We start from the raw sequence: 288,358 nt of genomic DNA, 5'->3' as shown, positions 1-288,358 counted from the left end.
GGGGGTCAGAGAGAGAGGGGAATAGAGAGAGGGGGACAGAGAGACGGGGCCAAGAGAGAGGAGAATAGAGAGGGGGTCAGAGAGAGGGGCACAGAGATAGGGGCGCAGAGAGTGGTGGAGATAGAGGGGTCAGAGAGAAGGGGACAAAAAAAGTGGGAGGTAGAGGGGGTCAGAGATAGATGCACAGAGTGTGGGGCACAGAGAGTGGGGGAGATAGAGGGGAACAGAGAGAGAGGGGGCAGAGAGAGAGAGGGGTTGAGAGAGATGGAGGCAGAGAGAGTGGGACAGAGTGAGGGTTCAGAGAGAGAGGGGGACAGAGAGAGGGTAAAAAAGAGAGAGGGTGCAGAGATAGGGGCACAGAGTGTGGGGCACAGAGAGTGGGGGAAATAGAGGGGAACAGCGAGAGAGGGGCAGAGAGAGAGAGGGGTTGAGAGAGATGGGGCAGAGAGAGTGGGACAGAGTGAGGGTTCAGAGAGAGGGGGTCAGAGAGAGGGAAAAAAAGAGAGAGGGGGCAGAGACAGGGGGGCATAGAGAGTGGGGGAAGAAAGAGGGGTGCACAGAGGGGGGTCATAGAGAGGGGGGAACAGAGAGAGGGGCAAAGAGGGAGGCGGGTGGGAAGGAGAGGGGTGCAGAGAGAGGGCGACAGCAAGAGGGGCAGGTAGTGGCGGTCAGAGAGAGGGGACAGAAAGAGGTGCGCAGGGAGTGGGGAGATGGAGGGGATCAGAGAGGGGGAGACAGAAAACGTGGGAGGTAGAGGGGGTCAGAGAGAGAGGCAAAGAGGGAGGGGGACAGAGAGAGGGTCACAGAGAGTGCGTGAGATAGAGGGGGTCAGAGGGAGGAGGACAGAAAGAAGCAAAGATAGAGGGGGACAGAGAGAGGGGGAGGTAGAGAGGGACAGAAGGAGCAGGAAGTAGACGGGATCAGAGAAGGGTACAGAGAGCGCGGCACAGAGAGAGGGGCGCAGAAAGTCGGGGAGATAGAGGGGGACAGAGAGAGAGGGACAGAGAGAGTACGGCAGAGAGAGATGGGGGCAGAGAGAGTGGGGGACAGAGAGAGAGGGGCATAGAGAGATGGAGGCAGACAGAGGGGGACAGAGTGAGGGCGCAGAGAGACGGGGTCAGAGAGGGGGACAGAGACACTGTGACATAGAGGGGGTCAGAGAGAGCGGCACAGAGGGAGGGGAACAAAGAGAGGGGGAAAGAGAGAAGTGGTGGGAGGGGGTCAGAGAGAGGGGGACAAAGGGAGGGGGACAGAGAGAGGGGCACAGAGAGTGGGGGAGATAGAGGGGGTTAGAGAGTGGGGGACAGAAAGACGGGGAGATAGAGGGGGACAGAGAGAGAGGGGACAGAGTGAGGGCGCAGAGAGAGATGGGGGCAGAGAGAGTGGGGCAGAGTGAGAGGGTCAGAGAGAGGGGGACGGAAAAGGGGGACAGAGAGAGGGCGGAACATAGATTGGGGGAAAGAGAGAGGCCGGTGGGAGGGAGAGGGAGGCAGAGAGAGGGCGACAGAGAGAGGGGAACAGAGAGTGGGGTAGATAGAGGGGGTCAGAGAGTGGGGGACAGAGAGAGGGGGAGATAGAGGTGAACAGAGAGAGGGGGAGATAGAGGGGGACAGAGGGAGGAGAACAGAGAGACGTGGAAAGAGTGAGGGGGCAGAGAGAGAGGGGGACAGAGAGAGGGGGACAGAGAAATAAGGGGAAAAAGTGGTTGGATAGAGGGAGACGGGTGGGAGAGAGAGGGGGCAGAGAGAAGAACAGAGGGAGGGGGAGATAGAGGGGGACAGAGAGAGAGGGGGACAGAGAGAGAGGGGCCAGAGAGAGGTGGGACAGAGAGAGGGGGTACACAGAGAGAGGGGGCAGAGAGAGAGGGCGACAAAGAGAGTTGTACAGAGAGAGGGCGATAGAGAGAGGGCTACAGAGAATGGGGAAGATAGAGGGGGACAGAGCGAGAGGGGGACAGAGGGAGAGGGGGCAGAGAGAGGGGGACAGAGGGAGAGGGGGCAGAGAGAGGGGGACAGAAAGACGGGGGCACAGAGGGGGGTCATAGAGAGGGGGGAACAGAGATAGGGGCAAAGAGAGAGGCGGGTGGGAGGGAGAGGGGGGCAGAGAGAGCGCGACAGAAAGAGGGGCAGGTAGTGGAGGTCAGAGAGAGGGGGACAGAGAGAGGGCCGCAGATTGTGGGGAGATAGAGAGCATCAGAGAGAGGGGGACAGAAAATGTGGGAGGTAGAAGGGAACAGGGAGAGGGGGAAAGAGAGAGGGTGGGGACAGAGGGGGTGACAGAGAGAGAGGGGGACAGAGAGAGAGGTGGGAACAGAGAGATGGAGGCCAGAGAGAGGGGGGACAGAGAGAGGGGGACAGAGAGAGTGGGGGAGAGAGAGAGTGCGGCAGACAGAGAGGGGCAGAGAGAGATGGGGGCAGACAGAGGGGGACAGAGTGAGGGGGCAGAGAGAGGTCGACAGAGAGGGGGACAGAGAGAGAGGGGCAGAGAGAGCTGGAGGCAGACAGAGGGGGACAGAGTGAGGGGGCAGAGCGACGGAGTCAGAGAGGGGGACAGAGAGACTGGTATATAGAGGGGGACAGAGAGTGGGGGACAGAGAGTGGGGGACAGAGAGAGTGGAACAGAGTGGGGGACAGAGAGAGGGGGACAGAGTGGGGGAGAGAGAGGGTTTCTGAGAGAGGGAGCAGAGAGCGAGGGGGACAAGAGAGAGGGGGACAGAGAGTGGGCAGCAGAGAGAGAGTGGGGCAGACAGAGAGGGGCAGAGAGAGATGGGGGCAGACAGAGGGAGACAGAGTGAGGCGGGCAGAGAGAGGTCGACAGAGAGGGGGGACAGAGAGAGAAGGGGGCAGAGAGAGAGGGGAACAGAGAGAGAGGGGCAGAGAGAGATGGAGGCAGACAGAGGGGGACAGAGTGAGGGGGCAGAGAGTCGGGGTGAGAGAGGGGGCAGAGAGACTGGGATATAGAGGGGGAAAGCGAGAGGGGCACAGAGAGTGCGGGACAGAGAGAGGGGGACAGAGTGGGGGAGAGAGAGGGTTTCTGAGAGAGGGAGCAGAGAGAGAGGGGGACAAGAGAGAGGGGGACAGAGAGTGGGCAGCAGAGAGAGAGGGACACAGAGAAAGAGGGGGGACAGAGAGAGGGGGAACAGACTGTGGGGGAGATAGAGGGGGGTCAGAGAGAGAGGGGTTCAGGGAGAGAGGAGGACAGAGAGAGGGGTGACAGAGAGAGGGGGGATAGAGAGAGGCGAGTGGATGGGAGTGGGGCAGAGAGAGGGCGACAGAGAGAGGGGCACAGAGAGTGGGTGATATAGAGGGGGTTAGAGAGAGAGGGGGACAGAGAGAAAGGAGGATAGAGAGAGGGGGGAAGAGAGAGGAGGGTGGAAAGGAGAGGGGGCAGAGACAGTGCGGCAGAGAGAGGGATAAAAGAGTGGGGGAGATAGATGGGGTCAGAGAGAGGAGGACAGAGGCAGGGGGATATAGAGGGAGACAGAGAGAGGGGGACAGAGAGTGGTGGAGAGAGAGAGTGGGTCGGAGAGAGACGGAGCAGAGAGAGGGCGACAGAGAGGGGGGCAGAGAGCGGGGGAGAGATAGAGGGGACAGAGAGAGAGGGAAAGAGAGAGGGCGACAGAGAGAGGGGCACAGAGAGAGGCGGACAGATAGAGAGAGGCGGACAGAGAGAGGGGATCAGAGAGTGGAGGAGAGAGAGGGGGAAGGGGCGGGACAGAGAGAGAGGAGGAGAGAGAGAGTGGGAACAGCGAGAGGGGGTACAGAGAAAGGGGGACAGAGAGAGACTGGGGGACAGAGAGAGAGGGAGACAAAAAGAGGGGAACAAAAAGAGGGGCAGATAGAGGGGTCATAGAGAGGGTGACAGAAAGAGAGGGAGGTAGAGGGAGTCAGAGAAAGGGGGGCAGAGAGAGGGGCACAGAGATGGGGGAGATAGAGGGGGACAGAAAGAGAGGGGCCATAGAGAGAGAGAGGGGACAGATTGAGAGATGCGGACAGAGAGAGGGGGTCAGAGAATAGGGAGACAGAGGGGGGGGGGGGAGGGACAGAGAGAGGGGGGACAGAGAGAGGGGGGACAGAGAAAGGGGGGACAGAGAGAGAGTGGGGGATAGAGAGAGAGGGGGACAGAGTGAGAGGGGGACAGAGAGAGAGGGGACAGAGAGAGCGCGGACAGTAAAGTGGGGGAGATAGAGGTGGTCAGAGAGAGGAGGACAGAAAGAGGGGGAGGTATAGGGTGTCAGAGAGAGGGGAACAGAGAGAGGGGCACAGGGAGTGGGCGGGATAGAGGGGGACAGAGAGAGAGAGGTGGACAGAGAGATAGGGTCAGAGAGAGAGGCGGACAGAGAGTGGGGGAGATAGATGGGGTCAGAGAGAGGGGGGACCGAGAGAGAGGGGACAGAGAGAGAGGGGGACAGAGGAGAGTGGTACAGAGAGAGGGGGACAGAGAGAGGGGGACAGAGAGGGGGTTAGAGATAGAGAGTGGGGGACAGAGAGAGAGGGGGAGAGAGAGAGTGGGTGACAGAGAGAGGGGGGACAGAGAAGGGGGGCAGAGAGGTGGGCATAGATTTGGGGGGACTGGGAGATGGGGGGACAGTGAGACGGGGGACAGAGAGAGGGGGGACAGAGAGAGGGGGCAGACAGAGAGGGGAAAGAGAGAGGGGGCAGAGAGAGGGCGACAGAGAGAGGGGCACAGAGAGTGGAGGAGATAGAGGGAGAAAGTGAGAGGGGGACAGAGAGAGGGTGATATAGAGGGAGAAGCGAGAGAGGGTGTCAGAGAGAGAGGGGGACAGTGAGAGAGGGGGACAGAGTGGGAGGGAGACAGAGAGAGAGCGTGGCAGAGGTGGGGGGCAGAGAGAGAGGGGGCAGAGAAAGAGGGGGACAGAGAAAGAGGGGGACAGAGAAAGAGGGTGACAGAGAAAGAGGGGGACAGAGAGAGGGGACAGAGAGAGAGGGCAGAGAGAGAGGGGTCAGAGAGAGAGGGGGACAGAGAGAGAGGGACAGAGCGAGAGGCGGGTGGGAAAGAGAGGGGGTCCGAGAGAGGCAGTTTGGAGAGAGAGGGGTCAGAGGGAGAGGGGGACAGAGAGAGAGGGCGACAGAGAGTGGGGGAGATCGAGGGAGTCAGAGAGAGGGGGAACACAGAGGGGGGACCAGAGAGGGGGTGACAGAGAGAGCGGCGGCGGGGGGGGGGGGCGTGCAGTGAGGGGGTACAGATAGAGGCGGAAAGACAGGGGAGGGTGATTGATGGGGTCAGAGAGAGGGGCGACCAAGAGAGGGGGGACAGAGAGAGAGGTGGACAGAGGAGAGGGGGACAGAGAGAGGGGGACAGAAAGAGGGGGGCAGAGAGAGGGGGGACACAGTGTGGGGGTGATAGAGGGGGACAGAGAAAGAGGGGGACAGAGAGAGGGGGGACAGAGAGAGAGGGGGCAGAGAGAGAGAGGGTCACAGAGAGAGAGAGGGGGACAGAGAGAGAGGCGGACAGAGAGAGAGGGGGACAGAGAGAGGGGGGAAGAGAGAGGCGCGTGGAAGTGAGAGGGGGGCAGAGAGAGGGCGACAGCGAGAGGGATACAGAGAGTGGCGGAGATAGAGGGGGTCATAGAGAGGGGGACAGAGGCAAGGGGATATAGAGGGGGACAGAGAGAGGGAAACAGAGAGTGGTGGAGAAATGAGGGGTCATAGAGAGACGGAGCAGAGAGAGGGAGACAGAGGGGAGGCAGAGAGAGGGGGGGACAGAGAGAGGGAGACAGAGAGAGACGCGGGTGGGAGAGAGAGAGGGTCTGAAAGAGGCGGGTGGGAGAAAGAGGGCGAAAGAGAGAGGGGCACAGAGAGAGGGACACAGAGAGAGGGGCACAGAGAGATAGGCACAGAGAGAGGGGGGGAGATAGAGGGGGTCACCGAGAGGGGGACAGAGAGAGTGATACAGAGAGGGGGGAGATTGAGGGGGACAGAGAGAGGAAGAAACAAAGAGGGGGACAAAAAGAGGGGGAGGTAGAGGGAGTCAGAGGGTGGGGGACAGAGAGAGGTGCACAGAGAGTGGGGAAGAGAGAGAGGGTCAGAGAGAGGGTGACTGAAAGAGGGGGAAGTAGAGGGGGTCAGAGAAAGGGGGACAGAGAGAGAAGCACAGAGAATGGGGCAGATAGAGAGGGACAGAGAGAGAGGGGACAGATGGAGAGAGACGGACAGAGAGAGTGGGTCACAGAGTGGAGGAGAGAGAGGGTGACGGGGGGGACAGAGAGAGGGGAGGCCAGAGAGAGTGGGGACAGAGAGAGGGGTACAGAGAAAGAGGGGACAGAGAGAGTGGGCGACAGAGAGAGAGGGGGACAGAGAGAGGGGGGCAGAGAGAGAGGGGACAGAGAGAGAGCAGACAGAGAAGTGGTGGAGATAGAGGGGGTCAGAGAGTGGGGGACAGAAAGAGGGGGAGGTAGAGGGGGTCAGAGAGAGGGGGACAAAGAAAGATGCACAGAGAATGGGGGAGATAGAGGGGGACATAAAGAGAGGGGACAGAGGGAGAGAGGGGGACAGAGAGAGGGGGTCAGAGAGAGGGGGGCAGAGACAGGGGTGGACAGAGAGAGGGGGACCTGGAGAGAGGGGGACAGAGAGTGGGGGAGAAAGAGGGAGTCAGAGAGAGGGGGAACACAGAGGGGGGCCAGAGAGAGGGGGCAGAGAGAGGGGCGGCAGAGAGGGAGGTATAGAGGGGGATATCGAGGGGGACAAAGAGAGAGATACAGAGAGTGGTGGAGAGAGAGGGGGTCAGTGAGAGACGGAGCAGAGAGAGGGAGATAGAGGGGGGACAGAGAGAGGTGGACAGAAAGGGGTGATATAGAGGGGGTCAGAGAGAGAGAGGGACAGAGAGATAGGGGGACAAAGAGAGGGGGAAAGAGAGAGGAGGGTGGAAGGGAGAGGGGGCAGAGAGAGGGCGACAGACAGAGAGATAAAAGAGTGGGGGAGATAGAGGGGGTCAGAGAGAGGGGGACAAAGGCAGGGGGATATAGAGGGGGACAGAGAGAGAGGGACAGAGAGTGGTGGAGAGAGAGGGGGTCGGAGAGAGTCGGAGCAGAGAGAGGGCGACAGAGAGGGGGGCAGAGAGCGGGGAAGAGATAGAGGGGACAGAGAGAGGGGTACAGAGAGAGGGCGACAGAGAGAGGGGGCAGAGAGAGAGGGGGACAGAGAGAGAGGTGGGTGGGAGAGAGAGAGGGATACCGAGAGAGGCGGGTGGGAGAAAGAGGGCGAAAGAGAGAGGGGCACAGAGAGAGGGGGACAGAGAGAGGGGTACAGAGAGAGGGGAGATAGAGGGGGACAGAGAGAGGGAGACAAAAAGAGGGGGAAAAAAGAGGGGGAGATAGAGGGGTCAGAGAGAGGGTGACAGAAAGAGGGGGAGGTAGAGGGGGTCAGAGAAAGGGGGGCAGAGAGAGGGTCACAGAGAATGGGGGAGATAGAGGGGGACAGACAGAGAGGGGACAGAGAGAGAGAGAGGGGACAAATAGAGAGAGGCGGACAGAGAGAGGGGGACAGAGAGAGGGGGGACAGAGAGAGGGGACAGAGAGAGAGCGGACAGAGAAGTGGGAGAGATAGAGGGGTTCAGAGAGAGGGGGACAGAAAGAGGGGGAGGTAGAGGTGGTCAGAGACAGGGGGACAGAGAGAGGGGCACAGGGGGTGGGGGAGATAGAGGGGGACAGAGTGAGAGGGAACAGAGAGAGAGAGTGGGACAGAGAGAGGGGGACAGAGAGACGGGGTCAGAGAGATAGGGACAGAGAGAGGTGGGACAGAGAGAGGGGGTACATAGAGGGGGGGGGCAGAGACAGTGGTGGACAGAGAGAGGGGGGCAGAAAGAGAGGGGGAAAGAGAGAGAGGGGAACAGCGAGAGAGGGGACAGAGATTGGGGGAGATAGAAGGAGTCAGACAGAGGGGAAGACAGAGGGAGGCCAGAGAGAGGGGGACAGAGAGAGGGGCGGCAGAGGTGGGGGGAGGTGCAGTGAGGGGGTACAGAGAGAGGCGGGTGGGAGAGGATGGGGGCAGAGAGAGGCGTACAGAGAGAGGCGGACAGACAGTGGGGGAGATAGATGGGGTCACAGAGAGGGGGGGCCGAGAGAGAGGGGACAGAGAGAGAGGGCGACAGAGAGAGGGCAGAGAGAGGTGGACAGAGGGAGAGGGGGACAGAGAGAGTGCCACAGAGAGAGGGGCACAAAGAGTGGGGGAGATAGAGGGGGATAGAGAGTGGGGGACAGAGAGAGAGATACAGAGTGGGGGAGAGAGAAGGGGTCAGAGAGAGGGGGACAGAGATTGGGGGGATGCAGAGAGTTGGGTAAGAGAGAAATCGTGTGAGAGAGGGAGTGGGTGAGGGGATGAGAGAGGGAGGATGGTTGAGAGGGGGTGAGAGAGAGGGGTGAGAGAGAGGAATGAGAGAGTGAGGGGGTTTGAGAGAGTGGGTGGTGAGAGGGGGTTGAGAGACACAGGGAGTGAGAGAGAGGGGTGAAAGAGTGGGGGTGAAAGACAATGGGCAATTGAGAGAGAGAAAGGGGAGGGAGTAAGTGAGAGAGAGGAGTGAGAAGGAGAGGGTTTGATTGAGAGAGTGTTTGAGAGAGAGGGGATGAGAGAGAGGGGTGGGGAGTTGGGGTTAGAGAGAGAGCGCGGGTAAGAGCGAAAGGGTGTGAGAGGGCGTGAGAGAGGGGTGAGAGAGGGGAACAGAGAGAAAGGGGGGTTTAGAGAGAGGGTGCTTCGAGAGAGGGAGGTGAAAGAGAGAGTAAGTGAGAGAGAGTTGAGAGAGAGGGGTGAGAGAGGATGGTGAGAGAGAGGGGTGAGAAAGAGGGGTGAGAGAGAGGGGGTGAGAGAGAGGGGTGAGAGGGTGGAAGAGAGGGGGTGTGGAGAGAGGGGGTGTGAGAGAGAGAGCTGGGTGAGAGAGCGGTGAGAGGGAGTGGTGGTAGTGAATGACACAGAGGGGGTATGAGAGAGAGGGGTGAGAGAGAGAGGGGGTGAGACAGAGGGAGCGAGCAGGCGAGAGAGGGGATGAGAAAGAGGCAGAGAGATGGTGGGAGAGGGGGAGGGTGTGAGAGAGCGAGGGTGTGTGAGAGTGTGTGTGAGAGAGAAGGGGATGTGAAAGAGATTGGGGTGGGAGAGAAAGGGGTGACAGAGAGAGGGGGATAGAGAGAGGGGTGAGATAGATATGGATGTGAGAGAGAGAGAGGTTGGTTGAGAGAGAGTTGGGTGAGAGACTGAGGGGGTGAGAGAGTGATGGGATGAAAGTTTGAGGGGTGTTGAGAGAGGGGGTGGTGAGGAGGGTGAGAGAGCGGGAGTGGGAGAGAGAGGGGTGAGAGAAAGGGATTGACAGAGAAAGAGACGTGTGAGAGAGGAGTGAGAGAGTGTGTGAGAGTGAGTGGTGAGAGAGACAGGGTTTGAGAGAGAGGAAGGTGGGAGAGAGAGGGGGTGAGAGAGAGGGGTGAGAGACTGATGGGGTGAGAGAGTGAGGGGATGAGTGATTGAGTGGGGTTCAGAGAGGGGGTGAAGAGAGGGGGGTGAGAGAGAGATGTATGTGAGAGAGAGAGAGAGACGGGTTGGGGGGTTAGAGACTGAGGGGGTTAGAGAGTGAGGGGATGAGAGTTTGAGGGGTGTTGAGAGAGGGGGTGGTGAGAGGGGGCGGTTACAGAGAGAATGAGAGAGAGAGGAATTGACAGAGAAAGAGAGTGTGTGAGAGAGAGTAGTGAGAGAGGGAGAGGTTGAGAGATAAAGAGAGGGGTGAGAGAGAGAGGGGAAGAGAGAGGGGGTGAGCGAGAGGGGTGAGACGGGGAGGGGTTCGAGAGAGAGCGCAGGGTAAGTCAGAAAGGGAGAGGGAGGAGGGTGAGAGGGGGTGAGAAGAGGGGTGAGAGAGAGGGGAAGAGAGAGTGAGGGGGTTTGAGAGAGGTGGTGGTGAGAGAGGGGTGGTGAGAGACACAGGGAGTGAGAGAGAGGTGTGAGAGAGAGGGGGTGAGAGACAAGGGATGTTTGAGAGAGAGAAAGTGGGGAGTGGGTAAGAGAGAGAGAGTGGAGTAAGATGGAGAGGGTGTGAGAGAGAGGGTTGAGAAAGTGAGGGGTGAGAGAGAGGATGTGAGAGAGATGGAGAGAGAGGGGTAGAGAGGGTGTTGAGAGAGAGGTGTTGAGCGAGGGGGCGAGAGAGAGGAAGTGAGAGAGAGGGGTGAGAAACAGGGGTTTGAGAGAGAGAGAAGGGGTGTGAGAGAAAAGGGGTTTGAGAGAGAAGGTGTGTGAGACAGAGAGGGTGGGAAAGAGAGAGAGAGACGTGCGCTAAGAGAGAGACAGTGGGGTGAGAGAGTGAGATGGGAGTGAGAGAGAGGTGGTGTGAGAGACAGGGCGAGATAGGGGGTAGAGAGTGGGGGCAAGAGAGGGGGTAGAGAGAGGGGGTAGAGAGAGGGGGAGAGAGAAGGGAGAGAGAGAGAGGTGGAGAGAGAGAGGAGTTGAAGAGAGAGTGCGTAAGAGAGAGTGGTGAGAAAGAGAGAGAGTATAAAAGAGAGAGAGTGTAAGTGAGAAAGAGAGAGTGTGAGTGAGAAAGAGAGAGGGGGTGAGAGAGCGAGGGGTGAGAGAGAGGGTGGGGTGAGAAGGGGTTGAGAGAGAAGAGGTGAGAGACAGAGGGGATGGGACAGAGAGAGAGAGACTGTAGTGAGAGAGAGAGGGGTGAGAGAGTGAGATGGGAGTGAAAGTGGGTGTGAGAAGGAGAGAGAGAGGATGAGAAAAAGTCAGAGAGATGGTGGGAGAGAGGGCGGGGAGAGAGAGAGTGTGGGTGAGAGTGTGTGGGGGGATGTGAAAGTGATTGGGGTGGGAGAGAGGGGTCACAGAGAGAGAGGGGAGAGAGAGAGAGGGAGGTGAAAGTGGTGGATGTGAGAGAGAGCGAGGGGTTGAGAGAGAGGGGTCAGAGACGGAGGGGGTGAGAGAGTGAGGGTGCTTGAGAGAGGGGGTGACGAGCGAGAGGGGGAGTGAGAAAGAGGGGGAGTAAGAGAGAGAGAGCGAGAGAAAGAGGGATAAGAGAGAGGGGTTGACAGAGAAAGAGAGGTGCGAGAGAGAGAGAGGGGGGAGTGAGAGAGAGAGGGGTGAGCGAGAGGGGTTGACAGAGAAAGAGAGGTCTGAGAGAGACAGGGGTGAGAGAGAGGGTGTGAGAGACAGTGGTGAGAGGGGGTTTGAGAGAGAAAGAGAGGGGTGGGACAGAAAGGGAAAGACAACGGGGTGAGCGAGAGAGTTGAGAGGGGGAGGGGTTATAGAGAGAGAGCGCGGGTTAAGAGAGAAAGGGAGAGGGGTGAGGGCGTGAGAGAGGGAGGAGGGGTGAGGAGGGTGACAGAGAGAGGGGTGCGAGAGAAGGGATGAGAGAGAGAGGGGGTTGAGAGAGGGGGTGGTGAGAGAGTGGTGGTGAGAGACACAGGGAGTGAGAGAGAGGTATGCGAGAGAGGGGTGAGAGAGCGAGGGGTGAGAAAGAGGGGTTTAGAGAAAGGGGGTGAGAGAGAGAGGGGGGTTGAGAGTGAGAGGGTGGAAGAGAGGGAGTGGGAGATAGAGTGGTGAGAGAGAGAGCTGGGAGAGTGGGCAGTGAGAGGGAGAGGTGGGAGTGAGTGACACAGAGGGAGTGGGAGAGAGGGGGGTGAGAGAGAGAGGGGGTGAGAGAGAGCGCGAGAAGGAGAGAGAGGGGATGAGAAAGAGGCAGAGAGATGGTGGGACAGAGGGACGGTGAGAGAGCGAGGGTGTGTGAGAGTGTGCGAAAGAGGGGGATGTGAAAGAGATTGGGTGGGAGAGAGGGGGTGACGGAGAGAGAGGGGAGAGAGAGAGAGGGGAGTGAGAGAGAGATGGAAGTGAGAGAGAGAGGTTGAGAGAGAGTGGGGTGAGAGACTGAGGGGATAGGAGAGTGAGGGGATGAGAGATTGAGGTGTGTTGAGAGAGTGGTAGTGAGAGGGGGCGGTGAGAGAGAGAGGGTGTGAGTGAGAGTGGTGAGAGAGAAAGGATTTGAGAGAGAAAGAGAGGGGTGAGAGAGAGGGGAAGAGGTGGGTGGTGAGCGAGAGGGGTGAGAGGGGGAGGGGTTAGAGAGAGAGAGAGCGTGGGGTAAGAGAGAAAGGGAGAGGGGTGAGGGGGTGAGAGAGGGAGGAGGGGTGAGAGGGGGTGACAGAGAGAGGGATGAGAGAGAGGGGAGGAGAGAGAGGGGTTTGAGAGAGGGGGTAGTGAGAGAGGGGTGGGAGAGACACAGAGAGTGAGAGACAGGGGCTGAGAGATTGAGGGCGGTTGAGAGAGGTGGTGGTGAGAGGGGGTGGTGGGACACACAGGGAGTGAGAGAGAGGTGTGCGAGAGAGGGCGTGAGAGAGCGAGGGGTGAGAAAGAGGGGTTGAGAAAGAGGGGGTGAGAGAGAGGGGGGTTGCGAGTGAGAGCGGTGAGGGATGAGAGAGAGGGGTGGGGGTGCGAGAGAGAGGGGTGAGAGAGTGAGAGGGGGTGTGGGAGAGAGAGGGGGTGAGAGAGAGAGCTGGGTGAGAAGGTGATGAGAGGGAGAGGTGGGAGTGAGTGACACAGGCGGTGTGAGAGAGAGGGGTGAGAGAGAGGGTGCGAGCAGGAGAGAGAGGGGTTGGGAAAGAGGCAGAGAGATGGCGGGAGAGACGGAGGGGGTGAGAGAGCGAGGCTGTGTGAGAGTGTGTGTGAGAGAGAAGGGGATGTGAAAGAGTTTGGGGTGGGAGAGAAAGGGTGACAGAGAGAGAGGGGATAGAGAGGGGGGTGAGAGCGAGAGATGGATGTGAGAGAGAGGGGTTGAGAGTGAGAGGGGTGGGGGGATGAGTGAGAGAGATGGGTGAGAGAGTGAGAGAGTGGAAGAGAGGGGGAGTGGGAGAGAGAGGGGTGAGAGAGAGCTGGGAGAGAGGGCGGTGAGAGGGAGTGGTGGGAGTGAGTGACACAGAGGGAGTGGGAGAGAGAGGGATGAGAGAGAGGGTGTGAGAGAGAGAGAGCGGGAAGGTGAGAGAGGGGATGAGAAAGAGGCAGAGAGATGGTGGGAGAGAGGGAGGGGGTGAGAGCATGAGGGTGTGTGAGAGTGTGTGTGAGAGAGAGGGGGATGTGAAAGAGATTGGGGTGGGAGAGAAAGGGGTGACAGAGAGAGGGGAGAGAGAGGGGGTGAGAGAGAGTGGGGTGAGAGACTGAGGGGGTGAGAGAGTGAGGGGATGAGAGTTTGAGGGTTGTTGAGAGAGGGGGTGGTGGGGGGGTGAGAGAGAGGAGGTGAGAGAGAGGGAGTGAGAGAGGGGTGAGAGACAGGGGTTGACAAAGTAAGAGAGGGGTGAGAGAGAGAGGGGTGAGAGAGAGGGCGTGAGAGACAGTGGTGAGAGAGAGAGGGGTTGAGAGAGAGGGAGGTGGGAGATGGAGAGAGGGTTGAGAGAGAGGAGGGTGTGAGAGAGAGAGGGTCGAGAGAGAAGAGGGTGGAAGAGAGAGGGTGGGAGAGAGATGGGGTGAGAGAGAGAGAGATGAGTGAGAGGGCGCTGAGAGGGAGAGGTGGGAGTGAGTGATAGAGAGGGCGTAGGAGAGAGAGGGGTGAGAGAGAGGGGTTAAGGTAGAGGGACGAGAAGGAGAGAGAGGGGATAAGAAAGAGGCAGAGAGATGCTGGGAGAGAGGGAGGGGGAGAGAGAGCAAGGGTGCGTGAGAGTGTGTGTGAGAGAGAGGGGGATGTGAAAGAGATGGAAGTGTGAGAGAGAGGGGGGTGAGAGACTGAGGGGGTTAGAGAGTGAAGGGATGAGAGAGTGAGCGGTTTGAGACAGGGGGTGGTGCGAGAGATGGGATGAGAGAGAGAGGGAGTGAGAGAGGGGGAAGAGAGAGAGGGGGTGAGAAAGAGACAGGGGTTGAGAGAGAGGGGTTGAGAGAGTGAGGGTGTGAGAGATTGAGGGTATGAGAGATTGAGGGGGTTTGAGAGAGGGGGTGCTAAGAGAGAGAGGGATGACAGAGCGAGGGGTGAGAGAGGGGTTGAGAGAGAGAGGGGTGAGAGAGAGAGAGGTGTGTTGAGAGAGAGAGAGGGGGTGGAGGGTGAGAGAGATAAGAGTGAGAGAGAGAGGGTTGAGAGAGGGGGGTGGGAGAGTGAGGGGGTGAGAGAGAGGGGTGAGAGAGTGAGAGGGTGGAAGAGAGGGGATTGGGAAAGAGAGGGGGTGAGTGAGAGAGAGCTGGGTGAGAGGGCGGTGAGAGGGAGAGGTGGGAGTGAGTGACAGAGAAGGGGTGGGAGAGAGAGGGGTGAGAGAGACCGGGGTGAGAGAGAGGGAGTGAGAAGGAGAGAAAGGGGATGAGAAAGAGGCAGAGAGATGGTGGGAGAGAGGGAGGGGGTGAGAGTGCGAGGGTGTGTGAGAGTGTGTGTGAGGGAGAGGGGGATGTTGAAGAGATTGGAGTGGGAGAGAGGGGTGACGGAGAAAGAGGGGAGAGAGAGGGGTTGAGAGAGAGATGGAAGTGTGAGAGAGAGAGAGTTGAGAGAGAGGGGAGTGAGAGACGGAGGGGGTTAGAGAGTGAAGGGATGAGAGAGTGAGGGGGTTGAGAGAGGTGGGTGAGAGAGAGAGAGGGAGTGAGAGAGAAGGGTAAGAGAGAGGGGGGTGAGAGAGAGGGGTTGAGAGAGTGAGGGTGTGAGAGAGTGAAGGGTTGAGAGATTGAGGGGCTTGAGAGAGGGGGTGAGAGAGAGAGCGAGTGAGAGTGAGGGGCAAGAGAGAGAGGGGGTGAGAGAGAGAGGGGTTGAGAGAGTGAGGGTGTGAGAGAGTGAGGGGATGAGAGAGTGAGGGGGTTTGAGAGAGGGGGTGCTGAGAGAGAGAGGGGTCAGAGAGCGAGGGGTGAGAGAGAGGGTTTGAGAGAGAGGGGTGAGAGAGAGTGGTGTGTTGAGAGAGGGGGTGGAGGGTGAGAGAGAGAAGGGTGAGAGAGAGAGAGCTGAGAGAGAGGTTGTGGGAGAGAGAGAGGGGGGGTGAGAGAGAGCGGTGAGAGAATGAGAGGGTGGAAGAGAGGATGTTGGGAAAGGGAGGGGTGGGGGGGTGAGAGAGAGTTGGATGTGAGAGAGAGCGAGGGATTGTGAGAGAGAGGGGGTGAGAGACTGAGAGGGGTGAGAGAGTGAGGGGATGGGAGATTGAGGGATGTTGAGAGAGGGGGTGGTGAGAGAGGGGTGTGAGAGAGGGGGGTGAGAGAGAGAGGGAGTGAGAGTGCGGGGTGAGAGAGTGACAGCCAGAGAAAACGATATAGCAAGAGTGAGAGAGAATAGGTGAGAGTGATAGGGTGGACTGAGAGAGAGGGAGAGAGAGGGAGAGTGACAGACAGAGAGAGAATGAGCGACAGAGAGTGAGAGAGCACAAGTGAGAAAGAGCGAACGAGAGAGACCGTGAGATAAGAGAGAGAAAAGGCAAGAGAGAGGGAGAGAGGCCGGGAGAGAGAGAGAGCGTGAGAAGCGGTGAGAGAGTGAGAGAGAGACCACAAGAGAAAGAGAGAGGATAGGAGAGACAAAGAGAGAGAGAGAGAGAGAGAGGGGGGGGGGAGTGAGAGAGCGGTGCGAGAGAGAGGAGTGAGAGAGGAGGGGAGAGAGAGGAGGAGAGAGACAGGGCGAGGGAGGGGGAGGGAGAGGGAGAGGGGGCGAGATTGGGGGCAGAGAGAGGGCGCAGAGGGGGGGAGAGTGAGGGCACAGAGAGAGGGGGAGAGAAGGGTGAGTGAAAGGGGGAGAAAGAGGGGGAGAGAGAGGGGGAGAGAGATGGTGGAGAGGGGGGAGAGAGTAGAGGAGAGGGGATGAGAGAGAGGTGGAGAGAGAGGGGGAGAGAGGGGGGAGAGAGGGGGGAGAGAGTTGGGGGAGAGAGTGTGGGGAGAGAGAGTTGTGAAGAGAGAGGAAGTGAGAGAGACGAATTGAGAGAGATGGTGAGAAACAGGGGTGTGAGAGAGAGAAGGGGTGTGAGAGAGAAAGGGTGGGAGACAGTGGGGGTCGGGGAGAGAGAGAGAGACTGGGGGGAGAGAGTGAGAGTGGGGTGAGAGAGTGGTATGGGAGTGAGAGGGGTGTGAGAGACGGGGAGAGTGGGGGTAGACAGTGGGGGGCAAGAAAGGGGACAGAGGGGGGGAAAAGAGGGAAGAGAGAGTGGGGGGAGAGAGAGGAGTTGACAGAGCGATTGAGAGAGGGTTTTGAGAGAGAGGGGGTTGAGAGAGGGGTTGAGAGAGAGGCGTCGAGAGAGATGGGGAAATAAGGGGTGAGAGAGAGAGAGAGACGCGGGCTAAGAGAAGGTTGAGAGAGAGAGGGGAGAGAGAGGGGGTGAGAGGGGGGAGAGAGAGAGGGAGAAAGGGGGGAGAGAGTGGGGGAGAGAGACGTGTTGAGAGAGAGGAGGTGAGAGAGAGGAATTGAGAGAGAAGGGTGAGAAACACGGATGTGAGAGAGAGAAGGGGTGTGAGAGAGAAAGCGTGGGAGACAGAAGGGTTGGGGGAGAGAGAGAGACGTGGGGGGAGAGAGTGAGAGTGGGGTGAGAGAGTGGAATGGGAGTGAGAGAGGGGTGTGTGAGAGACGGGGAGAGTGGGGGTAGAGAGTAGGGGGCAAGAGAGGGGAGTGAGAGAGACGTGTGAGAGAGGGGGTGAGAGACAAGGGGTGATTGAGAGAGAGAAAGTGGGGAGGGGGTAAGAGAGAGAGTGGAGTGGGAAGGACAGGGTGTGAGAGAGAGAGTGGGTGAGAGAGAGAAGGTGAGAGAGGTTGTGAGACAGAGAGAGCTGGGTGAGAGGGCGGTGAGAGGGAGAGGTGGGAATGAGTGACAGAGAAGGGGTGGGAGAGAGAGGGGAGGGAGAGCGCAGGGGTGAGCGAGGGAATGAAAAGGAGAGAAAGGGGATGAGAAAGAAGCAGAGAGATGTTGGGAGAGAGGGCGGGGGTGAGAGAGTGAGTGTGGGGTGAGAGTGTGAGTGGGGTGAGAGAGTGAGATGGGAGTGAGAGAGAGTGCGTGTGAAAGACAGGGGGAGAGAGGGTGTAGATAGTGGGGGGAAAGAGGGGGGTAAAGAGAAGTGAGAGAGGGAGGGAGAGAGGAGTTGAGAGAGAGGGCGTGTGAGAGAGAGGGGTGAGAGACAAGGAGTGATTGAGAGACAGAAAGTGGGGTTGAGAGAGAGAGAGACGGGAGTGAGAGAGAGAGGGTGGGAGAGAGAGGGGAAGAGAGAGAGAGGGTGAGAATGAGGGGGGTGAGAGAGAGGGGTGAGAGAGAGGGAGTGAGAAGGAAAGAGAGGGGATGAGAAAGAGGGTGGGAGAGAGGGAGGGGGTGAGAGAGCGAGGTTGAGATAGAGAGGGGTTGAGTGAGAGAAGGGGGTGAGAGAACGGAGGTGGGTGAGAGAGAGGAATGAGAGAGAGGGGTGAGAGAGAGCAGTTGAGAGAGAAGGGTTGAGATGGGGGAGAGAGAGGTTGAGAGAGAGCGGGTGAGAGAGGGGTTGAGAGAAAGAGGATGAGAGAGACGGGGAGAAGGGGGTGAGAGAGAGAGGGTTAGAGAGAGACGGGAGAGAGGGGGTTGAGAAAGATGGGTTGCGAGAGAGAGGAGGTGAGGGGGAGGACTGAGAGAGAGAGACGGAGAGAGAGAGAGAGCGACAGATAGAGAGAACGATAGAGCAAGAGTGAGAGTGACAGACAGAGAGAGCATGATCGACAGAGAGAGAGAGTTCGAGCGAGAGAGAGCGAACAAGAGAGACCGTGAGATAAGAGAGAGAAGGAGGCAATAGAGAGGGAGAGAGGCAGGGAGAGAGAGCGTGAGAAGTGGGTGAGAGAGAGAGAGAGATCAAGAGGAAGAGAGCGAGCGGAAGAGTGAGAGAGAGAGAGGATGCGAGATAGAGAGAGAGGGGGGGTTGAGTGAGGGGTGCGAGAGAGAGGGCCGAGAGAGGAGGAGAGAGAGAGGGTGTGGGAGGGGGAGGGAGAGGGAAGGGAGAGGGGGCGGGATTGGGGGAAGAGAGAGGGCGCAGAGAGGGGGAGAGAGAGAGAGGGGGAGAGAGGTGCGTGAGAGAGAGGTGTTGAGAGAGAGGGAGTGAGAAACAGGGGTGTGAGAGAGAGAAGGGGTGTGAGAGAGAAAGGGTGAGCGACAGAGTGGGTGGGAGAGAGAGAGAGAGACGTGGGCTAAGAGAGAGAGAGAGAGTGGGGGGAGAGAATGAGAGTGGGGTGAGAGAGTGAGATGGAAGTGAGGGAGTGGGGTGTGATAGACGGGGAGAGAGGGGGTAGAGAGTGTGGGGCAAGAGAAGGGAGAGAGAGGGGGGAGAGAGAGGGGAGAGAGAGGGGGTGAGAGAGAGAGGGGTTGAGAAAGAGAGAGTGTGAGTGAAAAAGAGAGAGTGTAAGTGAGAAATGAGAGCGTGAGTGAGAAAGACAGAGCGGGTGAGAGAGAAGGGGTGAGAGAGAGGGGGTGGGGTGAGAGGGGGGTGATAGATAAGGGGTGTGAGACAGAGGGGGTGGGACAGAGAGAGAGACTGGGGTGAGAGAGAGAGACGGGTGAGATAGTGAGATGGGAGTGAGAGAGACGGGGTGTAAGAGAGGGGTAAGAGAGAGAGAGGAAGTGAGAGAGAGGAAGTGTGAGAGAGAGGGGTAAGAGAGAGGGGATGAGAGAGTGAGGGGTTGAGAGATAGATGGGGATGAGAGAGAGAGAAGGGGTGAGACAGAGAGGTGAGTGAGAGAGAGGGGGTGAGAGAGAGAGGAGTCAGAGAGCGGTTGAGAGAGAGAGGTTGAGAGAGACGGGGAGAGAGGGGTTGAGAGAGACCGGGTTGAGAGAGAGGGGGTGAGAGAGCGTTTGAGAGAGAGAAGGGGAGAGACAGGGGGAGGGGGGAGAGAGATGGGGAGAGGGGTTGTGAGGAGGAAGGGGAGAGAGGGGGTGAAAGAGGGGGCAGAGAGAGGGGGAGAGAAGGGTGAGAGAGAAGAGGAGAGAGAGGGGAGAGAGAGTAGAGAGAGGGGGAGAGAGATGGGGAGGGGGAGAGAGATGGGGAGGGGGGAGTGAAGGGGAAGGAGTAGAGGAGAGGGGGAGAGAGGCGGTGAGAGAGAGGGGAGAGAGGGGGTGAGAGAGAGGTGTTGAGAGAGAGAGGGTGTGAGAGAGAAGGGGTGTGAGAGAGAAGGGGTGTGAGACAGAGGGGGTGGAAGAGAGAGAGACGTGGGGTGAGAGAGAGATTGGGGTGAGAGAGTGAGAGTGGGGTGAGAGAGTGAGATGGGAGTGAGAGAGAGGGGATGTGAGAGACAGGGGGAGAGAGGGGGTAGAGATTGGGGGGTTAGAGAGTGGGGAGAGAGAGGGGAGAGAGGGGGAGAGAGAGGGTGTGAGAGAGGGGACGAATAAATTGGGCAGAGAGAGGGGGAGAGAGAAGGGGAGAGAGAGGGGGAGAGGGGATGTTTGAGAGACGGGGTGAGAAAGAGAGAGTGTGAGTAAAAAAGTGAGAGAGTGTAAGTGAGAAAGAGACAGTGAGTGAGAAAGAGAGCGCGGGTGAGAGAGAGGGGCTGAGAGAGAGGGCGTGAGGGTGAGAGGGGAGTGAGAGAGAAGGGGTGATTGAGGGAAAGAAAGTGCGGAGGGGATAAGAGAAAAAGTGGAGTGAGAAGGAGAGGGTATGAGAGAGAATCGGCGAGAGAGAGGGGGTGAGCAAGAGGGGTGAGAGGGGGAGGGGTTAGAGAGAGAGAGCGAAGGGTAAGAAGGAACGGATGTGAGAGAGGGAGAGAGGGTGAGGGGTGAGAGAGGGAGGGGTGAGAGAGAAGGGCTGAGAAAGGGGTTGAGAGAGAGAAAGGGGTGAGAGAATAAGGGTTGGAGTGAGTGAGGGGATGAGAAAGTGAGCTGAGTTGAGAGAGGGAGTGTTGACAGAGAGAGGGGGTGAGAGAGAGGGAGTGAGAGAGAGGGTGAGAGAGAGAGAGTGAGAGAGAGAGGGGGTGAGAGAGAGAGAGGGAATGAGAGAGAGAGGGGATGGGGTGAGAGAGAGAGAGGGACAAGAGAGAAAGTTTTGAGAGATGGGGGTGAAAGAGTGAGGGTGTGAGAGAGTGAGTGGATGAGAGAGTGAGGGTGGTTGACAGGGAGGGAGTGAGAGAGGGGCGAGAGAGAGGGGCGAGAGAGAGGGGCGAGAGAGACAGAGGGGTGAGATAAAGATGGGGTGAGAGAGAGGGGTTTCAGAGAGACTAGGTGAGAGAGAGGAAGCGGGTGAGTGAGAGAGGGCGATATGAGGGGGTGAGAGAAAGGGGAGAGACAAAGGGGGACAGACAAGGGGGAGTGAGAGTGGGTCAGAGAAAGATTGGACGTGAGACAGAGAGGGGATTGGGAGAGAGGGGAGAGAGAAAGAGGGGTTGAGAGAGAGAGAGTGGGTGAGAGAAAGGGGTTCAGAGAGAGTGGGGAGATTGAGAGAAAGGGTTGAGAGAGGGAGAGAGGATGAGAGAGAGGGGTGAGAGAGGAAGGGATGAGAGAGAGGGAGAGGTGAGAGAGAGAGCATGAGAGAGAGAGGTGTGTGTGAGAGAGAGGGTAAGATAGAGAGGAGTGAGAGAGAGAGGGTAAGAGAGAGAGGGGGTGAGAGAGAGAAGGGGTGGGAGAGAGAGGGGTGGGTGAGGGAGTGGGGTGAGTGAGAGAGGGCGATGTGAAGCGGGTGAGACAGAAAGGGGGAGAGACAAAGGGGGATAGAGTGGGTCAGAGAAAGACTGGTGGTGAAACAGAGAGGGGCTGGGAGAAAGGGCATGGGAGAGAGAGGGGTTGAGAGAAATGGGGTGAGATTTGAGATGTGGTGAGAGAGAGAGGGAGTGAGAAGGAGAGACGGGATGAGAAAGAGACAGAGAGAGGGTGGGAGAGAGGGACGGGGCGAGAGAGAGAGTGGTAAGAGAGAGAGGGGGTGTGAGAGAGAGTGCGGGTGAGGATGTAAGAGAGAGAGAGAGAGTTCAGGAAAGAGAGAGAGAGGAGTGAGAAAGAGCGGTTGAGGGGGTGAGAAAGAGGGGTTTAGAGAGAGAGGGGGTTTGAGAGAGCGAGAGAGAGCGGGTGAGAGAGAGAGGAGGGTGAGGGGGATAAGAGAGGGAGGGTGAGAGAGGGGTTGAGAGAGAGGGGTGAGAGAGAAAGGGGTGAGAGAGAGGGGTGAGAAAGCGAGAGAGGGCTGAGAAAAGGAGAGAGGTGGAGAAAGAGAGAGGGGAGAGAGAGAAGGCTGAGAATGAGAGAGAGGGGAAAGAAAGAGAGAAGGTCAGAGAAAGAGTGAATGTGAGGGGGTGAGAGAGAGGAGGTGGGAGAGAGAGTGGGAGAGAGAGGGGGTGAGAGAGAGGAACTGAGAGAAAGGGGGAGAGATAGAGAAGGGGTAAGAGAGAAAGGGGGACAGCGAGAGAAAGAGGGATGAGAGAGACGGGACGCGAGAGAGAGAGAGAGCAAAAGGGGTGAGAGAGGGGTTGAGATAGACAGTGAAAGATGGGTTGAGAGAGAGAGACAGGCTGAGCTAGAGAGACAGGGTGAGAGAGAGAGAGAGGGTGAGAGGGAGGCAAGAGACGGAGAGGGGTGAAAGAGAGAGAGGGGGTGAGTGAGATGTGTGTGAGAGCGAGGGGGTTAGATAGAGAGAGGGGAAAGAGAGAGAGGGGTGTGAGAGAGATCAGGGTGGGAGAGACTGGGGAGAGAGAGAGGGCTGAGTGAGACTGAGGGGTGAGAGAGAGGTGTGTGTGAGAGAGAGGGGTAAGATAGAGAGGGGTGAGAGAGAGTGGGGTGATAGAGAGAGAGGGTGCGAGAGAGAAGCGGTGTGAGAGAGAGGGGTAAGAGAGAGAGTGGTGAGAGAGAGAGGGGGTGAGACAGAGAGTGAGAGAGAGGTGTCTGAGAGAGAGAGGGGAGAGAGAGAGGAGTTAGAGAGAAAGGATGAGAGAGAGAGGATGACAGAGAGAGGGGTGTGAGGGAGATGGGGTTGAGAGCGAGATATGAGAGACAGGGGCTGAAAGAGAGGGCCTGAGAAAGAGTGGTTGAGAGAGGGTGTGAGAGAGAAGGGGTGAGAGAGAGGAGGTGAGAGAAAGAGAGGTGAGAGAGAGAGGGGCAAGAAATGGAGGGGTAGGAGAGAGGGAGGGTGAGAGAGGGTGTGAGAGAGGGGGGTGAGAGAGAGGGTGGGAGAGAGGTTGAGAGAGAGGTGTGTGAGAGAGAGAGTGTAAGAGAGAGAGTGTTGAGAGAGAGGGGTGAGAGAGAGGGTGGGAGAGAGGTTGAGAGAGAGGTGTGTGAGAGAGAGAGGGTAAGAGAGAGAGTGTTGAGAGAGAGGGTTGAGAGCGAGAGGGTGAAAGAGAGCGAGGGGTTGAGAGAGACAGGGGGTTGAGAGAGAGGTGTGTGTGTGTGTGTGAGAGAGAGAGAGACGGGTGTGAGAGAGCGAGGGACTGAAAGTGAGGGCCTGAGGGAGAGGGGCTGAGAGAGGGAGTGAGAGAGAAGGGGTTAGAGTGAGAGGGCGAGAGAGAGAGGTGAGAGAGAAAGAGAGACAGCGGTAAGAGAGTGGGGTAGGAGAGAGAGAGGGCGAGAGAGAGAGGGGGATGTAAGAGAGAGTGGTGTCAGATTAGAGAGGGTGAGAGAGAGGATGAGAGAGAGAGGGGTGAGAGTGTGAGAGGGGTGAGAGAGAAGGGTGAGAGAGAGAAGCGGTGTAAGAGAGAGGGGTGAGAGAGAGGGGATGACAGAGAAGGGGTGAGAGAGACAGAGGTGCGAGAGATAGAGAGGGGTGAGAGAGAGAGGTGTGAGAGAGAGAGGGTGAGAGACAGAGAGAGGGTGAGAGAAAAAGGGTGGGGGGGTTAGAGTGATCAGAGTGGAACAGAGAGCGGGTGAGAAAGAGAGAGGTTGTGTGAGAGAGTGAGACAGGCAGAGAAAGAGATTCAGAGAGAGAGAAGGTGAGAGAGAGGGGATAAGAGAGAGTGAGGAAAGAGAGAGAAGGGTGAGAGGGTGAGAGCGCAGGTGAGAAAGAGAAAGGAGGTGAGTGAGAGTGGGGGAGAGAGATGGGGGAGAGCGTAGGGGAGAGTGAGGGGGTGAGAGAGAGAGAGGGGGGTATGAGAGAGAGGGTGTGAGGGTGGGTTAGAGACAGGGGGCTGAGAGAGGGGTGAGAGAGAATGAGAGTGGTGAGAGTGGGAGGGGGTAAGAGAGTGAGAGGGCTAAGAAAGAGAGGGTGTGAGAGAGTGAGAGAGAGAGAGGGGTGAGAGTGAGAGAGCGGTGAGAGAGACAGGGGTGAGAGAGAGATAAGTGGTGAGAGAGGGCCTGAGAGAGAGAGTGTGAGAGAGAGAGACCGATGTGAGAGAGAGTGGAGAGAGGGAAAGGGGGTGTGAGAGAGATCGGAGTGGAACAGAGAGCGGGTGAGAAAGAGAGAGGTGGTGAGAGAGAGAGACAGGCAGAGAAAGATAAGGTGAGAGAGAGAAGGTGAGAGTGAGGGGGTAAGAGAGAGGGGGAAAGAGAGAGAAGGGTGAGAGGGTGAGAGAGAGAGGTAGGATGAGAAAGATCTGGTGGGGGAGAGCGCAGGTGAGAAAGAGATAGGGGTGAGTGACAGTGTGGGAGAGAGATGGGGGAGAGTGTGGGGGAGAGAGAGGGGGTGAGTGAGAGAGAGTGGTGAGAGTGGGAAGGGGTAAGAGAGTGAGAGAGAGTGAGGGGTGAGAGAGGGGAGAGAGAGAGAGAGGGGATCACAGAGCGGGATGAGGGAGAGAGGGGGGTAAGAGAGAGAGAGAGGGGTGAGAGAGAGGGGTGAGAGAGAGAGGGGTGAGAGAGAGAGGGGTGTGAGAGAGGGTGTGAAAGAGAGGGGGGTGTGACAGATAGGGGGCAGTGAGTGAGGGGTGAGATAGAGGGGTGAGAGAGAGAGGGGGTCTGAGAGAAGGGGTGAGAGAGAGAGGGGGAATGAGAGAGAGGGGGTGAGAGAGATGTGGGTGAGAGGGAGGTGTGTGTGTGAGAGAGAGAGGTGAGAGAGAGGGAGAGAGAGAAGTGGTGTGAGAGAGAGGGGTAAGAGAGAGGGGGTTGAGAGGGAGAGGGGGTGAGAGCAAGTGTGAGAGAGAGGTGTGTGAGAGAGAGGGGGAAGAGAGACAGGGGTGAGAGAGAGCATGAGAGAGAGAGCGATGAGAGAGTGAGGGATGAGAGAGTGAGCGAGGGGTGAGAAAGAGGGGCTCTGAGAGAGATCAGGGTGGGAGAGACTGGGGTGAGAGAGGGGATGAGGGGGCGCTGCGAAAGAGGGTGAGAGAGAAGGGTGTGTGAGAGAGAGATGGGTAAGAGAGAGAAGTGTGTGAGTGGGAGAGGGCTGAGAGAGAGAGGGCTGAGAGAGAGAGGGGTGAGAGAGAGAGGGGTGGAAGACAGAGCGGGTGTGAAAGACACAGGGGATGAGAGAGACAGGCTGAGAGAGAGAGGGTGAAAGGGGGGGTGAGAGAGAGTGGTAAGAGAGAGAGGATGAGAGAGAGAGACGGGTAAGAGAGCGAGAGGGGTGAGAGAGAGAGGGTGAGAGAGAGAGACTGGCAAGATGAGAGGGGTGAGAGAGAGAGTGTGTGAGAGAGAGAGGGTGAGAGAGAGAGGGTGAGAGAGAGGGTAGAGTGTGCGAGGGGTGGAAAGCGAGGGCCTGAGAAGGGGTGTGAGAGAGACGGGGTGAGAGAGAGAGCTGTGATAGAGAGAGGGTGTGAGGGGGGTGTGAGAGAGAGAGGATGAGAGAGAAGTGGATGAGAGTGAGGTGTGTGTGTGAGAGAGAGAGGGTAAGAGAGAGGGGTGAGAGAGAGAGGGTGAGAGAGAGAAGTGTTGTGAGAGAGAGGGGTAAGAGAGAGGGATGAGAGAGAGGGGGGAAGAGAGAGAGTGGTGAGAGAGTACGGAGGAGAGACAGAGGGGTGTGAGAGAGACGGGGTTGAGAGAGAGGTGTGTGAGAGAGAGGGGTGTGTGAGAGAGACAGGGGTAAGAGAGAGAGGGTGAGAGAGAGAGGTGTGTGAGAGAGAGGGATAAGAGAGAGAGAGGGATGAGAGAGTGAGAGATGGAGTGAGAGAGAAGGGGTGAGAGAGAGGGTGAGAGAGAGAGGTGTGAGAGAGAGGGGTATGTAGAGATAGGGTTGTCAGATTAAAGAGGGTGAGAGAGAGGGTTGAGAGAGAGAAGTGTGAGAGAGAGTGATAAGCGGTGTAAAAGAGAGAGAGGGGTGAGAAACAGAGAGGCCCTGAGAGAGAGAGGGTGAGAGAGACGGGATGAGAGAGAAGGGGTGAGAGAGAGAGGTGTGAGAGAGTGAGGTGTGTGAGAGAGAGAGAGAGGAGTGAGAGAGTGTGTGGTGAGAGAGGGGGTGAGAGAGAGAGAGGGGTGAAAGAGAAAGGGGGTGTGAGAGAGATCGGAGTGGAACAGAGAGCGGGTGAGAAAGAGAGAGGTGGTGAGAGAGACAGGCAGAGAAAAAAGAGGGTGAGAACGAGAAGATGAGAGAGAGGGATAAGAGAGAGAGGGGAAAGAGAGAGAAGGGTGAGCGGGTGATAGAGAGAGGGAGGATGAGAACGATCTGGGTGGGGGAGAGAGCTGGTGAGAAAGAGAAGGGGGTTAGTGAGTGTGGGGGAAAGAGATGGTGGAGAGTGTGGGGGAGAGAGAGGGGGTGAGAGAGATAGGGGAGGTGAGAGAGAGGGTGTGATGGTGTGTGAGAGACGGGGGCTGAGAGAGATGGGATGAGAGAGAATGAGAGTGGTAAGAGTGGGAGGGGTAAGGGAGTGAGAGGGCTGTGAAAGAGAGGTTGTGAGAGAGTGAGAGAGTGAGGGGTGAGAGAGAGGGGAGAGAGAGAGGGGGGATGACACATAGAGCAGGGTGAAGGAGACAGGTCGTGAGAGAGAGAGAGGGGTGAGAGAGAGGGGATGAGAGAGAGAGAGAGGTGAGAGAGAGAGGGGGTGAGAGCGAGAGCATGAGAGAGAGAGGGGTGAGAGAGAGGGGGTGAGAGAAAGGGGAGATAGAGAGGTGTGTGAGAGAGAGAGGGGGAAGAGAGAGAGGGGTGAGAGAGTGGGGATGAGAGAGAGGGGAGTGTGAGAGAGAAGCGGTGTGAGAGAGAGGGGGAAGAGAGAGAGGCGTGAGAGAGAGAGGATGAGAGAGAGAGGGATGAGAGAGAGAGAGGGATGAGAGAGTGAGGGAGGTGTGAGAGAGAGAGTGGCTCTCGGAGAGATCGGGTGGAGAGACTGGGGTGAGAGAGAATGGGTGAGATAGAGATGTTGAGAGAGAAGGGTGTGAGAGAGAGAGAGGCGGGTAAGAGAGAAGGGTGAGGGTGGGAGAGGGGTGAGAGAGAGAGGGGTGAGAGAGAGAGGGGGTGGAAGAGAGAGCATGTGTGATAGAGACAGGGAGTGAGAGAGACAGGCTGAGAAAGAGAGTGTGAAAAAGAGGGGGTGAGAGAGGGGTAAGAGAGAGAGGATGAGAGAGAGAAGCGGTGTGAGAGAGAGGGGGAAGAGAGAGAGGCGTGAGAGAAAGAGGATGAGAGAGAGAGGGATGAGAGAGTGAGGGAGGTGTGAAAGAGAGAGTGGCTCTCAGAGAGATCGGGTGGAGAGACTGGGATGAGAGAGAATGGGTGAGAGAGAGATGTTGAGAGAGAAGGGTGTGAGAGAGAGAGAGGCGGGTAAGAGAGAGAAGGGTGAGGGTGGGAGAGGGGTGAGAGAGAGAGAGGGGTGAGAGAGAGAGGGGGTGGAAGAGAGAGCATGTGTGATAGAGACAGGGAGTGAGAGAGACAGGCTGAGAAAGAGAGTGTGAAAAAGAGGGGGTGAGAGAGGGGTAAGAGAGAGAGGATGAGAGAGAGAGATGGGTAAGAGAGATCGAGGGGTGAGGGAGAGAGAGGGCTGAGGGAGAGAGGCGGTGTGAGAGAGATCGGGGTGCAAGAGAGAGCTGGTGACGAAGAGACAGCAGGAGACAGAGAGACAGGCTGAGAAAGAGAGAGGGGGTGAGAGAGAGGGGTGAGAGAGAGGGGTGAGAGAGAGGGGTAAGACAGAGAGGGTGAGAGAGAGAGACGGGCAAGAGAGAGAGGGGTGAGAGAGAGAGGGTGAGAGAGAGAGAGGGTCAGAGAGAGAGGTGTGAGAGCGAGGGGCTGAGAAGAGAGGGGTGAGAGAGAGAGGGGGAGAGAGTGCGAGGGGTGGAAAGAGAGGTTCTGAGAGGGAGTTTGAGAGAGGCAGTGAGAGAAAAGGGGTGAGAGAGAGAGCTGTGAGAGAGAGAGGGTGTGATAGAAGCGGGGTGTGAGAGAGAGGGTGAGAGAGAGGTGGGTAAGAGAGAGGTCTGTGTGAGAGAGAGACGAGTAAGAGAGAGGGGTGAGACAGAGAGGTTGAGAGAGAGTAGCGGTGTGAGAGAGAGGGGTAAGAGAGGGTGGGGTGAGAGAGTGGGGTGAGAGAGAGGGGTGTGTGAGAGAGACGGGGTTGCGAGAGAGGTGTGTGAGAGAGAGGGGTGTGTGAGAGAGAGAGGGGCTGAAAGAGAAGGCCTGAGAGAGACAGGGTGAGAGAGAGAGGATGAGAGAAAGAGATGTGAGAGAGAGGGTGAGAGAGAGGGGTGAGAGTGAGAGAAGGGTGAGAGAGAGAGAAGCGGTGTAAGAGAGAGAGGGGTAAGAGAGAGAGAGAGAAGTGAGAGAGAGAGGGCCTGAGAGAGAGAGGGTGAGAGAGAGGTGTGAGAGAGAGGGGTGAGAGAGAGAGAGAGGGATGAGAGAGTGAGGGAGGGGTGAGAGAGAGAAGGGCTCTGAGAGCGATCAGGGTGGGAGAGTCTGAGGTGAGGGAGGGGATGTGAGAGAGATAGGGGCTGCGAAAGAGAGGGTGAGAGAGAGGGGTGTGTGTGAGAGAGAGAGACGGGTAAGAGAGAGAGGGGTGAGAGAGAGAGAGAGGGTGAGAGAGAGAGGGGTGACAGAGGGAGAGAGGGGTGAGTTAGAGAGCGGGTGTAAGAGAGATCGGGGTGGAAGAGAGAGCGGGTGTGAAAGAAACAGCGGTTGAGAGAGAGAGAGAGACAGGCTGAGAGAGAGAGGGTGAAAGAGAGGGGGTGAGAGAGAAGGGTGAGAGAGAGGGGTGAGAAAGAGAGGATGAGAGAGAGAGAGATAGACGGGTAAGAGAGAGCGAGGGGTGAGGGAGAGAGAGAGGTGAGTAACAGAGAGGGGTGAGGGAGAGAGGGGTTTGAGGGAGAGAGTAGGAGTGAGAGAGATCAGAGCTGGTGAGAAAGAGACAGGGGGTGACAGAGAGACAGACTGAGAGAGAGAGGGGGTGAGAGAGAGACCGGCAAGAGAGAGAGTGGTGAGAGACAGAGAGAGGTGAGCGAGAGAGGGGTGAGGGAGAGAGTGGGGTGATGGAGAGAGGGGGTGTGAGAGAGATCGGGGTGGAAGATAGAGCAGGTGTGAAAGAGAGAAGGGGTGAGAGCGAGACAAGCTGAGAGAGAGAGAAAGAGACAGGGTTGGGGGATGAGAGAGGGGGGTGAGAGAGAGGGGTTGAGAGAGAGAGGGGTAAGAGAGAGAGGGGTGAGGGAAAGAAGGGGTGTGAGAGAGATCGGGGTGGAAGAGAGAGCAGGTGAGAAAGAGATGTGGGTGAGAGAGACAGGCTGAGTTAGAGAGACAGGGGTGAGAGAGAAAGGGTGAGAGGGAGGTGAGAGAGAGAGAGAGGGGCGAAAGAGTGAGAGGGGCGAGAGAGAGAGAGCCGGAGAGAGGGGGGTGAGATAGAGTGAGGGGAAAGAGAGAGAGGGTGAGAGAGAGGTGGGTGAGAAAGATTTGCGTGAGAGTGAGAGAGGGGTAAGAGAGAGGGCTGAGAGAGAGAGAGGGTGAGAGAGAGAAGCGGTGTGAGAGAGAGGGGTAAGTGAGAGAGCGGCGAGAGAGAGAGGGGCGTGAGAGAGAGGGTGAGAGGGAGAGGTGGGAGAGAGAGGGGAAAGTGAGAGAGAGGATGAGGGAGAGAGGGGTGTGAGAGAGAGAGAGGGGGGCTGAAAGAGAGGGCCTGAGAGAGAGGGGGTGAGAGAGGGGTGAGAGAGAAGGGGTGAGAGAGAAGGGTGAGAGAAAGAGAGGTGAGAGAGGGGGGTAAGAAATGGAGGTGTAGGAGAGCGAGAGTGAGAGAGGGTGTGAGAGAGAGGGAGTGAGAGAGAGGGTGAGAGAGAGGTGTGTGAGAGAGAGGGGTAAAAGAGAGTGGGGTAAGATAGAGAGGGTTGAGAGAGGGTGAGAGAGAGAGACGAGTGTGAGAGCGCGAGGGGCTGAAAGAGAGGTCATGAGAGAGAGGGGGTGAGAGAGAGGGTGAGAGAGAGAGGTGAGAGATAGAGAGAGGGGTAGGAGAGAGAGAGGCGAGAGAGAGGGCGATGTGAGAGAGAGTGGTGTCAGAATAGAGAGAGTGAGAGAGAGGGTGAGAGAGAGGAGTGAGAGTGAGAGAGGGGTGAGAGGGAAAGAAGTGGTGTAAGAGAGTGAGCGGGGTGAGAGAGAGAGAGAGGGCCTGAGAGAGAAAGTGTGAGAGAGAGAGGTGTGAGAGAGAGAGAGGTGTGAGAGAGAGGGATGGAGAGAGAGGGATGAGAGAGTGAGCGAGGGGTGAGAGAGAGGGGCTGTGAGAGATCAGAGTGGGAGAGACTGGGGAGAGGGGATGAGAGAGAGAGAGAGGGGGGTCTCCGAAAGAGAGGGTGAGAGAGAAGGGGTGAGAGAGAGAGGTTGAGAGACATAGGTGTGTGTGTCTGAGAGAGAGAGACGAGTAAGAGAGAGAAGGGTGAGGGAGAGAGAGCAGGTGCGAAAGAGACAGGGGGTGAAAGAGAGACAGGCTGAGAGAAAGGGGGTGAGAGAGAGAGGTAAGAGAGAGTGTGAGAGAGAGAGAGGCGTGAGAGAGAAGGTGTGCGAGAGAGATCAGGGTGGGAGAGACTGAGTAGAAAGCGAGAGGGGGGCTGAGAGAGAGAGAGGGCTGAGAGAGAGGGGTGAGAGAGAGGGGTGTGAGACAGAGAGAGAGAGGGGTGAGAGAGAGAGGGGTGAGAGAGCGAGGGTGTGTGAGAGAGAGATCGGAGTGGAAGAGAGAGCGGATGAGAAATAGAGAGGGGTGAGAGACAGACAGGCTGAGAAAGAGAGAGCGAGTGAGAGAAGGTGAGAGAGTGGCGTGAGTGAGAGGGGGTGAGAGGGAGAGAGGGGTGAGAGTGAGGGTGAGAGAGAGAGAAAGGTGTGAAAGAGAGAGGGGGTGAGAGACAGGGTGAGGGAGAGAGGTGTGTGAGAGAGAGGGGTAAGAGAGAGAGAGGGGTGAGAGAGATATGGAGAGAGAGAGAGAGGGTTGAGAGAGCGAGGGGGTGTGAGAGAGAGATCGGAGTGGAAGAGAGAGCGGGTGAGAAATAGAGAGGGGATGAGAGAGACAGAGACAGGCTCAGAAAGAGAGGGTGAGTGTGAGAAGGTAAGCGAGAGGCGTGAGTGAGAGGGGGGTGAGAGAGAGAGAAGGGTGTGAGAGAGAGGTGTGAGAGAGAGAGGGATAAGAGAGAGGGGTGAGGGAGAGGGTGAGAGAGAGAGAAAGGTGTGAGAAAGAGGGGGTGAGAGACAGGGTGAGAGAGAGAGGTGTGTGAGAGAGAGTGGAAAGAGAGGGGTGAGAGAGAGAGGGTGAGAGAGAGAGAGGAGCGTGAGAGAGACAGTGGGTTGAGAGAGAGTTGTGTGAGAGAGAGAGAGAGGTGGGTGTGAGAGAGAGGGGGGCTGAAAGACAGGGCGAGAGAGACAGGATGAGAGAGAAGGGATGAGAGAGAGAGGGTTAGAGAGAGGTGAGAGACAGAGAGTGGGTTAAGAGAGAGGGGTAGGAGAGAGAGATGGTGAGAGAGAGCTAAGGGTCTGAGAGAGAGAGAGGTAATGAGAGAAAGGGTGAGAGAGAGGGGGGGTGAGTGAGAGATCGGGGAGGAAGATAGAGCAGGTGTGAAAGAGAGAAGGGGTGAGAGCGAGACAAGCTGAGAGAGAGAGAAAGAGACAGGGTTGGAGGGTGAGAGAGGGGGGTGAGAGAGAGGGGTTGAGAGAGAGGGGTAAGAGAGAGAGGGGTGAGGGAAAGAAGGGGTGTGAGAGAGATCGGGGTGGAAGAGAGAGCAGGTGAGAAAGAGATGTGGGTGAGAGAGACAGGCTGAGTTAGAGAGACAGGGGTGAGAGAGAAAGGGTGAGAGGGAAGTGAGAGAGAGAGAGGGGCGAAAGAGAGGGAGGGGTGAGAGAGAGAAAGCCGGAGAGAGAGGGGGTGAGATAGAGTGAGGGGAAAGAGAGAGAGGGTGAGAGAGAGGTGGGTGAGAAAGATTTGCGTGAGAGTGAGAGAGGGGTAAGAGAGAGGGCTGAGAGAGAGAGGGTGAGAGAGAGAAGCGGTGTGAGAGAGAGGGGTAAGAGAGAGAGCGGTGAGAGAGCTAGGGGCGTGAGAGCGATGGTGAGAGGGAGAGGTGTGAGAGAGAGGGGAAAGTGAGAGAGAGGATGAGGGAGAGAGGGGTGTGAGAGAGACGGGGTTGAGAGGGGGGTGTGTGAGAGAGAGAAGGGCTGAAAGAGAGGGCCTGAGAGAGAGGGGGTGAGAGAGGTGTGAGAAAGAAGGTGTGAGAGAGAGAAAGTGAGAGAAAGAGAGGTGAGAGGGGGGGTAAGAAATGGAGGTGTAGGAGAGCGAGAGTGAGAGAGGGTGTGAGAGAGAGGGAGTGAGAGAGAGGGTGAGAGAGAGGTGTGTGAGAGAGAGGGGTAAAAGAGAGTGGGGTAAGAGAGAGAGGGTTGAGAGAGGGTGTGAGAGAGAGCCGAGTGTGAGAGCGCGAGGGGCTGAAAGAGAGGTCATGAGAGAGAGGGGGTGAGAGAGAGGGCGATGTGAGAGAGAGGGGTGTCAGAATAGAGAGAGTGAGAGAGAGGGTGAGAGAGAGGAGTGAGAGTGAGAGAGGGGTGAGAGAGAAAGAAGTGGTGTAAGAGAGTGAGCGGGGTGAGAGAGAGAGAGAGGGCCTGAGAGAGAAAGGGTGAGAGAGACAGGTGTGAGAGAGAGAGAGATGTGAGAGAGAGGGATGAAGAGAGAGGGATGAGAGAGTGAGAGAGGGGTGAGAGAGAGGGCCTGTGAGAGATCAGAGTGGGAGAGACTGGGGAGAGGGGATGAGAGAGAGCGGGGGGGGGTCTCCGAAAGAGAGGGTGAGAGAGAAGGGGTGAGAGAGAGAGGTTGAGAGACATAGGTGTGTGTGTCTGTGAGAGAGAGACGAGTAAAAGAGAGAAGGGTGAGGGAGAGAGAGCAGGTGAGAAAGAGACAGGGGGTGAAAGAGAGACAGGCTGAGAGAAAGGGGGTGAGAGAGAGAGGTAAGAGAGAGGGTGAGAGAGAGAGGCGTGAGAGAGAAGGTGTGCGAGAGAGATCAGGGTGAGAGAGACTGAGGAGAAAGCGAGAGGGGGGCTGAGAGAGAGAGAGAGGGCTGAGAGAGAGGGGTGAGAGAGAGACAGGATGAGAAAGAGAGGGCGAGTGAGAGAAGGTGAGAGAGAGGCGTGAGTGAGAGGGGATGAGAGAGAGAGAAGGTGAGAGAGAGGGTGAGAGAGAGAGAAAGGTGTGAAAGAGAGAGGGGGTGAGAGACAGGGTGAGGGAGAGAGGTGTGTGAGAGGGAGGGGTAAGAGAGAGAGGGGTGAGAGAGATAGGGAGAGAGAAAGAGAGGGGTGTGAGAGAGACAGTCGGTTGAGAGAGAGGTGTGTGAGAGAGAGGGGGGTGTGTGAGAGAGGTGAGTGGAAACAGAGGGTGAGAGAGAAGGGGTGAGAGAGAGAGGGTGAGAGAGAGGTGACAGACAGAGAGAGAGGGGTAAGAGAGAGGGGTAGGAGAGAGAGATGGTGAGAGAGAGAGATAAGGGTGTGAGAGTAAGAGGGGTAATGAGAGAGAGGTTTGAGGGAGAGGGGGAGAGAGAGGGTGTGAGAGAGAGAGGGGGAGTGTGAGAGAGATTGGGGTGCAAGAGAGAGCGGGTCAGAAAGAGAGAGGGGGTGAGAGAGAGAGAGACAGGCAGAGAAAGAGATGGTGAGAGAGAAGGTGAGAGAGAGGCGTGAGAGAGAGGGGCTAAGAGAGAGGGGTAAGAGAGAGAAGGGTGAGAGGATGAGAGAGAGAGGGAGGTCGGTGTGAGAAAGAGAAAGGGGGTGAGGGAGAGAAAGTGGGGAGAGAGTGAGGGAGAGAGAGGGTGTGAGAGAGGGGGTGAGAGAGTTACGATCGAGAGGGGGTGTTAGGGTGTTTTAAGGAGAGGGTGTGAGGGTGAATGAGGGACAGGGGGCTGAGAGAGAGAAGGGTGAGAGACAATGAGAGTGGTGAGAGTGGGAGGGGATAAGAGAGTGAGAGGGCTAAGAAAGAGAGGGTGTGAGAGAGTGAGAGAGAGTGAGAGGGTGAGAGAGAGAGGGGAGAGAGAGAGGGGATCACACATAGAGCGGGGTGAGGGAGAGAGGTCGTGAGAGAGAGAGGGGTGAGAGAGAGAGGCGTGAGAGAGAGAGGGTGAGAGAGAGGGGTTAGAGGGAGAGGGGGGTGAGAGAGAGGGGTTAGAGTGAGAGGGAGGTGAGAGAGAGGGGTGAGAGAGAGAGAGGGATGTGAGAGTGAGGGGGTGCGAGAGAGGATGTGTGAGAAAGAGGGGTGAAAGAGAGGGGGGTGTGACAGAAAGGGGATAAGAGAAAAGGGTGAAAGAGGGGCAGCGAGAGAGGGGGTGAGAGAGGGGGTGAGAGAGGGGGGTGAGAGAGAGGGTGAGAGAAAGATGGGTGAGAGACAGAGAGGGCCTGAGAGAGAGAGGGTGTGATAGAGATTGGGTGAGAGAGGGAGGGTGAGAGAGGGGTGAGAGAATGAGAGAGGTGTGTGTGTGAGAGAGAGATGCGGAAGAGAGAGAGAGGGTAAGAGAGACAGACGGGTGTGAGAGAGACAGAGGGTTGATATGGAGGTCTTTGGGGGGGGTGAGAGAGAAAAGGGCTGAAAGAGAGAGAGATTGGATAAGAGAGAGAGGGGTGAGAGAGTGGGGGTGAGAGGGTGAGGTGAGAGAGACAGAGAGATGAAAGAGAGAGAGGGGTTGAGAGAGAGAGGGCCTGAGAGAGAGGGGGTGAGATCGAGAGAGGCGTGAGAGAGACGGTGTGCGAGAGAAATCAGGGTGGGAGAGACTGGGGAAACGGAGAGGGGCCTGAGAGAGAGTGGTGTGAGAGAGAGAGGGGTAATAGAGAGTGGGGTGAGAGAGAGAGAGAGAGGGGTGAGAGAGAGGGGGTGTGACAGAGAGGAGAGAGAGGGGAAGACAGAGAGAGCAGGGTGAGAGAAAGAAGGGTGAGGGAGAGAGGGGGTGAGAGAGGGGGTTGTGAGAAATAGGGGTGAAAGAGAGGGGTTTGTGACAGAGAGGGGGTGAGAGAGAGAGGGGTGAGAGAGGGCGCGGTGAGAGAGCGGATGAGAGATAGAGAGGGATGAGAGAGAGATGTGAGAGAGAGAGGGGTGAAAGAGAGTGCAGGGCGAGAGAGAGGGGTTATGTGAGAGAGTGTGTGTAAGAGAGAGAGGGGTGAGACAGAGAGGTGTGAGAGAGAGAGGGCCTGAGAGAGAGGTTGAGAGATAATCGGCGAGAGAGAAGGTGAGAGAGAGAGGTGTAAGAGAGAGGGGGTGAGAGAGAGAGAGAGAGGGGTGAGAGAGAGAGGGGTGAGAGGGTGAGAGGGTGTGAGAGAGAGGTGTGTGAGAGAGATCGGGGTAAGAGAGAGAGGGGTGAGAGAGAAAGGGTGTGAGAGAAATGGTGAGAGAGAGGTGAGTGAGAAGGGTGTGAGAGAGAGGTGTCTGAGAGAGAGGATTGAGAGAGAGAGGGTGAGAGAGAGAGGAGTGTGAGAGAGACAGGGAGTTGAGAGAGAGGTGTGTGAGAGAGCGGGAGTGTGAGAGAGCAAGGGGCTGAAAGAGAGGGCCTGAGAGAGAGGGGATGAGAGAGGGGGTGAGAGAGAACGAGTGAGAGAGAGAGAGTGAGAGAGAGAGGGTGAGAGAGAGAGAGTGGGATGAGAGACAGAGAAAGGGATGAGAGTGAGAGACGGGTGTGAGAGAGAGAAGCGGTGTGTGAAAGAGAGGGTTAAGAGAGAGAGGGGGGTGAGAGAGAAATTGCATGAGACAGAGAGGTTGCGAGAGAGGGAGTGAGAGAGAGGTGTGAGATGGAGAGAGCGGGATGATAGAGAAAGGGATGAGAGAGAGTAGCTGAGAGAGAGGGACTGCGAAAGAGAGTGTGAGAGAGAAGGGGTGAGAGAGAGAGAGGTGTATCAGAGAGAGAGAGAGACGGGTAAGAGCGAGAGGGTGAGAGAGAGGGTGAGAGAGAGAGAGGGCCTGAGAGAGAGGGGGTGAGGGAGAGAGTGTGTTGGGAGAGAGAACAGGTGAGAAGGAGACAGGGGTTGGCAGAGAGACAGGCTGAGAGAGTGAAGGGGTGAGAGAGAGCGGGTAAGAGAAAGAGTGTGTGTGAGAGAGATCAGGGTGGGAAAGACTGGAGTGACTGGGGGGCTGAGAGAGAGAGAAGGGTGTGAGAGAGAGTGGTAAGAGAGAGGGGTGAGAGAGGGGGGGGGTGAGTGAGAGGGAGTGTGAGAGAGATCGGGGTGGAAGAGAGCGCGGGTGAGAAAGAGAGAGGGGGTGAGAGAGAGAGACAGGCAGAGAAAGAGAGGGTGAGAGAGAAGGTGAGAGAGAGGCGTGAGAGAGGGGGTAAGAGAGAGAGAGGGGAAAGAGAGAGAAGGGTGAGAGGATGAGAGAGAGAGGGAGGATGAGAAAAATCAGGGTGAGAAAGAGAAAGGGGGCGAGTGAGAGTGGGGAAGAAAAAATGGGACGAGAGTGGGGGAGAGAGAGGGTGTGAGAGAGAGCCGAGTGTGAGAGCGCGAGGGGCTGAAAGAGAGGTCATGAGAGAGAGGGGGTGAGAGAGAGGGCGATGTGAGAGAGAGGGGTGTCAGAATAGAGAGAGTGAGAGAGAGGGTGAGAGAGAGGAGTGAGAGTGAGAGAGGGGTGAGAGAGAAAGAAGTGGTGTAAGAGAGTGAGCGGGGTGAGAGAGAGAGAGAGGGCCTGAGAGAGAAAGGGTGAGAGAGACAGGTGTGAGAGAGAGAGAGATGTGAGAGAGAGGGATGAAGAGAGAGGGATGAGAGAGTGAGAGAGGGGTGAGAGAGAGGGCCTGTGAGAGATCAGAGTGGGAGAGACTGGGGAGAGGGGATGAGAGAGAGCGGGGGGGGGTCTCCGAAAGAGAGGGTGAGAGAGAAGGGGTGAGAGAGAGAGGTTGAGAGACATAGGTGTGTGTGTCTGTGAGAGAGAGACGAGTAAAAGAGAGAAGGGTGAGGGAGAGAGAGCAGGTGAGAAAGAGACAGGGGGTGAAAGAGAGACAGGCTGAGAGAAAGGGGGTGAGAGAGAGAGGTAAGAGAGAGGGTGAGAGAGAGAGGCGTGAGAGAGAAGGTGTGCGAGAGAGATCAGGGTGAGAGAGACTGAGGAGAAAGCGAGAGGGGGGCTGAGAGAGAGAGAGAGGGCTGAGAGAGAGGGGTGAGAGAGAGACAGGATGAGAAAGAGAGGGCGAGTGAGAGAAGGTGAGAGAGAGGCGTGAGTGAGAGGGGATGAGAGAGAGAGAAGGTGAGAGAGAGGGTGAGAGAGAGAGAAAGGTGTGAAAGAGAGAGGGGGTGAGAGACAGGGTGAGGGAGAGAGGTGTGTGAGAGGGAGGGGTAAGAGAGAGAGGGGTGAGAGAGATAGGGAGAGAGAAAGAGAGGGGTGTGAGAGAGACAGTCGGTTGAGAGAGAGGTGTGTGAGAGAGAGGGGGGTGTGTGAGAGAGGTGAGTGGAAACAGAGGGTGAGAGAGAAGGGGTGAGAGAGAGAGGGTGAGAGAGAGGTGACAGACAGAGAGAGAGGGGTAAGAGAGAGGGGTAGGAGAGAGAGATGGTGAGAGAGAGAGATAAGGGTGTGAGAGTAAGAGGGGTAATGAGAGAGAGGTTTGAGGGAGAGGGGGAGAGAGAGGGTGTGAGAGAGAGAGGGGGAGTGTGAGAGAGATTGGGGTGCAAGAGAGAGCGGGTCAGAAAGAGAGAGGGGGTGAGAGAGAGAGAGACAGGCAGAGAAAGAGATGGTGAGAGAGAAGGTGAGAGAGAGGCGTGAGAGAGAGGGGCTAAGAGAGAGGGGTAAGAGAGAGAAGGGTGAGAGGATGAGAGAGAGAGGGAGGTCGGTGTGAGAAAGAGAAAGGGGGTGAGGGAGAGAAAGTGGGGAGAGAGTGAGGGAGAGAGAGGGTGTGAGAGAGGGGGTGAGAGAGTTACGATCGAGAGGGGGTGTTAGGGTGTTTTAAGGAGAGGGTGTGAGGGTGAATGAGGGACAGGGGGCTGAGAGAGAGAAGGGTGAGAGACAATGAGAGTGGTGAGAGTGGGAGGGGATAAGAGAGTGAGAGGGCTAAGAAAGAGAGGGTGTGAGAGAGTGAGAGAGAGTGAGAGGGTGAGAGAGAGAGGGGAGAGAGAGGGGATCACACATAGAGCGGGGTGAGGGAGAGAGGTCGTGAGAGAGAGAGGGGTGAGAGAGAGAGGCGTGAGAGAGAGAGGGTGAGAGAGAGGGGTTAGAGGGAGAGGGGGGTGAGAGAGAGGGGTTAGAGTGAGAGGGAGGTGAGAGAGAGGGGTGAGAGAGAGAGAGGGATGTGAGAGTGAGGGGGTGCGAGAGAGGATGTGTGAGAAAGAGGGGTGAAAGAGAGGGGGGTGTGACAGAAAGGGGATAAGAGAAAAGGGTGAAAGAGGGGCAGCGAGAGAGGGGGTGAGAGAGGGGGTGAGAGAGGGGGGTGAGAGAGAGGGTGAGAGAAAGATGGGTGAGAGACAGAGAGGGCCTGAGAGAGAGAGGGTGTGATAGAGATTGGGTGAGAGAGGGAGGGTGAGAGAGGGGTGAGAGAATGAGAGAGGTGTGTGTGTGAGAGAGAGATGCGGAAGAGAGAGAGAGGGTAAGAGAGACAGACGGGTGTGAGAGAGACAGAGGGTTGATATGGAGGTCTTTGGGGGGGGTGAGAGAGAAAAGGGCTGAAAGAGAGAGAGATTGGATAAGAGAGAGAGGGGTGAGAGAGTGGGGGTGAGAGGGTGAGGTGAGAGAGACAGAGAGATGAAAGAGAGAGAGGGGTTGAGAGAGAGAGGGCCTGAGAGAGAGGGGGTGAGATCGAGAGAGGGTAATAGAGAGAGGATGAGAGAGAGAGTGGGAGAGAGAGAGAGGCGTGAGAGAGACGGTGTGCGAGAGAAATCAGGGTGGGAGAGACTGGGGAAACGGAGAGGGGCCTGAGAGAGAGTGGTGTGAGAGAGAGAGGGGTAATAGAGAGTGGGGTGAGAGAGAGAGAGAGAGGGGTGAGAGAGAGGGGGTGTGACAGAGAGGAGAGAGAGGGGAAGACAGAGAGAGCAGGGTGAGAGAAAGAAGGGTGAGGGAGAGAGGGGGTGAGAGAGGGGGTTGTGAGAAATAGGGGTGAAAGAGAGGGGTTTGTGACAGAGAGGGGGTGAGAGAGAGAGGGGTGAGAGAGGGCGCGGTGAGAGAGCGGATGAGAGATAGAGAGGGATGAGAGAGAGATGTGAGAGAGAGAGGGGTGAAAGAGAGTGCAGGGCGAGAGAGAGGGGTTATGTGAGAGAGTGTGTGTAAGAGAGAGAGGGGTGAGACAGAGAGGTGTGAGAGAGAGAGGGCCTGAGAGAGAGGTTGAGAGATAATCGGCGAGAGAGAAGGTGAGAGAGAGAGGTGTAAGAGAGAGGGGGTGAGAGAGAGAGAGAGAGGGGTGAGAGAGAGAGGGGTGAGAGGGTGAGAGGGTGTGAGAGAGAGGTGTGTGAGAGAGATCGGGGTAAGAGAGAGAGGGGTGAGAGAGAAAGGGTGTGAGAGAAATGGTGAGAGAGAGGTGAGTGAGAAGGGTGTGAGAGAGAGGTGTCTGAGAGAGAGGATTGAGAGAGAGAGGGTGAGAGAGAGAGGAGTGTGAGAGAGACAGGGAGTTGAGAGAGAGGTGTGTGAGAGAGCGGGAGTGTGAGAGAGCAAGGGGCTGAAAGAGAGGGCCTGAGAGAGAGGGGATGAGAGAGGGGGTGAGAGAGAACGAGTGAGAGAGAGAGAGTGAGAGAGAGAGGGTGAGAGAGAGAGAGTGGGATGAGAGACAGAGAAAGGGATGAGAGTGAGAGACGGGTGTGTGAGAGAGAAGCGGTGTGTGAAAGAGAGGGTTAAGAGAGAGAGGGGGGTGAGAGAGAAATTGCATGAGACAGAGAGGTTGCGAGAGAGGGAGTGAGAGAGAGGTGTGAGATGGAGAGAGCGGGATGATAGAGAAAGGGATGAGAGAGAGTAGCTGAGAGAGAGGGACTGCGAAAGAGAGTGTGAGAGAGAAGGGGTGAGAGAGAGAGAGGTGTATCAGAGAGAGAGAGAGACGGGTAAGAGCGAGAGGGTGAGAGAGAGGGTGAGAGAGAGAGAGGGCCTGAGAGAGAGGGGGTGAGGGAGAGAGTGTGTTGGGAGAGAGAACAGGTGAGAAGGAGACAGGGGTTGGCAGAGAGACAGGCTGAGAGAGTGAAGGGGTGAGAGAGAGCGGGTAAGAGAAAGAGTGTGTGTGAGAGAGATCAGGGTGGGAAAGACTGGAGTGACTGGGGGGCTGAGAGAGAGAGAAGGGTGTGAGAGAGAGTGGTAAGAGAGAGGGGTGAGAGAGGGGGGGGGTGAGTGAGAGGGAGTGTGAGAGAGATCGGGGTGGAAGAGAGCGCGGGTGAGAAAGAGAGAGGGGGTGAGAGAGAGAGACAGGCAGAGAAAGAGAGGGTGAGAGAGAAGGTGAGAGAGAGGCGTGAGAGAGGGGGTAAGAGAGAGAGGGGAAAGAGAGAGAAGGGTGAGAGGATGAGAGAGAGAGGGAGGATGAGAAAAATCAGGGTGAGAAAGAGAAAGGGGGCGAGTGAGAGTGGGGAAGAAAAAATGGGACGAGAGTGGGGGAGAGAGAGGGTGTGAGAGAGGGGGTGAGAAAGAGGTTAAGAGATAGAGGGGTTAAGAGAGATAGGGGTGAGAGAGAAGGGGTGTTATAGAGAGGGGGTGAGGGAGAGGGTGTGAGGGTGAATGAGGGACAGGGGCTCAGAGAGAGAAGGGTGAAGGAGAATGAGAGTTGTGAGAGTGGGCGGGGATAAGAGAGTGAGAGGGTTAAGAAAGAGAGGGTGTGAGAGAGTGAGAGAGAGTGAGAGGGTGAGAGAGAGGGGAGAGAGAGGGGATCACAGAGAGAGCGGGGTGAAGGAGAGAGGGGGAAGAGAGAGAGAGGTGTTAGAGAGAGAGGGGTGAGAGAGAGGGCGTGTGAGAGAGAGAGGGGGGTTAGAGAGAGAGGGGTGAGAGGGAGAGAGGGATGTGAGAGTGAGGGGATGAGAGAGAGGATGTGAGAGAAAGAGGGGTGAAAGAGAGGGGGGTGTGACAGAAAGGGCATGAGAGAAAGGGCGTGAAAGAGGGGCAGCGAGAGACGTCGTGAGAGAGAAGGGGTGAGAGAGAGGGGGTGAGAGAGAGAGAGGTGAGAGAGAGAGAGATGTGAGAGTGAGGGGGTGAGAGAGAGGGGAGAGAGGGGATCACAGATAGAGCGGGGTGAAGGAGAGAGGGGGAAGAGAGAGAGATGTGTTAGAGAGAGAGGGGTGAGAGAGAGGGCGTGAGAGAGAGAGGGGGGTTAGAGAGAGAGGGGTGATAGAGAGGGCGTGAGAGAGAGAGGGGTGAGAGGGAGAGAGGGATGTGAGAGTGAGAGGGTGAGAGAGAGGATGTGTGAGAAAGAGGGGTGAAAGAGAGGGGGGTGACAGAAAGGGGATGAGAGAGAGGGGGCGAAAGAGGGGCAGTGAGAGACGGGGTGAGGGAGAGGGCCTGAGAGAGAGGGTGTGATAGAGATTGGGTGAGAGAGGGAGGGTGAGAGAGAGGGGTGAGAAAGTGAGAGGGCTGGAAGAGAGGGCCTAGGAGACGGGGGAAGAGAGATGCAGTGAGAGAGAAGGGGTGAGAGAGAGTGGTATGAGAGAGAGAATGTGTGAGAGAGGGGGGGGGGTGAGAGAGAGAGAGAGGTGTGTGTGTGTGAGAGAGAGGTGTGTGTGTGAGAGGGAGGAGTAAGAGAGAGAGAGGTGAGAGAGAGAGAGGGTGAGAGAGAGACGGGTGTGAGAGAGACAGAGGGTTGAGTGAGAGGTCAGTGGGGGGGTGTGTGAGAGAGAGAGGGGCTGAAAGAGAGAGAGATGGGTAAGAGAGAGAGGGGTGAGAGAGTCGGGGTGAGAGGGGAGGTAAGAGAGAGAGAGAGACTTGAAAAAGAGAGAGGGTGAGAGAGAGAGAGGGAGCGAGAGAGAGGCGTGAGAGAGAACGTGTGTGAGAGAGATCAGGGTGGGAGAGACTGGAGAGAGGGAAAGGGGCCTGAGAGAGAGTGGTGTGAGAGAGAGGGGTAATAGAGAGTGGGGTGAGAGAGAGAGAGGTGTGAGAGAGAGGGCTTGTGAGAGAGATTGGAGTAGAAGAGAGAGCGGGTGAGAAAGGAGAGGGGGTGAGAGAGAGACAGACAGAGAAAGAGAGGGTGTGAGAGAGAAGGTGAGAGAGAGGCATGAGAGAGAGCGTGATGGCTGAGAAAGAGAGGGTGTGAGAGAGAGAGGGGTAACAGAGAGTGGGGTGAGAGAGAGAGAGAGGTGTGAGAGAGAGGGGGTGTGAGAGAGATTGGAGTAGAAGAGAGAGCGGGTGAGAAAGGAGAGGGGGTGAGAGAGAGACAGGCAGAGAAAGAGAGGGTGTGAGAGAGAGAGGGGTAACAGAGAGTGGGGTGAGAGAGAGAGAGAGGTGTGAGAGAGAGGGGGTGTGAGAGAGATTGGAGGAGAAGAGAGAGCGGGTGAGAAAGGAGAGGGGGTGAGAGAGAGACAGGCAGAGAAAGAGAGGGTGTGAGAGAGAAGGTGAGAGAGAGGCATGAGAGAGAGGGGGTAAGAGAGTGAGAGGGCTAAGAAAGAGAGGGTGTGAGAGAGAGGAGAGAGAGGGGATGACAGATAGAGCAGGGTGAGGGAGAGAGGGGATGAGAGAGAGAAGGGTGAGGGAGAGAGGGGGTGAGAAAGAGGGAGTGACAGAGAGAGGGTGAGAGAGAGAGAGGGTTGTGTGAGTGAGGGGGTGAGAGAGAGGGGGTGTGAGAAAGAGGGGTGAAAGAGAGGGGTGTGTGACAGAGGGGGGAGAGGGATGAGAGAGGGCGCGGTGAGAGAGGGGATGAGAGAGAGGGGTGAGAAAGAGAGCGGGATGAGAGAGGGGTGTGTGTGAGAGAGAGGGTGTAAGAGAGAGAGGGGGTGTAAGAGAGAGGGGGTTGAGAGAGAGAGGTGTGAGAGAGAAAGGGCCTGAGAGAGTGCTTGAGAGAGAATGGGTGAGAGAGAGAGGGTGAGAGAGAGGGGTGAGAGAGAGAAGGGGTGAGAGAGAGAGAGGTACAAGAGAGAGAGGGTGTGAGGGAGAGAAGGTGAGAGAGAGGATTGTGAGAGAGACAGGAGGTTGAGAGAGAGGAGTGTTAGAGAGCCAGGGGCTGAAAGAGAGGGATTGAGAGAGGGGGTGAGAGAGTGAGTGAGAGACAACGGGTGAGAGAGAGTGCGAGGAGAGACAGAGAAAGGGGTGAGAGTGAGACTGGTGAGAGAGAGAGAGAGAAGCGGTGTGTGAAAGAGAGGGGTAAGAGAGAGAGGGGGGTGAGAGAGAGAGAATGCATGAGAGAGAGAGGGTGCGAGAGAGGGGGAGAGAGAGAGAGGTAAGAGAGAGAGCGGGATGAGAGAGAGGTGCTGAGAGAGAGAGAGGGACTGTGAAAGAGAGGGTGAGAGAGAAGGGGTGAGAGAGAGGTGTGTGTGTGAGAGAGATACGGGTAAGAGTGAGAGGGTGAGAGAGAGGGGTAAGGGAGAGGGGTAAGAGAGAGAGGGGTAAGAGAGAGAGGGGTGAGAGAGAGAGGGGGGTGAGAGAGAGAGGGGTAAGAGAGAGAGGGATGAAAGAGAGCGAGGGGTGAGAGAGAGAGAGGGCTGTGAGAGAGATCAGTGTGGGAGAGACTGGGGAGAGAGAGGGGAGCTGAGAAAGAGAAAGGCTGCTAAAATGAGGGTGAGAGAGAAGGCGTGAGAGAGAGAGAGGCTGAGAGAGAGAGGTATGAGAGAGGAAGAGACGGGTTAGAGAGAGAAGGTTGTGAGAGAGAGGGGTGACAGATAGAGAGGTGAAAGAGCGAGAGAGGTGAGGGAGCGAGGGGGTGTGAGAGAGACAGAGGGTGAGAGAGAGAGACAGGCTGAAAGAGAGAGGGTGAGAGAGAGAAGCGTTCTGAGAGAGAGAGAGGGTAAGAGAGAGAGGGTGAGAGAGAGAGAGAGAGAGAGGGCCTGAGAGAGAGTGTGAAAGATTGTCGGTGAGAGAGAAGGTGTGAGAGAGAGGGTGAGAGAGAGAGAGAGGGGTGTGAGAGAAAGGGGTTTGAGAGAGAGAGGTGTGTGAAAGAGGGGGTGAGAGAGACGGGGGGGGGAGAGGGTGCGAGAGAGATGGGGTGAGAGAGAGAGGGTGAGAGAGAGAGAGGTGAGGGAGAGAGGGGTGTGAGAGAGATCGGGGTGGAAGAGAGAGCAGGTGTGAAAGAGGCAGGGTCTGAAAGAGAGACAGGCTGAGAGAGAGAGAGAGGGTGGAAGAGAGGGGGTGAGAGAGAGGTGTTGAGAGAGAGAGGGTGAGAGAGAGCTGGGTGAGGGAGAGAGAGGGGTGAGGGAGAGAAAGGGGTGAGGGAGGGAGAGGGTGTGAGAGAGATCGGGGTGGAAGAGAGAGCGGGTGAGAAAGAGACAGGGGGTGACAGAGAGACAGGCTGAGAGAGAGTGGTGAGAGAGAGAGGGGTAAGAGAGAGACGGTGAGAGAGAAAGGGTGAGAGAGAGGGTTGAGAGAGAGAGGTGAGGGAGAGAGGGGGTGTGAGAGAGATCGGGGTGGAAGACAGAGCAGGTGTGAAAGAGGCAAAGGGTGAAAGAGAGACAGGCTGAGAGAGAGAGGGTGAAAGTGGGGGAGAGAGAGAGTGGATGAGAGAGGGGGGTGAGAGAGGGGGTGTGAGAGAGGGGGTGTGAGAGAGGGGTACTAGAGAGAGAGGTGAGAGAGAGAAGGGGTGTGAGAGAGATCGGGGTGGAAGAGAGAGCGGGTGAGAAAAAACGGGATGACAGAGAAACAGGCTGAGAGAGAGAGGGTGAGAGAGAGGGGGTGAGAGAGAGGGATGAGAGAGAGATGTAAGAGGGTGGTGAAAGAGAGAGACGGATAAGAGTGAGAATGGTGAGAGAGAGGGTTGAGAGAGAGAGAGGGGGTGAGGAAGAGAGGGAGTGTGAGAGAGATCAGGGTGGAAGAGAGTGTGGGTGAGAAAGAGACAGGGGTGAGAGAGAGACAGGCTGAGAGAGAAAGGTGTGAGAGAGAGGGGTAAGAGAGAGAGAGGGTGAGAGAGAGGGACTGCGAAAGAGAGGGCGAAAAAGAAGGTGTGAGAGAGAGAGAGGCTGAGAGAGAGAAGTGTGAGAGAGAGATGGGTAAGAGAGAGAAGGGTGAGAGAGAGGGGTGAGAGAGTGAGGGTGAGAGAGAGAGGGGTGAGAGAGAGAGGGTGAGAGAGAGCGGGTGAGAGAGGCGTGAGAAAGAGAGGGTGAGAGAGAGGTGTGTGAGAGAGAGGGTGCGAGATAGAGGGATCAGAGAGAGAGGGATGCGAGAGAGAGGGTGAGAGTGAGAGAGGCTGAGAGAGAGATCAGGGTGGGAGAGACTGGGGGAGAGAGAGGGGCTGAGAGAGAGGGGCTGCGAAAGAAAGGAATGAGAGAGAGAAGTGTGAGAGAACGGTAATAGAGAGAGGGGTGAGGGAGAGAGAGGGGGTGAGGAAGGGGGAGAGGTTAGAGAGAGAGGTGTGGGAGAGATTGGAGTGGAAGAGAGAGCGGGTGAGAAAGAGAGAGGGGTGAGAGAGAGACAGGCTAAGAGAGAGAGGGTGAGAGAGAAGGTGAGATAGAGGCTTGAGAGAGTGAGAGAGGGGGTAAGTGAGAATGAGTGGAAAGAGAGTGAGGGGTGAGAGGGTGAGAGCGAGAGGGGGGATTAGAGAGATCGGGGTGGGAGAGAGCGGGTGAGAAAGAAGAGAGGGGGTGAGAGAGTGGGGGAGTGAGAGTGGGGGAGGTAGTGGGACAGAGAGTGGGGAGAGGGGGAGAGTGGGGGGAGGGGAGAGTGAGAGGGGGAGAGAGGAGGGTGAGAGAGGGGTGAGAAAGAGGGGGAGAGAGGGGGAGAGAGAGGGAGAGAAAGTGGTGAGAGAGGCCAGAGAGAGTGGGGAGAGAGGGGGTGGGGAAGGGGATGAGAGAGGGGGAGAGAGGGGGAGAGAAAGGGGGTGAGAGAGTGGCGGGAGAGAGAGGGGGAGAGATAAAGGGGAGGGAAGGGGGATGGATAGGGATGAGAGGGGGAGAGAGGGAGAGAGAGGAGGAGAGAGAGAGGGGAGGGGGGTTGAGAGCGAGGGGGTGAGAGAAAGATGGTGAGAGAGAGGAGAGAGAGGAGGGAGAGAAAGGGGAGAGGGTGAGGAGGGGGAATGAGAGCGAGGGGTGAGACAAAGGGGTTGAAAGAGGGGGAGAGAAGGGGAGAGGGGAGAGAGGGGGGTGGGGGAGAGAAAGGGAGAGGGGGTGAGTGAGAGAGGTGGAGTGAGAGAGGGGGAAGAGAGCACAAGACGGGCCGGGACAGAGGGGAAGAGAGTGAGAGGTGGGGAGAGAGAGAGGGTGAGAGAGATGAGTTGAGAGTGAGAGGGGGTGAGAGAGAGGGGTGAGAGAGAGGGGCGAGCGAACGAGAGAGGGGGCGAGCGAGAGAGAGGGGGGAAGGGGGGGGGGCAAGAGATTGAGAGAGAGAGAGAGGTGCAAATGAGCGGAAGGGAGGGGACGGAAATGAAACAGAGAGTCTGTGAGCGAGAGAGCGCACGAGAAGGGGACGAGAGAGAGAGAGAGAGATGGTGAGAGAGAGAGAGAGAAAGATAGATAGCGAGGAGGCAGAGCGTGATAGGGAGAGATAGAGGGCGATCCAGTGACAGAGGATGATAGAGAGGGACGCGAGGGAGAGAAAAGTCGGGTGAGAGAGAGAGTTTGGGTGGAGAGTGAGTGAGGGGGTGAGAGAGAAAGAGAGGGGTGAGAAAGAGAGAATGAGAGTGAGGGGGTGAGAGAGAGGGAGAGAGAGAGTCAGAGAGAGATGTCTCAGGGAGGACCCGTACAGCAGAGGTGAAAACAGGTCCCTCACAAGATGATGTGAATGAAGCCTAGAATGTTGCTGTTCCTTCCCCAGCTCTGTGTCTATGTCCTGTCTTCCAGGTGTGTATACAGAAGGTCACTAACCCCTCCATGTGCTGTTTACTGTGAGTGATCTGACCGGCTGCAGGATTTACTGAAGGCTCCAGACCTGCCTCTTCATGTCTCTCTGACCGACCAACCGTCTTTGATGCAGTTATGGACGAGACACGAGTTAGGAATTCGGCTGAGACAGGAACATCCTGATGACCTACAGGAGACAGAGCAATAGAAAGAATGGGAAATTAGACTGATGCAGTGAGGGTTACACATGGAGAATGGCCCTGAGTCCCATAGAGATCTGGAAAATCCCAGTCTCCATCCCTGGCCTGTGCTGCTGTGTCTCTCTGGAATGGAGAATTCTGTTGGCTCAGGATCTGGAGTAGCTGCAAGTGTGAGAGACGCTGACAGAGGCAGCAATTAGACCCAGACAGTGAGGGATACCATATGGAGAGATACTGAGTGATATCATCAGAGTGCAGGAAGGTATCAGGATCACACAATGGTCATGATGAAAGGGTTGTGATTCATGGTGCACGGGGATCAGTACTCAGTGACAGGTGAGCTACGAGTGGGACAGGTGATGGCCTCGTGCTATTCTCACCCGACTGTTCATCCAGATGTTAATGCTGGGGTTCAGTATAACCCATCTAACCGCTTAATATCGTTTTAGGAAGGAAATCTATTATAGACAGCGGGTCTGGCCTACACATGATCCAGACCCAGAGCGATGGGGTTGACTCTAAACTGCTCTCTGTAATCATCCAGCAAGGCACTCAGCTCAAGGGCAGCTCGGGGTGGGCATGCGATGCTGGCCAGCCAGAGACAGCAACATCCCATGAGTGAATGAAACACAACATTACTGGGAGCAGTGTCCTGGCCAATCATGTCGGTAAGCTTATGGGCAGGACTTTAAATTGACAGAGAGGATGCAGGGCCAGTGTTCAGGTGAATGGAGCTTTCAAAATCCAAAGAGAAATGGCAATGTAGCTGAAGACAAACATAAAGGAACAGGAAGAGACAAAGTTTAACTGAAACTGTACATCAGTGAATTGGACTGTGACGAGAAATTGTGGAAAGAGTCAATCGTAATGTTCTTTTTTGGACTGGATAAAGTCTCTGCAATAAGGTGGATGGACTGTGGCACAGCGATAAATGAGATTTAGTGGTGACACGGTGAACAAAAGGTGGAACATGAATATTCTATTGTACACCTCCTTGAGGGGTGTCAGGGAGTGCAGGATGGGTAACCCTGACAGTAATGGGTAACAAAGGCATTACAGAGAAAGCATTTGGCCTCAGATGATGAAGCTAAATCAGCCTGAATGCAGATTCTGGGTAACACGTGTCAAAAACAGAAGCAGGAGAACAGTTTAGAGGCTGCCGAACAGCATTTCAATGCTCAACCCTGTTACACATTCCAATGAATTCCTGTGTAATGCAAAGGCAGTGTGATAATTCTGGGAGACTTCAGTCTTTTTTAAATCTGGGACATTCACATCGGCAAAAGTAATGTTCTCCGAACTCCTCTTTGAATGTTTGTGTCAGTGTTTCTTTGAATAAGACGTTGTGCAAATGGCCAGGGAGGTAACTATCTCAGATCGACCATTTGGTGATGACGCTGAGGGAAGGACTATTGTCACACTGAGATATCCTCTGGGAAATTGTAGTATAGTGGAATTCAGCGAGATGATGGATTTTTAAAGTGACCATAAAGCACATCCAACAACCACAACCAAAGCCATTGACATGTGTTTGAGAGGGGAACTGACCAAGGTAAACAGGGGAAACAGTGAAGTGTATGGCTGGAAATGGACAGTGGAAAACACTTACAGTCATAGAGATGTACAGCACAGAAACAGGGCCTTCGGTCCAACTCATCCACGTCACCTACATATCCTAACATAATCTCATCATATTTGCCAGCACTTGGCCCAAATCCCTCTCAACCCTTCCTGTTCGTATACCCATCCAGATGCCTTTTAAATGCAGTAATTGTACCAGTCCCCACCACTTAATCTGGCAGGTCATTTCATACACGCAACACCCTCCATATCGAAACGTTGTCCCTTACGTTCCTTTTATTTCTTTCCCCTCTCATCCTGAACCTAGGCCCTCCAGTTCTGGACTACCCCACCCCAGGGAAAAGACCGTGTCTGTTAAACCTAACCATGCCTCTCATGGCTTTATCAACGTCCATATGGGTTACCCCTCAGCCTCAGACATTCCAGGGAAAACATCCCCAGCCCATTTAACCTCTCCCTTTAGCTCAAATCCTCCAATCCTGTCAACGTCTTTGCAAATCTTTTCTAAACCCTTTCAATTTACACAACATCATTCCGATAGGGAGGAGACAAGAATTGCACGCAATATGCCAAAACTGGCTTATCCAATGTTCTGTACAGCCACAACATGACCTCCCAACTCCTCTACTCAATACACTGATCAGTAAACACAAGCATACCAAACACCTTCTTCACGATCCTATCGACCCACAATTCTCCTTTCAAGGAACAATGAACCTGCACTCCAAGGTCTCTTTGTTCAGAAACACTCCCTTGGACATTATCATTAAGTGTATCAGTCCTGCGAAGAGTTGCTTTTCCAAAATGTAGCACCTCCCATTTATCTAAATGAAGCTCCATCTGCCACTCCTCAGCCCATTGGCCCATCAGTTCACCATCCCGTTGTAATGTGAAGTAACATTCTTCGCAGTACACTAGACCTCCAATTTTGGTGTCATCTGCAAACTTACTCACTGTACCGGCTATGTTCACATCCAAATCATTTATATAATTAATGGAAAGTAGTGGACGCAGCACCGATCCTTGTGGCACTCCACTGGTCACAGGTCCACAGTCTGAAAAAACCACCCCCCACAACCACCCTGTGTCTTCTACCTTCGTGCCAGTTCTGTATCCAAATGGCTGGTTTTCCCTGTATTCCATGAGATCTGTCCTTGCTCTCCAATCTCCCATGTGGTATCTTTTCGAATACCTTACTGAAGTCTATATCACTCACATCCACCGCTCTGCCCTCATCAGTGCTTTTGTCACTTCGTCAAAAAACTCAATATCTTGAGACATAATTTCCCACGCACAAAGCAATGCTGACTATCCCCAGTTAGACATTGCCTTTCTAAACACATGTAATTCCTGTCCCTCATGTATCCGTCTTTCAACGTGCCCACGACTGACGTCAGGCGAACAGTCTGAAGTTCCCTGGCTTTTCCAGACCAGCCTTCCTAAACAGTGATACCATATTGGCCAACCTCCAGTCTTCCGGCACCTCACCTGTGAATATCGATGATACAAATATCTCAGTAAGATGCCCAGCAAACACTTCTCTCGCTTCCCACAGAGATCGAAAGTACACCTGATAAGGTCCTGGGGATTTATCCACCTTGAACCATTTCAAGACATCCAGCACCTTCTCCTCTGTAATATGGACATTTTGCAAGATGACATTATTTATTTCACAATGCTATTTCCCAAACCATCATTCTATTCTACGTCTTCCTGGTCCTTCTCAACAGGAAATGTTTTTCAGTTTCTCCCCATCTCCTGCAGCTCCACGTGCAGGCTGCTATGATCTTTGAGGGGCATTATTCTCTCCCCAGTGACCCTTTTGTCCTTTATGGATCTGTAAAACATTTTGGATTCTCCTTAAACCTATTTGCCAAAGCAATCACATGTCCCCTTTTTGCCCTCCTGATTTCCCTCTATCCCTACACAACACTGCAATCACCCCTTCGCTGACTGATCCCTACCCAACACTGCAATCACCCTTTCCCTGACTGATCCCTACCCAACACTGTAATCACCCCTCCCTGACTGATCCCTACCCAACACGACAATCTCCCCCTCCCTGACTGATCCCTACCAAACACTGTAATCTCCCCCTCTCTGACTGATCCATACCCCACACTGCACCCACCCCCTCCCTTACTGATCCCTACCCAACACTGCAATCTCCCCCTCCCTGACTGATCCCTATCCAACACAGCACCCACCCCCTCCCTGTCTGATCCCTACCCAACACTGCAATCTCCCCCTCTCAAGGAAAAAAGAATAACTAAAGAGAAAATAGGACCCTTCAAGGACCAAAGTGGACATGTGTGTGCAGAATCACAGGAGGTTTTTCTCCTCTGTGTTGACCTTGGAGAAGGACATGGAGGCTTGGGAACTTGGGAAAGTTAGTGATGATCTCTTGGTGTAAGTCCATATCACAGGAGAGGATGTGTTGAATGCATTAGAATATATGAAGATGGATAAATCTCCTCGACCTGACCAAACATATCCAACAGCACCTCAAGAGGCGAGGCAAGTACTTGTGGGGTCCCTGCTGATCTCTTTTGCCTCACCGTTATCCACGGGTGAGGTCCCGGAAGACTCGAGGACAGCATATGTTTCGCCCTTATTCATGAAGGGCTGCAAAGATAAACCTGGGAACTATAGATCAGTAAACCTAACATCCGTGGTAAGTAAGTTACTTGAGAAGATGCTGAGAGATTAGATAAACATGCATTTGGAAATACAACATTTGATTGGGAGTAGTCAGCAAAGCCTTGTGCATGGGAGACCATGCCTCACAAATTTGTCAGCGTTCTTTATTGAAGTGATCAGGAAGGTTCACGAGGGCAGGCCAGTACGTGTAGACTCTACAGATTTCAGGAAGGCCTTTGATAAGGTTCCACATGGTACCTTGTTCTGGAAGGTTAGATCGCATGGAATCCAGGGGGCGTTGGCAAGCTGAGTACACAATTGGCTTGATGGTAGGAAGCAGAGGGTAACAGTCCGACTGGAGGCCTGTTACTAGTGGTGAGCCTCAGCGGTCATAGAATCATAGAATCCCTCCTCTGTGGAAACAGGCCCTTCGGCCCAACAAAACCACTGGCCCTCTGAAGATTATTTCACTCAAACCCATTCCCCTACTTTATTACACTACATTTACCCCTGACTAACCAACTTACTTACACATCCATGAACATTCTCGGCAATTGAGCATGGCCAACTTACTTGACCTGCAGAGCTTTGGACTGTGGGAGGAAACCGGTGCATCCAGACGAAACCCACGCAGACATGGGGAGAACGTAGAAACTCAGTTGGTGTGGCATGGTGGCTCAGTGGTTGGCACTGCTGCCTCACAGCGCCAGGTATCCGGGTTCGACCCCAGCATCGGGTGACTGTGTGGAGTTTGCACATTCTCCCTGTGTCTGCGTGGGTTTCCTTTGGGTGCTCCGGTTTCCTCCCCATTCCAAAAATGCGCAGGTCAGATGAATTGGCCAGGCTAAATTGCCCATATTGCTAGGTGCATTCGTTAAGGATAACTGTTGGGTCGGGAGAATGGATCTGGGTGGGTTACTTTTCAGCAGGTCGGTGTGGTTTGTTGGGCCAAATGGCCTGTTTCCATACTGGAGGAAATCTAACCTGAACAGGATCTAACCCACACAGACCATCCTGTTAGGTTGGAATTGAACCCAGATCCACGGTGCTATGAGGCAGCAGTGCTAACCACTGATCCATTGTGCCACTGAGCTGGTCAGTGCTCGGCCCATTGCTGTTTGTCATCTACATCAATGATTTGGATGCGGGTGTTTAAGGCACGATTAGAAAGTTTGCAGATTACACTAAAATAAGTGAGGAAGGTTCTCAGCAATTGCAACAGGGTCTTGATCAGCTGGGGAATTGGGCTGAGAAATGGCAAATGGAGTTTAATACAGACAAGTGCGAGATCTTGCATTTTGGAAAGTCACATCAAGACAGGGGTTCCATGGTGAATGGTAGCGCCTGAAGGAGTGTAGTGGGACAGAGGGACCTTGGAATTAAGGAGCACGGCTCTCTGAACTCAGGGAGACAGGGCAGTGAAGAAGGCCTTTGGCACAATGACCCCTTCATCAGTCAGGGCATGGAATATCGAAGTTTGGAATTTCTGATGTAGTTGTGCAGGATGTTGGTGAGGCCGCACTTGGAGTATTGTGTTCAGTTTTACCCACCTTGCTATAGGAAGGATGTTATTGTACTAGAAAGAGGACAGAAGAAACTTACAAGGATGTTGCCAGAACTCAACTAGACGGTTATAGAGAGAGGTTGGACAAGCAAGGACATTGTCTTTCGTGTGTAGGAAACAGAGGGGATGTCCTTATATAGGTGTGTAAGGTCATGGGAGGCATGGATAGGGTGAATGCACTCAGTCTTTATCCAAGGCTTGGGGAATCAAGGATGAAAGGGCATAAGTTTAAGGTGAAAGGGGAAGATTAAAAGGGAACCTGAGGGACAATGCTTTTACCCAGAGTGTGGTACACATACGGAATGAACTACCAGTGCAAGTGGTCGAGGAGGATACATTTAAGAACATTTAAAATGCACTTGGACAAATACATGGAGAGGAACGTATTGGAAGGATATGGTCCAAGTGCAGGGAAACGGGGTTAGTGTGGATGGACCAGTTTGGGCCAAGGAGCCTGCCTCCATGCTGTAGAACTCTTTGACTCTATGAATATATCCAGGTGTCCCATAATACAGAAACAGCCAAAGCAACACGAACACGAACCGGTACAAATGTGAAACAGTCCTGCAGAATTTGGCAGGAAGCCAGTGTGGCTGTGCAGCGAAGGATTCCTGGCACAGGAGCTGTGGTGAGAAGCCCATAGAGAACTGGGGAGGGAAGCTGGAAAGCTCACTCCACTGCCGATAGCCTGGAGGACCCCCGGCTGGGATAAGGCAGCTGGGATCCGGTCACCCAGGGAAACCTACAGGCTGTGACCGAGCTAGGTCTCTGACACAATGAGCAGGACAGAATATTGCATGTGTCCTCTACAACTGCAACATGGAGCAACACACATCAGGCTCTAGTAGGAGGTGCCAGGAGCAAATACAATCCCTAGCGAACTAGGACTCCTCCCAGAATTGGATAATGTGTGCCTTTAGTGTTCTACCTCCACAGGGCGATAATGACAGGCTCCACACTGACACATCCATACCCGCTCACAGATGGGGTCTCCCACTGCCTTGCTCCCAGGTAACTGCGCCTTTTGTCCCCAGCCCTGAGCCACAGCAGAACTCAGATTCCATGAATAATGTGGTTACCCAGTGGAAAGCAGCTTATGGTCTCACTCCGTACACAACAGCCAGTCCAGGCACCCAGCTGGTGGGCATCACCAAAAAGGATCCCGTCCCTGTCACAGATACTGACTGACAGTCTGTCATACACAGAGTGGATGCTGAGGAGCAAACCAAATGAACAGCCATGTGCCTTAGTCCAGCAGGCCATTCAGCCCTCCCTGAGGGCCAACAGCTAGGGAGGGGCATCCATGATGAGATGAAGGCAGCGATCCTCACTGCTCGAGGGCAGGATAAGGCATATCATGCAGAGGCGCTACATAACTGCAGAACCAGGTAAATGCCCCTCCCCTTCACCCATCAGCTTCACCCGGAGACTCTGGGTCCAATTTGTCTGGATTTTTGGGGCTATGACCTGCACCTCTCTTAGCGATGAGAAACAGGGCCCGACCCTTTAGTCTCCCATGTCTCAGAAAGGAGGAGGGAAATCTGGGATTCGACCCCTCAATCGCACCCGTAATGAGGCTTGGGCTCTCTGCTAATTAATTGCTGAATACAAAATAGACTTTAGGGATTTCCACATTGTGTTACAGGAGCTCATGGATCATAAGCGATTGGTAGAGTTTCCCCGAGAATGGGTGCATGGTAGTAGGATACCAAGCACCCTGCCTGGACTAGGGGTCATTTTTGGACAGCGATATTCCAGGAAGCCCACCAGGGAAAATTCCTCAGAAACAAAATTAAAAATGGGCTGTGACCAGGATGGAAGGCTCCTCCCCCAGCTTGTCCCACACATACCACGCTCTCACAATAGACTAGTTATTAAACTCACAGGGAATTCCTTGTTCACGAACATTTATCACAAACTGACACTAATCATAATGAATGTATCAGCGATACAATAATCAGAGTGGTGTCCTTCCGCATTATAATAATCATGTTGCCAACTGACCCACAGGGTAATGGGACAAAGGACAGGGAAATTTGAGGGAAAACACAGAACCAGAAAAGTAATTCACAGACAAAAGAAAAGGGAACTCCTTAATGATTTAGCCACAGTATACGAGTCCAAACCCAGGGCAGGAGTGTTATCGGTCAGTACGCTGACTTGGCTAATTTGGAGAATAAACTCAGGATCCTGACCTAACAACTCTCTAATGAGCCTGAGAAAGACTGAATACAGAAAATCCAGAGGAGACCATGGGACAACTCGTGGAGAATCAGGCTAACCATCACTTAGTGACCAAACTGGAGGTCACGCCAACACGATTAACCAGATCATCCACGGCCCAATCAGAGATTATGGTGATCAGTAAAACCACACCCTGTGCAGTAACGGGATGATGGAACAGCTGAGGGAGGAGGTCCGGCAGGCCAGACAAGAGAAAGTCCCATCCCGGGTTAGTGACAAACAGCATAAATATTTGTTCCAGGAGAACACCCACACTAATGTCTCTCACTGTCAGTGACAGCAGCTCACCAAGGGCTGGGTTAATAACAGCTGTAAGGTCACTCTAGGTGGGACACCTGGGCTTGGTATGAGGGATTCCACTTAACCCACGTGACCAAAGTTAGGATGAAGTCCAAATTATCGGAGGTGTATAAAAAAGGTACTTGAATGGGCTACCATGATTACCTCCCACTTACTGTGGAGATAGAGGGAACATTGACAGGGACCATACGTATGTAAATGGGAAGGAATAGGTCATACCATGACATTCCCATAGCCTTTTATCCAAGAATTCGGCTCCTCTCACATCGGCTGTGGCCCTAACTGCACTCACCTTGATATATCTCGGGATACCGGTGGTTAGGATTGCAGGCTGCAGCAGATGGGTCCGATCATGGTGAATCATGCCTGGACACATCCCCAGGGGCTGGAAGGTAGATGAAACTCCCCGGGTGATCACCTCAGTTTCATTCATTTGCAGTGTTTGAGTGTTCCTGACTGGGTCAGTATTGATTGCCTGCCCATAGTTGCCATTACGACAGATTGGCCATATTAAAATGCCCATTGTGTCAAGGGATATTCGGGCTAGCTGGAATAGCCATAGGAAATGCAGGATTTCAGGGATATCATCGGGGGAGTGGGTCTGAGTTGGATTCTCTTCAGAGGGTCATTGTTGACTCAATGGGCCGAACGGTCTGCGTCTGTTCTATCAAGATTGTATGATATCAATAATCAGCTATAAGACTTAGGGTGTAGGTTTGTTCGCTGATAGGTTTGATATTCAGACGTTTCTTTATTTGGCTGGGTAGCATCATCAGTGGCAACCTCCAAGTGAAGCTATAAGACCATCGGTTTGGAAAACGTACAGAATGGCTTTTGCAGAGAAAGCTGGCTACTCTGACAACAAGCATAACCAGCTTTTAAAATTGGGTTTGTAATTTATTGCATAAGCTTCTTTTCTTTCCTTTCAAGTGAATGAGTTGGGGGAGATGTCACAACCACCTGGTTAAAACACAGACAGACAACCAAGGTTTATTGGCCAAGAAAATCTCCCAAATCACAAAACCCACACACCAGACACAGCGCAAACACAGCATAATGTAAAAGGCAACAGTTATTCTGGACAGACGTATCTACCAAACAAATGAGGGCCCAGACAGGAAGGCACCGGTTCCTGCTACACAAAGAAACTAACAGCAATAAGCCATCCAAATGATTGGCAATGCTTCAAACTATTAACGGATTCACCTAATTGGCCAGAATGTTCAGGAACTTTCTATTCCTTTCAGGATAGAAAGTTCCTGAAAACAACCCAGAAATGATCAAAACAGGATTTATCTGCAGACTGATTGTCTGAATCTCTGGAGGCCTTCTGAGGAGACCAGCATGGCAAGACACAGAGACCATCTGACCATCCAGAGAGAGAGAGGGTGAGAGAAAACAGTTTTGCAGACCCAGAGGCAGAACCAGAGAGAAAGAGAGAGAGAGAGAGACAGGCTGAAGCAAAACCCAGGGGCATGGGAGAGAGGGAATGTGAAAATTCATTGAGAGAGAGAGTTTGAACAAACTGGAATAACGAGTGTCACCCCCTCAGTCTGTCCATGTTTTAACTCCTCATTCTTAGTCTGACTTCCCCTTCTCTCCCTCTCTCTCTCCCCTCTCTCTCTCTGTCCTTCTGTCTGTCTCTCTCTCTCACAAACACTCTTTCTCTCACTCTCTCCCTCTCCCGATCTCCCTCTGCCCATCTTTCTCCCATCCCCCTCCCCCATCCCCACTCTCACCATCTCTGTCTCTTTTTCTCACCCTCCCTTTCTGTTTTTCGCTATTTCAGACCTGAAAGATCTCACCCAATTTTGTACCCCCTAAAAAATACTATGCCCTTCATTTAGACTGTCCTCCCAAATTTATCCCCTTTCCCAAATATCTTCCCTCCCAAATAATTGCCTCACCAAATTAGCCCCCCTCAAATATTTTGCTGTCCCCAACATTGCTGTGAGTCCCACTCCCTGGGGCAGAGGGAAATGAGTGGAAAAGTGTGGAGCTGGCAAAGCCCAGCAGGTCAGGCCAGAACCATCTACTCTCCTGGCTGAACCGCTGTGCTTCCCCAGCTCCACACTTTGTAACTCTGACTCTCCAACATTTGCAGTCCTCACTTTCTCACGCAGGTAAACGAGTCTGAGTTGACTGACTGGCCTGTGGCTGTTTTAATGCACAACAAGATCCCAGTCCCAGAATTATAGAAGGCTTGTACCACAGATGGAGTCCTTTCTGCCCATTCCCCCCTCACCCATTAAATGATCTTGCTCCTGTTCAGGATCCTCAGGATTGTCCCCTGAATGGCCTCACTGACTATCCTTTCTGTGGAGACCTCTTCTCCATGTTGTGGTTCTGTTCGCTGAGCTGGGAATTTGTGTTGCAGACGTGTCGTCCCTTGTCTAGGTGACATCCTCAGTGCTTGGGAGCCTCCTGTGAAGCACTTCCGTGTTGGTCCCTCCAACATTTATATGGTTTGTCTCTACATCTTCCTGTTTCAGTTCCAGCTTTCCGCTGCAGTGGCCGGTATATTGGGTCCAGCTCGATGTGTTTGTAAAACACACCAACCTGGACCCAATATACCGGCCACTGCAGCGGACAGCTGGAACTGACAACTGGAAGCGGCAGAGAAAATCACTACAAATTCTGGAGGAAAGATCACAGAAGTGCTTCACAGGAGCCTCCCAAGCACTGAGGATGTCACCCAGACAGGGGACGAAACGTCTGCAACACAAATTCCCAGCTCGGCGAACAGAACCACAACAACGATCACCCGAGCTACAAATCTTCTCACAAACTTTGAACACCTCTTCTCCATCCTGTCTCAGACTTTGCGTCTCATGCTGTCCCTCCCTCAATCTCTCTGTCTCTCACAGCAGCCCCTCCTTTCTCCACCAACCCCAAAACCCCATCATACAGTCCCCTGTCTCTGGCTGTCCCACTCCCCCCTTGTCTCCCACTCTCCCCCTTCCCATGTAGACCCACAGCTCCTGGGCTGGAGGACATGGTGCAGAGACTAACACACCTTTTGACTGACTGCTGTCATGCACAGAAAGATCCCACTCTGCAACCATTCCCCAGCCACACACACTGTCCTTCTCCCTCCATATGTGTCCTTCTTCCTCTCCCTGTTTCTTACTGCCCATCTCTCTCCTCAATTTCTCCTTCCCCACTCTCTCCATGTCTCTCTTTCTCTTTTTGTCACCCTCCCCTTCTCTTTTTCTTCATTTCAGACTCAATGAGAAAAGTACTTTTATGTCCCTTACACTAACCCCCTCCCCACAGTCGGGGTAACATTCGGGAGAGACCAGGAAAAGGTTGATCCCCCGCATTAAATGTACAGCATCCAGCGACACAGAGACAAAGTCGTTCCATATCCCTTCCCCAGTCACTGGGGGAGGGGTCTAGGGAGACAGAGTGAGAGAAACTACAAGAGAGACAGAGAGATGGGTAGACAGACAGTGAGAGGGAGGGAGAGAATAAGAGAAAGACGGGCAGGCAGAGGGTGGGAGAGAAAGTGAGAAGAACTGAAAAAGAGCAGGAGAGGCAGAGAGAGAAAGGGCGAGCGAGAGAGAAACCCCAGGAAGAGAAATATAATGTCAGACAGATACAAGGGGGAAAAGGGGAGGCAAAGACCGGGAGTGAAGGTCAGATTGACAGCAAGAGGGAAAACCCAGGGAGAGATATAGGACAGAGAGAGAGAGAGAGAGAGAGAGAGGAGTTGCAGCAGCATCAAAGAGCTGAGAGAGTGGAGTGGGGTGTGGGGGGTTGCTGTTGCGATGCAATGAGAATGATTTACAGACAAGAAAGACAAGATCCCACAGAACTGAGAGAAAGATGCAGAGAGAGATGAGCAAGGTGTTGGTTTTGTGGAAGATTGAATGATGGAACATTCCTGAAAAACATGATGGGGTATGAAAGGGGCAGAGTGTTGGAGGGAGGGAATCTGCAGGGAAATGGCAACAGGGCAGAGATATGAAGGATATTGTGAGATAGGGATTGAAGGAAAAATGTAGGAGAGACAGCTGGGAACACAGAAATATACATAAGAGCTCTCATGGGAGTGGGAAGCAGTGAGATCGGTCGGATCAGACTGTGCAGCTGCCCTCTCTAGTATTTTGCGCCTTTGTCTCTCCTCAGTGTAGAGCTCGCATCTTGTGGTAAAATTCCCACAGACAGCCTGAATCCCACAATGTGTGTGTGTGTGTGTGTGTGTGTGTGTTCACTCTCTCTGGTTCCAGCGCCTGTCTGATGATTCCGTATAGCAGAATAATTTGATTCTCTGTCTCTGTACTGTCTGGGTTTCAGCTCCAAAATCAAATGCTAAATCATTCACGATCCTATTGAAGAGTCGAGCAGGCTCGCTGGGCTGAATGGTCCCTCCTGTCCCTATTTCGGATGGTCTTATGTTCTTAACGCTACCTCCCAGCTCTTGGCCCCCACACTGGAGGTTATGACTCCAAAAGGCCCTGATCTGTAGAGTGCTGCACTCTTCCGTGAGTCTCGGAGGGAACCAGCCTGATTTGGATTGGAGTTGCAGCCTCTCAGTGAGAAGTGAAATCTCGAGATTCCCCTCAGCCTCTCACTGTAAGGTGGAGCAGGCCAGTCACGGAGAAGCAAACAGCAGGCCAGGTCTGCCATGTCCTCCAGCTCCATTTCAGAAGGCCACATGGGAGGGGCTTGTTTCCTTCATCAGCTTCCCGTGCTCTCCCTTCTGGGTTAGGGTGGGGGCCGAATGGCCTTGCTCCTGGCTCCTATTGAGGTGCAGGCTGGCTGTGGTTGGGTTATACAGGGCATGCCCCTGGAGTGAAGTCAGTTAGGTCAGTTGGCTGGACAATTGGTTTATAATGCAGAGTAAAACCAATAGCGTGTGTTCAATTCCCACACCAGCTGGGGTTACCCTGAAGGACTCTCCTTCCCAACCTCTCCCCTCAGCTGGGGCATAGTGACCCTCTGATTAAATCCCCACCAGACACTGCTCTCTCATGAGGAGCTGTCCCATGCTCTGGTAAGACTACAGTGAAATTACATTGGTTTGTACCTGGAGCACTGTGTGCAGGGCTAGTCACTGCATTGGCCAGAGGGATGTTAGTGTGTGGGGAAGGTTTACTGGATGAATCCCCCACTGGAATGAACAGCACTCTCGTTACCCCAGTTAAGCCACCCTGACAGATTTTGTGTCTTTGGAGACTGTAAATATATGGCTTACTCGACAAACAGAAGGCTAGCTTGTATTCAGCATTCAGAAGCCTGTGGAGACGCTGTGTAACTCAGCAGGTGGCGGTCACGTGACATTCCATTTCGCGCACGGAAGAGTGCGAGGCGGTCACGAATGGAGATGGATCAAGACGGTCGTGACGACCGACTTGACACTGACATTTTTTACAAACCCACCGACTCCCACAACTACCTGGATTGCACCTCTTCCCACCCTATCTCTTGCAAAAATGCCATCCCGTATTCCCAATTTCTCCGCCTCCGCCGTATCTGCTCCCAGGAGGACCAGTTCAACCATAGAACACACCAGATGGCCTCCATCTTTAGAGACCGCAATTTCCCTTCCCACGTGGTTAAAGATGCCCTCCAACGCATCTCGTCCACATCACGCACCTCTGCCCTCAAATCCCACCCCTCCAACCATAACAAGGATAGAACGCCCCTGGTGCTCACCTTCCACCCTACAAACCTTCGCATAAACCAAATCATCCGCCAACAGTTCCGCCACCTCCAAAAAAACCCCACCACCAAGGATTTATTTCCCTCCCCACCCCTTTCCGCCTTCCACAAAGACTGTTCCCTCCGCAACTACCTGTTCAGGTCCACACCCCTCTATGACCCACCCTCCCATTCTGGCACTTTTCCCCTGCCACCGCAGGAACTGGCACACACCGCACACACCTCCTCCCTCACCTCTATCCAAGGCCCTAAAGGAGCCTTCCACATCGATCAAAGTTTTACCTGCACATCCACTAATATCATTTATTGTATCTGTTGCTCCCGATGTGGTCTCCTCTATATTGGGGAGACTGGGCGACTCCTAGCAGAGTGCTTTAGGGAACATCTCCGAGACACCCGCACAAATCAACCAAATCGCCCCGTGGCCCAACATTTCAACTCCCCCTCCCACTCTGCCGAGGACATTGAGGTCCTGGGCCTCCTTCACCGCTGTTCCCGCACCACCAGACGCCTGGAGGAAGAACGCCTCATCTTCCACCTCGGAACACTTCAACCCCAGGGCATCAATGTGGACTTCAACAGCTTCCTCATTTCCCCTTCCCACACCTCATCCTCGTTTCAAACTTCCAGCTCATCACTGTCTCCTTGACTTGTCCGGACTTGTCCGACCTGCCTATCTCCTTTTCCACCTATCCACTCCACCCTCTCCTCCTTGACCTATCACCTTCATCTCCTCCTCCACTCACCCATTGTACTCTATGCTACTCTCTCCCCACCCCCACCCTCCTCTAGCTTATCTCTCCATGCTTCAGGCTCACTGCCTTTATTCCTGATGAAGGGCTTTTGCCCGAAACGTTGATTTCGCTGCTCTTGAATGCTGCCTGAACTGCTGTGCTCTTCCAGCACCACTAATCCAGTATTTGGTTTCCAGCATCTGCAGTCATTTATTTTACTACACTTGGTAGTTTGTCAGGGACAAAAATGTTTAGACCCAGATCTCTGAATGCTTTATCCACTTACTGTTTAAAATAAATTAAGAGTGTGAGACTGAATATCTTCTCCTATTGCTTCATTTGAAAGAACACGCAGGACCCGGCTCACACATCGAAGAAAATAAGTTGGTAGATTGAGCCAAAAGTCTTACAAGACACAAGGACCAATTCACGTGAAACAGCAGCTGGATTTTATATTCATGAGCACCCAATAAGATTGGCTAGTTTACATACACACACACACACACACACACACACACACACACACACAGAGGCATGGTCTCACTCACTCACACACACAAAGACATGGTCTCTCTCTCTCTCTCTCTCTCTCTCTCTCTCACACACACACACACACACGCACACACACTCACACACACACACACACACACACACACACAGAGGCCTGGTCTCACTATCTCACACACACACAGAGGTATGGTCTCTCTCTCACACACACACGCGCGCGCACACACACACACACACACACACATACACAAAGGACCCCGCCACACACAGGCTCTCTCTCACTCACAGACACACGCTCCCTCAAACACAAACACAGACACACTCTCACACACACATACACACAGGCAAAACGCTCACACACAGACACACTCTCTCTCACACACACAGACACTCTCTCACGCACATACATACAAACACTCTCATTTACACACACAATCACACAGACATACTCTTATTCTCTCACTCACCCACTCACTCTCACGCACACAGACACTCTCTCACACACACTCTCTCTGTCTCTCTCACACACAGACATTTTCTCTCACACACATACTCACAGATAGACACACAGACACACGATCCCTCAAACACACACAGACACACGCTCTCTCACACACACATCCACACACAGGTACTCTCTCTCACACACACACATACACACGCTCCCTCAAACACACACAGACACACTCTCACACACACATATAAACACACAGTTACTCGCTCTCTCACACACATACACACGCTCCCTCAAACACACATAGACACACTCTCTCTCACACACACATTGACACACACACTCTCTCTCACACACACACACACTGACACACACTTTCTCACACACACAGACGCTCTCTCTCACACACACACATAAATACAGTTACACTCTCTCTCACACACACATACACACGCAGACACACACTCCTTCAAATATGCATAGACACACTCTCTCTCTCACACACGGACACCCACATTCTGTCTCACACACACTGACACACACACACTCTCTCTCACTCATAGACACACTCACTCTCACAAACACATGCACACAGGTACACACTCTCTCACACACACATACAAACTCTTTCTCACACATGACACACTGTCATACACACACAGAGAGACGCACAGACACATACACACATAGACACACAGACACACACACATAGACACACAGACACATTCTCTCACACACACATACACACAGACACACTCTCTCTCACACACACCCTCTCACACACACCCTCACTCACACACATGCACAGAGACACACACACCCTCAAACACACACATAGCCACACACTTTCATATGAACATGCACTTTCTCTCTCACGCACACATATACATACACACAGAGATACACATTCATCCACTCTTTCACACACGCAAACATGGGCAGTTTCTCTCTCTCTCTCTCTGTCTCTCTCTGTCTCTCTCTCTCTCTCTCTCTCTCTCTCTCTCTCTCTCTCTCTCACACACACACACACACACACACACACACACACACACACACACACAGCTGTAAAGGCATGGGTGAGGTGTTGCTGGAGAAATGATTTCTCCAAGGAATGAACCCTGAACTCGCATAATGACTGCTCCAGGGAGACAGACAGCAGCTACAGATGACTTGTTGGATCACCTCTTGCATCGACAGCGTTAGTCTGTTTGGGTGCCTACTTTTCGAAAACGTCTCCAAGCAACAAGTAACAATAGATTGATGAAGCGTTTTCCCCCAAACCATGTTTCAAACACATGCTGCTGTTATTTTTCACTGATTGTTTAAAATAATCTGAGTTTTCTGAAATGGGGAGTGGATTCCATTTAAAATTACGACACCTGAGTGCATCAGGGACCCTGACGAAATGATCAGGAAATTACATCTGTTCCTTTCTATCCTCAGCACTCTGTACCACCTCACATAGTTCTCCCTCAATCCCTCAGAAAGTGCTCCCTCAGTACCTCAGATAGTGCTCCCTCAATACCTCAGAAAGTGCTCCCTCAATATCTCAGAATGTGCTCCCTCAGTATCTCAGAAAGTGCACCCTCAATACCTCAGATAGTTCTCCCTCAGTACCTCAGATAGTGCGCCCTCAGTACCTCAGAAAGTGCCCCTACAATAGCTCACATAGCTCTCCGTCAGTACCTCAGATAATGCTCGCTCAATTTCTCAGATGGCGGTCCCTCAATACCTCAGATTGTTCTCTCTCAGTACCTCAGAAAGTGCTCTCTCAATGCCTCAGAATGTGTTCCCTCAGTACCTCAGAAAGTGCTCCCTCAGGACCTCAGATAGTGCTCCCTCAGTTCCTCACATAGTGCTCCCTCAATACCTCAGAAAGTGTTACCTCAATACCTTAGAAAGTGCTCTCTCAATATCCCAGAATGTGCTCCCTCAGTACCACAGAACGTGAACCCTCAGTAACTCAGAAAGTGCTCCGTCGGTAACTCAGAAAGTGCTAGCTCAGTACCTCAGAAAGTTCTCCCTCAATACCTCAGATAGACCCTCAGTACCTCAGAAATTGCTCTCTGAATAACTCAGAAGGTTCTCCCTCAGTACCTCAGAAAGTGCTCCCTCAATACATCAGAAAGTGCTCCCACATTACCTCAGAAAGTGCTCAATCAATACCTCCGACAGTGCTCCCGCAATACCTCCAACAGTAGTCTCTCAGTACCTCAGAAAGTGTTCCCTCAGGACCTCAGAGAGTGCTCCCTCAATACCTCAGAAAGTGCTTCTTCAGTACATCAGAAAGTGCTCCCCAATGCCACTGAAAGTGCTCCCTCAATACCTCAGAAAGGGCGCCCTCTATACCTAAGATATTTCTCACTCAATACCTCAGAAAGTGCTTGCTCAATATCTCAGATGGTGCTCCCTCAATATCTCAGATAGTGTTCTCTCAGGACCTCAGACAGTGCTCCCTCAGTACATCAGAAAGTAGTCCCTCAATACCTCTGAAAGTGTTCCCTCAATACTTCAGAAGGAGCTCCCACAGTACCTCAGAAAGTGCTCCCTCAGTACCTCAGAAACTGCTCCCTCAATACCTCAGAAAATGCTCCCTCGGTACCTCAGAAAGTGCTTCTTCTATGCCTCTGAAAGTGCTTCCTCAATATCTCAGACAGTGCTCCCTCAATACATCAGAAAGTGTTCCCTCAATATCTCAGATAGTGCTCCATCAATTCCTCAGATAGTGCTCCCTCAATCCCTCAGCCAGCGCTCCCCAATACCTCAGAAAGAGCTCCCTCAGTACCTCAGAAAGTGCTCCCTCAGCACCTCAGAAAGTGCTCCTTCTATGCCTCTGAAAAGTTCTTCCTCAATACCTCAGACAGTGCTCCCTCAATAGCTCAGAAAGTGCTCCCTCAATATCTCAGATAGTGCTCCATCAATTCCTCAGATAGTGCTCCCTCAATCCCTCAGCCAGTCCTTCCCAATACATCAGGAACTGCTTCCATAGTACCTCAGAAAGTGCTCCCTCAATACCCCAGCCAGTGCTCCCTCAATCCCTCAGCCAGTGCTCCCCAATACCTCAGAAAGAGCTCCCTCAGTACATCAGAAAGTGCTCCCTCAGTACCTCAGACAGTGCTCCCTCAATATATCAGATAGTGCTCCAGCAATTCCTCAGATAGTGCTCCCTGAATCACTCAGCCAGTCCTCCACAATACCTCAGAAACTGCTTCCACAGTACCTCAGAAAGTGCTCCCTCAATACCTCAGCCAGTGCACCCCCAATACTTCAGACAGTGCTCCCTCAGTACCATAGAAAGTATTCCCTCAATACCTCAGAAAGTGCTCCCTCTCTACCTCAGAAAGTGCTCCCTCAATACCTCAGCCAGTGCATCCACAATACTTCAGACAGTGCTCCCTCAGTACCATAGAAAGTATTCCCTCAATACCTCAGAAAGTGCTCCCTCTCTACCTCAGAAAGTGCTCCCTCAATACCTCAGCCAGTGCACCCCAATACTTCAGACAGTGCTCCCTCAGTACCTTAGAAAGTATTCCCTCAATACCTCAGAAAGTGCTCCCTCTGTACATCAGAAAGTGCTCCCTCAATACCTCAGAAAGTGCTCCCTCAATACCACAGAAAGTGCTCCCTCAAAACCTCAGAAAGAGCTACTTCAGTACCTCAGACAGTGCTCCCTCAATACCTCAGAAAGTGCTCCCTCAGGAGCTCAGAAAATGCTCACTCGGTACCTTAGAAAGTGCTCCCTCAATACCTCAGCCAGTGCTCCCCCAATACCACAGAAAGTGCTCCCTCAGTACCTCAGAAAGTGCTGCCTCAGTACGTCAGAACATTCTCCCTCAATTCTTCAGTCAGTACTCCACCTATACCCTAGAAAATGCTCCCTCAGTACCTCAGACAGTGCTCCCTCATTAACCCAGAAAGTACTGTGTCAATACCTCAGAAAGTGCTCCCTCAGTAGCTCAGAAAGTGCTCCTCAATACCTCAGAAAGTGCTCACTCCATACCTCAGAAAGTGCTCCCCAATGCCACTGACATTACTCCCATTAATACCGCAGAAAGTGCGCACTCTATACCTCAGATATTTCTCCCTCAATAACCTAGAAAATGCTTGCTCAATATCTCAGATGGTGCTCCCTCCCTCAATATCTCAGAGAGTGCTCCCTCAGGACTTCAGACAGTGCTCCCTCAGTACCTCAGAAAGTGCTCCTTCTATGCCTCTGGAAGTGCTTTCTCAATACCTCAGACAGTGCTACCTCAATACCTCAGAAAGTGATCCGTCAATATCTTAGATAATGCTCCATCAATTTCTCAGATAGTGCTCCCTCAATCCCTCAGCCAGTGCTCCCCAATACCTCAGAAGGAGCTCCCTCAGTACCTCAGAAAGTGCTCCCTCAGTACCTCAGACAGTGCTCCCTCAATATCTCAGATAGTGCTCCAACACTTCCTCAGATAGTGCTCCCTCAATCCCTCAGCCAGTCCTCCTCAATACCTCAGAAACTGCTTCCACAGTACCTCAGAAAGTGCTCCGTCAGTATGTCAGACAGTGCTCCCTCAATAGCTCAGAGAGTGCTCCATCAATTCCTCAAATAGTGCTCCCTCGATCCCTCAGCCAGTCCTCCTCAATACCACAGAAACAGCTTCCACAGTACCTCAGAAAGTGCTCCCTCAATACCTCAGCCAATGCTCCCTCAATCCCTCAGCCAGTGCTCCCTCAGTACCTTAGAAAGTGTTCCCTCAATACCTCAGAAAGTGCTCCCTCTGTACCTCAGAAAGTGCTCCCTCAATACCACAGAAAGAGCTCCCTCAATACCTCAGAAAGTGATCCCTCTGTACCTCAGAACATGCTCCCTCAATACCTCAGCCAGTGATTCTCCAAAACCTCAGTAAGAGCTCCTTCAGTACATCAGACAGTGCTCCCTCAATACCTCAGAAAATGCTCCCTCAGTACCTTAGAAAGTGCTCCCTCAATACCTCAGCCAGTGCTCCTCCAATACCTCAAAACGTGCACCCTCAGTACCTCAGAAAGTGCTGCCTCAGTATGTCAGAACATTCTGTCTCAATTCCTCAGTAAGTGCTCCCCAATACCCCAGAAAATGCTCCCTCAGTACCTCAAACATTGCTACCTCATTACCCCAGAACGTGATCTGTCAATACCTGAGAAAGTGCTGTCTCAATATCTAAGAAGGTGCTCCCTCAATATCACAGATATTTCTCCCTCAATACCTCAGAAAGTGCTCCCTCCGTACCTCAGTAAGTGCTCCCTCAATATCTAAGAAAGTGCTCCCTCAATATCTCAGATATTTCTCCCTCAATAACTCAAATAATGCTTCCTCAGTATGTCAAAAAGTGCTCCCTCAGACGGTCAGAAAGTGCTCCCTCAGGGCCTCAGACAGTGCTCCCTCAGTACCTCAGAAAGTGGTCCCTCAATACCTCAAAAAGTGTTCCCTCAGTACCTTAGAAGGTGCTCCCTCAGTACCTAAGAAAGTGCTCCCTCAATACTTCAGAAAGTGCTCCCTCAGTACCTCAGAAAGAGCTCCCACAATGTCTCTGAAAGTGCTCCCTCAATACCTCAGACAGTGCTCCCTCAATACCTCAGAAAGTGCTCTCTGAATATCTCAGATAGTGCTCCATCAATCCCTCAGCCAGTGCTCCACAATACCTCTGCAAGTGCTCCCTCAGTACATCAGAAAGTTCTCACTCCGGACCTCAGACCATGCTCCCTCATTACCTCAGAAAGTGCTCCCTCCGTACCTCAGAAAGTGCTCCCTCAATATCTAAGATAGTGCTCACTCAATATCTCAGATATTTCTCCTTCAATACCTCAGATAGTGCTTTCTCAGTATATCAGAAAGTGCTCTCTCAGTCTGTCAGACAGTGCTCCGTCAGTACCTCAGAAAGTCTTCCCACAATACCTTAGAAGGTGTCCCGTCTGTACCGAAGAAAGTGCTCCCTCAATACTTCAGAAAGTGCTCCCTCAGTACCTCAGAAAGTGCTCCCTCAATGCCTCTGAAAGTACTCTCCCAATACATCAGCCAGTGCAACCACAATACTTCACAGTGCTCCCTCAGTGCCTTAGAAAGTGTTCCCTCAATACCTCAGAAAGTGCTCCCTCAGTACCTCAGAAAGTGCTCCCTCAATACCACAGAAAGTGCTCCCTCAATATCTGAGAAAGTGCTCCCTCAGTACCTCAGAACATGCTCCCTCAATACCTCAGCCAGTGCTCCTCCAATACCTCAGAAAGAGCTCCTCCAATACCTCAGAAAGAGCTCCTTCAGTACCTCAGAAAATGCTCACACAGTACCTTAGAAAGTGCACCCTCGATATCTCAGCCAGTGCTCCCCCAATACCTCAGAAATTGCTCCTTCAGTACGTCAGAAAATGCTCCCTCAGTACCTCAGACAGTGCTCCCTCAATATCTCAGATAGTGCTCCATCAATTCCTCAGATAGTGCTCCCTCAATCCCTCAGCCAGTCCTCCCCAATACCTCAGAAACTGCTTCCACAGTACCTCATAAAGTGCTCCATCAATACCTCAGCCAGTGCTCCCGCAATACCTCAGAAAGTGCTTCGTCAGTAACTCAGAAAGTGCTGCCTCAGTACGTCAGAACATTCTCCCTCAATTCTCAGTCGGTGCTCCCCGAATAACCTAGAAAATGCTCACTCAGTGCCTCAGACATTGCTCCCTCATTACCCCAGAAAGTGCTGTGTCAATACCTCAGAAGGTGCTGCCTCTGTACCTCAGAAAGTGCTCCACAATACCTCAGAAAGTGCTCCCTCCGTACCGCAGAAAGTGCTCCCTCAATGCCTCTGAAAGTGCTCCCCCAATACCTCAGCCATTGCAACCCCAATACTTCAGACAGTGCTCCCTCAGTACCTCAGAAAGTGTTCCCTCTGAACCTCAGAAAGTGCTCCCTCAATTCCTCTGAAAGTGCTCCTTCAGTACCTCAGAAAGTGCTCCCTCAATACAACAGAAACTGCTACCTCAATACCTCAGAAAGTGCCCCCTCAGTATATCAGAGCATGCTCCCTCAATACCTCAGCCAGTGCTCCTCCAATACCACAGAAAGAGCTCCTTCAGTACCTCAGAAAGTGCTCCCTCAGTACCTCAGAAAATGCTCCCTCAGTACCTTAGAAAGTTCTCCCTCAATATCTCAGCCAGTGCTCCCCCAATACCTCATAAAATGCTCCCTCAATATCACAGATAGTGCTCCCTAAATCGCTGAGCCAGTCCTCCGCAATACCTCAGAAACTGCTTCCACAGTCCCTCAGAAAGTGCTACCTCAATATCTCAGCCGGTGCTCCCTCAATCTCTCAGCCAGTGCTCCGTCAGTACCTTAGAAAGTGTTCCCTCAATACCTCAGAAAGTGCTCCCTCAGTGCCTCAGAACATGCTCCCTCAATACCTCAGCCAGTGCTCCTCCAAAACCTCAGAAAGAGCTCCTTCAGTACATCAGACAGTGCTCCTTCAATACCTCAGAAAGTGCTCCCTGAGTACCTCAGAAAGTGGTCACTCAGTAACTTAGAACGTGCTCCTTCCATACCTCAGCCAGTGCTCCCCCAATACCTCAGAAAGTGCTGCCTCAGTACGTCAGAACATTCTCCCTCAATTCCTCAGTCAGTGCTCCCCCAATACCCTAGAAAATGGTCCCTCTGTACCTCAGACATTGTTCCCTCATTACCCCAGAAAGTGCTCTGTCAATACCTCAGAAGGTGCTGCCTCAGTACCTCAGAAAGTGCTGCTCAATACCTCAGAAAGTGCTCCCTCCGTACCTCAGAAAGTGCTCCCTCAATATCACAGATATTTCTCCCTCAAAACCTCAGGTAGTGCTTCCGCAGTACCTCAGAATGTGCTCCCTCAATACCTCAGAAAGTGCTCCCTCCGTACCTCAGAAAGTGCTCCCTCAATATCTAAGAAAGTGCTCCTTCAATATCTCAGATATTTCTCCCTCAATACCTCAGAGAGTGCTTCCTCAGTAAGTCAGAAAGTGCTCACTCAGTCTGTCAGAAAGTGCTCCCTCAGGACCTCAGACAGTGCTCCCTCAGTGCCTCAGAAAGTGGTCCCTCAATACCTCAAAAAGTGTTCCCTCAGTACCTTAGAAGGTGCTCCCTCAGTACCTAATAAAGTGCTCCCTCAATACTTCAGAAAGTGCTCCCTCAGTACCTCAGAATGTGCTCCCCTAATGTCTCTGAAAGTGCTCCCTCAATACCTCAGACAGTGCTCCCTCAATACCTCAGGAAGTGCTCCCTCAATATCTCAGGTAGTGCTCCATCAATTCCTCAGATAATGGTCCCTCAATCCCTGAGCCAGTGCTCCCTAATACCTCTGAAAGTGATCCCTCAGTACCTCAGAAAGTGCTCCCCCAATATCTAAGATAGTGCTCCCTCAATATCTCAGATATTTCTCCCTCAATACCTCAGATAGCGCTTCCTCAGTATGTCAGAAAGTGCTCCCTCAGCCTGTCAGACAGTGCTCCGTCAGTACCTCAGAAAGTGCTCCCTCAATACCTCAGAAAATGCTCCCTCAGTACCTCAGAAAATGCTCACACAGTACCTTAGAAAGTGCTCCCTCCATACCTCAGCCCGTGCTCCCCCAATACCTCAGAATGGGCTCGCTCAGTACATCAGAAAGTGCTGCCTCCGTAAGTCAGAACATTCTCCCTCAATTCCTCACTCAGTGCTCCCCAATACCTCAGAAAATGCTCCCTCAGTATCTCAGACAGTGCTCCCTCAGTATCCCAGAAAGTGCTCTGTCAATACCTCAGAAAGTGCTGCCTCAATACCTCAGAAAGTGCTCCCTGAATATCTCAGATAGTGCTCCATCGATTCCTCAGATAGTGCTCCCTCAATGCCTCAGCCAGTGCTCCCTCAATCTCTCAGTCAGTGCTCCCTCAGTACCTTAGAAAGTGTTCCCTCAATACCTCAGAAAGTGCTCCCTCTGTACCTCAGAAAGTGCTCCCTCAATACCACAGAAAGTGCTCCCTCAATACCTCACAAAGTGCTCCCTCAGTGCCTCCGAACATGCTCCCTCAATACCTCAGCCAGTGCTCCTCCAATACCTCAGAAAGAGCTCCTTCAGTACATCAGACAGTGCTCCTTCAATATCTCAGAAAGTGCTCCCTGAGTACCTCAGAAAGTGGTCACTCAGTAACTTAGAACGTGCTCCTTCCATACCTCAGCCAGTGCTCCCCCAATACCTCAGAATGTGCATCCTCTGTACCTCAGAAAGTGCTGCCTCAGTACGTCAGAACATTCTCCCTCTATTCCTCAGTCAGTGCTCCCCCAATACCCTAGAAAATGCTCCCTCAGTACCTCAGACATTGCTCCCTCATTACCCCAGAAAGTGCTCTGTCAATACCTCAGAAGGTTCTGCCTCAATACCTCAGAAAGTGCTCCCCCCGTACCTCAGAAATTGCTCCCTCAATATCTAAGAAAGTGCTCCTTCAATATCTCAGATATTTCTCCCTCAATACCTCAGAGAGTGCTTCCTCAGTAAGTCAGAAAGTGCTCACTCAGTCTGTCAGAAAGTGCTCCCCCAGGACCTCAGACAGTGCTCCCTCAGTGCCTCAGAAAGTGGTCCCTCAATACCTCAAAAAGTGTTCCCTCAGTACCTTAGAAGGTGTTTCCTCAGTACCTAATAAAGTGCTCCCTCAATACTTCAGAAAGTGCTCCCTCAGTACCTCAGAATGTGCTCCCCTAATGTCTCTGAAAGTGCTCCCTCAATACCTCAGAAAGTGCTCCCTGAATACCTCAGGTAGTGCTCCATCAATTCCTCAGATAGTGCTCCCTCAATGCCTCAGCCAGTGGTCCCCAATACCTCTGAAAGTGATCCCTCAGTACCTCAGAATGTGCTTCCTCAGTATCTCAGACAGTGCTCCCTCAATATCTCAGATAGTGCTCCATCAATACCTCAGAAAGTGCTCCCTCATTACCTCAGACAGTGCTCCCTCAATACCTCAGAAAGTGCTCCCTGAATATCTCAAGTAGTGCTTCATCACATCCTCAGATAGTGCTCCCTCAATCCCTCAGCCAGTGCTCCTCCAACACCTCAGGAAATGCTCCTCAATACCTCAGAAAGTGCTCCCTCCGTACATCAGAAAGTGCTCCCTCAATATCTAAGAACGTGCTTCCTCAATATCACAGATATTTCTCCCTCAATACCTCAGATAGCGCTTCCTCAGTATGTCAGAAAGTGCTCCCTCAGCCTGTCAGACAGTGCTCCGTCAGTACCTCAGAAAGTGCTCCCTCAATACTTCAGAAAGTGATCCCTCAATACCTCAGAAAGTGTTCCCTCAATACCTTAGACGGTGTTCCGTCAGTACCTACGAAAGTGCTCCCTCAATACTTCAGAAAGTGCTCCCTCAGTACCTCAGAAAGTGCTACCTCAATGCCTCTGAAAGTGCTCCACCAACACCTCAGACAATGCACACCCAATACTTCAGCCAGTGCTCCCCAATACCTCAGAAAATGCTCCCTTAATACCTCAGACAGTGCTCCCTCAGTATCCCAGAAAGTGCTCCTCAATACCTCAGAAAGTGCTCCCTCCGTACCTCAGAAAGTGCTCCCTCCGTACCTCAGAAAGTGCTCCCTCAATATCTAAGTGCTCTGTCAATACCTCAGAAAGTGCTGCCTCAGTACCTCAGACAGTGCTCCCTCAGTATCCCAGAAAGTGCTCTGTCAATACCTCAGAAAGTGCTGCCTCAGTACCTCAGAAAGTGCTCCCTCCGTACCTCAGAAAGTGCTCCCTCAATATCTAAGTGCTCTGTCAATACCTCAGAAAGTGCTGCCTCAGTACCTCAGAAAGTGCTCCTTAATCCCTCAATATCGAAGAAAGTGCCCCCCAATATCACAGATATTACTCCCTCAATACCTCAGATAGTGCTTCCTCAGTACCTCAGAAAGAGTTCCCTCAATACCTCAGAATGTGCTCCCTCCGTACCTCAGAAAGTGCTCCCTCAATATCTAAGCATGTTCTCCCTCAATATCTCCGATATTTCCCCCTCAATATCTCAGATACTGCTTCCTCAGTATGTCAGAAAGTGCTCCCTGTGTCTGTCAGAAAGTGCTCCCACAGGACCTCAGACAGTGCTCCCTCAGTCCCTCAGAAAGTGGTCCCTCAATACCTCAGAAAGTGTTCCCTCAATACATTAGAAGGTGCTCACTCAGTACCTAAGAAAGTGCTCCCTCAATACCTCAGACAGTGCTCCCCCAATACCTCAGAAAGTGCTCCCTCAATATCTCAGATTGTGCTCCATCGATTCCTCAGATTGTGCTTCCTCAATTCCTCAGCCAGTGCTCCCCAATACCTCAGAAAGTGATCCCTCAGTACCTCAGAAAGTGCTCCCTCAATATCTCAGATAGTGCTCCATCAATTCCTCAGACAATGCACCCTCAATCCCTCAGCCACTCCTCCTCAATATCTCCGAAAGTGCTCCCTGAATATCTCAGATAGTGCTCCATCGATTCCTCAGTTAGTGCTCCCTCAATCCCTCAGCCAGTGCTCCTCCAATACCTCAGAGACTGCTCCCTCAGTACCTCAGAAAGTGCTTCCTCAATACCACAGAAAGTGCTCCCTCAATACCTCAGAAAGTGCTCCCTCAGTACCTCAGAACATGCTCCCTTAATACCTCAGCCAGTGCTCCTCCAATACCTCAGAAAGAGCTCCCCAAGTACATCAGACAGTGCTCCCTCAATACATCAGAAAGTGCTCCCTCAGGAGCTCAGAAAGTGCTCACTCAGGACCTTAGAAAGTGTTCCCTCAATACCTCAGCCCGTGCTCCCCAATACCTCAGAAAGTGCTCCCTCCGTACCTCAGAAAGTGCTGCCTCAGTACGTCAGAACATTCTCCCTCGATTCCTCAGTCAGTGCTTCCCCAATACCCTAGAAAATGATCCCTCAGTACCTCAGACATTGCTCCCTCATTACCCCAGAAAGTTCTCCGTCAATACCTCAGAAAGTGCTGCCTCAGTACCTCAGAAAGTGCTCCTCAATACCTCAGGAAGGGCTCCCTCCGAACCTCAGAAAGTGCTCCCCAATGCCACTGAAAGTGCTCCCGTCAATGCCTCATAAAGTGCGCCCTCTATACCTCAGATATTTCTCCCTCAATACCTCAGAAAGTGCTTGCTCAATAACTCAGATAGTGCTCCCTCAATATCTCAGATAGTGCTCCCTCAGGACCTCAGATAGTGCACACAGTACCTCTGAAAGTGCTCCCTCTATACCTCAGAAGGAGGTCCCACAGTACCACAGAAAGTGCTCCGTCAATACCTCAGAAAGTGCTCCAACAATACCTCAGAAAGTGCTCCCTCAGTACATCTGAAAGTGCTCTTTCTATGCCTATGAAAGTGCTCACTCAGTACCTTAGAAAGTGCTCCCTCAATACCTCAGCCAGTGCTCCCCCAATACCTCTGAAAATGCTCCCTTAGTACCTCGGACAGAGCTCCCTCAGTATCCCAGAAAGTGCTCTGTCAATACCTCAGAAGGTGCTGCCTCAGTCCCTCAGAAAGTGCTCCTCAATACCTCAGAAAGTGCTCCCTCCGTACCTCAGAAAGTGCTCCCTCAATATCTAAGAAGGTGCTCCCTCAAAATCTCAGATATTTCCCCCTCAATATCTCAGATCGTGCTTCCTCAGTATGTCAGAAAGTGCTCGCTAAGTAACTCAGACAGTGCTCCTCAGTACCTCAGAAAGTGGTCCCTCAATACCTCAGAAAGTGTTCCCTCAATACCTTAGAAGGTGCTCCCACAGTACCTAAGAAAGTGCTCCCTCAATACTACAGACAGTGCTCCCTCAATAGCACTGTTGATGTCCCCTACCATCACTTTACTGACAATGGGGAGTAGACTGATGAGGTGGTATTTGGGCGGGTTGACGTTGTCCTGCTTTTTATGTTCTGAACACACTTGAGCAGTTTTTTTTTCCATTGTTGGTTTGTAACCATAATAGAACAGCTCGGCTAAGGGAGCGGGAAGTTCTGGAGCACAAGCCTTCAGGACTATTGTCAGCATGTTATCAGGGCCCATAGCCTTTGCAGTATCCAGTGCCTTCAATCGTTTCTTGATATCAGTCAATCGAATTTGCTGAAGACTGCTATCTGTAATGATGGGAACCACGGGAGGAGTCCGAAGTGGATCAACCACTCAAAACTTCTGAGTGAAGAATTCTGTGAAATTTTCAGGCTTATCTTTTGCGCTGATGTGCTGAGCTCCATCATTGAGGTTGGGGATATTTGTGGAGCCTCCTGGTCCGGTGAGTTGTTGAATCATCCGCCATCATCCACGATCAGATTCGCTGGACTGCAGAGCTTAGAACTGATGTGTTGGTTCTGGGATCGCTTAGCTCTGCCTGTCCCTTGCATTTTATGCTATTGTGCATGCAAGTAGTTCTAGTTGGAAGTTTCAGCAGATTAACATTTTATCTTTATGTATGCCTGGTTCTGCTCCTGGCTTGCCCGACTGCACTCTCTTTCGAACCAGGTTTAATCCTCTTGCTCGATTGTAATTGTTGAGTGGGGCATATGCTGGATATATGGGGTTACAGGTTACAGGGACTCCCAGAGCATCGACCGCCCAACTTTATCGTACCGAGCTGCCTCCTGTGCTAGATCGGTCCTGCCTTTGGAACAGGACATATCCAGGGATGGCGATGGTGCTGTCTGGGATATATCGGCAAGGTAAAATTACGTGAGTATGCCTATGTCAGGCTGTTGCTGGATTGGCCTATAAAACAGTTGTCCCAATTTTGGCATGAGCACTCATTGTTCGTAAGGAGGATTTTGCAGGGTCAATAATGATGTTTCTAACGTTCACTTTTCCGGTATCCAGGCCAATACATCCGGTTTCAGTTCTTTGAGATTTTGTAGCACATCTAACTGACTCGCTAAACCATTTCAGAGGGCAATTGAGAGTCAATCACATTGCTTTGGGTCTGGAGTCAACGGTCGGCCATTCCAGATGAGGAATGGAAGATTCCTTCACTGAAGGCTATCAGTGACCCAGATGGATTTTTCTGACAATCGGCAACAATTTCATTCTCATAGGTTGATTCTTAATTCCAGGAATATTTTAACATTATTGAATTGAAGTTCCAACATCTGCAGTGTCGGGATTCGAACCTCAGTCCACAGAACAGGAGCTGATTTTCTGGATTGATAATCTCGCGGGAATACCATGAAGCCTACTTGGAAGAAAATGTTGTACACAACTGTTATTCATTGTGTTGTCCTGTTTTTCTTTCATTGTTATGTTATTGTGGAACCTCATCCTTCATTAAATCCTGATTGAAATGCACGGTGATGAAAGTCATCCTGACTGCTCGAATTCCATTCAGTCTGTTTTGTTTGAATAGACATGTCAAGGCAGCTGCACATCAGAGAAGAACATGAAGAGATAATGGTAATTATGCACTCTACCTGTCACCGGGCCAGTGTGTCTGTCCAGACACCGAAGGTACTTATTGTGGGTCAGAGAACCGCAGAATTATTATCGCACAAATGGGAGTCAGTCAGCCCATCGTGGGGTCACAAGCTCGAAAACGGCACAATTGTGGCTAGAGAGAGTATGTGGAGATAAATTGTGTGAGAGAGAAATAAACCGAGATAAAGAAAGTGAAGAGAGATAAACTGAGAGAGAATAGAAAGGGGAGCAACTAAGTGAGTGGGAGATGAAGAGGTATTAGATGAGGGTGAAGTTAAATAGATCAAAAGACAGCATGAAGGCGGATAGATATGGACAGACAGAAGTTAGAAGTTATATTTAGAAATACCTCTGGACTGCAAGCCCTTTGTCTCGGCATCATACACTGTGAGCAGTGTGCTGATACTGGCTATCAGCCCAGATCACTTGTCTCCAATAATATTACCGAGCTAGGTTACTAACAGCTAAACAAAATCCATTCGGCCAATAGATTAGTATCACAGAGAAGGTGGATTTTAAAAAATAGACTATTCCAAGACCAGCAGGGAATGATGGCAGCCTCCACTGTGTGAGAGACTGGTCTAGGGAATCTCAGTCAGGTGGATCACTGACTGTCATGGAAATTAAACTGACTGGACTCAGATGCTAACAAGAGCAAAGAAAAAGCTTTTTTTACCCACTGCAGTGGGCCAATACACTTGGCAAAAACGCCTTGTGTAAGGGCACTGAACATTATTAATGTATTACTTTTATGCTCTTCTTATCACACGCTCAAGGACAAGGGCATGGAAATATTCGAGTTCTTATTTTCTCATCCCCTTGCTGTGGACATTACTGCCTTTATGTTTTACTTAGCCTTTTCTGCTGAATTCGACTGCTTGCCAGGCCAGGTTGTATGTTTAAAAAGTTCGGCAAAGACAAGCTGTCTCTTCGACTGCAGAATTCAGCAAGGTGCAACATTCAGAAAAGTTTTAAATTTAGCGTGGCATTCGCATTCAGATTTCATAGTAAATGTTAATTATGTTAATTTCTTCTTACATTTCCCTTTTTGTCATTTTATGGCAACAAGGACAAAAAAAACAGAGCCAGAATTTTTAAAAAATGTACAAAACAACATTTTAAAAAATGCAGAGCCAGATATCTTTCCATCAGCGATCTTAACAGCTGCCCGTGTTGTAAGGAGCACTTGAAACGGTCCCAGTCACCTGTTCGCCTTCTAGCTTTTCCTCCTGAGGTTTTTCACCACACTCCAGTCTCCAGATCGTGCAACTTCCCCTTTGCTGATTGGGGTAGTGTTGCTTTCACTTGATTCGATGTTTGACACAAAAGTGTAGAGAGCTTTACACAGTAACACAGCATCTCATCCTCACAGTGGTCTGTTGTCTGTCTTACCTAAGGTCATGGGCCCATTCCTGTAATTGGTGGCCTACCAAACAAAATATCAAACCGGCAAAGATTAGCTCTTCCTCTCCTCCCAGATCTCATATACTAGCAAAACTTTGTCCATGTCAACCCTAGTTCCTCACAACATTTCGTCAATTTATATGTTTTAGGGTAGCATTTTCTCTTTCCCCTGCCTTACCGCTCGCTGGGTGGTAGGCACAGTGTTGTCTCATGTTTATTCCCAAATAATCACGGATCTGCTGCAAGGCATTATTGACAATTGGTGTCGCATTGTCACTACAAAGGCTTTCGGGGATGTCCCATCTTGGAATTATTTCAGTTAGAAAAGCCAAGGCACTGGTATCCTGTTTTGACATGGGGAACGTTTCCAACCATTTGGAAAACATATCAACTATAATCAGACAATATATGTTCCTTCCGCTCGGAGTTAGTTCAAAGAAATCCATCTGTAAATGCTCAAAATGTCTTTGGGATTGGGGGTGTGCTGCCTGTCTCATCTGTAATCCCCTCCCCACATTATTAGTGGCACAGATAACACATCGTTCACAATATTTCTGGGATTAATTTGTGAATCCCTTAGTGTATCAGTGTGCTGAAATACTGTCGTACATCCCCCGTTTTGATACATGTTCCTTACTGTGTGTCAGTTTTGCATAAAATGGAAGTAATGATTTTGGAAGACAGGCTTTACCATTAGGGCCACAACACACCCCTTCATTCATGCTGCACACTGCCCTTGTCCACTCACGCTTCTCCTCCAGTGTTGTCTATGACTGTAATTCCCTTACATCTGCTGTTGGGGTGCAAATCTTTGTCATGCACAATAAACTCATCACTTCGCGGCTGCTGAGCTGCCGACCTTGCTGCTGTGTCTGCCTTATTCTTTTGTGGGAGCTTCACATCTACATACAGAAATTGATTTGGGCAGTAGGACCACTTCCAGGAAGTCAGAAATCATACCACGGTGTGTGATGGGCTTTCCGCTGGAGGTTAAGAAGGCACTGTGTTTCCATAGGGTTCCAAAGTCATGTACAACCCCGAATGCATATCTGCTGTCGGTGTAAATATTCCCCGGCCTTCCCTCAGCCAATTTACATGCCTCAGTCAAGGCAAATGATGAGAAAGGATTGATCCCACTTTGGCTACCTCGTGGGTAGTCATTACAGCATATGCAACACATTTCTGGCCTGTCTTCTTGCTCCTGAATGTTGACCCAACCACAAAAGTCTCCATATCCGGATTCAGAAGTGGAGAATACTGCAAATCAGGTCGAGGGCTGCAAATTTCATTCGTTACAACAACACACTCATGTGGGTTTCCGTCTCCTTCCGTGGGGAGAAGGCTAGCAGGTAAAGGACGTTGCATCACTTTATTGTAATGTCAGGCGTCTCCAATAATACAGTGTTATATCTGAGCCAACGTGCTGACGAAATGTGTGCTGTATTTTACTCGGAAAGCAGTAAGGATACTGCATGTGGGACCAGTAGGGTTAATTCACTATAGCCGACAATATCCCTGGATGCTATAACTGCCTTTTCAGATGCGGCCATGTTTTGCAAGCATTTAGGCAATCCTACCGCTATGGGGTCTTGTTTAACTGAAAAATAAGCTACTGGCCTCAATCGCTCCCCTATAAGCCTGCAACATGGCAGATGTCATGCAGCCACACTTCTCATCTACAGTTTGTCAAAAAGGCTTGTTTGGATTCGGAATCGCCAATGTCGGTGTAGTTTATGCTGCTATCAAGCAATCATCTACACACAGCAGAAGCGCTGGCGCTAGGGTTAAAACAAAAGTCTCCAGACTCCTGCTTAGAGCCTCATTGTATATGGTGGGGGACTGACAGTAACCTTGACAAAGTCATATGAAGTTATATGATTTCCCTTTGAATAAAACAAGCAAACCAGAATTGACGATCTGGGTGTACCAGTGCACTTAAGAAGGTATTTGCTAAATCCACAACAGAGAATCGTTTACTGTCCGGTGGAATGTGATCTAATATAAAACAGGGGTTAGGAGCATTTGAGGTGTGTGGAACAACAGAGTTATTGCCTGAAAAGGAGAATTCAAAGACTGGAGTAATTCCGACAGTAGCCTCAAGTTTTAGCGGGTGTTCTGTTCTGCAGTGGTGCCGTAAATCTCTCTCGTCGCACAACTCCTGATGCACCCATTGAGTTCAGGAACCTTCCACTCAACCTTATTGGCGTTGACTCTCTGAACTGGCTGGATTTAATGACTCAAAATGCTGCCCCTGTGTCTACTAAAAAAAGTAACTTGTGTACCTTCCACATATAACATAGAGGTAGGTATCAACTTATAGGAATTGTTGTTATAATGAACGTATTGTCCACAATTCGCAATCGCAGTGCTCAATATTGAGGTGGGACAGGTCTCAGGGCCAATAAGGTTAGTAGAAGAGATTAGCATAAGCGAGTCTTCGTTGTCAAGCATAAAGGAGAGAGGCTTACCTGTACCTTGTGGGCTGCCGACCTCTAACTCAGTCTTCCCCTGCCAGTCACACTGCTGCCTGTGTGAACAGAGAACAGCCAGGGAATTCCTAGAGGCATGGCACTCATCCACAGATTCAATCAATAAGCACATAGACCTGGACCCAGTACACCGGCCACTGCAACGGACAGCTGGGACTTACAACTGGAAGCGGCAGATCCAAACGACTACAAATGCCGGAGGAATGATCACAGAAGCGCTTCACAGGAGGCTCCCAAGCACTGAGAATGTCACCAAGCCAGGGGACGAAACGTCTGCAACACAAATTCCCAGCTCAGCGAACAGAACCACGACAATTAGACTGAAATTTTGCAACAATGGATAGAAGTTTATCCGCTGGTCATTCCTGGCTTTCCCAGCCTTGGATATCTTCAGCATCACGGATTGAAGATGTACTGATGGTTATTCAAGCTGGTTACTATCCTTTCCTTGCTATAGTTGGTGTTTCTGATAAGTCACTCAAGCTGTCTAGTGAAACAGTCTGAACTGAATTGATACTCATGGTATGTACATTTTGCAAAGGTGCTCATCAATGTTTTCATTTCCAATCAATGATTCCATTCCTTAGAAATTGTAATTAGCAAATTACTCAATACAAATTGCTCACCAATATGTGAGGATGAAACAGACTGTTCTCAACTTCCTTGATTCATTTTCTCCTGCACAGTTTACATCTCCATACCCTCCACACACACCAATCCTTTTGAGTACCACCATTATGACGTCCAGACTCTTCCTCAGCCTCAGTGCAACGCCTGAATAAACCATAATTTGTGTATTTGTTAATTCCGTATACAGCTGTTTCAAGACCCTTCTAACCACGAGTCCATTGTAAAGTAATTGCACTTGAAATGATTAACTTGTTCTCTGCACAAAATCTGGGAAGACATTGTCTGGTGGTCACGCCATTGGCTCATAATCTCGAGCCACAGAATAATAATCTGTTGATATCGGCTTGCCGAATGTCCATTAGAGAAAGCAGTGGGTCATCCTTCCCTGGTCAAGTCTCTGTGTAACTGCAAACCCACAGCACTGTGTTTTACTCTTTACTGTCCTGTGGAGCAACTGAACACTCAGTTCAAGTAAGGCATAAGATGCTGGCCTGATCAGGTCTGCACACATCCCGTGAGGGCAGATCAAAAGGAAAGATACCTCCCTTCCTCTGCCTCTCTCCTAAATTCCTGCAGCTGATTTCCATTCAGGTCGGTGGCCATTCACTGTTTTAGATGGATTCTTTATGATTGAATCTCTCGCTGAGAGTGATGTCCATCTCGATAGGCATCTCCTGTGTTGGCTTTATTGATGCTGACCTACAGATATAAGGATGTTTTCAATTTTTAATCTGTGATAGTGCATCGTAAATTAATAGTTTCCTATTTCACACAAAAGAAACGGAGTCAGCTAAGTGAGGAAAAAGAATTATTGCGATCGAACTTGAGAGTGTTGTTGAGGCAAACTTTGGAGCATTTTGGGTAGATATTCTCTCCTTTATATGGTGTGAGCTCCTTACCTCAGGAGAATGAACAGGGGTTCCAGCAGATTAATCTCTGTGATGATAGCGCCACGAGGAGTGAGTGAAAGTTGATCGGGAGTGCTGCGAGAGAATACGAGGTGATTGCACTGAACACTGAGTGGGATCAACAATCACTCCTTATATTCGAAACAGACAATGAGAAGCTCGTAGTTTCCATGACTATTATTTCACTCAGGATGCATGATGCTGGATAGTTTAAGTGCCTGGGAGGACGTTACGCCCTCCCACCCCAACCCGCACTCTCTACAGTGATTGACAGACACAGAGACGTCCAGGTTTTGAATAACCTCTCTCCACATTAATACAGTGCAGTGGGTGTGTGATCCTGCAATGAATATCATATTATCCATCACCCTGACAGCAGCCACAATACCATCATTCTAAAACAGTTAACTGTTCCCTCCAGCTACTGACATTCATGAAGTACATGAATCCATCTTCTCAGAGATGCAAGGTGCCTCCTTGAGGTTTAAACCATAAGTCGATAAGACATAGGAGCAGACATTAGGCGAGTTAGCCCATCGAGTCTGCACCACCATTCAATCATCGCTGACAGTTTTCTCTGACCCATTCTCCGACCTTCTTTTTGTAACCATTGTTCCCCTGGATAATCAATACTTCTCTACCTCCTTCTCAAATATTATCAATGACCTGGCCCCACTGTCTTCTGTGGCAATAAATTTCAAGAATTGTCCGTTGTGTGGTTAAATATATTTCTCTTTATCACTATTCTAAAGGATGTTTCCTTTCATCTAAGGATGTGCTCTCGGGTCCTCGTCCATCTATCAACATCTACTCTATCCAGGTCATTCAGTATTTTGCATGCTTCCGTTACAATTCCTTTCATTCTTCTAAACTTTATTGAGTATAGACACAGACTCATCAAACATGCTTTATATGATAAGCTTTTCATTATACGACCATTCTCGTGAAGATCCTGTGAATACACTCCAGGGCCAGTGCATCCTTCCTGAGAAATTACGCACAATACTCCAAATGTGGTCTCACCAGAACCTTATGCAACCGGTTTTATAATCAATTCCTCTCGCAATAAATGTCATTAATAATAAGCGTTATTGCCCTCCTAAATACTGCCTCAATCTGCAAGCTTACCTTAGAGAATCCTGCACGAGAACTCCCAAGTCCATTTGCACTTCAGATTTCTGAACTTTCTCCCAATTTAGAAAATAGACCATGCCTCTATTCTTTGTGCCAAAGTTGACGACTTCACACTTTCCAACACTGGAATTCATTTGCCAATCTCTTTGCATGTTGAAATCCTTCTTCAGCATTTGCGCCTCCTCAACACGACCTGTCCATTTGCCTATCTTTTCGTCATCTGCAAACTTAGCCAGAGTGTTTTCGATTCCCTCATCTAGATTGTTCGTGTAACGAGTAAAAAGTTACCATTCCAACACCGAGCCTTGTGGAACACCACTTGTCATCGACTGCCATCATGATAACGACCATTTCATCCCCACTCTCTGCTTTCTGCCAGACAGCCAAGCTTCTAACAATCCCACTACATTGCCTCTCACAAAAATCTAAAACTCTCTTGTCATTGCTGTTGCACTGCCTTTCCTTCTCGGCCCTTCTCCCAGACAATTATACCCAGCTCCCCCCTCATGTCTCTGTAATCGTACTCAGACATCTCCTGAAGTGAGACCTTGTCAAAGGTCTTCTTGAGATCCAGGTGCACAACGACTCTCATTGCTGTGCTTGGTCAAGCCTGCTTATTTCCTCTTCAAAGAATTCCAACAGGTTTATCACGCATGAACTTCCCTTGATGAAACAATGGTGACTTTGTAATGTTTTACCAAATACTTCCAAGTATTCTGAAATCTCATCCTTCACAATGGATTCGAGGATCTTACCTATGATCGAGGTTAAGCTATTCATTGTAGAGTTTTTGTGTTTTTCCTTACTACCTTGTTAAAAAGGGGTGTCACGCTAGTGCGTTTCCAGTGCACTGGGATCGTTCCTTACTTAACTGGTTCCTGCAAGATAAATACAATTGCCTCCACTCCTTCTTCAGCTATCTCCCTTAAACACTGGGATGTGGTCCATCTGGTCAAGGTTATTTAACCACCTTCGTGTTATTCAATTTTTTTTCTGGCATGTTCTCAATAGTCGTGGCCATCACACTCAGCTCTGGCCCCTCAATCTCTTGAACGTTTTAGGAATTATTCGTGTCTTCCACCGTGAAAGCTGATGTAAAGTATTTATTCAGTTCCCTGACCATTTTCTCGTTGCCCACTGCTATCCCTCCAGTATCATTTCCCAGCAGTCCAATGTTCACCTTTGCCACTCTTTTGTACTTTATATATCGAAAGAAACTGTTACAGTCTTCTTTTACATTACTGGCGAGCTTACCTCCATATTTAATAATCTCCTTCCTTATTTCGTTTTGTTTGCACTCTGCTTTGTCTTTGTAAGCTTCCCAATACTCAGTTTTCCCACTGCACGATGCCACATTATCTCCTTTATCTTTTGCTTTTTATGCTATACCTGATTTCCTGTCATTGCTGTTGCACTGCCTTTCCTGCTGGGTCTGTCTCCCAGTCAATTCTACCCAGATCCTCCCTCAGGTCTCTGTAATTGTCTTTATTCAGCTGTCATACCGTTGCTTCTGATTCTAACTTCTCCATCTGAAATTGCAGAGTAAATTCAATCATATAATGATCATTGCCTCCTATGATTTCCTTCACCTTAAGCTTCCCTCATCTACTCTGCCGACACAAGCTGCTCCAAGAAGCCATCTCATAGACATTCCACTAATTCCTTTTCTTGTGAAGCACTACCAACCTGAATTCCCAGTCAACCTGCATAATGAAATCCCACATGGTCACTGTAATTTTTCCTTTCCTGCAGATCTTTCCACCTCCTGGTGTATCTTACACCCCAATTCACTGTACATACTGCATTTTTACACCTTTTCGATTCCTCAATTCTACCGACATAGATTCTACACCTTACTTTATTTTTTATTATTGATCATTGACTCAATTCCATTCTTAATAATGAGACAACTCTATCTATCTGCCAACCTGCCTATTCTTTCGGCAGGATGAATATCCTTGAATATTCAGCTCCCAATCCAGATCCTCTTGCAGCGATATCACTGTCAAGCCCACTATATCGTACCAGCTAATTTGTGCATGTGTCACAAGTGTGCTTACCTTATTCCTTATACTGCATGCATTCTGATAATTTAGTTCAATCCTGTATTACCCGTCGCTCTTCTTATTATTATTTTTGTCCAGTCGTTGGTACCTACACGGACCCTGAACACTGGATCATTCCCCTCCCGCTCCACGTTCTGCAACCCAGTTGAGATATCCCAAACCCGAGCACCAGGTAGACAACCCACGCTTCAGGACTTTCAATCCCGATTAGAACAGTATCTAAGCCTCTAACTATACTATCCCCAATAATCCATCATTGGGCTGCATGGTGACACGGCAATTCTGCGTCACTGTGCTGGGGACTCGGATTCAATTCCAATCTCTGGGCCCTGTCTGTGTGGACTTTGTACATTCTTCTGGGGTCTGGATTGGGAACATTAACCCTTTTCTCTCTCCACAGTACGTCTCTGTGTTTGCTTCAGATTTCTACCACCTAGAGTAGTTTTGCTTTTGTTCGATGGAGAAATACAGCAAATGTGACAGGTTTTTGTAAAAGCAATCGTGCTTCGTGGGTTCCTCTGGGTGTTTAGGAATCTTGCCCGGCCACTTGTGTGAGTGCAGTGTCCCTGGATGCCCATTCCATCTCTCTCAGTTCCCTCAGTCCATTGTCACTACATGCAGCCCTTCCTTGTGCCACCCCTGAGACTCCCCACGCCCCATTCCCTGGCACTTGATACTCCCTTCACAGGACTGTGTACACAATGACACTGGGAACTTTCTGACCCGCTGAGGATGCTGGGTAAAGATGCTGCCATTGAAAGGAACAGAATAACTAGAATCAAATTGAATAGCAAAGCTGAGTAAACCGGTTGAATGACATCCATCTGCTCTAACATTTTCTAATCTTCCATTTATCCTCGTTCATCTGCAAACAGATGGTCAATATGTATGCCTTGTCGAATATGTTTGGTGGCGGGGATAGATATCAGATCCTCTGGTCAGTGGACTGATTCAGTGATCTCACTTTCCTGAGGGCACACTTAAAGTTTTTTTTATTATCAAGTCTATCCATTTAATAAAAATGCCTTGATGGAGTTGTGCTGAAAGGATACTTGAATTTTGGAGACATTAGAATATGTCACGTGTGAGTGAGCTTAGAAATAGGAAGATAGCACAATTCAATACACTGCCAAAGAGCTGGTAGGGGAGGCAGCACTTCTGATATGTGGATAATTGGGATTTCCGGGTCGATAGGATATACACAAGAAGGATGGGATGGGCCTGAACTGGCATCAATCTCCGATTTGTGGATCATTGGGATTCCCGGGTCGGTAGGACCGACACACAAGAAGGACGGGTTGAACCTCAACTGGCAGCAATCTCCAATGTGAATCATTGGGATTCTCAGATGGGTAGGACTGACACAAGAAAGACAGACAGACCTGAACTGGCAGCAATCTCCTGGCAGGCAGGTTTGTCATTGTCCCTTAAGAGGATTTAAACTCGTGTGTGGTGGCGGTGGGTGGGAGTGGGGGTGTGGGGGCGGGGTAAGGAATGTGGGAACGACAGCAATAGGTCCACAGGAACAGTGACTGAGGAGGAGTTGTAGATTAATACCAGTACAGCTAAGACGCACTGCAAGCAGGCTGAGGGTACTAAACACAGTAGACCTGGCAGTCTGAAGTGTGCTGATGTTAATGTGAGGAGTCTGTTTGTTTGGACAGATATTTCGAGATCGCTGCATGTCAGAAAACAGGAAAAGATAATGGTTAATTGTGCGATGTGTCCTTCAGTAGATCAGCTTGTCTCTCCAGGCACCTAAAGTGTTTATTGTGGGTCAGAGAAATTCAGAATTAATACTGCACAGAGGAGGCCAATCAGCCCACCATCGGTCCACGAGCTCTCCAACTTGACCACTTGAAAATAAAGAGAATGACCGGAGATCGGCTGAGAGGGATAGAGAGGAATAAAGAGAGAGAAAGAAAGTGAAGTGAGATAAACACACTGGTGAGAAAACGGAGCAACAGAACGAGTGAGAGCAAGGGATGTCAGATGAGTGTAAAGTTATCAGGATGCAGCATGAGGAGAAATACACAGTATTTCATATCGAAATTCCCGAATACTTCAAACGCTTTGTCTAGTGCCATACACTGTGACACTGGCTCTCATCCCAGATCATTTATCACCAATGTCATCAGAGAACTGAGTTGCTGACAGCTGATCAAAATCCAATAGACCAATAGATTGGCTCCAGACAGAAGGTGGATTAATTTAAATATTCTGGGCCAACATCAACTTGTAAATCCTCGAGACACTGTGTGAGAGACAGGATGAGAGAATCTCAGTGATGGGGATTACTGACCGACGGGAAATCAGGATCTCTGCTGCGGGTCAAATAAAGATTGACAAAGTTTGCACATCACTTCCATGCTTTTGTAATTCACATTTCAATTTATACAGCACCACAAAGTGTATTTTAACAACCTTGTTTCTTTGTCGTTTTCATATTTTGGTATATACAGAAAAGTTTATTTTGGCCCTGTGTTTTGTGTTAAATGAATTCATTTTATTACGGAGGAAGAAAAGACCTGTTGCGATGGGACAGTAATCATCTGAACCGTCCTGGGACCAGCGTCCGAGTGATTCCTAACTAAGACTGCAGATATAGCTTTAAACTGATTACGAATGTGTGTGTGTGTGTGTTGGGGGGGGGGGGGGGGGGGGGAGGGGAGGGAGAGGGGTATTCAGTTACAGGGTTGAATTTAAAAAGCTGAATTAAAAGAGGAGGTAAGAGGACAGAACTCAGGAGAGGTTATTAAAATCTCCAGCACAGACACAAATAGGAGTGAGCATCTGGAAATGTTTAACAACCAAACTGCAAGCAAACTGGTCAAATGAATGGCATGACAGGAGGGACAGTTAATACAGGACTGACCATATTATATCTGAGTGCATGCTGTAGAAGGAATAAGGTAAATCAGCTTGTGGCACAGATTGAAATCGGCAGGTTTGAGGTGATGGGAATCACGGAGAAGTGCCTGCAAGGGGATCAGGATATTTAAGGACATTTATCCTAATGAAAAGATAGGCAGGTGGGCAGAGGGGGTGAATATGCATTATTAGTAAGAAATGAAATTAAATCAACAGTAAAAAGGAAGTAAGGTCAGAAAGTGTAGACTCTGCGTGGATGGAACTGAGGAACCACAAAGGTAAGACAACCAAAGTTGAAGTCTTGTACAGGGCTCCAAAGAATAGTCAGGAGCTGTGGCAGAAGATACACCAGTAGATAGAAAAGATGTGTAGGAAAGGCAAAGTACTGTGATCGTGGGTGATTTCGATTGGCAGGCAGACTGGGAAAATCAGGTTGGTAGTGAATCGCAAGAAAAGAAATTACAGGAATGTCTACGAGATGTCGTTTTTTTTGCAGAAGCTTGTGGTAGAGCCCACTCGGGACAGATAATTCTGGATCTAATGACCTCGGCTTGATAAGGGAGATTAAGTTGAAGGGAAACTTCGGAAGCAGTGATCAGAACATGGTTGAATGTATTCTTCAATTTGAGAGAGAGAATATACAACCAGAGGTAACAGTATTTCAGCTGAATAAAGGCAACTACAGAGTCATAAGGGAGAAGCTGGGTAGGATTGGCCGGGAGAGTGGTCCAGCAGGAAAGGCAGGGGAACAGCAATGGCAGGAGATTCCAAGATTAATTCAGGAGACACTGCAGAGATTCATGCTGAGTAAGAGAGGCATGGTACAGGGAGGATGAGGCAACCAGGGCTGACAAGGGAAGTCAGGGATTGCATAGAAGCAAAAGAACAAGCAAAGAAAGTGGTGAAGGGGAGTGGGAAACTAGAGAATTGGGAAACTTACAAAGATCAACAGAAGGTAAGAAAAAAGGAGGGAAAATATTAAATGTAGGGGTAAGCTAACCAGTAATAAATAGGAGACTGTAAGAGGATCATTAGATATATAAATTGCAAAAGAGAGGTAAAAGTGAATATGGGCCACTGGAAAATGATGTTGGAGAGACAGTCGTGGAAAACAAAGAAACGAATGAGGAACTTTGTATCAGTCTTCATGGTGGAAGACATGAGTAATTTCCCAAAAACTGAACAGAGTAAGAGGGCAGAGCTGAATATGGTGGCCATCATTAAGAAGAACATGTTAGAAAACTGAATGGCCTGAATGTGGATAAATAACCTGGACCAGCTGGACTACACCCCAGCATTGTAAGGGAGATAGCTGAAGAGTTAATGCAAGCGTAACTGGTAATCATTCAGAAATGACTAAAATCAGGAAAGGGCCAAATGGCTGGAAAATGTCTAACATGACACTCTGTTTAATAAGGGAGTTCGACAGAAAATGGAAAATTTCAGCCTGATTAGCCTAACCTTAGTTGTGTGTAACATCCTGGAATCCATCTGAAGGATGGGACTTCTGAATACTTGGAGGTCTTTGCTAAAGTAGGACAGAGTCAGCATGGTTTCATCAAGGGGAGATCTGGCCTGACAAACCTGCTAGAATACATTGAGGGAGTAACGAGCAGATTAGACCAAGGAGAACCAATAGATGCTATCCACTTGTTCCTCAAGAATCCTTTGACAAGGTGCCACTCAGAAGGCTACTGAGAAAGATAAGGGCCCATGGTGTTAGAGGGAAGCTGCGAGCATGGATAGAAGCATGGCTGTCTGACAGAAAGCAGAGAGTGGGGATAAAAGAGTCCTTCTCTGGATGGCTCAGTGTTGGGAAGACAACTATTCATTTTGTGCATTAATGATTTACATGAAGGAACTGAGGGGATTCTAGCTAAGTTTTCAAATAGTGCAAAAATCGATAGAGGGACAGATAGCATCGAAGTGGTGATTTAGCTGCAGGAGGGTGCTCTAGCGCGACTCCTCAACTTCCCACACCTCCGCCATTGCACTCAGCCCTTCCAAACTATAACAAGGATAGAACCCGTCTGGTGCTCGCCTTCCATCCCATCAACCTCAGGATACAACGCATCATCCTCCGACATTTCCGCCACTAAGAGTCAAACGCCACCACCTGAGATTTATTTCCCTCCCGACCCATATCAGCAGACGGTAGAGACCATCCCTTCACAACTCCCTCGTGATGTTCATGCCCCCCACCCCCACCAAGCCACATTCCACTCCTGACACCTTCTTTGCCACTACATGAGTTATGAAACCTGTGTCAACACCTCCCTCCTCAACTCAATCTTCGGCCCCAAAGGATCTTTCTACATCAGGCAAAGAACATCCTATGATTCCAAACACTTCACCGACTCTGTCTATTGCTCCTGGTCTCCTCTCCATTGGGGAGACAGGACGTCAACTTGCAGACGGTTCAGGGAACACTCTCAGACGCACACACCCAACAACCCCACTTCCCTGTGCTTGAATACTTCAACTCTCCCTCCATGGCATTTTTGTCACTAGGGTTACATGATTCACGACAGTTTAAGAACCTCTGCGAACGTTCCACACAACTGCACGCACTCCCTATTTTGATTGAGACAGAGAGAGAGAAAGAGAGATAGGTTCAGGCTTTTGAATAAGCTCTCCAAATATTAATACAGTTCAACTGGTGTGTGATCCTGCAATGAACGTCATGTTATCCATAATCCCGACAGGAGCCACAAGACCTTCGTTATAAAAGAGTTAACTCTTCCTTGCAACATCTGACCTCAAAGGAGAACATGGGTGTGTCTTCTCGGAGATGGAAGATGCCTCCTTGAGACTTGACACAAAATATTTGGCTTCCCTCCTCACTGCCAGCAAATCTTGTTAAAGTAGCAAACGTTCTACAAATAGTGGAGCCAACATTAACACCATATAGCCCTCTATCAGTGCAGTCTCAGTTTCATTGGTTTGTGATGTTGGACTATCAATGACAACCTCCTGTTCCTGTATAAGTGTCTCGTGGGACTGTTTAGCTTCCTCCTTGTCTAATGGAACAGGATTAAGGGTCTGATTGGGCTCGGCCTGCTCCTGTTTAACAGCTCGATGAACTGACAGACCCCTTCTCTTCCTGTGGAACAGGCAGGAGGATTGAATGGGCTGTCCCTCTTCTTGTTCAGTAGTTTGCTGAATGGCTTCCACATATCCGTGTGTAACAGCTTGAGATGGTGAGTGAGCTCCTCTTTGAACTGTAGAAATTCGCAGTGTCTGGCCGTGCTGGTACATGAATGTTACCGGCACTTAAACAGCTCAAATCAGAATGTTGCCCGCGTCTTGCTGCACACGCACACAGAATGGTTGATGAGGGCAAAATGCTCTGAGCATTGTGTGATCTTCAGTCATCATCCCCACTTCAGATCTTATGATGGGGAAAAGCATGGATGGAGCAGCTGAAGATGTTTGTGCTAAGGAGGTTAAACTGAGGATCTCTGCAGAGATGTCCCGGAACTGAGAGGAATGTTGGTCACTGCCCACAAGCATCTTTCCTTGTGCTCTGAAACACCCAGACAAGTGGGAGGTTACACCCGATTCCCATTCAGCTCCAGTAAGTAGACGGTCCCGATGCCATCCTCAGTAAAATACTGCCTTGATATCAAAGCCATTCACTCTTTTCTGAGCACCTGTGTTCACCTCTTGTTCATATCAATAGGTGACGGTGTATGTGTGGGGAGTGTTTTCCTCTCACGGAGGTTAATCACTGTCAGAAATTATCTGGGCTAGAGAGTTATTGGAGCTACATCACTGAAAGTATTTAAGGAGGATGTAAATGGATATTTGACCTTTCAGAGAGCTAAGAGGTGTGACGAATTGGCATTAAAGAGGACTTAAAGTCAACAGTAGATCAGCCATAATTGTGTACAATGGCTTGATCGTCCGAATTACCGATCCTGATCCTTCTGTCCTCATATTCTGTAATTACAAAGTCAATGGTTGTAATTTTCCTGAACCTTCTGTTATTGAATGTTGCAATTAGAGAGAGTAAAGTATTTTGTGAGTCATCTCTGGGTGAGGTATGGAGGCTGTATTCACAGTGAATCTGGGTCAATAATATGACCAACTAACTGAAGCACTAGTTGCAGAAAGAAGACAATCTGTAAAGAGACCAGACGCATCTTTCGAACCCAGCCTCTATTTCCCAATAACATTTTCCAACTCACATTTATTCTGTGCCTAATCATTTCTGGAGAAAGTCAACATGTCTGTCAGCATCGAGGCCAATGGTCTTTTCACATCAGAGAGCTGTGCGAGCTGGGGGTGGAAGTGAATTTGGAGTGCAGAGTTGTTCGGGAAGGTAAGTGATTGATATTTAAGAACTTACCTCGACGCCAACGGTCTTTTCACAGCAGAGAGCGGCGCGAGCTGGGCGGAAGTGAAGTTGGAGCGTAGAGCTGGTCAGGAGGGTAAGTCAATGATATTTGAGCGGGCGTGTTCGAAACCCCAGGCCACAGGTAAGTTACTCAGTGTTCTTGTTTTGGAGACTAAGTGTAGAGTAATGGCAGCGCAGGCAGTGGAATGTTCCTCCTGCAGGATGTTTGATGTAGGGGTGACCACCGATGCTCCTGCCGACTTCATCTGCAGGAAATGCAGTCAGCTCCTGCTCCTCACAGAACGCGTTAGGGAACTGGAGCTGGAGTTGGATGAACTGAGGATTATTCGAGAGGCTGAGAGGGTGATAGATAGGAGCTACAGGGACATAGTTACGCCAGAGAACAGAGGTAGCTGGGTAACAGTTAGAGGTGGGAAGGGGAGGAAGCAGGTAATGTAGGGATCCCCTGTGTTCGTTCCCCTCAACAATAAGTATACTGCTTTGGATACTGTTGCGGGGGACGGTAAGCTGCAGTGACCGGGTCTTTGGCATGAGGTCCAGCTCTGAGTCTCAGAAGGGAAAGGGGGAGAGGAGAAGAGCGCTAGTTATAGGAGACTCAATAGTTAGAGGGATGGACAGGCGGTTTTGTGGACATGGGCGAGACTCTCGGATGGCTTGTTGCCTCCCGGGTGCCAGGGTCCAAGACGTCTCGGAACGTGTCTTCAGAATCATTAAGGGGGAAGGTGTGCAGCCAGAAGTCGTGGTGCACGTTGGCACCAACGATAGAGGGAGGAAGAGGGGTGGGGAGGTCATTCAGGAGCTCAGAGAGTTAGGCTGGAAGCTAAAAGCTAGGACGGACAGAGTCGTCATCTCTGGGTTGTTTCCAGTGCCACGTGACAGTGAGGCAAGGAATACGGAGAGAGTGCAGTTAAACACGTGGCTGCAAGGATAGTGTCGGAGGGAGGGTTTCAGGTATTTGGACCGCATTCTGGGGAAGTTGGGACCTGTGCAAGCAGGACGGGTTGCACCTGATCCAGAAGGGCACCAAGAAACTGGAAGGTAGGTTTGCTAGCACTCTTCGGGAGGTTTAAAGTAATTTGGCAGGGGGATGGGATCCGGACTTGAAGTCCAGCAAGTAGGTTAGCTGTTTTTCAGGATATCCAAGAACACAGGGAGGCTGTGGAGAAGGGAGAACTGACAGCAAATACTTGTGGACTCAGAGATGGGTTCAAGTGTGTATACTTCAACGCAAGGAGTATCAGAAATAAGGTGGGTGAACTTAAGACGTGGATCGGTACTTGGGACTATGATGTTGTGGCCATCACGGAAACGTAGATAACAGAGGGACAAGAATGGTTGTTGGTGTTCCTGGTTACAGATGTTTCAGTAAGATTAGGGAGGGTGGTAAAAAAGTAGAGGGGGGGTCGTTGCTAATTAGAAATGGCACAATGGCTGCAGAAAGGCAGTTCGAGGGGGATCTGCCTTTGGAGGTAGTATGGGCTGAAGTCAGAAATAGGAACGGAGCAGTCACCTTGTTGGGTGTTTACTATTGGCCCCCCCAATGGCAGCAGAGATGTGGAGAAACAGATTGGGAAACAGATTTTGGAAAGGTGCAGAAGCCACAGGGTAATAGTCATGGGCGATTTCAAATTCCCAAATATTGATTGGAAGCTCATTAGATCAAGTCGATTTAATGGGGCAGTATTTGTGCAGTGTGTCCAGGAAGCTTTTCAAACTCAGTTTCTAGATTGTCCGACCAGAGCGGAGGCCATATTGGATTTGGTACATGGTAACGAACCGGGACAAGTGATGGGCTTGTTTGCGGGTGAACATTTAGGTCATAGTGACCACAATTCTGTGACTTTCACCTTGGTTATGGAGAGAGATAGGTGTGTGCATCAGGGTAGGTTTTACAATTGGGGGAAGGGTAAGTACGATCTGAGGAGCATAAGTTGAGAGCATAGGCTGTCAGGGAAGGATGTCGTGGAAATGTGGAACTTTTTCAAGGAACAGATACGACGTGTCCTTGATATGTATGCACCTGCCAGGCAAGAAAGAGATAGTCGTGTTTGACGAGGGTGGTTGAATGTCTTGTAAAGAGGAAGAAGGAGGCTTACATAAAGTTGAGGAAACAAGGTTCAGACAGAGCATTGGAGGGATACATGTTAGCCAGAAGGGAGCTGAAAAAAGGGATTAGGAGAGCTAAGAGAGGGCATGAAAAATCTTTGGTGGGTAGGATCGAGGATAACCCCAAAGCATTTTATGCGTATGTGAGAAACATGAGAATGACGAGAACGAGGGTAGGTCCAATCAAGGACATTAGTGGGAGACTGGGTATTGAGTCGGAAGAGATAGGAGAGGTCTTGAATGAGTACTTTTCTTCAGTATTTACAAACGAGAGGGACCGTATTGTTGAGGAGGAGAGTGTGAAATGGACTGGTAAACTAGAATAGATACTTGTTAGGAAGGAAGATGTGTTGGACATTTTGAACAACATGAGGATAGCCATGTCCCCCAGTCCTGACGGCATATATCCTAGGATTATGTGGGAAGCAAGAGAGGAAATTGCATAACCGTTGGCAATGATCTTTTCGTCTTCAATGTCAACGGGGGTGGTACCAGGGGACGAGAGAATGGCGAATGTTGTGCACCTGTTCAAAAAAGGGAATAGGGATAACCCCGTAATTACAGGCCAGTTAGTCTTACTTTGGTGGTAGGCAAAGTAATGGAAATTGTACTGACAGATAGGATTTATGAGTTACTGGATAGACACTGCTTGATTAGGGACAGCCAGCACGGATTTGTGAAGGGTAGGTCTTGCCTTACAAGTCTTATTGAATCCTTTGAGGAGGTGACCAAGCATGTGGATGAGGGTAGTGCAGTACATATAGTATACATGGATTTTAGTAAGCATTTGATAAGGTTCCCCATGGTAGGCTTATGCGGAAAGTCAGGAGGCATGGGATAGAGGGAAATTTGGCCAGTTGGATAGAAAACTGGCTAACCGGTCGAAGTCAGAGAGTGGTGGTAGATGGTAGATATTCAACCTGGAGACAAGTTAGAAGTGGAGTTCCGCAGAGAGCAGTTCTGGGTCCTCTACTGTTTGTAATTTTTATTAATGACTTGGAAGAGGGTATCTAAGGGTGGGTCAGTAAATTTGCAGATGATACGAAGATTGGTGGAGTTGTAGATAGTGAGGAGGGCTGCTGTCGGCTGCAAAGGGACTTAGATATGATGCAGAGCTGGGCTGAGGAGTGGCAGATGGAGTTCAACCATGTCAAGTGTGAGGTTGTCCATTTTGGAAGGACAAATAAGAATGTGGAATACAGGGTTAACGGTAGGGTTCTTAGTAATGTGGAGGAGCAGAGGAATTTGGGGTCTATGTTCATAGATCTTTGAAAGTTGCCACTCAGGTGGATAGAGCTTGTAAGAAGGCCTATGTTGTATTAGCGTTCATTAGCAGAGGGATTGAATTCAAGAGTCGTGAAGTGATGTTGCAGCTGTACAGGCCCTTGGCAAGGCCACATTTGTAGTACTGTGTGCAGTTCTGGTCGCCTCACTTTAGGAAAGATGTGGAAGGTTTAGAGAGGGTGCAGAGAAGATTTACCAGGATGTTGCCTGGAATGGAGAATAGGTCGTGCGAGGATAGGTTGAGAGTGCTAGGCCTTTTCTCATTGGAGTGGCGAAGGATGAGGGGTGACTTGATAAAGGTGTATAAGATGACCAGAGAAATAGATAGAATAGACAGTCAGAGACTTTCCCCCCGGGTACAACAGAGTGTTACAAGGGGACATAAATTTAAGGTTAAAGGTGGAAGGTATGGGGGGGAATGTCAGGGGTAGGTTCTTTATCCAGAGAGTGGTGGGGGCATGGAATGCGCTGCCTGTGGGAGTGGCAGAGTCAGAATCATTGGCGACCTTTCAGCGGCAATTGGATAGGTACATGGATGGGTCCTTAAGCTACGACAAATGTTCGGCACAACATCGTGGGACAAAGGGCCTATTCTGTGCTGTATTGTTCTATGTTCTATGTTCTATGTTCATCTGCAGAGACAGAGAAACAGCGTTATCATTTCATGCCCAGTTGACACTTCTTCAGAACTGAAAAGGATTGGAAACCTGGATTTTTAATTCCTTGTCAGAGATGAGGGATGGGTGACAGGGAAAAGAGGGTGTGGCAAAGATAAACGGTCTTTTAGCACTGGTGAACGAGTGGATGATGTAAAATGGGGTTTAAATTAAGGTGTGCATGGGAAAAAGGAGTTCTCTCTATTGAGTACAAGATAAAGAAGACACAACTACACAAGGTCACAGGGATGCCAGGACGGAGAATGTTGACTATATGGCATTTTATAAATCTGGCCATAGATGTGTTTTCACAGTCGAGATCATCGCCCCGTTAGACAAAGGAATCCAGGTGTTGGACTTCTTACTGGCACTAGGAAGCATTTCATGCTGTCTTAGTATTGCAATATGGAGAAAAACAAATCACCATATGTAGTTTGGGCTGAGTATCGTTATCCTGTCATGTTTAATATTGTTTCAAATTTGCAGTGTTTATCTTTAAGTGCTTGTTCTTGAAGTTAGTATCAGATGGAGTGTAGGAGGTTGGGTGGTGACATTGTAAAAATTTCTAAAATCATGAGCGATATGGATAGGGTGAATAGCCAAGATCTTTCCAACGACATGGGGGAGTTCAGCCATAGTAGGCATAGTTTAAGGTGAAAGAGGGAAGATTTAAAAGGAACAGAGGGTGGTGTGGGTGTGGAATGAGCTGACAGAGGAAGAGTGGTAGATGTATGTACAGCTACAACACTTAAAACTCATTTGGACAAACATATGAATAGGAAACATTTCGAGGCATAGGAGCCAAATGAAAGCAGATGGGACTAGCTTAATTTGGAGATCTTGGCCAGCATGGACATTTAGAAATGCTTCATACAGGGTCGGCGTGGGTTTGTGAAAGGGTTTGCCCTGTAAAATCATGCAAAGTATTTCTGGAGATGCCTGAGAATGTAACAAGCCGATTTGATAAAGAGCATCTGGTAGGTATGAGGCTTTCCAGAGATTTTCCACAAGGTATTACAATATAAAAGTTCTTACACAAAACAGAATCGGGCTGGTATTGTATGAAAGGTACACCATGGAGTGGAGTTGGTAGTTAATGTGATGAGGTTGGTAAGATAGCACCATGAAACTAGCTCAGCCTCGTGCAGACAACCCCCCTGTCACACTGAGTGAAAATGTCACTGAGACAGTTTTTTGTTAGATTCAGCCCAGTGAGGTGAAGACTCTGCTGTCCTCACTCCAACTTACAAAACTGCAGAACAAATGCTCAACCAAAACTCTCCATCGTCTAAACTCACAGCAATATCCCTTTCACTCATAATTCTTCATAATACTGACCCGTGTTGCATGATACTATCGAAATGTCTTCATTTCAGCATTCTGAAACCTGTGAACATATCCTTCAATGACATTTTTTCTCAGTCTCCACCACTCTGCCTCCACTCCAAAACACACTCATTTAGGCCCAGCTTGTCCATACCAACCAAAATGTCCAGCCTCACTCACCCCATTTCCCTGCCCTTGCACTGCATCCTTCTAATCCTTTCCTATCTGTGTATTTGTCCAAATGCCTTTTCAATGTGGTTATTGCACCCACCTCAATCACTTCTACTGACAGCTCAGTCCATATGCGTACCACACTCTGTGTAAAGTTTTTGCCCCTCGGGTTCCTTTTTATATATTTTTTTTCCTTTCCAAACATTCATGGATGCCCTCTAGTCCTCGATTCCGCAACCTAAGGAGAAGATTTGAAGTATTTACCCCATGCACGCCTCTCATGATTTCATAAGAGTTATACTTCTATAACAACCCTCTCAGTTTCGTACACTGTAATGAAATAAGTTTTAAGCTGTCCAACCACTGCCTATAACTTAGAGCCTTTAGCTTCTACACTCTTTCTCGTTCAATAATATCCTTTCTAGAGCAAGGTGAACAAAATTGAACACAATACTCCAACTGCAGCCTTACCAACATCATGTACAACTGCAACATAACGTCCCAATTTCTATACTCAATGCCCGGATGAAGGCCAGTGTGTGAACCGTCTTTTTCACTGTCCTGTGTATTTGTGAATCAAATTTCAGATAACCGTGCACCTGATCTCCAACGTTCTTTTGTTCCATTACACTCCTTAAGACCCTTTCATTCATCATTAAACTCCAACCTGGATTTGACTTTCCAAAATGCAAGACGTCACACTTATCTATATTAAACTCCATTTACTATTTCTCAGCCCACTTTTCCAGCTGCTCAAGGTACTGCTGAAATCACTGCAAATACTAGAGTCATATGCGCCTTAATAAGAGCTATTGGTATTGAAATTGCTTCCATTTACATCTCTTCCTCGCAGTGATTTTTACATTCGCAGCACCCCTTGTCAAGGTACAGTGGAAGCATGGAGCTGTAAATGGATGGGAACTGCACATCCTGTCACTTCCTGCATTGGTTACATTTTTCCCAACGCTGGGTAGTGATCTAACACAGTGTTACCGAAAAATGTAACAGCCTGGGTTTCTATATGAATAAACCAGTGCGGACTGCACAGTTCCCCACGCTGGACATTTAGTCCAGGATTATAGATCAAGCATTGGTGTGGGCTGCATAGAGTTTCACTCTGGACATTGTTGGGTTGCATTCATCAGACACTAGCCGGATCTACACAGTGCTCCATCCTGAATATGTGATGGATGCGATGGTTATGTGAGTTGGCTTGCGAATGTGAGAGAACTAAACATCTGACAATACCTTTATTTTGTGTTTTTATTCTTGTGATTGGACTCTTCAAATCCTGACTCATCCCGTTAAATCCATCCTTCTGGATGAGTCATGGTGAGTGTTGTTACAGCATCTGAGTCTGCAACATGACCAACAAATGAAGCAGAGGCTCCAGAGAGGGGAGTCTCCGTAAAATGGAATGAGGGAATCACCATCAGATCAGCCGTGGTCTTTGTGAATGGTGGGGCAGGATTGAATGGACGACTAATGCAATTTATTCTTAAATTTCTGTTTGTTCAAAGCGAACTCCCCTTCTCTCCCAGTGTCCTACACTGGTGGGGAGTGAGTCACCTCCTGTTGTCCTTGCGTAACAGGATCCTGGGGCCTCACGAACCTCCAGATTTCCCTGTGGCCCGGTTCTGAGCTCTGACTGACTCCCTCCTGTTCCTGTGTCCCAGTCTCAAGCAGTTGAATGACTGCGTCCTGTTCCTGTGTCCCAATCTTGGGCAGCTGAGTGACTGCCTCCTGATCCAAGGTTTGCGATAGTAGATGTCCTCCTCTTGCTACGGAGTAACAGGCTCCATTATCTCTGTGCTCACGCACTGCTACTGTGGAATGGTGTTTAGGGACGGAATGGCCTCTTCACATTACTTACAGCTTCTCTTGACTAAAAGCCTTTCCACTGTTTCTGTAAAACACCATTAAAATCTGAATGATGTATTTTTGTCTTTTACTCCCAGCAATTAAGGAAACAAGCTGACTGACAGAATTCAGAAGCTGAATAGCCTCCTCCTGTTCCTGTGTCATACCCTCAAGAGGCAATAGAGTCTCAGAGATGTACAGCACGGAAAAAGACCTTTCAGTCTGATCGCCCATACCGACCAAACATCCTAAATAAATCTCGTCCCCCTTGCCAGCACTTGGCCCATCTCCCTCTAAACACTTCCCATGCATGTATCCATCCAAATGCCTTTTAAATTGTGTAACTGTACTTGCCTCCACCACCTCTTTTGGCTGTTCAATCCATACACAAAGCAGTCTCTGTGTGAAAATGTTGTCCCTCATTTCCCTTTTTACATCTTTCCTTCTCACCTTAAATCTTTGTCTTCTAATGTTGCACTCGCCTATCCTGGGTGAAAGACGTTGACTGTTTGTCTTGTCTTTGCCCCTCATGATTTTAAAACCTCTGTAAGTTCACCCCTCAGCCTCAACACTTGAAAACAGCCCCAGCCTATTCAAACTCTCGCTTTAACTCTAACCATCCAACACCTGCAACATTCTTTTAAATCTCTTCTGTTCCCTTTCAAGTTTGACACATCTTTCCGACAGCAGGGTGACCAGAATTAAATGCAATATTACAAAAGTGGCCAAATCAATGTCCTGTACAGATGCAACATGTCATGCAAACGCTTAGACTCAAAGCACGGACCAATAAAGGGAAAATCACCAAGTGACGTCTTCACTGCGCTGTCTACCTGTGACAGCACTTTCAAGGAACGGAGAACCTGCACCACAAGGTGACACAGTAGCTCAGTGACTAGCATTTCTGCTTCAGAGCGCAGCGATCTGGGTTTAATTCCATCCTTGAATGACTGCCCGAGTGGTGTTTGCACATTCTCCCCGTGTCTGCATGAGTTTCCTCCGGATGTTATGTTTTCCTCCCACAGTATAAAGATATACAGATAAGGGCAGATTGGCCTTGCTAAATTGAGTAATGTACCCAGGGATGTGTAGGCGAGGTGGATTAGCCATGGGAAATGCAGACTCAGAGGGATAGGGTAGGGGTTTGTCCAGTGTAATACTGTTTAGAGGTTGGGTGTGGCCTCAATGGATCGAATAGCCTGTTTCCTCAATGCAGGGATTCGATACTTTATATGAAGTTCTCCTTGATTGGCAGCTTTCGACAGCAACCTAACTATATGACTTGCACTGATTTGTCTTTCCAAAATGCAACACCTCACATTTAACTACAATAAACTCCATCTGCCACTCCTCGGTTCACCGAAGCAAAGTCCCATTATAGTCTGAGAGATATTCTTCACTGTCGACTACACATACCAATTTGGTATCATCTACAAACCTACTGACCATCCTTCATATACTCAAGTGTAAATGATTTGTATAAGTGACAAAAGGCAGTGGACCAACCATTGAACTTTGTGACACGCCATTAGTGACAGGTCTCCAAGTTTAATGAACAAATGTCACTGTCACGCCCTGACTCCAATATTCAAGAATATTTTGGATCTAAATGGCGAGCTCTCCCTGGATTCCAGGCAGTCTTTTGTTGCTAACCGGTCTACCATGTTTTCTTAAATAATGTCACTGTGTTATCAGCCCTCCAGTCTTTTGACACCTCACCTGTGGAAATCAATGCTACAAATGTGTCAGCAAAATGCTGAGCAATCTCTTTCCTAGCTTCCCACAAACATCTGGGATGAAACTGCTCAGGTCCCAGGGATTTGTTCACCTTTGTGTTTTAAAATGGCCAACACCTCCTTGTAATATAGACACTTTTCAAAGTATCACTATATATTTCTTCATTCTCTCGCTGTTGTAACTTCCTCCATATTAAATTCTGAGGAGAAATACTTGTTTAATATCGCTCCAATTTCCTGTGGTTCCACACATAGGTAGTCTTACTGATCTTTAAGGGGCCCTATTCTCTCCCTAGTTAATCTTTTGCCATTAAGGATTTGTAGAATTTCTTCAATGCCTCGTTAACCCTATTTCTAAAGCCATCTCATGTCCATATTTTCCTGGCCCGATTTCCCCATTTAGTATACACTTGTTGTCCTTATACACCTCTCGGGATTCACTTCATCTCAGCTCTGTTTACCTGACATATGCCTCCTTCCTTATCTTGATCAAAGCATCAATATATCAAGCGGTCCACCACTCCCTGCACCCACCAGCCTTGCCCCTCTCACTAATGGGAACATGTTGGCTCTGGACTCTCTGGAACCAAGTTTTGATGGTCTTGCAATTTCCAACCATCCCTTTACCTGTGAATAGGGTATTCCAATCAGCCTTTCACAGGGCTCGCCTAACACTTTCAAAATTGGCCTTGTTCAAAGTTGGACTTTAATGTTTACATCAGGTCTTTCCTATTCCAAAACTAATTTAAAACTAATGTTTACGTGAATCAGACTTGAATGTTAAATAAACAGTGGCACAGTGGTTAGCACTGCTGCCAGAGACCTGGGTTCATTTCCCGCCTCAGGCAACTGACTGTGTGGAGTTTGCACGTTCTCTCCGTGTCTGCAGAGGTTTCCTCCGGGTGCTCCGGTTTCCTCCCACCGTCACAAAGATGTGCAGGTCAGGTAAATTGGCCATGCTAAGTTGCCCGTAGTGATGGTAAGGGGTAAATGTAGGGGTATGGGTGGGTTGTGCTTCGGCGAGGCGGTGTGGACTTGTCGGCCCAAAGGGCCTGTTTCCACACTGTAAGTAAACTAATCTAATATCGGAGTGTGTTGGGCGGCACGGTGGCACAGTGGTTAGCACTGCTACCTCACAGCTAGAGACCCGGGTTCAATTCCCGCCTCAGGCGACTGACTGTGTGGAGTTTGTACATTCTCCCCGTGTCTGCGTGGGTTTCCTGCGGGTGCTCCGGTTTCCTCCCACAGTCCAAAGATGTGCAGGTCAGGTGAATTGGCCATGCTAAATTACCCATAGTGTTAGGTAAGGGGTAGATGTAGATGTAGGGGTATGGGTGGGTTACGCTTCGGCGGGGCGGTGTGGACTTGTTGGGCCGAAGGGCCTGTTTCCACACTGTAAGTAATCTACTCTAATCTAATCTAATCTAAACACTTCCTGCCCCTCTGTGAGAGGTTCGTGGCCCTCTGTAATAGACTGGAAAAGCTGAATGGCCTCCTCCTGTCCTTGTGTAACACACCCGAGACATTAGATGACACAGCAGCCCGTGGATTACGAGCAGCTGTTAAACTGTATCTGATGGAGGTCCATCCCTTCCCAGAAACACAAACAACACAATGTACTCCAGGTGCCCTCTCAGTAGCACTTCATAGAGCAGCAGCGACACTTCCCTTTGTTTTGAATGATTCTGTTGACAAAATGTGCCAATATTCTAGATTTTCCTCCTTTTCAAGTAGCAACAGGCTAATTTGGGCTGAATGGCCTTCTCTTATCCCACTGTAAGAGGCCCATAGGGACAGAATTGCTTCGGCCAGTTGCTGAGCAGCAATCTCAATGCTCTGTCACAAGGTTATGAAAGGATTTGATAACAGGGCACCTAAAACCAGGAGGAGCCTCACACTGGTCAATAAGTATTATACTTTGGGTTAAGGTATCTAGAAACTTGCACACCTAATTTTTTTTAATGCAACCGATCTGTTATTTTATAATTGCCTCCTTTCATAGACAGAGGGGAACATATATAGACCCCTGCAGTGTCCTGTTAATACTTTTATATACAAGTTAAAATAATTTAAAAGATTTAAAGATTTATGGTCCATCCCTCAGCAACCCTCATCCATTCCTTCCAAACCCAGTAAATGTTCCCTTTTATAGTGACATGAAAAGTGATGTGTGGAACTGGTTAACTGAGCCTGTTTGTTTAGTCATGATTTCGAGATGCCGGTGTTGGCCTGGGGTGTACAAAGTTAAAAATCACATAACACCAGGTTATAGTCCAACAGGTTTAATTGGAAGCACATTAGCTTTCGGAGCGCCACTCCTTCATCAGGTGATAGGGGAGGACACACTTCTCAGGCACAGAATTTATAGCAAAATTTACCAGTGTGATGTAACGGAAATTAGACATTGAAAAATGCCTTGATTGTCTATCGAGTCTTTCATCTGTTTGAATACCATGACAGTTTCATTTCTTTCATGTGCAAATCACAAAATCTTTTTCTTTTAAAGTTGCATTCTCAGGTTAGCTGTAACAATGAGTGATAGCTAGACAATATGTTGAAGGTGTTCGCCCCCTGTGTTCTCTGTCTCTACCATGATGCTTAGATTGATTCTAATCTGAATGTTGAGAAAACAGAGTTTGACATGAATTCATGCAGTTTTTGAGGAAAGTACAATGTAACTCTGCAAGTACGAATTCACCCCACAAAATATATGTGTGAATGTGTGTCTTTGTCTGTTTGTGTGTGGGTTTGTCTTGGTTGGGGGTTGTGAGTCTGAGAGGGAGTATAATTGTGTGTATAGTGATGTAGAGTGTCTTAAGTCTGTGAAGGGGTGCATGTGTGAGTGGGAATGTGTGCGTGTCTCGGGTGGGGGGAGTTGACTATCAGTGAGAGAGAGTGTATATGTGTGCACATGAGTGTAGAGTGGTCTAAGTCTCTGATCGGATGCCTATATGAGTGTGGGTGTCTGTAAGTGTGTGTGTGAGTGTCTGTGTGCTGTCTGTGTGCATGTGTGTCCGTATGTATGTGGGTGTATAGGAGTGCCTGTGTGTATGTGTGTGTGTGTGTGTGTATAGTGCAATGGTGGTCACCTGTAGTGTGACATGAACCCAAGGTCCTGGTTGAGATTCTCCCTATGAGTACCGAAATTCGCTGTCAGCCTCTGCTCGGCCACTGGTCGCTGCTGCCTGTCCCGAAGTCCATCTTGAAGAATGGTCACCAGAAGGTCCGAGATTGAATGTCCTGGATCACTGAAGTGTTCCCCAACTGAGAGGGAACACTGTCTGTTCATTGTTGTTCAGTGCCCATTCATCCATTGTCGTAGCCTTTGCTCAGTTTCCCAGTGTTTGTTCAGAGAATGTGATGAGTGCCAATCTCCATGGATCCTAATTATCCCAGTTGAGGATTTCCATCTTTTAATGATAAATGGGCGCCGTTCAATGTGTTATCCCATAACATGAGCGGGAGCATCACTGACAGCACTGACAAGGATCACCAGAGAGAGGGGGAGGAGAGATCAGAATCTGACAACATTAGACTGGAATGTTCCAGCAATGGATCAGAATCTCAGAACATTAGACTGGAATGTTCCAACAATGGATCAGAATCTGAGAACATTGGACTGGAATGTTCCAACAATGGATCAGAATCTGAGAACATTAGACTGGAATATACCAACAATGAATCAGAATCTGAGAACATTAAACTGGCATGTTCCAAAAATGAACCGAATCAGGGAACATTAGACTGGCATGTTCCAACAATAGACAGAAGTTTATCCAATTATGTTTGGCATTTTTCTGCATTTTATTGGTGGTCATTATCATCGCGGATCTATTACTCAATATTTTGATTATCCTTTCCTGGCTAGCATTGATGTTCCTGGTAAGTGTCACTGTCCAGATTTTGTTGTTCTGTAAACCCGTTATGACTGTATTACTGTTCTTTTATATAGTCTACATTTCTCGTCACTATTATTTTCCTGTTGAAACTCTCAATCCAGATATTTACTCTACAGACCATTACTAACTACAACAATGAATGTGATCAATTACTGTCTCCCTCTCTGAGCTGGCAGTGTTACTCTCTATGTTGACCTACTCAGTTTCAGCGGTGAACTACAATCTATTGTATCAATGCCTTTGTTATTTAAATATTAAGAGTAGGGAGGTCACTCTCTACTTTTGTGGTTACAAACTCCACTTCCATCCACAGTTTGCATCTCATCCCTGACCAATATCTGTTGCCGAAGCAGACAAGTCACAACTGTAGGTGATCCCTTTGACCATTTGCTGATTCCTGACACCATTCCCTGACCATTTCTAACTTGAAATACTCACCACCCCAGAATATATATCACTGGTTTAACCCATCTGCTGTTTGAACCGTGAGCTATGAAATACCGTCTTAATTAAGCCAATAATCTGCTGCTGACGCTCCCGGCTTCAAACCTGCCGAAGCAAATCTGATTCGAACTCACACCAAATTCCCATCATCAGTCATTCATATGCACGCCTATGTATATTGCTATTGTGTCAGGCAATGCCTTTATTTTGACATTCTCAAATACTTTATCTCATCTGTCCATGAAACGTCTCTCATTCTCTCTCTGTCGATTTAAAAAAGCCTGCCAGTTCTTCGTATTTGAAACAATTTCCTCCATGTGCGTTCCTTCTCAAACAATGAGTTTCGCATTCAACCACGCCAATCGCGCACACACACGCACTCTCTCTCCATTTATGATGAACACACACAACAAATCTTCTCATTGTCGACATGGTAGTAATCTGATGCGAGTATAGTTAGCATAGGATGTGTTAGCATACTATGGCTGTCATCTTGTACCAGTTTATGTTGTTTGTTGTGTTCTGTCAAGCAGATTCAGAATTTGATGTAACAAACCATTCCAGCTGATCTAACAATGCCTTTATTCAATGTTCTCGTTATTGTGAGTTTACTCTCGAAGATCTCACTTCTCCAGTTAGACCCACTGCCCTGTCTTTTTCCCCATATTTCCACAACATCTTTTCAGTTAATTACTGTCTCATTCTGTCTTTAATGTGAATCTCTCTGTCCCTCTGTATCTTTCCCTGGCCTTTGTTTATGGCTCTCTAGTGTAACGAGTGCTGGCATTGTGAAGCTCAGAAACAGGGAAATGGTGTGTGTCAGGCTGTTGTTCACTTCCCGGCATGTCCCATGTGATGGTCCATGGACAGGGATATTTCAGAAGTTATGAGACACATCCTTGTAACTTGGTCTGAATGTCTGTATTTGACCCTCTGAGGTGATCTTCCGTTCGAGGAAGCCCCTCAAGTAAAGGGCCAGTGATCAAAATTGTGTGACAATGCTGTCACTTCTGAAAAAAAAATCATTTTCTCCTTTCTTTAAATAAGAGATCGTAAAGGCCAAACTGCCTCATGAAAACGACTCAAGTTAATGACTTACGACACTTTTTGGGTTTATAATAAATACCAGTAACAACGGCCTAGTAACTGCTACTCTCTCTGAAACCGAACTTGATGTTGATTCCTCCTGGATTGGAGAACTGTATGCAAGAATGTATGTCTGAATGTTCCATTTTTCCAAGGGATGTGTTTATGGGATGTTGGTATATTGGAACAGTTCATTTGTAGGAGGTACTGTATCCATTATTTGGTTATGGTTTCCAATAGTTAAATCATTCTAAATTTTCTTCATTTTGTATGCATTTTCATTAGAGTCTTTAAGTATGTTGTGTTTTGCTTAATGGTAAGTGTTTTGACGAGTAGCATCACATCTGGAACTCGAACTTCACATCTACCTTTAAAATATGGAAAGGTTGGCATCCAAGCTACCTTCTTAAAATAGTTTGAGGCAGTCTGGTTGGTCTATAGCAAACTGGGGACTCGTGTCTGGTTCTAAATTGATAATACAAAATTGTGTTCAGAATTACAATCCCTACAGTGTACAAACAAGCCATGCGACCCAACAAGTCCACACCGACCCTCCGAAGAGTAACCTACCCAGACCCATTCCTCTACCCTATTATTACACGTTTACCCCGACTAAGGCACTTAACCCACATATCCCTGAAAACTATGAATTTCTAATCATGACCAATTCACCTGACATGCACATCTTTTGGTTGTGGGAGGAAACCAGATCATCCGGGATAAGCTCATACAGACACTGGAGAGTATGCACCATTGGGTTCAAATGTCGCGTATGGTAGTTGTTCATGTCTTTTGTTCTGGATGTTGAATTTGGATGGTTTAAACAGTGTTTTGTGTATAAAGATTATTTTAGTCATTAAGAGTTCTCTGGGTGTGGAAGAAATGAAGTTGGGGGTTTTACAAAAGGTAATGAAGGCAAAGCGGTCGGAATTGGCAGACAAGCTGGAGTTGGGGTTGTGTTTGTCTGTGAGAAAATGAGAGATAATTACAGCTAGAGCTCGGCAATTACATTTGGTGGAAACGCCATCAGAGACTTTGGAAATGGCTAGAATTCAATTTCAAATGAAGCGCCTTGAACATGAGAAGGAATTGAAACAGTTTGAATTAAGATGAAAAGTAGAAATAAATGAAAAGGAAATGAAGAAGAAAGAGAGAAAAGAGAGAAGAAAAGCAGAGAGTTTCGACATCAAAAGTTAGTAATTAGAGAAGAAAGTTGTCATATAAGGTGGAGATGAAAGTAGATGGTAGGCTGGATAAGGAGGATAGTGAGGATGAGCAACCCCATAGTAGCCAAATGCCTGATGGGGATCTGTTTAAATAAACCCAGGCATTATGTTAATTTTATGAGAAGAATGGGGGAGCCTTTTTAATTTAATTTGAGAAAGTGGCTAAACAAATGTATTACCCAGCGACCATGTGGATTTAGTTGATTCAAACTAAGCTGATAGGTATTTGCATCCCGATCGGAGGTGGTATCTGAGGAGGAGGAGGAGGTGAGGAAAGCCATCCGAAGTGCATATGAGCTTGGGCCAGAAGCTGACATGCAGCATTACAGGAATCTAAAATAGTGTCCCTGGTTAAGCGCACATTGAGTTTGAAAGAATCAAACAAAGTAATTTTGAAAGGTTGGGAAGGGTATTAAAAACAGAGCAAACCTATGACACTGTTAGAGAGATTCTTATTTTGGACAAGTTCAATAATTCACTTCCTGCAGTCGTGAGAAATCATGTGGAAGAGCAAAGAGTTAAAATGACAAGATTAAAAGCGGAAAGGCTGATGATAATGATTTGGTTCAGAAAGCAAAGTCTGGGTTCTGTGATGAATTGAGAAGAATATGCGAGATCTTCTTAAAACATATCCCTGTGACAGTAAGATTAATTGGCATCGACCAGGAATAGCAGGAAAATGGATTACAGCATTAAGAGGCACAGGAGCATGTAATTCTTTTATGCTGAGACATGAGGAGCTATGTTATTCAGAAGGACTATTGGAGAGATGAGAAGTGCTCCATTACGTAATGTGTGGTGGGAGCGTCCAGTGGAAACATCAACAGATTTATTCCACAAGGGAAGGAGGCCTTGAGCGTGGTGTTGGCGTTACAACATTCCAGCATTTAAATTGCCAATAACATACCTGAGACTAATCTTTATCACTGATCATGACCCCTTCAAGTTTTTGAAGAAGGTTGGGGAGAATAATACTAGTCCATTTCGATTGAGCTTCTAATTGCTGCAATTCAATTTGAAATTATACGGTTGATAGGAGGAGAAACCTAAGATTTGATACGTGGTGGAGACTTGGATAAAGAAAGACAAAGGCATTCTGTGGCAGGCGTAAAATGACTGAAATCGAATCTAGTTGTGAACATTTGTATGCCCAGAGTAAATGTAATATATATGCATTGCAGTCTACTAATACAGGAAGGTTAGCAGGTCTAAAATTAATCCATCTTTCTATATTAATGGATCACTTTTTTAAAGGTGCGTTGTGAGTTTACTATCACTGTAAAGAGGTTATGTTCTCTTAGGTTGTTTTTGAAGAGTGGTTTTAAAGGCAGGGGTACAGAACTGCTGTCTGAACACAGTTTAAGTAAATAACTGAGGAGGCCTTTCGGTTTCATTAAATGGTGGTAAAAATCTAAGGGCAATGGCCAGCTCTCCCAAACCAGGTTTCCTCGTTTTGTTTTTAGCTGCAGTATTCAGAAGCCGTTGGGGATCCTCGAAGGGTTGGAAGTATCAATACATGATCCCCAGCTGCTTTCTCTCTGAGATCTCTGTTGATGCTGATATCTCCTGGATCAGAAAATGGCATGTAAGGATTTGTATTTGACTATATCTTTGTGCCAAGCGGTCTAAACCAAGAAGGGGTGGTATGTTTTGTTTAGGTGTTCCAACATCTAAGCTATCCCAAAATATTCTTTTCTTCGATTGGATTTTAAATAAAGCATTTGAATAGATTGTTTTTCACTTAATGTCGTGATGTTTGACCAGTCACAACGTATCTGGAACGCACACTTCACATCTATGTTTAAAATAAGGATAGGTTTGGGTGTAAACAGCCTTCTTAAAATATTTTGCGGGGATCTGGACTGGTCCATAACAACTGTAGCTGAGGGGTTTCTGACTGACTCCTGTTATTGGAAAGTTAGTGGAGGGGCTGGGGATGGCTTGCTGGAGGTTGTTCTGTGAATTGCCTCAGACGTTCAAGGAGACCTGAGGATTTGGTGACCAAACCCTGGATGGAGCATGGGGACTGTAGTTGCAGCATCTGAGCCTGCAACATGAACAACCAATGGAGTAGAGGCTGCAGAGAGGGGAAGCTCTGAAACCAGGCAGTGAGTGTGTGTGGGGAACGGGATCAGCTGGACCCACCCCGGATTTTCCAGGAACAGCTTCCCAAGCTCCACTTAACCCAGGATCAGAGAGTGAGGGGACCCTGACTGAACAAGGAGCTGGTCACAGAGCGGTGTCATCTCCTTCAATACGACCTGCAGCTTCACACCAGGGGGAGGATGGTGCTGCCAGTGGCTGTTAAGGTCTTAGTTTCATTCAGCTTCTATGATCCAGAACTTTCCAGGCAGGACTGGGTGACTTATCCATCATTTCCCAGTATCTCCACAACAGTGTCACCATTCGGTGATGGAGGATATATATAGTGGATGAGGGCAATACATTGTTTCTCCCACAGCAGTGAGCTGCCGGGTGTATCCAGTACAGTGGGATTCCCGATGGTGTACATGGCATCGGCGAAGTACCCATGTCAATGGGGAGAGGTAGAGGAACTGAAGGAGCTCTCTCTCTATTAATGTTGCAGCGTGCTCATGCACAGAGCATCATGTTGGTGAATACCCACTGTCCTGGCAGCAGTCACGGCCTCTTTATTCAGAAGCAGTCAGCCATTCCCATCGTCATCGGGTGTACACGTAAAAAGAAATGAATATATCTTGGATAAAGGCGGTCCCCTTGATGCACGTTTCAAAACACCATCCCCACCACCAATCAACCACATCAAAGTTCTCGATGTGTACGTAGAGCAATGGGGTCACTTGGAGCGTGAAGGAGCAGACAATCAGGAATGAAACAAAACCTTACATGTCTGAACGGATCAAAGTGAACCCCCGAGTACACAGTATCATTAATCCCTGTAATCCCTCTCCATTTCAGTAACATACAGCCTTCCATTATTCCTGTAAATGGAATGACAGGTTATACCATGTTAAATTCCACCTGCCAAGCTATTATCTATTGCCTTTACCTCTCTGAATCTATCTGTAGACCCTCCACCCTCTCTTCATAATTTAATCTCTTGCTTATCACCAGCGACATCACCAAACTCAGCATCTGTATATCTGTTCCATCCTCCTGGTCATTAATATAGATTGTAAATAGTTGATAACCCAGCGCTGGTCACTGTGTGACCCTACTGGTTACTTTCTCTCTAACTGATTGTGACTGATTTATCCTGAGTGCCTGCTTCCGGTATGATACTCAGGCCTCCCCCATTCCTGTGCAACACAGTCGAAGGGTTAAACAAGAACAAGGAGCATCTGTGAGGAATACAACCCCTCGAACCTGCTATGTCATTGAATCCAATCATGGCTGATGTCGTCGCGGCCTCTGTTCCACTTTCCTGCCATCTCTCCATCCTAAAACTCTTGTCTCTTGTTGTAGATTGTGCCAGAGAGAAGAAAACCACTCCACATCTACACTTTCAATTACTTTTAGCATTTTACAGACCTCAATGAGATCTCTTTTAATTCTTATAAAGTCGAGAGTATAGGGCTGAACTGCTCATTTTCTCTTCATAAGACAAACACTTCAAATATGGAATTAATTTAATGAAGCTCTTCTGAATTGCCTCCAATGCAAATACCTCATTCTGCAGGACACCCAAACTGTACTCCAGTTGCAGCCTCTCTAATGCCTTGCATAGCTACACCAACACTCCCTACCTTTCTACTCTATCCTTTTATAAATAAACACTGAAATTATGCTTGCATTTCTCATGACTAGCAGTACATGCAGGCAGGTTTCCTGTGATATGCAAGCAGACACCCAGATCCCTCTGCACCTAAACACTTTGAACTTTCTCTCCATTTAGGTAATAATTTGTCTTTCTACGATACTGGCCAACTTGAATAGCCCCATATTTATTCACTTTAATTTTCCTTGCCCAATGTTGGCCCATTCACCAAACCTATCCATATAGTTTTAAAATCTCTTGCATCATCATTCCGAAGTAATTTCCCACCGATGTTAGTGTCTTCTGAAAATGTGGTATCGTATGTTCTATCCCGTCCACCGAGTACAGTAATATTATCAATCACAAATGAGAACTGAAATCAATGGCACCCCACAAATTGCATTTGCCAAAAGAAATCTTTTCCATCTGACTCCATTTTGTTGGATAACCAATCCTCCATCCAAGCTAATAAATTACTCCTAAACCCATGTTGTCTGATCTTACCACTTACTATTTGGAGAAGCAACATATCCAAAGCCTTCAGGAAGACCAGATACATTCCATTTCCAGGAATTCTACTATCCACCTTGCTTGCCACATCTTTAAGTAACTCAATCAAACACTTCAAACCTGATTTATCCTTTGTAAAACCACGTTGACTACAATGGATTGCGGTTTAACTTTGCAAATGTCCTCAACAATGGATTCTAATAATTGTATTAAATTACAATAGTTTATCGTTACGTTTTCCTCCCAAATGTACACAGTTATTATAATCTCTTCCCTTTCAAAAACGTTTACGTTTTCTTTGAATTCCAGTTTAATGGGCAAAAGGTTTTAAGAGATCTGCTCCAATTGCTGTTTGAGGCAAGTGTGGCTGACAGGACTAATCATTCTGCTGGTGTACAAAATCGATGGGGTGACGTCTTTCTGGTGTTCCCATGTTGTCGTCTCCAAGGCCAGAATGACCTTTTATCAATGATGATTATGGAATCCTCCCGTTGCTGTGTAACATTTTGAGGAGCTGATGGGTCTTCTCGTACTTCTCCATAACAGGTAGAGACACTAAACGGTCTCCTCATGTATCCCGGAGATGGGACCGAGGGATTGATTGGTCTTCTCTTGTTCCCAAACAACAGACATGTGTCTGAGTTACCTCTTCCTTTCTCATGAAAGAAGTGTCAGATTTTTTTTATCCTTATCCAACTCCCTTGAAATCGGCTCGGTGAGTCTGAACGGGATCCTATTATCCCAGTGTAACAATCTCCAGTCACTGTGTGACCTCTTCCTGTTCCTATGTTACAGACTTGAGGGGACTGAATGGACTGATCCTGTTGCTGTTTAACAGGATACTGGTGCAGCATGGCCTACTATTATAGGCTCGAGTTGCTGATTAGCCTCCTTCTGAAAATGTATGTCAGGCTCCAGGGACTGAATAGCCTCGTCCTGTTTTGGTGTAACAGGTTGAAGGCCTGAATATCCTCCTGTTGTCACTTTGTAACAGGCTGGAGAACGGAATGGATTCCTCCACTATCTGTGTAATTCACTTCAGTTGTTGACTCCTTTTGTCATCTATGTTGAAATAGGACAATCTTTAAATTATGTAAACTCGAATGGCTACTGGGTCAACCTGATCATCCTTTCGTTATAAGCTAGCACCTTCATTGCAGGAATCATCTCTAAGCTGCTTCCAATATTACAACATCCTTTCTTCATTGAAGAGACTAAATCAGTCCACACTATTCCAGATGTGATCTCACTAAATCCTGTACAGCAGCAGCAACACTTTACCAGCCTGCTGTAAAGTTCCCACCCAGGTTAAAGCTGTCTCAGCTCTCTGGGGGAAACAGCGCATTGTTGGAAGATCAATGTCCTTCTCTACTCCACAGCATAACGGGAGATCTGGAGAAATGAATGCTTGAGAAGATCATAAATGATGTGGCGAGATGATCTCTACCATTAATCTCCCCAGGGCCCACATCGCTCAGATTCCACAGAATCTAGTAAGGTGGAGCGCAAAAAGAGGAAGGAGGAGCAAACATTGATGGGAGTTATATATCAAAGTGAAAGCCGCAATGTAAATGCTGGACATGTTATAAAACAGAAAATGAAATATACACATTTGTGGGTACTTCAGTAATAATGTATTGTTTAAATAATATCTAAACTGTGTTAACTCAATAGAATGCTAATGCTGGGAAAAATGGATTTCATGACCACGTGTGAGATGGTTTACATGAACATTATGTTGAGCACTGAGCTCGAGATCAGGTTATTTAGGAATTGCTGTTGAATGATCAGAAGAGCTAATTGAAAATTTTGCTGGCAAGGACCTTTTGGGAACAGTGACCACAATGGATTTGTTTTCTTTTATGGTGTTTGAGTACACGACACTTTTCGTTGTATTTGAAGTAACCGTTATAAATCTGAGTCATGCAAACCATGAGGGCGTGAGGAGAAAGTGGGGAATACAGATGCTGGAGATCAGAGTCGAAATGTGTGGTGCTGGAAAAGCACAGCCAGTCAGCATACTAAGAGCAGATAAATCGATGTTTTGGACATAATCGCTTCATCAAGAATGAAGCTTATGGGCCAAAGGTGCTGAGAGATAAATGAGAAGGAGGGGCGACAGGAGGGAGGTAGCTGGGATTGCGATAGGTAGATGAAGATGATAGGTGATGAAAGGAGACAGAACAGCTCATCTACTGCATCCATTAAACACGATGTTGTCTTCTCTACATTGGCGAGGCAGGAGGTCAACTTGTGGATCATTTCAGAGAACATCTCTGGGACAGCCACATTGAACAACACCATTGCCTTGTGGCTAAGCACTTTAACTCCCCTTCCCACTCTACCAAGGACATAAGAGTCCTGGACCTTCTCCATCGCCAAACCCGAGCCAGCAGAAGCCTGGAGGAAGAAAGCCTCCTCTTCTGCCTTGGGACCCTCCAACCACAGGGGATCACAGTGGTTTTCGCCATTTCCCCATTTCCCCTAATCCCATTTATCCCCTTCCAAACTTCCAAGTCACCACCGCCCTTTTGAATGTTCCTATGTGTCCACCTTCCTCCCTATCAATCTGGTCCACCCTCCTTCCTCTCCGACTATCACTTTCAACCCCACCTTCATCGACCTATTCGATGAAAGGAAGCAGCTTAGAAAAATGCCAAGTGTTGCAGTAAGCCAGTGGATTCAGTGAAATATCGGACCCAGCAAAGGATGACCAAGAAACTGAGAAGAAAATCAAAAAGCGAAAAAGCGTGCAAACGAAAGAAAAACATAACGACTGCTAAAAAGCGCCTATCAATGTATGAAAACAAATGAAAACAAGGCCAAATGTGGAGCAGTTGTTGTGCGTTCAGGATAATTTATTGCAGAGAACAGAGAAATCGCAGGAAAAAGAAACAGTTTCTTTGTGTCTATCTTCATGGAAGAATGCCCAGAATTTCTTCCAGAAATACCAAGAGACCATGGGACTTGTGTAAGTAAAGTCTAAGATCATTCTTATCAGTGATGAGGTCATCCTTGAAAAGAAAGCTGGATTGAGTATTTATAAATCTGACAGATCAGATGTAGTTCATACCAGAATTTCAGAGGAAGCAGCAATAGACATGTTGATTGCATCGCGGATTTTCACTTTATTTTCCGGCACAATCCCGAAAGGCATTTCGCCAAACTGGATAAGGCAAAGGTTATAAATATTATCCAACAGTTTAAGAAAGGATGAAGATAGAGAGTGGTGAACTACAGACCAGTTATTTTGTCATCCGCAGTCGGGTGTCTGTTGGACTCGATTACAAATATGCTACTAGATATTTAGAAGACAATAACATAACTAGGAAGTGTGAGAATGTACCGATGAAAGGAAAACCAGAAGTGGTAAACATATTTTTGGAATGGTTTGAAGATAATTCTTGTGTACATAGGCAATGAAGAACGAATGTATAATGTATAATTGGATATTCATGAGATTTCTTTTAAAGAACTCACACACTAAGCTCATAAGAAAAGATAAACCGAGATGTATTAGGAAGAACATACGCAAATGGGAAAGTAAAAATTAGGCTTACATTCACGTGAATGTAATTGGAAGATAGAGGATGTCGTGCACCAGTTGCATCGAGCGTTGGTGAGACTAAACGTAGACTATTGTGTATCGTTCGGAGTCCCAATCTAAGAAAGAATATACTGACTACAGAGGAACTGCAAAAGGTATTCTCCAAATTAACCCCTAAATTGGCAAGATTGTCTGACGGGGTAACTCAGCCTGTAATCTCGAGTTTCGAAACATGAGAGGTGATTGGAGTGAATCTTAGGAACATCGAAAGGACTGAATAACAGAGGGACATGAAGAAGTACAAGTAGGCGAGGCCTGAGAGAATCCCACAAAATTCTCCACGGATAAGTAGAACAGAATAATCAACAAACAGTTCGTGTCCATTAGAAATCAAAGGGGCAATCTGTGTGTCAAGCTGGAGAACATTGATGGATTGTAACTTGAGACCTTCACATCTCTTTTACTTGGGAGAAGGAGGATGCAGGTACAGAGTTCAAAAAGATGGGCTGGGCAACTCTTGAACAGATTGATGTAAAATATGAGCAGGGATTTGAGGCTTTGCTCTGTATAAATTTGGACCAATCTCCATGTCTGAATGAGTTGTATCACAGGTCGCTGTTGGGGTCAAGGGAGGAAAGACCCTGACTGAATATTTTAATTAGAATCTGACCATAGGGGAGGTGCCAGAGAACTGGAGAACTGCTAATACGATTACACTTCACAGTAAGAGTGGGAGAGATAGTTCAGGTGACTATAGACGAACGAGTATTAAATCACTGTTAAAGAAACTACTGGAGAAAATAGGGAACGAGAAAATTGAACTCCAATCAGAGTCGCATGGTTTGATCAGGGATAATCAACATAACTTTATCAGAAGGAAGACGCTTCTAATGGATTTGATTGAATTAGTTTGAGTAGGTCAATTGTTTAGTTTGGTAGGAAGGCATTTGACATATTTCCAGCTGGGAAACTGAGAAATAAAGTAAAATCTCACAATATGAAGGCTAACTTGACAAGTTACAAGGAAAATTGTCTTAGTGGCAGGAGGCAGAGGGTGGTGGGAGAAGGCTGTTTGTGTGAGTGGAGGCCAGTGTCCCCTGGTGTACTACAGGGATTAGTGTTGTGTCCCTTATTGTTTGTGTTATTCATAATTAAAAAACAAATGTGAATGCAGAGGGGGCTAGGTGGAGAGTGGGGGAGGTGTGACAAGTAAGTGTATGTTTGACATAAAGATTGACCGGTTGGTTCGCAGTGAGAAGGAAGGCCTTAAGTTACAAGAGGATGCAGATGATTGGTCAGATGGGCAGATCAATGGCAGATGGAATGTAACCCTGATAAATATGAGGTGATGCCCTTTGGGAGATGGAACCAGGCAGGGGAGGACTCAATGAATGGCAGCAAATTGGGAAGCTCAGATTGTGCTTCCCCACACATCCTTGAATGTAACTGGACAGGTTAATGGATTAGTTAAAAATTGGACTTGGGTGTAGCATTTCCTAATCAGGGCGTAAATTATAAGAGCTATACAGGGCTTTGGTTGGGCCAAAATGGAGTACTGTATGTAGCTCTGGGAGCCACATTCCTGGAAGGATGTGCTTGTACTGGAGAGGGTGCAGAGGTGATTCACCAGGATGCTGCCTGGGATGGAGCATATCAGCTATGGAGAGAGGCTGGATAAGCGCGGGTTGTTTACTTTGGAGCAGAGAAAGCTGAGGGGTCCGTGATTCAGGAGGATAAGATTATGAGGGACATGGACAGGGTGGATTGACAGCAGCTGTTCCTTTTAGTCAGAGGGTCAAGAACAAAGGAGCAGAATTTTAAAGTGAAGAGTTTGAGGTTCAGAGAGGATTTAAATATTTTTTCACCTCGAGGATGTGGGGTTCTGGGATTACTTCCTAAGAGAGGAATTATCACGGGTAATCTCACAATCGTTAAAAAGTACTTGGACGAGCACTTGGAAGTGTCATAACATTCCAGGCTATGGGCCTTGTGCAGCAAAGTGGGAATAATATAGATCGTGCTGTATTTCTGTTGGCACAGAGTCTATGCTCCTGTGAGTGTATGGTGTGGAAGGTCAATTATTGAGCAGTTTAATGCAGGAATTGATGGCTTTCTGAAGAGTATATTCACAAGGGTTAAAAGAGTAGACTGTAATAGCTTGTTAAATTATGTCAATGTGAGAAATATGAGAAAACAAGTGCAGTTTCCTTACAGTTTGAACCAGAGAATAGAAATGGGAAACAGGGAAATGGCAGAACTATGAAGCCACTACTTCAGTTCTGTCTTCACAGAACTTTCAAACAATACTAGGAAAACCAAGTCTGGTGTGGGAAAATGATAGAGTATATTGAATATAGAACATAGTAAGTAAAAGGTTTAGGAGAAATTGTTGTGGCTGAAAGTAATGGTCATAGGCAACACTAACATAGATTTATGAAATGGGAATTAAGTTTGAGAAACAGACTGGAAGACAAATGAAAGGGAAGCAATGGATATAAAGCATGTTGATTTTTAGAAAGATTTTGGTAAAACTCCAAGCCCAATTTGCAAAATCAAATCTGAGTGGATTGGGGGCTAATATATGGCTATGTTTCTAGAATGGGAGAGCTGGCAGGAAACAGTGAATAGAAATAAACAGACTCATCACGCAACAGCCTGACATTGTCTGTAAGGTATGATTCTGTGAGTATGACTATATCGCAGACATCCCATTACTTACCCCGAATATCTCCTGTCTCATCAGCAGCACGGACACAGCAAGTGGCGGCACAGTGGGATACAGTTGGAAGGGAATTGCTCTTGGAGTCCTCAACAGTGACTCCATATCCCATGAAGTCTCATGGCATTAGTTTGCACATGGGAAAGGAAACCTCCTGCTGATCACCATGTACCAGCCTCTCTGAACTGACGAATCAGTACTCCTCCATGCTGACCAAAACTTGGAGGAAGCACTGCGGGTAGCACGGACGCAAGATCTACTCTGGGTGGGGGATTTCAATGTTCACCACCAAGAGTATCTCAGCGACAGCATTACTGATCGAGCTGGCCAGGCCCCAAAGGATGTAACTGCTCGACTGGTTCTGCAGCAGGTGGGGAAGGAACCAACAAGAGGAAAATACATAATGACCACAGACTTACTAATCTGCTAGTTGCAGAAGTATCTGTCTATGACATTGTTGGTCAAAGACACCACCGCATAGTCATTGTGGAGGCAAAGTCACACCTGCATATTGAGAATAACCTCCACCATTTTGGCTGGTACTATCACGGTGCTTAATAGAGCAGACTTTGAACAGATCTAGCAGCTCAAATCTGGATGTCCATAAGGTGCTGTCCATAGTAACTATAAGAGCAGATCCGAAGCTCGGAATACTGCGGCGAGTAACTCACATCCTGACTTCCAAAAGTCTGTCCATCGTCTACAATTCATAAGTCAGAAGTGTGATAGAAGAGTCCCAATTTGCCTGAATGTTTGCAACCACAACAACACTCAAGAAGCTTTATACCATCCAGGACAAAGCTACCAGTCTGACTGTCCCTTCATGCACAAGGTTCCACCATCAACGCTCAGCAGCAGCAGCAGCATTGTTTTACTATCTACATGCTCCAATGAAATGATTCACCAAAGATCCTCAGAGACCATCTTCCCAACTCCCATGTCTATCTAGAAGGACAAGGGCTACAGATGTATGGGAAAACCATCATCTTCAGGTTCCCTCCAAGGCATTCACCATCCTGACTTGGAAATATATCACCGCCCCTTCACAGTCACTGGGTCAGAATCCTGGGATTCCCTCCCTAATGGCATTGGAGGTCAACCACAGCAGGTGGACTGCAGCGTTCAACAAGGCCGCTCACCACCACCTTCTCAAGGGCAACTAGGGACAAGCAATAAATGCTGGCCCAGCCAGTGACTCCGAGATTCACGAAATAAATAAATATAAATTAACAGAGGATGGTTGCTGAGGTGTCGCAGGGATCGGTGCTTGGGGCCCAGCTGTTCACAATGCCTTTTAAACATTTGGTTGCTAGAATCAGATACAATATATCCCAGCCTGCTGACAGCACTAACGGATATGGGATTGTGAGTGGGTGAGGAGGACGTAAAAAATCATCGAGAAGTCTAAGACAAGTGGAGTGAATGGAATAGATGGAGAACAATGTGGATAGAGGTGACGGTGTGCCCTTTGGTGGAAACGATAAATTGGCAGCCTACCAGTTGAAAAGGATTGGTTGAAACATGTTGATATACAAAAAGATGTATGCTCCATTCTGTTGTTTCGTTCTGCATAAACCTCTGAGGCCCATGCAGCGCAGTGAGTTCTGCAACCAGAAGTCAATACTGGGCATGGCATTGGCACGCTGCCCGGTGTACACAGACCCACCAAGTGGGGAGTTGCAACACTGAAAAGGATCTGCATCTCCTTGTACACCAGTCGCTGAAAGTAATATTTCAGAATCAGAAAGCATTGAGGAAGATAAATGGAGATATGACCTTCATTTCAGGGGGATTTGAGTCCAGGAGAAAAGATGTCTTACTGCAGCTGTACAGGGGCTTGGTGAGATATCATCTCGAACATTGTGCAGCATTATGTGCAGTTTTGGTCTCCTTATCTAATAAAGGACAAACCTGACATTGAGGGAGAGCAGTGAAAGATGACCAGACTGTTCTCTCGGATGACAGGCTTGTTGTGGGAGCAGAGTTTGGGGAGACTGGGTCAGTATTCCATGGGGTTCAGGAAAATGAGTTGATATCTCAGTGAAATATACAAAACTCTGACAGGGTGAGTCAAATTGGAAGCAGGGATGATAAGTCCCCTGGCTGGGACGTATAAAACAAGGGGCCACAGTATGACGTACAGGCAGTCACTCTGCATTGAGATGAGAATAAGTGTCTGCACTCACTGACTGGTGAATATGGGGAATTCTCTCGCACCTGAAAACCGAGACACTGATTATAAATAAGGATTTATAAACAGTAAAGGGATGGTGGGAGAGCAGGAGTCCGATGTGTAAATGAAGGACCAACCATCATTAGATTGTATTGGCTTGCAAACTCGATGGACCAAACGTACCACTGCTCTTCCTATTTTATAGCTTCCCAGGTATCTCACATTAACGACCATGTATATCGTGTGGGGTAAGTGCATTGAGGAGATTTTTTCCATGAACTAGAATGGGGGAGGCTCAAGGGGTTGTATGGCCTACTCCATTCCCGATGTTTCTGTGCAGTCGATGGGAAATGTTGTCACAAGCTCTCAGATGTGAGGAAGGGGGTCTCTGCAGGGTCGACAGGACTTTGTTCCCATTCCCTTTTCCGACACTGATGCTGAAGCCGGATACTTTGTCCGGTTTCATCCTTTCAGACCTTGGAGTAGATTGATACAAATGACTGCCCTTGATTGGCCGTTTCAGAGATCATTGAAATGTTTATCACATGTCAGTGTCTTTGGAGTCACTTTTAGGCCAGCCCAGGAAATCACGGGAGATTCACTTCCTAAAACTACATTGGAGAAGGAAATTTTGTTTACAATCCACATTGGCTTCAAGGTCACTGTTACTGACCCCAGATTTTAGATCTCGATATTTTATTAATTGTTATTAACTTCCAGGAGCTGCCAGAATATTAGCCTGGTCTGGATTAGTAATCCATTGACATTTCCACAACAGCACCATCTCCACATGGGGACCTGTGAAAAACCACACTGAACAGGTTATTTCTGTCAAAAAGAACTCACACCAATTTGACTTCGTGATGGGACCGAGGTTGTGGTAATTGGTTAGATTGTAATTATTCCCTTCTTTGGGGATGGGACTTAGCTGAGTAATTTTTCACGTTGCCAGGGAGATGTCAGAGTTAGAGCTGGAATGAAACAGCTTCCCCAGGGACACGGCTTGTTGTGCAGCACAAGTGTTCAGTCCGATTGCAGGAATGGAGTCAGGACCCATTGCCTTTGTCGTATCTACTGTGTTCACCTGTTTCTTCATCTCACGGGCAGCAAATCAAATTGGTTGAAGACTGGCATCTGTGATTTCGTGGGCATCATGATGAGGGTGAGGTGGAGTATCGACTCAACCCTTCTGGCAGAGGATGGTGCAGATAAAACATCCTTCTCTTTTATACTGGTGTGCAGGTCTGTTCCATTATTTCGGATGGGGATGTTTGTGGAGCCCTCTCCTCCAGTCATATGTTTAATCGTCCATCACTGTTTATGAGTGAACATGACAGGACTGCAGGGCTTCGTTCAGATCTGTTGGTCATGCCTGGTAGCTTTAATGAGGTAGCATCAGGTTAAATTTCATGTGATTCTTTAATTCAAATGCTTAATTCACCTGAATCATTTTCCTTGAGAAATACCATCTTGTGTTTAAAGTGAATGTGTTTCCTCTGTTTCTCTCCCTGACCATGATTAAGAGTTCTGTCGTGTCAGTGATGCCAGCCTTACGTAGTTTCAGAGCCAATGAATTCTTTGGATTCCCAATCATCTTCACCACATTATATGTTTCCTCTTTTGGTTTGATGCCTTATCACTCATGGCTGCCTTGTCCTCCCATGAGTATGTTTCATCTTCTTGGGGTTCAATTGTTGGTATTATCTTCCGAATTATCCCCACAAACTCCTGCTATTGCTGCTCCATGGTCTTTCCTGTTCAGCTCCCCTTCCAATTAACTCTGGCCAGCTACACCCACATGTTTTTGTAGTTACATTGCGTAATTATAACCACATTACATCTTGAAGACAGCGTTAGATATAAATTGAAAGAAGGAGTTTTGCGAGATTGGACACGAAGAATAATTGGTGGACATCTTAACTAGATATAAAGGGAGAACGAGGGAGAGGATATAGGTATGGAGATGTGGAAAATGAGGCAACCACATTATCGAAAGAAGTAGATGAACATCCCCCAATGTTTTGACAAAGCCTGTGTGCTGTGGTCCTTTGTACAGTGCATATACAACAGAGTAACATGTTCAAATGCTGAGTCTGATGCCAGAATATTTATGTCCAATAATATGACAGTCCAGCATTGGAAAGAACCCAACAGGCTAATATATTGAAGTCCCGGTAGAAAGGGAATTGACTGAAATAAACTGGGACACTAGAATCAAGAAGATAGAGCACACATCCTGGTAAAAATGAGAGATTAGAGTTGGGAATCCCAGAAAAGGAGGGAACGTTGAGAGGATTGTTTCATGTTTTTATGATTTATCAATTCTATACATCATAAGCATCATTTTTCGTTAACTGTGTCTCTGTTGTTCATTTACAATGTGTTATGCACATATGAAAAATGCGACTTATCTGCACACACACATTGATTAAACAGTGTATATAAAATCACTTTTCCACCATTGAAACTGTCCTGTTGTCGTATCACCAGGATACATGAACACCAACTGGCCACCAAAAGACAAGTCCCATTGTCATTATGTTACATACATACAGACAAAGAAGTGCGCCACTTTGACTGGGACAAAGCACACACACATGCGAAGGCACTGAAGGACCTACTTAGAGGAATGGCATTCTAACCAGAAGTCCATCAATAAACGCATCAATTTAGATCCTGTCTACATTCTCTTGTTAAAATAACCGGAAATGACATCACCCACTTTGAGAAACCAAGATCTATAAATAGAGAGGCGGGACAAACCACCAGACCTTCAGCGGAGACTCTCATTGATGTCACCTAGACATGGTGACGAAACTTCTGAAATCAAACCTTCAAGCTCAGTGAACTAACTTGCATACATATAAACTGTTATTTTTGTTTGATTAATGAAATTTAGGAGTTCTCTGTCACCCACGTTTTAACAGATTATGAGGTGAGGTGAGCTTTTCTGGGTGTGTAATTTTAATTAACAAAGGGATTCTATATTGATGTCATAGCAGTTTGGGGCCTTGCCGTATGGATTTGGACAAATTTGAACAGATTTGGGGTAAAAAAAGGTCCCAGCAAATTCCAGCACGTGGCAATTAATGACCTGGATCTTCAAATAAAACCGGTGGGAAAATTCGTTTAATTTTGTTAACTTGTGGCTGGTTAAATTAAAAGTGAGAGAAATGGCTTTTAACATTACTTAAGAGGTTCCCAAATATTCCAAGGAAGTTTAGAAAGACAGAAGGAGGACATTTTTTAGAATTAGTAAATAGGTTGGAATTGGGTTTAACCAGGGACAAAAGGAAAGCTGAAATTATAATGGAGTTGGTCAAGCACTTTGATATATCAGAGAAACAGGCAACTGCAGTAGAGTTTAAAAAAATAAAATTGCAAATGTGGCAACTGGACTTAGAAGATAATAAAGGGATGGAAACAGAGAGAGAAGAAAGAGAAAGAGAGGACAAAGAAAGAGAGAGAGGATTTGAAATTCAGAAATTGGGAATTAGACAAGAAATTTAAAAAATCAGGATGGAGATGAAGGGGGAACGTAGGGATGTATAAAACTATGTTAATAACTGGCCATATTTCGGTGAGAAAAATGTCAAAACCTGTTTTATTTCATTGGAAAAAATGGCGAGGCAGATGACATGTTCAGTGAACTTGAGGGTAATGCTAATTCAGACTAAGCTGGTTGGCACAGCTGGTGAGGCATATGCAGCACTGTCAGATGAGCCGTCAAGAGATTATCAAGATGTCAAATTGGCTATTTTGATTGGTTATGAATTGGTACTAGAAGCACATAGACAGAAGTTCAGAAAAATTGAGACGGAACCAGGTCAGACTTATATTGAGTTTGAAAGAATTGAGCACAGTCATTTTGATAGGTGGGTGCTGGCCTTAAAAATGGATAAGACCTGTCCGGCTTGAAGGGAGATTAATCTTTTGGAGAAGTTAAAAGACTCACTTCCAGAGATAGTAAGAATTCATGTGAATGTACAGAAATTTCAAGAAGTGACAAGTGTGGCAGAAATGGCAGGTAAATATGCATTGGGGCATGAGATGATATTTAGATTCTGGCAGGATTTTCATCCTGTGAGGGATAGAAATTAGGAGAAGGGAAGGTCACAAATTACAAAGCGAACAGTAGCGCACAACAGTTTACCACATGTAAAAAAAGAAGCCCATGGGGGCTTAAGGTGGTGAAAGGCCTCAGCTGTTCTCAGTATAAGGGAGTGGAACACATAAAATTACACTGCTGATGATTTAAGAAGGGCACAGGGTAAAAGTTGTTTTAACTGCAGTAAGCTGGGACACACCGTGCTGGGCATTGAAGGAAGACACTTTGGGGAAAGATACGGTAGAAGAGGCTAAGCCCAGTGGCATTAGTGAAACTGGTAAAGGAGACCCCAACTGGAGCCGAGGAGCTGCAGGAGATTGCACAGCCTAGGCAAGGGCTGGGTATGGAGGCAGTGCCTGATCTCTCTAAAGAATTCACCTCTGTAGATAAAGGTTACTCAAAAGAAGAGAGGGAGAAGGACAAGAAGTTATAATTTTATGAGATACGGGATCTTCTCAGTCTCTAATAGTTGAGAAGTGAGGCGCCAGAAAAGCACAACAGATCAGGCAGCATCTGCACAGCAGGACAATCGAATATCAGGCAGACACGCATCGTCAGGAGTGTGGTGGGGGGACAAGGGGGCAGAAAGATAAATATGAAGGTAGTAGCTAGGTTGGTGGGAGGGTCACTGGGAAGGCAATAAGAAGATGTAGGGTGAGTGTTAGCGATATGTCGGTGGGGAGGGTGGTGTCGATAGGTAGGAAGGAAGATAGCTAGTTTAGGGCAGTTCAAGAGGGCAGTTCTAGGTGGAATGGTTGGATCTGGGAGAGGGTGGTGAAGAGGAGATTTGGAACTTGGTGAAGTCAACGTTGATGCTGTACAGTTTGACAGTTCCAGCTGTCCGACCACCGATAGGTGTCCTATCACCCTCCTGTCCGACCTATCACCATCACACCCCACTTGCATCTTCCTATCGCCTTCCAAGCTCCCTTTCACACAGCTCCACCCCACCCTCCAATTTATTTCTCTTCCTCCTTCCCCCTCCCTTACCCTCCACTTTCCTGATGAAGGATTTATGCTTGGAACGTCAACTCTGTTGCCCTTGGATGCTGCCGACGTGCTGCGCTTTTACAACCGCACATTTTTCAACTCTCATCTCCAGCATCTGCAGCCCTCACTTTCTCTCACCCTCTAATGGAAAGATATGGAAGTATCTTCGCTCTTTCTGGCATGTTATTCAAGAGCATGATAAGTTGTGGATTTGGGGTCAGAAATTAAGCATTCCCTTGTGTAACATCAGGATGGAGTGCCAAATCAAGATTGGGGAAGTAACAGTGAGAGTGAGTGACTGGGTGTCATTTCCAGGTTCAAAATTTGTTCTTGGGAACGATTTAGCAGAATCCAAGGTGGGAGAGTTTTTCCTTGTTGTGGAGAAGCCAAAGGAAGACTATGGAATTGGTGAGTTAAAACAAAATTAACAGGAGTTTTTCCAGATTGTAGAGTAACAAGATCCCACTGTCATAAGTTACAGCAGGAAGGAAAAACGAACGAAAAGACTAATGGGTTGATGCTCAGTGAACCGACACCCTGTTTGATGTAACGGTGCAAAACAAACCTGAACAGGCAGAGGATCAGGCAGAGGTGTTTCGTCCAGAAAGGCTAATGGACTTACAACAGATATATACACACACATTCACACACACATACACATGCACACACAGAAAAGGAATCAGAATATATTGTCAAACGTTATTAACTTAAAGATAGAATCCTAAAATTAAAATGGAGACCCCGACAGGTTACTGCAGAAGGGAAATGGGCCGAAGTGCACCAGATTGTGTTAGCATTAACGTATAGTGTTACGGGTAGCTCATAAACTAACTGCAGGCAGTCACCTAGGTGTACAGAAGACTCAGGCTAAGGTACAGAAGCATTTCTATTGGCCTGGAATGCACAAGGACGTGGTTAATTTTTGTTGGACGTGACATACATACGAAATGGTAGATAAGTAACAGGCAGTAGTAGACCATCACTTTTGTTGCCAATTCCTGCATTCGAAGAACATTTCACGTGGGTTATGATCAATTGTGTATCCCCCCTTTCTAAAATAAATGTGGAATCCAATATTTGCTGATCGCAATGGATGTGCCTACCAGATTTTCAGAGGCAATTCCATTACGGAATGTTAAGGCAAAAAGGGAGGTGGAGGAGTTGGTAGCTTTCTTTACTCGCTGTGGACTGCCCAGAGAGCTTCAGTCAGACCAACGGTCTTATTTTACCGCTCAGCTGTTTAAGGAAGTTATATATAGCTGAGGCAGACAGCACTTGAAGTCAAGGGCGTCCCATCCTGCATCTCGGGGAGCCTTGGAAAGTTAACATCAGACACTGAAGACCATGTTAACAACGTACTGTTAGGATTATCCGAATGATCGGACTAAAGGTGTCCCATTAAATTGTCTGCTATTGGAGATGACCCAAATAATTCTACTCACTTTACTTCCATTGAGTTAATATTCGTTCATGAACTGAGAGGTCCTTTGAAATTAATTAAGTATAAATTGACAGGACCGAAGTCGGAAATCTCCCACTTAGATTATGTGTTTGGGATGAAGGAGAGAGTGAATGGAGTCGGTGAGTCAGCTAAACAGTATCTGAATAACACGACATAGATTGAAGCAGTTTTCAGATAAAAAATCTGAAACTTTGAATATTTAACATGGGGATGACGTATTAGTATTGCCACCAGTGGTAAGAAATCTCTTCAAAACCTGGTTTAGTGGCCCCTTTCAAATTAAAAAAAAATGTGGAGTCAGTCAAACTATCTAGTAATGATACCGGAGATGACAAAAAAAACTTTATCGAGATTTCATATGGATGAATAATGCACCAGCCACATTTAAGACACAGGAACAGAGATTTGGCCATATGAACAAATTGTGCAGCTTATCTGTATGATGTAGTGATCTTTAGCAAGTGATTGAAAGCTCACATGTTACAGTTGGCAGAGCATGATGAACGATTACAAGATGCAAACTTGGTAATAAACTTAAAGAAAACAGAATTCGCAAAGGCAGAGGTGACATTGTTGGGACATTACATTGGACATGGAAAGTTGACCCCATGGAACACAAAAACGAAGGGCTTTGAGGAATTTCAACGACCGTCCTCGAGAAAGAGGTGCTTCGATTTTTGGAACTGAGTGGATTCTATCGGAAGTTTGCTCCAAACTTCAGCATCGTACTCGCACCACTGAAGTACTTACTAAAGAAGAACACAGAATTGTTATGGACGGAACAATGCCAAGAGACATTTGAGAATTTTAAAGCAGCATTAATCACCACACCAGCTTTTGCTGCACCAAATATTTTGAAACACTTTGAAAAATTGTGTTTGACGCTCGGGATATAGGGTTCGGAGATGTATTGATACAAAAAGATGATGATGGAATTGAGTGACCAATTGGCTACTTGTCGAAAAAACTCAATATACACCAGAAAAAAAATACAAAATCTCCATTATTGAACAAGAATGATTAAGTTTCACACTAGTCTGACAATATTTTAATGTGTATATGACAAACAAATTTTCGGAGATGGTAGTGGACAACGACAAATCTCTCGCTCATTTTGGAATATTTAAAGACCAGAATATGAGACGATTTCATTGGAGTCTTACCTTACCAACTTTAACCTTACAATATGTACATGCTGTGGTTCCTACAACGTGATAGCAGATTGTGTTTTCACGGTTTGAAGGAAAAAGTGTAGATAAGATTTGACTTATTCCACTGTTGTATTTGTGTGCAGAATTAATATGAATGATATAACTGTGATTAATATTTTTGATTTTCATAAAATTGGGATTAAGAATTAGATGAAAAGAAATGTAGCCATCTTTTCATTCTGCTGGTTCATTTTATTTTCTGATGCGGGGAGATGTTATGAAGACAAAAACATGTATGGGCACTTTAAGACAGAACGGGTTTTGTTGAATAGAAATTAAAGTCATAGATGCCAGCTAAAGGTCACACTGTTCCACATGCCGCCATTAGCTGGGAAATGGATACCTGAGTTTTGGTTGCTGTTTTGACAGCCATTCAAATACAACCAAAGTGTTTAAATAACGCTCAGGATACCAGAAGCCAACAGAATTTGAATAGTATTGTTTGGACCCCTGGAAAGCAATCCAATAATGAGAATTATTATATCACGGGGAGTATATAAACCCAGTATTTTGAATACTGTAGGGAGAGCTACTGCAATCCAACAGCAGAGCAACTGCTGTAGAGCAGGAGTGCTAACTGGCCATCTCAAACACTCTCTATCAAAGATACATGTTCATGTAAACCTACTTGCAATTAAAAAGAAATGACCCAGGGAGATCAGCAGCTAGAAGAGTGAGCACAGCGGGGAAGATAGAGACTCTGTGGTCTTGAGATTGTAATGTTTAATATGTGGGCCGTAGGAACAGCACATTTTTACAGAGTTGGAGTCAGATAGTAAGTAGCTAAGAAAAGAGGGGCTTGTATTTGTGAATAGTTGTTTAGTGTTCGCTATTCAAGTTACGAAACTAACTTATTAATTTTTGTTTAAATAGTCGAATGTAGGAGACTTGTGTAGCTCATATTTTAACAGATTATGAGGTGAGGCGAGCATTTCTGAGTGTTTGGTTTTAATTAACAGAGGGGCTCGACTCCACCTTGTAAATGTGCATCCACGCTAACCACATTTTCCTGAAGTTGGCCCATATCCTTCTAGCCTTTCCAATCCACATATTTATCCAAATGTTCTTGAAATGTTGCTAATGTACCCCCCTCAACCACATCTGCTGGCAGCTCATCCACGTACCAGCCCTCTGTGTAAAGAAGTGGCCCCTCAGGTTCCCTTTTATTGCTTCCACTTTAACCTTAAACTGATCCCCTCTAATGCTCGATTCTCTACACCTTGGAAAAAGATTGAGAGCATTAACCCTATTCATCCCGCTCGTGATTTTATACAGCTCTATAAGGTCCCCCCCCTCAGTCTCCAACACGCTAAATAAAAGGTCCTAGCTTGTCCAACCTCTCCCTATAACTCAGACCATTGGGTCCTGGCAACGTCTTTGTAAATTTCTTCTGCACTCTTTCTAATTTAAGAACATCCTCCCTATGACAAGGTGACAAAACTGAACACAATACTCCAAATGTGGACTTACCAAAGTCCTGTGTAAGTGTAACATAAGTTCCAAACATCGATACTCAATATCCTGCCTGATGAAGGCCAATGTGCCAAAAGCCTTCTTCACAACCCTGTCTACCTGTGACTCCACTCATACAGAATCGTGCACCTGAACACCAAGGTGTTCTGCCTATTGCACCCCTTAAGACCCTCCCATTCACCATGAAACTCCTACGTTGATTTGAGTTTCCAAAATGCAAGACCTCACGCTTCTATATTAAATTCCATTTACCATTTCTCTGCCCACTTCCCCACCTGCCTAAGGTCCTGCTACAATTTCTGATAAACTTCCTCACTGATAATGCTCCCCATTACTTTAGTGTCATCTTCCAACTTATTAATCATAACTTGTACATTCTCAACCAAATCATAGATAACAAACACCAATGGGCCCAGCCTCCAGTCTGACAAGCTTCCTTCTACTGAGCCCTCTGCTTCCCACCATCAAACCAACTGTGTATCCAATTGTCCAGTTCCCTCAGCATTCTACGTAATGTAACCTTCCTGAGCAGCCTGCCACGTGGAAACTTATCAGAGGACTTACTGAAATCCATAGAGACTACGTCTATCACTCTGCCCTCATCAAACTTCCTTGTCACTTCATCAAAGGATTCTAAGAATTTGGAAAGCATGATCTCTCACTCACAAGTCTATGCTGACCGGTCTGAATCAAAACCTGTGTAAGTAATGGGTGCAGTCAATGGTATGCTGTCCTTCATTGTAAGATGATTCGAGTACATAAGTAAAGCCATCTTCCTGCTGTTGTAGAGCCTTGCTGCGAGAGCATTTGGGGCACTCTGTACACATTTGATCTCCTTAACACAGACAGGGTTGATGGTAACATGAGGATAGAGTGAATACGCTGAGTATTTAATCTGTAGAGCTGTGAGAGACAAAGAATTGGTGATGCTGAAACACGAGGAGTGGCAGTGATCACTTATTTCCAAAACAGACATTGACAGGGAGAGAAATTCCATACTTTACCCAGGATTGATTGGCTTGAGTTATTGCCACGTGTACCTCAGTACAGGGAATCACTTTATTTAAGAGCAGTGGAGAGAGATCATAGTAAGCATGGCCATACAGATCATAGGGTGGAAGTAGGATTGGGCAGAGTAAGGCATACAGGATGCACTGCACAAGACAAGCACTTGCCAAGATCAAAATGAACACGGTTGGCATTATTTGAACTTAGAGTCTAATGTGGCTTTCCTAATCGTTTATATGCCAAAATTAACTCTGCCCATGTTATTGTGCAGTCGGCGTGTGAACCCAGTACTGAACGCCATGTTGTTCACAATCCCCAACAGCAGCCACAATACCTTCCCTCTGAAACAAGTAACCATTCCCACCAGCTTCCGCTCTGCGTACCGAACACCAGGATGCCTTCTCCGAGATGGAAGATGCCTTCTTGAGATTTCACACAAGACATATAGCTTCCCTCCTCACCACTAGAAAACCACGTTCAAGCCCCACCTATGTATCATGAGCAACGGAGCCAGGAGGAACAACGTGGAGCAGTCTGTCTGTGCAGCCTCCGCTCCAATTGGTCATCACGTTAGAGCATCAATTAGGAGATACCAAAGGCTGCTGATGCTGGAAATCAGAGTAGAGCGTCAATTGCTGGAAAAGCACAGCAGTTCAGGCAGCATCCGAGGAGCAGGAGAATCGACGTATTGGGCATAAGACATTCATCAGCAATCAGCACAAATTACCTCAACCTTCCCCCCTTCACCCCCAACCCCCCACCGTGTCAGTGCATTGAGGTGGGAATGGCCTCCTGCAGTTCCTGTATAAGTGACTCAAGGGACTGACTTGCTTCAAACTCATCCGATTGGACAGGGTCAAGGGCCTGACTGGTTACCCCTGGTTCCTGTTAGGCAGTTCATCGTACTGACTAGTGTGACAATACTGTAGCTTTAAGAGGTTATTTTTTCCTGGTTTCTTTTAAGAGAGAGATTGAACGATCGCTACCAAGCTGGCTAGTAAAGATCACTTGTGTAACAACTAGGGAGGCCTTGGGTTTGTTTTAATGCAGCCTGAATGGGTGTGGCCAGCTCTCACAGATTAGGATCTTTGGGTTTTGGTTTCTCAGTGACATCAGAAACTATTGGGGTCTCCACAGAGTTGGAAGCTTCAGTGAAACTTTCCTGGCTGCAGCTCTCTCTGAAATTTCCCTTGATGCTGTTTTTAATTCCTGGATTGGAGAAATGTTTGTGACAATCTGTGTCTGAATATCCCTTTCTGCCAAGGGCTGTATTTATGGGAGTTCCCTATATTGGAACAGTTCATCATTAATAGTTCCTAAATCTATTATTCTGTTGACTTGGCCAATAGAATTACGTTATTCTAAATTCCTCTTACTTTGGTTTCATTTTCTCTTCCGTGTTTAAGTAGATGGTGTTTTGCTTCATACCGAGTAGTTTGACCAGTCACATTGCATCTGGAACAGACACTTGACATTTCCTTTTAAATAAGAAAACATAAAAGTCTAGACTATTGCCATCAAATATTTTCGAGGGGCTCTGTTGTGATCCATCACACTAGACTCCTTCTCTTCCTGAGTAATAGGCTGGAGGCACTGAATGGGCTGTCCCTGTTCTTCTCCAATCGTGTCAATGGGCTGAATGTGTTCCTCATATTCCTGTGAAACCAGCGTGAGGTGCTGAATGAACTCTTGTTTCATTGTGGTAATGTGCAGTGTCAGGCAGTGCTGTTACATGAATGTTACAGACCATTTAACAGCACAAGCCTCAATGGCGTCTGGGTCTTGCTGCACATGGACACAGGCCAGTTCAGGAGCTGACGGGGATCATTGTGGAATCTTCAGTGACCATGCCCACTTCTGATCTTATGGTGGGGAAGGTGGGGGCGGGCAGACATTGATGAAGCAGCTGAAGATGTTTGTGAAGGGGAAGCTACCCTGAGGATCTCCCACACAGGTGATCAAGGACGGAGATGAAGAACATCTTCCTTTGTGCCATGTTTGACTCCAAACACTGGAGAGTTTACTCTGATTCCCATTAAGTCCAGTTTTGTTAAGCCCCTTTATGTCAATAGGAGGCAACCACTGCCTTGATATCGGACCCAGTCATTTTTACCTGAACCCTTCTGTCAACTTCTTTTGTTCATATCAATAGGCCATGATATAGGAGCATCAAGTGTTTTCTTCAAACAGGTGGTATTGAATGTCAGGATTTCTTTTCTCAAGAGTGTTGGGGGGGGCTAGATGACTGAACGTATTTGAAGGGGAGGTAGATGGAAATTGACCTGTCAGAGAGGTGAGCGCTATGAAGAATTGGGTATGAAAAAGAATTTGAGAGCAAGAGCAGATCAGGCATGATCTTAGTGAAGGGCAAAGCAGGCTTGGGGAGTAAATGACCAGCCCCTGTTTCTGATGTTCTCACATTGTCATTGGAAAGTTAGTGGGTGTTATCTTCATGAATGTTCTGTTATTGAATGTTGCAGTCAGGGAGCCCAGAGAATTTTGTGAGCCATCTCTGGGTGCGGTATGGGGGCTATATTCACAGTGAATCTGGGTCTACAACATGGCCAGCAAATAAAGCACATTTTGTAGAGGCGGGAAGCTCTGTACAGAGAGATGAGAGGCCTCTTTCATACCCAGCCTGGGTTTTCCAATTACATTTCCCAAATCACCTCAAAGCGTGTGGGACAGTCTTGAAGAGCCGAGTTGTCTCCTCTGTTTCTGTGCACCAGGTCATAGGGGTAAGTAGCCTCCAACTGCTCCTGTCTACTAGGTTTGAGGGGCTGAATTGAACACAGAAACATGGGACTGAGGAGCAGGAGTGGGACATTAGATACTTTGACCCTTCTCCACCAGGCACTAAGACTGTGTCCTCAGCTCCACTTTCCTGTCTGCATCCCATTATGCGTGACTCAATTCTCTGTCAATTATTTAACTGACGCAGCTTTCAATCAATGTGAACATTTAAGTGAAGAGGATTCCGATTTGAAAGGTCCTTTCAGAATTATTCCTCATCCCTCTTATCGAATCAGAGTCATGCAGAACGGAAACAGATCAGTTAGTCCAATCTGTTCACTCTGATCAATTACCAAATCTGATTTAGTCCCATTTGCCAGCATTTGGCCAATATTCCACCTGTGATTGTACCCGCCTTGGCCACTCCCTCTAACAGCACTTTCTGTAAACGCACCACTCTCTATGTGAAACATTTACCTTCAGGACCCTTCTAAATCATTTGCCTTCTCCCCGGCAACCTCTGCTCTCTTGTTCTGGACTCCCCTGTCCCGGAGAGCAGAACATGGCTGTTCAGAATATCCATGCCGCTGATGATTTTATAAACCTCTATAATGTTACCCCTCAACTTCTGACACTCCAGGGGGAAACACTGCAACGTAATCAGCCTCTCCCTACAGCTCAAACCTTCAGTCCTGGGACATCCGTGTAAGTCATTTCTGCAGAAAACCGAGTTGCACACATTATTCTTAAAGTGGCCTCAGTAACATCCTGTACAGATACAACATACCACCACAATCCCAATATTCAATGCTCTGACTGATTAAGGCAAATGTGCCAAATGTGTTCAGCACCACACTGTCTACCTGCGACTCCACTTTCAAGGAACAATGTACCTGCAGCCCTAGGTCCCTTTGTTCCACAACGCTCCCCAGACCCTTACCACTAAGTGTATAATTTCTGCCCTGATTTGCGTTCCCAAAATGCAAAACCTCGTATTTATCTAAATTAAACTTCATCTGTCAGTCCTTGCCCTTTTGTCTCATCTAATTGTGGTCTCGTTGTACTCTGAGATAATCTACTTCACTACCTTTCTGATGTAATCTGTAAACTTACTAACAATTGCCCCAATATTCACATCTAAATCCTTTACATAAATGATGAAATGCAGTGAACTCAGTACTGATTCTTGCATACCACTGCTGCTCACAAGCCTCTCGTCTGAACAGTATCCCTCTCCCTTCAAGCCAATTGTGACAAGCTTCCTCTGTATCCCACGTGACCGAAACTTACGAATCTATCTACCAATCGGAATGAAATACTAGCTGTGAAGAGAGGCTGAGTAGGTTAGGTTTATTTTCTCCAGAAAAAGGAGATTGAGGGGGACCTGATTGAGGTTTGCAAAATCATAGAGGGTAGAGACAGGGTGGACAGACACAAGCTTTTTTCCCAGGGTGAAGGATTCAATAACGAGAGGTTGTGCTTTCAAAGTGGGAGATGGAATGTTTAAGGGGGATACACACAGTAAGTACTTCACACAGAGGGTGGTGGGCGTTTGGAACGCGTTGCTAGCAGAGGTGGTAGAGGCAGGCACTGCAGATTCATTTTAAGATGCATCTGGACAGATGCATGAGGAGGTGGGGAGCAGAGAGAGACAGATGCTTAGGAATTGACCGACAGATTTAGACAGTACATTTGGATTATGCTCAGGCTTGGAGGGCGAAGAGCCTGTTCCTGGGCTGTAAATTTTCGTTGCTCTTTGTTCTTTAAATGAACACCTTGCTGAAGTCCATATAGACAATGTCTACCAAACTGCCTTCATCAATCTTCTTTGTCAACTCTTCTTAAAACTCAATCAAATTAATGTGACATGATTTCCCATGTAGAAAGCCACGTTGTCTATCCCGATCAGCCCTTGCCTTACCAAATGTATGTAAATGCTATCCCTCAGAATCCCCTCCATCAACGTACCCACCACTGACATCAGGCTCACCGGTCTATAGTTCCCCGGCTTTATGGGTCACTGCTTCCTTTTCTAGTCCCACTCCTCCACTGCCCACAACAAAATAACATGTAACCAGGTTAGTGATATGGCCAATGATGTCGGTCTCAGGTTGGGTCAGGATCAGTTTCAGGAACAAGTCAGGCTAGTTTCTTTAATTTGTTGAAACAACACGTTTATAATCCAGAGCAATGCTACTCAAACAATGATGGAAAGATGAATGGCACACACAAAATCTCTGCAATTTTAACTTGAAAGAACGTTGTCCAGATATTAGTGTAACTCATGACAAAAGGAAAAATTGAGAGATTGTCCAAAATGTGATTCTGCTTCTGAAGATATTCCACTCGCAATGGGATTTCATCCTGGAACAGTTAGATTTGGCTGAATTCCCTTTGCTTTAGGCAGTGAGTAGATTCCATTTAATTCTGGTCAGGGATCACCCAAAGGGTGGCACGGTGGTTAGCACTGCTGCCTCACAGTACCAGGGACTTGGGTTCGATTCCAGCCTCCGGTGACTATCTGTGTAGAGTTTGCACATACTCCACTTTTCTGTGTGAGCTTCAAATGGGTGATCTAGTTTCCTCCCACATCTCAAACTGTGTAGGTTAGCGGGATTGGTCATGCTAAATTATCCGTAGTGTTCAGGGATTTCTAGGTTTGCTGCATTAATCAGGGGTAAATGTTATGGAAGGGTCTGGGGAGGTTACTCTTTGGAAGTTTGGTATGGACTTGTTGGGCTGAAGGGCCTGTTTCCACATTGCAGGGTTTCTATCAAAACAAGAATGGTAACGATGACTTAAGAGTTTGTTTTAGCTCGCACACATTGCTGTGATGAGGAATAATGAAGGAGAAAGAGTTCAATACGCTGTTCCTTCTCGGGCAGATTAAATTTTCTCCCTCTGTGAGCTGAATCACACAGTAATGTCATCCTCTCCCAAACTGGACCATGTGTGCTCTCCTTGTACATTTTCCAAACTATGTCTCCATCATATTCCCTGTTCCATGTAGGTGCATCTTTGCTGCTGTCATGCACAGAGCCATACACATAGCAGAAAATGGTCTCGGTCAAATTGAAATATGTTTACATGGTCATGCATCATTTAAAAATAAAATGTTCAATTTATTCAAAATACCTATGTTAAAATGAACGTATTTTTAAAGAAATACAGGAATTGCTGGAAAAGCTCGGCAGGTCTGTCAGTACCCAGATGCCTTTTACATGCTGCAGTTGTACCAGCCTCCACCACTTCCTCTGGCAACTCGTTCCATACGCACAACACCCTCTGTGTAAAAACGTTCCTCTTAGGCCTCTTCAAAACCTTTCCGCTCTCACTTTCAACCAATGCCCTCTCGTTTTGAACGCCCCTAACCTGGGGAAAACCCCTAACTACTCACCATATCTATGACCATTCTGATTTTATAAACCTTTACTGCTGCGAAATGTGACTCCAATCAACACGAATAGCTGTGCTTTCAATTATCCCGGGCCTAAATCCAAAAATTCAATACTGACCCCGCTTCCTTCCCCATCAAATCATTATTCTAAATCCTTTTTAATCAGTTTGTTCAGATGTATCATGAGACACTTCTATGGGCTTTACACCAAGACCTTTGTGCTCGGAGGTAGGTACACTAGCATCACTCAGCAATACCCATGAAGCAGTAACATTATTCTCCTGTGTGTTTCCTCATCAGCATGTTCTGTCATGCTGTGACATACCTCTGCAACAGGCAGGACTTGAATTCAGAACTTCTAACTCAGAGCTGGGAACACTACCAAACACGTTCAGGAATTGGAATCAAATCCAGATCTCTGGCTCAGAAAAAGGGACACTACCCACCACAGTACCATACCCAGATTTTGGGTCATATTGGAGTGCCCGCTTTCAGCTCGGTGTAGATTTATTATAACAGGTTACCATTACTGAGCTACACAAAACATTTTGTATTGTTAAACAAATGCAAAATATTTATCTCAAATGTAGGATATTGAGTCTACGTGCTGTGCCATCGAAAATAACTATGAACATCTTTAATCGCTATTATTTGCAGTGTCCAATATTAGGGAAAGAAATCCTGCAGACATACTCTACACAATGAAGGATCTTGAATAGATATTTATAACTGAACATCTAAGACGGAGAAAGAGCATAATTTCTTGCCCCAAAGCACCGATCACTATTACCCAACTCTCACATGCCCTCTTCCTAAAACCATGAAATGATACCAGGCCGCTGGTTACTGTCCAGCCTCTCCTCCCCACTGACTGTGTCTGCAATCTGTCCCTCCTCCCCCTAACCACGCAAGGCAAACCAAGCTCAGGGTCTTTGTGAAAATCAAGGCTGAATCGTGCAGGTCTCCTGGAGAGGGATGGGCATTTTAAAATTGAAGGGGGACGGGGATGGGGCAGTAGTATCACACACTGGTCTGAGGTGTCGCAGATGGAATTTAGTTTGGATTCATGCGAGGAATTGGATTTGGTAAATCAAACAAGAACAGGACATATACAATTAAAAGTAGGATCTTTGGCAGTGTTGTAGAACAGAGACCTAGGCCATTATGTCCAACTCTTTAAAATTTGAATCTCATACAGATAGTGTGGTTAAGAAAGTATTTAGCACAATTGTCTTCATTGGTCAGACCTTTGAGTATCGGAATTGGGACTTCATGTTCAGGTTGTGCAGGACATTGGTAAGACCTCTTCTGGAATACTGTTTCCAGTCTGGTCACCCTGCCCGCTCATTCCATAGGCACACCACTCTGTGTGAAAAAGCTGCCCTTTAGGTTGCTTTTAAATGCTTCCCCTCTCACCTTAAAACGATGTCCTCTAGGTTTGTACTCCCCTACCTTAGAAAATACCTGGTCTATTCATTTGATATTGTTGACCTTGATATTATTTTGCTGGAAAGGGTTCAGAAGAGATTAACCCGGATGTTGTTGGGAATGGAAGGAGTGAGCTATAAGAGAGGCTGGATAGGCTGAGACTATTTTCACTGGACAGTATGAGATTAAGGGGTAACTTTACAGAAGTATATAAAATCATGAGGGTACAGATCAGCTGAAGGGCCGATCTCTTTTCCAGAGAGTTGGGGATTCAAAACTGAGGGATATTTTGAGATGCGAGGAAAAAGATATACAAAAGTCATTAGAGTGGGGTAATTGTTTGAGATAGAATCTGGCTTGTGTGTGGAATGAACCTGCAGAGGATGTGGTGAAAGCAGGGACAGTTACACCGTTCAAATGAAATTTAGATCAGTTAGAGCTAGACACAGTATTCCAGAAGATGTCTCACCAATGTCCAGTAAATTCTCAACATGACATTTAGAACCCTGGCTGTATACGAGCACAGATTGTTGATGGTATTTGGACAGGTGCGGAGAGCAGTAACTATCACAGATTAGTTTCAGTATCTTACGTGTATACAGGGGGAGGTGTAGGAGGGACCCTCCGTGCTCCCATCCTGGGAGGTGGTGGTGACGATGTGTTATGAGCTCGCCCTCCTGTACACTAAAATGATGGGGATTCCGTTTGTAACAGCTCGACACAAAAGGGAGATGGAATCAGGGCCACGGCTTCTAAGTTGTGCCGGGGGGAGATGGAGCTGCCAGTGAGTTTAAAGTAAGAATTGCCCTTCACTAAACATTGCTGCTTACTCGGTCGGTGGGACGTGGATGTTTCAGAATCTGCACACGAGACGTCCCGGTCGTCTCCAGCTCATACCAGGGTCCTACCCACATGGCTGAGGGGAGGGGGGGTGCGGGAGGGGGGGTGAGGGAACGGATATCTGGCACTGCACCATCAGGCTTGTCCTTTTAGAACATACAGCACAGAACAGGCCCTTCAGCCCAAGATGTTGTGCCGACCACTGATCCTCATGTATGCACCCTCAAATTTCTGTGACCCTATGCATGTCCAGGAGTCTCTTAAATGTCCCCAATGACCCTGCTTCCACAACTGCTGCTGGCAACGCATTCCATGCTGTCACAACTCTCTGTGTAAAGAACCCGCCTCTGACATCCCCTCGATACTTTCGTCCAACCAAATTAAAACTATGACCCCTCGTGTTCGCCATTTCTGCCCTGGGAAATAGTCTCTGGCTATCTACTCTATCTATGCCTCTCATTATCTTGTATATCTCAATTAGGTCCCCTCTCCTCCTCCTTTTCTCCAATGAAAAATGTCCAAGCTCAGTCAACCTCTCTTCATAAGATAAGCCCTCTAGTCCAGGCAGCATCCTGGTAAACCTCCTCTGAACCCTCTCCGGAGCATCCACATCTTTCCTATAATGGGGCGACCAGAACTGGACGCAGTATTCCAAGTGTGGTCTAACCAAAGTTTTATAGAGCTGCAACAAGATCTCACGACTCTTACACTCAATCCCCCTCTCAATGACAGCCAAACTACCATATGCTTTCTTAACAACCCTGTCCATTTGGGTGGCCATTTGAAGGGATCTATGTATCTGCGCACCAAGATCCCTCTGTTCCTCCACACTGCCAAGAATCCTATCCTTAATCCTGTACTCAGCTTTCAAATTCGACCTTACAAAATGCATCACTTCGCATTTATCCAGGTTGAACTCCACCTGTCTCCTCTCAGCCCATCTCTGCATCCTGTCAATGTCCCGCTGCTGCCTGCAACAGCTCTCTATATTGTCAACTGCACCTCCAACCTTTGCGTCGTCTGCAAACTTGCTGACCTAACCTTCAATCCCCTCATCCAAGTCATTAATAAAAATTACAAGCAGTAGAGGCCCAAGGACAGGGCCCTGAGGAACACCAATCACCACAGACATCCAGGCAGAATATTTTCCTTCTTCTACCACTCGCTGTCTTCTGTTAGCCAGCCAATTCTGTATCCAGACAGCTAAGTTCCCCTGTATCACATTCCTCCTGACATTCTGAATGAGCCTACCATGGGGAACCTTATCAAATGCTTTGCTGAAGTCCATATACACCTCATCCACAGCTCGACCTTCATCAACTTTCCTAGTCACATCCTCAAAAATCTCGATAAGGTTTGTGAGCCATGACCTGCCTCTCACAAAGCCGTGTTGATTGCATTTAATCAAGCCACGCTCTTCTAGATGGTCATAAATCCTATCCCTGAAAATCCTTTCTTACACCTTTCAGACGACAGACGTGAGACTGACTGGTCTGTAATTGCCGGGGATTCCCTATTTCCTTCCTTGAAGAGAGGAATTACATTTGCCTCTCTCCAGTCCTCAGGTACGACTCCAGTGGAGAGCGAGGGTGCAAATATCTTTGCAAGTGGCAAAGCAATTGCATTTCTCGTTTCCCAAAGTAGCCGAGGAAAAATCTGCTCCGGGGCTGGTGACTTGTCAATCTTAATGTTTTACAACATTTTCAACACATCAGCTTCTTCTATCTCTATCCATTTCTGGATGCAAACCTGCTCTTCAAAGGTTTCATTGACTACAAAGTTCGTTTCTTTCGTAAAGGCAGAAGCAAAAAATCTCATTTAGGGCTTCCCCAACCTCCTCAGACTCCACACACAAGTTCCCTATGCTATCCCTGATCGGCCCTACTCTTTCTTTTCCCATTCTCTTATTCCTCACGTACGTGTAAATTGCCTTTGTATTCACCCTAATCCGTTCTGCCAAGCCTTTCTCGTGCCCCCTCCTGGCTCTCCTGAGACCATTTGCGAGCTCTTTCCTTGCCTGTGTGTTGTTCTCTAGAGCTGAGCTTGACCCTTGCTTCCTCCACCTTATGTAAGCTACCTTCTTCCTTTTGACGAGAAGCTGCACCACTCTCATCATCCAAGGTTCCTTTATCTTACCACTTGCCAGTCTCAGAGGGACATATTTATTCATCACTCGCAACAACTGTTCCTTAAATAGTCTCCACATATCTATAGTGCCTTTACCATATAACAATTGCTCCCACTCCATGCTTCCTAACTCATGTCTAATCGCATCATGGTTTCCTCTTCCCCAATTCAATATCCTGCCATTTTGCCTAATCCTCTCCTTCTCCATAGCTGTGTAGAATGTGAGGCAGTTGTGGTCACTATCACCAAAATGCTCTCCCACCGCAAGATCTGATACCTTACCCAGCTCGTTTCCGAGCACCAACTCTAGAATGGCCTCTTCCTTCGTCGGTCTGTCAACGTACTGAGTTAGGAAACACTCCTGAACACACTTTACAAAATCAGCTCCATTCAAATCTTCAGATCGAAGGAGATTCCAATCGTTATTGGGAAAGTTAAAGTCACCCATTACAACAACCCTACTTCGTCAACGCTTTTCCAAAATCTGCCTATCTATGCTTTCTTCCATCTCCCTGCTGCTATTGGTTGGCCTGTAGTTGACACCTAAAGAGGTGACTGCTCCCTTGCTGTTCCTAATTTCCACCCATAATGACTCAGTAGGCAGATCTTCCTCGACAATGGACGTTTCTATAGGTGTGATACCCTCTCTGATTAGTAGTGCTACACCCCCTCCTCCTCCCACCCCCCCCCCCCACCCGAGTCTTTTTAATTGCTCTAAACCCTGGAACATCCAGTAACAATTCCGGCCCCTGAGAAACCCATGTCTCTGTTATGGCCACAGCATCATAGCACCAGGTACTGATCCATGCTTTAAATTCATCACTTTTATTCCTGATACTCCTTGCGTTAAAGCAAACACACTTTAAGTGATCGCTTGGTTCCTTCCCAGGAAATCATTCCCATTAGCTTGGCTACCTTTTGCTATTGCCTCATCCGCATCAACTCTCACCTCCGGTATACAGCTCAGGTTTCCACCCCCCTGCCATACTAATTTAAAACGTCTCGAACTACTGGAGCAAACCTTCCACCCAGGACATTGGTCCCCTTCCAGTTCAGATGCAACCCATCCTTCTTGTACAGGTCCCACCTTCCCCTTGTTTGTATATACCCTTGTTTTTTACCCTTTGACTAAGGGGAACAGCTGTTGTCTGCTCACTCTGCCCATACCTCTCATGCTTTTATACACTTCTGTTCGGTTCACCCTCACACTTCTCTGCTCCAAAAGCAAATCTAGCCTATCTTCATGGTTTGAGTTCTCTCTTGTCTTGTTACATCTTCCAAAGTGCAGCATCTCACATATTTCAGTGTTACCTATTATCAGCATTGATCTGGCCATCTGAAATCCGTTTTTACCCTCCAGTACCCTAACGCGTTCCTGCTCACTGTGACCCACCCGGCTAATCATTGTGTCCTCCATAACATTGTTTATCATCCTCCAAGATCCCCCCCATCTCCCACATTCTTATCATCAACATTTATGAATTTCAGATACAACCTTTGATTTTCTTCCTGTTCAACAGATGTTGTTGCAGAATTGAAATTCCAGTCCCTTGTTTTTCCTATTTTGGTGAATTTACAGCATGAATCAGTTGTAGTCTTTTGTTAGGTAACCACAAATAGCATTTTGGGATGAAGCTGAATTCCGCTTTTATTCCCCGCCCCTCCGCATGTATTATTCATAAGGTTTGGAAATCATTAACATTAGATTAGCTTTTGGTATCTTGACCTGCAGAATTTCCATTTGATGTGGGCCTGGAGCTTATTCTTTACAATATTCGTAGCAGTCGTCAGAGCTGAAAGATTTTTTTAATCTGCAGGATGGACACAGTCTCATTCATTAATTTTGTTTGAAAGAGCTAAAGCAATGATGATATAGGTTGATTTAAATTCTGGATTATAAACACACCACAGAAGATCAAACCACGTTTTCATTTCTCCGTTGAATTGGAAGCAAATTAAAAGAACAAACACCCACCGTTCAGAATATTGTTTAAAAAGTGATGTCATTCTGAAGTAATGCATTAAGGAAGACCATACATCAATTTTTTTTTTGAATATTGTGAGGACATTGTTCAAACGAACTGTGTTCTTGAATTTTGCTCCTTATACTTTCAATTAATATTCCCGTGTAATTTGAGGTGAGGTCAGAGTGACTTCCCTGTCAGTTGAAGCAGGACATGACTGAGGGTGAAATCAAGGACCCTGAGCAAAATTGTGATGAATTGGAATTAGAGAACATTTTGCACTGGTAATGGGAACAATGGGAATTGGTGTCTGTTATCTGTGGGGATTTGTCACTGTTTACTGTTTGCATTTCAGGTTTACATTTACAGTTACATTTTGCACGGTATTCTCGAGCACAGTGACTTCGTTTGGGGGGGCAGGGGGGAGGGGGAGGGGAGGGGGCATGTGGTCGCTGGCTTTAGCACGGCTGTCTCACAGTACCACACCCCGTTTGGGGGGAATGGGGCATGGTGTCTCAGTGGTTAGCACTGTTGTCTCACAGTACTAGGGACCGGTATAGGAGGGAATGTGGGAGGGGGCCATCGAGTCTCAGTGGTTTGCACAGCTGTCTCACAGTACCAGGTATCTTCCAAGTTGCATGTCATTCTGACTAGGGAATAATTTGCTGTTTCTTCACAAGTATATGTTAAAAGTCTTGGAACGCTCCTACAAACAGCTCTGTGTGGATCTGCATCACTTTGGATTGAAGTGGTAAATCAGCGCAACTCTGTGTCACTTATTCAAGAGCCATTGGGGTTGACAAGTAAACTCTACCCTTGCTCGTGCCTTCCCAAACAATGAATGAATATTCCCTGTGACATCAGGAGCATGATAAGACTTTGATAACATTTGGGATCAGTACTTCAACCAGTTACTTTCAGAGGATTGATCATATGATGTCATGACCACCGAGTTCAACATTTTCAAAATGCATTATGACAGTGGCAATAAATTATCGGTATTTAGGGAGCTGTCACGCACAGAGTTTTCAATTTTTCATTCAAAAATCATAACCAAATACTTGAGAGTCAACAGAAATGGCAACTTCACTGTTGCCTTTCAGATCAGACAACGATCCACAGTCCAAAAGAGTAACTAAGTTGAAAGTGATGTAAAACCATTACAGGTTCTGAGCAGAGAGAAATACAATTAACCTTTTGAGTCCAATATGAGTTTTTCAGAAAAGGATCATATCAGACTCAATATGCTTCTTCCTCCAGATCCTGAAATATCTGTAGGGTTTTGTCACTGTTTACTGTTTGCATTGCAGTTTTACAGTTTCCTCAATATTCCCGAACACAGTGACTTCGTTTGGTGGGGTGGCGGGGGGGGGGGGGGGGGGGGCGGGGGGAGCAGGGGGAGTGGGAGCGAGAGGGGGCATGTTGTCTCAGGCGTTAGTATGGCTGTATCACAGTACTAGGGACCCCGTTTGGTGGGAAGTGGGAGGGGGAGATGGTATCTCAGTGGTTAACATGGCTGTCTCGCAGTACCATGGGCCCGGTTTGCTGGACGGAGAAGGCAAGTGGAGCATAGTGTCTCAGTGGTTAGCACGGCTATCGCACAGGACTAGGGACTCAGTTTGAGGGGAGGTGGTGATGTCATGGTGTCTCAGCGGTTAGCACGGCTGTCTCACAGTACCAGCGACACGTTTTTTGGGGGGAGGGGGAGGTGGGCATGGTGTCTCAGTGGTTAGCACAGCTGTCACACTGTAGCAGGGACCCAGTTTTGGTGACGTGGGAGAGGGGCATGGTGTCTCTGTGGTTAGCACGGCTGTCTCATACTACCAGGGACCCAGTTTGCTTCCACCCTCAGGACTTGTTGTATTGCATTTTCACATTGTCCACGGGCCTGCAAGTGTTTCCTCCAGGTGCTTCAGGTTCCTCCCAGAGTCCATACCGGTTCAGTCGATTGACCATTCTAAATTAACAATCATGTGCAGCTCGGTTTATCAGCTATGGGAGATGCAGGGAGAGATTAGTAGTCGGGTTAGCCATGGGAAATGCAGGAGTCGGGCATGAGGTGGGTCTGGGTGCAGTGATTTTCAGAGGGTCAGTGTGGATTCGAAGGGCCTATGTCCCATAAAATAAGGAAAACAAATATTAAATCAAATAATGGAAGATACTGTAAGCCTGAACCAAAAAGAAACAGAGTGCAGGGGAAATGGAGCCGGTTTGGAAGCCTGTGTCATGATAAAAACATTGTTAACCATTTGAGCCCACTGACCATGTATCAGATCAGAAAGCAGCTGGGAATTAGTCTAATGTCTGTTGGTGGGGTAAGATAAATATACGGGAAATAGAGAGATAGAATACATAAACCAAGGATTATTGATAATCAGCTGGGATGGAAATAAAATGTGACATTATTTTAATTTATTTTTCACCTCCTCCCATATTCCTGAGTTTAATGCACGTGTGGGCAAATATCCACGTCCCTGTTGGAAGTGAGTTCTGTCCCCTCTATCTATTTCCTCAGTTTGGCCATTTTCTTTCCTTTATAAATGGGACATGTTTGATGTTGGCTGGGCCAGAGTTTATTTCTCTTTCCTATTTGCTCTTGAGAAACTGTTGGGAAACTGCCTTTCTGAACCATTGTACTTCGATGTGCTGTCGGCTGCCAGTGCTCAGGTCCAACTGGTTTCACTTCTTTGAGAACTTGTGTTATAGCTGAATGGTTGGCTTGGCCATTTCAGAGGGCATTTGAGAATCTACCATTGCTGAGGGTCTGGAATAACATGTACGTCAGACCAGTGAAGGTAACAAGTTTCCTTCCCTGAAGGTCACTAGTGAGCTAGGGGCTTTTAGTTTTCACAACCATCAATGTTTCATTAGTTTGTTAATTCCACATATTTTATTGAATTCAAATTCTGCCATCTGCTGTGGGGAGATTGAAGGCCGGGTTTGGGTCATTACCTGGGTCCCTGGATTTATAGTCTAGAGAAAATAACATGAGACCATCACCTCCCCAACAACTCCTTCAGCAATAGCAGTGTTGCTATTGTCATGACTGAGGTAAGGAAAATGGTGCAGTTATATTGTCAAATACTTCCATGGAGAACAAAGCTGTTAATAATTCAGGTGACAGTGTCTATGCAGAGATCCTATAGATTTTCATCTCCGAATAGAAACTGAAGTGAAAAGCATTTTTAACATTGAGTGGATATGCCTGTCTACAGCGTTTTGACTTGTTCCTGTCGTGGAAAGTCAGTGGAGGTTCTGTGGATGATATTCTCGGATTTGTGGTGTCACCTGCTGCGATCATTCAGGGAGATTCGAGTGTCTAGTGTTCCATTCTGGACAAGGTGTTGGCACAAAACTTGGAGAGTGTCTGGGTTGAAAGGGAGGAGCAGGACACTGCACTATCTTTCCTGAAATTTCCACAAATGTTTCCCAATGACATATTTCTTTTCCAGATGCAAAGTGTAAAGCCAGTTTATTTCAACAATGTAGAGGTCACAGAGCTGTGAACCCTCCTTCAGCATATCCAATAGTCTCACACCAGGGAGATGTCTGTATTCAAAATCTCCAACAATGGTTTTGTTCTGGAACACTCCAGGCAGGATTGGGTGACATACCCATTATGCCAGAGTGCCATCCTCTCGTGGTTTCATGAGGTGACAGAGGCTATGGTGAGGTAAATAGGTTGGTTCTGTCTCCACCGAGGAAGCAACAGAATGTCCTCCTGAAATATTAAGGAGCAGAGTGACTGGAGCAAATGAGGAACCGCAAGAAATTAGAATTAATAAAGTGGAAATACTGGGGGGAATCTCATCGAAGCTTTGTAAGTTTTTGGACCAGTTGAGTGATGAATTGAGAGGGTTACAGATTTAGTGCTGGAGAGTTGCGTTTGATGGATAGATCTGTCCGGAGGAGGAACGGACACAATGGGCCAGTAGCCTCCTTCTGAACTGTCAATTCCATAACTCTATGAGGGAGGTCAAAGTTGGTCAAAGCGCTTTATATTAAGGAAAGGGTCCTGCAGACTTGAAAGTAGCTTCTGTGATTGCAAATACTTAAAACAGGAGAGAGAGAGGGGAAGGAGAATATCAACTGATGGCTAAATTGATGTCAGTTATGAGGAAAATATTAGATTTTTTTAGTCATTAATGACAATTAGATCTTTGGAGAATAATGATATGATTTGCAAAGTCAGCCGAGATTCAGGGAAGGGGAAATCGTTTTTGATAAACTAGTAGGAGTTTTTGGAGGATGTAGATTGTGACATCGACAAATGAGAACCAATGGGAATGGTGACTTTGAATTTTCAGAAGGCATTTGACAGGTGAACGAAGAACGTTAGAGTCCTTCAGTAAGGGGTGAATATACTAATTGGATTGAGAATTGGATAATGGGGAGAATACAGAGAGTAAAACTAAACTGAAGGTCATTGCTAATAGTGTATCAGATGTGTCAGTGCTTGGAGCACAGCTGTTCACAAGGCATAGAAATAATTTGAATGTGAGCAACAAATCCAGCCCTTTCCATTTTGTATTGGTTAGAAGATGAGAGGTTTGGAAGTGCAGTTGTGAAAGGGCAAGTAATCAGGACAGTGGATGGTATGTTTTCATTCATTATAAAATTATTCAAGTAAAGGAGTAAAGACATCTTCCTGCAGTTGTAGAGTGCTGCGGGCACAGTATTTGGGGCACTGTTGGCAGATTTACTCTCCTTTGTAAGGAACGATTTTGTTGCGATAGAGAGTGCAAAGGAGTTTCACTAGACTAATTCCTGGATGATAAAGAGAGTATAAAGGAAATTAGTGTTTAATCTGTAGCACTGCGAGAGAATAGCAGGCGATTACATTTAAACTTGAGGATTATGGACTAACACTCAGTATGTCGAGAAAAAGACGATGATTTTGTGAGAAATTGCATTTTCCACATGATACGTTTTTCCCAATATTCCACATACCTGTATCGAATCCCCATGTTGGTTGAAATGTAGCTTTAGGCTCTAAATGAACTCTCACCGTCTCAGTGTGCAGTTGAGTGTGACCCTGCACTGTTCAAAAATCTGCCAGTAGGTACAATACGTTATTCCTGAAAATGTTGGCCATTCCCACCAGCTTCTGACCTCCACAGGAACGCCAGTCTGTCTTCTCAGAGATATAAGGTATTTTCTTGAGACTTTGCACAAACCATCCATTTTCCACCCTCACCTTCAGCAAACCACATTAAAGTGACACGTGTCTACCACAAGCAATAGAGCCAGGAGGAACAACATGCAGCAGTCTATCTGTGCCGTATCTGTAACATCCTCCTATTTCTGAATAAGTAGCTTGATAGGCTGCAATGCCTCTTCCTGGTCACACGGAAGTGGCTCAAAGACCTGACTTAGCGACTCCTGGTTCCTCTTTAACACCTCGATGTGCTGACTACACTCTTTCCCTACTTGTGTAATAGACAGAAAGGACTGAATGGGCTTATCCAATGGTTTGAATGGCGTCCTTATATTCCGTTGAAACCAGCGTGAGGTGCTGATTGAGCTCCTCATATTTAACTGTGGAGATGAGCTATGTCTAGCAGGACTGTTACATGAATGTTACCAACAGCACAGTTTAAATGCTATCCAGGTCTTGCTGCACATGGACACAGACTGCTTCAGCGGCAGAGAGGTGACAACTTATTCTAAACATTGTGCGATCTTCAGAGAACATCTCCCACTTCTAACTGTATACTCTGAGAAAGATGTTGAAGCAGCTGAAGAAAACTACCTTGAGGATGCCTGCAGAAATGTCCTGTGACTGAGATGGTTAATCCTCACAAAACACAATCATCTGCCCTTGTGCTCTGAATGGCCTCTAACCAGTAGGGAGTTTACACTTCATTCCCATTACATTCAATTCTGTTCGGGTACCTTGATAACATCCTCAGTTAAATCCTGCCTTGATATCAAGCCTGTCAGACCTACCTTGTGTTCATATTTTGATTCATATCAATAGGTCATGGTGTCTGTGCACGGAGTGTTTCCTTCTCACAGAGGGTAGTGACTGTCGGGAATTCTCTAATCCAGAGGTAATGGAGATGTATCACTGAGCAGTTTGGAAGGGGTGGGGTGCACAATGGATATTTGACACATCAGAGAGTTGAGGGCTGCAGGAATTGGGCATAAAAGAGGAGTAGAGGAAGGGAGCAGATCAGTCATGATCTTATTTAAGGGAAAGACACGCCTAAGGGACTGAATGACTTATTTGTGTTTCTGTTGTTCTCGAATTCAGTTATTGGAAAGTTATTTTCCTGGAAATCCTGTGATCGAAGATTGCAGTCAGGGAGACCAGATGATTTTGTGAGCCACCTCTGGGTGAGGTATGGGAGCTGTACACATAATGGATCTGGGTCTGCAATATAACCAACAAATTAACACAGTTCTGAAAAGAGAGAGGAGTGGGATGTTTCACACTGGCACCGATTCTTTCTTTTCCCAAGAATATTTTCCAGCATCATACCAAATTGTGTGTGACAGTCTTCAGGCGCTAAGAAAAAGTGAGGACTGCAGATGTTGGAGATCAGAGTCGAGAGTGTAGTGCTAAAAAAGCACAGCGGCGAGGCTGCATCAGAGGAGCAAGAGAATCGACATTTCGGGCATAAGTCCTTTGTCAGGAATCCTGATGAAGAGTTGATGCCCAGAACGTCGATTTTCCTGCTCCTTGAATGCTGTTTGACCTGCTGTGCTTTTCCAGCACTACACTCTCGAGTCATCAGGCTCTGAATGGTCTGCTCTGTTTCTGTGTACCAGCTCATCGGAGTCAATGCTCTTGTCTGGCAGGTATGAGGAGCTGAATGGAACATAGGGACGTTGGACTGAGGAGCAGGAGTGGGTAATTAGACAATTTGAGCCTTCTCCAGCCGACAGAAAGATTGTGGCTGATCAGTTTGTGGTCTCAGCCCGATTTCTTATCTGTAGTTCATTGTCCTTTACTCTCCAATGTCTAACTAACAGCTTTGACTAAACGCAAACACATAGGCAATACAAACTTCCGGGGAAGAGCATTTCCACTCAAACCGCCCTTTGTGAATTTCTCCTCATCCATGCTCAGACTGTGGTCACTGATTTATTTTCTAGTACCGCTACTCCACTGGTCATTATAAATTTTAAATGTAACCAGGTTTTTGTTATGGCCAATGATATAGGTCTTAGACTAGGTCACATTCTTGATGAGGGAGAAGTCAGTTCGGTATCTTACATTTACAAAAATAATTCACCAAATCAAAAGTACTCAAAGTAAGATGGAAAGATACATGACAAGCAGTTTGGACAGATATATGGATTAATATTTATCTTTCAATGCATAAACAAACACATTTTGTGCATACACACAGACACATACACAGGTGCACACAGACACACCCATGCACATGCCTGAAGACTGACAGAAAAAAAACTATGCAGAATACCAGCTCGAAAGAACTTTACAAGAAATATTTAAATTCAAGACAAAAAGGAAAAAAAAAACAACAAAATAAATGGTATTTTGCCTCTGAGTTATTCTGCTCACATAAGCTGTTGGCAATCGGATTCCTTCCTGTGACATTTGGAGTTGGCTGAATTTCCTTTGCTTCAGGCAATTTGGATATTCCAATGAATCCTCAACAGGAATTCTTCAGGAATGGTAAAAATGACTGACAGGATTTCACCTCGCATACGTTGCTGTGAGAAGGAAGAAGGAAAGAGAGGGAGCAGTATTCTGTGGCTTCTCAAGCAGGTTGCATTCTCTCGATCGTTTAGCAAAAATATGTAACAATGTTATCTGACCACCATACTGGATCATGTGAAGCCTCCCTGAACATCCTCGGGATTGTATGCCTCCATCCTTGCAACCTACTCCCTGTAGGAAAAATTTATAAAGTATTATTTGAAGATAGGTTTGTACGTGTCCTCATAATTTTTGTTCAATCAATTCATGTCGTCAAAGTATCTGTTTAAAAATGAGGACATCGTTCTCTTAAATTTGAATCCTTAATTCTTGTCTCACCGAACTGTAGGAAATGTCCATCAGCTATGCAACTAATACACCATCCTCAAGATCTTATCTGGTTCAGTGTGAACATCACTCATTCTCAATCCTGAAGTACTCTGACCTGTAGAGGTTTATAAAATGACGAGCGGCATGGATATGGCATGGTGACATTTCCTTGATTGGCGGAATCTAAAACTAGATCAAATAAATTTAAGGCGAAATGCGAAGGATTTAAAAGAGACAAAAGTGGTATCCTTTTCATGGAGTGTATGGAATGAACTGTCAGAGGAAGTGTTGGAATCTGGGACAATTACAGTATTTAAAGCCCATTGGTTTGATGCATGAATAAGCAGTGCTCAGTGGGATATGGGCCAAATGCTGGCAAATGGGACTAGATTACTTTCGGACATCCAGTCGGCCTGGGCAAGTTGGACCAAAGTTGCTGTTTCCATGGGGTAAGATAGAATAAGGCCTTCATTCCAGGAAAAAAAGTAAAGTGAAACATTTTTACAAAGAATCGAAAACAATTGAGCTTATTTACTATTCAGTTTAGGGAATCATAGCTATATTAATTGCATCTTATGTGGCCTCAGGAATGCCCTGTCGAGATGCAGTAAAATGTCCTGACAGCCTTTGTATAAAGAAGAGTCATTCCATATACCTTCCTAATCACTCGCTACTTTTGCATAATAACTTTGTCTGATGTCTGTACAAGGATTCATACATCCTTTTGTAAATTGAGTTTTGCGACCTCGCGCCATTTAAACAGTTTACTGTTGTTTTACCTTTCTTTCACAGTACAAACCACGGTAGCCCAGCTTATCCTGTTTCTGCTGAAGGTTTTCACACTAAACTCCCCTGTCTATATGCCATTACAGACTCTCTACCTCCACTTGACATCTTATTGATTGACTCTCCTGGTGGCTAAGCTAATGAGCTCCAATGCAATCAGTGCCCACATCCAAATCATTGACAGTTTCGCAGTAGTCGTTGATATTGCACTGACCTCTGAGGTACTACGCTAAGTTAAAGTTTTCCAACCTGAAAATTAACATTTATCCCTTATGTCAATTTCCTGATAGTTACTCAGGGCTCCACGTTCCTGTGTGGCAACCTTGAAATGTTGGACGGCCTCCTCCTGTGCTGTGTATTGTACTCAAACGGCTGAACGACTTCATCTTCTCCCTTTATAAATCCTTAGGGGGCAAAAGGTCTCCTCGTGTCTCCTTGTACCGATCCTGACTGGTTGAATGAGATCTTCCTCTCTGTGTAACAGCCTCAAGGGTTTGAGTGAGAGAACAACACATGGGGCAGGCAGGACCCCTCGAGCCTGCTGCACCATTCGGAATGTGCATTGTTGACGTGATTGTAACTATACATCCACTTCCTGTCTGTTCCCAATAAACATGGTTTCTCTTGTTCATCAAAGGGCTGCGGAACTTAGCCTTGAGTGTGTTCAGGAACCCAGTCTTCACTGCTCCCTGTTGATGAGAACACCACAGATTACACAATCCTAAAGAGAAAGGAACATCCCCGTCTCAGTCTGAAATGGGAAAGTCCTTATTCTCAAAATTGTTCACCTCAAACCTCTCATCACTCTTTCGAAACACAAGGACACAACAATTAGGAACAGATATAGACCATTCAGTCTCTCAAACCTGTCCACATTTCTATTAACTCGCTTCAATCAAATATTTACCAAATGTAACCTCCACTAAAGTTAAAAGAATTCCAGATGCTATAAGATCACAAGAGTGTAAGAAATAAGAACATACAACAACACAGCTCAGTACAGCCCTTCAGCTCTCAAAGTTGTGTTATGCTTTTAGCCTACTTTAAGATAAAGCTAAACGACATACCCTTAATTTTTCTTTCTCCCATGTGCCTATCCAAGAGTCACTTGACAGTCCCTAATGTATGTGATTCTATTACCACCGCTGGCAGTGCATTCCACGCACCCACCACTCTCTTTTCTAAAAAAAAATGCCTTTGACATCTCCCAAAACCTTTCCCAAACACCTTAAAATTATGCTCACCTCGTGACAACCATTTCCGCCCTGGGAAGAAGTCTCTGGCTATTTACTCTGTTTGTAACTCGCACCATCTTGTTAAGCTCTATCAAGTTACCTCTCATCCTTCTTTACTCCAATTAGAAAAGCTATAACTCCCTGAAGCTTTCTTCAGAAGATAACCCTCGAGTCCAGGCATAATCCTGGTAAATCTCCTCTGCACCTGCTCTAAAGCTTCTGCATCCTTTCTATAATGAGACGATCAGGACATTTCAAATGTGGTCTCACCAGGGCATTATAGACCTTCAGCATAATCTCGCGGCTCTTAAACTCAGTCCCCTTGCTAATAAAAGCCAACACACCATACGCCTTCTTCACAGCCCTGTCAACTTACGTGGCAACTGAGAGACCTACAGACATGGACACCAAGATCCGTTTGTTTCTCCACACTGCTATGAATCCTACATTTGACCCAGTAATCTGCATTCAAATTCGACTTCCAAAATGAATCCCTTCACAAAATAGGAAATTGGAACAGAATTAGGCCAGTTAGCCCCTTGGATCTGCTGAGCCGTTTGATCACGGTTAAAATGTTTCTCAGCCACATTCTCCTGCCTTCACCAACTGACCATTGATTCCTTTATTCATGAAAAACATACTTATCTCTATCTTAAAGAAAACACGGTGACAGTGTGTGGGCGTGTGCATGTGTTTGTGTAGAAGTGTCCATATCTGCATGTATGTGTGTTGTGTGTTTAATGTGTCTATGTATGTTTGTGTGCATCTCTGTGAAATGATGGCTCTGTGGTTTTGGGGGGAAAGCCACTGAAATTGAGATAAACCCTTCCTCCCCTCCTCCACCTCTACGTCTGTCCTTGATAAGTTTATAGTCATACAATGCCACCCTCTGCTGGTCCCCCCAGGCACTGCACAAGTGTCAGTTTTTTTTTCCATCAGAGGACATCAAGATTTGTGAATCTCTCACATTGCATGGCTGTTTGGTTTTGCAAATTTCTCTTGATGCACAGAACAGTTTTGTCTGATACCTAGATATATTACCACCACCACTGGGCCAGTTTCAGGACTTTTCAATCCTTTGTCAATTGCACCTTGTAGGGGTGAATCATAAAATATTTCAATTTAAAGAACATGTTATAAATTCAGCACATCACATTACAAATGGTTTGGTCAGAGTTGCTTGGATGCAGTTGCAGTGAAAATACTCTTTAAGGTGTCCACTCGGTGTAATCTTCAAAGGCAAATCACTTCCGCATTGCAGAACAAGCACAGATATTACTCCTCAGGAGCATTAGCCACTCTGAGTGTCCTCAGTACAATTATGATCCTCCATATGCCCAACTGCGTGTGTATGTGTGTGTGTGTGTGTGTGTGTGTGTGTGTGTGTGTGTGTGCGCGCACGCGCGCATGTGCAGATAGTGCTGTCAGTTTGGATGGTGCTATGATCTATCTCCCTCTCCCCACCTCCTAGACTGAATGCCTTATGGTTTTCTCCCTCCTCTGCCATCAATGCAGTAGAGTGGGAAGGCCAGCAGAGGCGGACATTGCATCACTTTAAACACGACAGAGGTTGGCAGATCCGCTGTGCACACGGATATGCACAGACACGCAGATACACTCAGATATGAATATAGATACACAGGCACACAGAGACTGGTGCGGTCACACAGATACTAAAGCAGACACACAGAGACAAATGCCGATACACTGATGTATGTGCACACACAGATTTACAGGCATCAATACAGACACATCACAAACACTGACACACTGGCGTTTATATCGACATGGAGAATCTTACAGTATTTATTTTTCGCGTGGTGACTTCCTCAATATTTCACTCGATCGTGTGGTGTGTGCCAATATTTCTGTTGATCCCTTGGGATTCCTCTGCATCCTCACTATAGCTTCCACATCTTTCCTATAACAAGGCGACCAGAACTGAACACAATGTTCCAAGTGTGCTGTTACAACAGTGCAATGAACCCGTTTGTGAATTAAACCAAACATCCAGAAAAGCTCACCTTGCCTTATAATCTGTTCAAGCATGAGTGACAGAGAACTCGAAAATTCCACTATTTAAAGAAAAATAATATCAATTTATTCCTTAACTCCAAAAGTGAACATTGAAAAACATCTATTCACAGCTCTAAGCTCACTTTCTCTGAACTGTTTGTTACCTGCCTCCTCCTCTATAACAATATACTGTTCCCTTTTAAGAAATAACTAAATTAAAATTACATGATTTCTTTTCAAAACCAGACAACGGCTGTCATCTCCCGTGTCCTCCTCCTTTCAACTGAGTCGTCTTCTGTCTTTTACTGCAAGGGTGTTTCATGCAAAAAAAACCCCATAAATTTGATAGAGAGTGTTTTGCATGGCAGTCTCTGTCGATGGCAGTTTACTCTCCGTCTAAGTTTCATAATGCCTACCTCTTTTCTCCTCAACATCAAACCATCTCTGGTTGAATGTTGGCAATACAGTAAATTCAAAATCTGTTGGGTTTATTATCCGGAGGCTTAATTTAAACAGATTCGTTAATTATGAAAAGTTGTCCAAAGAACAACTGAAACTCAAGGTATCTTTTTAACAGCCAAATGTTACATATTTTCAATTTTCCAGTACATTTTGAGACTGCCAGCTAGTTAAATGACAGGTGCTTATAAGCTCTTAATGAAGAACAGCACTCAACTTGATAGAGCTGCAGCATAACCTCACAGATATGAAACTCAGTTCCCCGGCTTTTGAAAGCCAATACACCTTGCGCCTTCTGAACAACCACATCAACTTGCATGGAAACTTTGTGGATCTGTGGACATGGAACCCAAGATCCCTCTATTCCGCTACATTGCCAAGTATTCTGCATTTAACTCTGTACTTCTGGTAAGTCATATATTTGTGTGGTTGTGTTACCCGATTGTCTGCCAGATTGGTAAGGTAAGGAGTTGTTTTTTCAATTCCTTATTTTTTCAACAGTCTCTTTGGGAATTTATAATATTGATAATGGAAGTTAGGGCAGTTGAATCCTCCTGCAGAATGTGGGAGGATAGGGTCACCACCAGTGTCCCCGCTGACTACATCTTTGAAGTGTGTCCACTTCAACGCCAGGAGCACCTGGAATAAGGTGGGTGAACATGCAGCATGGATTGGTACCTGGGACTTTAATATTGTGGCCATTTTGGAGATACGGTTAAGAGCAGGGTCAGGAATAGTTGTTGCAGGTTCCAGGATTTAGATTTTTCAGGAAGAACAGAGAATATGGTAAAAGAGGGGGAGGTGTGGCATTGTTTGGGGACTTCTCAACTGAGGTAGTGTAGGCTGAAGCTAGAAACAGGAAAGGAGAGGTGATCCTGTTGGGAGTTTTTTATAGGCCTTCGAATAATTCCAGAAATGTAGTTGAAAGGACAGCAAAGATGATTCTCGATAGGAGTGACAGAGACAAGTTAGTTGTAATGGGGGACTTCAACTTTCGAAATATTAAACGGGAACGCTATAGTACGAGTACTATAGATGAGTCAGTTTTTCTCCAGTGTGTGCAGGAGAGCTTCCTGAAACAGTATGTAGATAGGCCAACAAGAGGCGAAGCCACATTAGATTTGATACTGGGTAATGAGCCTGGTCAGATGTTAAACTTGGAAATAGGTGAGCACTTTGGAGATAGCGATCACAATTCTATTATCTTTACTTCAGTGATAGAAAGGGATAGGTGTATACCACTTGGCAAGAGTTACAGCTGGGGAAAGGCAATTACGATGCCATTCGGCAAGATTTAGGAAGCATATGATGGGGAAGGAAACTGCAGTGGATGGGCACGTTAGAAATGTGGAGCTTATTCAAGGAAAAACTACTATGTGTCCTAGATAAGTATGTACCTGTCAGGCAGGGAGGAAGCTGTAGAGCGCGGGAGCTGTAGTTTACGAATGAAGTGGAATCTCTGGTCAAGAGGAAGAAGGCGGCTTATGTTAGGATGAGATGTGAAGGATCAGTTATGGCCCTTGAGGGTTACAAGGTAGACAGGAAAGACCTAAAGAGAGAGCTCAGAAGAGCCAGGAGGAGACATGAGAAGTTGTTAGCGGATAGGATCAGGGTAAACCCTAACGCTTTCTATAGGTATTTAAGGAATAAAAGAATGGCGAGAGTAAAATTAGGACCAATCAAGGATAGTTGTCGTAAGTTGTGTGTGGAGTCAGAGGAGATAGGGGAAGCACTAAGTGAATATTTTCAACAGTATTCTCTCGAATAAAACGACAATGATTTCGATACGATTACTGAGATACAGGCTACTAGACTAGTCTAGTAGATGGGCGGCACGGTGGCACAGTGGTTAGCACTGCTGCCTCACAGCGCCAGAGACCCGGGTTCAATTCCCACCTTAGGTGACTGACTGTGTGGAGTTTTCACGTTCTCCCCGTGTCTGCGTGGGTTTCCTCTGGGTGCTCCGGTTTCCTCCCACAGTCCAAAGATGTCAGGTGAATTGGCCATGCTAAATTGCCCGTAGTGTTAGGTAAGGGGTAGATGTAGGGGTATGGGTGGGTTGCGCTTCGGCGGGGCGGTGTGGACTTGTTGGGCCGAAGGGCCTGTTTCCACACTGTAAGTAATCTAATGTGATTGAGATTCACAAGGAAGAGGTATTAGAAATTCTTCAGCGTGTGAAAATAGATAAGTTTTCTGGGCCAGATGGGATTTATCCTAGGAAGCCAGGGAGGAGATTGCCGAGTCTTTGGCTTTGATCTTTAAATGGTTATTGTCTAGAGGAATAGTGCCAGAAGACTGGAGGATAGCAAATGTGGATCCCCTGTTCCAGAAGGGGAGTAGAGACGACCCTGGTAATTATAGACCAGTGAGCCTTACTCCAGTTGTTGGTAAAGTGTGGAAAAAGTTAGAAGAGATAAGATTTATAATCATGTCGAAAAGAATAATTTGTTTAGGGATGGTCATCACGGTTTTGTGAAGGGTAGGTCGTGCCTCACAAACCTCATTGAGTTCTTTCAGAAGGTGACCAAACAGGTATATGAGAGTAAACCGTTTGATGTGGTGTGTATGGATTTCAGCAAGGCATTTGATAATGTTCCCCACAGTAGGCTATTGTACAAAATACGGAGGAATGGGATCGTGGGAGTTTTAGCAGTTTGAATCAGTAATGGCTTGCTGAAAGAAGACAGAGAGTGAAGGTTGATGGGAAATGTTCATCCTGGAGTCCAGTTACCAGTGGTGTGCTGCAAGGGTCGGTGTTGGGTCCACTGTTGTTCATCATTTTTAAAAGCCACCTGGATGAGGGCATGGAAGGATGGTTTAGTAAATTTGCAGACGAGACTAAGGTCGGTGGATTTATGGATGGTGATAAACAATGTTGTAGGTTACAGAGAGACTTAGATAAGCTGCAGAGCTGGGCTGAGAGGTGGCAAATGGAATTTAATGTGGACTAGTGTGAGGTGATTCACTTTGGTCAGAGTAACTGGAATGCAAAGTACTGGGCTAATGTAAGATTCTTGGTAGTTTAGATGAGCAGAGAGATCCTGGTGTCCGGGTGCACAATCCACCCAGGTTGACAGGTTTGTTAAGAAGGCTTACAGTTTTCGAGCTTTTTTTAAGAGAGGGATCGAGTTCCAGAACCATGAGGTTATGCTAAATCTGTACAACACGCTAGTGCGGCCGCAGTTGGAGTATTGTGTACATTTCTGGTCACCGCATTATAAGAAGGATGCGGAAGCTTTGGAAAGGGTGCAGAGGAGATTTGCTAGGATGCTCCTGGTATGGAGGGAACGCCTTACGAGGAAAGGCTGGGGGACTTGCGGCTGTTTTCGTTAAAGAGAAGGTTGAGAGGTGACTTAATAGAGACATATAAGATAATCAGAGGGTTAGATAGGGTGGACAGGGAGAGCCTTTTTTCAAGTATGGTGACGGCAAGCACGAGGGGACATAGCTTTAAATTGAGGGGTGACAGAGAAAGGACAGATGTCAGACGTAGTTTCTTTACTCAGAGAGTAGTAAGGGTATGGAATGCTTTGCCTGCAATATAGCAGATTTGCCAACTTTAAGCACATTTACGTTGTCATTGGACTATCATATGGATGTACATGGAATAGTGTAGGTTAGATGGGCTTCAGATTAGTACGACAGGTCAGCGCAACATCAAGGGCCGAAGGGCCTGTACTGCGCTGGAATGTTCTATGTTCTATGTTCCCCTATCTTCTCCTGCTCCTGACGCAAGTTCCCTCCACTATCCTGATGAGCCGTACCCTCACTCAGACCATCAGCTTGTTCCTCACAGAAGTGTAAAACATCTTAGGTTTTACCTTAATCCTACTCACCAAGCCTTTTTCATGCCCGCTTCACACTCTCTTGAGATTACTCTTCACTGCGTTCCTGACTACCTTTTAACCCTCTAGAGCCCTGTCTGATCCTTGCCTACTTAACCTTAAGTCATCTTCCTCCTTCCTCTTTAGATATTCTACATCCATTGACACAATTGAGACATGGAACTGTAACTAGATAAGAACTACACATCGGGTCACTTCCAGCATGGGCTGCAAGTTTCCTCACACTGGGCAGTAATCTAATACAGTGTCACTGAACAATGCACTGGGGAGGTGTCCACTCTGGTACATGCTGGGAGGGCAACTGCTCCTGGTTTACAGATTAATGCACTGGGGTCATGTACACAGCTCTACATGCTGGGAGGGTAAAGGCTCCTGGTTTACAGAAAAATGCCCTAGGGTGGTGTAAACTGCTCTACCTGCTGGGAGGGTACCTGCTCCTAGTTTACGCAGCAATTCTCTGCTGTTCACTCCATAGCCCCCTTTGCTGGAGAGGTAGTTCATGGACTGGTGTGGTCTGCATAGATTGCTGGGTTGTATTGAGCAGTACTCTAGCCTTGTCTGAACACTGCTACATGCTGCATAGATATATCATCTGGATTATGGTGTCTGATTCTGTAACGTGGATTTCAGCTGATTTGTCAGCACATTTACTTTATATTCTTATTTTTGTTATTGGACCTACGAAAGTACTACTCATCCAGTTAATCCCATTTGTCTGAGAAGAGCCACGTTTACTGAACTTGTCCATCAAGTAATCATTCAATTATAACATGAATATCCGTACTTCTGTACCTTAACCTGGCCATTGGTGCTCATATCCCTGGCAAACCAGGGAAATCATTAATAAGCTCAGAAACAATGTGCAAAATGTATGGTTCGTGCTCTCCTGTATATTCCGTCTGTGGGTCCCATTTGGCTCCCTAGGGTATCGAGAGCTGGCATTGTGAAGCTCAGAAATAATGACATGGGGTGTGTCAGGCTTCTGTTCACTTCCTGGTGTGTCCCATGTCGTGCTCTAGGGACAGGGCTGTGTGCACCAGGCTGCTGTACACTTCCCAGTGTGTCCCATGTGGTACTCCATTGACAGGAGTCTGTGTTTGACTGTTGTTCACTTCCCAGTGTGTGTCCCTTATGGTAGTCCTTGGGCACTGGTGTGTGTGTTTGACTGTTGCTCACTTCCTGGTGTCTCTCATGTGCAGTTGCATGGGCAGGGGTGTGTGTGTTTGGCTGCTGTTCACTTCCCAGTGTGCCCCATGTGGTGATCATTGGACAGGTGTGTGTGTGCTGGGCTGCGGTTCACTTCCCGGTGTGCCCCATGTGGGGCTCTATGTTGGACAGGGGATCCAGCAGCTTTAGACACGTCTTTGAACCTTGTTCTGTGCGCGTCTACTGAACACGTCTGCTTGTCCCTCTCAGATGATTGTGTAGTTAGTAACACGAGGAAACTTCTCGAGTATTATTGTAAAATGGAGCAGGCATCTAACTTGTAGCTGAGGGGCTTCTGACTGACTCCTGTTATTGAAAAGTTAGTGGAGGGGCTGGGGATGGTTTGCTGGCTGTTGTGCTGTGAGCTGCCTCAGATATTCAGGGAGACCTGAGGATTTGGTGACCCAATTCAGGGTGGAGCATAGGGACTGTAGTTACAATATCTGTGTCTGTAAGATGAACAACAAATGGAGCAGAGGCACAGAGAGGATGATCTGAAACCAAGGATTGAGTGTGCTTGGGGAAAGGGATCTGCTGTATCCACTCTGGGTTTTCCAGGAACAGCTTTCAAGTTACACTTAACTCAGGAGCAGAGTGTGAGGGGACCCTGACTGAACACGGAGCTGGTCACAGACCGGTGTCACTTCCTTAAACACGACCTGCAGCTTCACCCCAGGGGGGGAAACGGTGCTGCCAGTGGTTGTTAGGGTCACTGTTTCATTCAGTTTCTATGATCCGGAACTTTCCAGGCAGGGGTGGGTGACAGCTTCATCATCTCCCAGTATGTCTACATCACCGTCACCATTTGGATTCAGAGGATACATATGGTGGTTGAGAGCAATGGGGTCCCTGGGAACATCAGGGAGTTGGAGCAACACTTCCCGTGTCTGATCAGGTCAGAATGAACCCTCCAGTACACACTACATCACTATGTCCTGTAGTCTTCCTCCGTTTCAGTCACATACTGCCTGCCATTCTTCCTAAAATAAAAGACAGACTATATGTTATCTTAAATCCCATTCACTAAACATTTATCGATTAAAGTTTGAGAAAAGATTTGTAGTTCGGGTGCTCGTTGTTGTGGTTCTGTTCGCCGAGCTGGGAATTTGTCTTGCAAACGTTTCGTCCCCTTTCTAGGTGACATCCTCAGTGTTTGGAAGCCTCCTGTAAAGCGCTTCTGTGCTGTTTCCTCCGGCATTTATTCACTAGAGAGGAAGAAAAGGACAACCAACTCCCATTCCTAGACGTGATGGTACAGAGAACACCTAATGGGGAATTCACCACAAAGGTATACAGGAAAGCCACACACACAGACCAAGTCCTAAACTATGAAAGAAACCACCCCAACACACACAAACGAAGTTGCATCAGGACACTATTCAAAAGGGCCACAACACACTGCAACACACCAGAACTGCAAAAAGAGGAAGAGGAACACCTATACAAGGTTTTGCCAAAAACGGATACCATCGCAATTTCATCAACAGATGCCTAAGGGAGAGACAATGGAACGAGGACATGCCGCAACCCAAAGGACTAGCCGCACTACCATACATCAGGAGCATTTCTGAACTGACACCCAGACTACTGCGACCACTAGGACTCATAACAGAACACAAACCAACAGCCACGCTCAGACAACAACTCACCAGAACGAAGGACCCGATACCCAACATGAGCAAAACTAATGTAGTGTACAAAATCCCATGCAAGGACTACAGAAAACACTACATCGGACAAACAGGAAGACAGTTAACGATCCGTATACATTAACACCAACTAGCCACGAAACGACACGACCAGCTATCCTTAGTAGCCACAAACACAGACGACAAGCAACATGAATTCGACTGGGACAACACTACCATTATAGGTCAAGTCAAACAGAGAACAGCCAGGGAATTCCTAGAGGTATGGCACTCATCCACAGACTCTATCAACAAACACATCGACCTGGATCCAATATACCAGCCACTACAGCGGACAGCTCGAACTGACAACCGGAAGCGGCAGAGACAGGCCACTATCAATGCCGGAGGAAACAGCACAGAAGCGCTTCACAGGAGGCTCCCAAGCACTGAGGATGTCACCTACACAGGGGACGAAACGTTTGCAAGACAAATTCCCAGCTCGGCGAACAGATCCACAACATTTATCCATTAACTTTACCTGTCCATAGCTGAAAAATGTAGCAGGTCAGGCAACATCCACATTTCTGAAGAAGCGACGTTTCTGGCATCGGCCCTTCTTCCTGGCTGAAACGTCGATTCTCCTGATCTTTGCATGCCGCCTGACTTACTGCACTTTTCCAGCAACACATTTTTCAGCTCTGATTTGCAGCATCTGCAGTCCTCACTTTCACCTGTCCATATCCAATTAGCGACTCTGCACCTTCCCTTCATAATTTCGCTTCCTGTTTATCTTAGTTAAATCGGCATACTTAGTTACAGTATATTTGTTCCACTCCTGATCATTGATAGAAATTGTAAAGAGCTGTGGTCCCTGCACTGGTCACTGTGTGACTCCACTGGTGACGTTCTGTCAAACTGACTAATGTTGATTTTTCCGGAGTGCCTGCTTCCTGTCTAATAACCAGCCGTCCCCATTTATGTCTAACACATTTAAAGGGCTGAATAAGAACGAGGAGCATCAGTTCGGCAATCCAGCCCCTCAGGCCTGTTCTGCCATTGAATACAATCATGGTTGATGTCAGTGCGGCCTCAGTTCCACGTTCCTGTCCACTCTCCATATTCCTTCAGTTACTCAATATCCCATCACCTAGTGCACTCTGGGCAGTGAATTATATAGATTCCTAACCCTGTGAGAGAAGTAGGCTCTCCTCACCCCTGTTTTAATTCTCCCCCACCTCATCCTAAAACTATGGTTTTAGGATCGTTCGAGATTGTCCCACATGAGGAAATTCCAACTTCACATCTACATTGTCAATCACCTTTAAAATCGTCCAGACGTCTGACATCTCCTCTCATTTTTCCAAACTCCCAGGCAGTGTTTGCCTGAACTGCTCAATCGCTCTTTAAAGAAGAAACAGCCCATCTCTGGAGTCATTCTAGCAAACCACTTCTGAACTGCGTCCATGGCAAATGCATCCCTTCTACAGTCAGGACACCAAGAGTACACACAGTACTCAGTTGCGATCTCACCCCTCCCTCCCTTTATTATGTATTGTTTTAGAAATAAATGCCAAAGTTGCACTTGCCTTTCTCATTATCTGCTGTACCTCCATCTGAGTATTCTGGACGCGGGCAGCCAGTTCCCTCTGCACCTAATCATTCTGAAGTCTATCTCCATTTGGATAATAATTTGCCTTTCTGCTATACTGATCTAAACGGATGCACTCATATTTTTCGTTGCTCAGTTTCTTCTGTCAAATGTTGCCCCAACTATCCATATACATTTTCTAACTTCTTGCAATTTCTTACCTGAGTTAGTGTCATCTGTTAATTTGGTTAGAACATGGTCTATTCTCAACTACTTCAGACTATAGATTCTAAATAGTTGAGGCCTGGGACCAAGACATATGGTTTCCTAAAAGTTGAACTTTTCCAAACAGAAAATGACTCATATTTTTTTCCATCTCACTGCATTTTGTTGCTTCACTAAGCCTCTATCCAAGCTGATAAATTACTTTTAACTGTAAACGATCTTATTCTGCAGATTAATCATTTGTGCAGAGCTATTCAATGCCTTCTGGAAGTCCAAATATTTCATCTCTATGACCACAATGATCCAAATCATGTTGATTCTGATGGATTGTCGTTTGACTTTTCAAATTTCTTGTCATTAATTCCTGAATAGTCGACTAAACAATATTTCTTCAATTTGAACACTTTTCACACTACTCTCTATTCCATCGCAAAGGTGATAATTCTAAATTCTTACTTCTCTATAATCTCTTTGTTCGCTCCAATCCTGTATAATTGGCACATGGTGTGAAATGAACTGCTCTGATTGCTCTGTAAGAGGTCTGAGTCGTTGAATGGACTCATTCTTTTCCTTGTGCACAAAATCGATGGGCAGATGTCTTTCTGGTGTTCCACATCACCATCTCGATCGTCTGCCTGTCCTCTTCCTGTTGATGTGTTAGGATCGTGAGGGCTTATGCAATCTTTCTGTTGCTGTATAACAGTTTGAGGGGGTGACAAAAACTTCTCATATTCCTCCATCACAGGCTGGAGATACTGAATGGTCTTTCTTCCATCTCTGATATAGCACTGAGGGAATGATTGGCCTTCTTCTGTTCCCATACGCGAGACATGTGAGGTAAACTTTTTCCTCCTTTCCCATAAGAAATCTCATAGTTTGCATCCTTCTCCAATTCCCGTGCAACAGGCTCGATGGGACTGAATGTCCTCCTGGTATCCCAATCTCCAGTCCCTCTTCCAGTTCCTATTTTACAGACTTGAGGAGGCTGAATACACTGATCCTATTGCTGCATAACAGGCTACTGGTGCTGCATGCCTACTCTGGGCCCAGTGTTATTGACTCAAGGAGCTGACTGGCCTCCTCCCGTAACTGTACATAAGGCTCCAGGGGCTGAATAGCCTCTTCATGTACTGGTGTAACAGGGTCAATGAGCTTCGAGACACGACCTCCTAATAAATGACAGAAAGCGCTGAACGAGAGAGTGCCCGTACTCTGAAGCACTCTCGTCTCCATATCTGACTTACAGAGATGAACCATTAATATAGTATTTTTTCTGTATAAAGTCCTGAAGCTGAAAGTAACAAAAGAGGTCCCTTCCAGATACCTCATATTCCTGGCTCAGCTGCTCAAAATTCATCATGACCTCCCTGTCAAAATATTCTCCCAAACAGGAAACTCATCTGTACTCCCAGAGCCTTAAGCCAGAATCCATCAATCCTCGCTGGAATCCTACCAATCCTACAATGAGACTGAAAGCCGAAGTTTTTGTTCTGTAAAGTGCCCTCAACTTGTCCTATCATTCTTCATGCTTTCACTATGTTAAGGACAATCGGTTTCTGCAATTCTCTTTAATACTCCTCATCTTGTCCATGAACAACAGATTAATGAGGGAACAATTTGCCTAGAAGGCCTCGATGTCCAACCAAATTGACCATGGGTCCTGACAAGCCCAATCAGCCACATCAGAAAGCAAGGAACTTGTTTGGTATTTCTTAAAGTATGGAAAATAGACACGCCCCCATTCACCGTGAAAGTTGCAATTTGTCCAGGATAATAGGAGGCCATCTGTGACGCAAGATGAAAGATCAAAGCCAACTGTTAAGGCTCTGTGGCGCCTGCCTAGGCGGCGCCAAAGAGAGCATTGGCATAGTGTATCAGAAACAAGGAAGGACATTCATTTTAACCAGAGCTAACCCAGACAGAATATTGGATGATTCTGCCTTATATTCTCTAGCAACTGCACGAAGTTAGCTTTATATAATTAATCGAAGGCTTGGATGATAAAAATACCTTAACCTCCTTGTAACCATCTGAAAGGGCTTCAGATTCCACCACAAGGTCGGGTACTCCAATAAGACCGCCAACAGTGATGGCCTCCGATTTCATAAAATTTATTTTATACCCTGAGAAAGATCCAAATAAATTAATCATTCGTATTAAACAGGACACAGATATCATTGGGTTAGTTAGAAAGAGAGGAACGTCATCTGCTTAAAGGGGGATCTTATGCCTTCTTGGTCCTACCTCCTTGCCAGTGATATTGGAGTCCCCCCCGGATGTCAACGGCTCCATCATTAATGTAAATGGTAACAGTGAAAGGGGGCAACTTTGTTGGATGCCACTGTCAATACTAACATTGTCAGACCTTATGCTATTAGTGAAATTCGCTGTTTTGGGGTCACTATTTTACACTGCCATACACCTGGCGAAGACCCCTCCAAGACCAAACAATTCAAGGACATAAAAGGTGCACAACCACTCCATCCGGTCAAGTGCTTTCTCTGCATCCAGGGAGACCTCCGAGCCTGGAATCGAACCTTGCGGGCACACTGGAACCATACTTACCATTCTTCTAATATTATCAGAGGACCTACGGCCCCTAATAAAAATGGTCCTTTTTCACAATGGACCTTCAAAGCTAGCATTTTCGACAAAATTTTAAAGCCCACGTTTGATAATGAAATAGGCACATACAAAGTGTTATCCTCTGGCACCTTCCCTCTCTTGAGAATAAGATGAATATTTCCTTTTCTCAGAGAGGATGGGAGGCAGTCCTGACTGTATGAATAATTGTACATATCCAACACTTGCCCAGCCAGCATGACTATGAACTCCTTCAAAATCTCACTTCGAAAATCTATCTGGGCTGGGGGCTTTATCATTCTGGAGCTGCCTCAATGTCTCCTGTATCTCTCTGATTATCAGAGGGGCATTCTAAAGAGACGCCTGCTCTGAACTCACACCTGGGAGGTTCAAGGTCTTAATAAAGGACTCCATTGTCTCCAATCAGTTCTCCCAGCCCGCTGACTGGAACAATCCAGATTAGAACTTCCTGAACGCTACATTAATCTTTTTGGGATCGCGGGTGATAATAGCAGTAATCTTCTTTCTGGCCAAGTCCGCCTAATATCTACCTGGTTATCACAATGGAGAAAGTGAGGACTGAAGATGTTGTAGATCAGAGCTGATAATGTGTTGCTGGAAAAGCATTCAAGGAGCAGGAGAATCGACGTTTCCGGCATGAGCCGGAGAATCGATGTTTCGGGTTCCTGAAGAAGGGCTCATGACCGAAACGGCGATTCTCCTGCTTCTTGGATGCTACCTGATCTGCTGTGCTTTTCCAGCAACACATTATCAGCTCTGGTTATCACCATTCTCGAATAACTTCTGTTTCGCAAAGGAAATGTCTCTCTTTGCTCTCTGGGCGAGTGCAGCATTCAGAGCAGTCCGGAGGGCTGTAATCTGCTGCAATTAATTTATAGACGGTCTGACAAAATATGGTGTAACAGCTCTATTCAGCCGAGCCTCAAACATATGCTGCTGTTCTCCCTTCTCCCGCTTCTGTGGCACTGAGTAAGAAGTAATCAAATCCCTTGTCTAGGCTTTGACAGTCTCCCATAGCACAGTCGGATTACTGGCCGTACACAAGTTCATGTTCTAAAAAAATTTAAATTCCCCCGAAAAATACTCAATAAATTTGCTATCCTTCAGGAGGAAAGGATCCACGTGCCAGTGCCGTGAGCCTGTCTCATCGCCACCATCCTTGACCTCCATGTACAGTGACACATGATCAGAAATGGTTCCCAATTCTAATGGACCGTATCTAATTTAAAAAGACCAATGGGGCAAACAACATGTCAATCCTAGTATAGCATTTATATGGGTTAGAAAAAAAGGTGAAGTCCCTATCTTCAGTACGAATACATCTCACACATCCACCAACCCAGCTACCTGTTCAGGTCCACCAGCTGCCTGGGTGGTGTGGAAATACCTCCAATACCCTCGACATCCCATCCACCTCCGGGTCCGCACGTCAGTTAAAGTCTCCTCTTAATTGTACAACCCAAGAAGCTTCCAGCACCTGTTTTTCTCTATCGTGCTGGAGTTGCACAAGGACCGGAAAGGGATGCTCGTCCGATCCGGGACTGCACACTGCGACCCGGTGGGTCTGCTCGAGCCGCACCCAGTCTGCCCTGATTTCCAGTTTCAAAAATTGTGTGAGCCATTGTTCCAAGAAGCTGACGAGCTGGCTTTCTTGTTCCCGTTCCGGCAGCCCGACCAAGCTGATGTACTTCTGACGGCTCTAATTTTCGAGGTCCTCGACCTGCTCTCCTAAGGTCTGTACCTACCATTCTAGGGCTTGGACCCGAACAGCTGAGGATTCAGCCATGATTTCCAAAGCCGCTTTCCACTCTTCCACCTCCACGACATGTGGCCCGAGAGGCTGGATCTCCTGGTCATGCTTCTGCAGCATGGCTGAGATCAATTCCAGCATGGTTCCGGTCTCCTCCATTGCTGAATAACCAGGGAAAAATTAGGATCCATTTCGAAACCAAGGGGGTAATCAGTATGAGAAACTGGGGAACATTGATAGACTATAACACGAGAGCTTCACATCTGTTTTAGTTGGGATGAGGAAGATGCAGGTACAGAATTCAAGAAGATGGACTGGGAAGCTCTCGAACAGATTGATATAAGATGCAAGTTGGGATTGATGGTTTTGGATAGTGTAAAGTCCAGATGAGTTGTATCACAGGATGCTGTTTGAGCAAGAGAGGAAATGTCCTGACCTAAATGTTTTAGTCGAATCTGACCACAAAAGGGAGGTGCTAGAGGACTGGAGAACAGCTATGTGGTCCCATGTTACTGGAAAGATGGTAGAGATAGACCAGTGTCTCGTGGTGTACCACAGTGAGCAGTGCAGTGTATCAAATTATTTGTGGTATTCATAAATGATGTAAATGTGAATGTGGAGGGGGTGATAGGGGGGTGGGGGTTGAGCATAATAAGTAATTTTGTGTTTGACACAAAGATTGGTCAGGTGGTTGGCAGTGAGGAGGAAGGCCTTACGTTACAGGAAGACACAGGTGGAGTGGTCAGATGGTCAGATCAATGGCGGATGGAATGGAACCCTGATAAATATGAGGTGATGCATTTTTTTAAGAAGTAACCAGACAGGGGAGAATTCAATAAATAGCAGAACACTAGGGACATCAGAGGGTGTTTCTCCAAACATCACTGAATGTGACAGGACAGTGTAATAACCAGTTCAGAAATCACACGGGACTGTAAGCATAGTGTTTAATCATCGAGGTGACATAATATGAGTTAACCATGCCATTGGTTAGGCCATAGATAGAATACTGTATCTGGCAGCCACGTTACAGGAAGTGTTTTGGTTTCTCAGTAACATCAGAAAGTATTGGGTCTCTACAGAATTGGAAGTTCAGTGGAAGTCTACTGGCTGCAACTCTCTCTAAATTTTCACTTGATTTGTTTTCCCTCCTTGATTAGAGAACTGCATCTGAGAATCTGTGTCTGATCTTTCCTTTTTGCCAAGTACATGTATCAGAACACTTAATTATTAATAAAGTCTAGGCCAACGCCTTCAAATATTTTTGAGGAGCTCTGCTGTCGTCCATAACACGTGACTCCTTCTCTTCCTGTATAATTGGCTGGAGGCATTAAATGGGCTATCTCTACACTTCTCCAATAATATCATTGAGCTGAATGACTTCCTCATATTCCTGTGAAGCTACCGTAAGGAGCTGAATAATTCCCTCCTTTTAACTGTGGAAATGTGCCGTGTCCAGCAGCACTGTTGCATGAATGTTACCGATACTTCCAACAGCATTAGCCTGAATGTTGTGCAGGACTTCCTGCACATGGGCACAGACTAGTTCAGGAGCTGAATGGGACATTTTTTCCTGAATATTGTGTGATCTTCAGTGAACACCCCCATTTCTAATCTTATGGTGGGGGCAAGACATTTATGAAGCAGCTGCAGATGGTTGTGCTGAGGAAGCTACCTTGAGGATCTTTTGCAGACATGTCCAGGACTGCATGGAGTTTTGTCCACAAACCACAATCATTGTGCTTTATGCTTTAAATCACTCTAATCAGGGAAGTTTACAACTCATTCCCATTAAGTGCAATCCTGCTCAGACTCCTTGAGACCTTCCTTAGTTAAATGATGCCTTGATATCAGGGCTGGTCACTCTTCCCTGAGCCCTTGTGTTCACGTCTTTTGCTCGTATCAATAGGTCACGGTGTGGGGCAGGGAGTGCTTTTTGACCAGTCGGAGTTGAGGGCTTTGACACGAATTGGACACGAAAGAGGATATTAGACCTGATGATCTTATTGTGGGAGAAGACCTGCTTGTGGGTGGGGGGTGGGGGTGGACGGGGGTGGGTGCATGTGGATAGATGACATATCCCTGTTTGTCGCCTTCTCATGTTCTATCATTGGAAAGTAGAGGCTGTTATTTTCCTGGAAGCTGTGTTGTTGAATATTTCCAGATTGTCTGGACCATCGCAGGGTGAGGAACGGGGGGCTGTATTCACAGTGAAACTGGCTCCACAACATGACCAACAAACGAAGCACAGGTTGCAGAAAGGGGAAGCTCAGTAAGGAGTGATGAGGACCCTCTTTCATACCACTATCTGGGATATCCTATTACACTTTCCAAACCAATCCAAACTGGGTTTGACAGTTTTGAGGGGCTGAATGGTTTCCTCTGTTTCTGTGAAAGGAGTAAGTAGCCTCTAATTGCTTCGTCTAGCAGGTTTGATGGGCTGAATGGAACACAGAAACAAGGCACTGAGGAGCAGGAGTGGGTCATTGGATACTTTGAGGCTTCTCTACCAGGGACTAAGATTGTGGCTGATCAAGTTGTGGTCTCAGCTCCATTTTCCAGTCTGTGTGCTATTATCCAAGAATCACTTCTCTGTCCAATATTTAACTAACTCAGCGTTGAATAAATATAAACAAAGAGACATTTCAAACTTGTGGGGATGAGAATTTCCACTTGAAATGCCTGTTTCGAATTTCTGCTCATCCCTCTTATAGAGTCATATAGCATGTAAATGTGTAAGTACTGACCAGATATCCCATTATGATCGAGTCTGATTTGAAAGCATTTGTCTCATATTCCTCTAAACCTTCTTATTCAAATACCCATCAAGATGCCAGACTCTACCACTTCCTCTGGGAGATAATTCCATATGGGCACCTTCCTCTAAAATAATACCCCTCATACCTTAAAACAGGCCTCCAGTCTGAAAAGCAAACCTCTACAAACCTCTGTTCCTCCCTTCAATCTAATTTTGTATTCAATTGGCTTGGGTGCGCTGGTTCCCATGTGACCTCACCTTACTAACTTGCCGAATATGTAGACTCTTGTCAAACAACTTGTTCCAGTCTGCATGGAAAACATCTACAACACTGCTTTCATCAATCTGCTTTGTCACCTCTTGAACAAACTCAGTCAAATTCGTACAACGCGATTTCTCATGCAAAAAGCCATGGTGACTATCCCCAATCAATTCTTGCCTTTGAAAATGCATGCAATTGGCTATCCCTCAGAATCCCCTCCAACAACTCATCCACCACTGATGACAGGCTCACTGGTCCAGAGTTCCTTGGGTTGTTGGGTAACTGTTTTATTTTCTACTGCCACTCTTCCATTGGTCACAGCAAATTATCGCTGTAACCAGGTTGATGATATGGCCAATGTTATTGGTCTCACATTGGGTCAGGGTCATCCTCGGAAGAGGTCAGGTTGATTTCCTTCATTTGTTAAAATAACAAATTCATGACGAAAACAAAGTTCTTCAAACTATGATGGAAAGGTGAAAGTCAAACAGAATAGAAATTTTTAAAAAATGTACATTGATATTTCCGTTTCTGAAAATACTGAGGAGCACAAACATACACAGACACACACACAGTTACATACACAGACAAGCACACTCAAACACACACACAGACATGCACACACAGACACACTCAAACACACAAAATCACAGTCACACACACAGACACATGCACATACAAGTATGCACATAAACACAGACAAATGCATGTACCATAGACCGTAAATAATTAGTGCAGAATAAAAGTCCATTTGGCCTATCCAGTCTACTGAGCTATTGATCATGGCTGACGTGCTTTTCAAGCTAATTCTCCTGCATTCTCACAACAAGCCTTGATCCCATCATTAAGCATAACTTATCTAGTTATATCCTAAAGATGCTCATGTGTCTGTGTGTCCGTGTGGGTCTGTGTGTATGTGTTGTCTCTGTGTATGTCCTAGTGTCCTGCCCTGTGCTCCATGTTAGAGAATGGGGGTTCAGCAGTTTTTAGGCACATCTTTGTAACTTGCTCTGTGCCTATCATTGAACGCCTGTGTTAATCATTCTCTGCTGCTCATGTGCTCAGTAACACGAGGAATCCCCACAACTGTTAATGATTCAGACCAGGCTTCTCACTAGCATTTCACTGACATTTGTCTTAACTCTAGTTTTTGTACATTCGTGGAAGTGCTGGGGATGGTTTCCGGGACGCTATGTATTAAACTGCTGTGGAAATTCAGGAAGACCAGAGGCTTTGGTGACCCAACTCTGGATGAAACATGGTGACTGTACTTACAGTATCTGGATCTGCAACATGACCAACAAATGAAGCAGAGACTGCAGAGAGGGGAATCTCTATAAAATGGAATGAGGGAATTGCAATCAGATCAGTCATGGTGTTGAAGAATGTTGGAGCAGGATTGAATGGCTCGCTCATGCAACTTATTCAGATTTTTATGTGAGTAACAAGCCGATTTCCCTTTTCTCCCAGTGTCCCAGACTGGTGGGTAGTGAATCACCGCCTCCTGTTCCTGGGGAACAGAAATCTGGGGGCGCGCTAGCCTCCATCTTTCGCTGTATCCCAGTCACGAGCAGTTGAGTGACTGCCTCCTGTTCCTATGTCCCAGTATTGAGCAGTTGAGTGACTACCTACTATTCCTGTGTCCCAATCTCGAACCGTTGAAAGACTGTCTCCTGTCCCTATGTCCCAGAAACGAGCAGTTGAGTGATTACCTCCTGTTTCTCCCTGTTCCTGAGCAGCAGTTTGAATGCTCTGAATGATGTCATTAAGTTAAGAAAGGACTTGATAACAGGGAATTTCAAACTTGGAGCAGCATTAGACAAAAGTATCTAGAAACTTCTCCACCAAATATTTTATGCAGCCCGTCTGTTATTTTGTTCCTGCCTCCTTTTATAAACAGGGTGAAATATATACAACGGTGCAGTGTTCCGACAATACTCACACATATCGGGAAGACAGATTAAAAGATTAAAAGATTTATAGTCTATCCCTCAGCAACCCTCATCCATTACATCCAAACCGAGGCTGCATAAATCTTTAAACTGTATATTGTAATGAATTAGTACAGTAAATATCACACTTTAACACTACAGTCACTGATTACCGCCCTGCACCTTTCACCAAGATCTTCTTCAGAAAGCGGGCAAACTGACTGACCATCTGATGCCGATGCGGAATTCCAGTTCTCTCCAAGATATTCCCCTCCCGGTTTTGAAATTAATTTCCTTCTAAAAGTAGACTACAAATCCCACATTGAGGCCCAGTTTCAAGACTTGCAGAGTGGAATATATTCCTGCGTTAGCTGAACATATTAAGGGTACATTTGGAAGACAGAGTTGATCCTGAGGCTGGGATTTGCTGTTCAGCTGGTGCCAGAGACGGTCTCCCATAACAGTGAACGGGAGCTCTCTTTATAAAGAAAGGGGCCCAATTCACTAATTGTGTTGCAGCGAAATTGCGTTTAATAAACACACCATTACTAGGTAACTGCCTGTATATTGAATGGAGGATCAAAATTGATGGACCAAAGGGAATACAGTAGAACATAGAACATAGAATATAGAAGAATACAGCGCAGTACAGGCCCTTCGGCCCTCGATGTTGCGCCGATCAAAGCCCACGTAACCTACACTAACCCACTATCCTCCATATACCTATCCAATGCCCGCTTAAGTACCCATAAAGAGGGAGAGTCCACCACTGCTACTGGCAGGGCATTCCATGAACTTACGACTCGCTCAGTGAACAACCTACCCCTAACATCAGTCCTATATCTACCCACCCCCCCCCCCCTTAATTTAAAGCTATGCCCCCTTGTAATAGCTGACTCCATACGTGGAAAAAGGTTCTCACTGTCAACCCTATCTAACCCCCTAATCACCTTGTACACCTCTATCAAGTCACCCCTAAACCTTCTTTTCTCCAATGAAAACAACCCCAAGTGCCTCAGCCTTTCCTCATAGGATCTTCCTACCATACCAGGCAACATCCTGGTAAACTTCCTCTGCACCCGTTCCAGTGCCTCCACATCCGTCCTATAGTATGGCGATCAAAACTGCACACTATATTACAGATGCGGCCGCACCAGAGTCTTATACAACTGCAGCATCACCTCAGGACTCTGGAACTCAATTCCTCTACCAATAAACGCCAGTACGCCATATGCCTTCTTCACTGCACTATTTACCTGAGTGGCAACTTTCATAGATCTGTGTACATGGACACCAAGATCCCTCTGCTCTTCCACACTACCAAGTATCCGACCATTAGCCCAGTTCCCAATCTATTTGGTGCTCTTACCAAAGTGAATCACCTCACACTTAGCTACATTGAACTCCATTTGCCACCGTTCTGCCCAGCACCGCAGCTTCTCTATATCCCGCTGTAACCTGCCACATCCTTCCTCACTGTCTACAACTCCTCCGACTTTCGTATCATCCGCAAAATTGCTCACCCAACCTTCTAACCCTTCCTCCAGGTCATTTATAAAAATGACAAACAGCAATGGTTGCAAAACAGATCCTTGCAGAACACCGCTAGTGACGGTACTCCAAGATGAACCTTTGCCATCAACTACTACCCTCTGTCTTCTTCCAGCCAGCCAATTCCTAATCCAAACCTCCAACTCACCCTCAATGCCATATCTCTGTATTTTCTGCAGTAGCCTACCATGGGGGACCTTATCAAACGCCTTACTAAAATCCATATATACCACATCTACCGCTTTCCCCTCATCAACCTCCTTAGTCACCTTCTCAAAGAATTCAATAAGGTTTGTGAGGCACGACCTGCCCTTCACAAAACCACGCTGACTATCCTTGATCACATTATTCTTATCCAGATGTGCATAAATCCTATCCCTTACAATTCTCTCTAAGACTTTGCCCACAACAGAAGTGAGACTCACTGGCCTATAGTTACTAGGATTATACCTACTCCCCTTCTTGAACAAGGGAACCACGTTTGCTAGCCTCCAGTCCTCTGGCACTACTCCTGTAGACAGAGAGGACACAAAAATCAAGGCCAATGGCTCTGCAATCTCCTCCCTTGCTTCCCAGAGAATCCTAGGATAAATGCCATCAGGCCCAGGGGACGTATCTATTTTCACCCTTGCCAGAATTTCCAACACCTCTTCTCTACATATCTCAAAGCCATCCATTCTACTTATTCGTGCCTCAGTATTCATATCGACAACAATGTCCTGTTCCTGAGTGAATACTGACGAAAAGTATTCATTCAGTGCCTCCCCAATCTCTTCAGCCTCCACACGCAACTTCCCATTACTATCCTTGATTGGACCTATTCCTACCCTAGCCATTCTTTTATTCCTAACATACCTATAGAAAGCCTTAGAGTTTTCACTAATCCTACCAATTAAGGACCTTTCATGTCCCATCCTTGCTGCTCTTAGCTCTCTCTTCAGGTTCTTCCGGGCTACCTTATAACTCTCAATCGCCCCTATTGAACCTTCACGCCTCATCTTTACAAAGGCCGCCCTCTTCCATTTAACAAGGGATTCCAATTCCTTGTTAAACCACGGCTCCCTCACACGACCCTTTCCTCCCTGCCTGATAGGTACGGACTTATCAAGGACACTCAATAGTTGCTCGTTGAACAAGTTCCACATATCAATTACGCTCTTGCCTTGGAATCTACTTTTCTAATCCACACATCCTAAGTCATGCCTCACCGCATCATAATTTCCCTGCCCACAGCTATAACTCTTGCCCTGTAGTACACACTTATCCCTCTCCATCACTAGAGTAAAAATCACCGAATTGTGGTCACTGTCCCCAAAGTGCTCACCTCCCTCTAGTTCTAATACCTGGCCTGGTTCCTTACCCAGAACCAAATCCAGTATGGCCTCACCTCTTGTTGGCTTATCTACATATTGTGTCAGGAAACTCTCCTGCACACATTGGACAAACACTGACCCATCTAACGAACTTGAGCTATAGCTTTCCCAATCATTATCAGGAAAGTTAAAGTCCCCCATAACAACCACCCTATTACTGTCACTCTTCTCCTGAATATTCTTCGCAATCCTTTCTTCAACGATTCTAGGAGGCCTGTAAAAGACTCCTAACAGGGTGACCTCACCTCTCCTATTCCTAACCTCAACCCAAACTACCTCAGATGGCAAATCTTCGTCCATCTTCCTTTCCACCGCTGTAATACTATCTTTGACAAGCAAAGCTACCCCCCCCCCTTTTACCCCTACCTCTGACCCTACTAAAACATTTAAACCCTGGAACCTGCAACAGCCAATCCTGTCCCTGATCTAGCCATGTCTCCGTAATAGCCACAACATCGAAGTCCCAGGTACCAACCCACGCTGCAAGTTCACCTACCTTATTTCGTATCCTTCTGGCATTAAAGTATACACACTTCAAGCCACTCTAATGTTTACAGGCACCCTCCTTTAAGATTGATGCCAATTCCTAACCTCCCTACACTCCAGGTCCTGCACCCTAAAGCTACAGTCTGGGTTCCCATGCCCCTGCAGAGTTAGTTTAACCCCCCCCCCCCCCTAAGAGCACTAGCAAACCTCCCCCCAAGGATACTGGTGCCCCTCAGGTTCAGGTGCAGACCATCCTGTTTATAGAGGTCCCACCTTCCCCAGAAAGAACCCCAGTTATCCAAGTACCGAAATCCCTCCCTCCTGCACCATCCCTGTAGCCACGCATTTAACTGTTCTCTCCTCCTATTCCTCGACTCTCTATCACGTGGCACGGGTAACAAACCAGAGACAACAACTCTGTTCGTTCTAACTCTGAGCCTCCAACCTAGCTCCCTAAAAGCCTGCCTAACATCCTCAGCACTCCTCCTACCTATGTAATTGGTGCCAATATGGACCAAAACTTCAGTCTGCTCCCCCTCCCCCTTAAGGACCCGGAAAACACGATCAGAGACATCACGTACCCTTGCACCTGGGAGGCAACATACCAAACGTGAGTCTCTCTCGTTCCCACAAAACCGCCTATCTGTGCCCCGAACTATCGAGTCCCCAATTATTATTGCTCTGCTCTTCTCCACCCTTCCCTTCTGAGTAGCGGGGACAGCAGAGTAGCGCGCTTTTAAAGGGGAAACAAACCTACCCAGGTACGCTTATGCTCCACTTGCTTCCGGGTCTCGGCAGTCTCTCTGGTCGTCGTCACTTCCCCCTGCTGCTCCCGCTCTTTCTGTGAAGAGAGTGAAAAAAAAACATCGCTGCCCGCTACCGGTAAGTACTTTTAAAAACAAACAGTCTTACCTTAGCTGCTGCACGCACTCAAAATGACCGTTAGCGTCGAAGGGTGAGTATTTATACTCACTGCTTTCCTTCCCGGCTGCCTCTCTGGTCGTCGTCACGTCGTTACGATTTTATATGTTCTGATGTTTAAACATTCTAAAAGGATACGAACACTGTGTGGGGAAAACTGGATTGAGCAGATGAACTAGAATGGAGGATGTTCAGTGTGTTGAATGAACTACTCTTTTCCCGATGTTTCGGTGCAGTCTGTGGGAAAGCTGTGTAAATCCTGCCACCTGCTCTCAGATGTTTGGAAGGAAATCTCTGCACAGTCGACACGGTAGTATTTCCCGTTCCCAAAATACTGAGATTGGTGCCAGGTGATCTGTTCAGTTTTATCCTTTAAGACTCCAGAACAGTTTGATACAATGGAGTGCCTTGCTTGGCCGATTCAGAGACCATTGAAGAGTGTTTCACATGTCTGTGTGTCTGGAGTCACGTTTAGGCCAGACCAAGAAAACATGGGAGATTCACTTCCTGAATGGACATTGAGGGAGGAAATTGGTGTTTACAATCGACACTGGGTTCAAGGTCACTGTTAGTGACTCCAGGTTTTACATCTCAATACTTTATTAATTATAACGTCCACCAGCTGCCACAGCATTAGCCTGGACTGGATTAGTAATCCAGTGATTTTTCCACAACAATACCATCTCCACATGGTGACCTATCAGAAACCACACTGAGCAGGTTATTTCTGTGCTGCTTGACAGCTCTGTCAAAAAGAACTCCCACCAATGTGACTATCGCGACGGGACTCAGGGCGTGGTAAATGGTCAGACTGTAGTTATTCCCTTGTTATGGGGTTAGACATAGCTGAGTAAATTTCCACACTGCCAGGGAGATGACAGAGTTAGAGCTGGAATGAAACAGCTTCCCCAGGGACACGGCTTGTTGTGCAACACAAGTCTTCAGTCCTATCGCAGGAATGTTGTCAGGGCCTATTGCCTTTGTCGTATTTACTGTGTTCAGCTGTTTCTTCATGTCACGTGCAGTGAATCAGATCGATTAAAGATTGATTCTCAGAGCAGCATGGCGAGGGTGAGGTGGATTTTCAACTCAACACTTCTGGCTGAGGAAGGTGCAGGTAATACAACCATGTCTTTTACACTGATGTACAGGGCTGTCGCGTTATTTAGGATGGCGATATTTATGGAGTCCTCTCCTCCAGGTGAAGTATTTAATAGTCCATCGACATTTATGTCTGGATGTGGCAGCACTACACAACTTCGATCTGATCTGTTAGTCTTGGGATCATTACGTCTTCTGTATCAGTTGTTAGTCCTGCTGTTGTGAATATAACCAGTCAAGTGCGATAGCTTTAATGGATTGTCATCAGGTTTCGGTGCACATGGTTCCGACCCTATCATGTTCACCCGCACTCGTCGCTGAACCATAGATCAGCTTGATGGTAATGGCAGGCTGAGGGATTATCCTGGCGAAAATGTTACAGATTGTAGTTGAATACAATTCTGCGACAGCTGTGATTCTACCGAACCTCATGAATGCCCACTTTGAGCTCCAATATGTTCAATTCAATTCTACTGACTATACCCAGTTTACACCAAGACCCGTTCACCCATCAGCCCTGTACTCAGTGTCTTAACCTGGTGTCTGATGTGGTAACACTTCCATTTTCCTATTCTGATTCTGCTGAGGGCCTCATTCTGGTGTCGCGCTTCCAATTTGTTACTTTACTCAAACCACTTAACATATTCATCTGAATCTGTTCCATTCCCCCAATGCCATCTTCTCTGTTTGATGTGAATGTGTTCCCCTCTGTTTCTCTCCATGACCAAGATTAAGAGCTCGGCAGTGTCAGTGATTCCAACTTTATGTAGTTTCAGATCAAGGAATTTGTGCAACTTGCATTATCGGTTACATCCCAGTGCATTCCGTGTGAGACAGAGCGTTTGAGCAGCTTTAACACACATCTATGGAACTTGTTCAACAATAGAAATTGCTGATGAAACTCAGCAGGTCTGGCGGCATCTTGTGGAGTGAAAGCAGAGTTAATCTTTCAGGAACAGTGACCATTCTACAAAGCTCCCATTTTCTCCAGCAATTTTTGCATTTTCATTTCCAGTATCCATAGTTATTTGTTCAATTGAAAACATGTTCCGAGCCTATTCATTTCTCAAGAAACTCAACAGGTCTGGTATCATCTCCAGAGACAGAGAAACAGAGTTAGCGTTTCAAGTCCAGTATGACACTTCTTCAGAACTGAAAAGAATTGGAAAATGAGCTTTATAATCCCTTGACTGATGTGGGGAGAGGGTAGACGGGTAGAAGAGGGTGTGGCAAAAGATAAACATGCGTTTAGTAGTGGTGAACGAGAACATCATATGAAATAGCTTTAAATTAAGATGTGAATAGGGAAAAGGGTTTTCTCTATTGAGTGAAAGATAAAGAAGATACAACCACACAAGTTCATAGGGAGGCAAGGAGAGAGATTGTACGGAAATTAGAGAACAGTTATAATGGGGTCAGACTGTGAAATTATGAAATTGTACATTAACTTCTAAAGGCTGTAACGTACGAAAGTGTAAAGTGAGTTTTTACTCGAGCTTGGGTTGTGCTGCCTTGGAACATTGCAGCAGCCCAGGGCTGAAATGTTAGCATGAGAGCAAGGTAAGTTATTGAAATTGGAAGCAATGAGAAGGTCAGGGTTATTTCTACAGACAGAGTGGGTGTGTTCCTCAAAGCAATCTCTATTTGGTCTCGCCAATATAAAGAGACTGCATTACGAGCAGCAATGACAGGAGATCAGATTGACAGTTTAGAAATGAAATGCTGCTTCACCTGGAAGCTATGTTTGGGTCCTTGGACAGTGAGGAGGGAAGAGATAAATGGACAAGTGTTGCAGCTTCTGTAATTGCATGGGATGGTGCGATGGGGAGTGAGGAAACGTTCAGGGTGATGGACGGTGTCACAGAGGGAACTTTCGCTGTGAAATACTGACAGTGGACGGGAGGGGAAGATGTGTTTGATGATGCTGTCCTGCTGGAGATGGTGGAAATGGCGTAGGATGAATATGTGAATGTGGATTCTCGTGCAGGAGGAAGTGTAGACGAGGAGGAATCTATCATTGTTCTGGGGTGGAGGGGACGGATTGAGGGCAACACTGTGGGAGATAGACAGTCATAGCTGAAGGCCCTGTCCACCAGAATTCGGGAATTTCTGGTTTGATGGAAAAGGAGGTCACGTTAGACGCACTCACAGGAATGTGGCATCGTCAAACAGAAATAACAGAGACGGAGAAACGTGGAGAATGGAGTCAGCCTCCGCTTATCATGTGTTCAGACACAGGCAGAAGTTCCCCCTGAATTATTGAAAAGAGCGAGGCATCTAATTTGAGGATTTCTGCCTTACATCTGGTCTGAAGCGGAATGTGAAAATAGACCCAGAGGAAGACAGTGAGTATACGTGAGTAGCCATTCAAGCAGATATCCCAAACCGCTCAGTGATTATTGTTTCTGTTGAAAAAGATGAACTCGATAAGAAGATGAAGCACCCATGGTTGACAAAGGCTCTCAAGGATACTATGGATGAGCATTAGTGTAGGGCCAGATTTAGGATGTTTATTTCAGGGACGAGAAGCAGATGCTAGGCATGAATTTCAGCTGTGCTTCCTGAATTCCCCCCAGAAACTGCTGCCATTGCTGTTCCATTCTCTTCCCTGCTCGTGTCCCCTTCGTGATTCCAGGTTCTCCCTCTCAAATTATAGAGTACATTCTCTTACATTATGGTCCCTCCCCACTTCACCTGAAACTCTTTGTTCAAGTCTACCTATTCTTCAATAGCATCAAGCTGCATTTAGTGCTGAAACTTTGCCTTTGGTCTCAGTGTGGCTCGGCCTCTCCATTCATGCTGTTTTACCCCTCCCACACATCTCACTCCGGAAAGTTTCCTTCTTTGAGTAAACCTTACTGAAAACACCTCCCTCCCTTTGCACTGAATTCACACTGTGATCCAAATTTCAAAACGTATACTCAGCCTTCATCTCACTCTGATACAGGTCGACGCTGACCGTGTGGTTCAAGAATTCCCTTTCTTATACGGTTCAGGCCAGTGATGCGCTTTCACTGTAGAGATCATCACCCCATTTGGACAAAGCAATCCAGGTGTTTGACCTCTTATTGGTACTCGTAACAGTTTCTTGCTGCCTTAGTATTATAACATGGGGAAAAAAAATCTCAGAATAAAGCTTGGGCTGAATGTTATTTTCCTGTCATTTGAATACTGTTTCAAATTTGCAGTGCTAATCTGTAAATGCTTGTTCATAAAGGTAGTGTCAGATAGCATGTCGGAGGTTGAGGGGTGACATTGCAGACGTTTATAAAATCATGAGAGGTATGAATAGAGTGAATAGCCAAGGTCTTTTCCACGGGATGGGGGAGTTCAACCATAGAAGGCACAGGTTTAAGGTGAAAGAGGGGAGATTTGAAATGGACAAAGGGTCAATGCTTTAACACAGACGGTGATGTGTGTATATGGGATGAGCTGTCAGAGGAAGAGTGGGAGATGCAAGTACAGCTACAACATTTAAAACTCATTAGGACAAACATATGAATGGGAAAAGGTTAGAGGCACATGGACAAAATACAATCAGATGGGACTAGTTTATTTTGGAAAACCTGGTCAGCATGGACAAGTTGGAGCAAAGGGCCTGTTATTACGCTATATGACTGTATGAGTCTAGAAAGCGAGGAAAAGGGGAGAAAAGACATGATGCAGTAAATTGGCAAGGAATGCAAAAACAAGCAGCAGGAGCTTTTACGAGCATATAAAAAAATGTTCAAATTTAGTGTGTGATATTCTGTGAAATTAATTAGGAAAGTATATTGAGGATAATTGGAGGGTGTGACTGAAGAATTGGCTACAGGGAGCACACAGATAATTTACACCCATGTTTTGCATCATTCCTCACGGTGGAAGGTACGTTAAGTGTTTCAATGATGTAAACAAAATGGTAATAGGAGGGAAGTTCTTGAACCGTCTCTAACAAAAGGAACAAGGATTTTTCTAACAGATAAGAGTAAGATTAGACAGGCCAGCAGTAATTCATAGCTCGTTTTGAAAGAAGTGGTCACAGTCTTGGGATCATGGCGCCCTCTCTATCAGATGTTAGTTCTGCTGTTTGTTAATGTAAGCAGTAAGTGCTGTAGCTTGAATGGGTTGTCATCAGGTTTAGGTACACATAGTTCTGACCGTGGCATGTTCAGCCACACTCATCACGGAAGCGGAGATCGGCTTCATGGTATTGGCAGACTGAGAGATTATATTCTGGTTGAATATAATTCTACTGCTGCTGCTGCTGCTACTACAGCTGCTATGATTTGCAACATCACATGAATGCCCAGTTTGAGCTGTGATATTTGCAATGCAATTCTGCTGCCTGTCCTCAATTCGCACGGGGACCCGGTCACCCTTCTCCCCTGTACACAGTGCCCTATCCTGGCTTCTGATGTGGGAACGCTTCCTTTTTTAAAATTCTCATCTTGTTTGGGTATCTTCATGACGCCATGCCTCCAATTTGTCACATTCCTCAAAAGCATTTAACGTTTTCATCTGAATATTTTCCCCTTCAGTAATGCCATCTTTTGTTTAAAGCGACTGTGTTTCCCTGTTTCTCTCCATGACCATGATTAAGAGCTCTGTAGTGTCGGTGATGACAGCCTTATGTAGTTTCAGAGCAAATGAATTTTTATACCTTGCATTATCATTCACTTCCCGGTGCATGGTGCTCCACGTTGGACAGGGCGTGTGAGCAGCTTTGACACACATGTTTGAAACTTGTTCAAAACCAGAAATTGCTGAAGACACTGACAATTCTGACAGCATCTGTGGAGTGAAAGCAGACGTAAACAAGTTTTGATTTTCTGTCTCCAATAATCTTTGCTTTATTGAAAATGTATTCTGTAACTTTTCATTTTTGAAGGAACTCAGGTGTCTGGCAGCAACTACAGAGACAGAGAAACAATGTTAATGTTTCAAGTCCAGTGGAAATCTTCTTCAGACATGTAAAGGATTGGAAAGTGCGCGATTTAGTATCTTGGCAGAGGTGGGAAAGAGTGTTTGGAGGCCCAGTGTGAAATATAAATGGGCTTGAAATTGTGGTGAAAGACAGACAGATATATAATGGGTGTAAATTAATGTGTAAATATTAGAAATTGATTTTCTCTGTTGAATGAAACAAAACAAGACACAAACTTAGGGAGCCCAGGAGGGAGAGTGTATGGAAAATGGAGAACAGCCATAGTGGGTTCAGGCTGTGAATTTATGGAATTGATTATTAACTCCTACAGACTGTAACGTATCAAAGTGTAAAGTGAGGTATTACTCGAGCTTGGGTTGAGCTTCATTGGAACACTGCAGCAACCTGCATTTTCTTAGAATCCCTACAGTGTGGAAACAGGCCCTTCTGCCCAAGAGATTTATACTGACCCTCCAAAGAGTATGCGAACCGATCCCATTCTCTACCATAATACTATACATAGACCCTTGACTATTGCACCTAACATCAACATCGGCAATGCAGCATGACCTGTTCATGTAACCTGCACAACTTTGGAACTGTGACAGGAACCTAGAACACCCAGACGAAATCGAACCTAGTTCCCTGACGCTGTGAGGCAGCAATGCAAACCACTGAGCCACCGTGCCGTCCAGGACCGAAATATTATAAGGCCACAACTCTATACTATTTTAAATGAAGCCATTCGGACCATCAAGTCTGCTCCGCCATTCGATCACGACTCACAGATTTTCAACCCCATTTTCATGCTTCCTCTCAGTAACCTTTGATCCCCTTGACAATCAAAACTTATCTGTGTCTGTTTTAAATATACTAAATAGAACATAGAACATAGAACAGTACAGCACAGAACAGGCCCTTTGGGCCATGATGTTGTCCCGAGATTTAATCCTCATGTAAAACGTAGTAATTTAACCTACACATCCCTCAACTCACTGCTCTCCATGTGCATATTCAACAGTGGCTTAAATGTCCCCAATGACTTTGCTTCCACCATCAGAGCTAGCAATGCATTCCATGCATTCACAACTCTCTGGGTAAAGAACCTACATCTGACGCGTCCCTTTTACCTTCCTCCTAATATCTTCAGACTATGAGTTCTCGTACTAGTCAATCCTGCCCTGGGGAAAAGTCTCTGGGTATTGACACTATCTATTCCTCTCATTATTTTGTACACCTCGATCAGCTCTCCTCTGTCCTCCTTGTCTCCAAAGAGAAAGATCCAAGCTTGTTCAACTTTTCTTCATAAAGCAAGCTCTCCAATCCAGGCAGCATCCTGGTAAACCTTCTTTGCATCCTCCCCAAAGCCTCTGAGCTTTCCAATAATAGGGCGTCCACAACTGGATACAATATTGCAAGTGTGGTCTCACCAGCAAAACCTCACGGCTCTTAAACTCGATCCCCCTATTAATGAAAGCCAAAACACCATATGCTTTCTTGACACCCTATCCACTTGGGTGGTAACTTTGAGGGATCTATGCACTTGCGCACCCAGATCCCTCTGTTCTTCCACGCAGCCAAGAATTCTGTCATTAATGCTATATTCAGGATCCGAATTTGACCTTCCAAAATGCATTACTTTGCATTTATCTCGGTTGAACTCCATCTGCCATTCCTCAGCCCAGCTCTGCATCCTGTCTATGTCACGCTGCAGCCTGCAGGAGCCCTCTATTCTATCGACGTCACCTCCAACCTTTGTGTCATCAGCAAAGTTACTAACCCACACCATAACCTCCTCATCCAAGTCATTTATAAAAACTACAAAGAGCAGAGGCCCAAGAACACAGACCTGTGAGATCCCTCTCCACACTGTCGTCCAAGCAAAATACTTTCCATCTGCAACCACTGTCTGCCTTCTGCCAACCAGCCAATTCTGAATCCAGATAACCAAATCTCCTTGCATCCCATACTTCCTGATTTTATGAATGAACTTTCCATGGGGAACCCTATCAAATACCTTGCTGAAGTCCACATGCACCACATCCACTGCTCGACCGTCGTTGACCTGGCTTGACAACTCCTCAAAGAAATCAATAAGATTTGTGAGGCATCACCTGCCCCTCATGAAGCCATGCTGACTGCCTTTAATCACACAATGCTTTGCCAAATAGTCATAAATCCTATCCCTCAGAAGTTTTTCCAAACTTTGCTGACCGCAGACGTCAGACTGACTGGTCTCTAATTGACAGGGATTTCCCTATTACCCTTCTTGAAATAAGTAACAACATTCGCTTCCTTCCAATCCTCTGGTCCGACTCCTGTGAAGAGAGAGGAGGCAAATATCCTCACCAGCGGCCTAGCAACCTCCATTCTTGCTTCCCGGAGCAGTCTCGGATAAATCTGTTCTGGCCCTGGGGACGTATCCATCTTAATGTTTTCCAAAATTGCGAGCACATCAACTTCATCAATCTTGATCTGGTCAAGACTGATCTGGCCCAGCTCCTCTAAGTTTCATTTACAAGTTCACTTTCCTTGGTGAAAATCGAAGCAAAAAACTCATTTAGGGCTTTCCCTATCTGCTCAGACTTCATGCATAAGTTCCCCACGCTATCCCTGATCGGCCCTACCTTCTCCCTGATTATTCTCTTCATCCTCATGTATGAGGAAAATGCCTTTGGATTCTCCCTAATCCTTCTTGCCAAGCCGTTTTCGTGCCCAATCATGGCTCGCCTCAGTCCTTTTCTGATCTCCTTTCTAGTAAGCCTGTCATCCTCTAAAGCTGTGCTAGATCCTTGCTTCCTCCATCTTACGTTAGCTGCCTGTTTCCTTTTTACGAGACGATCTTCTGTTCTCGTCATCCAAGGTTCCTTAATCATCCCCCTTCTTACGTTTCTCAGAGGAACAAATTTGTGTATCACTCGCAACAACTGCTCCTTAAACATTCTCCACATGTCTACTGTGCCCTTTCTGTGGAACAATGGCTCCCAGTCTGTACTTCCCAACTCCTGTCTGATAGCATCATAATTTCCTTTTCCACAATTAAATATCTTCACTCAGAGACTGCTCCTTTCACTCTCCCAGACTATGCTACATGTGAGGCAGTTGTGATCACTTTCACCAAAGTGCTCTCCCACCGTGAGTTCTAACACCTGCCCTTGCTCGTTGCCGAGCATCAAATCCAAAATAGCCTCTCCCCTCAATGGTCTGTGTACATACTGAACAAGAAAGCCCTCTTGAACACGCCTGACAAAACCGGCTACATCCACATCATTTGCACTTCCGAGGTTCCAGTCGATATTGGAAAAATTGAAATCACCCATAACTATAATCCTGCTACTTTTGCATTTTTCCAGAATCTGCCCGCCTATGTGATCTTCAGTATCTCTAGTGTTATTACATTGTCTGTAGAAAACCCCCAAATGCGGTGACTGTTCCCTTGCTGTTCCTAACGTCCACCCATACTGACTCAGTAGACAAACCTTCTTCAACAACCTTCATTTCTGTAGCTGTGACGCACTCTCTGATTAGCAATTCTACACACCCTCCTCATTTTCCACACACCCTATTCTTTTTTAGATTAGATGAGATTACCTATAGTGTGGAAACAGGCCCTTCGGCCCAACAAGTCCACAGCAACACTCCATAGAGCAACCCACCCAAAACCATTCCCCTACATTTACCCCTTCATCTAACACTACGGGCAATTTAACATGGCCAATTCAACTAATGTACACATCTTTGGATTATGGGAGGAAACCGGAGCACCCAGAGGAAATCGACAGGAAAAGTTTTCAAAATCCGCACTGACAGTTCCCTGACGTGGGAATTGATCCCAGGTGTCTGGCGCTGTGAGGCAGCAGTGCTAGCCATTGGGCCACCGTGCTTCCCTGAAGCATTCCTAAACGTTCTAAACCCTGGAAAATCAAGCAACCATCCCTGCCCCTATGAAACCTACGTCTCCGTTATGGCCACGACATCGTAGCCCCAAGTCCTGATCCATGCTCTAAGTTCGTCATTCTTATTTCGGACATTCCTTGCATTAAAGCAGACGCACTTTAACCGATCCCTTTGTTTCAGCGCGTGAGAAACCTTCCTGATAGATTCAATATATTCTGTCACTGTCCCATCTGCAACTCACCCCCTCTCAGACATGTGGTCTTATTCCTAACCCACTGCCGAACTAGTTTAAACTCGCCAGAATCACACGAGCAAACCTCCCAAACAGGCCATTTGTGCCTCTCCAGTTCAGGTGCAACCCGTCCTTCATGTACAGGCCCCACCTTACCCAGAAGGTATACCGATGGTCGAGGTATCTGAAGCCCTCCCTCCTGCACCAGCCTCGTAGCCACGTGTAAATCTGCATTCATTCACTGTTCCTCATCTCACTAGCTCGTGGCACTGGTAGCAAACCTGAGATCACGACTCTACTCGTCCTGCTCTTCAGCTTCCAAACTTAATCTCTGGAGTCACTTTTCAGATCCTCAGTCACTTTCCTGGCTATATCATTGGTGTCAAATGATCTGGTTTCCACAGCCTTCTGTGGTAAGGGATTCCACAATGTTACCACTCTCTGGCAAAAAAGACGTTTCATCTTATCCCCGTTCTAATGGGTTTTCCCTTTGCTCTAAGCCTGTGTCCTCCTGCCAGTGCAAACGTCCTCCCAGTTTTGTCTGTATCCAGGTCATTCAGTATTCTGTAAGTTTCAAATGGATCCCCCCTCATCCTTCTAATCTCCATCGAGTATAAACCCAGAGTCCTCCAACGTTCGTCGTGTTAAGTTTTTCATTTCTGGTGAACCTTCTCTTGACACACACCAAGGCTAATACATCCTTCCTGAGGTATGAGGCAGAAAATACTGGAAATGTGGTCTGACCAGAGCCTTAGAAAGCCTCAGAATCCCCACCATTATATCCTACTCCTCTCAAGATGAATGACAACATTGTATCTGCCTTCTTAACTACTGACTCAACCTGCAAGTTTATGTAAGGTGAATCCGGCGCTTGGAATCCCAAGTCACTTTGTTTTTCAGATTTCTGATTATTTTTCTCATTTAGTAAATAGTCCATGCCTGTATTCTTCATACCAAAGTGCATGACCTCACACTCTCCCACATTGTATTCCATCTGCTATTCCTTTTCACACTCTCCTAAACTGTCGAAATCTTTCTGCAGGCTCCCTGCCTCCTCAATACTATATGCCCCTCCAACTATCTTTTCATCATCTGCAAAAATAGTCAGAATGCCTTCTGTCCCTCCACTCAGATCATTAACCTAGAAAGAGAAATGTTGTGCTCACAGCACTGACTCTTGTGAAACACTGCTAATCACCGGCTGCGATCCTGAGAGGGACAATTGTATCCTCACTATGCCTCCTGCCAGACAGACAACCTTTTATCCATGCTAGTACCAGGCCTCTGACACCATGGGTCCGTATCTTACTCTGCAGCCTCCTGTGCGGTACCATATCAGAGGCCTTCTGGAAGTTCAGATAGGTAACTTTCTCTGGTTCAATGTGTCGTTACCTCCTCAAAGAATCCTCATTATCCTGAGATCAATGTAGGTTATTGAAGTGGGGAGCAATCAGAAGGAAAGGGTCATTCCTACAGACAAAGTGGAGATATTCCTCAAAGCAGTTTCTGTTTGGTTCACTAATGTAAAGGAGACTGCACTGTTAGCAGCAATGACAGGAGACTGGATTAAAGAGTACAACTGAAATGCTGCTTCACCTGAAAAGTGTGTTTAGGTCCAAGGACAGTGAGGAGGGAAGAGGTGAATGGGCAAATGTTGCAGCTTCCACATTTACATGGGAAGGTGCCATGGGGTTGTGGGGAAATGTTCGGGGTAATGGAGTGTGCCACAGAAGGAATAGTCAATGTGAAATATAGACAGTGGACGGGAGGGGAAGATGTGTTTGATGGTGCTGTCCTGCTGGAGATGGTGGAAGTGGCAGAGGGTGATTCTGTGAATGTGGATTCAAGTTCAGTAGATAGTGAGGACAAGGGGAGGTCTATCATTTTTCTGGGAAGGAGGGGATGGAGTGAGGCCAGAAGTGAGGGAGACGGGACAGTCACAGCTGAAGGTTCAGTACATCAGAGTGAGCGGATTTCTCGTTTGAGAGAAAAGGATGTCATGTAGGAAGCTTCCCACTGGAATGTGACATCATTGAGCAGAAATCACAGAGCCAGAAAAACTGAGAGAATGGAGTCACTCTCCATGTGTTCAGCCACATACATAGCTTCCCCCTGAATGACTGAAAAGAGCCAGATATTTCAAATGCAGATTTATGTAATATATTGGGACAAATACGGAGTGTGAAAATAGATAGAGGTGAAGGTCAGCAGATGTGTTGGGGCACATTTAAGCAGGTACTGCTTAATAACGCTCAGCTATTATTGACTGGTCAAAAAGAAGATGATATGAAGATGTGAAGATGAACCACCTATGATGCACAAAGGCTGTGAAGGATACTAATCAATCACAAACTAAAGAATTCAAATTGGTGAGTTCTAGCGTCGGCCACATTTGGGAAGTTTACTTTTGGGAGCAGAAGCAGATTGTATAAAACAAAATACAAAGAAAAATATTCCAAAACAGGCAAGAAATATGAAAAAAAACTAACCACAAGAGTTTTCCCGTATCGAATAAAAAACGTTCATGGTGTATGTGTGATCCTTGGAAGAAAGGCAGGAAAGAATATGTGAGACATCTGGAGGATGTGACTGGGGAACTGGTTTCAGGGAACAGGCAGAGAATTTAAAGCAGTAATTTACATCTTTTCTCTCAGGGGAAGGCACAAAGTGTTTCAATATTATAAACAAAATTGTAGCCAGATGAACGTTTTGCATTGTCTCTAACAAAACGAACAAGACTTTTCTCAAACAGAGAAGACCAAGGGTAAACAGCTCATCAATCATTCATAGCTTGCTTTAATAGAAGTGGTTACAGAGTGACTGGTGGCATTTGTGAAATATTCCATAATTCTCGGGATTAAAAGAGTGTTCCAGTGAAAATGGCGAAACTCCAATGTGGCGCCTGTCTTCAAGAAGAGAGTAAGTCTTCAAGTGTTTCGGTTCTCCCTTTGTCTGAATAGTGGAGCATATTTGAGAGGATTAATGGCCTCAGGATGCACTTTCATCCTGAGTGATTTAAAAGAAAATGTAAAACTCTGCTCCTTCCTCTGATTCGTCACCTACTGGGGGATGAACATTTTGCTAAAGTGAATTATTTTGAAAATTATCTGGAACATTGTACAAACGTCTGTACTCATAAGAACATTTTATAACCATGTGGGGGTATTGCGTAGGTGTGTGAGTGAGAGAGATAAGGTGCTGTATTGCAGTGGTGAGAGTGATGGAGCCTTATTCTGGGCAAGACGGTAACAGGTATACAGTGAATGTGAGAGAGTAGAGAGAATACGGTGACTCTTATCCTGATAGAGCGGGGAAGGTGCATTTCCAGTATTGCGAGACTTTTGTTGGACCGCAGATACTGCATTGAGCTGGGTGATGTGCTCAGACCATGCTCAGTGAGTTTGGTGGTGCGGCTCACTCTGCGAAGAGAATGGTCCCCCTCTGTACTAGAGTATTCACCAGGACCTCCGTATCCCTGTCGACAAGCTGTGGTGTAATTTCCCCTTATCTGCCATGCTCGGTAAACTATGCAGGGCAGCTCCAAACTGAGAAAGCTCAACCGTGTGCCCTTTGGCCTCATAATGAAGTCGGCAGTATCAGGGATCACTGAATATCCAGGGGCATCTGCGAGATGGTGTGTACCTCCAGCCATGATGCGTGGGAGAATCGGGCTGGTATTGAATGAGAGGGACACCATGGGGTTGGGTGGGTAGTTAATGAGATGAGTTCGATAAGATAACACCAGGAAGCTAACTCTGCCTCGTGCAGACAACCCCTCTGTCACACTCAAGGAAAATGGTACTGAGACAAATTATTGTTCGATTCAGCTCAATGAGTCGAAGACTCTGCTGGTCCTACTGCCAAGGTAAAAACAATGACTGCAGATACTGAAAACCAAATACTGGATTAATGGTGCTGGAAGAGCACAGCAGTTCAGGCAGCATCCAACAAGCAGTGAAATCGATGTTTCTGGCAAAAGCCCTTCATCAGGAATTATTCCTGATGAAGGGCTTTTGCCCGAAACGTCGATTTCGCTGCTCGTTGGATGCTGCCTGAACTGCTGTGCTCTTCCAGCACCACTAATCCAGTATTTGGTCCTACTGCCAGTTACAACGCTGCAGGACTAATGCTTATCCAAAACTCTCAATCATCTTAACTTACACCAATATCCTGCTCACCCATCATTCCTGGAAACAGTGGCCTATATTGCAAGATGCTATCGAAAAGTTTTCATTTCACAATTTTTAAACCTACCATCAGATTTTTCTGTGAAATTCTCTGTCAATCTCCCCCTCGCTTTTAACCAAGCGCCTCCCATTTGTTGGTATTTAAACTGATTCCCCCGCCATCTCTCTCTGGCAGTGAGATTCACACCCACAGCACTCCTGTGTCATTCCACAATGGAGATAAGGAGCTGTAAATGGAGGGAGCTGCACATCCTGTCATTTCCAGCATGAGCTGCAAGTTTCCCAACGCTGGGCAGTGATCTAACAAAGTGTTACTCAGTAATGCCGTGATTAGTGTAAACTGCTGTGTATGCTGGGAAGGTAACTGCTCCAGGTTAATGGATAAATACACTGCTATTCACTGCACAGCTGGGAAGCACAGATATCCAGTCCGTGTGTATAGAACAATGCCTTTGTGTCTTCTGCACAGCGCGCTGTGCTGAACAGATCATTTAATCCAGGTTTATAGATCAGTGCACTGTTGGACACATAAGTAGTGAATTGGTGAGTTATAAACAGTGTTCGATCCTGGACGGATTGGTGAGCAGTACACTTGCCTGGTCTACGCAGTGCTTCATGCTGAGCAGGTATCTCATCTGGGCTTATACGTGTCCGGGCTGGATCTGAGAGGTGGATTGATTATCCGATATAATTCCTGACATGATTATCACTCCTCCAGGTCGGCCCATTCTGCTGGTAAATGTGAGGTGATGTGTTTGAGATAGAATTTACTTGGTCGAAATATTCGACATTAAGCAAAACACAATTTATTCGAAGACTGTCGATAAAAGACAACAAAAGGAAGAGGAACTTGCAATATCATAATTCTGTTGGAAAACGTAGCAGAATAATAGTTTATTTAACAACTGTACAGTAACTGCTCCATGATGGTATCATCCGATAAGCACACAAATGTCAAAAAAACAAATGCAGGAAACAGATTGTCTGACATGCAGTTCTCCAATCCAGGAGGAAAGAACATCAAAAGACAGTTCCGAGAGAAATCACAGAGACAATGTGTAGCACCCGGAGAGATTTCCTGCCTTCCAATCCTGCTGAGACACCAGCAATAACTGACAAAAGGTAAAACTAAGAATCCTGGTTCTGTGAGAGTTTGACCATCATTCCACAGGACCAGGCCGTGGGTGCAAGAACACAAGGAATGGACTATGGCTATGGCTCTGTAGGTGTCTCTCAAAAATGCCTAAACTCACCTAAGCCGTTTAATGCTGCACAGACAAAAGTCAAAGTTAAACATAAATAAATAAAACGAAAAGATGCAACGGACCCGGTGATCAGCCACAGACGGCCTCGGGAGCCCAGCAATTCCTTTACTGGCAAAACACAGCAGAATCATCGAGCTTGTGAAGAGAAAGAATTATGTCTCTCCCTCACCTCGATGTTTACAACTAGAGATGTGCCATTAGACCCATAAACATTGATATCAAAATCCCACAAATACCAAGAATATTATTGAGATATGTCAGAGTTGCCGTGAAATGGGTTAGCTGGAGCTGTTTGTTCAGTGACTGTGATTAATATCAGTATTCCTGGACCTAACTGGTCACTGGAGGATTTTCCACTTCCATAATTAGGGACTTCTTTCAAGTTGTTATGCCATAGTATTCGGCGCAGCGTCAACCTCAACAAGATTGGGATCAGCAGCTACAGGGAAAGAGAGAGAGATCAGAATCTTAGAAAATTAGAATGTTCCAACAATGGATTTTAATTTGAGAATATTAGACTGGAATGTTCCAACAATGGATCCGAATCTGAGAACATTAGACTTGAACGTTACAACAATGGGCAGGAGTTTATCCTGGGGTCTTTACTATCTTTCTCAGGATTGGGCATGGTTAGAGTTGCAGATACAAGCCATACTGATGATTATTCAAGCTGGGTACTATCCCATCCACGCTATTATTGGTGTGCCTGGTAAGTCTATCTCTATCAATTCTATGAATGATGCTGAATGTTAGTGGTATTCTGATGATTATATTTAACAAAAACATCAACTTTCCGTCACAAATGCCACTTCCTTCTCATGCATTTCCAAACTACTTACTCATAAACATCTGTTAAGGTAAAAGATTGTTCAGAACCTTGAGTCTCCATTTACTTTGAACCGTTTTATGTATCCATATTCTCTCTGTCATCAAACACGCTGATACCCACCTTCATAATATCCCCAATTACCAGCTCTGCCTGAGTTCTGTTGCTGACTTCGCCATCACCTACCCCTTCATTAACGACAGATTTTATGGCTCCAGTTCTCTTTTGACCTCTCTTCCATTCAGAAATACTTTGACCACAAACGTGTTCATGTGTCTACAGTTACTTCACAACAGGGACTCTTAAACAGAGTAATAATGTCACTGACTGTGTAATTCAGAGGCACAGGTTATGACTCTTAACGCATTGACTGAAATTCTATCACGGCCGATGAGTCAATTTAAATTCCAATATCAAAAACTTGGAATGAAGCTTAATTTCACTCATGGCAAGCATAAACCATCAGAATTTCTTTTCTTATTTTATTGATAACCTTTGGTAAAGAAACCTAACATTTTTGCCCTGTCTGAACTAAGTGTCACCTCAGATCCACAACAATATGATTGCCTCCATATTTCCTTGACAAATGGTCACGTGGTCAAGAACAGTTAGGATGGACAACAAATACTGTCACTGCCAGTGATGCTGGCAACCAGCGAATCAACAACATTAAAGGTGAAATAACCAAGGAAATGTGGATGCTGGCGATCTGAAATAAAATTCTTTACCGCCTGAAAGAATGTTGGAGAATCTCAGCAGGTATGGCAGTCTGTCGGAAAGAAAACAAATAACATATCGAGTTCAGTGAACATATCAAAACTGAATGCAACTGAAAAATAATATAATTATATCAGGGATGGATGGAAGGGTGAGCGGCAGCTTTGTGTTGAGTGGATGATGTCCAGCAAGAGTGAGAAAGTGAGAGGGAAAGAGAGAGACATGGAGAGAGAGAGAGAAAGGAAAAGCAAGCAAAAGGATTGCTGATGATAGACTGGAAGGAAAACAGAATGGGAAGTTATTCTACCATTTCTCCTTTTCACATATTCCTGAGTATCATATTTATTATGGGATGTCCCTGCTTACCGTGAGTTATGTTCCTCTATCTCTCGTCTCTGAGTGTGGTGATCAACTCCATCAGCAATACTTATAGTCGCTGAGATATAGAGAAAGGTAATGTTCCATTGTCAACTGCTTCTTTGGAGAAAGGAAATGTTACTGTGCGACTGTGTGGAGATGTAAGAGCTTTCTCAGCCAGGAAGAGAAACTGAGGAGCTGAAAAATGTCTTGGTGGAAAAGCACAGCATGTCAGGCAGCATCCAAAGATCAGGAGAATTGACGTTTCGGGAATGAGCTCTTCTTCAGGAATGAGGAAAGTGTGCCAAGCAAGTTAAGATAAAAGGTAGGGAGGAGGGACTTGGGGGAGGGGCGTTGGAAATGCGATAGGTGGAAAGAGGTTAAGGTGAGGGTGACAGGCCGGAGAAGGGGTGGAGTCGGAGAGGTCAGGAAGAAAATTGCAGGTCAGGAAGTTGGTGCTGATTTCGAGGTTTGGGATTGAGACAAGGTGGGGGGAGGGGAACTGAGGAAGCTGGAGAAATCTGAATTCATCCCTTGTGGTTGGAGGGTTCCCAGGCAGAAGATGAGGCACTGGGGAGGGTTTGTACAATTAATGCTGGGTTTGGTAGTGATGTAGAAAAGAGGGATCCGGGGCGCAGGTATAATTCTTTGAAGTTTGTGCTGCAGGGCGTTTAACGTTACTTCATTGCTCAGAACTTTGAGATTAGAAGTTGCGAAGTTATGCTGAGGTTGTGCAGAACATTGATGAAGCATTTTCTCTTGTACTGTATGTAATTCTAGTAGTTATGTTATAGGAGGGATATTATTAAGCTGGAGAAGGTTGGGAAGAGATTTACCAGGTTGTTACCATGAACACTTCATCTTCTGTCCTGGGAGCCAACAAACACAAGGCATGAACATTGAATTGACCAGTTTCTAAACCACCCCCACCCATCCAGATCCTAAATCCAACTCTCCCACTCAGATCTGCCCCCCTCGAGGGGACCTACCTGTCCATCTTCCTTCCCATACACCCCAGCGACCTATCTCTATCTCCTCCCACCTACATCCTTGTATCACCTATCGTTCCCCAGCCTCACCCCCCACCACCCATTTTCTCTCAGTCGTCTTCCCCCTCCCCAGTCATGAAGAAGAGTCCTGACTGAAAAGTTGACTCTCTTATTCCTCGGTTGTTGGCTGACCAGCCGTGCCTTTTCCACCACCACACTTTATCTACATTGAATTCTCCACCATCTGCAGTCCCCATTGTCTCTTAGGTACAATTCTCTGTGAACATAATGCCGTTATCTGTTGTAAACGCAATAGTGTAAGGGACATTTTCTTCAAGATCATGGATGATAGAAGTTCTCTCAATGTTTCATTGATATTGTGATGCCAGAGCAGCAGGTACAGGACGTATGCTTCCGTTTAAAAACACGGAAGCATATTTATGTTTCGATAAATCTCCAGTATTACTCCCATATCCAAGGCAAATTGAATTGACTTGACCTACAAGCCCCATTCGTTCCGTCAGTCCCCTTATATATCCCTATCAGAATGTGAAAATATTAATCGTTATATTGAATTTTAAAAGATAGTATTGAATTGAAACGGGTTAACTGGAACTATTAGCTCAGCGAATGTTATTAATGTCAGTCAACGCAGATCCTAATTGTGTCATGGGAGGATTTGCCTCTTCTATTAATTAAGGATTCTGTTCAATGAATTATCCCATAGTATGAGCAGGAGCTCACTGGCAGCGCTAACAGGGATCAACTACTCCAGAGAGAGAGGGAGGAGAGATCATAATCTGAGAACATTAGACTGGAATGTTCCAACAATGGATCATAGTCTGAGAACATTAGGCTGTAATGTTCCAACAATGGACTAAATTTGAGAACATTAGACTGGAATGATCCAATAATGGACAGGAGTTTATCCTATGGTTTTTACTGGATTTCCCAGCCTGGAATATCATTACCTTGGTGGATCTATAATTTTCTGCTGGTTATTCAAGCTGGTTACTATCCCATCCTCGCTATAGTTGGTGTTCCTGGTAAGTTATTCTATCTGTTCATTAAGCCAGGTTAAACTGAATTGCTGCCGAAAATATTTAAAATTTAGAAAGGTGGACGTCAACATTTTCAATTCCAATGAAATATTCCATTCTTCACAAATTATATTGAGCAAATTACTCATGACAAATTACTCACCAATATGCGAGGGGAACCAAACTGTTCTCAAAGTCCATAATCCTTCTAGTCCTGCACAGATTTCGATATCCTCCCCACTCACGAATCCTGTCCAATCCCACCATCATGATATCCCCGTCTCCTCCTCCGCCTCAGTGCATCTTCTGAATAAACCATCAATTGTGCCTTTGTTAAATCTGGGCACACGTTACCAAGTCCCTTCTGACCACATGTTAATTACAGAATAATTCCGCTTGAGTATGTTGAACTTGTTCACTGCTCAGAATCTGTCAGACAGACAGGCATTGTGTGCTGTTTAAAACATTGCACATAATCTAGGGGCACAGAATAATAATCTGTTGATATCTCATGAAGGAAATTAATGGAATTGAAATGAAACTATAATAATTTGTGCGAAAAAACCCATCTGCTTGCATCATGTCCTCCAAAGAAATCAATGGGTTTTCCTTCCCCAGCCAGGTCTATGCATTCTCACAGCAATGTGTTTTACTCTTTACTGTCCTGTGAAACAGCTGAACCAGTCACTCAGTTCAAGATCCATATAACATGCTGGCCTGGCCAGGGCTGCACACATCCCGTGAGAGAAGAAAAAACGTAAAGTTACCTCCCTTCCTCTGCCTGTTTTCCTTACTCCTATACTTCATTTCCATTCAGGTAAGTGACCATTCCCTATTTCAAGTGAAATCTTTCTGACTGAGTCTCTCCCCATGAGTGATGTTCATCTCCACGTTACCTCTGGTGCTGGCTTTACTGATGTTGACGTACAGATGTAAAGAACTTTTAAATTCCACAACAGTGGCAGTGCATAGAGAAGGAATGGTTTTTTTTTTATGTCATAATAAAGATACGGAGACTGGTAAGTGAGGGAAAGGAATTATTGTGATCATCACTGAGAGTGTGGTTGAGGCAGTATTTGGGATACTGTGGATAGATTTTCTCTCCTTTAAAAGGAATGATCTCATTGCAACAGAGACAGTATTAAGGGATTTCACCAGAGTAATCACTGGGCTGATGGTAAAAGAGGAGTGAGTGAAGGTTAATCTGTAGCACAGTCAGAGAATAAGAGGTCATTGCATTTAAACCTGATGGTGATGGACAATCACTCGTTATGTTCTAAACAGACACTGAGAACGTGATAAATTTCATAGCTTTTATTTAATTTTAATCAGGATGCATGATTCTGGATATTTAAGTGCCTCTGAGGATAAAATCTTCAATCATATCCTGCCTTGATATCCGGCTCAATTCCTCAAACCTGAACAGATCAGTTAACCCCGTTTGTTAATGTTAATAGGATGATATCTGTCTGGAGAGTGTTTTCTTCTCATAGAGCGTAGTGAATGTCAGGAATTCTCAGGTCTAGAAAGTTAGGGGAGCTGGATCACTGCAAGTAATTAACGAGGAGATATATGGATTTTGGACCTGTCAGAGAGCTGAGGGGGTGTGAAGGATTGGCCATTAAAATGGAGTTAGTGCCAACAGTCGGTCAGACATGATTGCATAATGGCGTGGGCATCCAAATTACCTACTCCTGTTTCTTATGTTCTCATATTCTGTCTTTGCAAAGTGAATGGTTGCAATTTTCCTGGAAGTGCTGTTTTTGAATGTCGAGGACAGTGAGAGACATGTATTCTGTGAGCCATCTCTGGGAGAAATATTGGCCAAATATTCACAGTGAATCTAGGACTACAACATGACCAAGAAATGAAACCTTAGTTGCAGTGAGGAGACATTCAGTAAAGAGATGGGAGGCCTCTTTCGTTACCAGCCTGGATTTGCCATCACATTTTCCAACCTACACTAAACCACGCAGTGTTGATGACTGAATGGTATCCTGTGTTACTACAGACCAGGTATTTGGAGCAAGTGGTCTCTATATGCTCCAGTTCAGGTGGTTGTAAGGACTGAATGGAACATAGGAAATAGGACTGAGGAGCAGGAGTGGGTTATTGGACACTTTGTCATTGCTCAACCAGACAGTAAGATCATGGCAGATCTGAGTGTGGTCTCCACAGCACTTTTCTGTCTGTGCACAACTTTCCACCATTCACGTCTGTCACATGTTGAATAAACTCAACTTTGAATAAATACTAGGAAACTGCACAAAGTCAAAGTGCACAGGCAGCACTATTCTAGAAGGCAACAGGCATTTATCTATCAGTCTTGTTCCTAGCCAATTAATTCTGCTTCAGTTTATCATTTTTTATTTGTTCTTGGAATGTAGCTGTTTTTGATAGCCAACATTTATGGGCCATGTGTAATTACGCTGGAAGTGGTGGTGCTGAGCTGCCATCTTGGGATGAAACTTCAGGGGAATGGAATTCCCATTTGAACAGCACCGTGAGAATTTCTCATTCCTGTTCCCACCAATGTTGGAGGGTCACTGTTTCCTTTACCAGCCTCACTTCTCCACTGGTTACAACAGATTTGAAGTGTAACCTCGGTCATTTTCCCGAAAAATGTGAGACACAGAGTCACACACGTACAGACGCATACACAAATGCACATGTCTTAAAACGAAAAAGAATAAGGAAAGATTTCCAGAGTTGCATAGTAGTTGAACACATATCAAATGGAAAAGTGATAATGTGTCCCCAACTGCTATTCTGTCTCCGATATTATTCTACTCAAAGAAACTGCAGATATGAGACTTCTTCCTGGAACAGTTGAATTTGGCAGAATTTCCTTTCCTTCGAGCAGTGGAGTGATTCCCGTAAATCTTCAACTGGAATCCTCCATGATTGTTAAAGATGATTCAGGGATTTTTTTACTCTTGCAATTTGCTGTCAGGAGGATCAAAGTGATAGAGAGGAAGCTATCCGCTGCGGCTTATGACCATAAGATCATCGGACATAGGAACAGAAACTAGGTCATTCATCCCATCGTTTCTGATCCACTATTCATTTATGCCAGACAAGTTTCTCATCCACATTCTCCTGCTTTCTCCCTGTAACCCTTGATCCCTTTGATACTCAAGAACCTACCTATCGCTGTCTTAAATATACTCAATGACCTAACCTCCACTGCCTTCTGTGAAAATGAATTCCATAGATTCTCCTTTCTCCGGCTGAAGACGTTTCTCCTTATCTCCATTCCAAAAGGTCTTCTCTTTACTCTAAGGCTGTGTCCTTCGGTCTTAGAGACTCGTACCAATGGAAGTCTTCTCAACATCCACACTGTCCAGTCATTCAGTATTCTGTATACTTCAATTCGATCCCCCCTCATCCTCTGAACTCCATCAAGACCAGACCCAGAGTCCTAAGACGTTCTCATATGTTAAGCTTTTCATTCCAGGGACTATTCTCGTGAAACTCCTCTGAATCCATTCCAAAGCCAGCACATCCTTCCTGTGATATGGGGCTCATACAGCGCACAATACTCCAAATGTGGTCTGATAAGAGACTTATAGAGCCTCAGAAGTACGTCCCTGCTTTAACATTCAAATCATTTCAAAATAAATGTCGTCATTGCATTTGCCTTCCTAACTACTGACTAAACCTACAAGTTTACGTTGAGAAAAACCTGATGTAAAACTCCCAAGTCCCTTTGCACTCCACATATCTGAATTTTCTCCCCATTTTTTTAGAAAATAGTCCATGTTTGTATTCTTTCTACCAAAGTGCATGTTCCCTCAATTTCCCACTTTGTACTGCTTTTACCACTTCTTTGCTCATTTTCCTAACCTGTCCAAATCCTTCTTGAGCCGACCTGTCCCTACACCTATCATTGTATCATATTCAAATGTAGCCAGAATGTCTTCACTTCCTTCATCTGGATCGTTAATGTATAAAGTGAAAAGTTGTGGTCCCAACACTGAGCCTTATGGAACACCACTTGTCACCGACTGTCAACCTGATAAGGACACTTTTGTCGACGCTCTTTGCTTCCTGCCAGACAGTTAAACTTCTATCCATGCTAGCATCATGCATCTAACACAATGGGTCCTTGCCTTATCAGTAGCCTCCTGTTGGCACATTGTAAAGATCTTCTGGAAGTCCAGCTGAATGACATCCATTGGCTTTCCTTGCTTGAAGCTGCTCATTACGTCCTCAAGGTTGTCTAGCAGATTTTACATACATGACCTCCCCTTGATGAAACCATGCATATTTGTCCTACATTACCATCCACATCCAAGTATTCAGAAATCTCATACTTCACAATGGATTGCAGGATCTTACCCACAGACAGGTTTAGATTAGTCAGTCTGTAAGTTTCTGTCTTTTGCTTTGCTCCCTTTTTGAAAAAAGTTTAGCGATTTTCCAGTCCTCTGAGAATCTCCCTGATTCACGTGACTCCTTAAAAATCACTACCAATGCCTTCACTGTGTTATCAGCTATCTGCCTTACAACACTATATTGAAGTCCATCTGGTCCAGGTGATTTACTTAACTTCAGACCATTCAGTTTTTTTTCCCAGCACTTTCTCCTTGGTGATGGCCACCATACCTACCTCTGTCCACTCACTCTTTTCAATTTTTGGGATATTACTCGTGTCTTCCACCGTGAAGACTGACGCGAAGTAATTATTCATCTCGTCAGCCATTTCCTTGTTCCACACTACTATCTCTCTTGTGTCAACTTCGTGCGATCAAGTGCCTATTTTTGCCTCTCGTTTGCCTTTCATGTATCGAAGGAAGCTCTTACAATCTTTCATTACATGATTGGCTGTCTTCCTCTCATATTTAATCTTCTCACTCCTTATTTCTTTTTTCGTTTCTCTATGTTGGTCTTTGCAAGTGTTACAACATGGCAGTGAACCCCTCTGTTAATTAAAGTGAACACCCAGGAAAGCTCACCTCACCTCGTAATCTATTAGAATATGAGTGAGAGAAACTCCCACATTTCACTATTTAAAGATAATAATGTCAATTTTTTAAATCTAAAAGTGAACATTGCACAACTATTCACAGATCTAACCCCCCTCTCCCACAACTGCTTATTATCTGACTCCAACTCAATAATATTATGCTGTTTCAATAAAACTCTTATGAAAATTACATCAATCTAATTTCAAAACCACACAGCCACAGTCATTCTCTGTGATCTCACTCTTCATGCTGTTGAATTCCCTGGGTCGTCATGTTTCTGTTTACTCTGAATAAAGTTCATATGCACAAATATCTTTGATAGAGAGTATTTCCTAATGCCTTGCAGAGCAAGATGGTTGATCCACAGGCTTCTTCCATCTCGATGGCATCTTCTCTCTCTCCAACTTTCAAGATGTCAGTATTTTTAAATCGCTTTACTGGTTTCATGTTGGCAAAACGATAAATTCAAACTCAATTTGCTATCAGTGACAGAGAGAGTGAAGGAAAAAGAGTGTTGCATGCAATAGTGAGAGTGGTGGAGCGAGAGCCTTGTTCGGGGTAGGTGCTATAACAGATATGGCAAAAGTGAGGACTGCCGGTGTTGGAAACAAGATTTACACCAGAGTGGTGCTGGAAAGGCACAGCAGGTCCGGCAGCATTGGAGGAGCAGGACTATCGACATTTCAGGCAAAAGCCCTTCATCAGGAATATAACAGATATACAGTGAGTGTGAGGGAGTAGAGAGAATAGGGAGACACTTGTCCTAACAGAGCGGGGAGGTTTATTGATGCTTGTCCTATATTGATGTGCATTTCTTCGGATCATCTCAGCATCGGGGTGAGCCTGGCCAATGTCTTGTCCACATCTGTCACTAATAACACCACAGGCCACATCCCTCAGCTTCTTCAGAATCAGTTTGCGTCGATCTTGTAAACAACAAGGAGGAACACACGTTGGTGTCTTACATATCGAAACCAAAACTGTTGCGCAAATTTTGAGCATGCTATGCTCTGGAAATTAGATATGCAAATATTGTCGGTGTTGCAATAATACTGGATGATCTAAAATTGCATCTAAACTGCGTTAACTAAATGATTGCCAATGCTGTGAAAAGTAAATTTTATAAATGTATATGAGTTAGGTTGAAGAGTATGTTGTGAATCAAACTAGAGAGCATGTAATTTCGGGTTTGGTGTTGTGTAGACACAAGGGCTAATTAATAATCTTGTTCTAAGCCACTTTTGAGTAATTGTGACATTAATATGTTGCATTTTGCACGGCATCTGCATGCAATGTACAAGTTTTGAACATTAGACTAAAATGTCGTGGAAGCCCGGAAACGAGAGTGTCAAGTGAATTGGAAAAATACAATATGACATTTAGTGTGAGCCAAATAATGGTTGTTATTGATAGAAATACTGCAACGTCTTAAAAATACAAACATGTCACTAAGTTACAAATATCAAAGAAAGGGAATGTGACTCAATAATGGTTAATGTAAGAAATTAAAGATTGTGTTAAATCAAAGGAAGCAGTATCTGGAGAATTCCAGATATTGTGGAAACCTGAACTTACAGAGAGATTTACTTTACCGAAAATAAGGACGGAGAAAGTGTTAAGGAAATCAAAAAGAACATGAAAACAAACAAACAGGAAACACACAGACTGTTTACTTCTATGATCCATGTACTAAAGGAAACAACAGCAAGGTCAAATGAGGAAATTTGTAAGGTTGTGGGGAAAAAACAAAAGGGCAGAGAAACTAACCAGTTACTTCACATCTGCATTCATGAAGAAAGCTCCAGGAAATCTCTAACGTAAAGCAAGTGGTCACATGGGAATTGTGGAACTAAAGACATAAAGTCAATGCGTATCAGCAACAAAGTAGTACTTGAAAGTGAAGCTAGATTGATCATTGCTAAGTCTGATGGGCCAGATATACTTCATATCAAAATGTCAGAAATAAAACAGCATATTAATTGAACTGTCGGTGACTGTGTTTTATTTTCCTGCAGATCCTGCAAAGGCTATAAGCCATTGTAGATAACTGGAACGTAGTAAACATGATCCAACGATATACGGGCAAGAAAGATAATGCAGAGGTCTGCAAACCAATTAATTTGACATCTCTAGCGAAACAGTTGGAATCCACTATATAAGATGTGATATTGGTTATTTAGAAATAAACAGCAACATTGCTGAATATCGCTATTTATTTCTGACAGAGAAATCATACCCGACAAACTTCGGAATTGTTTGAAGTCGTTTTTTGCAGCATAGACAATGGACAACCAGTGGAAACTAGTGCATTTGGATGTTCAGAAGTCTTTCTGTAAGAACACACACAGTGAGCTCGTAAATGCAATTAACGTGAATAGTATTTGGAAGAATACATGTAATTGAAAATTTCAAGTTAGTTTGGCCTTCGTTTAAGGAAATATGAATATAGATGTAGAGACATCATTAAGCAGTTTCATAGAGTGTTGGTGAGAGTATACTTGGACAATTGTGTAAAGTGTTGGTGACTTATCTAAGAAAGAGTATACTGAACACAGAGGACATGCAATGGACATTCTCTCAGATTAATCCCTCAGATGACAAGATTTTCTGATGGGGGACTTGTCTTGTGAAATCCCTCAGTTTCAAAGAACGAGAGGTGATCACAATGAAATTTAGAAAATCTACAAAACATGTGTCAAGGTGGAAACAGATAGCATGTTTCTCTGGCTGTCTACTCTACATTTAAGGCAAATAATGGCAGGATAAGGGACAGGCCATTTAAGACCACAATAAGGTAGGAAATTCTTCACTCATAGGAACTGACGCATGCAGGGCCATGGAAAACTGCTGGCATGGCAAGATTACGGAGAATCGCCAGATATTCTGCAGGCATGTCAACTGGAACAGAATAACCAGGGAAAAGGTAGGACCTATTATTGACTTGGCAAGTTGCATCCAAATTCAACTTCATGGTAGAAGACTGTTTGTGTGACTGGAGACCAGTGTCCCCTGGTGTACTGCAGAGATCAGTGCTGTATCCCTTATTATTTGTGGTGTTCATAAGTGATGTGAATTTGAAGTGGGTAGGGGGAGTGTGATAAGCAAGTCTGTGTTGCAAAAAAAGATTAACGGGGTGGATGGAAATGAGGAGGAAGGCCTTTTATGACAGGAAGATGCTGGTGGATTTGTCAGACGAAAATGTTCAATAGCAGATGGAATGTAACCCTGATAATTATGAGGTGATGCACTTTGGAAGAAGGAACCAGATAGGGGATAATTCAATGAATGGCTGCACACTAGGAAGTTCAGAGGGTGCTTCTCCACACATCCTTGAAAGCGAATGGATATGATCATTGATGAGTTAAGCAGAACCGTAGATATAGCCTTTGTTCGTTGTCCCAAAGATCATAAGAGATGTATAGCACTTTGGTAAGGCCAAATTAAATACTGTGTGCAGTTCTCGTAGCCATATTACAGGAAGGATGTGATTGTATTGGATGAGGTGCAGAGGAGATTCACTGAGATGTTCCCTGGGATGGGACACATGAGCTGTGGAGAAGGGGCTGGATAAGCTCGAGTTGTTTCTCTTGGAGCAGAGAAAGTTGAGTGGGTATGTAATTCAGGTTTAAGAGTCCAAGAGGCATGGGCAGGGTGAATAGACAACAGCTATTCTTTCCAGTAAAAGTGTCAGCTTCCTTACAGTCTGAAACCAGGGAATGGAGAATGCAGAACAGACAAACATGAATCAACTACTTCACTTCTGTCTTCACAAAAAAAGACATACACAAACCCTTCCCCGCAATAGGAGAAAACCGGAGACTGAGGAGAAAAGTATATAGCATGAAATTAGTAAATAAACTAGTTTAGAGAAATTATTGGAACTGAAAATATGGGCATAGAAAAAAACTCAACGCACATTGGTGAAATGGGAAACATATATAGAAACTGACTGGTAGATTAATTACGGAAAAGCAATAGAGGAAATAAACTTGGATTTTCAGAAAGGTTTTCACTCGTGACCCTTTTGGCTAAGATCAAGTGTCTGTTCATATCAGGACGGGTGTCGAGTTGCGAGTCATCAGAGCTCGTCGAGATCATTGCTGGATCATGGTTGGACGGTGGAGGATCGTTTGGTTGTGCTGTCCTGCTCTTGGTGGATCTTCATGCTGGCTTCGGCCAAACGCCAATTCAGGGACCAGCCAAGCTAGGAGTTATGGCCTCAGCAGCAGCCCGCAGCCATGGCCAGGACATTCGCAACACAGTCAGGGTAACTGTGAAGAAGTTGGAGAATCATACACCTGTCAATCGGAGGCTGTTCATGGAGAAGATTTTGATCAAGTGCTGTGGGTTTGAAGCAGCTGATGTGTACTGCATGTAGCATTTTCCTGAGTCTGGCGATTTCAACGTGACCTTGAGGAGCATGAAGTAGTGCGAGCAGCTCCTGAAGGTCTTCAAGGAGAAGGAAAGGGCACCTCTGTTCTCCATCTTGTCAGCTGTTGTGTGTGCATCCTGCATAGAGCAGTCGTGTTGTTGTGATTCAAGTTTATAGCCCTCACGTTCTCGCAGCTGATGTCCTCATCTTCCTGAGAAGATACATCCATGTTAAGGCAGAAACCAATGATGTGGTGCACACTTTCAGAATCTGGACCAGCAAGCGACAAATCAGGGTAACCATGGGATCATCCTCTACCCACCCTCCAGCTTTGCAATCGGAGGGAGCAGAGAGTACCTGACATACGGAGTGCAGCCAAAAGTGTGCCAAACCTGCCAGAGGTCAGACCACATTGCAGCTGACTGTAAGGTCACTAACTGTTGGAACTGCAAGCAGGAAAGTCACCTGACCAAGGAATGCAAAGAGGCCAATAACTGTAATCTGTGTGGAGAGGCGGACCACGGGCACCCGGCCTGCCCAAGACGAGCGTCCGCCACCTATGCACAGACGGCCAGATGTGGACGGCAAAAGATAAGCAAGACACCACAAACCAGCAAGGGAATGGTGTCTGGAGGCACCCAGAACGAAGGACAGGCTGGAGCGCAGCCGGAGGCAGCCAGCAGGTAGGGACAGCAGTCGATCCAAAATCCGACAGGACGGACGGAGGCAATGGAGGAGGAGGGAACAAAGGAGGCAGAGGAGTGGATTCCTATAAAAAAAAGGAGGAATACGGACCAGGCCACCAAAAGCTCCTAGCAAAGGGGGAAACGGCAGCAGCACAGTGAGGATACAGGCAGCTCTTTGGATGGTAAAGATGGGCGGCACGATGGCACAATGGTTAGCGCTGTTGCCTCACAGCCCGGGTTCAATTCCCATCTCAGGTGAGTCCCTGTGTGGAGTTTGCACATTCTCCCCGTTTCTGCTGGGTTTCCTCAGGGTGCTCCGGTTTCCTCCCACAACCCAAAAATGTGCAGGTTAGATGAATTGGCTATGCTAGATTGCGCATGGTGAAGGGGTAAAATGTCGGGGGATGGGTCTGGGTGGGTTGCGCTTTGGCGGGTCGTTGTGGACTTGTTGGGCTGAAGGGCCTGTTTCTACACTGTAACATATCTAAACTAATCATAGATGGGCTCAAGGAGGGTCATCACCAGAAGAAGAGACAGAGCTCTGCGGGAAGAAAGGATAGCAGAACCTCCCAAACAGGAAACGACGAACCGTCTGAGGTGACTGGTATAGGCCACCCTCCACCAGGTGAAAACCAGAAGATACCCACCACTCCACAGCTCCAGTTAACTGAGAGCAGCGACCCTCTTCTGATCTAAGCTGAGGATTAAAGAAACCATTGTCTTCTTATGTTAAAGACAGATTTGAGGAAGTTACTTTGGTACTCTCTTTGCAATAACCAGTTTTTGCTTGAATTAAAGTCTACTCCCTGCCCGTATCCTGTCTTCCTCCAGAGTATTTGTCCCTAGCTGGGGAATCTCGCTCCTACGATAAGCAAGGACATACAGATCATAGGGTAAACTAAAAACAGACTGAGGCATACAGGCTGCATCACAAATGGCATGCAATAGGCAAGATCAACGTGATTGAGATCAGCACTATTTTAAGTCAGATATTCCATTCCTTAGTTTAATAATGGGTTGGGCAGATGCTGTTCATGAGTCGCTGGATTATGTGTTTAAGCTTCTGTAATGTCTGCCTGATGGAAGAGATTGTAGGTGATCCAGAGTGCGATTGGTCTTTGGTTTCCGTGTAAATGGAGTCAAAGGACGGGAGGTCGGCTTCCTTCATGGCATGGTATGTGCACCCAACCTTCTGTCATCTCTCTTACTGTCCTGGGCTGGGCTGTTGCCACACCAGGCCATTATGCACCCGGCTGGTTTGCTCTCAGTGGTGCATTTGTAGAAACTGGTGAGGATTCTTGTGGGCCTGTCAAATGTCCTGAGCTGCCGGAAAACGATGGCATTGTTGTGCCATCTCGACTGTCACATCTACATGGGAAGGCCAGGACAGGATGTCAGTTATCTTCAGTCCGAGGATCTTAATGTTGTCCACCATTTCATCTTCAGTTCCATTGATGTAGATAGCGGCATGTTCTCCTCCTTTCTTCCTGAAGTCATTGATCAGTTGGCTAGTTGTGCCAATGTTGAAAGAGAGGTTGGTCTCAGCGAAGCAAATCGCAAAGTCCTGTATTTCCATTCTGTATTTTGACTTGCCATATTACAATTCTCTCCTACTATGACGGTGTCATCAGTGAACACGTAGATGGCATTCGTTCAAAATTTGGCAATGGGTGTACAGGGAGTGTAGTAGGGAGCTGAAGAGACATCCTTTGGTATTACAGTGTTGAATGTTATCATGGAAGAGACACACTACCTATTTTCACTGATTGCGCACTGTAGGTCAGAAAGCTGAGGATCCAATTTCAGAGGGCGGAGCCAAGACTAAGGTCAGGGAGTTTGGTGATCAGTCTGAACGGAATACTGGTGTTGAAGGTGAAACTATAGTCAATGAGCAGGAATCTGACGTGTGTGTCCTTGTTGTCCAGATGTTCCACCCACTATGGACCCATTCCACGGGTAGGAGAATTGTCGGGGATCGAGGCAGGCTGGTAGACTGGAACTGATGTGGGCCATGTCTAGCCTCTCGAAGCACTTCGTGCATCCCCTGGCTGCTGCACTCGAAAGAGAAATGTCCCAGCTTATCCAACCTCTCCGTATGACTCTGACCCTTGAGTCCTGGCAACATCTTTGTAAAGTTCCAATTTAATACCATCATTCCCATAGCAAGGTGACCAAAACTGAACACAATGTTGAACTTGGAACTATTTGCAACTGTAAGTTTTACTCTGCTGACAATTATTATACTGCTGTGATATTATTTTATTATTTGTGTTATTCTGACATCTTGTTATTAATTAAATCCCCTGACGGCAATCCTCTCGGGTGAACGTCCTCCTGACAGCTTGAATTTGAATCAGTATATTTTGTTTGGACTGATATCTTGAGGCCTCTGTATATCAGAGAACAGGAAGAGATGATGGATGATTGTGCAGTGTGTGTCCTTCACTGGACCAGCTTGTCTCTCCAGGCACCTAAAGCTTTTATTGTGGGTCAGAGTACCTCAGAAATGTTACATCCCAGAAGGAAGCTATTCAGCCCATTGTAGGTCTGTGAACATAGAACATTACAGCTCAGTACCTGCAACATCCTTCAGCACTGCCCATAGCTCCACCGAACTTACTGCGAACCGTAAATTTACTGAATCGTCCTTCCATTCCCTCATTAAGGTCATTTTCAAAGAGACAAACAACAGTCACCCCAAAACAGAGTTAACAGTATACCACTAGCGACTGAACTCGAGGATGAAAATTCCCCATCAACTACTACCCTCTGTCTTCTTTCAGCAAGCCAATTTCTGATCCGAACCACTAAATCACCCTCAATTCCACGTCTCCGTATTTTCTAAGTAAGGACCTCATATGTTTGAGATCAGAGTCGAAAGTGTGGTGCTAGAAAAGCACAGCACGTCAGGCAGCATCAAAGGAGCTAAAAGAAAGTGAAGACTGCAGATGCTGGAGACCAGAACATTGATTCCTGATGAAGGGCTTACAAATGAACCATCGACTCTCCTACTCCTTGGACACGGCCTCATCTGTTCTGCTTTTCCAACACCATACTCTCCATATTTTCTTCCTAACATGGGGGACTTATCAAACGTTTTACTGAAATCCATATACCCCACTTTACCCACATCTACTTGTTTGCTCACCTTCTTAATGAACTCAGTAAATTTGTGAGGCATGACATACCCTTCACAAAACCTTGTTGACTATCCCTAATCATATGATTCCTTTCTCGATGATAATAAATCCTTTCTCTTATAATCCTTTCAAACACTTTACCCATAACCAAAGTAAGCCTGGTATTTAATTACTAGGCTTGTCTCTTCTCCATATCTTGAAAGAGGGGGCATTTGCTGTCCTCCAGTCTTCTGGCTCTATTCCTGTAGACAATGGCGATGTAAAATTCGAACCAAAGTTGTGTAACCTCCACCCTAACGTCTCTGAGAATCCTAGGATTAAATGCATCTGGCCAAGGGGACTTACCAGTTTTCACACTCTCCAGAATTACTAACATCTCCACCTTACGAACCTCAATCCCATCTAGTCTAATAGCCTTTACTCCATATCGGCCTCGACAGCATTGTCTTTGCATTGTGAATACTGATTCAAATATTTATTTAGTGCCTGTCCTATCTCCTTGGACTGCTCACACAATTTCACACAACTGTCCTTGATTGGCCTTAATCTTAGTTTGGTCATTCGTGATATACTGATAGAAAGCTTGATGGTTTTGCTGGAACCTACTTGCTAAAGACTTCTCATGCTCTCTTGGTTAATCTTATCTCTTTCTTTAAGTCCTTCCAGGGTAACTTGTAACTCTCAACCATCTTAACTGAGCCTTCACGTTTCATCTATACATAAGCCTCCTTCTTCCTCTTGACAAGAGATTCAATTTCTTCAGGAAACTACAGCAACCACAGTCGACCACTTCCTTCTTTCCTGACATGTACAAACTTATCAAGGACACACAGTAGCTGTTGTATGAAAAAGCTCCACATTTGACTTGTGCCCATCCCCTGCAGTTTCCTTCCCCATCCTATGCATCCTAACACCTTTCCTGATCGCATCATATTTGCTTTTCCCCCAGCTATATCTCTTGCCCTGCGGTACACTCCTGTCCCTTTCCATCGCTAAGGTAAACATAACTGATTTCTGGTCACTATCAGCCAAGTGTTCATCTACCTCCAACTCTAATACCTGATCTGGTTCAATACCCAGTACCAAATCCAATGTCTCCTTGTCCCTTATTGGTCTATCTACACACTGTGTCAGGAAACCATTCTGCACACATTGGACAAAAACTGATCCATATAAAGTACTTAAACTTTAGCGTTTCAAGTCACTATTTGGAAAGTTAAATTCTTCCATAACAACTAGACTGTTATTTCCGCTCCTATCCAGTATCATCTTTGTAATCCTTTCCTTTACATCTCTGGAAATTTTCAGAGGGCTGTAGAGAACTGTCAACAGGGTTATCTCTCCGTTTTTGTTTCTAACCTCTTCCCACACTAACGCAGTAGACAAGTCCTTATCAAACATCCTTTCGGCCACCATAATACTGCCTTTGATTAACAATGCCACCACGCCCCACCACTTTTAGTATTTTCCTTGTTCTTAATTTCTCCAAAATGGGCACAACATCAAGCTGGACAACTGCACAATTTGGAAACAGGGAGTGATTTGGAGGGATGTAAAACGAAGGTGAGTTGGATATGTCAGAAGACAGCATGAGGGGAGATAAACAGGAACAGACAAAAAAAAATGGAAGTTTTATTTAGAAGTTCTCACGGACTGCAAGGCCTTTATCTATTGCCATGCCGTTCGAGAACTGTGCGGATACTGGCTGTGTCCCAGAGAATTTATCTTCAATAGTATCACAGAGCTGAGTTGATGACAGTTAAACAGAGTCCAAAAGGCCAAATGCTTTTTTTACAGTGAGAAGATGGTTGAATTTAAATAGAATGGGTGAACAGCAGCAGGAACTGAAAATCCTGCTCGATATTGAGATAATGCGCCAGAGAATCTCAATGAGATGGATCACTGATAGAGGGGAAATCAGCATCTCAGCTGAGGGCTAAATAATGATTGAGAACGATTGCACACCACTTCCCTGGTTTTGTAATATACATTTCAATTTATGTAGCTCAATATCATGAGTGTATCTTATCTCTTTGTACTTTCCGTAGTTTAGTATGGACAGAAAATCATTTTGTTCCTGTATTTTGTGTTCAATAATCAGATTTTACTCCTCATTCCTCACTTTAAATGTATCCTTGAATCTGTTCTTCGTATCAGTTATAAAGAGTAACATTCCAATACTGATGACTGGGGAATATTATTGTTCCTCCCTCCAGTCTGAACTGCCATGTCCCCCAATTCTCTCTGTTTTCTGTCTCCTCCACAATACCCTAATCACACTATAATTGAAGTCCAGTAAATGACACTTCATCACAGTTCACTAACATCGATAACATCAATAGCACAGGCCTCATCTGTCTCTCTCTGAAGCTGGAAGACCAATCTGGATTGCATTTGTCACGTACAATTCTCTGTTAACATATCCATGCCATTTGTCTGTTATAACACCACGTTTCTCAGACACACACTCCCCTCAGGTCATGAACTATAAAAGTTGTCTCAATGTTTTATTGAAATTATAATGCTTGGTCAGTAGTTACAGAATGTATGTTTCCATTTATAAACAGAGAAGCATGTTTACATTCTTATAAACTTGTAGTATTACTCCTGCATCCAAGGCAGATTAAATGGGAACACTCACTTCATCTACCAGCCTCAAGATTTTTTCCATAAGTCACCCTCACATATCCCATCCAGAATGCGAAAATTTGATTCATTGTTTTGGATTTTAATAAAATATTGAATTGACAGGCGTTGGCGAGAGCTATTTGTTCAGTGACTGTGACTGATGTCCGTCTCCGTGGATCGTAAATGTGTCACTGGAGGGTTTGCCTCTTCTACTAATTAAGGACTCGGTTCAATGTGTTATCCCAGTATGGGTGGGCACATTACCGACTGGACTAACAGAGATCAGCAGCTCGAGAGAAAGGGGAGAAGAGATTAGAATCTGAGGACATTAGACTGGAATGTTCCAATAGTGGATCAGAATCTGAGAACCTTAGACTGGAATATTACAATACACAGGAGTTTATCTTTGGGTCTTTACTACCTTTCTCAGCCTTGGATATCATTAGCATCACAGATCAAAGGTATCCTGTGGATTATTCAAGGTGGTTACTATCCCATCCTCGCTACAGTTGGTGTTCCTGGTAGGTCATTCCATCTGACCATTAAACTGAGTGGAACTGAATTGCTGTTCACATTCAAATTTTAGAATTTGGAAGTCATCATTTTCAGATACAGTCAAAAATGTTATTCCTTACAAATTATAACTAGCAAATTACTATTCACAACTTACTCAACAATACGCGAGGAGAAACCAGACTGTTCTTAATCTCCTTAATCTTTTTATTTCATTCATATTTACATTTCTACATATTCTCCCCACTCACCAATCCTGCCCAAGGCCACAATCAGGATATTTCAGTCTACTTCTCAGCCTCAGTGCAACTGCTGAATAATTCATCATTTGTGCCTTTGGTAAATCCAGATATAACCGTTTCAAGTCCCTTTTAACTGTGCTTACATCACAAAATATTTGCACTTGAGATGGTTAATTTGTCCTCTCCACAGAATCTGTCAGATGGACAGACAGTGCATGGTGGTCAAGTCATTGAGTCATAATCAAACGGCACAGAATAATAATCTTTTGGTGTTTCATGAAGGAAGTTGATGGAATGCAAATGAAATCATCACCACCTGTTTGCCTCATGTCCTGGAGAGAAATCAATGGGTCATCCTTCCCTGGTCAGTTCTCTGTGTGACTGCAAACCCACAGCAATGTGTTTTACTCTCTGCTGTCCTGTGGAACGCTGAACTAGGTACTCAGTTCAGGATCAGCATAACATACTGGTCTGACCAGGGCTGCACACATCCCGTGAGGGAAGAACAAAAGGAAAGATAGCTCCCTTCCTCTGCCTGATTTCCATATTCCTGCAAGTCATTTCCATTCACGTAAGTGACCATCCCCTGGTTCGAGTGAAGTCCTTCTGCTTGAGTCTCCCTCCGAGAGTATTATTCATCTCCATCGGCACCTCTGGTGATGACTTTATTGATGCTGATGCACAGATGTAAGGAACATCTAAATTCCACATCATTCATTGTGAGAGAGAACTAATGGCTTTTTACAGCACATGGAACTAGCTGAGACAGCTCAGTGAGTGATCAGAATTATTGTGATCAACCCTGAGAGTGTTGTTGAGATAACATTTGCGGTATTGTGGACAGATTTTCTCTCCTTTATAAGGAATAATCCTCTTGGCAGAAAGAGTGTAAAGGAGTTTCAGCAGACTCATTGTTGGGATGGTTGTACCATCGGCAGTGCATGAGGATTAATCTGTAACACTTTGAGGGAATAAGGGGTGATTTCATTGAACCTTAAGGGAATGGACAGTCACTCATTATTATCCAAACAGACACTGATACCATGATAAATTCCATGGTTTGTTTATTACTTGGTTTACATGATTCTCGATAGTTCAAATGTCTTTGGGAACGTCCCACTCACCCCACGCCACTCCCCATTTCGATTGAGAAAGAGGGAGAGAGAGAGAGGACCAGTGTTTGACAAACCTCCCTCCACATTATGAACCTTGTGTTATGTACAATCCCGGCAGGAGCCACAATACCTTCATGCTAAAACAGTTAACTATTTCCATCAGCTTCTGACCTCCATGGAGAACATGGGTCTGCCTTCTTGGTGATGGAAGATGCCTCTTTGAGACTTGGCACAAAACATCTGGCTTTCTTCCTCTCTGCCGGCATACCACGTTAAAGTACCATGTGTTGCACAGGCAATGGAGCCACGAGGAACATCGTGAGCCGTCTATGACTGCATTCTCTTCTCAATTGGTTATTCAGGTTGGAACACCAATGCAACCCTCCTGTTCTTGTATAAGTGTCTTGAAGGACTGAATGGCCTCCTCCTGGTTCCAAAGGTTCAAGGGTCTGATTGGACTCTGCCTGTTCCTGTTTAACAGCTCAATGTCGTGACCAGTCCACTTCTCTTCCTGGGGAATAGGCAGCAGGATTGAATGGGCTGTCATTCTTCTTGTTCAATCATTTCGACGGGCTGACTGGCTTCTACATATCAGTGTCACCAGCTTGAGATGCTGAATGAGATCCTTTTTTAACTGTGGAAATGTGCAGTGTCTGGCCGTGCTGTTACATGAATGTTACCGACACTTTCACAGCACAAACCTGACTGCTGTCCAGGTCTTGCTGCACAGGGAGACAGAGACTGGTTCAGGAGATGAGTGGTGACAAAATGTTCTGAACATAGTGTGATCTTCAGTGATCACCCCGCCTCTGATCTCATGATGGATGGGTGACAAGGGTGCGGGTGCGTAGCTGTCGACAAAGTAGCTGAAGATGTTTGTACGGAGGACATTAACCTGAGGATCTCCTGAAGAGATGATCCAGGACTGAAAGGGTTGTCAGCCACCGCCCACAAACATCTTCCTTTGTGCTCTGAAAGACCCCAACCAGTGGGAGGTTACCCGTGATTCGCATTCAGCTCAAATAAATCGTTGGTCCTTATGACATTCTCAGTCAAATACTGCCTTGATATCAAGGCCATTCACTATTTCCTGAGCCCCTGTGTTCACATCTTGTTCATTTCAATAGGTAATAGATATTTGCAGGGAATGTTGACCTCTCACAGAGGGTAATCACTGTCAGGAATTGTCAGGGCTGGAGAGTTACGGGAGCTACATCACTGAATCTATTTAAAGAGGCGGTAGCTGGATAGTTGACCTGTCAGAGAGCTGAGTGTTGTGAAGAATTGGGCATTAAAGAGCAGTTAATGTTTACAGTAGATCCGCCATTATTGTATACACTGGCTTGACTGTACGAATTACCTTATTGTGTTCCTTATGTTCTCATTTTCTTTCACTGCAAAGTAAACGGTTGTAATTTTCCTGGACGTTCTGTTATTGTATGCTGTAATCAGAGAGAGCAAAGCATTTTTGAGTCATCTCTGAGTTAGATATGGGTCATAATTCATCATGAATCTTGGTCTAGACCAAGACCAACAAATGAAGCACAAGTTGCAGAGAGGGGGCACTCTGTAAAGAGACCCGAGACGTCTTTCGAACCCAGCCTGCATTTCCAAATAACATTTTCCAATCCATACCAATCTGTGTGTGACAGCTGCGAGGGATTGAGTGAGATTCTGTATTGCAATGGACCAGGTATTTGGAGCAAGTGGCCCCCATCTGCTCCTTGCAGGAGCTGTGAGGGGCTGAACGGAACATAGGGACATAGGACTGAGGAGCAGGAGTTGGTCATGAGACACTTTGTCACTGCTCCACCAAGCACGAATTTCTGATTATCGTCTCAACAACAGTTTTCTGTCTGTGTGCCATTTTCCTACATTCATTTGTCTGTCAAATGTTTAACATACAGAATTTAGGATAAATGGAAATATCCAGGCATCACAAACTTCTGGGGAAGGGAATTCACACTTTAACAGGCCTTTGAGAATCTCTTATTCATGTTCTGAACAATGTTCGAGGGTTTCTAATGCCTTTTCTCACACCTCCGCGTGAAAGCAAATTTCAATGTCACCCGTTTAGTCATGTGGCCAATGATATAGGTCTCAGGCTGGATAATTTCCTAGAAAAATGTGAGACACACTAAGTTGAATTCTGATCAAATGGTAAAATGATAGAGTGTCTTAAATGTTTTTCTGCCATTGAAATTATTCTGCTCCCACAAATGTCTGGTAATGGGATTTTTCCCCAGAACAGTTGGATTTGGCTGAATTCCCTTTGCTTCGTGCAGTAGAGATATTCCTTTGAATCCTCATCAGGAATCCTCCACGAGAGGTAAAGATGACGCAGGGATTTCTGCTCTCACACCAGAGACAGAGAGAGCAATGGGCTGCTGCTTCTGAGGTAAGTAATATTTTTCTCCCTCCCTGTGTGGAAAAATACAATAATGTCAACTGAACACCAAACTGGGCTATGTGTACTCTCCATGAACATGCTATGGAATGGATGATAATGTATGCTGTATGCAGCATCATTGCTGTTGTTATGCACAGTGCCTTTCATAAGCAAAACAAAGTGCCTGCTTTGTAATTTGATGACAGGTTTATATGTATCTGCGTAATTTTTAAAAATGGGTTAATATCTTCATAATATTTGTGTTAATATCAATACAGCTCATTTATAAAAAAATATTCTACAGCTTTAGCCTCCTTAACAAGAGAAAATATGTATCCAGTTGATACACTTTTCGGAAAATCGTGGTTCAATAAGATTTCTCATCTAAGACCTAAACAGATAATCCCCGATAGCAAAAGGCCTTCATTTCAGGAATGAGTAAAGGGAAGCATCTTTGAAAATCTTCGAAAGGAATTATATCCGTTTTTTAGTTTAGAGGATCAAAACTGCACCCAGTGTATCTGATGTGGTCTCAGCAATGCCCTGTACAGATGCAGTAAAACATTACTGATTAAACCCAATACCCTTGGTCACAAACAGCATCATTTCACTTGCCGTCCAAGTCACTTGCAGCATCTGCAGACAGACTTCATATGATTCATTACCAGGAATATGAAAAATACCAGCATCACAGAGTTCTGTGATCTCTCTCCAATTAAATTGTTTCCTGCTGTTCATTCCTTCCTACCACAATAGAAAGCTCATGTTATATTATTTCTGCTGAAGGTTTGCTCACTAACTTTCCCTGTGTATATCACAATGCAGATTCACAACCTCCATTCGAAGATATATCGAATGATATCCATATCATGATAGATTATTGATCATTGATGACCCCACAGTGATCTTTGAGGCCAGACTAGTTATATGTTGGTAAAATATTCATTTATCTCTACTGTCTATTTCCTGTTAGGGACAGCATCCCTGTTCCTATGCAGCAGTTAAGGCAGGTTGAAGGCCCCCTCCTGGGCTGTGTAATGTATTCAGCGAGCTGAATTACTTCATTCTATTTTCCTGTGTAACTCCTTTGATGGGCAGAATGGTCTCCTCCCATCTCATTGTAACGACCTGTGTGGCTGAACGGGGTGGTCCGCTACCCTGTAACAGACTCTAGGGGTGGATTCAGGGAACAAGACATGGGGTAGGGGTGGCAGTTGACCATTCAGCTGTACCATTCTGAATGCTCATGGCAGATCCGATTGTGTCTAACGATCCCTCTCCTGTCTGTTCCCAATAAACATTGACTCTCCTGACCAGCAAAGATCAGTCGAGCTCAGCCGAGAACATCTTCAATAACCGAGTCTTCACTGCTCTCTGAGGATGAGGACACCACAGATAGCACAACATCTGATTTCACTGTGGGACCCATTATTTTAAGTCTGCCTTGACCTCACATCAAATGAATGCCCCTTTTCTGATATAAGGATGCAATAACTCGCAATAGACAGAAACCATTTTTGCTTCATTCATATTTACATTTCTACATATTCTCCCCACTCACCAATCCTGCCCAAGGCCACTATCAGGATATTTCAGTTTTCTTCTCAGCCTCAGTGCAACTGCTGAATAATTCATCGTTTGTGCCTTTAGTAAATCCAGATATAACCGTTTCAAGTCTCTTCTAACTATGCTTCCGTCACAAAATATTTGCACTTGAGATGGTTAATTTGTCCTCTCCACAGAATCTGTCAGATGGTCAGACAGTGCATGGTGGTCAAGTCATTGACTCATAATCAAGCAGCACAGAATAATAATCTTTTGGTGTCTCATGAAGAAAGTTGATGGAATGTAAATGAAATCATCACCTCTTGTTTTGAACAAAGTCTATCTGTTTGCCTCATGTCCTGGAGAGAGGTTCATGGGTCATCCATCCCTGGTCAGGTCTCTGTGTAACTGCAAATGCACTGCGATGCGTTTTACTTTGTACTAACCTGTGGAACAGCTCAAACAGCTACTCAGTTCAAGATCAGCATAACATACTGGTCTGACCAGGGCTGCACACATCCCGTGAGAGCAATACAAAAGAAAAGATCGCTTACTTCCTCTGCCTGATTTCCATGTCCCTGCAAGTCATTTCCATTCAGGTAGGTGACCATTCCCTGTTTCGAGTGAAGACTTTATCATGGAGTCTCCCTCCGAGAGTAATATTCATCTCCATCGGCACCTCTAGTGTTGACTTTATTGATGCTGACGTACAAATCTAAGGAATGTCTAACTTCCACATCGTTCACAGTGAGAGAGAAGTAATGGCTTTTTACAGCACAGGAAACAAGCTGAGACAGCTAAATGAGGGAACAGAATTATTCTGATCAACCCTGAGAGTGTTGTTGAGACAGTATTTGGGGTATTGTGGACAGATTTTCTCTCGTTTATAAGGAATAATCCTCTTGGCAGAAAGAGAGTAAAGGAGTTTCACCAGACACATTGTTGGGAATGATTGTACCATCGGGAGTGCATGAGGATTAATGTGTAGCGCTTTGAGGGAATAAGAGATTATTGCATTGAACCATAAGGTTATATTCCAGACAAACAATGGTACTGTTATAAATTCCATGGCTTGTTTATTACTAGGTTTACATGATTGTCGATTCTTTAAAAGCCTCTGGGAACGTTTCTCTCACCCCACGCCACTCCCCCATTTTGATTGAGAGAGAGAGAGTCAGTCTTTGACTAACCTCTCTCCACATTATGAACGTCATGTAATCCACAATCCCGACAGGAGCCTCAATACTTTCATGGTAAAACAGTTAACTATTTCCATCAGCTTCTGACCCCCACGGAGAACATGGATCTGTCTTCTCGGAAATGGAAGATGCCTCTTTGAGACTTGGTACAAAACATTTGGTTTCCTTCCTCACTGCTGGCAAAACAGTTCATGTGTCCCACAGGCAAAAGAGCCACGAGGAAAACAGTGAGCCGTCTATGAGTGCAGTCTCTGCTTCATTGGTTTTTCAGGTTGGAGCATCAATGACACCCACATGTTCCTGTATAAATATGTTAAGGGGCTGAATGGCCTCTTCCTGCTCCCATGAAACAGTATCAAGTGTCTGATTGGGCTCTGCCTGTACCTGTTTAACGGCTCAATGTACTGACCAGAGCCCTCCTCTTCCTGGGGAACAGGCAGCACGATTGAATGGGCTGTCCCTGCTTTTGTTCAGTCGTTTAGATGGGCAGAATGGCTTCCACATATCATGTAACCGGCTTGTGGTGCTGAATGAGCTCATGTTTTAACTGTGGACATGTGCAGTGTCTGGCCGTGCTGTTACATGAATGTTACTGACACTTTAACAGCACAAACCTGACTGCTGTCCAGGTTTTGCTGCACATGGACATAGAGACTGGTTCAGGAGCTGAGGGGGGACAAAATGTTCTGAACATTGTATGATCTTCAGTGAACACCCCGCTTCTGATCTTATGATGGATCGGGGGGGGGGGAATGGAGTGGAGTGGTGCCAGGGATGTGGGCGCGTAGACGTTAACGAAGGAGCTGAAGATGTTTATAGTGAGGATGTTAACCTGAGGATCACCTAAACAGATGTCCTGGAACTGGGAGTATTGTCAGCCACCGCCCACATACATCTTCCTTTGTGCTCTGAAAGACCCCAACCAGTAGGGAGGGAACACCTGATTCCCATTAAACTCAAATAAGTCGGTGATCGCGATGACACCCTCAGTCAAATACTCTCTCTGTAATCAAGGCCATTCACTCTGTCCTGAGCCCCTGTGAACTCCTCTTGTGCCTTTCAAAAGTTGACGGTTTCTGTGTGGGGAGTCTTTTATTCTCACAGAGGGAAATCAATGTCTGAAATTATCTGGGCTAGAGAGTTAAAGGAGCTTAATCACTGAAAGTATTTAAAGAGGAGGTAGATGTATTTTTGACCTGTCAGAGAGCTCACGGGTGTGATCAATTACGTATTAAAGAGGAGGTAATGCGAACAGTAGATCAACCATGATCGCATACAATGGCTTACCATCCGAATTACCTGATACTGTTCCTTATGTTCATATTTTCTGTAATTAGTGTTCATGGTTGTAATGTTCCTAGACTATCTGTTATTGAATGTTGCAATCAGAAAGGGCGTAGCACTTTGAGTCATCTCTGGGTGAGGTATGGGCATTTATTCATAATGGATCTTGGTCTAGACCATGACCAACAAATGAAGCACAAGTTGCAGAGAGGAGGCACTTTGTAAAGAGACCAGAGGCATGTTTCGAAGCGAGACTGGATTTCCAAATAACATTTTACAACACTCACCAAACCGTGTGTGACCGTCTGGAGGGATTTAATGAGATTATGTTTCACTGTGGACCTGGTATTTGGTATCTGTCCCTATGCAGGAGCTGTGAGGGGCTGAATGCAACATGGTCACATGGGACTGTGGAGCAAGAGTGTGTCATCAGACACGGTGTCACTGTTCCACCACGCACTATGAACTGATTATGGTCTCAGCAGCACTTTTCTGTCTGTGTACCATTTTCCTACTCTCACTTGTCTGTAAGATGTTTAACATGCACAATTTTTAAAAAAATGGAAATATCCAGTCATCACAAACTTTAAACGCCCTTCGAGAATCTCTTGATTGTGTACTGACCAATGTTCGAGGGTCACTGATGCATTTTCCCTCTCCTCTACTGGTGAAAGCAAATTTTAAATGCAACGAGTGCTGTGGCCAATGAAATAGGTATCAGACTGGGTAAGTTTCTAGAAAAAATGTGGGAAACAGGAAGTTGATCTCTGAACGAATGGTAAGATGATCGAATGTCCCAAATATCTTTCTGCGTTTGAAGTTATTCTGCTCACACACATGTCTGGGGATGCGGATTTCTTAACGGAGCAGTTGGATTTGGCTGAACTCCCTTTGCCTCGGGCTGTGGACAGATTCCTATGATACCTCATCAGAGATCCTCCACGAGTGGGTAAAGATGACTCAGGGATGTTCTGCTTTTACACCTTGTTTTCAGGCAGAGCAAAGTAAGAGAGAGAGAGAGAACAATTGGCTGCTGCTTCTGAAGCTAGTAATATTTTTGTCCCTCTCTGTGTGGAAAAATACAATAAAGTCAACTGAACACCAAACGGGGCCATGTGTACTCTCCATGACTATTCTCTGGAATGAATGATAATAGGCTGTATGCTGTATGCAGGTGCATCATTGCTGTTGTTGTGCACAGTGTCTTTCATTAGCAAAAAAAGGGGACTGCTTTATAATTTGATGACATGTTTCTATGTGTCTGCGTAATTTTTATAATTGGGTTGATATCTTCATAATATTTGTGTTTATATCAATACATCGCATTCATAAATGATATTCTCTAACTTTAGTCTCCTTAACAAGAGAAAACAGGTATACCCCGAAACACGTTATCTGAAAATTGTAGTTCAATAAGATTTCTTATCTAAGACCTAAACAGAAAATCCTCGATAGCAAAAGACCTTCATTTCAGGAATGAGTAAATGGAAGCATCTTTGAAAATCTTCGAAAGGAATTATATATTTTTTTAGTTTAGAGGATCAAAACTGCATGCTGTGTATCTGATGTCGTCTCAGCAATGTCCTGTACAGATGCGGTGAAACATTCCTGATTAAACCCAATACCCGTGCAATGTACTCAACGAACTGAATTACTTCATTCTATATTCCTGTGTAACTCCTTCGAGGGGCAGATGGTCTCCTTCCATCTCATTGTAACGATCCTGTGTGGATGAATGGGGTGGTCCCCTACGCTATAACAGACGCGAGGGGTGGATTGAGGGAACAACACTTCGTTTAGGAGCAACAGTATATCTCTGCAACAGCATAGAGGGCTGGATTGAAGGAATAACACATTGGATAGGGGCGGCAGTTGACCATTCGGCTGCACCATTCAGACTGCTCATGGCTGATCTGAGTGTATCTGACCATCCGACTCTTGTCTGTTCCCAATAAACATTGACTATCCTGTCCAGCAAAGATCAGTTGAGCTCAGACTTGAATAACTTCAATAACCGAGTTTTCACTGCTCCCTGAGAATGAGGATACCACAGGTAGCACAACCCTAAAGGTAAAGGGACATCCATATTTTATTGTGGGAAACATTATTTTAGAAATAAGTTAACCTCACATCAAATCACTGCCCCTATTCGGATATAAGGATACAATAACCAAGAATAGACAGAAACCATTCCGCCCTCCAACTCTGTCCCACGCTATCACTGACTCTTTACAATCAAATATGTATCAAACCCAGCCTCTGCTACTGTCTCAGGAAAAGAATACCTGATAACATTACACCACACGAGCATTAAATAAAGGAAGATAATTAGGCCATTCGGCCGATCAACTCTTATATGCCATTCTGTCATTTCTTATATGTTCCTCAACGTCATTCTCCTACCTTCTCCCTAGAATCCTTGATCTTCTGTGCTTGTCGTCTGTGTATTTTTGTGTCTACGTCTGTCTGTCTGTGTATCAGCCTGTGTGGTTCTATCTGCATTTCTGCCTATTTGTCTGTGACTGTATATGTCTCTGTGTGCTTCTATGTGTGTGTATGCCTATCTCCATGTATGCAGTATGCATGTTAGTATTTTGGGTGTTTAGCAATGCTTCTGTGTATTTCACTGCCTGCATCGCTGTGCAATTGGTTTCTGTACTTTTGCGATTGAGAGAGAGGAGGTTGAAACTGACAGTGGGTTTAAATTGAGAATTGCTCTTTACTGAATATTGCTCCTTACTCGGTTGGTGAGACGTGGACGTTTCAGAATTTCCACACAAGGCCCTCTGGTCCTCTCCGGCTATTTCCAAGATCTTCCCCACATGTCGGGGTAGGGGGCTGAGGGAACGGATATCTGGAACTCCACCACCCGGCTTGGCGCTTGCTGTCCAATTCTAGGCTGTTTCTCCTGGAATGCTAAAGAGGTTCTGGTGTTTGAAGATGATTCCCAAGTTTGACAAGAAAGTTTAGAAAGATAGAGGATGAAAATCCTTTAGAATTAACAAATAGATTAGACTTGGGTTGCACCAGGGATAAAAGGAAAGCTGAAATTGTAATGGAATTAATCAAGCACTTTGGTGTATCAGAGAAACAGACAACTGCAGTCGAGTGAGAAAAACTTAAGTTGCAAATATGGCAACTAGAGTTAGTAGATAAGGAAAGAGACAGAATTTGTGAGAGTGTAAAAAAGAGTAAGAGAAAGAGACGAAAATGAAAGAGAGAGAATTTGAAATTCAGAAGTTGGGAATTAGGTAAGAAAGTTAAATTAGCAGGATGAAGATGATGGAAGGACATAGGGATGTCTGTTAATAAATTGCCATATTTCAGTGAGAAAAAAGTCAAAACAGTTTTTTTTACATTGATAATATTGGCTCGGCAGATGATGTGTCCAGTGAACTTGTGGGTAATGCTAGTTCAGACTAAGCTGGTGGGCACAACTGGTGAGATATGTGCAGCGCTATCAGATGAGGGATCAAGAGTTTATGCAGATGTCAAACAGGCCATTTTGATTGTTTATGAATTAGTACTAGAAGCCTACAGACAGAGGTTCAGGAATATAGAGACCGAACGAGGTGAGAGTTATGTTGAGTTTGAAAGAATTAAACACAGTCATTTTGATAGATGGGTGTGGGCATTAAAATGGGGCTCGAAGGGAGATTATTCTACTGGAGAAGTTTAAAGACTCACTTCCAGTGATGTTAAGAATTCATGTGAATGAACAGAAAGTTCAAAAAGTGAGAAGTGTGGCAGAAATGGCAGGTAAATACGCATTGGTGCATGAGATTAAATTTAGCTACTGGGAGGATTTTCATCCTGTGAAGGATAGAAATTGGGAGGAGGGGCGATCCTACACTACAAGACATAGACTAAATCACAGTGGCAAAAGTTTATCACAAGTTGAAAAAAAGAAGCCCAAAGGGGTTGAAAGGTGGTGAAAGGTCTCAGGTGTTCTCACTATAACGGAGTGGAACACATAAAATTACAGTGCCAATAGTTTAAGAAGGGAAAAGCTGTTTTCGCTGCAGTAAGCTGGGACACACCGGGCTGGGGTTGAAGGAAGACACTTTGGGGAAAGATGTGGTAGAAGAAGCTAAGCCCAGTGACATTAGTGAAACTGGTAAAGGAGACCCCAAGTGGAACCGAGGAGCTGCAGGACATTGCAAATCCTAGGCAGGCGCTGGGTATGGAGTCAGTGCCTGATCTCTCTAAAGGATTCGCCTCTGTATATAAAGTTTACGCAGAAAGGTGGGGGGGGGGGAGGTGGGGAGGAAGGCATGGATGAGAAGTTATAATTTTGTGAGATACGGGATCTGTTCAGTCTTTAATAGTTGAGAAGTGAGGTGTCGGGAAAGTACAACAGATCAGGGAGCATCCGAAGAGAAGGACAATCAACATAATGGCATAAACCCATCGTCAGGAATTTGGTGGGTGGGGATAAGGGGGCTGATAGATAAATAGGACAGTAGGAGCTGGGCTGGTCGGAGGGTCACTGGGAAGGTGATCAGATGATGTAGTTGGGAGTGATAGTGATATGTCAGAAGGGAGGGTGGAGCCGATAGGTGGGAAGGAAGATGTAAAGTTGGGACAGTTCAAGAGGGCGGGGCTACGTTGAACGATTGGATCTGGGATGAGGTTGGGGAGGGGAGATTTGGAAATTGGTGAAGTCAACGTTGATGCTGTATAGTTTGAGGGTTCCAGCTGTCCTGCCACCTATCCACTTCACCCTCCTCTCCGACCTATCACCACCACACTCCAACTGTATCTACCTATCGCCTTCCAAGCTACCTCCCACCCAGCTCCACCCCCACCATCCTATTTACTTCACAGCCCCCTTCCCCCTCCCTTGCCTCCCACTTTCCTGATGAAGGATTTGTGCCTTAAACGTCAACTCTCTTGCCCCTCGGATGCTGCCTGAACTGCTGTGCATTTCCACCCACACAGTTTTCAACTCTGATCTCCAGCATCTGCAGTCCTGTCAGGTGCTCCATTAAATTGCTTGCCATCAGAGATGTCCCAAATAACTCTACTCAGTTTACTTCCTTTGAGTTAATGTCCATAAAGAAGTGAGAGGTCCTTGTAAATTAATGATATATTAATTGACAGGACCGAAGTCGGAGATCTCCGACTTGCATTATGTATGTGAGGTGAGGGCGAGATTAGATGTAGCAGGTGAGTTAGCTAAACAGCAGCCGCAGAGGGCGCAGCACAGAGTGATGCAGGTGGCAGATAAAAACTCTGAAACTTTGACGATTTCCCATGGGGATGACATATTATTATCACCACCAATGGTAGTAAATCCCTTCAAAGCCAGGTTTAGTGGCGCCTTTCAAATTAAAAAAACGTTGAGTCAGTTAAAATATCTGGTAAAGATAGCGGATATGACAAAAAACGTGATCGTGTCTGCCATGTGAATGAATACCGCTCGAGCCACATTTTAGACTCATGAACAGAGCTGTGGCGAAATGAACAAATTGTGCAGTTTATCTGTATGATGTAGTGATCTTTCGCAAGTGATTGAAAGCTCACATATTACAGTTGCCAGAGCATGTTGAACGATTACAAGAAGCAAACTTGGTAATAAACTGAAAGAAAACCGAATTCGCGAAGGCAGAGGTGACGTTCTTGGGACATTACCTTGGACATGGAAGGTTGACCCCATGGAACACAAAGATGAAGGGCTTTGAGGAATTTCCAAGACCACCCTCGAAGAAAGAGGTGCTTCGATTTTTGGAACTGAGTGGATTCTATCGGAAGTTTGTTACAAGCGTCAGCAGCATATTGGCACCACCGATGGATTATTAAAGAAGAATACAGAATTGTGGTGGACAGAGCAATGCCAGGAGGCATTTCAGAATATTAAAGCAGGATTAATCACCGCACCAGTTTTAGCTGCACCATATATTTTGAGTCCCTTTGAAAATTGTGTTCGATGCTCGGGATATTGGGGTCGGACACGCATTGATACAGGAAGAGGATGATGGAATTGAATAGCTAATTAGCTACTTGTCGAAAAAAACTCAACACCCACCAGATAAAAATACAAAATCTCTATTAATGAAAAAGAATGATTGAGTTTGGTACTGGCCTGACAACATTCTAATGTTGGATTAGTGGTGCTGGAAGAGCACAGCAGTTCAGGCAGCATCCAACGAGCAGCGAAATCAACGTTTCGGGCAAAAGCCCTTCATCAGGAATAAAGGCAGTGAGCCTGAAGCATGGAGAGATAAGCTAGAGGAGGGTAGGGGTGGGGAGAGAGTAGCATAGAGTCACAACATGGTTGAAGAGCTTCAGAGCAGAGGAAATGACCCGGGAGTTGCAGTGGGAGAGGGACTCCCTGAGATTCTTGTAGAGAGAGGAGGAAAACTTCTTCAAGGCAGGCATCCTTGCAAGAGGATTCGCAGTAGGGTTAAAATCAACAAGGTAAAAACAATGACTGCAGATGCTGAAAATCAAATACTGGATTAGTGGTGCTGGAAGAGCACAGCAGTTCAGGCAGCATCCAACGAGCAGCGAAATCAACGTTTCTGGCAAAAGCCCTTCATCAGGAATAAAGGCAGTGAGCCTGAAGCCTGGAGAGATAAGCTAGAGGAGGGTGGGGGTGGGGACAGAGTAGCATGGAGTCACAACATGGTTGAAGAGCTTCAGAGCAGAGGAAACATTTTAATGTTTATTTGACAAACACACTGTCAGAGACGGTTGTGCACAACAATGACAATCCTCTCGCATTTTTTTGGAATACTTAAATATCAGAATATTAGACTATTTCCCTGGAGTTTTATGTTACCAACTTTAAACTTGCAAAATGTGTATGCTGTGGGTACTAAAGGAAACAATGTGGATAAGATTTGACTTATTCCAGTGTTGTATATGTGTGCAGAATTAATATGAATGGTATAATTGAGATTAATACTTTTATATGTCATAATGATGGGTTTAAGAATTAGTGGAAAAGAAATGAAACCATCTTTTCATTCTGATGGTTCATTTTCTTTTCTGAAGGGGGGAGGTGTTATGAAGCCAAAAGCATGTCTGGTCACTTTAAGACAGAACGGGTTTTGCTGAATGGAAAGTACAGCCACAGACGTCAGCTAAAGGTCACGCTGTTCCACATGTCACAAGTAGCTGGAAAACGGATACCTGAGTTTTGGTTGCTGTTTTGTCAGCTATTCAAATGCAACGAAAGAGTTTAAATAATGCTTAGGAAACCAGAAGCCAACAGAATTTGAATATAATTGTTTGGACACCTGGAAAGCAATCATATTGTGAGAATTATTGTGTCATGGAGAGTATGTAATCCGAGCATTTTGAACACTAGGGGGAAAACCACTGCCATCCAACAGCAGAGTAACTGTTGTCAAGCAGGAGTGCTAACTGGCCATCTCAAACACTCTCTATCAAAGATACATGTTCATGTAAAACCTACTTGCAGTAAAAAAAATACATGACCCAGGGAGATCAGCAGCTGGAAGAGTGAACACAGAGGGGAAAGATAGAGACTGTGTGGTTTTGAGATTGTAATGATAAATATTGGGTTTTTGGAACAGCATATTTTTACAGAGTTGGAGTCAGATAGTAAGTAGCTAAGAAAAGAGGGGCTTGTGTTTGTGAATAATTGTTGTTTAGTGTTCAACATTAAAGTTAAGAAACTAACTTGCTATTTTTAAAATAGTGGAATATAGGAGATCTGTGTTACTCATATTTTAACAGATTATGAGGTGAGGCGAGCTTTTCTGGGGGTTTGGTTTTAATTAACAGAGGGGTTCGACTCCACCTTGTAAATGTCCATTCACACTAACCCTATTTCCCTGCATTTGTCCCATATCCTTCTAGTCCTTTCCTATCCACATATTTATCCAAATGCTTTTGAAATGTTGTTAATACACCCCCCTCAGCCACATCTTCTGGCAGTTCATCCACGTACCAGCCATTTATGTAAATAAGTGGTCCCTTAGGTTCCCTTTTATTCCTTCCCCTTTAAACTTAAACTGATCACCTCTAATCCTCAATTCTCTAAACCTTGGAAACAGACTGACAACATTAACCCTATCCATGCCCCTCGTGATCTTATATAGCTCTATAAGGACTCCTTCATCTCCTACACTGTAAAGAAAAGATCCTAGCTTGTCCAATCTCTCCCTATAATTCAGATCATTTGGTCCTGGGAACGTCCTTGTAAATTTCTTCTGCACTCTTTCTAATTTAATAATATCCTCCCTAAAACAAGGTGAGAAACCCTAACTCAATACTTCAAGTGCGGCCTGACCAAAGTCCAGTGTAACTGCAGCATAAATTCCCAACTTCTATACTCAATATCCTGCCTGATGAAGGGCAATCTGCCAAAAGCCTTCTTCAATGCCCTGTCTACCTGTGACTCCATTCTTCGAGAACCGTGTGCAACTGAACACCAAAGTCTCTCTGCCCATTTCACCCCTTAAGGTCCTCCCATTCACCATGAAACTCTTACCTTAATTTGCGTTTGCAAAATGCAAGACCTCACACTTATATATTAAATTCCATTTGCCATTTCTCGGCCTACTTCCGACCCGATTAAGGTCCTGCTACAATTTCTGATAAAATTCCTCACTGATCATGCTCCCACTTACTTTAGTGTCATCTGCGAACTTACTTGGACATTCTCAATAAATCATAGATAAGAAACAGCAATGGACCCAGCCTCCAGTCTGACAAGCATCTTCCTACTAAACCCTCAGCTTCATGCCATCAACCCAACTGTGTATCCAATTGGCCAGTTCCCCAGCATTCCACGTGATGGAACCTTCCAGAGCAGGCTGCCATGTGGAACCTTATCAAAGGTCTTACTGAAATCCAGAGAGACTACATCTACCGCTCTGTCCTCATCAACCTTCCTGGTCACTTTACCAAAGAACTCTAACAAATTTGGGAAGCATGATATCAAGTCTATGCTGACTGCTCCAAATCAAACCCTGTGTAAGTAATGGGTGCAGTCAATGGTATGCTGTCCTTCATTGTAAGATGATTCGAAAACATAAGTAAAGCCATCTTCCGGCTGTTGTAGAGCCTTGCTGAGAGAGCATTATGGGCACTCTGTACAAATTTGATAACCTTTGTAAGGAATGACCACAGACACGGATGATGATAACATGAGGATAGAGTGAATAAGTTGAGTGTTTAATCTGTAGAGCTGTGAGAGATGAAGAAATGTTGATGCTGAACAAGAGGAGTGGCAGCGATCACTTATTTCTAAAAGAGACATTGATAGGGTGGGAAATTCCATACTTTACCCAGGATTAATCAGTTAGATTTATTGCCACGAGTAACTCAGTACAGGGACACACTTTATTTATGAGCAGTGGAGGTAGATCATAGTAAGGATGGACAGGCAGATCATATGGTGGAAATAGACTTGGACAGAGTAAGTCGTACATGTTACACTGAACATGACATGAACTAGACAAGATCAACATGAACAAGATCAGCATTATTTGAACTTAGAGAGTCCATTCATCAGTCTAACGTGACTTTCCTAATAGTTTATATGCCTTAATTAACTCTCCGCACGTTATTGTGCAGTCGGCGTGTGAACGCGTACTGAACGACATGTTACTCACAATCCCCAACAGCAACTACAATACCTTTCGTCTGAAACAGGTAGTCATTCCTAACAGCTTCCGACCTGCATAGAGAAAACCAGGCTGTCTTCTCGGAGATGGAAGGTGCCTTCTTGAGACTTCACACAACACATATGGCTTCTCTCTTCACCGCAAGAAAACCACGTTAAAATCCCACGTGTGTATCATAAGTGATGGAGCTACGAAGAACAAAATGGAGCAGTCTTTGTGTGCAGCCTCTGCTCCACTTGTTCATCATGTTAGAGCAACAATTAGGAGACAGCGAGGACTACCGATGCTGGAGATCAGAGTAGAGAATGGATTGCTCGAAAAACACAGCAGGGCAGTCAGCATCTGAGAAGCAGGAGAAATCATGTTTTGGTCATAAGCCGTTCATCAGGAATCAGCATCAATTATCTCACTCTGTCCCTGTGTAAGTGCGTTGAGCTGGGAATGGCCTCCGCCTGTTCCTGCATAAGTGACTCAAGGGGCTGAATGGCTTCTTCTTGTTCCTGTGTAATTGACTCAAGGGGCTGAATGGCCTCATCCTATTGCTGTGTCAGTGACTCAACGGTCCGACTGGCTTATTCCTCGTCCAATTGGACAAGGCCAAGGGCCTGACTGGGTTCCCCCTGATTCTTGTTTAACGGCTCGATGTACTGACAATTCTGATGATGCTGTTGCTTTAAAAGGTTATTTTGTCCTGGATCAATTTAAAAGACAGATTGAACGATTGTTACCAAGCTGGCTAGTTAAGACCAGTTAAGTAAACAGTTAGGGAGGCCTTGTGTTTAGTTTAATATAGCCTGAATGGGTGTGGCCAGCTCTCACAGATTAGGATCTCTGTGTTTTGGTTTCTCAGCAACATCAGAAACTTTTGGGGTCTACACAGAGTTGGAAGCTTCAGTGGATGTCTCCTGGCTGCTACTCTGTCTGAATGCTCTGTTGATGCTGTTTTTTAATTCCTTGGTTGGAGAAATGTTTGTGACAATCTGTGTCTGAATTTTCCTTTTTGCCAGGGGCTGTGTTTATGGGATTTTCCTATATTGGAACAGTTCATAAGTAATAGTTCCTAGATCTATTATTCTGTTAACTTGGCTAATAGAATAAAGTTATTCTAAATTCCCCCTTCTTTGGTTTCATTTTATCTTCCGTTTTAAAATAAATGGTATTTTGCTTTACACCGAGTAGTTTGACCAGTCACATTGCATCTGGAACAGACAGTTACATCTCCTTTAAAATATAAAAACATTAGAGTCTAGGCTACCGCCTTCAAATATTTTTGAGGGGGTCTGGTGTGGTCCATCACACTAGACTCTTTCCCTTCCTGAGTAATAAGCTGGAGACACTGAATGGGCTATCCCTGTTCTTCTCCAATAGTGTCAATGGGCTGAATGACTTCCTCATATTGCTTCATCGCTCTCAACTCTCTGACAGGTCAATATCCATCGACCTCCTCTTCAAATGGTTTCAGTCATCTAGCTTCCCGAACACCCTTGAAAAGAGAAATTCTGACATTCAATAAAAATCGTTTGAAGAAAACACTTGCTGCTCCTATACCATGGCCTCTTGATATGAACAAAAAAGGATGGCACAAGGGATCAGGTAAAAATGACTGGACCTGATATCAAAGCAGTGGTTGACTTTTATTGACATCAAGGAGCTCAACAAAACTGGACTTAATAGGAATCAGAGTAAACTCTCCAGTGTGGCGTGAGGTGCTGAATGAACTCTTGACTTACTGTGGCAATGTGCATTGTCAGGCAGTGCTGTTACATGAATGTTACAGACCATTTCACAGCACAAGTCTCAATGGATTCTGGGTCTTGCTGCACATGGACACAGACCAGTTCAGGAGCTGATGGGGGACAAAATGTTCTGAACATTGTGGAATCATCAGTGACCAACCCCACTTCTATTCTTATGGTGGGGAGGATGAGAGTGGGGAGACATTGATGAAGCAGCAAAAGATATTTGTGAAGAGGAAGCTACCCTGAGGATCTCCCACAGAGTTGACCCAGGACTGAGATGATGAACATCTTCCTTTGTGCCATGATTGACTCCAAACACTGGAGAGTTTACTCTGATTCCTATTAAGTCCAGTTTTGTTGAGCTCCTTGATGTCAATAAAAGTCAACCACTGCTTTGATATCAGGTCCAGTCATTTTTACCTGATCCCTTGTGCCATCCTTTTTTGTTCATATCAAGAGGCCATGGTATAGGAGTAGCAAGTGTTTTCTTCAAACGATTTTTATTGAATGTCAGAATTTCTCTTTTCAAGGGTGTTCGGGAAGCTAGATGACTGAAACCATTTGAAGAGGAGGTCGATGGATATTGACCTGTCAGAGAGTTGAGAGCGATGAAGAATTCGGTATGAAAGAGGATTTGAGACCAAGAGCGGATCATTCATGATCTTAGTGAAGGGCAAGGCAGGCTTGGAAATTGAACGACCTGCCCCTGTTTCTGATGTTCTCACATTCTGTTATCGGTAATTTAGTGGGTGTTATTTTCATGAATGTGCAATTACTGAATATTGCAGCCAGGAGACCAGAGGATTTTGTGAACCATCTCTGGGTGAGGTATATGGGCTACATTCACAGTGAATCTGGGTCTGTACATGATCAAAAAATGAAACACAAGTTTCAGAGATGGGAATCTCTGTAAAGAGAGATGAGGGGCCTCTTTCATACCCAGCCTGCGTTTTTCAATTACATTTCCCAAATCACTTCAAAGCATGTGACAGCCTTGAAGGGCTGAATGGTCTCCTCTATTTCTGTGCATCAGGTTATAGATGTAAGTAGCCTCCAACTGTTCCTGTCTCGCAGGTTTAACGGGCTGAATGGAACACAGGAACATGGGAGTGAGGAGCAGGAGTGGGTCATTAGATGCTTTGACCCTTCTCCACCAGGTACTAAGATTGTGCCTGATCAGGTTGTGGTCTGAGCCCCACTTTCCTGTTTGTGTCCAATTATCTGTGACTCAATTCCCTGTCAATTAATTAACTAACAGCTTTGAGTCCATGCGATCATAGATGCACAATAAAACTTCCAGTGAAGAGAATTCCGACTTGAAAGGTCCTTTAAACATTTTTTGTCATCCCTCTTATAGAATCAGAGAGTCATGCAGAACTGAAACCTACCCGTTAGTCCAATCTGTTCACTCCGATCAGATATCAAATCTAATTTAGTCCACTTTGCCAGCATTTGGCCAATATTCCTCTTGTGATTGTACCCGACTTGACCACTTCTTCTGACATCATTTTCGGTACACACAACACCCTCTGTGTGAAACATTTACCCTCAAGTCCCTTCTAAATCATTCGCCCTCTAGCCTTCAACCTATGCCCTCTTGTTCTGGACTCCCCTATCCTGAGAAGCAGACGTGGCTGTTCAGAATATCCATGCCCCTGATGGTTTTATAAACCTCTGTAATGTCACCCCTCAGTCTCTGACACTCCAGGAGAAAGCACCTCAACCTAATCAACCTCTCCCCGAAGCTCAAAGGTCCAGTCCCGGATCTCTGGATGAGCAGAGGGATCTTGATGTCCATGTACACAGATCTCTGAAAGTTGCCACCCAGGTAAATAGTGCGGTGAAGAAGGTATATGGCGTACTGGCTTTTATTGGTAGAGGAATTGATTTCCTGAGTCCTGAGTTCATGTTGCAGTTGTATAAGATTCTGGTGCGGCCCCATCTGGAGTATTGTGTGCAGTTTTGGTCGCCATACCATAGGAAGGATGTGGAAGCACTGGAACGGGTGCAGAGGAGGTTTACCAGGATGTTGCCTGGTATGGCAGGAAGATCGTATGAGGAAAGGCTGAGGCACTTGGGGTTGTTTTCATTGGAGAAAAGAAGGTTAAGGGGTGACTTGATAGAGGTGTACAAGATGATAAGGGGTTTAGAAAGGGTTGACCGTGAGAACCTTTTTCCACGTATGGAGTCAGCTATTACGAGGGGGCATAGCTTTAAATTAAGGGGTGGTAGGTATAGGACAGATGTTAAGGGTATGTTCTTTACTCAGCGAGTCGTGAGTTCATGTAATGCGCTGCCAGGAGCAGTGGTGGACTCTCCCTCTTTATGGGCATTTAAGCGGGCATTGGATAGGCATATGGAGGATAGTGGGCTAGTGTAGGTTAGGTGGGCTTGGATCGGCGCAACATCGAGGGCCAAAGGGTCTGTACTGCGCTGTAATATTATATGTTCTATGTTCTATGTTCTATCTATGTAAATCTTTTCTGCAGACAACCGAGTTGTACGCAGTATTCTTAAAGTGGCCTCACCAACATCCTGGGAGAGTTTGGATTTGGCTGAATTCCCTTTGCTTTAGGCAGTGATTAGGTTCCAATGAATTCTGGTTAGGGATCATCCAAAGGGTAGTACGGTGGATAGCACTGCTGCCTCACAGCACCACGGACTTGGGGTCGATTCCAGCCTTGGGTGACTGTCTGTGTGGAGTTTGCACATTCTCCCCTTGTCTGTGTGAGCTTCTAATGAGTGATCCAGTTTCCTACCACAAATTGTGTAGGTTCGGTGGATTGGTCATGCTAAATTGTCTGTAGTGCTCAGGGATTTCTAGGTTATGTGCAATAGTCAGGGGTAAATATAGGAAAATGGGTTGGGAAGGTTGGTATGGACTTGTTGGGCCGAAGGGCCCGTTTCAACACTGCAGGGATTCTATAAAAATAAGAATGGTAATGATGACTGTAGTTTTTTTTAGCTCGCACACGTTGCTGCGATGAGGAACAATGAAGGAGAGAGAGTGCAATAGGCCGTTTCTTCTCGGGCAGATTATATTATCTCCCTCTCTGATTTGAATCACACAGTAATGTCATCCTCTCCCAAACTGGACCATGTGAGGTCTCCTTGGACATTGTCCAAACTATGACTCCATCACATTCCCTGTTCCATGTCGGTGCATCATTGCTGCTGTCGTACACAGAGATGTACCTTGAGCAGAAAATGGTCTCGCTCAATTTGAAATATGTTTACATGGCCCTGTGTCATTAAAAATAAAATGTTTAATGTACTCAGAATACCTGAGGTAAAATGACTGCATTTTAAAAAAAATACAAAAATTGCTGGAAAAACTCGGCAAGACTGTCAGTACCCAGATGCCTTTCACATGCTGTAGTTGTACCAGCCTCCACCACTTCCTCTGGCAGCTCATTCCATACACACACCACCCTCTGCATGAAAAGGTGCCCTTTAGGCCTCTTCAACGCCTTTCCCATCTCACATTCAACCAATGCCCTCTAGTTTTGGACGCCCCTAACCTGGGGAAAAACCCTGACTACTCACCATATCCATGACCATTCTGATTTTATAAACCTTTGCTGCTGCGCAATGTGACTCCAATCAAGACGAATAGCTGTACTTTCAGTCATCCTGGGCCTAAATTCTGAAATTCAATACTGACACCACTTCCTTATCTATCAAGTCACAACTCTAAATCCATTTTAATCAGTTTGTTCAGATGTATAACGAGACACATCTGTGGGATTTACATCCAGACCTTTGTGCCGGGAGGTAGGGACACTAGCATCACTCAGCAATACCCATAAAGCTGTCAAAGTATTCTCCTGTGTGTTTGCTCATTAGCCTGTTATGAAATGCTGTGACATACCTCTGCAACAGGCAGGACTTGAATCCAGTCCTACTAGACCAGAGCTAAGAACACTATCACACAAGTTCAGGAATTGGAACCAAATCCAGAGTTCTGGCTCAGAGGCAGGGACACTACCCACTAGACTACCATACCTAGACTTGGGTCATATTTTAATGGCCAGCTTTCTGCTCAGTTGGATTTATTATAATCAGCTTACCAAAACTGAGCTACACAAAACACTTTGTATTGTTAAACAAATGCAAGACATTTGTCTCAAATTTAGGATGTTGAGTCCACGTGCTGTGCTACCGAAATTAACTCTGACCATCTTTAATCGCTATTAACAGTCATCTGCAATATTAGGGAAAAGTATCCTGCAGACACACTCAGCCCAATGAAGGGTCTCGAATAGATTTTATTCAGTGAACACCACAGATGAAGAAAAAGCATATTTTCTGGTCCCAAAAACACCGATCACACTTACCCACCTCTAACGTGTGACTGCCCGCTTCCTAAAACCATGAAATGACACCAGGCCGCTGATTACAGTCCAGCCTCTCCTCCCCATGGACTGTATCTTCAATCTGTCCCTCCTCCCCCTACCACAGAAGGCAACCCAAGCTCAGGGTCTTTGGGAAACTCCAGGCCGAAGTGTGCACGCCTTCTGGAGACGGGGAGGATATTTTAACGAGGGAGAGTGAGGAGGTGGTAATATCACACACTGGGCTGAGGGTTAGCAGATGGAGTTTAGATTGGTTTAATGCGAGGTCTAGGATTTGGTAAATCAAACAATAGCAGGAACTATACAATTAAAAGCAAGGCCTTTGGCAGTGTTGCAGAACAGAGACCTATGCCGTCAGCTATAATTCTTTAAAATTTGCATCTCAGATAGATAGTATGGTTAAGGAGGTGTTTAACACACTTGTCTTCATTGGTCAGACTTTTGAGTATTGGAATTGGGACGTTATGTTGAGGTTGTATACGACATTGGTGAGACCTCTACTGGAATACTGTGTCCAGTCTGGTCATCCTGCCCGCTCATTCCATAGGCACACCACCCTCTGGGTGAAAACGCTGTCCTGTAGATCACTTTTAAATGATTCCGTTCTCTCCTTAAGGCTATGTCCTCTAGTTTTGGTCTGATCTATACTTAAAAAATACCTTGAAAATTCACGTTGATATTACTGACCTTGAAATTATTAGGTTGGAGAGGGTTCAGAAGGGATTAACCTGGATGTAGCAGGGAGAGGAGGGATTGAGTGATAACGGAGGCTGGGTAGACTGGGACCTTTTTCACTGGAGAGTATTAGGTTAAGGGATAACTTTACAGAGGTTTATAAAATAATGGGGGGTACAGATAAGCTGATGTCTTTTCCCTCGAGGTGGGGTTTCAAAACTGAGGGATATTTTAAGCTGCGAGGAAAAAGATTTACAAAAGTAATGAGAGGAAATTATTTTAGACAGAAGCTGGCATGTGTGTGGAGTGAACTTCCAGACTAACTGGTGAAAGCAGGGACAGTTACAATGTTTGAAGGACATTCAGATCAGTACATGGATAAGACATCAGTTTGGATAGTGCTGTGAGCAGCTGCCCTCTCCCTTCCGCTCTCTGAATGAATCCCTGTTGGTTTTCACCCTCTGCCAATGCCTGTGCAGTGGCGTGTGGAGGCCAGCAGAGGGTGGCATTACATCACTTTAAGCACCACAGAGACTGCCAGATCTGAATATCGATAAGTGGGACCTATCCGTATTTCTTTTGCTCTGTGGTTTGTCAATATTTCATCTACTCTGTCTCGTATGTGTCAGGATTTTTGTTGCTCCATTGACAGCATACCATTATTTGACCACGTCCATAGGAACATATTAGTATTTAACTTGCTCACACTAGTGACTATGGCAGGATTTCAGTTGTTTCATGGGGACTGTGACACTATGACAATTTCAGTGTTTGTAGATGGCACCAAAACTGGAAGAATTGTGAAGTCTATGGAGGAGAGTGTGGAACTCTAACAGCACAGTGACACGTTGGTGTTGTGTTCAGTTGTATCGCAGTTGGGGATCAGTGCAGAGCTGTGTGAGGTGATGCACTTTGGTCGGAAAGACAATGAACGACAAGAAAAACAGGCTGTACCATTATAAAGCGGCTGCAGGACCAGCGGGCGCTGTTTGTATATGAGCACAGATTGTTGAAGATGTCAGGACAAGTGAGGAGAGCAGTGACTATCACAGATTTGTTTCAGTATCTGAGCTGTTTACAGGGGCGGGGTGTAGGAGGGAGTCTCCGTGCTCCCTTCCTGGGAGGTGGTGGTGACGATGTGTTGTGAGCCCACCCTCCTGCCCACCAAGACCGTGGGGATTCCCTTTGTACCAGCTCGACACAAAAGGGAGATGGCATCAGGGCCATGGCTTCTCAGTTGTGCCGGGGGGGGAAAGGAGCTGCCAGTGAGTTTAAATTGAGAATTACCCTTCATGGAACATTGCTCCTTACTCGGTCGGTGGTACGTGGATGTTTCAGGATCTCCACACGAGGTGTCCCGGTCCTCTCCGGCTCCTACCAGGGTCCTCCCCACATGGCAGGGGGAGGGGGGGGAGGGAACGGATATCGGACACTCCACCACCCGGCATGGCCCTTTCTGTCCTATTCCAGGCTGTTTCTCCTGGAATGAGAGAAAGGGAGGGACGGAGGGTGAGAGGGTGGGAGTGGGTGTCCCTGTTGTTAGTACTGGTGCAGGAGGGGATAATGGCAAATGGTGAGGTTTTCAGTGGGAGTCTATCGAGAGTGTTGTATCCATGCAGTGTTATTGATGTGGGGTGGGGGGGGCAGAGTGGACGGGGTGACAGAGAGAGAGAGAGAGAGAGAGAGAGAAGGTGCTGCATGGATTACAGATCAATGCACTGGGTTGGGGTACACAGTCATACATGCTGGGAGGGTAACTGCTCCTGGTTTATAGATCAATGCCCTGGAGCGGGGTACACAGTCCTACAGCTGGGAGAGTAACTGCTCCTGGTTTATAGATCAATGCACTGGGGTGGTGTACACAATCCTCCATGCTGGGAGGGTAACTGCTCCTGGTTTACAGATAAATGCAGTGGGGTGGGGTACACAGTCCTACATGCTGGGGGGGGGGGGGGGAGGGTAACTGCTCCTGGTTTGCAGATTAATTCACGGTTGATCACTGCACAGTTCACTGTGCTGGTCCGACTATCTGGTTGAGGTTTATAGATAATGCCCTCCTATTATCTGCACAGCTCCTGGTGCTGGACAGATATCTAATCCGGGGTTATAGATCAATGCACTGCTGTGATCTGCACAGTTTTCCACTCTGGCCGGATTGTATTGACCAGTGCAATGGATGAATCTGGACAGATTGCTGCGTCGTACTGAGCAGTACACTGGCCTGGTCTGCACAGTGAACCACGGTGAACAGATATCTCCTCTGGGTTGATGGTGTCGGGGCTGGTTCTGTGCGGTCGATTGAGAATGTGGTATATCGAACGATTTCAGATGATCTGGCAATGCCTTTAGTTCCCATTCCTGTGATTGGACCCTCCCTCTCAAACCCCATTAATGTTACAGTGCGCCCAGGGACAGTAAATCATCTTGGTGGGGTGGGTATGGGGGAAAGGTGATGGGCAGGTCATGGAGTTCCCCGGAATGCTCTGTCCCCGACATTCTATAACTGGCCTTCCCCGGAGCGTTCTGTCCCCGACATTCTATAACTGACATTCCCCAGAATGTTCTGTCCCTAACATTCTATAACTGACATTACCCAGAACGTTCTGTCCCCGACGTTGTTTATGAACGGGCGGACGTCAGTGAATTTGCAAACGATAAGATCCCGAGGGAAGAGATACCGTTCCAGGGCGAAGGAGACACTGTTCCGAAGGCCCCTCAAGCAGTTAATGGGGTGAATTCGTTTTCCCTGCGTTGACGTTTCTCCACGACGCAGGATCGACCACAATTTAGACCAAAATACAGAAATTCCCAAACTCCGTTTGTCTTCAGGAAACTGGGAGAGAATCCTTCAGGACAGCAACGTTTCCACCCTCCGTATTAGGAACTGGGAAGGAGTGACCTGTGTCTGCTCTCGAGTGATTGAGTGTGTGGGAATATTCTAGAAACCATCTGTCCTTATGTATGTGTCTCTGTGTGTTTGGGGAGCGAGGGTTTCTTGTGGTTTATGTCATTTTTTGTCATTTATCCAACCTTCCCATTTGTTATTCCAGCTCCAATTATTTTAATAAATCCCTGAATACAGGGACACATTTGAAAATCTCACTGGGTCCCCAATCAAACGGGTCCCTTTGCCTCCAAGCTGTTGGATAATGGGTTTGTTTTCCTTCCTCACAGTTAACGTAGTGACCATCTACGTCCTGCTTTATAAAGATTGTGGTTTGTCTCCATGTGTCAGACGTTATCTGGGGGCCATGGCAGCGGCGGATCTCCTGGTCATTTTCCTCGACCTGATCCTGAGACACATTCCCATTGTTTATAAGGAACAGTTTTATTTCCTGGTGGACTCCGTCTCCGTGTGTAATATTCACGCCGTCCTGCTTTATGCAGCCACTGACTGCTCTGTCTGGTTCACCGTCACTTTCACCTTTGATCGGTTTGTGGCCATTTGTTGCCAAAAGCTGAAAAGTAAATATTGCAGTGAGAAAACGGCGGCTGTGGTTCTGGGAGCAGTGACTGTGTTGAGCTGTTTAAAGAACATTTCCTGGTATTTTATGCTCAAGCCTTGGTATTGGCTGTGGAACACCCCCTGGTTTTGTGATGTAACAGAGGCTGTTCGAGTCTCCCGTGTCTGGGGCACAATCGAGTTCCTCCACCACATTCTAACGACGTGTGTCCTGTTTCTCCTGATTCTGCTGCTCAATGTTCTCACCGTCAGACACATTTTAGTGACCAGCAGAGCCCGCAGGAGACTCCGCGCTCACACCAATGGGGATACTCAGTCGGACACAGAAATGAGAAACCGAAAAAAATCCATCATTTTACTGTTTGTGATCTCGGCCAATTTCATCCTGTTATGGTCAACATTTATGCTATATTCTATATGGTATCGGATGTGGTATATTGGGTATGAGTCTATGTCTCTCCATAGCTTTGTGAGGGAATTGGGCTTCATGCTGCAGCTTCTCAGTTGCTGCACAAACACCGCGATTTATGCCGTGACCCAGACTAAGTTCAGGCAGCAGCTGAAGAATGTGTTGAAATATCCCTTCACCCAAATCCATCCATCCATCAAATTCGCTCATTAATCAATCCATCTGGGATTTTCTTATTTCTGTTCATTGTTTCAGCGATGGAGCAGCCTGTCGCTATGGTAACAGACTGAGGGTAGCGCTGGCTTGTCCATCCTTATCCCACAGGGGGGTTACAGGGAAACATTTCAATGTTTCTCACAACTCAGTAGCCAGTGAGAAAAGGCACCATCCCAACTGTCTGTATCCATCACTTCCATTTGTAAACAATAAAAATGTTGATTAAAGCGTGCCGAGCAGCAGAGTGACAGATGTTGTTGTGTGTCTTTGTGTTGTACAAGCTGAGCTGGAGAGAGACAGACTCAGCCCCAAGTCCTGGACCTCAGGGAAGGGGAGGGCACCGGGCCCTGAGCTTAGGAGCTGGGTTTAACTCCCTCTGTCCCCCCACTCCAACCTAACCTCCCATTTCCTCTCCCCTACTCTTTCTCATCACGTCTCCCCCTCTCCCTCTCTTTCTGCACAGTCTCTTTCTCAACCCCTCTAGCTTTCACTCTCTCATCCCCTCTCAGACGCCCCTCAACCCCGATTTCTCCACCTGCGTCCACTATTGTTTCTCCATCCCCCTCCCCCTCTCCCTCTCACACCCCCAACACGAGATTCTCCACCTGCCTCCACTCTTCCCTCTCCCCCTCACCCTTACTCACTCTCTCCTGCCGTCTCTGTTTCCCTCCCACAATTCCGTCTCTACCCCATTTTCTTCTCCACCCACTTCCCACATCTCTCTATCATCTCAAACCACCACACCCCCCCCCCCCCCCCCCCCCACACGCAGACTCACTACCAACCCCCAGTGTCTGGGTTAGAGGGAGAAGGAAGGACCAGGGAGACAGAGTGTGTCAGAGAGAGAGGGACGGACAGAAGGAAGAGACATTCAGTCAGAGAGAAACGGAGGGAGGTGGGGAGAAACAGAGCGACACCGAGGGAGGGGGATCGAGAGTGAGAGAACGGGGAGAGAGAGTGAAGGAGCAGAGAGAGAGCGAGCAGGGGCAAGAGAGAGATAGGGTGAAGTAGGGAGAGAGAGAGACGGGGAGAAGATAATGAGAGAGAGCTCCGAGAGAGAGAGAGACAGAGACAGAGAGTTGCGAGGGAGGGAACGAGAGAGAAAGGGGGCAAGTCTTAGAGAGAGAGGGAAAAGGAGAGACAAAGTGGAAGAGAGAGATGGGGAGGCGAGAGAGAGAGAGAAGAGGACAGAGGGAAGAGAGAGAGAGAATGAGGGTTGAGAGAATGAGAGAGAGGCAGTGGTGAGAGATAGAAGGAGGGGCAAAAAAGCAGGAGGTCGAGAGAGATAGAGGCGGCATGAGAAAGAGGGTCGAGAGAGAGGGGTCGAGAGAGAGAGGGGTGATCGAGAGAGAGAGGGCAAGGAAGCAGGCGGGAGAGTGAGTGAGAGGGCGAGTGAAAGAGGGTTTGTGAGGGCGAGAGAGACTGGGCAAGAGAGAGTTAGATTTGGGTGAGAGACTGATGAGGTGAGTGAGAGAGAGAAAAACGGGATGAGACAGACATAGAGGTGAGAGCGAGGGAGGGAGGGGAGGGCTAGACAGAGAGAAGGAGGGGCAAGGAGAGAGGGGATGAGAGAAAGAAGAAGCGAGAGAGGGAGGCGTTAAGAGAGCAAGAAAGAGAGATGGGTAAGAGAGATTGAGGGGCGAGAGAGGGAGAGGGAGCAAGCGAGACAGAAGGAGCAAGAGAGAGAGAATCGGGGCGCGACAGAGATGGAGCCAAAAGAGAGATAGAGGGTGTGAGAGAGGGCGCGAGGGAGAGAGAAAGGGGTCGAGAGAGAAAGCACGAGGGCAAGAAAGAGAGCGAGGGCAAGAAAGCGAGTGAGGGCGAGAGAGAGAGAGAGAGTGAGAGTGAAGAAGGTCAAGAAGGAGAGAGGGCTCCGTGAGAGGGGGTTTGACAGAGAGGGAGTGGGAGAGAGAAAGGGTGACAGCGAGAGCGCAGGGGCGAGACAGAAAGAGAGAGAGAGAGAGAGATGGAGAAAATAAACCGGAGAGAGAGAATAAGGGGACCGAAGAGAGTCAGCGAGAGGAAGGTAGAGAGAGAGAGATATGGGAGAGATAAAGAGACAGGGCGAGTGAGAGAGCGATGGAACGATGGTGAGAGAGAGGAAATAGAGAGGATGGGTGAGAATGAGAGAAGGTTGCGAGAGGGTTGTCGAGAGTGAGAGAGAAGGGACGAGGTGCACAGCAGAAGAGAGAGCATGAGAGCGAGGGAGCGAAAGAGTGGGGTGAGAGAGAGGTGGTGAGAGAGGGAGATAGCGAGAGAGAGACATACGAGGAGAGAGAGAAAGGACAGAGGGCGAGCAGTAGAAAGAGAGAGGGTGAGAGAGAGGATGAGAGGGAGAGATTGAGAGAGAGGCTGAGTGAGAGAAAGAGAGGAGCTGATCAATACAGTGAGAGAGGGGGCAAGAGAGGGAGGGGATGGTGGCAAGTGAAAGCGAGACAGTGGGCGATAATTTGAGAGAGAGAGCGCGCGATGCGGCGATAGTGAATTGAGAGAGAGAGCAAGGGGGGAGATGGGTCCAGACAGAGAGACAAAGTGAGAGAGAAAGAGAGAGAGAGTGACAGAGAGAGAAAGAAAGAGAGAGAGGGACAGACAGACAGAGGGAGGAGATGGTGGGTACAGAGCGACAGAGCAAGAGTGGGCGACAGAGAGAGAATGTGCAGGGAGAGTGAATGAGCAGAGAGAGTTAGGGTGAGGGGGAGAGAGAGGGGCGCAAGAGAGAGGCGGGGCAGAGAAAGAGGTAGGCGAGATAGATGGGGACGAGAGAGAGAGTGGGCGAAAGAGAGCGGGGGCAAGGAATGGCGAAAGAGATGGGGAGAAAGAGACGGGGCAAAAGAGGGGATGGGAAAAGAGAGGGGCGTGAAAGAGGGAGGCGAAAGAGAGGGGGAGTGAAAGAGAGAGTAGGTGAAAGGAGGGGCGAAATAGGTGGTTTAAAGAGGGGGGGAAAGGGGGGTGAAAGTGGGGGGCGAGTAAGAGATAGAGTGAGCGCGAGAAAGAGGGAGTTGAGAGAGAGGGAGAGAGGGGGTGGAGAGAGAGAGGGGGGTTGAGAGAGAGGGGAACGAGGGGGATGAGAGAGAGAGCAGAAGTGGGGGCGAGAGAGGTGAGTGAGAGAGAGGGAGCGAGAGAATGAGGGAGAGAGAGAGGGGAAGAGAGAGAGGAGAGTGAGGGGGAGAGAGGGGGTGGAGAGAGGGGAGAGGGAGTGTGAGAGAGAGGGGGTTGAGGAAGGGGGCGGTGTTGGATGGGGTTGAGGCAGGGGTGGTGTTGGAAGGGGTTGGAGGAAGCGGGCAGTGTTGCATTGGGTTGGGGAGATTCCGGTGAAATACGGGGTTGGGGAAGGGGGCGGTGTTGGATTGGGTTGGGGAAGTGGATGGTGTTGGACGGGTTTGGGGAGGGGGTGGTGCTGGACGGGTTGGACGAAGAGTGCGGTGTTGGACGGGGTTGTGGGAGGGTGCAGTGTTGGACGGGGTTGTGGGAGGGTGCGGTGTTGGATGGGATTGGGGAGGGGCGGTGTTGGACAGGGTTGTGGGAGGGGGAGGTGTTGGATGGGTTTGGGGGAGGGGCAGTGCTGGACGGAGTAGGGGAGGTGGCAGTGTTGGACGGCGTTGGGGAGGGGTGTTGGTGGACGGGGTTGGGAGAGGGGAGGTGTTGGAAGGGGTTGGGGAGTGGATTTGTGGCGGGGTCGCAGTGTTGGATGGGAGCAGTGGGCATGGGTTTGGGTGTGGGGTGTGGTGCTAAGTGCGGGAGGCAGGGCTCATGTTGGACGGCGGTGAGGGTCTGGCTGTGGTGTGTGTGGACAGCGGTGAGTCTCAGGCTGGGGGTGGTGTGTGGATAGCGGTGAGATTTTTTCTGGGGGCGGTGTGTGGATGGCGGTGAGGGTCAGGCTGGGGGCAGTGTGTGGACACTGATGGGTTTCATGCTGGTGGTGGTGTGTGGACGGCAGTGAGGTTCAGGCTTGGGGCGGTGTTTGTGGTGGTGGGGGTCAGGCTGGGGGCGTTGTTGGAAGGCAGTGAGGGTCAGGCTTGGAGCGGAGTTGGACGCCGGTGAGGGTCAGGCTGGGAGCGGAGTTGGACGGCGGTGAGAGTCAGGCTGGGAGCAGTGTGTGGACAGTGGTGTGGGTCAGGCTGGGGGCGGTATGTGAGCGGTAGTGAGGGTCAGGCTGGGGATGATATTGAACAGAGGTGAGGGTCAGGTTGGGGGCGGTGTGTGGACGGCGGTGAAAGTCAGACTGTGGACAGTGTCTGGATGGTGGTGAGGATCATTCTGGGGGTGGTGTCCGGGCGGCGGTAAGGGTCAGGCTGGGGGCGGTATGTAGACGGCAGTGAGCATTAGGATGGGGACGTTGTGTGGACTGTGGTGAGGGTCCGGCTGGGGGTGGTGTGTGGATGGCTGTGAGGTTCAGGCTGGGGGTGGTGTTGGTTGGTGGTGGGTGAAAGGCTGGGGCGGTGTTGGGTGGCATTGGTGTGTGTTCGGAGGGGTGCATCAGGCTGGTGTCGGCGTGTGCACGACAGTGCGGGTCAGGCTGGGGGCATTATGTGGACAGTGGTGATGTTCAGGCTGGGGGTGGTGTATGGATGGTGGTGAAGGTCAGGCTGTGGGCAGTGTGTGGACGGCGTTGAGGGTCAGGCTGGGGGCGGTGTGGTTGATGCTGGGGGCAAAGTTGTATGGCGGTGAGGGTTAGGCAAGGGGCAGTGTGGGTCAGGCTGGGGCAGTGTTGGATGGAGTTTGGGTCAGGCTGCGGCATTATGTGGACAGCGGTGAGGGTCAGGCTAGGGTCAGTGTATGGGTGGTGGTGAGGGTCAGGGTGGAGATGGTGTTGAACAGTGGTGAAGGTCAGGGTTGGGGCGGTGAGGGCCAAGCTGGGGTGGTGTATGGACGGCGGTGAGTGTAAGGCTGGGTGCTGTGTGTGGGCGGTTGTGATGGTCAGGTTGGGGACGGTGTGTGGGCGGTGATGAGGGTCAGGCTGGGGATGGTGTTGAACGGTGGCGAAGGTCAGGTTTGGGGTGGTGAGGGACCGGCTGGGGGTGTTGTATGGATGGTGGTGAGGATCAGGCTGGGTGCTATGTATGGGCGGTGGTGGTGGTCAGGCTGGGGACGGTGTGTGGGCGGTTGTGAGGGTCAGGCTTGGGATGGTTTTGAATGGTGGTGAGGGTCAGGCTATGGGCGGTGTTGTGCAGTGGTGGGGTCTGGGAAGCGGTGAGTGGATGGCAGTAAGGGTCAGGCTGGGGGAGAAGGGTGGGCGGCAGTGAGGTTTAGGGTTGGGGCGGTGTTGGCCGGCAGTCAGGGTCAGGCCCGGGTCGGTGTGTGGACGGGGGTGAGGGTCAGGCTGGGGGCGGTGTGTGAACAGCAGTGAGGGCAAGGCTGTGGGCGGTGTGTGCATGGCGATGAGGGCAAGGCTGGGGGCAGTGTGTGGACAGCGCTGGAGGTCAGAGTGTGGGCGGTGTTGGACAGTGGCGATAGTCAGGCTGGGGCAGTTTTGTGCGGTGGTGGGGGTCAGGCTGGGGGCAGTGTTGGACGGCGGTGAGGGTCAGGGTGGGGACAGTGTGAGATGGTGGTGTGGTTCATGCTGGGGCCGGTGTTGAATGGTGGTGAGGGTCTGGCTGAGGGCGGTGTTGTGCGGTGGTGGGAGTCAGGTTTGGGGACTGTGTGTGGGTGGTGGTGAGGGGCAGGCTGGCCACGGTGCTGAACAGGTGGTGAGGGTCAGGCTGCGGTCGTGTCTGGAGAGGCATTGAGATTCATTCTGTGGTCGGTGTTGGACAGCGATTAGTGTCAGAGTGTGGACGGTGTGTGGATGGCGGTGAGGGTCAGGGAAGGTGTAGTGTTGTGCGGTAATGGGGGTCAGTCTGGGGGCGGTGAGTGGGCGTTGGTGAGGGTTAGGCTAGGGACGGTGTGTGGACAGCGGTGAGATTCGGGCTGGTGAGGTGTGTGTACAGCAATGAGGGTCAGGCTGTGGTGGTGTGTGTGCATCAGTGAGGGTTAGGTTTAGGGCGGTGTTGGATGACAGTGAGGTTCATGCTGGAGGACGTGTGCGGACGGCAGTGAGGGTCAGCCTGGAGGCGGTGTTGGACCGTGGTGAGGGTCAGTCTGGGGCAGCTGCTGGCCGGCAGTGTGGGTCAGGTTGGGGCGGTGTGAATGGCGTTGAGTATCAGGCTGGAGTGGTGTGTGGACGGTGGTGAGGGTCAGGCTGGGGGCAGTGTGTGGACGGTGGTGAGGGTCAGGCTGGGAGCAGTGTGTGGGTGGTGGTGAGTATCAGGCTTGGGTAGTGTGTGGGCGGTGGTGAGGGTCAGGCTGGGGGCGGTTTGTGGGTGGTGGTGAGGGTCTATCTGGGGTGGAGTGTGGACGGCAATGAGGGTCAGACTGAGGGCGGTGGGTGGATGGCGGTGAGGGCAAGGCTGGGGGCATTGTTTGGACAGGGTGAGGGTCAGATTATGGGTGGTGTTGGACGTTGGTGGGCGTCAGGCTGGGGGCAGTGAGTGGGCGTCGGTGAGGGACAGGCAGGGAGCGGTGTTGGACGGCAGTGAGGGTCAAGATGGGGGCGTTGTGTGGGTGGTGGTGAGGGTCAGGGTGTGGGAGGCGTTTGGACTGCAGTGTGGTTCATGCAGGGGGCGGTGTAGTACGGCAGGGAGGGTCAGGCTGGGGGTAGTGTGCGAATGGTGGTGAGGGTCAGACTGGGGCAGTGTGTGCGTGGTGGTGAGGGTCAAGCTGTGGACGGTGTTGAATGGTGTTGAGAGTCAGGTTGGGGGCAGTGAGGGTCAGGCTGGGGGCGGTCTGTGGGCGATGGTGAGGGTCAGGCTGTGGTAGGTTTGTGAGCGGCAGTGTGGGTCATGCTGGGGACGGTGATTAGCTGAGAGTAGATTACGTACAGTGTTGAAACAGGCCCTTCGGCCCAACAAGTCCATACGCCCCGCCGAAGCGCAACCCACCCTTACCCCTACATTTATCCCTTACCTAACACTATGAGCAATTTAGCATGATCAATTCACCTGACCTGCACATCTTTGGACTGTGGGAGGAAACCAGAGCACCCGGAGGAAACCCACGCAGACACGGGGAGAACGTGCAAACTCCACACAGTCAGTCGCCTGAGGGGGAAATGAACCCAGGTCTCTGGCGCTGTGAGGCATAACTGGGGGTTGTGTAGGATGGCGGTGAGGGTCAGGCTGGTGGTGGTGTTGGGCGGAGGGGTGGGTCAGCTTGGGGGCAGTGTGTGTGGATGGCAGAGGGAAGGGTCAGGTTGGGGCAGTGTGTGGACAGCGGTGAGGGCCAGGCTAGGGGTGGTATTAAATGGTGGTGATGGTCAGGCTGGGGGTGCAGTGATGGACGGCGGTGGGGGGCTGGCTGGGAGTGGTGTGTGGAGGGCCTGTGAGGTTCATGCTGGGGGCGGTGTTGGAGGGCAATGAGAGTCAGTTTGGGGGCGGTACATGAACTGCGGTGAGGGCCAGGCTGGTAGAGGTGCGTGGAAGGCGGTGAGGGCAAGGCTGGTGGAGGTGTGTGGAAGGCGGTGAGGGCAAGGCTTGGGGAGGTGTGTTGATGGTGGTGAGACCAAAGTTGGGGGCAGTGTGTGGCAGCTGTGAGGTCAGACTGAGGGCAGTTTTGACAGTGGTGAGGATCAGGCTGGGGCGGTGTTGTGCGGTGGTAGGGGTCAGGCTGGTGCAGTGAGTGGGCATCGGTGAGGGTCAGGTTGGGGTTGGTGTGTAGATGGCGGTGAGGGTAAGGCTGTGGGCGGTCTGTGGATGACAGTGAGGGTCAGGCTGGGGGCGGTGTGTGGACAGCAGTGAGTATCAGACTGGGGATGGTGTGTGGGCGGCAGTGAGGGTCAGGCTGGGTGCGGTGGTGAGAGTCAGGCTGGGGTAGTGTTGGACATGGTGAGGGTCAGGCGATGTGGGAGAGGGTCTGGTTGAGTGCAGTGAGAGATAGGATGGGGCGCTGAAGGTCAGGCTGGGTGCAGCGTGTGGACGGCGGTGGCATTCAGGGTATGGGCCTTGTGTGGATGGCGGTGAGGGTCAGGCTGAGGGCGATGTGTGGACTGTGTTTGGAGTCAAGCTGGTGGCATTTTGTGTGTGGTGGTGAGGGTCAGGCTGGGGTCAATGAGGGTCAGGCTGGGGGCGGTGTTGGATGCTGGTGAGGGTCAAGCAGGGGGTGGGGTTGGGCGGAGGGTTGGGTCAGGTTGGGGGAAGTGTGTGGACGGCAGTGAGGGTCAGGCGGGGGGAATTTCTGGACAGCAGTTCGGGCCAGGCTGGGTGCGGTGTGTGGATGGCAGTGAGGGTCCGGCTGGGGGCAGTGTGTGGATAGCGGTGGGCGTCAGGCTGGTGGTGGTGTTGAATGGAGTTGAAGGTCAGGCTGCCGGCGGTGTTGGATGGTGGTGAGGGTCAGGCTGGGGTGTGTGGGTGGATGGCGGTGAGTGTCAGGCTCTGGGCAGTGTGTGGATGGCAGTGAGGGTCAGTTTGTGAGCGGTATGTGGATGGCAGTGATGGTCAAGCTGGGGGTGGAGTGTGGTTGGCGGTGAGGGTCAGGCTAGGGACGAGGTGTAGATGAGAGTGAGGGACAGGCTGGGCGTGGCGTGTGGACGACTGTAGGGGTCCGACCTGGTGCAGTGTGTGAACGGCAGTGAGGGTCAGGTTTGTGGCAGTGTTCTACGGTGGTGGGGGTCAGGCTGAGGGAGGTTGGTGAACGGAAGTGGATGTCAGGCTGGGGGTGGTGTGTGGATGGCGGTCAGGGTCAGGCTGTGGACGGTATGTTCGGCGTCGGTGAGGGTCAGGCTGGGGGTGGTGTGTGTGCGGTGGTGAGGGTCAGGCTGGGGCAGTAGGTGGACGGCAGTGAGAGTTAGGCTGGAGGCGGTGAGTGGGCAGTGGTGACGTTCAGGTTGGGGGCGGTGTTGCCCAGCGGTGGGGCTCATGCTGGGGGTGGTGTGTGTTCGGATGGGACGGTCAGGCTGGGGTCTGTCTGTGAATGACGGTGGTGGTCAGGCTCTGGGTGGTGTCTGAACGTCAGGCTGGGTGCGGTGTTGGATGGCGGTGAGCGTCAATTTAAGGACGGTGTGTGGGTGACGGTGAAGGTCAGGCTGGCAGCTGTGTTTGTTTGGCAGAGAGAGTCAGGCTGAGGGTGAGGGTCAGGCTTGGGTTAGTGTTGGACGGTGGTGAGCTTCAGGATGAGGTGGTGTTTGGGCAGAAGTAAAGGTCAGTCAAGGGGCGGAGTGTGTCCGGTGGTGAGGGTGAGGCTGGAGGTGGTGTGTATGTGGTGATGTGATTCAGGTTAGGGGTGGTTGGTGGTCATCAGTGAGGGTCAGGCTGGGGGCTGTGTGCTCAATGTCAATATGTCAGGCTGGGGGTGGTGTATGGACAGCGGTGATGGTCAGGCTGGGGTTGTGCTGGACAGCGGTGAGAGTCAGGCAAGGGACTGTATGTGGATGGCAGTGAGGGGCAGACTGGGGCCGGTGTGTGGATGGCAGTGAGGGTCAGGCTGGGGGCGATGTGTGGATGGCAATGAGGGTCAGGCTGAGGCCGCGTGTCGACGGTGATGAGCTTCAGGCTGGGGGCAGTGTTGGACGGCGGTGAGCTTCAGGCTGAGGCGGTGTTTGGGCAGAAGCAAAGGTCAGTCAAGGGGCGGTATGTGGTCGGTGGTGAGGGTCAGGTGGGAGTGGTGTGAGGGCGGCAGTCAGGGTCAGGAAGGGGCGGTATTGGACGGTGGTGGTGTCAGGCTGGGGGCGGTTGGACGATGGTGGTGAGGGTCAGGCTGGGGGCCATGTGTTCAACGTCAATTAGGTTCAGGCTGGGGGTAGTTTGTGGACGCCGGTGAGTCAGGCTCGGAGCAGTATGTGGACGGCGGAGGGGGTCAGGCTGGGAGCAGCGGATGGATGGCGGTGAGCGTCAGGCTGGGTGCGGTGGGTGGACAGCAGTGAGGGTCAGTCTTTGGTCAGTTTTCGATGGTGGTGTGTGTAAATTTTCGGTTTTTGTTGAATGACATTGAGCGTCAGACTGGGGGCCGGTGTTTAGAGGGTGGTGGGGGTCAGGCTGGGAGCGGTGTGTGGACGGCGTTGAGGGTCAGATTGGGGACGGTGTGTGGAAGATGGTGAGGGTCAGGCTGTGGGCGGTGCGTGGGCCATGGTGAGGGTCAGGCTGCGCGGTGTCTGGACATTGGTGAGGGTCAGGCTGGGGTGGTGTGTGGACGTTGGTGATGGTCAGGCTGGCTGCAGTCAGTGAACTGCAGTGAGGGTCAGGCTGGAGGAACTGTGTTCAACGTCAATGAGGTTCAGGCTGGGGAGGTGTGTGGACGGCAGTGAGGGTCAGGCTGGCTGCAGTCGGTGGACTGCACTGAGGGTCAGGCTGGAGGCGCTGGGTTCAAAGTCAATGAGGGTCAGGCTGGGGGTGGTGTGTGAACGGCGGTGAGAGGCAGGTTTTGGGTGGTGTATGGGCGGTGATGAGGGTCAGGCTGGGGACGGTGTGTGGGCGGTGGAGAGGGTCACGCTGTGGGCAGCGTGTGGACGGTGGTTCAGGTCAGGCTGCGGTGGTGTGTGGACGGTGGTGAGGGTCAGGCTGGGTGCGATACGTGGATGGTGGTGACGTTCAGGTAGGCGGCTGTGTTGGGCAGCGGTGGGGGTCAGGCTGGGGATGGTGTGTGTTCGGAAGGGCCGGTCAGTCTGGTGTCCGTGTGTGAATGACGGTGGGGGTCAGGCTCTGAGTGGTGTGGGGACAGTGATGAGGGTCACGCTGGGGGCGGTGTGTGGGCGGTAATGAGGGTCAGGCTGGGGATGGTGTTGGACCCTGGTGAGGGTAAGACTGCGGGTCGTGTGTGGACGGTGGTGAGGGTCAGGCTGGGGGCGGTGTGTTGACAATGGTAAGGGTCAGGCTGGGGATGGTGTGTCGATGGAGGTGAGAGTCAGGCTGGGGGCGGTGTGTAGACGGTGCTAAGAGTCAGGCTGGGGGTGGTATGTTCGACTTCGATGAGGGTCACGCAGGGGATGGTGCGTGGACGTCACTGAGTGTCAGGCTGGGAGTGGTCTGTGGATGGTGATGAGGATCAGGCTGGGGGCAGTTGCTGGGGGTATGTGGACGGCGGATGGGTTCAGGCTGGGGGCAGCGTGTGGAACGCGGTGAGGGTCAGGCAGGGTGCAGTTTATGGACGCGGTGAGGATCAGGATGAGTCAGTGTTAGATGGCGTTGAGGGTCAGGCTGGGTGCGGTGTGTGGATGGTGGTGCACATCAGGCTGGGAGTGGTGTGTGGATGATGGTGAGCGTCAGGTGGGGTATGTGTGTGCTCGGCAGTGAGGGTCAGGCTGGGCGCAGTGTGTGGAGAGCGATGAGTTTCAGGGTATGGGTGGTGTGTGGTCGACGGTGAGGGTCAGGCTATGGGTGGTGTGTGGTCGGCAGTGAGGGTCAAACTGGGTGTGGTGTGTAGATAGCGATGAGTTTCAGGTTTGGGTCAGTGTTGGAGGGCGGTGACTGTCAAGCTGGGGGCGATGTGTGGGCAGCAGTGAGGGTCAGGATAGGGGTGGTGTGTGGTTGGCAGTGAGGGTCAAGCTGAGGGTGGTATGTGGACAGCCGTGAGGGTCAGACTTTTGACAGTGTAGGACGGCGGTGGGGTTCAGGATGGGTTTGGTTGGTGGACGGCGGAGGGAGTCGGGCAGTTTGCAGTTGGTGGTCAGCGGTGAGGGTCAGGCTGTGGGCGGTGTGTTTGATGTTGATGAGGGTCAGGCTGGAGGTGGTGTGTGGATGTTGGTGAGGGTTAGTTTGGGGCAGCGTGTGGTCAGTGGCGAGGATCAGGCTAGGAGTGGTGTGTAGACAGTGGTGAGGTCAGGCAGGGTGCGGTGTGTGGATGACAGTGAGGGTCAGGCTTGGGTCAGTGTTGGACGGTGGTAAGCGTCAGGCTTGGGTCAGTGTTGGATGGCGTTGAGTGTCAGGCTGAGGGCGGTGTGTGGACGATGGTGGGGGTCAGACTGGGAGTGGTGTGTGGACGGAGTTGAGGGTCAGTCTGGGGGCGGTGTGTGGATGACGGTGAATGTCAGGCTGTGGGCGGTGTGTGGACGGTGGTGAGCATCAGGCTGGGTGCGGTGTGTGGGTGGTGGTGAGGGTCATTCTGAGGGTGGTGTGTGGACAGCAGTGAGGGTCAGCCTATGGGCGGTGTGTGGGTGGCGGTGAGGGTCAGGCTGTGGGCAGCATGTGGATGGATGTGAGATTAAGGCTGGGTGCAGTGTGTGGACGGCAGTGAAGGTCAGGCTGGGGGCAGTGTGAATACAAAGATGTGGTTCAGGCTTGGGTCAGCGTTGGAGGGCGGTGAGCGTCAGGCTGGGGGCGGTGTGTGTGCAGCGGTGAGGCTCAGGTTGGGGGTGGTGTGTGCACCGCGTTGAGGGTAAGACTGGGACGGTATTGGATGGTGGTGAGGGTCAGGCTTGTGGCAGGGTTGGGTGGTGATGGGGGTCAGGCTGGGGGCGGTTGGTGGACGGCGTTAGGGATCATGCTGGGGGTGGTGTATGGATGGTGGTGAGGGTCAGGCTTGTGGTGGTATGTTGTTGACGGTGAGGGAGAGGGTAGGTATTCTGTGTGGTGGCAGTGCGGGTCAGGCTGAGGCGGTATTGGACAGTGGTGAGGTTCAGGCTTGTGGCAGTGTTGGACGGGGTGGAGGTCAGGCTGTGGACGGTTGGTGGACGACGGTGAGGGTCAGACTGTGGGGAATGTGTTCGATGTCAATGAGGATCAGGCTGGAGGTGGTGGGTGGATTTTGGTAAGGGTCCGGGTGGGAGGGCGTGTGGTCAGAATTGAGTGTCAGGCTGGGGGCGATTGGTGAACGGAGGTGGGTGTCAGGCTGGGAGCAGTTGATGGATGGAGGTGAGTGTCATGCTGGGGGCGGTGTGTTCGACATCAGTGAGGGTCAAGATGGCGTTGGTGTGTGGACGGCAGAGGGGGTCAGGCTGGGAGCGTTGTGTGAACAGCGGTGAGGGTCAGTCTTGGGACTGTGCGTGGGCAATGATGAGGGCCAGGCTGGAGATGGTGTGAGGCAGGTGGTGAGGGTCACGCTGTTGGTGGTGTGTGGGTGGAGGTCAGGGTCAAGCTGGGGGTGGTGTGTGGACGGCGGTGAGGGCCTGGCTGGGGATGGTGTTGGACGGCAGTGTTAGACATTCTGGTGGTGGTGTGTGGACGCCGGTGAGGGTCAGACAGAGACGGTGTTGGAGGGCAGTGAGGGTCAGGCTGGGGGCGTGTGAGGATAGCAGCGAGGGAAAGGCTGGTGAGGCTTGTGGACGGCGGTAGGGGTCAGGCTTGGTACAGTGTGTGGATGGAAGTGAGGGACAGGCTAGGGGCGGTGTTGGATTGCGGTAGAGGTCAGGCTGGGGGCGGCGTGTGGACAGCGGTGAGGGTCAGGCTGGGGCGGAATTGGACAGTGGTGAGGGTCAGGTTTGTTGCAGTTTTGGTCGGCGGTGGGGCTCAGGCTGTGGGCAGTGTGTGTATGGTGGTGAGGGTCAGGCTGTGAGCGGTGTGTTCGATGTTGATGAGAGTCAGGCTGGGGGTGGTGTGTGGACGGTGGTGAGGGTCATTCTGGGGGCAGTGTGTGGACGGTGGTGAGGGTCAGGCTGGGTGCGGTGTGTGGGCAGTGGTGTGGGTCAGCTAGGAACAGTGTGTGGTCAGCGGTGAGGGGCAGATTGGGGGTGGTGTGTGGATGGCGGTGAGGATAAGGCAAGGGGCGGTGTGTGGGCAATGGTGAGGGTCAGGCTGGGGATGGTGAGTGGGTGATGGTATGGGTCAGGCTGGGGGGGCTGTGTGGGCGATGGTGAGGGTCAGGCTTTGGGCGGTGTGTGGACGATGGTGAGGGTCAGGCTCGGGGCAGTGTGTTGGAAGTGGTGAGGGTCAGGCTGATGGCATTATGTAGACGGCGGTGAGATCAGGCTGGGGGGGTTGTGTGAACAGTGATGAGGGTCAGGCTTGGATCAGTGTTGGTTGGCGGTGAGCGTCAGGATTGGGGCGGTGTGTGTGTGACGGTGAGTGTCAGGCTGGGGGTGGAGTGTTCACGGCAGTGAGGGACAGTTTGGGATTGGGGAGTGGGTGGCGGCGAGAGTTCGGCTGGCGGGCTTGTGTGGGCAGTGGTGAGGGTCAGGCTGGGGGCGGTGTGTAGACGGCGGTGAGGGCCAGGATGGAGGTGGTGTGTGGTGGACGGTGAGGGTCAGGCTGGGTGCGGAGTTTGGACGGGCGTGGGAGTCAGGCTGGGGGCAGAGTGTGGACAGCGATGGGGGTCAGGCTGGGTGTGGTAAGCGGATGAAGAGGAGGGTCAGGTTGGGGGCGGTGTGTGGCCAGCGGTGTGGGACAGGCTGGGGGTGGTGTGTGGACGGCGGTGACGGTCAGTCTCGGGATGGTGTGTGGGCCAATGTGAGGGTCAGGCTGGGGGTGGTGGTGAGGGTCAGGCTGGGGGTGGTGAGTGTCAGGCTATGCATTTATGGACTGCGGTGAGGGTCGGGTTAGTGGCAGTGTTGTATGGTGGTGTGGGTCATGCCGGGGGAGGTTCATGGACGACAGTGGGGGTCAAGCTTGCAGGCAGTTGGTGGATGGCGGACAGGGTCAGGCTTGGGGCGGTTGTTGGACGGTGGTGATTGTCAGGCTGGGTGCGGTGTTTGGGCGGCGGTGAGGGACAGGCTTGAGCGGTATTGGACAGCGGTGAGGGTCAGGATTGTGGCAGTGTTGGACAGCAGTGGGCGTCAGGCTGGGGGTAGTTGGTGGACGGTGGTGAGGGTCAGGCTGTGAGTGGTGTGTTCGATGTCGATGAGTGTCAGTCTGGTGATGGTGCATTGGCGATGGCGGTGGTCAGGCTGTGGGAGATGTGTGGTCGGCGGTGAGTGTCAGGCTGGGGGCAGTGCGTGGATGGCGGTGAGGGTCAGGCTGCGGTGGTGCTCGATGGCGGTGAGAGTCAGTCTGGGGACGGCGCGTGGACAGCATTGAGGGTCAGGCTGGGCGCGGTGTGTGGATGGCAGTGAGGGACAGCATGTGGGTGGCGTGTGGACGGCAGTGAGGCTCAGGTTGGGGGTGGTGTGTGGGCGGAGAGTACGGTCAGGCTGGGGCCTGTGTGTGAACGACAGTGGGGGTCAGGCTGGGGGTGGTGTGTGGATGGTGGTGAGGGTAAGGCTGGGGGCTTTGTGTGGACAGTGGTGAGTGTCAGGCTGAGGGTGGTGTGTGGACGGCTGTGAGGGGCAGGCTGGGGGCGGTGTTGGATGGTGGTGAGGGTCAATTTGGGGTTGGTGTGTGGGCAGCGGTGAAGGTCAAGCTGGCGGCAGTGAGGGTCAGGCTGGGGATGGTGTTGGACGGCGGCGTGGGACTGGCTGGTAGCGATGTGTGGGCAGCAGAGAGGGTCAGACTGGGGTGGTGCTGGAGGGCGTGAGAGTCAGGCTGGGAACAGCGTGTGGACAGCTGTGAGGGTCAGGCTGCGGGTGGCGTGTGGACGTTGGTGACGGTCAGGCTTGGTTTAGTGTGTGGTCCGTGGTGAGGGTGAGGCTAGAGGCGATGTGTGGGCGGCAGTGAGGGTCAGTCTGGTGCGGTATTGGATGGCAGTGAGGGTCAGGTTTGTGGAAGTTTTGGATGGCAGTGGGCGTCAGACTGGGTGCATTTGGTGGACGGCGGTGAGGGACAGGCTGTGAGTGGTGTGTTCGAAGTCGATGAGGGTCAGGCTGGGGATGGTGAGTGGGCGATGGCATTGGTCATGCTGGGGGGCTGTGTGGGCGGTTGCGAGGGTCAGGCTGGGGGTGGTGTGTAGACAGCGGTGACGGTCACGCTGGGGGTGGTGTGTGGATGGCAGTGAGGGACAGGCTGGAGGTAGTGTGTAGATTGCAGTGAGGGTCAGGCTATGGACAGTGTGCGGACGATGGTAAGGTTCAGGCTGGGTGCGGTGTGTGAACTGTGGTGAAGGTCAGCTAGGAACGGTGTGTGGTCGGCATGAGTGGCAGGTTGGGGGTGGTGTGTGGATGGTGGTGAGGATAAGGCTACGGCCGGTGTGTGGGCAATGGTGAGGGTCATTCTGGGGGTGGTGTGTAGATGGCGGTGAAGATCAGTCTGAGGGCATTGTGTTAATGGCGATGAGGGTCAGGCTGCAGGTGGTGTGTGGATGGAAGTGAGGGACAGGCTGGGGGTGGTGTGTGGTTGGCAGTGAAGGTCAGGCTGTGGGCAGTGTGTGAACGGTGGTGAGGGTCAGGCTGGCTGTGGTGTGTGGGTGGTGATGAGTGTCAGCTAGGAATGGTGTGTGGTCAGCGGTGAGGTGCAGATTGGGTGTGGTGTGTGGATGGCAGTGAGGATAAGGCTAGGGGCTTTGTGTGGGCAATGGCGAGGGTCAGGCTGGGGGTGGTGTGTGGGCGATTGTGAGGGTCAGGCTGGTGGCAGTGTGTGGATGATGGTGGGCGTCAGGCTGGGGCAGTGCAAAACGGCAGTGAGTGTCAGTCTGGGGATGGTGTGTGGATGGCAGTGAGGGTCAGGCTGGGGGTGGTGTGTGGACAGTGGTGAGGGTCAGGCTGTGGACAGCCTGTTTGACGTCATGACGGCCAGGCTGTGCGTGGTGTGTGGATGGTGGAGAGGGTCAGGCTGTGGTCATTGTTGGACAGCGGTGAGGGTCAGGCTGGGGGCGGTGTGTTTGATGTCAATGAGGGTCAGGCTCGGGGCGGTGTATTGGAGGTGGTGAGGTTCAGGCTTGGGGCAGTGTGTTGGAGGTGGTGAGGGTAAGGCTGGTGGCATTGTGTGGACGGCGGTGAGATCAGGCTGGGGGCAGTGTGTGAACAGCGATGAGGGTCAGGCTTGGGTCAGTGTTGGACGGCGGTGAGTGTAAGGATTGGGGCGGTGTGTGGGTGATGGTGAGTGTCAGGCTGGGGGGAATGAGTTCACGGCAGTGAGGGACATTTTGGGATTGGTGAGTGGGTGGTGTTGAAAGTTCGTTTGGCGGGCTTGTGTGGGCGGTGGTGAGGGTCAGGCTGGGGCGGTGTGTAGACGGCAGTGAGGGTCAGGCTGGAGGTGGTGTGTGGTGACGGTGAGGGTCAGGCTGGGTGCGGAGTGCGGACGGGAGTGGGAGTCAAGTTTGGGGCAGAGTGTGGACGGCAGTGGGGATCAGGCTGGGTGCGGTATGCAGATGAAGAGGAGCGTCAGGTTGGGGGCGGTGTGTGGCCGGTGGTGAGGGACAGGCGGGGGGTGGTGTGAGGACCGCGGTTGGGGTCAGTCTGGGGACGGTGTATGGACGGTGGTGACGGTCAGTCTGGGGACGTTGTGTGGGCGATGGTGAAGGTCAGGCTGGGGGAGGTGAGTGTCAGGCTGTGCCGTTATGGACTGTGGTGAAGGTCGGGTTTGTGGCAGTGTTGGACGGTGGTGCGGGTGAGGCCAGGGGAGGTTCGTGGACGACAGTGGGGGTCAAGGTGCGGGCAGTTAGTGGATGGCGGAGAGGGTCAGGCTGGGGGTGGTGTGTTCGAATTCGATGAGGGTTAGGCTGGGATGGTGTGTGGACGGTGGTGAGGGTCTGGCTTGAGGTGGTGTGTAGATGGCACTGAGGTTCAGGCTGGGGTTGGTGTGTGGATGGCGATGAGGGTCAGGCTGGGGGCGATGTGTGGACTGTGATGAGGGTCAGGCTTGGGTCAGTGTTGGACAGCGGTGAGCGTCAGGCCAGGGGCGGTGGGTGAGTGGTGATAAGACTCAGGCTTGTGGCGGTGTGTGGACGGTGGTAAGCGTCAGGATGGTAGTGGTGTGTGGATGGTGGTGAGGGTCAGTCTGGGGATGGTGTGTGGACGAGGGTGACAGTCAGGCTGGAGGCAGTGGTGAGGATCAGGATGGGGGTGGTTTGTGGGCGGTGGTGAGGGACAGGATAGGGCGGAATGCACAGCGGTTTTTGTCAGGCTTGTTGCAGTGTTGGACGGAGGTGCGGGCCAGGATGGGGGAGGTTGGTGGATGGCAGTGGGGGTCAAGCTGGGGGCGGTTGGTGGATGGCGGTGAGGGTCATGCTGGGGGTGGTGTGTTTGAAGTCTATGAGCGACAGGCTGGCGGTGGTATGTTGATGGTGGTGAGGGTCATGCTGGAGGTGGTGTGTTGACAGTGGTGAGGTTCAGGATGGAGGCGATGTGCTGATGGCTGTGAGGGTCAGCTGGGGGCAGGTTCTGGACGGCAGTGAGGGTCATTCGGGGGCAGTGAATGGGCGGCGGAGAGGGTCAGGCTGGCAGCATTGAGTGGTAGGTGGTGAGGGTCAGGCTGGGCGTGGTGTATGGACGGTGTAGAGCGACAGGCTGGGGGCGGTGTGTGGGTGGAGGGGAGGGTGAGGCCTGGGGCGGTGTGTGGGCGGCGGTGAGGTTCATGCTGAGGGTGATGTTGGATGGCGGTGTGGGTCAGGCTGGTGGCGGAGTGTGTTCAGAGTGGAGTGTCAGGTTATGGTTGGTGTGAGAACGATGGTGGGGGTCAGGCTGGGGGCGGTGTCGGTGGATAGTGGTGAGGGTCAGTTTGGGGTGTGGTGTGTCGACAGTGGCGACGGTCAGGCAGGGGGCGGTTTTGGATGGCAGCGATGGACAATTTGTTGTTGGTGTGTGGGCAGCGGTGAGGGTCAGGCTGGGGGCGGTTTGTGGGCGGTGGTGAGGGTCAGACTGGGGACAACATTTGGACGTCAGTCAGAGTCAGGTTGGGGGCGGTATGTTCGACATCATTGAGGGTCAGTCTGGGGATGGTGTGTGGGTGGTGGTGAGGGTCAGGCTGGGGGCGGTGTGTGGGCGGTGGTGAGGGTCAGGCTAGGGTCGATGTGGAGATGGCAGTGAGGGTCAGGTGGGGGCGGTGTGTTGGCTGCAGTGACGGTCAGGCTGGGTGTGGTGTGTGGACGGCAGTGAGGTCAGACTTGGGTCGGAGTGTGGAAGGCAATGAGGGTCAGGCTTGTGTCAGTGTTGGACGGCAGTGATCGTCAAGCTGGGGGCGGTGTGTTGTCAGCAGTGATGCTCAGGCTGGGTGCTATGTGTGAGGGGGGGTGAGGTTCAGGCTGGGGGCTTTGCTGGGTGGTGTTGGGTGTCAGGCAGGGCGTGGTGTGTGTTCAGAGGGGACGGTCAGGGTGAGGTCGATGTGTGAATGACGGCGAGGGTCAGGCTGGGGGCGGTGTGTGTACGGCGGTGAGGGACAGGCTGGTGATGGCATTGGACGGCGGTGAGGGACAGGCTGGTGGCAGTGTGTGGAGGTCAGTGAGGGTCAGGCTGGGGGTGGTGTGCGGATGGCAGTGAGGGTCAGGCATGAGTGAGTGTTAGACAGTGGTGAGCGTGAGGCTGAGGGGTGGTGTGCAGGCAGTGGTGAGGGTCAGGATCGAGGCTTTTTGTGGTCTCGGTGATAGTCATGCTATGGATGGTGTGTGGATGGCAGTGAGAATAAGGCTAGGGGCGGTGTGTGGGCGGCAGTGAGGGTCAGGCTTGTGGCAGTGTTGGCCGGTGGTGGGGGTTAGGCTAGGGGCAGTTGGTGGACAGCGGTGGGTTCAGGCTGGGGGTGGTTGATGGACGGTGGTGAGGGTCAGGCTGGGGCCGGTGTGTAGATGGCGGTGAGGGTCAGGCTGGTGGCAGTGTTTGGACATCGGTGAGGGACAGGCTCGTGGCGGTGTGTGTCCGGTGGTGAGGGTCAGACTCGGGACAGTGTTGGACAGCAGGGGTGGCCAGGTTGGTGGCCGAGTGTACACGGTGCTGAGGGTCAGGCTGGGGCATAGCCGGATGGTGGTGAGAGTCAGGCTGGGGACGGTGTGTGGACGGCAGTGAGGGTCAGGCTGGGTCGGTGTGTTGATGGAAGTGAGGGACCGGTTGGGTTTGTGTGTGGACGGCGGTGAGGGTCAGGCTGGTAGTCGTGTGTGAACGTCTGTGAGGATAAGGCTAGGGTCGGTGTGTGGGCGGCAGTGAGGGTCAGGCTTGTGGCATTGTTGGACAGTGGTGGGGGTCAGGCCGTGGGCGGTTGATGGATGGTGGTGGAGATCAGGCTGGGACGGTTGGGTGATGGCAGTGAGGGTCATGTTGGAGATGGTGTGTGGGTGGAGGTGAGGGTCAGGCTGTGGGCAGTCTGTGGGTGGTGGTGAGTGTCAGAATCGGAGCTTTGTGTGGTCTCTGTGAGGGTCATGCTGGGGTTGATGTATGGGCGGCTGTGAGGAAAAGGCTGGGTTGTTGTGTGAGCGGAGGTGAGTCAGGCTTGTGGCAGTGGTGTACGGCGGAGGGAGTCAGGCTGGAGGTGGTTGGTGGACAGCTGTGGGGTCAGAATGAGGGCGGTTGGTGGACGGTGGTGAGGGTCATGCTGGAGGCGGTGTGTCGATCACAGTGAAAGTCAGGATGGGGGCGGTGTGTGGAGAGCTGTGAGGGACAGGCTGCAGGCGGTGTGTGGATCGCGGTGAGGGAGTGGCTGGGGGTAGCGTGTGGACGGCAGTGAGTGTCAGGTGGGGGCGGTATGTGGCCGGCGGTGAGGGACAGGCTCGGGAGAGTGTTGACGGCAATGGCCAGGTTTGTGGTGGAGTGTGGACAGCGGTGAGGGTCAGGCTTGGGCGTAGCTGGATGGCGGTGAGAGTCAGGCTGGGAACGGTGTGTGTGGACGGCAGTGAGGGTCAGGCTGGGTCAGTGTGTGGACAGCAGTGAGGGACAGGCTGGGGGCTGAGTCTGGACGGTGGTGAGGTTCAGGCTGGGGTTAGTGTGTGAATGGCTGTGACGATAAGGCTGTGGTCTGTGTGTGGGCGGCAGTGAGGGACAGGCTGGGGCGGTATTGGACGACGGTGAGGGTGAAGCTTGTGACAGTGTTGGATGGTGGTGGGGGTCAGGCTGTGGATGGTTGGTGGATGGCGGTGGAGGTCAAGCTGGGTCGGTTGGTTGACGATGGTAAGGGTCAGGCTGGGGGTGGTGTATGGATGGTGGTGAGGGTCAGGCTAGGGTCATTGTTGGATGGCAGTGAGGGTTAGGCTGGAGACAGTCTGTGGGTGGTGGCGAGGTTCAGGCTGGGGGTGTTGTATAGGCAGTGGTGAGGGTCAGCCTTCGGGTGGTGTGTGGACGGCGGTGAGGGTCAGGCTGGTGGCGGTGTGTGGACAGCAGTGATTGTCAGGCTGGGTGCGGCCTGTGGACGGCAGTGGGGTTCAGGATGCGTCGGTGTGTGGGTGGCGGTGAGTGTCAGGCTGTGGGCAGTGTGTGGATGGATGTGAGGGACAGGCTGGTGCCGGTGTGTGGACGGCGGTGAGGGTCAGGCTGGGGGCAATGTGCAGATAGTAGTGAGGGTCAGTCTGGGAGCGGCGTGTGGACGGCAGTGAGGGTCAGGCTGGGTGCGATGAGTGGACGGTGGTGAGGGTGAGGCTGGGGGCAGTATGAGACAGCGGTAAGGGCCAGTCTGGGGTGGTGTGGAGATGATGGTGAGCAGTAGGCTGGGGGCGGTGTGTGCATGGCAGTGAGGTTGAGGCTGGGGGCGATATATAGAGAGCAGTGAGCGTCAGGCTGGGTGTGGTGTGTAGATGGCGGTGAGTGTTAGGCTGGGGCGGTGTGTAGACGGCAGTGAGGGTCAGGCTAGTGGCGGTTGTTGGGCGTTGGTGAGGGTGACACTTGGGGCGGTATGTAGACAGCAGTGAGAGTCAGGCTGCGTGTGGTGTGTAGATGGCGGTGAGTGTTAGGCTGGGGGCGGTGTGAGGACGGCAGTGAGGGTCAGGCTAGTGGCGGTTGTTGGGCGTTGGTGAGGGTGACACTTGGGGCGGTATGTAGACAGCAGTGAGAGTCAGGCTGGGTGTGGTGTGGAGATGGCCGTGAGTGTTAGGCTGGGGGCGGTGTGAGGACGGCAGTGAGGGTCAGGCTACATGCGGTGTGTGGTCATTGGTGGGGATCAGGTTGGGTGCAGAGAGTGGACGGCAGTGGTGGTCAGGCTGGTGGCAGTGTGTGGATGGTGATGAGGTTCAGGCTGGGCGTAGTGTGAGGATGGTGGTGAGGGTCAGACTGGGAGCGGTGTTGGATGATGGTGAGGGTCAGTTTGGGGTCAGTGTGTGGGCGGTGGTGAGGTTCAGGCTGGGGCGGCGTTGGGACGACAGTGAGGGTCAGGCTGGCGCCATTTTGTTCGAAGTCAATGAGGGTCAGCCTGGGGATGGTGTGTGGGCAATGTTGAGGGTCAGGCTGGGGGCGCTGTGTGGATGTCAGTGAGGAAAAGGCTGGTTACGGTGTGTGCACTGCAGTGAGATAAGGCTGGGTTGGTGTGTGGGCAGCAGTGAGCAGCAGTATTGCACGGCGGTGGGGGTCAGGCTGGGGGCGGTTGGTGGATGGCGGTGGGGTTCAGGCTGGGGTGGTTGGTTGACGACGGTGAGGGTCAGGCTGGGGGTGGTGTGTGGACGGTAGTGAGGGTCAGGCTTGTGTCATTGTTGGATGGCAATGAGGGTCTGGTTAGAGACAAGTGTGTGGGTGGTGGTGAGGGGCAGGCTGTGGGCAGTGTATGGGCAGTGGTGAGGGTCAGCCTTGGGGTGGTGTGTGGACGGCAGTGAGGGTCAGGCTGGTGGCGGTGTGTGGATGGCAGAGGGAAAGGCTGCTTACGGTGTGTGCACTGCAGTGAGGGTCAGGCTGGGTCGGTGTGTGGGGGGCAGTGAGGGTCAGGCTGGGGCGGCATTGGACGGCGGTGAGGGTCAGGCTTGTGGCAGTGTTGGACTGTGGTGGGAGTCAGGCAGGGGGCGGTTGGTGGATCGCAGTGGGGGTCAGGCTGGGGCGGTTGGTTGACGACGCTGAGGGTCAGGCTGGGGGTGGTGTGTGGACGGTGGTGAGGGTCAGGCTTGGATCATTGTTGGACGGCAGTGATTGTCAGGCTGGAGACGGTGTGTGGCAGGTGTGTGTGGCAGTACTCTGCAATGTCAATGCTAGCAATGCACTCTAAATCCCTAACAACGGCCGATGCCAGACTATACTGTCCTATGATTTCCTGTATTTTGCCTTTCTTCCTTCTTACACAGAGATTTTAAATTGTCCATTTTCCAGTTCTCTGGTACTCTGTCTGATGATAGTTATTCCTGAACAGTCACGACCAATGGTTTCACAATCTCCTCTGCTAATTCCTTCAGAACATTGTTTGTTATCCTTGCAGTCTGTGTGATTTATCCATTTTCAAATATTGCAGCTTCCTCAGTACCTTCTCCTCAGCGCTGATCACTACATCCATTCCTCACCCTTGACTCGCTTTAAGTTCTGGAATGTCCATAGTATCTACCATTGTGAGGATTGACGGAAAGTACCTATTCAGGTCATTCTCCAATTCTTTGTTTTCCATTTCTCTGCGGTCAGCCTCAATTTCTGGTTGTCCAATGTTCACTCTCCCCTTTTATATATCTTAACAAAACTCCTGCAATCTCCTTTTCTAAAGCAAGCTAGCTTACATGTGTCGTGTTCATCACTTTATTGCTTCTTGAATTGTCCTCTGCTGCTGTACAAGGCTTCCCAATCTTAGATAGGCTGCGTGAGAGCATTCCTGTTAACTAACTGTCGAAAATATACTAATGTAACTGTCCTAATCCTGTTGTCCATCATTGGATAGCGTGGTGACACAACACTGCTGCTGCACAGTGCCAGGGACTCGGGTTCAATTCCAATCTCTGGACCCTGTCTTTCTGGAGATTTTGCAATCTCTGCATTGGGAGAATTGCCTCTTTTCTCTCTCCACAGTATGTTTCTGTCTTTGTTTCAGGTTTCTGCCATCTACAGTATATTTGCTTGTGTTTGATGGAGAATTGCTGCAAATATGACGGGTTTATTGTAAAAGTGGCTCTGGTCCTCAGGTTTCCTGAGTGCATGGGAATCTTGCCCAGCTACCTATGTGAGTGCATGTCCCTGATTACCTACTCTGTCTCTCTCAGTCCCTGAGTCCATCCGTCACTGCATGCAGCCTTTCATTGAGCCACCCCAGAATTCCCCATACCCCATCGCCTGGCACTGGATGCTCCCTACGCAGTGAGCGCACTTTCTAACGCACTAGGGATCCGGGGTAAAGACCCAGCCATTAAAAGGAACAGAATAGCTAAAATCCAATTGAACAGCAAAGCAGAGTAAACAGGCTGACTGGCACCCATCTGTTATGACATTTTCAGGTCTTTTGGACTAATTTCTGTTTATTCTCGTCCATGTACAAATAGATGCTCCAAAAGTATATCTTGTCACACAGGTTTGGTGGAGGTGACAGATATCAGATCTTATGATCATTACGACGATTCGTTGGGCGCCACGTTCCTGGTTAATGAGATCACACTTAAGTTTTTATTGTCATGTCTATCCATTTTAAAGTAAACGTCTTACTGGAGTTGTGCTGAAAGGATATTTGAATGTTGGGGCGACGAGATTATGCCACGTGCCAGTGAGGTTAGGAATAGGAAGGCAGTAAAGTTAAAAACATGGCAAAGAGCTGTTAGGGTAGGCAGCACATCCAATATGTGGATCATTGGGATTCCCGGGTCGGTAGGATAGACACAAGAAGGACGGGATGCAGCTGAACTGGCAGCAATCTCAGATATGTGGGTCATTGGGAATCCTGGGTCAGTATGAAATACACAAGAAGGACGGGATGGATGTGAACTGGCAGCAATCTCCTGGCAGGCAGGTTTGCTATTGTCACTCAGGATGGTTTAAACTAGTGTGGCGGTGGGGGAGGGAGGTTGGAGCCAGAGCAGTACATCCACAAGCACAGTGACTGAAGAGCAGTTGGAGACTAATCCCAGTACAACTAAGACCAGCAACAAACTGGCAGAGGGGAGTGAACACAATGGGACTGGAAGTCTGAAGTATGCTGATTTTAATGTGAGCAGTGTGACAGGCAAGACAGATGAATATATATAACCATGATAAAAATATTACAGAGATTTGGTTGAGAGAGGGATCAGAAAACTATCAATCCAATGGGTCCAGAGCGAGTAGAAGAATGTGCAGTGAGAGGCTGGAGACGGTTGTTTGAAGCAAAATAATCATCCAGCAGTTTATTGGAATTGGACAGTGTGGGATGCAATGTACAGATTGAAGGGACAAGGGAGGAAACTGAAATTGTCTGTTTACAATATTTTCCGCTTTACTGACAGTCCTTTGTAATCTCCTGTTACCAGAGAATAGACGAGGAGGAATTTACATCAGGGAAACTCAAACTAAATATCAGGTCAGGATCTGATGTTGTTTGGCTGAAGTGTATTTATTTCAATGCAAGAATTGTTATGGGTAAGGACGATGAACTGGGACCCTGAATCCATACATGGGACTATGATGTTGCGGCTTTACAGAGACTTGGTTGAGAGAGGGAAAGGACTGGCCGTTCAAAGTATCCAGGGTTTCATTGGTTTAGGCGAGATAGAGAAGAAGCTAAAAGAGGTGGACGAGTTGTTTTACTGATCAGGGAGAATGCTACATCTGCACGTGAACAGGACATACAGTAGGGAACATCCACTGCAGCAATATGGGTCAAGCTCAAAAATAAGATGGATACAAGCACTGCATTACTATAATCTCTCCAACAGCCAAGGAGGGATTGAGGAACAGATATGTATGTCATTTAAAGAAAAATGTATTAAAAACAGAGTGGTCATAGTGAGTGACTTTAATATCCCCAATAATGACTGGAAGTCCATTAGAGCAAGGGGTTTAGACTGGGCAAAATTTGTTAACTGCAGCAATATGTGGATAGACCAACGAGAGGAAGAACCATACTGGACCTCGTATTGGCTAATGAGCCTGGCCAGGTGACTGACCTTTCAGTGGGACATAATTTTAGAAACAGTGGTCACAGTTCCTTCAGATTTAAGATAGCCAAGAACACAGATATGTCAGGACCTTGTGGGAATCTACTGAATTGGCGGAAGGCAAATTACGTCAGCATCAGGCAGAGCTAGGACGTGTCAATTGGGAGGATCTGCTATCAGGCAAATCCAATTTTGTAAGAGGGAACTACTTGTTAAATCCTGACAGCAAAATCATCTCGTGGACGTTCTCTCAACTGCTCGAATTTCTATCTTTTTTTTGAACTGATATTTCAAGGCCGCTGCATATCAGACAACAAGAAGCGATAAGGCATAATTCTGCACTGTGTCCTTCTCAGTATCAGCTTGTCTCTCCAGGCACCTGAAGTCTTTATTGTGGGTCAGAGAACTTCAGAATTGATAGAGCACTGAAGGAGGCCATTTAGCTCATTGTACACCGACGAGCTCTCCAACAGCACAATTTGTCAACAGAGAGAACAGAATGTGTGTGTCTGTGTGTGTGCGTGAGACAGAGAAAAAATAAAAGAGAAAAAAGGAAGTGAAGAGAGATAAAAGGAATGGAGAGAAAATGGAGCGACAGAGTGAGTGAGAACAAGGGGTGTCAGACGAGTGTGAAGTTATATCGGAAGACAGCATGAGGAGAAATACACAGAAATTTCATTTCGAAACTCCCACAGACTGCAAGCCCTTTGTCTGGTCCATACCCTGTGAACACTATGCTGTCATCCCAGATCATTTATCACCAATAATATCACAGAACCGGGTTGCTGACGCTGAACAGGATCCAAAAGAACAATGGATTAGTTCCAGGGAGAAGGTGAATTAATTTAAATATTCTGGGCCAACAGGAATTTGTAGTCCCTCTAGACACGGTGTGAGAGACAGGGGGAGAGATTCTCAATGAAGGGGATCACTGACAGGGGGGAGATCAGCATCTCAGCTGTGGGTCAAATAATGACTGATAAAGGTTGAAAACCTCGTCCGTGGTTTTTAAATTCACATTTCAATTTATATAACTCCACATTGTAAGTGTGTTTGAACAATCTTGCATCTTTGTAGTTTTCATGTTTTGGTATGTACAGAAAAGCTTGGTTTTTGTCCCTTTATTTTGTGTTGGGACGAGAGTCCGATTGAATCCTAACTATGGCTGTGGACAGAGGTCTAAACTGATTAGGAGAGTGTTTGTGTTGGCAAGGTGGGAGAGTGGGTGTCCGTTATAGGGTTTAATTAGAAAAGAGGAGGTAAATGCACAGAGCTCAAGAGAGGTTATTAAAATCTCCAGCACAGACCCAAATAAGACCGGGTGTATGGAAAGTGTAAGCAATCAGACTTCAAGCACACCGGAAAAACAAATAACAATGAGAAGAGGAACCGTTAATACAAGATTGAAGGGGTTATATCTGAATGCACACAGTATAAGAAATAGAGTAAATGAGCTTGTGGCATAGACTGAAATTGGTAGGTATGACGTGATGGGCATCACAGAGAAGTGGTTGCAAGGGGATCAGGATATTCAAGGACATACATCCTATCAAAAAAGTTAGGTAGCAGAGGGAGTGGGTTTACATTATTACTAAGAAATAAAACTAAATCAATAGTAAGAAAGGAAGTAAAGTCAGGTGGGGTAGAATCTGCGTGGGTAGAATTGAGGAATCACAAAGATAAGGCAACCACAGTTGGAGACTTGCACAGGCCTCGAAAGAGTAGTCAGAAGCTGGGGTACAAGATGCACCAGGAGATAGAAAAGATCTGTAGGAAAGACAAAGTTACAGTGATCATTGGGGGATCTCAATATGCAAGTAGAATGGGAAACCAGGTTGGGAGTGGATCGCAAGAAAAGGAATTTGAGGAATGTCTATGGGATGGCTTTTTGGAGCATCATGTGGTGGAGCCCACTCTGGAACAGATGACACTAGGTTTAATGACGCAGGCTAGATAAGGGAGCTTAAAGTGAAAGAAAACTTCAGAAGCGGTGATTAGAACATGGTTGAATTTATTCTGCAATTTGAGAGAGAGAAAGTAGAATCAGAGTTAACAGTATTTCAGTTGAATAAAGGCAACTGGAGAGGCACAAGGGAGAAACTGGGTGGAATTGACCGGAACAGGGGTCTAGCAGGAAAGACAGCGGAACAGTAATGGCAGAAAATTCCAAGATTAATTCAGGAGACACTGCAGAGATCCATGCTGAGCAATAAAGGCATGGTACAGGGAGGATGAGGCAACCAGTGCTGACGAGAGAAGTCAGGGATTTCGTATAAGTAAAAGCGCAAGCAATGTGAAGGGCAAAAGGGAAACTGGAGAATGGGGCCAATAGAAGGCAAGGAAAAATAAATAAGGAGGGAGAAGATTAATTATGGGGATAAGCTAACTAATAATATAAAGGAAACTTTAAGAGATTCTTTAGATATATAAAGTGCAAAAGAGAGGTAAAAGTGAACATGGACCACTGAAAAATGATGCTGGAGTGACGGTAGTGGGAAACAAAGAAATGGCTGAGGAACTTTGCATCAGTCTTCACGGTGGAAGACACAAGTAATTTCTCAAGAATTGACGAGAGTGAGAGGGCAGTCCTGAATATGGTGGTCATCAGCAAGAAGAGCATGTTAGAAAATGGAATGGCCTGAATGTGGATAGCTCACCTGGACCAGTTGGACTACACCCCAGCCTGGTAACGGAGATTGCTGAGGAGTTAGTGCAAGCGTAAGTGGTAATCTTTCAGGAATGACTAAAATCAGGAAACGGCAAAGTGGCTGTATAATTGCTAACATGACACCCCGTGTAATAAGGGAGTTAGGTAGAAGCTGGAAAACTGCAGACTGATTTGCCGAACGTTGGTTGTGGGTAACATCCTGGAATCCATCGTGAAGGTTGGGATTTCTGATACTTGTAGATGTTTGGTAAAATAGGACAGAGTCAGCATGGTTTCTTCAAGAGGAGATCAGTCCTGCCAAACTGGCTAGAAAACAGTGACGGAGTAATGAGCAGATTAGATCAAGTAGAACCAATAGATGTTATCCATCTGCACTCAAGAATCCTTTGACAGGAGAGGTGGGCGCCGCAGGGAGTGGAGTGCATCATTTCTCCCTCCAACTCTATTTTGATTTAGTCCCTACCCTCCCCTTCACTGTTTTGCTCACACAACATTGCCCTGTGGTTTGAAGGGCAGTGCTTGTCACTGGCCACTCAGGTGTTTTTCATATCTTCCTGGTGGTGGTAATTGAATAAAGATTTGTGCACTTTGTGTCTTTCACTGTGTCTCACACCTGCACACACACACCATGGGTGCTGGGGAAAAAAAATAAGCACTACCGCACTTAGGCGGTAGTGTGGGGGTAAAAAAAAAAAAAAAAAAAAAAAAAAAGAAAAATATTAAAAAAAAAAAATATATAACCAGGAGAAAAAAAAAAAGAATCCTTTGACAAAGTGCCATGCATGAGGCTATTGAGGAAGGTACGGTCCCATGGTATTAGAGGCAAGGTGATAGCATGGATAGAAGTTTGGATGCCTAAGAGAAAGCATAGAGTGGGGATAAAAGTGTTCTTCACAGGATGGCAAACAGTGACAAGTGGTTTTCCACAAAATTCAATGTTGGGACCACAACGTTTTACTTTGTGCATTCATTATCTATATGAAGGAACTGAGGGCATTCTGGCTAAGCTTTCAAAAAGTGCAAAGATAGACAGAGGGACAGGTAGCATTGAAGAGGTGGTTCGGCTGCAGGAGGGTGCTCTCCTGCATCTCCTCAACTTCCCACACCTCCGCCCTTGCACTCCACCTTTCCAACGACAACAAGTTGGAACCTCTCTGGTGCTCGCCTTCGATCACACCAAACTCAGGATACAACACATCATCCTCCACCATTTCTGCCACCAACAGTCAGACCTCAATACCAGAGATATACTTCGCTCCCCACCCCTATCATCATACTGCTGAGACCATTCCCTCAACTCCCTCGTTCGGTCCACACGCCCCCATCAAGCCACATTCCACTCCCAACACCATCCCTTGACACAGCAAGAGATATGAAACCTGTGCCAACACCTCCCTCCTCACCTTCACCCAAGGCCCAAAAGGATCCTACCACATCAGGCAGAAAACATACTGTGCATCCAAACACCTCTTCTAGTCAGTACATTGCTCCTGTCTCCTATACATTAGCGAGACAGGATGTCAATTTACAGAACGGTTCAGGGAACACTCTTGGACACAGAAACCCAACAACCCCACTTCCCTGTGGCCGAATACTTCAACTCCTCCTCCCACTCCGCCAAAGCCCTGCAAGCTTTTGGCCTCCTCCACTGCCAAATTCTAGCCACCTGGCTTCTGGAGGAAGAACGCATTATCTTCTGCCTTGGGACCCTCCACGGTATCAAGGACAATTTCACCAGTTTCCTTATCTCCCCTCCCTCCACCTCATCCCAGATCTAACCCTCCAACTCAGCACCGCCCTCTTGAACTGTCCTAACTATCCATCTACCTTCCCAAGTATCAAATCCACCTTCCTCTCTGACCTATCACTATCATCACCCACCTTCATCTAGCTGTCACCTTTCAAGCTACCTTCCTCCCAGCGCCAGCTCCCCCCCCCCATTTATCTCTCTGCCCTCTTCCACCCACCCCACATTCCTGATGAAGGCTTTATGCCTGAAACGTCGACTCCCCTGCTCCTCGGATGCTGCCTGACAGGCTGTGCTTTTCTATGACCCCACTTTTTGACTCTGATCTCCAGCATCTGCGGTCCTCACTTTCACCTCCTGAAGGACTTTCACAGGTTTGGAGAGTGAGCAAAGAAGTGGTAGATGGAGTACAATGTGGGAAAGTGTGGGAAAGCATTTTGCCAGGATGAATAGAGGCATGGACTATTTTCGAAATAGCGAGCAAATTCAGAAGTCTGAAGGGCAAAAAGACTAGGGACTTTAGTCCAGGAGTCTTGAAAGGTAAACTTGCAGTTTGTCAGTACTTAGGCAGGCAAATACAATGATGGTATTTATTTCAAGAAGGCTTAAATATAAAAGCAGTGATGTACTTCTAAGGCTTTGGTCATGTCACATTTGGATTATTGTGCGCAGTTTTGCGTCCCATATCTCAGGAAGGATGCACTGGTCCTGGTGCTTTTTCCAAAGAGATTCACGAGAATGGTGCCAGGAAATAAAAGCTTATCATATTAAAAATATTTGAGTGCTCTGGGTCTGTATTTGGTAGAATTCAGAAGGATGTTAGGAGGTCTAATTGAAACTTACAGAATACTAAATGACCTGGGAGAGAGGGGATTTTGGGAAGATGTATCCAACGTAGGAGAGACTAGCACCTGAGGGGACAGTGGAAAGAGAAGATCTTTTCGAACAAAGATAAGGAGAAACCTCTTCAGCCAGACAGCGGTGAATCTATAGAATTCACTTCTACAGAGGGCTGTCGAGTCCAGGTCAGTGAGTATATTTAGGAGTGAGACAGATAGGTTCTTGACTGTAAAGGGGATCAAGGGTTACAGGTAGAAAGTGTGAGAATGGGGTTGAGAAGCTTAACAGCCATCATGGCTTGGCGGAGCAGGCTCAAATGGCCTAATGGCCAAATTTCTGCTCCAATGTCTTCTGGTTGTATGGTTAATATTGGCTCTCCTCATTCCTCATTGGCAATGTACCCTTGAGTTTGATCTTCATATGATTTATGAAGAATAAAATTCCAATACTGATGGCTGGGAAATATCATGTTCCTTCCCTCCACTCTCAGCAGCCATGCCCCGATATCATAACCACACTGCAATTGAAATCCAGTGAAATTTACTTCAATATAGTTGATTGACATGGATTACATTAACAGCAGGACCCTTACCTGCCCTCTCTGATCCTTGAATTGTGTGTCACATCATATTCTCTGTTATCACTCATGTTGTCATAAGAAATTTTCTGTCAGATTATGGATGAAAAAAGTTCTCTACATATTTTACTGACATTATAATCACTGATCAGTAGTTACAGACAGTATATTTCGATTTATAAGCCGAGAAACTTGTTTAAGTGCTGACAATCCTTCGACATTACTGTCATATCTAAGGCAGATTGAATGATTACATACATTCAATCTACCATCTCAAATATTTCTTCCTGTTCACCCCCCACACATATCCCATGCCAAATGTGTAAACTTTAAAAGTTCTTTTGAATTTTAATGAAATCATTATTGAATTCAAAGGGGTTAACTGGAGCTATTTGTTCAGTGATTGAGATTAATATCAATCTCAGTGGATCCTAATTATGGCAGTGAGAGTTTCCATAGTTGAAATATAAATGGGCTCTGTCCAATGTGCTATCACATCGTGTGAGTAGGAGCATCACTGACTGCACTAACAGGGATCCGCTGCTTGAGAGAGAGAACGGGAGGAGAGGTCTGACTCCGAGAACTTTAGACAGGAACGTTACAATAATGATTCATAATCTGAGGACCATGGATTGGAATGTTCCAACAATGGATCAGAATCTGAGAACATTAGACTGGAATGGTACAGCAATGTATCAGAATCTGAGAACATTAGACTGGAATATTCCAACAATGGATCAGAATCTGAGAACATTACACTGGAATGTTCCAACAATGGACAGAAGTTTATACTCGGGTCTTTACTGGCTTTCTCGGCCTTGGATATCATTAGCATCACGGATCCTGGATATCCTTTGGATTATTCAAGGTGGTTACTATCCCAGCCTTGCGATAGTTGGTGTTCCTGGTAAGTCATTATATTTGTCGACTAAACCAGGTTGAACTTAATTTCTACTCATGATATACAAATTTTGGAAAGTGCAAGTCAATGTCTTCAGTTCCAAACAAAAAATCCTTTCCTTATAAATTATAACTATCAAACTACTATTTATAAATTACTCACTGACATGTGAGAAGGACACGGAATGTTCTCAAACATCATAATCAATTTTGTCCTTCACGGATTTACATCTCCATGTCCTCCCCACTCACCAATCTTGTCCAAAACCACCATCATGATATCTCAGTCTCGTCTGCAGGCTCAGTGCAACTTCTGAATGAACCATGATTTTTGCCTTTGTTCAATCTGGATGCAACAGTTTCAAGTGCCTTTTAATCACATGTCCATCACTAAATAATTGCTCTTGAGGATGTTTGATGTTTTCTCTGCACGTACAGGAAGACAGTTTATGGTAGTCAAGTCATTGACTCATAATCTAGAGCCACAGAATAATAGTCTGTTGATATCTCGTGAAGGAAAGTGGTGGAATTTAAAAACAACCATTATCATTTGTTATAAAAGCCCATCTGCTTGCCTGAAGTCCTTTCGGTAAGTCAATGTGACAACCTTCCCTAATCAGGTTTCCGTGTGACTTCAGTGATGAACATATGGGTGTACTGCACCTTTAAACTACCTGACAGCACCAAGTCTTCTGAAAAATAGATATAATTTAACATTTGGCTGAACAACTCAATTAGCTCATTGTCTTGAGACAAAAACAAATTCAGCCAAACAGTTTAAATTATGCCCCAAATGACCCACTTCCAATCAAGTTTGAATGTAATAGATTGATAATCTTAAAAGCCAATGACACAATTCAATACTTTGGAGGTACAAGACCGTGAAAAATTGAACAGTTGAGAGCAGAGCTGCCAAGCTACCGGCATGCAAAGACTGCCTGAAAAATAGTTCCCTTAAAAGTATATTCATTGATTAGTAACTAGTGAAGCAGAAACCCCCAGAAGAAAAGAAGACAGGACTATGGAGAAGAACCGAAAGCTTCCTGGTTTTGAGATAAGAAGTTTTATTTTGTAAATCTTAATTAGTAGTCTTATCTGACTCGTATTGTGGAAGGGGAAGGTCAAAGACAGGTTAGAGGAAGAAGTTGTAAATATTCATTCGATTATTATTCTCTGTAAAACTTTCAGAAATAAAGTTGTTATTTTTTACTTTAAATAGTTCTGAAACTCTAGAATTATCACACATTACTGCATTGGATAAATCTTTTCTGTGTTGCTGGTTTTAATTAAGCAGGAGAATTTATCCTGAATTGTAACACTACAAACCTCCTGTGGAACAACTGAACCAGCCACTCAGTTTAAGGTTGGTGTAACATGCTGCCCTGACCAGGGCTGCATACATCCTGTGAGAGAAGAACAATAGTAAAGGTATCTCCCACCCTCTCCCTGTTTCCCGTATTTGTACAACTCATTTCTGTTCAGGTCGGTGATCATTACATCTTTTAGGTGGATTCGATCTCATTGAAATGCTCCCCGAGTGTGATACACATCTCCATCGGCAACTCTGGTGCTGGCTTTTTGATGCTGATGTACAGATATAAGGAACTTATTAATTCCATGTCAGTCGTAGTGCAAAGAGAAATAATGGCGTTTCATAACACAGGAAGGAAACGGCGATGTCTAAGTGAGAGGAAAGGATTATTGTGATCATCCCTGAGTGTGTTGAGGCAGTATTTGGGGTACTGTGGATGGACTTTCTCTCAGGTCTCACCAGACTAATCCCTGGGATGATGGCAACATGAACAGTGAGTGAAGCTCAGTGAGAGAATAAGGTGATTGCATTGAACATTAAGGGGGATGCACAATCACTTATGATGTTCTAAACAGACACTGTTACGGTGATAAATTCCATGGCTTTTTTTTCAATCGGGTTACATGATTCTCGATAGTTTAAGAGCCTTTGAGAACGTTCCACCCAACCTTCCCCACTCCCTATTTCGATTCAGAAACAGAGAGAGAGAGGTTCAGGCTTTTGAAAAAAAAAACTCTCCCAACGTTAATACCTTTCAATTGGTGCGTGATCCTGCAATGAACGTCATGCCATCCATAATCCCAACAGCAGCAAAAGTACCTTCATTAAAAAAAGAGTTAACTCTTCCCAGCAGCTTCTGACCTACATAGAGCACATGGGAGTGTCTTCTCGGAGATAGAAGATGCCTCCTTTAGACTTTACACAAAATATTTGGTTTCCCTTATCACTGCCAACAAACCATGTTAAGGTAGTACACGTTCTACAAACAATGGAACCATGATTAACACCATGGAGCCCCCTATCAATGCAATCTCGGTTTCATTGGTTTGTCATGTTAGAGTATCAATGACGCCCTCCTGTTTCTGTATAACTATCTCGTGGGGCTGAATAACCTCCTCCTGGTCTCATGGAACAGGTTTAAGGGTCTGATTAGGCTCTGCCTGTTCCTGTTTAACAGCTCGATGTACTGACCAGACCCCTCTTATTCCTGTGGAATAGGCAGGTGGATTGAATGGGCTGTCCCTCTTAGAACATAGAACATAGAAGAATACAGCGCAGTACAGGCCCTTCGGCCCTCGATGTTGCGCCGATCAAAGCCCACCTAACCTACACTAACCCACTATCCTCCATATACCTATCCAATGCCCGCTTTAATACCCATAATGAGGGAGAATCCACTACTGCTACTGGAAGGGCATTCCATGAACTTACGACTCGCTGAGTGAAGAACCTACCCCTAACATCAGTCCTATATCTACCCCCCCTTAATTTAAAGCTATGCCCCCTTGTAATAGCTGACTCCATACGTGGAAAAAGGTTCTCACTGTCAACCCTATCTAACTCCCTAATCATCTTGTACACCTCAATCAAATCACCGCTAAACCTTCTTTTCTCCAATGAAAACAACCCCAAGTGCCTCAGCCTTTCCTCATAGGATCTTCCTACCATACCAGGCAACATCCTGGTAAACTTCCTCTGCACCCGTTCCAGTGCCTCCACATCCTTCCTATAGTATGGCGACCAAAACTGCACACAATATTCCAGATGCGGTCGCACCAGAGTCTTATACAACTGCAGCATGACCTCAGGACTCCGGAACTCAATTCCTCTACCAATAAAAGCCAGTACGCCATATGCCTTCTTCACTGCACTATTTACCTGGGTGGCAACTTTCAGAGATCTGTGTACATGGACACCAAGATCCCTCTGCTCTTCCACACTACCAAGTAGTCTACCATTAGCCCAGTAATCCATCTTTTTATTACTCTTACCAAAGTGAATCACTTCACACTTAGCTACATTGAACTCCATTTGCCATCTTTCTGCCCAGCTCTGCAGCTTCTCTATATCCCGCTGTAACCTGCCATATCCTTCCTCACTGTCTACAACTCCTCCGACTTTCGTATCATCCGCAAACTTGCTCACCCAACCTTCTAACCCTTCCTCCAGGTCATTTATAAAAATGACAAACAGCAATGGTCCCAAAACAGATCCTTGCGGAACACCGCTAGTGACGGCACTCCAAGATGAACCTTTGCCATCAACTACTACCCTCTGTCTTCTTCCAGAGAGCCAATTCCTAATTCAAACCTCCAACTCACCCTCAATGCCATATCTCTGTATCTTCTGCAGTAGCCTACCATGGGGGACCTTATCAAACGCCTTACTAAAATCCATATATACCACATCTACCGCTTTCCCCTCATCTACCTCCTTAGTCACCTTCTCAAAGAATTCAATAAGGTTTGTGAGGCACGACCTGCCCTTCACAAAACCATGCTGACTATCCTTAATCACATCATTCTTATCCAGATGTGCATAAATCCTATCCCTTACAATTCTCTCTAAGACTTTGCCCACAACAGAAGTGAGACTCACTGGCCTATAGTTACTAGGATTATCCCTACTCCCCTTCTTGAACAAGGGAACCACGTTTGCTAGCCTCCAGTCCTCTGGCACTACTCCTGTAGACAGAGAGGACACAAAAATCAAGGCCAATGGCTCTGCAATCTCCTCCCTTGCTTCCCAGAGAATCCTAGGATAAATGCCATCAGGCCCAGGGGACGTATCTATTTTCACCCTTGCCAGAATTTCCAACACCTCTTCTCTACATATCTCAAAGCCATCCATTCTACTTATTCGTGCCTCAGTATTCATATCGACAACAATGTCCTGTTCCTGAGTGAATACTGACGAAAAGTATTCATTCAGCGCCTCCCCAATCTCTTCAGCCTCCACACGCAACTTCCCATTACTATCCTTGATTGGACCTATTCCTTCCCTAGTCATTCTTTTATTCCTAACATACCTATAGAAAGCCTTAGGGTTTTCCCTAATCCTACCAACTAAGGACCTTTCATGTCCCCTCCTTGCTGCTCTTAGCTCTCTCTTCAGGTTCTTCCGGGCTACCTTATAACTCTCAATCGCCCCTATTGAACCTTCACGCGTCATCTTTACAAAGGCCGCCCTCTTCCATTTAACAAGGGATTCCAACTCCTTATTAAACCACGGCTCCCTCACACGACCCTTTCCTCCCTGCCTGAGAGGTACGTACTTATCAAGGACACTCAATAGTTGCTCCTTGAACAAGTTCCACATATCAATTACGCTCTTGCCTTGGAATCTACTTTTCCAATCCACACATCCTAAGTCATGCCTCAACGCATCATAATTTCCCTGCCCCCAGCTATAACTCTTGCCCTGTAGTACACACTTATGCCTCTCCATCACTAGAGTAAAAATCACCGAATTGTGGTCACTGTCCCCAAAGTGCTCACCTACCTCTAGTTCTAATACCTGGCCTGGTTCCTTACCCAGAACCAAATCCAGTATGGCCTCACCTCTTGTTGGCTTATCTACATATTGTGTCAGGAAACTCTCCTGCACACATTATACAAACACTGACCCATCTAACGAACTTGAGCTATAGCTTTCCCAATCAATATCAGGAAAGTTAAAGTCTCCCATAACAATCACCCTATTACTGTCACTCTTCTCCTGAATCATCTTCGCAATCCTTTCTTCAACGATTCTAGGACTATTAGGAGGCCTGTAAAAGACTCCTAACAGGGTGACCTCACCTCTCCTATTCCTAACCTCAACCCAAACTACCTCAGATGGCAAATCTTCGTCCATCTTCCTTTCCACCGCTGTAATACTATCTTTGACAAGCAAAGCCACACACCCCCCTCTTTTACCCCCACCTCTGACCCTACTAAAAGCTGCGCGCTTTTGAAGGGGAAACAAACCTACCCAGGTAAGCTTACGCTCTACTTGCTTCCGGGTCTCGGCTGCCTCTCTGGTCGTCGTCACTTCCCCCTACTGCTCCCGCTCTTTCTGCGAAGAGAGAGTGAAAAAAAAACACCGCTGCCCGCTACCGGTAAGTACTTTTAAAACAAACAGTCTTACCTTAGCTGCTGCTCGCACTCAAAATGACCGTTAGCGTCGAAGGGTGAGTATTTATACTCACTGCTTTCCTTCCCGGCTGCCTCTCTGGTCGTCGTCACTTCCCCCTACTGCTCCCGCTCTTTCTGTGAAGAGAGAGTGAAAAAAAACACCGCTTGTTCAGTAGTTTCCACGGGCTCAATGGTTTCCACATATCAGTGTGCAACCAGCCTGGGATGCTGATTGAACTCCTTTATTAACTGTGGAAATGTGCAGTGTCTGGCAGCGCTTTTACATGAATGTTACCGACGCTTTAACAGCACAAACGGAATGCTGTCTAGGTCTTGATGCACATGGACACAGGATGGTTCAGGAGCTGAGGGGGCACAAAATCTCTGAATATTGTGTGATCTTCAGTCATCGTCCTTACTTCAGATCTTATGATGGGGAAAGACATTGATATAGCAGTTGAAGATGTTTGTGCTGAGGAGGCTAACCTGAGGATCTCGTGCAGAGATATCCCGGAACTGTTAGGGCTGTTGGCCACCTACCACAAGCATCTTTCTTCGTGCTCTGAAAGACCCAGACAGGTGGGAGGTTACACCTGATTTCCCTTCAGCTCAAATAAGTGGGTGGTCCTGATGCCATCCTCAGTCAAATACTCACTTGATATCAAAGCCATTCACTGTTTTCTGAGCCCCTGTGTTCACCTCTCGTTCATATCAATTAGGTGACGATGTATGTGTAGGGAATGTTTTCCTCTCACAGTGGGTAATCAATGTCAGGAATTATCTGGGCTAGCGAGTTATGGGATCTACATCACTGAAAGCATTTAAGGAGGAGGTAGATGGATTTTTGACCTGTCAGACAGCTAAGGGATGTGTAGAATTGGGCATTAAAAAGGAGTTAATGCCAATAGTAGATCAGCCATGATGGTAGACAATGGCTTGATCGTCCCGAATTAGCTGATCCGGTTCCTTATGTCCTCAAATTCTCTAATTACAAAGTTAATGGTTGTAATTTTCCGAAACGTTCTGTTGTTGAATGTTGCAATCAGACAGAGCAAGGTATTTTGTGAGTCATCTCTGGGTGAGATATGAGGGTTGTATTCACAGTGAATCTGGGCCTGTATTATGATCAACAAATAAAGCACAAGTTGCAGTGAGGAGACACTCTGCAAAGAGACCAGAGGCGTCTTTCGAACCCAGCCTGGATTTCCAAGTAGCCTTTTCCAACCCACACTAAACCGTGTGAGTGCGACACTCTTGAGGGACTGAATGAAATGCTGTGTTACTGTGGATCAGGTATTTGGAGTAAGTGGCCTCCAACTGCTCCTCGCAGGAGCTGTGAGTAGTTGGATGGAACATAGGAACATAGGACTGAGCAGCAGGAGTGTGCCATTAGACACTTTGTCACCACTCCATCATGCACAAAGATTATGTTCATGTGATTGTGATCTCCCCAGCACTTTTCTGTCTGTATACCATTTTCTACATTCACTTTTCTGTCAAATGTCAACAAATACAACTTTGAATAAATGGAAACATCCAGGCACCATAAACTTCCGGGGAGGGAATTTCCACTTGGACAGCCCTTTGAAAATTTCTCATTTGTGTTCCAGCCAATGTTGGAGGGTCACTGTTTCCTTTTCTGTCTCACTCCTCAACAGGTTACACCAATCTTAAATGTAACCAGTTTAACGATGTGGCCAATGATATCAGTCTCAGGATAGGTCATTTTCTAGAAACAAAATGTAAGACACAGAACGTTGAGCTCATATTAAATAGTAAAATAACAGAGTGCTCCAAATGTTATTCTGCCTTGAAAGTTATTTTGTTCAAATAAGCTACTGGTTGTGGGATTTCTTTCTGGAACCGTTGGATTGGCTAAATTCCCTTTGGTTCGGGCATATGAGAGTTTCCAATGAATCCTCACCAGGAATCCATCACAAGTGGCAAAGATAACTCAGGGATTTTATAGACTGACACTTTGCTATCTGGTGGAACAATGTAAGAGAAAGGGATCAATCGGCTGTTGCTTCTCAGGCAGGGAACACTTTTCTCCCTCTCTGTGTTGAAACATACAATAATGTCAACTGAACACCAAACTGGACCATGTGTGCTCTCCTAGAACATTCTCTGGGAAACCTGATTATGGATTATATGCAGGGGCATCATTACTCTTGTTGTACACAATTCTATTCAATCTCAAAAAATGTCCCCATTTTATAATTTGATGACATGCTTACACGTGTCTATGTAATTTGTAAATATTGGTAGGTGTCTTCATAGTATGTGTGTTAATATCAATGCATATTTTTCTTCAAATATATTCTCTAGCTTTCGTCTCCCTGACAAGAGATAATATGCATCCAGCTGATGCACTTTTCTGAAAGTCATGGTGGTTCAATACTATTTCTATGCTAAGATCGGAACTGATTACCCCCATAATCAAAGGCTGGCATCCCAGGAATGAGAAAAGCAAAACCTCTTTGAAAATTTCAAAAATAATTATATCCTTTTATTTTAGAGTTAGGGGATCAAAACTGCACACAGTGCATCAGATGTGGTCTCAGCAATGCCCTGTACAGATGCCGTAAACATTCCTGCACTTAAACCTTAACCTTTTGTCAAAAACAGCATCAATCCACTTACCTTCCAAATCACTTGCTGCATCTGCAGACTGACTTCATATGATTCATGTCCCAGGAACATGGAAACCTCCTGTATCACAGAGTTCTGCAATCTCTCTCCATTTAAATTTATTACCAATATTTTAACCTTCATGCCAAAACAGACAATTTACCTTATGCTGTTTCTACTGAAGGTTTGCACACTAACCATCTCTGTCTATAATCATATTGCAGACTCAGTATCTCAATTTGACGACACAATGAATCTTGGTGTACGTGCTAATTGAGCTCCAAGCTATTCCCTCCACTTCCTCCAAATCATTGATACAGATTATTGGTCATTGATGACCCCACAGTGATCTCTGAGGCACTCCATCAGTTAGAGCTTTGCAGCCTGAAAGTAAACATTTCTCTCTACTCTCTATTTCCTGCTAGCGACATATTCCCTGTTCCTGTGTAGCCGCTCAGGTGGGATGAATGGCCTCGTCCTGGTCTGTGTAATGGACTCAACGAGCTGAATTACTTAATTCTATATTCCTGTGTAATTTCTTAGAGGGGCAGAATGGTCTCCTCCTGTCTCATTGTAACGATCCTGTCTGACAGATTGGGGTGGTCCTCTACCCTGTAACAGCATCGAGGGGTGGATTGAAGGAACAACACATGGGTTCGGAGCAGCAGTATATCTCTGTTACAGCCTCGTGGGTGGATTGAGGGAACAAAACATGGGGTAGGGGCAGCAGTATATGTCTGTAACGGCACCGTGAGACGGATTGAGGGAACAACACATTGGGTAGGGACAGCAGTATATCTCTGTAACAGCTTCGAGTGGTGGATTGAGGGAACAACACATGGAGTAGGGGCAGCAGTATATCTCTATAACAGCATCGAGGGTGGATTGAGATAACAACACATTCAGAATGTTCATGGCTGGTCCAATTATCTCTGATCATCCCTCTCCTGTCTGTTCCCGATAAACATTGACTCTCCTGTCCAGCAAAGATCAGTTGAGCTCAGTCTAGAATATCCTCAATATTCCCTCTTCCCCGAGGATGAGGATACCACAGACTGCACAGCACTAAATCGAAAGGGTCATCTTTATTTCATTGTCGGACCCATTACATTAAAACTGTGCTAACCTCACATCAAATCACCACCTCTTTTCATACTTAAGGATATAATAATTAGGAATAACTATAAACCATTCTGCCCTCCAAACCTGTCCCACATTCCCACTGACTCTTTCCAGTCAAATATGTATCAAATCCAGCCTCTGCTGCAAACTCAGAAAGTGAATACTTGACAGCATAACACCACATGAGCATTAAAAAAGGAGAAGAATGAGGCCATTCCGCCCATCAAGTCTGATATGCCATTCAATAATTTCTTGCATGTACCCCAAACTCAATCTCCTGCCTTCTCCCTAGAATCCTTGATCCCTTTATAAACCAAACAAAAGTGTCGATTTGTGTCTTAATGACACTAGTGCTTGTGTCTCTGTGTGTATGTGTGTATATAAATATATATATATATATATGTGTGTGTGTGTCCGTATGTGTATGTCGAAGTGATTGTTTTCTGTGTATTTGTGTGTCTACATCTGTGTACCTATGTATCAGCCTCTGTGTTTCTATGTGTGTTTGTGTCTATTTGTGTGCAATTGTATATGTCTCTGTGTGTTGCAATCTGTGTGTATGCCCATCTCCTTATATGTGTTGTGCATGTTAGTATGTTGGGGGGTTTACCAATACATCTGTGCATTTCAGTGTCTGCATCTCTGTGCAGAGAGGTATCTGTTTTTGTTTGGGAGTGAATGGACTGACGTTGGAACTGTCAGTGGTTTAAAGTGAGAACTGAATGTTGCTCTTTCCTCAGTTGATGGGAAGTGGATGTTTCAGAAGCTCCACATGAGCCATCTTGTTTCTGCCTGACTCATGCCAGGTTCCTCCCCACATGGAGGCAGAAGGGGGTGTGAGGGAACAGATATCAGGCACAGCACCACCCGGCTTGGCCCTTTCTGTCCCATTCCAGACAGTTTCTCCTGGAACAGGAGAAAGGGAGAGAGGGAGGGAGAGTGGAAATGAGTGACCCTGCTGTTAGTGCTGTTGGATGTGGGGCTGGGGGGAATGGTGAGGTGTCCGGAATGAGTCAGTCGACAGTTGTAAATCAATTTAGTTTTATTAGTGTGGGGGGTATTGTGTAGGTGACAGAGAAAGTGAGGAAGAAATTTGCTGAATTCAGTAGTGAGTTTGGAAATGCCTGAGCCTTATTTGGAAATAGACTGTGAGCCTTGTTCGGGAGTCAGTGCGATAACAGGTATACAGGGAGTGTGAAGGAGCAGATAGAATATGGTGACCCTTATCCTGACAGAGCGGAGAAGGTTATTGACGCTTGGCCTGTATCACAGCGTCAAGGTGACCCTTCCGGAATGTCTTGTCCAAATCTATCACCAATGACGCCACAGACCATGTCCCTCAGATTCAGTTTAAGGGGAGCTAACAAATAACAAGGAGAAGCAAACATTGGTGTATTATATACCGAAACTAAAACTGTTGCAGAAATTCTGAGCGTCATATGCTCTGAAAATTAGATATGCAAATATCATGGATACTGCATTCTTATTGGATGGTCTCAAATTGCATCTCAACTGCGTTAACTCAGTGACTGTGAAAAATAAATTCCCTAAATGTATATCAGGTGTGTTGAAGAGTATATATTGAAACAAATTTGAGATCAAGTTTTTTTCAGATTTGGGTGTTGTGTGGTCAGGAGGACTAATCAATGCCCTTGCTCTGAAGCAGCTTTGGAGGAGTAGTGACATTAATATGTTGTATTTTACATGGCGTCTGCATACAATATAGAATGTTTGTACATTTTGGTCAATGATGAAAGCATGGAGCCGACAGGGTCAAGTTTGTTCCAGTGAATTGGTAAAAAACAAAATAACATTCAGTGGGAGATAAGCAATGGTTGTTAGACTCATTGAGTCCTATTGGTCCTTCAACTCAAACTGATCCATTCCGACCAAAATGTCAATTCACACTAACCCCATGTCCGAGCCATTGCCCCGCATCCTTCTAATCCTTTCCTATCCTGTATTTGTCAAAATGCATTTTAAATGTTGTGAATGTACCCACCTTAACTACTTCTGCTGGTAGCTCATTCCATAAGCGTATCACCCTGTGTGTAATAAAGTTGCTTCTCAGGTTCCCTTTTATTCTTACTCCTCTGACCTTAACCTGATGCCCTCTAGTCCATGATTGTCCAATCTCGGGAAGTAAAGGCTGAGTGCATTCACTCTATCCATGCCTGTTATGATCTTATACCCTTCAATAAGATCCTCTCCCCAGTCACATACACGCAAAAGTAAAAAGTCCTAGCTTTTCCAACCTCTCCCTATAACTCATAGCCTTGAGTCCTTCGCAACATCCTTGTAAATTTCTTCTGCACTTATTCCAGTTTAATAACATCACTCCTAGAGCAAAGTAAACAAAACTGAACATAATTCTACAAGTATGGCCTCATCGGTGCAGCGTATTCTGCAGCATAGCTCCCCAAATTCGCTACTTAGTGCCCTGACTGATGAATGCCAGTGTGCCAAAAGTCTTCTTCATTGCCTTGTCTACCTCTGAATCAACTTTCAAAGAACCATGTGCCTGAACTCCAAGGTCCCTCTGTTCCACTACATTCCTTAAGACCCAGCCATTCTCCATAAAACTCCGATATTGATTTGAGCTTCTAAAATGCAAGAACCTACACTGATCTGAGCTAAAATTCATTTACCATTTCTTGGCCCACTTCCCAAGCTGATCAAGGTACTGCTGTAATTTCTGAAATTTCTGATTACCTTTGTCATTCTCCATGTAACCACCTATTTTATTGTCACCTTCAAACGTACAAACATTCTCATCTAAATTATAGATATATGTAATATATAGTGGTGCCAGCATTGTCCCGATGCATTCTATTAGTCCCAGGCCTCCAGTCTGACAAGCATCCTTCCACTATTACTCTTTGCTTCCTACCATCAAGCCAATTTTCTATCCAATTTAGCAGGTCCTCCTCAATTTTCATGCAATCGAACCTTCCAGAGCAGCGCACCATGTGGAAGCTTATTGAAGGCCTTACTTGAATCCATATAGGCTACGCATACCACCCTGACCTCTGCAACGTTGCTGGTCACTTCGTCATAGAATTTGAACAGATTTGTGAGCTATGGTGTCCGATGCACAAAGCCGTGCTGACTTTGATGATAGACTTTTGCCCGAAACGTTGATTTTCCTGTTCCTCGGATGCTGCTTGCTCTGCTGTGCTTTTCTAGCACCACTCTAATCTTGCTCCGAATCACACCCTGTCTTTCGTAATGCCCGTATATCTTATCTCTCAGAACCTTTTCAAGTAAGTTACCTGCTACAGATTTTAGGTTCAGTGGTCCATAGTTCCCAAGATTTTCTTTGTAGCCCTTCTTGAGTAAGGGCACAGCATTCGCGACCCTCCAGTCCTCCGGGACCTCACATGTTGGCCAGCAATGCTGCAACAATATCAGCCAGGGCTCCCGCAATTCCTTCTCTGTCCTCCTGCAGTGTTCCTGAATATATCTGGTCAGGACTAGGAGATTTATAGAAATAATGCAAAATCTGAATAATACGTCTATTTATTTCAGGTATAAACACCAAAGAAAGGGAAAATGACACAATGATATTTAACATAACAAATTAGAAAACGTATTAATCATAGGAAGTGGCTTCGGAAGAATTTTAGTCATTGTGGAAACCTGAGAATTCTCACAAATTCACGATCTAGAAACAAGGCCATGAAATTGAGAAGGAAATCAAAAACAGAACATGAATGCTAACAAACAAGAACAAAAACACTGCATAAATCTAGAATCTGTATTTCAAAGGAAACAAAGTAAAAGCAAGGTCAATTATGGAAGATGATAATCGGGAGAGGAGAGTTTATTGTGAAAAACAGGGAAATGGCCAAGAAAACAACCAGTCACTTTGCATCTGTCTTCATGGAGGAAGATCCACAAAATCACCCAGTAATACCCAGTGATCATGTTGGGCTTGTGCAACTGAAGACATATCAGTAACAAGGTGGTATTTGAGAACATAACTGGATTGAGCATTGCTAAGTCTGACAAACCTAATGTACTTCATATTAAAATGTCAGACATAAATCGGCAATAGAAATATTAATTGCACAGTCGATGATTGTGTTCTATTTTCCTGTGCATTCTGCAGAGGTTGGAAGCCATTGTGGATAAATGGAAGTTAGCAAACGTGGTCCAAGCACTATAGATGAATGGAAGGAATCTAAGCATCTATAATGGGAAGAAGACATAATTTGGAGAACTGCCGAACAATTAACTTGACATCTGCAGGTTGGAAACTGTTGGAATCTATTATACAGCATGTGATGCTAGATATTTAGGAATTAACAGCAACAATGGAGAAAATCCATCTGTATTTCTGACAGATGTCTAACTCGATGTGCTATTAGTTTTTAGACCCCATCAGCCACCCTCTGAGAAAAGGAACAGGAAGTGACTTTGCCACAGGAAATAGCATCACCAACACAAATAAATCCAAACATATAAATGGAAAGCAGGAATTTTCAGCATTGTTTCGCATGAGGTCCACTGAAGATGTTATATAGTAAGATAATGAAACGTCTGGAAATGTAGCGAGGAAACCTACATCCATTGTGTAAAGTTTTGGTGACCTAATCTGAGAAAGAATATACTGACCACAAAAAAGTGCAATGGACATTGTCCAGATTAATCCCTCAGATGGCGAGATTGCCTGATGAGGAAACTCGGCCTGTGTTCTTTAGAGTTTGAATGAATGAGAGGAGGGTCACAATGAAACTTGGAAACTTCACAAAACATATGCCAAGTTGGAAATAAACAGGACATTTCCCTGGCTGTCAGTTCCACATTCAAGACAAATAATTGCAG

This window comes from Chiloscyllium punctatum, chromosome 17 (genome assembly GCF_047496795.1).
Source record: "Chiloscyllium punctatum isolate Juve2018m chromosome 17, sChiPun1.3, whole genome shotgun sequence".
NCBI lineage: Eukaryota > Metazoa > Chordata > Chondrichthyes > Orectolobiformes > Hemiscylliidae > Chiloscyllium > Chiloscyllium punctatum.
This window is presented reverse-complemented; position numbering follows the sequence as displayed.